Genomic DNA, 213969 nt, shown 5'->3' on the forward strand with positions numbered 1-213969 from the left:
CCATCTCTCCTGCCCCGTCCCACTCGTCTCTGTGTCCTATCATCATCAGACATGGATGGAGCACTTTTCCGGGCTAGGCACTGTGCTGAGTGCTTTGAACGCAGCATCTCACGAGACCTCTGAGATAGATGCAGTTGAATCCTCACTTTGAGGCCGGAAAATCAGGCATGCAGTGATGAGATTGCTCACTACTGTGTCCCCATCTTTAAAATGAGACTCAGAACAGTATTTTCTCTATGAGGTTTTTCTCTGCGGCGAGAAGGTAGACTCCAAGAAGACAGGAACTTTGTTTTATAAGCTGCTGTATTCTCAGAACTCAGAATTGTGCCTAGCATTGAATAAGCTCTCAGTATATACTGAATGAATGAATCACTTTACAGATGAGGAAACTGCAATTTAGGGAGATAGGAAGTAACTTACCTGAGGGCAAATACCTAGATGTCTAGAACTTTGACTAGCACCCAAACCAGGGGTGTGCCGGTAGGTGTTGAACAACTGGGTCTCTGGAAGAGTGAAAACAGTGACAATCCCTGTTTATCCCATCAGGCAAATCCTCCCATCATGACTGATTTCAAGCTGAAGTCAACCAGCTTACATGCAAACCTATCTATCCAAGCTGGTCTGTGTCTAAAAGTTACACTCTCACATTACTGTGTCCTGCTTCTCAGAATGATGCAAAATCTACATTCATATTAAGTAGGAGGAGAAAAGATACCCAAATAGACTGAGTTCAACGTAGATTGCCTAGGTCATCTTTGAAAAGCATGAACCAGATCTCAGAACTTCCCTGGTTAAAACATTTCAACAGCTTCCAAATGCTGTTAGCATAAAATTTGTTCTCCTTTCCCTGGCCCACAAAGTCCATTGTGAAAATGTCTCCCTTCCAGGCACTATACTACGCTTTGGGGATATAGCTGTCAACATGATTTACATAACCCCTGCTTTTGTTGGGCTTGCGATCCAGTTAATGAGGCTGTCAGTAAATGAGAAGGCAAGTAAAAAATTACAGACTGAGATCTGTAAGCAGTGGAGGGGTGCCAGGCATGAGACTAATGAGGAAAGAGGTTCTGTACTTGGAGGAGAGGATTTGGCATTGAGGAGTATAAAGAATTTCTGTATAATTGGAGACAGTTGAGATAGGACTGGGAAAGTGATTTACATATGAATAGTAATGGCAGAATGACTTTTAAAGATGTTCCTCATTTATGCCCCAGAAGATCAGATGCACTCTTTGCATCTCTTCCAACCATGGGCAACTTTCTCCTCCAGAAAACCTTTTTACATAGCTTGGGAAGACACAAGATCATCCAGTTCCCACTGGGCCTTGCATAGCTGAGTAGAAACTCAGACCTTGGACAAGTCATTTTCTAAGCAAGCACGGTTCAGTGAAGTTATCATGGGGACCACAAATGACATCCACATGTCCAAGCACATTCCAAAGGTAAAAGGCAAAACAGTAAAGAGAACAGGTGAAATTGATTTTATAATATTTTATTTGATTCAATATATCCAATGTATTATTTTAACATGTAATCAGTATAAGCTTTAGAAATCCAGAGTATATTTTATTTACATTTGTTGCACATCTCAGTTCGGGTGCCGTACGGTTCTGAGTCTCAGTTTCCTTATTTGTGAAACGAAGATACAGTTGTCCAGGTCCCTGGAATGGTTTTAAGAGCGCGCGGGAACTGGCACTCCGCCCTGCACAGAAGGGCGCGCAATAAGTCTGCTATCCTTTCAGTCCTTTCTCCCGCTCCGTCTCGCCCCTCCTAGTCTCCGCCCACTTTTAAAGGCTCTAGGCGGAAGAAGTACGGTTACAAATGCTGCGTGCTTTACGGTAGCACTGTCTTTTACCGCAGTGTGGCCGACTCGACGGTCTCGAGCGCTTTTACCCCATTGGCTCTGAGGCACTTCTCTTGCTACTTCACGGCAGTGTGGCTGGAGCAGCTGCTGAGCCGCCCGCGGTTTGGTTGTGAGTGGAGGGAACTCTTGTAACCGGCGTTGACTGGGCCAGGAGCCATGGACGTGGGCGAACTTCTGAGCTACCAGGTAGGTGGGGCAGGGAGTGCCGGGGGGTTACCCTCACCCGGGCAGGGGTCCCTGGGCCAGAGTCCCTTCAGTTCACCTCCTTTCATTCCTGGGCCCCTCACTTGCATGCCACCTGGGGTTCCAGCCTCTCATTTCTCTTCCCCCTAGAAGACCTCCTGGGCCTTTTGGGTTCTTTTTTTTCTCTGGGCCTGAGCCCCTTCTCCTTTTCTCACCCCACTCTCGGGCCTGCTTCCCTCAGCTCCTCGCTAGGTTCACAGTCATCCTCTCTCTGCTCTCCCCCCGGACTCCGCATTGAGCTTGAGGGCAGTGGTGGTGGGAGAGCCCTGATTTTGCTTGGACTTCCCTGCCTGGGTGACATTTGGACCAGTGATTGCCCCCTCTCTGAGTCTCAGTTTTTGCATCTATAAAGTGGAGGCAGTAGGGTTGAGGACCAAACAAAGTGAGGGATGCGAAAGGTGATTTTAAATCATGTGCCCTTGTTAGCTGCGTTTGTTGGGAGATGTTTGGAATTCTGGCGTGGGAAGGGTCCCTGGGAATCTTCCTGCCCCCCCAGCTCAAGGTACTTGTGGGGAAAAGGTGGCCCAGAGGGTAAAAAGACTTGGTTAAAGCCACTCAGTCCTGTAAGAGCTAGGATGGAGCTCAGCTGTCCTGGCTCTCAGCCCCACTGTTTTCCCCCTCTTTTGAGTTTATCTAAAGAGGCTGCTTGTAAGAGGCAGTAGGGCTGGGCTGTCCAGTCTGGTGGTCAGTAGTTAAACATGGCACTGCAACGTGTGAACTGTGACTCTCTGACTTGAGAAATACTGTAATTAAAAGCACACTGGATTTTGAAGACTTACTGTGAAAAAAATCTTTTTGTATTGATTATGTGATCATCATCACATCAGCTGCATTGATCATTTGATTCAATGATCATTTTAGTTAATGGGTGAAACGAAATACATTTAATGCCAATCTTAGTTGTTTCTGTTGACTTTTAAAAAATGTATCTACTAGAAAATTACAAATTTTAGTGTGTAAATTTCATGGATAGTTGGCCTCATGTTTTTTACTGGATAGCTCTGAAGTAAAAGTAAATGGTTAAGGACCCTGAGTCTGGAGCCCCAGGTTGCTTGCCATCTCTCTTTTGCTACAAACTTGGCTGCGGTAACCTTGAACTAAGGTCTGTGCCTTGGTTTCCTCATTGTAGATGGGGCAGTGATGGTACCTACCTCAAAGGGCTGTTGAGAAGCCATTGAGAAATGTAAAGTGGTTAGACCAATGCTTATGAAGGAGTAAACATTCAATAAACATTAGCAATGATTTTTGTGCCACTCCCTCGTGAATTATATATATATATAAATAACCCTGGAGACCACAGACATCTAGGGGAAAAAAACCTATAAGCAGTGTGGAGGTAAAAGGCCAAGATCTTTTTCTTTTTACGAGTGTAACTGATGTTGAAACAAGAAAGGAATAAGTGATTGTGTGCTTGTTTGGGAATCGTGGAAAGGCTAGTCCATGGATTCATTCATAGAATGTTATTGTTAGAAGAGGTTCATTTGTTTGTGTACAAATATTCTAGAATACATACTGTGTGCAAAGCGCTGTGTTCACTTTGTTATGGTTTAGCTGTGGTGTCCCCCAGAACTCATGTGAGACAATGCAAGAAGGTTCAGAGGAGACATGATTGGATTGTCAAAGTCTTAACCCAATCAGTGATTTAATCTCCTGATAGGGATTAACTGCCAACTGTAGTGGTAGGGTGTGGCTGGAGGAGGTGGGAATTAAGGCGTGGCTTTGGGTATATATTTGTATCTGGCGAGTGGAGTCTCTCTCTCTCTGCTTCTTGATGACCATGATGTGAGAGTTGTTTCCCCCTGCCACACTCTCTTGCCATGATGTTCAGCCTTCTATGGACTAAGACCTATGAAACTGTGAACCCTCAAATAAACTCTTCCTCCTCTGTATTTGTGCTGGTCAGGTCCTTTAGTCACAGCAGCAAAAAAAAAAAAAAAAAAAAACTGACAAAAACAAACATTAAATGAAACAGATAAGGCTCTTGCTTTTATTTGAAAGGAAAGTCTGATGGGGAAGTCACAGATAATAAATAAGCAAACATGAAATGTGCTATGAAGGAAATATCCAAGAGTCTGCCAGAAAACTGTGATTTGGTATGGTGGCTACTAGGCACATATGACTATTGAACACCTGAAGTGTGGCTGGTCTGAATCGAACTCTGGTATATGCATAAAGTACACACGGATTTCACATATTTAGTATGAAAATAGAATCTTACTTTTTATATTGGTTACATGGTGAAATGATAATACTTAAGATATATTGAGTTAAAGAAATTAAAGTTAATGTTACATTTTTTCAATGCAACTACTGGAAAATTTAAAGTAAATTCAGTTGGTGGCATTTGTTATATTTCTTTTGGACAGCACTGTTGTAGAAAGCAACCCCTGAGAGAGGGGGACAGGACCTATTTAGATAATGTGGTCAGGAAAGGAGCCTGAGGAATGGACAGACTGAAGGTTGAGAGGAGCCAGTCACGTGAAAGAGGCAGAGGGAACACTAGAACAGGCACGGGCTCTAGGTAGAAGCTGGTGCAGCTGTTAGAGGAGCCCTGTGGCTGGAGCCTGGTGATTCAGCAGGGAAGGGGAGGTGACGAAGTTGGAGATGTAGGCAGATGGCAGCCCATGGTTGGGCTTCTGTGTGGCTCATGATAAATTTGAAGTTTATCTGAGAAATGATACAGATTTCTTCATCAAGTCACTTGTTTACGGATAAAAAGTGAATCCCACTATGATAAGGGACTTGGTTATAGGCCAGGATTGTGGCTGATTAGAAACCGTCACTTGGTCTTCTTTCCAGCCTGCTTCATTCCCTACATGCGCTATTCATGCAGTTTCCCCTCTAGTATGGTCTGTGTCCACTTCTGTTTGTAAAGGATGGTGCAGTCTGGAATCTAGTCCACACTAACCAGATGGACTCATGCCCTTGTGGAAAGTCATAGAGACCAGATGAATTTATGGATGTGAACTTTTTGGAAACAACACTTTCTATAGACATGAAAGACAGATGGCTTACCTGCATCATCTTTAAATTCTCATAGCACACCTCTGAGGAAGGAACTGCTTTTTATCTCTGTTGTTCAAAGGAAGTGCCACCTGAAGGTAGCTAGCCAGATAGTGCTAGGCCAGAGTATTCAGTCTTATTCTGTAGCTGGAGCTCCTGACCATTGTACTATACTGCCTGTCTCCTGTGTGCCAGCTGCTGAGCACTGGTGCTTTCAGATAAGTTGTCACCTTTGATTCTCAACATGCCCTGTGAAGCGGGGGGGGGGGGGGGGGGGGCATGCCTGCTTTGTAGATAAGGAAGGCTAAGCTTGGGAGGGCAGTCAGGAAGGAGCAGAGTCAGAACTGAAGCCCCCTGACCACCCAAGCGAGTTTTCCCTTTTGTTTTCAGATTTAACAAACTTTTAAATTTGATGTGTATAGTACACATATAGAAGAATGCGTGGATCTTTTGTTTTTGGTGATGCTGGGGATTGAACCCAGGGACTCATGCATGCTAGGCAAGTACCCTACCACAGAACCACATCTCTAGCCCCAAGAATGTGTAAATCTTCAGTGCTGTTGATTGTAGTTATCACTTACAAGTAAACTCAGTCTGGCTACTGAAGTTTACTTCTTGCAACATAAGGGACTGAAGCTGTCTGCTTTGAACATGCCAACCCCCAGAGTTTGACTTAGTAAGTCCCCTGTGGGAACTTAGATTTTGCATTTCTAACTAGATCCCATCTGATGTTAAAGCTGCTGGTCCAAGGCCTATACTTTGAGATCCCCTGGTGTAGAATAAAATACATTTCTTTTAAGTTTTTCTCCAGCCAAGACATCCTTTTCTTCTCCTGGGCATTGGTTTGCAGATTTTTCAGCTTAAATTATGCCTTTCCCCTGCCATTCAAGATATCGTGAGCAAATCTCTTAATCTTTCTGGGCCTCAATTTCCTCATATGCCTAATGAGAGGATTAAGTAAGATGCTCTCTGAGGCTCCTTCTAGCTTTAAAGTTCTGTGGTACTAATTATTTTGACTAAGGGCTCCAGAGATTTCAAGGGATAAAAAAACTTGATGAAGTAGAAGAACTTGGGGCTGAAAATCTGGGAGATTTGGGTTTTAATCCTGCCTTTATCATTACTTATCTGGTTGACTCAGGACAAGTCACTTCCCTTCTCTGTACATCATTTTTCTTATCACTTGCAAAATTCAGGGACTAAGGTGAGAAAAAAAAATACATATACACACATATAACATATATCATAAAATGTCAAGAAATGTTTATTAAAGCTATTTAACTTTTTGTGTGTGTGCTTACTAAATTTCATTTTTGGGGCAACTTGGTGGGAAGATTCCAATTTTCTGCTGAGATTGGTTCTTCTAGTAATAGAGTTAGACACGAGGTGTGCCTTATATCCTTGACATATGTTAACTATTCATTTGAGAAGACAGGAGAATTACAATGTGGACAGGAGGTGCTGGAAAAAGTCTTAAAGAGGAAACCGTTATGTTCCCAATATGGAAATGTACTTTTTTGATGCCTTCGGGCTCAGACATCTCATCAAGAAGTGTGCCCAGCAGTTGCTTGGCGGAGAAGTTTCTGCTGCATTGGCGCAGCTCTGAACTCCAGGGCACTCTCATTAATACTAATTCCACAGATGTCTGGAAAAAGTTCTTACCTCCGAAGTTTTGCAATAAAGAATTCACATTTAGTGTAGCTTGGCTCAGCGGGAATGACTTGCTTTGTGTCATGAGAGGTTTTCTCTTTGAGGCAGATTGGGGTCAGGGACCCCAGTTTTGGCAATATTGCAGACACCCACTCCTCTTGCCCCCGTCAGTAATAGCATAGCATCTCCTTGGACTGAATGGGCTTATAGGAATTTCTAATCTTGTTCCTCTCCCACTCTTATTTCTTTCTTTTGAAATAAAAAATTTTAATGATAATAAACTGACAGGAACAGTATTAAAATATTTGAGAAGAGGAAAACTGCCACCCTAATCCAGTCAACATTGTGATATTTTAAGTATTTTGCTTGACTGTAACCATTGCATGCAGACTGTTTGTGTTCTGTTTTTAACTTAACATTGCCAGAAATATCTTCTATGTTTCCACATAGCCTTCACGTTATTTTTAACGTTTGCATATTGTTTGAGCGATAGACCATTTTTACCTAAATTATTTCTCTATAATTGAATATTTAGGTGGTTTCCACGTTTTTGTTCTTGGAGATAATATTGTGGTGAACTTCTTTGTTCATGTGGCATTCCCCCGCCCACCTGTTAGTGGGAAGTATTGCATGTATCAAAATTATTAACACATGATCCTGGGCCTTAAAGAACTCATAATTTGAGGAGTGAGAAAGCCATTTAAGCAGCTCGGTGTATGAATGGCAGCACTGTGGGAACGTGGTGGGAGGAAGGAGTGCTTGTTCCTGGGGAGGGATTGTGTCTCTGAGCATGGATTTGGTTGTTCATTGAAGGAAAGGGAGTTGATGGCATTGGAATCCCAGCCTTGATGAGGGACTAGGCATTCTGGGGCTGACAGAGGAGGCTAGGGAGAGTCGTTGACTCTGGGGTAAGAGCAAAAACCTGGTGGTGGCGGGGCATTGTGGGGCTGGGGGCCAGAGATGAAGGGGTCTCCTCAGCTGCTGGTGTTAAGCAATACCTGGTGCTCATACGGAATCACTCCTTCATCAGTTTGCAGTGTTACCAGCAGTGTGTGTTTCAATTTTACTGCAATCTTGATAGTACTAGTTGTCATAATTTATTTTTTCCCCATTAATCTAGCAGGTATATAAAGTGTTAGTTCAAGGTCACTTTAACATGCATTTTTTTTTCTTGTGTGCGTTTATCATTTGTATTTCTTGTTATCTGCCTCTTTCTTCTAAGGCAGTGGCTGTAGTTTGTGAGTTTTGCTGGGTTTTGTGGTGTGGTGTTAGGCACACTATTGTAAGCCTGAGTGCCTGTGCTCCGATATAGCTGTCATTCCCTGGTGGTCTCATCTTACCTTATAACCCTAAGAATATTATTTTAATCCTGATGTCATTTTATAGCATCATGAGCAATGCTCCTTTTTGTATGACAGTTTAGTGCTTTTTGAAGTTCTTTTGTTAGTAGTGTGGCTATAAATAACAGATAAAGAGCTGTTCTCACTGATAACTCCCATTTCCGGGTGTTTTCGATTTTGTCTCAAGTGATTTTTTTTCTCTTAATTTCATGTCTTCCCTCTGGCATATTTTTTTTGACAAAAAACACATGCCTATGTGCCTCCCTAACCTTGAGGCGGGGACAGCCCCTTGCAGCAGCTTCCTCTGTAGCTGATGTTCAATAAATGGCTGCCTAAGGATGGAGCCAGGGCGTGCCCTCAGGTGTGCCCTCAGGTGTGCCCTCAGGTGGGCCCCCAGGTGTGCCCTCAGGTGGGCCCCCAGGTGTGGCCCCAGGTGTGCCTTCAGGTGTGCCCTCAGGTGTGCTGGCTTCTTCCCTTTCCTGAGGCGTTTCTCGATGCCCAGTTTCCTTGCTGCCACAGGTGCCCTGGTTTTCCTGCAGTCTTCAGGAAAGTTTGATCCAACCCGGTTCTGAGTTGCTTTCCTCTTGTTTCTCATCCAGTCTTTCTACTCTTGCCACAAATAGATTGTGTTTTAAAGCTTTTTGTTTTGAATGAATTTTAAACTTAGAGTAAGTTTATAAACATGGTAGAGTTTTCGTGTACACCTCCTCCAGCTTCCCCTAAACCTAATATTTTATAGAGTATAATGATCAAAAGGAAGCCTTCACATTACACCAGAGACTAAACTGCAGGCTTAATTCAGACGTCGCCTGCTTTTCCACTAAGGCTCCATCTTGTATTTGAGGATCCTCCCGAGGAGCCTGCCTCACAGTTAATTGTCATGGTTCCTTCTCAGTCTTCTCTTTGTCTTTCATTTTTGAAGTATACTTGGCAGTTATTTTATAGAATGCCCTCTTTTGCCAAAGATTTTCGTGGATTTTGCTATTCTTGACTCTACTAGATTTTGACTGTGTAGCCCTGTTCTCCATCTTGGAAGACCTCATCTTTTTCTTTTGGCCCCTTTATGTAGACAACTCCCTGCCCTTTGACCCTGACTTACGTCTCATGCATTTCCTGAACATTCTGGCCAGATGTTCAGGTATCATTTACTCTGCTTCCTCCCACCCCCATGGCCAGCTTTGCAGTTAGTCAGGGTGTTGCTGCTCAGCAGACTTTGGGCTTAGAGACCAAAGGGCTTAAAGATGAAAGGCAGGGGTCTGTTTCTTATGAATTGTCCAAGCCCACACTCAGAAGGCCAGCTTTTGACTCAGGACCCAAGGTGTTAGGACACAAAAGTGACCAACTCTCATTCTGGATACGTGAAGAAGTATGTCACTGTTCTTGTCATCTAACAGGTGGTCCCAAGATTTGTGATCCATGTGCGGAGCGTCAGGGCTGGTATGCAGGCGATATGAGGGCTGAGCAGCTCCCCTGGGGAGCAGGCAGTTGGAAGAAGCTTCATAGGGAAGAAATCTGTCCCTCCTGTTCTATTCTGGCCCCCACAGATATAGTTGACACTCTCAAGGCTTGTCAAATAGGTAGCCTCTGGGAGGTCTTGCTTTTTATCATGTGTCCCTCTACGGGCTTGAGGGTGTGGGTCTGCTTCCTCTACAGGTTAACAGAGAACAAATAGCTTCTCTGGTCAGACTTCAGGCCCACCTACTTCCACCTCCTTGAAGACAGGTTTTATTGAGCAGCCTCCCTAATTTTGGAGGAAGACAGCATAGTGGGATTTCTGGGATCTCTCATTAGGTGTCATTGTTTAAATGGAAGATTTAATTTATAAGTTTTAATCCAATAGGGAAGTTTCCTAGATAAAAATGACTACATTAGAGAATGTGGGTAGTTCAAAATTGCTGTCAGCACTGTCGGAGAAAAGAATTCAAAGCATGTGCCATTCTGACTGCTTGTTAGGGGTCTTTTAATGTTTAGCGTAATAGATGAATACAAATTCTGGGTCAGACATCCTGTGTTTGAATCCCAGCCCTGCTGCTTGCTAGCTGTGTGACCTTGGGTCAGTTAATTAACCTCTTAAGGCCTGGTTTTCATCTTTGAAATGGAGAATGTGTAAAAGTGTCTATCTCTAGTCCACTGCCTTTTTAAAAAAGTCTCCACTTTATCATTTTATTTTTTTTAAAAAGAGGATTAAATGAGACAGTATGGGTAGTATAGTGCCTGACACATAGTAAGTGCCCAGTGAATGTTAGTTATTTTTATCATTGAAATCATTCTAAACAAACATACTACAGAGTGGGGGGGGGGGGAAGGTTTGTCTTGAATTCCACAAAGCTGCCTCAGTATTCTCAAGGTCTTTGGTCCCTTGGAGATTAAGGTTTAGAATGCAATAAAATGAAATGAGAACAGTTTGTCACCCACACATGCCACAGTGTAGAATGTTCTCAATAGGTTAAAGCACAGTCCCATTCTGCCACAGTTAGCAGTCATTGATATCAAGAATTATGTTATCAACAAAGTCATTCTTTTCCCCAGGTCTCTTTCACATTACTAAGAAATCTCAGTTTTCCTCTCATCTATGCCAGGAATCTCATTTACAAATTACTCCTTTCTTCATCTCTCTCTCTCCCTCTCTCTCTCTCTCTTTTTTTTGTTCCCTCCTAATCATCCTGAGGGAAGTAGTTGGTTTTGATCTGAATCTGGCTGCTGTAGAGAGATTGGAATCAGGAGAAGGTATAGCAGGAATTCTGATACTTCTCTTACCTCCTCCAAGGTCAGCCATTTGGTGCTCCAGTATTTCTGCTGAATTGTTCAAAGCCATTTCCTTTTCCATATTTTCAGAAGTGTCTGATCTCAAAGCGTGTTCCTTTGTGGGTTGGTAAATAGAAACTGGGTTATCTTCATCCTGGAGTTCAAAGTAAGATCTAGAGAAATTCCCGCAGTGCATTTCCGTCTCTTACTTCCTGTGGGATTATCAGTTGCTGTGAGCACATTACCTTTCCCTTGGCTCTTTGGGCTTCTCTTCACCCAATTACTCAGCAACGTCCAGAATCACTGACTGAACTGAGAAGGATTTAAAACCAAGCAGAATGTCTTGATACTTCTGTCTGGATATATTTGACTTTATTCCAAAAGTGGGTATGATTGATTATTGAACAGTTTGTTTGGCATTATTCATGTGCTCATGCTGTTAATGCATAAAATTGAAGGTTGATTACATTACATTACTTGAGCTCCTTCTCAGTCAAGAGCATCTGAGTTTAAAATTTCTTTTTGGACTTTGGATGGATTTTAACATTAGCATACATCAGTTCTGCTGATGTATACTGTTGGAACGCTATTTTCTGTGCTGCTTTTGGTTTTGTCACCTTATCTTCTACTGCTAGCCTCTCTGAACACTAACGCTTCTCAAATTAATGGAGGGGGAAACTTTTTGAGCATTTCAAGGTTATATAATTACAGGGTGAGCTGAAACCTGGTGTGGGGGCTCTGGCAGGGGTGACTTGGTTGGGCTGGGAAGGTGGCAGTGCCGCAGAATCCACGGAGTGCTGAAGCTCAGCAAGCAATAAAGGACCAGAGAAAGATATTACCATCGATTAGTTGGGGGTTGTCATGGGAAGAAACCATAATCAGGTTTCTTTTTAAAGGTGTTGTAAGTTGTATTGAATTGTGCTAACTTCTCTTTTATTTGGAGTCTTTGGAAAATGTGGTGGTCTTCATAAACAGAATTTTTAGAGAGCTGAGGTCAGTAAGTGAGGGGAAAGTGTGGAAGAAGGAGGTCAAGATGGTCTAGCCTCTTCTTACAGAGGGGAAGCCAGAGGCCAGAGGGGGAAAGTCACTTGCCTCAGGACCCCAGGTGCCTGGTACAGTGGGATTCAGAGCAGTGCTTGTCCATGTCATGCCTCCTGTGTTTTCCAGCATTTTTTTAATGCCAGTCCTTCTAAAACATGGGCGTTCTGGCCTTTTCTGTAGGCCTCACTGGGTCTCAGAATCATCATCATGGTGCACATGGTGTCCAGGTTCTCTGCTGACCTTTTGAAGTGTGGAAAGCTCTTACCCCTGCATGGTAGAAGGTTAGGGATTCTGAGTTCTTGTACCTACTTTAGCACTTTTTATTCTTCTCCTTGGTGTCAGCTGACCCTCCTTGTGTTGTTTCTTTGATGGAATTCTCTCTGACCCCCAGGCCTTCTTTGGCTTTGCTCTAATGGTGTCATAAAAGTTGAGGTTGTGGGGTGAATGAGGCACGCATATTCTTGGAGCTCTTCTCCTACACCCAGAAGTCTGTCAGATACTAGAAATCCCAGCACGGTTTGTTTTTATTTTCTGTAGAGCCTTTTCTCTAGCATCTCATTGCCCACACAGCCATCTTGGGGACCGGAGAACATCTTAGCAATTACTGTTGGCCACTGGTCAAGAGAATCAGCATCTCAAATAGGGCTGACCCTGTCCTTCTGTGGAATGCCCCTTTCTTTCATGGCTGCTTATCTTCTTGGAGGGTGTGTTTGCCTGTCCGATGTCTTGATTTTGTCTTTTAACCGTCCTTTTAACAAATTCACACACCTACTGGCCCATGGAGTCTAGCTTATAGCAGCCATCTGAGACCCTGTATCCTTGTTCTTGACCTCATTTTGCTTTTCCCCAGTACCTTTTTGGCACTCTCCCTCTCATACCCTACCTTTCCTTTTCCCCTGCCCTCCCAACACACACGCACGCACGCACGCACGCACGCATGCACACATGCACCAGTGTCTTTTAGACTTGGTATGCACATGTGCTCACTGGCTCCCAACTTCTGACTTGCCATGACTGGGGACTCTGGGTGGCAAGACCTGGAACTGTCTCCTTGGTGTATCCTGTCCTTGCTGGACCTTCCATGACCCAAGTTTTGGTCCCAGCCTGTGTGACTCTTTGTGGAAGGGCAAAACCCTACCCCAGAGGCCAGCAGAGTTTTCAGTTCTGCAGCAAGGACAGTCCGCCGTTCTCCACCTTGGTTTTGTCTCTTTGCCATCGGGTTTTGCCTAGTCATTTACCAGGGGTTGGCAAAGAAAGAGCATGTTGTTTACCGTTGTTGGTAGGCCCTGAGCATATGCTTGCAGTCAGGCTGTGAGCCAATCCAGATTTGGGGGGTGGTTAGTAAATTCCATTTGGATTAGTGATCCATGTTGAACCTTTCATTCTTTAATCAATCCACGCGTATTTATTAAACGCCTACTAAATGTAATGTATTATCCTAGACACTGGGACTAGAGTCATGTGCAAGATACCTGTAGGAGTCCCTGTCTTGATGGAACTTATATCCAAAATAGACAATAAATGAGAAAAACAAATGCAAATAAGAGCTCCTAAACAAGCCAACACATACCAGATAAAAAGACAATTTCAAATGCAATATGAAGGAAAAACAGGAGGACTGTACCCGTGATGGGGAGCTTTTACTGTTATTTACTTCAGATAGTTCCAGAAGGCCACTCTGAGGAGGAGGCCTGTGAGCTGAGGACTACATACCCTGTGAAGGGCTGTTGGAGTAGCAGTGCAGGCTGAGGGGAGAGCCACAGAGGCCCTCGGGTGGGAACAGGCTTGTCACATCTGGGTTAGATGGTCAGAGCTTGGCGAGTGAAGACGGGACCATTGAGATGAGGATGGAGAGGTGAGCTGAGGGAGGAGGGAGACCCTGACGTTTTGGGACTTCTTAGCAGTATTGTGGGAAGCTCTTAGGGAGTTTAAGCTGTGGAGTGACACCACTTGGTTTATGTTTCAAGAGATCACCTTGTCTCTGACATGGAGGCTGGACGGCAGGGGGGCAGCCTGGCCAGCTTTACTGTAAAGGGGTGTGGCGCTCCCCCTTGCAGGGGGCTGCCGGGAAGCTGCATTCGCCCTGGGATAATTGCTTTCCCGCCTGGGTTGTTTTCAGAATCTCCCAGTTCTAAACATTTAATCTGTTCTGGCTTAATCAAGAAGCAGCTCTCTCCTAATGCCAGGCTTGGCGCAGGAAATATGGGCATGGTGCCCTGTGTTGAGTACCCTGGCCTGGAGAGAGTGAAGGCAGAGCCCCTGGTGGACCCCAGGACAGTGCAGCTGACCCTCGGCACCTGGTGACTCATCAGAAGCTTTGGAATCCTGTAAACTTTATGTGCTTCTGCAAAACAGTTGCAGATGGCCTGGACTGATGATTAAATATCGAGTTTTGCCCAGATCTGCTGCGGCTCTCCTCTCTGTGTCTGGTTTTACTTTACAGTGGGTAATTAAGGGGGCACAGCCAGTTCTGGTTACTTCCAGCACATCTTTCTCATTTGGCTTGGGGGCACATTTCCATTTCTGCCAGTTGTGTAAGTGACTGCAGTGAGTGGTGTCCAGGAATGGCTACTTTTTTTTTTCAAAATTTTAAAAAGCGAACTTAAAAAGAAGAGTCCCTAATGAAAGGACATAATTGCCTGCCTTTGCTGTTCCACTGGTTTTCCAGTGGGAGTTCTGCCGTCAGACTCGTCAGAGTTGGTTGGCAGGGACTTTTCCTCCTGAGTTAGCACGGAGAGATCTGAAAGGGCGGCGATAACGCAAATTAGCAAGGATACAAGCATATCTGCACAGGAACAGATTTCCTTCTGACCAGAGGTGCCATTGGTGGGCACCACCCTAATTCTCCACGCTTCTCCTAGCGCCGATGACAGAACTGTTCAGTAAATGAAAAGAATCGCCTAAGCACCACCTGAGCTGGGCGTTTTTTATAAGACTTCAGAGTTTCAAAGGGCCTCAGGCTGCTTAGCCTGCCATGTGAAGTTCCTGAATATTATCTCCCTGGCTTCTCTGGGGAGCCTCACTCCTCCCTCAGCATAATGAACTAGGGGAGACAGAGATCCTGATTCTCCTACTTATTTTTGCCAGACTTCTTCCACTCTCACAGACCTTGCAAGGACACAGAAGGCTCGGTGGGGGAAGAGAGATGACATCTGCCTCTGGCTGACACGACTTGTGCCAGTGGTCGCGTGGGGATTCCATAATGAAGATTGCAAATCGCTTTCCGTCCTCTTGGAGCCTGTCCCATAATTAGAAGATTAAACATTTTGTTTAAATTAGTAAGTTTCCCCCTCCCTCCTCAGAGTGCTTAAAGGCACCCTCAGAGCAGGATGGAGACCGGCTAGCTGTCTGATGTTGGACTCCACGTGTTAGCTGTGATTGTCAGCTGGAGGCTGAGGAAGTCTGATTTTAATTAAAAAAGCAATTTTTATTCCTGCTTCACCTTGTGTGAGGCAGAGGCACCTCAGACCACGTGAACTTTGTGATGGCCCAGAGCAGTGAGGGCGGATTTTCTCGGAGCACAACTCCGAGTCCAACAGGATCATGTCGTGGGGTAGGTGTGCCAGGCCTGCCCTCCAGTGGGTAGACTATCTTTGTGTTTAGGGGAGAAGGGGTCACTGTAGGGATGGTGTGTTCCTGAAGTGAAGCGGATAATGAGCAGCTCAAAGGAGCGCAGAAGCCCCCCAGCCAAGAGAACAAAACAAAGACCTGGACTTCTAGGTATTGAAGCCCACTCAGAGCTGTGCTCTGTGCTATTTGATTTTCATATTTTATCCTATCTCGTTGTTAAAAACTTGCCTGGGTTGGGTGAAACTTACCTTAAAAACATTGGATGAGCAAAGGCATTCAGTCTGAGCCCCCTGGGCTCAAAGTGCTCAGTCAGCATTTTTGTTCTTATTTTGCAGGCGAGCAAAGGGAGCTCACAGAGGTTTAATACTCTGTCCAAAGGCACCCAGGAAGTAGATGTTGGAATCTGCTTCCTAGGGATGAGGGCTCTGATAGATGAAGGCAGTTTAAAAAGAAGAAGAGGGAAGCCAGGTTTAGTGGCACACACATGTAATCCCAGTGGCTCCGGAGACTGAGTCAGGAGGATACAGAGTTCAAAGCCAGCCTCAGCAAAAGGCACTAAGCAACTCAGTGAGACCCTGTCTCTAAATAAAATGCAAAATAGGACTGGGGATGTGGCTCAGTGGTCAAGTGCCCCTGAGTTCAAGCCCTAGTACACCCCCCTCCCCCCCAAAAAAAAGGGAGCTTGGAGTAGAATGTGGCAGAATGGTCCCATCATTGGCCTTGCTTGAACGTGCTTCCGTATACTTTGAATACCGTTCTTTACTGGACTTGATTGGTTGTGTGCCTTCTCATAGGAGTGTGAGTTCCTCAAGGGCAGTGACCAGATCTCTGCCTGCCAGAGAGTGAATGCTCAATAAATGTCTCTTGATTACAGAAAGGTTGAAGTGGTGAGTGAGTGAAGCAGCATATCGATTTGGTGACTGAATTTGGTCCCTTCTACATATCTTTCTTTGTTGCAGTTTAGCATCTTCCCAGTTGCCCTCTTTTCTTTGCCTCTTTTTTTCTGGACGGAGAGTAGATTAAGTTGTATTTGTGAAGGATCATGGCCCTCGTCCTAGGAAACTCGCTTGGGTTGGGTGAAAGTTACCTTGAAAACATTGGATGATCTTCATAAAAGCCCAGTTCTGTTCCTGTAGTAACCCAAGAGTTGATTGGCATTTCTTTTAAAGACTGGATTTCTCTCTGACCCTAAAGCAAGAGATCGATTGCTTCATTTATTTGCCAGAGATTTACTGTAAGTCTACTGTGGGCTGTAATTGCTGTTTTCTCTTCACCCAGCCATGCAGGCAAAAAATAAGAGATCATACAGAACAAGATTAGTTTTTATTTTGTGTTGGTTGGGTCTGGCATATCCATTTCCATTTTGATATATATATTTTTCTTTTCTTTTTTTTTAAACTCTTATGGAGTACTTTTTTTCAGGTTAGGTACTTCCACATATTATCCCTCAACATTGAAAGATTTTTTCTAAGGATGAAACTAAGGTTGAAACTGGTCATTTGTCCAAGGTCAGCACTACTAACAACAAACCCAGGTGGCTTGGTAGGTGACTTGGTCACCAGAGTCCCTTCTCTTCTCACTGCATGTTTCCCTTTTAATGGGACTAATTTTAGCATCAATTTCTTACATGTTTTGTGTTTTGTATAGGCTGAAGACACATGTGGGCTTCTAAAACATACCGGAGCCTCTAACAGTTTACTCAGGTGTTAAGAGTCAGACAACAGATCTGTAGTAAGCACAGAAACCAGACACGGACAGGCTGATTTCCCAGCCACGTGTTGGTAGCATGATGTTGTCAACTTAGGCTGCCTGTCCCTGGTTGAATCCGTCTACCATGTCCCAGCTCTCTGACCTTTGGCGATTTGCTAAGCGAGTCTCTTGCACCTTGGCTTCCTTGCTTTAGAAATGGGGAATGGTATTGCCTACCTAGAAGGGTTGTGAAAGGATTAAAAAGAAAATAAATGTTAAGTTTCTGGGGCAGAGCAGGCACAGTTAGCAGTAACCATGTGTGGTTTGGGTAGTCACTTGGCGAGGAAGCTTCAGGAGGAATTCTTTATGGGCTCTTTAAATCCCACAATTCTGCGACATTAATGCCTCCTGTTGTTGAAATTTGTGTCTGACTTTGCCTTTAAGGTCCAGCCTGGTTTACAGGTGCATCTTGTTTGGAAGAGGTGGCCTGATTCCCTTGTGTACAGGTGTTTCGGGCAGTTGTGTCTCTGTGCTTTTTGGTATGTTTACTGGAATTCTCAAGTTTCTAAGTAATTTCAGTCTGAGACAAGTGAGTAGAATTGATGTCAGGCTGCCTTAACACAGGTGTTATAAACAAGATTAAGAGGTTGTTGAAAAGATATCAGGGGAGCTCTGGGGCTGGCTTTCTGAAGTCATTCTAAATTGACAGCTAATGGGTAGCTTGCCTTGATGGCTCGCTCTGAGTCGGCTGTAACTGACTGGAGATTCACCCACAGAGGAAACTTGCTTATGAAGATTCACATTCCTTTTTCATGAAGTGAAGCTATAGTAAGTAGCATGTAAAACTTTCTGCATCATGCCCCACATATTTGCTTTGCACTATTTAGTTACTTTTTTCTAAAGGCAGCCAGTTTCAAATTTGGTACTCTAAGCCTGCTAAGCTGCAAAGAAAACCTTTCTTTTATTCCATTATATATGGTTTTTGTGTGTGTGTGTGTGTGCATAAGACATTTCTTTACCTATTTATCTTACCCTTAGTAGAGTTCTTCTCGCCCATTTTGCCTATTTGATTCACTGGATGCTCCTGCCAGGAAATTGAATAATTTAAAATATTCTCAAAGTGAGCAAGTTATTAGTTTAAAATCACTTTGAAATTGATTTTATATAGCCTCTCTGAGAGAGAGTTGTGGAGGGGTGGGGATAGGGTTTGTATGGGGAATTTGTAGGTGCTTAGGGCTACCAGAGAATTTCTTTGGATCATCTTCCACATATTGGCAGACAGGGTTCTCTACTGTTTTCTAGTGGAAGAAGCATTTCTGACACTGAATTGTCTTGTGTAAGAATAATTCATTCACCATCATTGTCTTTATTGGGAATGGAGGTATTTTGCTAACTTTGTAGTTTATATAGCTTCTAGAAATGGTAAAACCTTTGAGTTGAAGAAAATAAAGTACATCTGAGACAAAAGCAGGCACGAAACCATCTCTTTTCATTGTCTGTGATGGACTCATCAGCAGGCATGTATTGAGGCCATAACACCAAGTACTTCATTCGGGCTGAGAGAGGTAGGTAAATCAGCACTCAGGTAACTGGAGAGTCTATTATATAGTCGTGTTATGTTTTCAGACTCCACAGTATCACCCATAACGTTGAAAAATATTCTTTCTTAACAAGATACTCAGGATAAAGTTCCATCTGAGTTCTATCTTCCTTGAAATAAATGTGGCAGCTATTGTGTTAACAGCGTTATGTGGGTAAGTTCTAAGGTTTAAAAGAAGTTAACCGTAATAGCTAAGATCTAGATTCTCGAGACCAAAACTGGGTCAAAACCCTTAAATGATGAATGAGACTTATTTATAAATGAAAAAAGTGGTTGGTTTCTCACTCATGACCTGGTTTGCACTCACCCAGGCCTGGATCATTCATTCTACCTGCTCTTTCTCTCAAACATCTTTACTTTTCTCTCTTGTTGTTCTGTCTATCTGGTAGTATATACCCTTCCTCCCAATAACTCCTGCTGGAAAGAAAAGTGCAATTTTGAGTCTTGGCATTGAACTCAGAGGCACCTTATAGATAAAGTAATTAAAGGTCTCCTTGCCCCGCTTTAGTCTTAATGAAATCATCCATTGCTAGAGGCAATATCCCGCTGGCTGGAGGCTTCTCTGGCGGGATTGTATGTAACAGGTGTGTTGTGTAACTGGTAGAACCACTTTGTGCTAAATGTGTATCACACTCAGATTCTTATACAGTATGGGGTCTGTGTTATCCTTAAAAGTAAGGTGAATTTGTTGTATCTTAGCCTTGGTTTAAAACCAAGTAATTTACAGTAGCATTCCCATATTAACTTGTTTTTTAATGTTTAAAAGTTCTGAACGAAGTGGTGTTAATAGTAGGTAACCTGGGGCTCCATGTGGGGCTTCCACAAATGATCTGGAGGCAGGGTTATGAAATGAAATCCCCCTGTGGATGAATGACACTAAGTTCTCCTGGGTATCAAAATGCCAGCAAGCAAGGAGTAACTGCAGAAAGAGGTCACCTGTTTGGGCAGAAAAGCAGCAGAAGGATTTTAATGTTGGCTAAAAGATGATGGCAGCAGGCAGAGATGGTGCGAGTATGCCCTTAAGAGACTTTCTGAGTTGGTGACAAGGAAAGGGGTCTGGATGGAGCCTGTGTGTGCTGAGAGGGGGGAGAGAGAGACGTTTCAGGCTCATTTTGGTTTCAGGCTCGAGTCTTTTCACCTCTTTGAGTCTGTTCACCGGTAAGTGGTGGGGTCAGGCTAACAGTGAATGTCTGAACCTGAGCATTACTGTGTTACTTTCCCATTATCACTTGGTGCCACCATTAGAAAAATAAGCTATAATGTAAAATATTGACTGGATGGTACAAAGTGATTAATATGTAGGTGCAAAACAGCTAAGTTCTATCTGGAGTCACTGTTAACCGCCGAACCGCCGAAGAACTGTGAACCTTGCTAATAATTATGATTCCTGGCTGGTCCTTCGACGGCTGTCTTCTCCCATTGAATTAATTATACTGGTTCCAGTTGGGTGTAGAGGTCCCTGCCATGGTCTCATTGTTTCCTGCACATACTTCAGCCACAGTACTAACCAAAAGGTTTGGTGTCCCTCCATTCACTTTAAAAAAAAAAATTATTTACATTTTAGTTTTTAGCGGACACAACATCTTTGTTTGTATGTGGTGCTGAGGATCGAACCCGGGCCGCACCCATGCCAGGGGAGTGCACTACCGCTGAGCCACATCCCCAGCCCCTCTCCATTCACTTTTCTATGTTGTTTCTCATCAGATGGAAAAGTCCTCGAGGACAGGAGGACTCTGTGTGTCTTTGCTGTTTTTAAAGTTTTGTTCTCCAGCCTGGAGCTTTGTAGGTGTGTAGTAAGTGTGCCCTGGGAGCTTGATGTGGGTGGCTCCTTTCTCTGTCTCCCCATTGTGTTCTCCACAGGTTATTGATCAAGTGGGATTATCTTACTTTTTAAATTTTATAACCCTAGAAAATGTTAGCAAGTATTTTATTATATTTGATATAAAATATAATCTGTAGACAAATATTTTTTGATTCCTACATTTATTTGTTCATGGTTGGTATTTTTTTTAACAACTTTGAAACCTTATCAATACAATGGATAAAAAAATTAGTTTTTAAATTTAAAAACGGTGGTTATTATCATTTTGAAAAAGTCAGAAAAGATTAATTTTCATTTAAGTTGGGTTAAGGCTCAGAAACAGAATGTCAGAATCTTAGAAGTCTAGAGAGTCCAGCTGGAATGGAATGACACATAACTCAGGCTCTCTTGGGACACTTGCAGTGAAGGGGGAGCCTCCTGTGTTCTTGTTCACTCTAGTGGTGTGTGTGTGCTAACAGTTAAGTGAGCACGGCGCAGTGAGATACTGTTTATCTGCAGCAAGAGTCAGATGCCAGAGTTCCTATCCTTGAGGATTTAGTTCCTGGTTTACTAGAGGAGGTGGACATTTATTAATGCACACGTTGTATACTAATAAAGATCTAATTCACTGCCAAGAAAGCTCAGAAATCCTTCTGGAGTCCTTGGGAAACTCTCCAAGGAGTTGATGTTCTAGTTGGGGTTCCAGGCTGGGTAGGGTTTCTCTAGCTGGGATGAGGGGAAGGAAGGTGTTCTGCCTTTTTAGTAGCACTATGTACCTAGACCTCAGTACTAGGCATCCGTTAAATAACTGAGTGGGACTCCTGGGTCCTGCCCCAAATCTTCTCCAGATCCCTTCCTGGTTTATCCTGCAGGTTTCTAGACCTGCCCTGCTCAGGCATTTTCTATTTTGTAATGCCCCCCCCCCTTTTCAAACCACTGAACTACATCTCCAGCCCTTTGTATAATTATATTTTGAGGAACTGGGATTACAGGTGTGTGCCACCATGCCCAACATGTAATGCCTCTCTTAAGGTGCTGGAGCTAACTCAGTGTTGTGGGACTATGACTTTGGTGGATATCTAAAAGTGCAACCTTAATAGTATTAGCTTTTTTTTTTTTTTTCTTTAATCAAAGCTGGTCATCCTGTTGTTTCATTGAATTTGAGATTTAAGAAAACTCTCCACTCTGAATGAACTGTTTTTGAGTCACATTCACCTGGAAGGTACTTTTATATGTCTGCTATTTTGAATTTAAAGATAATTGCACGTTTGGCTCCACCAGTTATGGACCTGCCTGTCTGAGCTACTATGCAGCTACAGCTTTCCAACTGTTGACTTGAATAACTTTGTAAAAGATTTTGTTGATCTTCAGGGACTCTATAGATATTATGGGCCCTTAACCTTATTCAGTAACACTATCAAAGGTCCTCAGGCTGTTGGGCATGCTCTTCTGTGGCATCCTCTGCTAGATTCTGGTGGTTCCCGTCTTTTCTCCTCGACTCTGTGTAAAACCATACCATTTTGCCAAATTTATTTCAAATCTTTTTCTAATGAATAGAATATTAAAAGTCTCCTATGTTCTGTAATTCCACTTCATTGTAAACCCCTCCTGAACATATTTTCTCTGTGCCGCCCACCCCAGAAGCAGTTTTTATTCTGAATTTGGTCATTATTGTTCCCATGTAATTTTTTTTTACTATTACTATTTGTGAGGAGCCACAATGAATAACCACACCCTTCCAGTCCTGATGCCTCAGATTCTGACCAACCACTGGATTCCATGGGCTTGGGCGGGGTCTAGCTCTGACAGCAAGGGGTCTTCTTTGTGGATGTGCCCTAGGGTTGAGTTACACTCACCTGTCCCTTAGTCCTGCCCCTTCTGCCCTTTTTTGGATAGAACTTCCTCTTCTTCTTCTTCTCCTTCTCCTTCTTTGTATATTTTTAGTTGTAGGTGGACACAATACCTTTATTTTATTTTCATGTGGTGCTGAGGATTGAACCCAATGTCCCACGCATACAAGGTGAGCGCTTTACCCCTTGAGCCACAACCCCAGCCCCATTGGATAGGATTTTCTAAGAACAAGAGTCCCCCCAATAAAAGCTCACTTCCAAACATGTTCTCTGTCTTGCCAGCCTCTCATGACTTTCTCTTGGTCTCCCTTTTGGGGAGCCTGAGGTCGAGAGCAGGGAAGCCGTCCTGAAGCTTGTGTAAAGGTAAATTGTGTTTGTGTTTTATTTGGTGTCCCTGTAAATTCACACAAGCAATCTTAAGTTCAGCTGTCCATGCTGATTGGGGGCAGCAAGTACCTATGTGTGATCCATTGATGGTGATTTCTCCCTTATTACAAATATACTCCAGTGAACATTCTTTAACTCTCTCTTGGTGCATGTGCGTGATAATTTCTCTGATGAGTATATATACCTTGGAGTAGAACTGCTGGGATAGTCGTAGAATATATGCATTTTCAGTGTTATCAGGCATCATCGAGTATGTTTTCATTTTTGTCAATCCAATGACATGATTTCTAGTGAGGTTGGGCCACTTTTTTTGTGTGTTTATGGGCTACTCAATATTTTTTCTTTTGTGATCATCTGCTTTGTTATCTTATTTAATCTTACTGTCTTATTAAAGGCAGTCCTCTGAAGTAGCAGCAAAGGCTATTTTTTAATAATGTAGCACTGATTATCTAAGTTGGTGTGACTCTTAAGTGATTCACTAGAACCCAGATTTTTCTAATTATTACTCTGCTACTTTTGAACCATGTTACGTCTTTTAGATTAATACTGTTCTGTTGTTATTGTTGTTGGATTGATGTCTAATATTCCTTCCAGCACCTAATAGAGTGATGTTGAGGCTCTATTAGCTCAGTAAATACTTCTGAATGAATGAATGAATGAATGATGATGGTTCTGGTGTAGCTGACAAAACATATTTGTAATAATTCTGCTAAAATGGAGATGGTTTACCTTCCAGTGGTTTTACAAGTATCTGCCTATGGTAGCTTTGATAAATAAAGAAACCAAATCAACATTCAGCTTTCTGAGGTAGCTGCAGAATTAATCAGAGAAGATGTCAAAGTAAATCATGGACATAAAAATATAGTTTGTACTTCTAAAAGAGAAATCTGCGCAGCCTTTGGAGGTGAGATGAATGTATATTCAGGCTCTAACAAGGAATAAGAGTTGGGGGGGATTGATGAAAGTTTTCATGACTAGTGATTTAAATCACAGCCATCTTACCTGTCAGCCAATCAGATTACAGCCAATCAGATTACAGATTGCAAGTGATATTGCAATTTTGATTTCTGATATATTGATATTTCCCTTCATTGTGGACATTATTAAAAATCACATTTAAGCTGGGCGCAGTGGCGCACGCCTGTAATCCCAGTGCTGAGGCAGAAGGGTCACAAGTTCAAAGCTAACCTCAGCAAAAGCAAGGCGCTAAGCAACTCAGTGAGACCCTGTCTCTAAATAAAACATTACAAAGGCATAAAAAAGGGGTGGGGATGTGGCTCAGTGGTTGAGTGCCCCTGAGTTCAATCCCTAGTGTCCCCCAGCCCCCTGCCAAAATTACATTGGCCTGTAAATACTATGATCTCAATATTTATAATTTTTTAAAAAATAAAACTGGGAATAAGTGGAGGTTCTGTTTTATATTTTGTTGTGACTTTGTTTTGGGGTTTTAAGAAGTTCTTGGTACTTTTTTTTCCCCTCCAGCAAAAAGGTAGTAGGTTGCCATGATTCATTGATTTTTGTTTGTTTTTAAGGTTAAGCCTTATAAATTTGCAAAGGCATAATATATAATTATATATGAATGTCTAAAATGTTCACTCAGATGTTCCCTAAAATATGATTATGATAATCCCTTTCATTGGTGTAGCACTCTATGGTTTACACAGGACCCCTTTGTGAAGTGTTCTGTTTAGTCATCACAACAGCCCTTTGGTGGGTGGAATTTTCTGTCTCTGATTACTTTGATCTCTAATTACGAATTTTGGCTGATGGTAGTTGCAGCATTAGAGATCATGAGCTTTTTCAGTTGTGCCTTAAGCAAATTTGCAAGGGAGTCCTGATGTTAACTTTGGCAGGTTTCAAGCCTGCAAATATTGATTGAGCCAGAAGTCCTAGTTGTAAAATGTCACCAGTGAATGTGCAGCCAGTGAAGGCAAGGAAAACTCATTACTGCAGCTCATCTGTAACTTCTGGGTCAGGCCACTCACTACCATCTGGCAAAAATGAGTGTTTGAAAACTCCCTTTTATTCCGACAAAAGGTAATCAGGAGAGGTTAACAACAGATGATTTCTGAGCATTTCACATTGGTTAGACCATTCTGCCCATAAGCTTGGGAGACAGTCCATATGTCTGATTATCTCAAGAGGTATTAGAAAGTTTAAAAATGATGAAATCCCAATGTAATGGTAGGAAGGAATTTAATTAAGTGTTTACTTCCCTTTCTTCCATGACTTGCATCCGCTTCCCATTGAAAGTGCATTCTGAAAAGAGTAGGCAATGGGAAAGGAAGAAGTAAATAGGATTGTGATCTTGAAGTAATACTTTATTTTATTTTTTTCTTTTTAATGGGAGAGCTGTTTTTTAAGGAGAGGAATTAGGGACCAGGGAAAGAAAGTCTAACTTGAAAGGTTTTCCTCCACGTAATGAACTCTCTGAAGGATCCAAAGGTGGAGGGCACAGATTAGGGAGGAGGGGAGCGTCTGGTCATCGGGTGTTGGAAGGTTCCTGTCTATGCCTGACCAGAGATGCTTTAGAAGGGATTCAGATTTCAGGTGGTTGATTGATTTAGATTGAGGCTGCCTCTAGCCTGGACTGATTCTAGTGTCTTAGAAGAATTATGGCAAGAGATTGTGAATCTACATGTACACAAGCGTTTTCTGTGGAATGAATACATAGCCTCTCGTCGATGTGGATGTTAGAAACACAAATCAAATGAAAACACTGCCAAATAGATATTACCAAATAGAAGTTGTTTGTTGTCATCTTGTCTGTCCTCAGTGATTGGCTACAAAAAATGCAACAGGGGCGGGGGCGGGGTGTGTGTGTGGGCGCAGTGTGGTGGTATCTGTCAACATTTTGACACTAAAAAGGATCCACAGTGTAAAACTAGCTTCTAATGGTCAAAGCCCTTTTTAGCCTCAAGCCTCATTAATTTGGAATCAAGTGTGACAGAGAAAGAGGGAGAGAGAGGGAGCCACCCTCCATGTCCTGTCTGTTGTGGGCCGAACAGCCGTCTGTGTTTAGAAACGTTGTTCTCTGCATGCACAGGCTGATGTATACGGAGGTGTCTGTGTGAAAGGGGTTATCTTCCCAGTTCATAGACTGAGAAAACTCAAACCTGGAGAGGAAGGTTACCTTTCAGGGCTGTTAAGTAGAGGGGACAGGATTTAAATTTAGGAATATCAAACTCTTCATTCAGGCCATCCACTATCACAAGCAGCCATGGATTAGAAGCCTTTTCCTGTTGATGGCCTCTAGCTGTAACCTCCTGTCTAAAATAGCAGCTAGTCTGTGTTCTTACATTTTAATAATAGCTTGTTTATTTATTTACTGGTGATTTCTTCAACATTGTCGTATTTTTTCCAACCAGTCATGAGTTAGTATGGAGAAGCAAGCATCGTCCGGGGAATTAGACAAGAGCTCAGAATTCCTGTTCTGTCGGGAGGTCCATTAGATAGTCTTTCTTCCAGCTCCAGTTTCCAAGTTCTCCCCCTTGTTTGATATTTAAGAAACAGCACTTCATGCCCCACTTGGAAGACCCTTTTCTAAGGTTCTCTGAGCTTCTTAGTACCAGGTGAGGAATTCTAGATTATTTTGAGGTAATTTTTTTGGACATTTTCCATTTCCTTAGTAGAATTAGACATCTTTTTTTCTTCTGTTGTTGTGAAAGCGTTTTTTATAAATTATCCCTTCTTTACCAGGTAACTTGGAATGTTGAGCTATTTAGACACATACTCTCATACACTTACACTGTTATATCCTGATACAAATGTGCTCTTCACATTAATAATTGCACTGTGTGTGTTCATGATTTATCATAATGATACCATTATTGCTTATTATAGAAGTTCCCTTTTTCCCCCCACCCCTAAGTCTAATTGAGGTCAGGACAGACCATAAATGTGATGATATAGATTGCGTGCTCAGAGGAAATGCAGTTGGTTTCAGAGTGGAGTTTAATTTCGGCCTCGTTCTGGTGATGTAGCCTCTTCCTATGGTACATTACTTTGAGCCCAATATAACTGCATGTTCCCACAGCCCCTCATTATAGCTGCAGCTTCTCACTGCTTTTTAATTAAAAAAAAAAATAGAAGGGAAAAATGAAACCTAAAGCTTAGGTTGGATATTGTCTGGGTATGCAGGGAGTATCCTAGGCAGATTGCTTATTAATTTTTTTTAACTCTTTCCAAGCTTTCATGGAGACGTCTTGATTTCTCTTTCCAGTGGAATGGATGGAGGTGCACACACGCAACAAGGTCATTCAAAAGCTAAGGCATCGTGTACATTGTCTCGAAACCCACTGTGGGCTTTGAATAAGCAGGGGCCCGTTGGCATCCTAGAAGGACTACCAGCTGTGTGGTTGGCTGGTGGCAAATGCTTTTATTCCACTCGCCAGTTTGGGGAGAGGCAGGGAGCCTGGAAGGTTGAGTCCCTTGAAGGCTGATGTTCTGGTATATCAGAAGTTAAGACTTTTTTCTCTAGTCCTGTGGGCACTAGTAGCAGAGGAATTACTTTATTAACAGCGGTTGCTTTTGTCATTCCTTCATCTTGAAGGATTCCAAATACCTTTCAGAACCCAAACAAATTAACCTCCAGAGGTGACTGGTAAGAATGGCTTAAGCCTCTGGGGATTGGTTGTATGCGGCAGGAAGAGCTGGGCCTCAGCAGCTGACTCTGGAGGCTGTGTGATGTCTTGTCTGGTCAGCAGCCCTTTCCTTGGCTCCCCTGGAGTGAAGTCATGGAGCGCCATACTGCTTCCGCTGTCACAGCTCTGGTTTTGTTTTGTGCAACCAGTTGTTCTCACGGTGAATGTTGGGTAAATATAATCAAGAAGTGTTTTTCTGGGAGAGGATGTGGAGTCAGCTTCAAATAGTGCTAAGAATCCCTATTTCACTCATTGATGCCGGAAGGATGATAATAGTTTGGTTTTATTAGGGAGCGGGAAACTCTTCAGACCTGTGCTGTTCAGTACTGTAGCCACTAGTCCCTAATGGCTGTTGAGCGCACAGAATGGCTCTAGTCTGCATTGAGTTGGTCCTTACTTGTAAATGCTACCAGCTTCCAAAGACCTAGTGTGAAAAGGGCAAACTATCAAATTAGCAATTTTTTTAATATTGACTGCATAGTGAAGTGATAATATTTGGCTATATTGGAGTAAATAAAATACATTATTAAAATTAATTTTCCTCTTTTTATATTTTTAAAATGTGGCTACCAAAAAATTTCAGATTACATCTAGGGCTTGCATTTTATTTCAGTTGACCCCTCTGTCTTAGACTGAGGAACTCTGATAGCAAGTGGTGTTCGTCTTCTTCACACTCTGCCCAGTACCCAGAGCAGTGCCTTAGATGTAGTTGGCACTTGATATTTGTTGAAGAAATGAATCCTTTATTACCCAGAGTGGTGAAATCTCAGGAATGAATATGAACTTTTCTATTTGGATTGTTAGTTTTAGAGACAGTTGAAGGAATACAGAGCAAAGTTCTCTAAATTTTGCCCTGGGAGAGAAGAATGTTGAAATAAGGTACGCCAGGACCTTTCACAGCTCCTAGACCCTGGGAGATGGAGGCTGGAGCAGCGGAGCTGGCCCTGGAGCCACATCAGAGTGCCCTAGAAGGCCCTGCCCTGCCCTGCCCTAGCCTCATGAGAGGGAGGGGCTGGGGACACCATTGGACCTAAAGGTGGCTTTCTTAGGGATGTTGCACATAGGCTATTCATAAATATTCTGAGGTCTGTTCTTAAGAATCTTCACTAGCCCGCCTGTTCTGTACCTTTGACCCCATTTAGACATGGCCCAGCTGGAAGCCTGGGACTGCTCCTGGGCCAGCTGATGACTTGATGATGCTTCTTTAATAACTTATTTGTGAAATTAATGAATTAACAAATAACTGTTTTAAGTTAACCACAGTCTTGTGCAACTTATGTTTATGGTTATACGTAAGTCCCTCAGATCTCTGTCATCAGGGTCCTAGAATCATGGGAGGTGAGCAAACGTTCCAGAGGTCAGGTTCAAGTTTTAAGAGGGAACCCAGTTGTCTTTGCAGGAATTTATGAGAAGGTCTTAGGCATCCTGTCTCCTTGCTTATAAAGCAGAACTGTTAACTACTTCTGGTCCCCAGAGATGTGGTGGAGATTGAAGTTCTGCAGAAGGAAAGTGCTATTTCAGTGAAAATTGTTAGATGTGAAAATGAAACCCCTCCCCTGACCTCTGCAGTGTTTGTTTTAACGGGGAGCCGAAGAGGTTCAAAGAGACATCGCCAGCGTTATTTCTGCTTTGCATTTCATGACTGTGGCAGTATTTCGCTTTCTCCTCTTAATTGTGGGCACTGCCTTTTCTCCCTGCCCTTGGAGATGAACCATCAGAAATCTCCTCTCCATGGAGAGCTCTGGAGCTCGTGCCTTGCCTTGGCTCTGCAGCAGGCTCTTGCTAATCAGAATCACAGCAGGGCTTGTTTTATGAGCCTGAAAGAATTCGTGTTCCCAGGGGGCTGAAATTCTTACCTGCTGGGGAGCTACAGCTTTCTATTTGAAGCCTGCCCCCGTTATGGATGAAGCTACCTTTTACTTCCCCTCCTCACGTGGAAACTGGTACCTCCTTTTTCTTGTAGACTGTAGTTTCTGAAATGTTGGTTTCTTTTTTTCTTTTTTAGGGTAGAGTAGTAATGATGATATTAGATTTTTGGATTTAAGAAAATAGAGTTCATATGAGATTATAATCTATCCCATGGAGACCTGGAAGAAAATGAAAAATAGCAGGTGGTACCCTACAAACGAAATTGTCTCTAAGCAGTGTCATATGCTCAGACTTGCTAAAGCACCTGGTCCCTAGAACCAGCAGGACACACGAATATTAGAGGGAATGACTTTCCACCTCGGCATAGTGCAGTTCAGGGATGGTTGTCACAAGGCGAAATGTGAGATGTGCATGATAGAAATTTATGTTATTACCAAACACCTTCCCAGGCTGGCAGTGGACATGGCATTTTCTTCTGTTTGGTGGTAACATACCACCTTGCACTAGCACACCGTTGGTGAGGGCAGTTGTATCAGGTAGAGAGAAAGAAGCTCAGAGAGGAACCTAACACAGTGTTTTGCTGGGGGAGACACAATCTTTTGGAGAGGCTCATAATGATGATTTTTACATATTTGTTTAGTACTGTTATTATTTAGAATTTTTTTTTTTTTTTTTTTTTTTTTTACTTTAAAAGGAGCTTTCATGAGTCCTTAAGGAAAAGGGTTATTACCTCCATTTGCAGTTATGGAAACTAAGGCTTGGGTAGAAGCATGCTCCAGTTGCACCAGTAGCCAGTGGAGCTGAGTGATGACATTCACCACTTTTGATGTCTGCTGTAGGATGTTTTCCCTCAGTCCGAAGCTCTTTCAATAGTGCCCTGCTTTATTCTAATTCAGTGGAAAGCAGCAGTAAGTACTCCATCATGGATTGTGTTGCAAAGGTAAAATGAGGTCCTATCAGAGCGTTGGAAAGAGCCCCAGAGCAGGAGTCAGGAAGTACCACTTCTGTCTTCCAGGATGCCAGTGGTTTGTGACCTTGAGTGTCACCTGGCCTCCGGGACTTTTACAAATTCTTTACATTTTTTAATTTAAAAATTACTTAATTGACCATGATCGTTCCAGGGTAGAATGTGATCTGTGTGTGTGTGTGTGTGTGTGTGTGTGTGTGTGTGTGTGTTACTAGGGATTCAGCCTTACTGCCTTGCACTGAGCCACATCCCCAGCTTTTTAAATTTTTTATTTTGAGATGAGGTCTTGTTAATTTTTTGAGGCTGCCTTTGAGCCCTTGAATCACCTGAGTAGCTGGGAATTAAGAGGCGTGCACTACTGCACTTGACTTAATCTGATATGTTTAGAATGTGGAATGATTAAATCAGACCGATTAACAAAATCCATCACCTTACATCCTTTTCTTTTTTTGGTGGAGAAAACACCTGGATTTATTTATTTATTTACTTGCAGTTTTGAACTAGGCAGTACATTGTTTTGTATTGTAGTCACCATTCTGTGCAGTGGACTACTAAAGCTAATTTCTCCTAGCTGAGGCTTTGTACCCTTGACCAACATCTACCCTCTCCCTTTGGTAACTGTCCTTGTGCTCTCTACTCCTGAATTCAATGTATGATTGTACATATGAGTGAGATCATGGGATGTTTGTCTTTCTGTGCCTGGCTTATTTCACTTAGCATGTTGTCCTTCAGGTTTATCTGTGTTGTTGCAAGTAACAGAATTCCCTTCTTTTTGGGGCTGAATAGTATTCCATTTTGTGTGTGTGTGTGTGTGTGTGTGTGTGTGTGTGTGTGTGTGTGTGTGGTGTGTTTCTTCTTTCATTTGATGATGAACACCTGGGCTGTTTCTGTATATTAGCTACTGTGAGTCATTCTGCAGTGATCCTGGGAGGGCAGATATCTCTTTGGCATAATTATTTCACTTCCTTTGGATATATCTCTAGACTGGAGGGTCACTGGCTCTTATGGGAATTCTATTTTTAGTTTTCCGAGGAAACTCCATAGTGGCTGTATTAATTTACATTTCCATAAAAGGGTTCCCTATTCTCTATACCCTCATCAGCAATTCAGGTGATAGCTCTTTGTGGTTTTCATCTGCATCTCCTTGATCAGTGCCTATCAGCATTTTTTCATGTATTTTGTTGCCCATTTGTATGTCTTGGTTTGGGGGGGTCCGCCTAGGTTGCCTGGCCTCTGGCTGCCTTCTACTTTGTATAAAATAGAGTTTGAAGTATAATAGATCTTTGGAAGTCACCTATGTAATATCTTGTTTGAACTACTTCTGGGTGACTATTAGAAAGACTTTATCATCTTCCTTAGACATGACTTAAAACCCTGTTCTAAGGGGTGGGTTGTTTCTTGGTAAGTGAATCTAACCCAGTGTCCCCGACTCAAGGTGGCTTTTTTCTTTGAGATTTCTGAATATACAGGATCGTGTGAAGTGCTAAAACTCCATATAAAGAGTTCTGTTGAAAAGAAAAAAGAGAAAGCCACTGTTCCTGGTGTATTTGTAGAATCACAAAGGACCTGAAAAATGACCGCCTGGAGCTTCCCTCCCTTCCCGAGAGTGTGCTCCTGGCTCTTCCCATCAGGATCCTGAGACGTTCTTAGGATGTTTGCCCTGGGTGCCTGTCTCCATCTCTTCCGCTCTAACATCCTGTTTCTTTTCTCTCCTTCTCAGCCCAACAGGGGCACAAAACGCCCCCGGGATGATGAGGAGGAGGAGCTGAAAACCCGTCGGAAACAAGCTGGTCCTCGGGAGCGTGGCCGCCACCGGGAGGAGGAAGCCGCTGTGGTGGAGGAAGCCGATGACGACAAGAAGAGGCTGCTCCAGATCATTGACCGGGAGGGCGAGGAGGAGGAGGAGGAGGTAGTCTGGCAGAGCCCCGGCGGGGAGCGGGCCTGGCCCTGTGTGTGGCAGGCCACATAGTCCTTGAGCTTCGCCTTCATCTGTAAATGGGGTTGACACTTCCTCCTTTACAGTGCTGATGTGAATGTCAGGGGAGAAATGGAGTTAGGAAGCCATTTGCAAAGTGTAAGGACAAAGTGTAAGGACAACGCGGAGAGAGTTTCTAAAAATCATCCCAGATTACATGCTACGAGGAGGCCCTGTGGGAACAGAGAGGAAGGTGACTGGGTGGCTGGAGGGGCCTGGGCCGCTTCCTAGACGGCTGCTCCGAGGACACCCAGAAGGCACTGGCGACTCTGAATATAGCCGGGAGTCTTTGAAAGTGGAGTCAAATTCTGTCACTTGGACAAGTGGAGAAGGGCTTTTGGGGTAGAGGAAGGAAGTGGCATCAGCAAAACAACAAAGGTGGAGACCTTCAAGGGTGTTCTGGGATTAGCTGTGATAGGGAAAGCAGCTTGTGGCCTGGTGTGGCCTGCTGTGGTGACGTGGGTGGACCTGTAGTCCCAGCGCAGGTCGGGGCTGAGGTGGGGGGATCGAGTAGGCCCAGGGCCTTTTATCTCCAGGTCCCTTCTGGAATGCTCTTCCCCGAGTGCTTCGCGGCTGGTTTCCTCCCACTCAGGTCTCAGGTCTGGTGTTTCCTCCAAGAAGCTGCCTTGCTCTCAGGTAGCCTGCGAGCCATCCTCGCATCCTCTGTCGCTTTCCTCAGTGTATTGTCTTCACAGCAAGTGTCAGGGTTTGAAATTCCTATCTGTTTATTTTATTCATTGTTGCCTGTCCTCAGCCTCCCATGGGACAGGGGCGTCGCTGTGACAGCACAGCGGAACCCCGCACTCAGGACGGTGCTTCGCTCTGGGTAGGCCTTCACGAATATGTAGTGAATGAATAAGTAAATGAAACTGAGAAGAGTGGAGGCAAAATACCAGTGATTACAAACAAAATGACCTTACCGTTGTGCCTTTTTAAATCCCGAGCACTAACTTCTGTGTTATTTCACTCTGGCATTTTGTTCACTATGAATTATGGAAATAGATTCTTAAGAGCCAGCTGTTTTCTACTTCCCTCAAAGATATGATGCTAAGTTTGGATTTTAAAAATGAGGCTGGAGTGTGAGTCGGAGGGAAAAAAAATTGATTCATATTCCAAAAAGGTCTTTGCTGTGTTGTGACAATAGCTCTCTCCTCATTAGGATTTGTACCAGTGCTAATTTGGGAATCAGCCCTTGAAAGATGGTGCCACTTTGGCAATGTGCGGTGGGGGACGGCGTGAATTCTGCTTCCTCTCTGAGGGCAGCAGCCTCTCCAGGGCTCGCACCCGCAGTGCGTGCACACATGTCCCCCCTCCCCTGTGCCTCTGCCCAATCTGTTCGCCCTGCAGCAGCGGTTAATTGGCAGGTATAATTCCCGTGTAGAGCAAGGCTGGTCCTGGAGGATTAGGACAGTAGCTGTCATGGGTAAGTGGTTTCTAGCCCGGGAGACAGAAATGTAATGTGGGACCAGGCCTTCTGTTAAGGGACAGGGAAAAAGAGATCGCTTTGTAAAAATGACACATGGACGGCTACGGGTCCAGGAGTTATTTTCTCACTGCCACCAAAGTCCCATTTGATGAAAAACAAGTGATGCTTGCCCCTGTAAAGTCACGTGAACTTGTAAAATATTATTGTCCTTTTTGTGCTACATCACCAGCATTCATCTTTCTGAAATCTCCCTCCGGTTTCTGACATTGAGCTATTGGAGATACTGCTGTGGCCGATGACTAAGACTGATAATTCAGTTTCCCCCAGTGTTGGAGAGAAATTAAAGGGGGGAAGGCCAGACCCGGGAGGGGCTGGTGTTTGGGAATCCCAGGAGAGCTGCTTGGAAACTGACACAGTTTTCCACAGGGTGGGCAAGGGGTTAGCACAGGGAAAGAAAAGCAGTGGCTATTGTTTGCTTTGTTTCAAGTTTGCTTGAAAACTTTCCCAGAAAATTTGATTTTTGTAGTTAAACCCTAGTGGTATGATATGTTGGGTACGCTGAGCTTAGGAACAGCTCACATCAGTGTGGTTTACCAAATAGTTTTCTGTACATAATTTCTGTAGGCCATCTCTATGACCTTGAAAGACGCAGGAAACATTTTCATTTAGCCCTTCCTGCCTCCCTTCCCCCCTGCAGTGGACCTTGCCTGGGTAACTGCTGTGAGCTGGGTATTGGAGAAGCTGCAGTGAACCAGGAGACGAGGGCCAGCAACTGGTACTGCTCCAGTGTGGGGTTGGAGAGATTATCTGGGCCAGGTCTTGCCTGACCATCTTATGCAGGCAATGAGAAGGATTCAGGATCTTATTGTAGGTGCAGGTGGATGAATTCGGAAAAGACTTATGAGGGAGAATCGTTTGGCGTTAGGGAGGGTTTGAGGAGTAATTCAGCAAAGTTACATTGCCATGTGGCTAGTAAGAAATGAAGGGAGGCTCTCAGTCTTGGCTGAGCTAGGACAGTCACTTTACTTTCTACCTTGTCAGGGAATCTCTCTTGGAACTGTTGATCCTAGGGATCGGGGAGAGTCCAAAAGAGTACCTCAGGATGCTGGCGTCATTGACACAATCTGAGAAATGTGTTGTGCCCAAGATGAATGTATAGGTATCTCTCACTTAAAACCCAGTACGTGAAAATTGAAACTTACTAATAAAATAAGAGCTAATATTTTCAGGGTACTTACAAAATTATGGGATAATTCAGTGCTTTCCAGAAGTATCTATTTCAAGTTCTCTTAACAGCAGGTTTCTTTCATTGCTTTTACGTGTGAATTATGGTCAGTGACTACAAAGCTTTGAAGCTGGGGGGAGTTGGGTGCATGTTAGAGAGGCAAGGTGCACTGCAGCTCATTAATTTAAACTGGAAAGTAAACTGAAGAGAAAACATCTCTGAAATTTTGGTGTAGATTGCTTTTGGCAGGGAGTTCTCAATTTTCAAATATTCATTTTATTTACCTTTGTTGGTATTATTACGGAGTATGAAGTAAGACAATTCTATATGGTCTACTAGCTTTTTGTTGTTGTTGTTGCTTACTTTGGGCAAGATTACTACATTCTTTCTTTCTTTATTTTTGGTACCGGAGATTGAACTCAGGGACACTCGACCACTGAGCCCCATCCCCAGCCCTATTTTGTATTTTATTGAGAGACAGGGTCTCACTGAGTTGCTTAGAGCCTTGCTTTTGCTGAGGCTGGCTTTGAACTCATGATCCAATCCTCCTGCCTCAGCCAGGATTCAGAACTTGTTCTCATCAGCTAGTGAAGACCAGACACAGTAACATGGGAGAAAGGTAACACAGTGGCTCTATCCAATTAGCCATTCTTTGCTGTGGGCTGTGCAAAAACAGGCAGTTGGCCAGGCACAGTGGCACATCCCTGTGATCCCAGCAGCCCAGGAGGCTGAGGCGGGAGGATCACAAGTTTGAGGGAAGCCTCAGCAATTTAGTGAGATTCTGTCTCAAAATTTAAAAATAAAAAAGTACTGGGGATGTAGCTCAGTGGTAAAATGCCCCTGGGTTTACTCCCCATTACCAAAGACGGCAACAACAACAATAACAATAAAACACATAAAAACAGTAGGCAGTGGGATGGATTTGTTCTGAGGATAGTAGTGGGCCAATTCCTGGTGTGGGCAGAAGATTAGGAGCCACAGTCACTGCCCCTGGACTTGATCTTGAACAAGTTCTTTTGAACTTCTTTTTTAAAATTTTTTTTCTTTAGTTGTCAATGGACCTTTATTTTTTTTTATTTATATGTGGTGCTGAGAATCGAACCCAGTGCCTCACATATGTGAGGCAAGAGCTCTACCAGTGAGCTACAGCCCCTGAACAACTTCTTTTTTTTTAATATATATATATTTTTAGTTGTCAATGGACCTTTATTTATTTTTATGTGGTCCTGAAGATCGAATCCAGTGCCTCTCACATGCTAGGCAAGTGCTCTAACACTGAGCCCCAACCCTAGCCCATTGAACTTCTGAATCTTACCTGTACAACAAAGGCAAAGAACAAGATAAATGTTAAATAATAATATCTAGTATTATTGCTTACTCTATGCTATACGGTATGTTCAAGAAACATTTGTTCAAAGAGTCTCTTCATGCTTTAAACTGAATTCCCTGCATTATAGAGACTGGAGATTATGTGAGACACCCAGAGAATACATCTGATGTGACCTCTCAGCCATGATTCTCATGGGGGAGAAAAAGTGTATACTGTCCATCAAACCCAGGAGGGCCAGTAGCAGAGTGAGGTGGATCATCAGAGCCACAGGAAAGTGGTGACAGTAAATGTGAAATTCTTGTGCACTGAAGTTGTTGTGTTCGTCTCTTTGTACCAGGAGGAACCGCTGGATGAAAGCTCAGTGAAGAAGATGATCCTCACATTTGAGAAGAGATCCTATAAAAACCAAGAGTTGCGGATCAAGTTTCCAGACAATCCAGAGAAGTAAGGTTCTGTTTGGCTGATGTCCTTCCTCCTCTGCAGTGTTGTGTTTGCTAATTTTGTGTTTGTTTGTTTGTTTGCCTTGGCTTTTTGGTCTGGATCAGGAGTCCCAGGATGACCCCCATATTTGGGAAATCACTCATAGGACTCAGAGGACTAAGAATCAGTGTTACTTAGGACTATGGTTTATACAGCGACAGGGTACACAACAGGGTACTCGACAGGCAGAGTCTGGAGAAATTCATGTGCAGGCTTCTCGCCACGGGAGAGGGCCAGACAGACACACTCCTTTTTCCAGCAGTGAATTGCCTCAACATGGTGCAGCGTTGCCATCCTGGGAAGCTCCTTTGAGACTCCAAGTCCAGAGTTTTTAATTAAGATTGGTTATGTAAGCATCTCTGGCAGGAACAACACCAGAATTCCAGACTCCCAGAAGGAAAGCAGCTGTTCAGTGCCCCAGGCTGGCAAAACAACCTTATTACTTAGGGAACATTTCAAAAGCCAAGCTTCCAGCTGCCAGCCGTGGGCAGCCTTGCAGCAGGCCCTTCTGAAGATCAGGCCGCTATGTTAATTCTTTCCTGCATCATTCTTCTCATGGCTTCCAGTAGTGAGAGCTCTGCTGCTGACAAAATGTCAAAAGCTTTGGGGTTAGACAAATATGGATGCGACTCCCAAATGATCTTAAATAAGTCACTTCCCCTTTCTTGGCTGTAGCTGTTTTGTCAATGTAAAGAAATAATAGCTTCCATGTGGAGTCGCTGTGAAGAGGAAGTGAGAGTGATCATAGCATTCAGCTCAGTGCCTGCACGTGCTAGATGCTCATGAAATGCCCTGGTGTGATTGTCACCATGAAGTGCCAAAACAACAGATCCCGTGTCTTTTGGCCAGTCTTGAGTCTTCACTAAAAGCTCTTTCATATTTATAGAGATTTCAATGTGCTAAATATCTTTCCCTCCCTGTCTTTCTCCCTTCCCAGTTACACAGTTTTAATGAATCTTATATGCTCAAAGCCCCTGGCGATTAAGAGTTGAACAGTATGGTCTTTGCACTCAGGACCGTAGGTTACCAGGGATACTGAGTACAAATGCAAGGTAGAAGGTCATGCAGTCTTTTAAAAAGATAAAAGTAGAGAGCTCTGGGAGCATAGGGGAAGAGACCGGAAACTCAAGTTCCAGGCTATTAAGGACTTCACAGAAAAGACGGTATATGAGCTGGGCCTTGAAGAATGACTTTAATTATATTAGGCAGAAAAGAACACGGAAAGGCACACAGACAGTGTAAAGACAAAACACCCAGGTGTCAGACTGAAGGCTTCACTGCAACCCGAGGAGGCCAGTGTGGTCCACCCTGCCAGGGAGCAGAGGAGGGAAAAGCTGGTTACCAGACCAAGCCCACTGTACTCTTGGACAGTAGTAGTAGCTGGATCAGAGCTCTGCTGCCCAGCACCTATCAGGTTCTGTGCTGACCTTCACCATGTGGTAGCACTTGGGTGTGTGTGTTTAATTACACAAGTAATGTATAAATAGGTTGTCATTGTAAAGAATACCAACAGAGCATAAGTAGAAGGAGAAAGGAAAGTTCTCCTTCACTGCAATGACTCCCTTTTCATTCCCCTACCTAGATGTAACCTGTGAACAGTTCATGAATATCTCTCGGATTATTTTCTGTATACTTAGTAAATGTGAGAATTTTTTCCTACATAAATTACAGTGGGGCTGGGGTTGTGTGGCTCAGTGGCAGACCGCTTGCCAAGCATGTATGAGGCTCGGTTCAATTCTTAGCACCATGCATCAATAAATAAAATAAAGGTCCATTGACAACTAAAAAAATATTTAAAAAACAAATCATACTGTATGTATTCTGTACCTTGGCATTTGAATTCACATATCAGGAAATGTTTTCATGTTAGTTTTCTGCATATCTACTTCATCCACTTTTTGTTTTAACTAGTGCATGATATTTTGTGGTTGGGAAATACCATTATTTATTTAGTTATTTTCCGATTGATGGACATTTGGTTATCTTAATTATTGGCTTTTATGAATAGTGCTGCAGTGAATCTTCTTGTACATTTGTCTCTTTGTATGTGTATCTTTTTAGTGTAGATACCTAAATGTTGAATTCCCACATTGAGGGATGTGTACATTTTAAACTTCCATAGCTCCTGCGGGGTCTCCCACTGTATCTTTATTCTTCCTCCAGCCGCATCTGTCCCTGCATTCTTATGCACAGTAACTGTGATGGGTCTTTAAACACCTTTGCCATTTGTTTTATTGTTATTTCTCTACTCAGTGATTCCTGCCTGAGACTCTTCCTCTAAATTCTTCTCCTGTCTCTTGGCTCTGTAGTGCCAGCCTAGTACCTGCCGTTCTGTGGGTTTTTGGAAAACATGAGGGCTATTGTATGATCCATTCCATCTTCATTATATCTCCATCACTTAGAACCTAAGACCACATTATGAAGAAGCCATGCTGTAAACTGTTATCACTGAAAGTGTAAGAAATCAGTTTACTTCTTGGAATACCGATATTGCCCTTGGTAGATATCCCAGCAATTCAGAATAGTGAGTTTCTCTGGGCTGTTGTCACCTTTGGAAGCACTGTGCTTTGGTGTTACAGTTCATAAGCTGTTTTTAAGAAAATGTTTTTAAAAAAATTAACAATGTATTCTGTTCAGACAAAATTGATATACTATTTTAGTTTTAAAATCTGAACATGTGAAAATTGAAATTATGCATAAGGAAACCTTTTTGTTGTGTCAAAAAGCAATTAGGAAACTGTGTTTCTGACCTTGAGTTCTCGGATTCTTTCTGGTGTGGTGTTTTTCATAATTCTTGAGACTGGCAAGGCTCAATTAAGATGAAAATTGCTAGAGCATATTTGAATGAAACTTTCCAGATGAGATAAAAAACATTCCCATTTATTTTCCGGTATGTGTAGTTGTCATTTTGATCGCATACCCCAAACGCCTCTTCATTTGGCTGCATTTCAGATTCAATTGACAGTCCTTCCACTGCCTCCGCTTTGCACCGAGCAGTGCTTCTCCCAGACACCCTGGAGTAGCGTGTGCTGTCCCTAGGAAGTCCTTTCATCGTTCTTCTCTTCATTTCTGCAGAGTCATAATTATCTAGTGTGTGATTCTCTGGCTGTTTGTACTTTTAAATTATTGAGTACCCCAAAGTGCTTTTGTTACAAAATTCTCAAAAATAGAAGACCGTACAAGCACATATGCCATTAGCCATCAGGATATTGTGTAACTGTCTGGAAAACCCCACGGGACACCCTCGAAAGAGAAAGAGTGACAAAGGCAAGTAACAGAATTACTATAAAATAATTTCAGTCTGACGGACCCCTGGAAGGATCCCCACCCCCCACCCCCTATTTCTGTCCTGTGTCCCAGGACCACACCTAGAGAACTGCTGATTTAATTGGTGGAGGGAGCATTGCACTCCCCCACTGTAATTGCCGGCTGTGTGGATGCAGGTTGCACTCTTTGGTTTCTGTTGCTTTTCTGGTCCAGTGATTTTGAACTTTGCTAATGTTCGCTCTGGTGGTGGAAGGTGAATGTCCTGTCTGTCTGAAGCAAATGTACAGCGGGAGGATAGGAGAATGTTCTGTCATGTCAGATGGAGTCCATGATCCCCTCTCAGCCTGGGTTACTGTTTAAATATGTTGCTCATTGCTTTCCCATGGCCTCTTTCCCCAGCTAGGAGTCAGTTATTGCTGAAGGTGTGCTGATTCCCCACAGTAAATAGTAAGTCTGTGCTGTAGAATTTTTTTCTGTCAGCAAAACAGAAGAAAATTGTCTTTGTCACAGCATGGCCAACTTGAAGGTACACAGATTTGTTTGCCACCTACTCTGTGACAAAAATAATATGCTTAGGCACTTTAAATAGAGTATTTATTTTAATTATCACTGTAATTCAGCTAGGAAGGTAAGGAAATTGAGGTTTAGAGATAAGTGGTTGATATTCTGCTTCCTTGACCAGGTTGGGACCCCGTGTTCTGTGTTCCAGGGGCACTTCTTCTGATAGTACTGGGCGTCCTTACAGTTAATTCTTATAGATTGTTATATTCATGCTAGACAGAGACTCGATGAAGCCAAAAACTGGGATTATCTTGTTATCTGTTTTAGCCAGTACCTAAGATGGTGACTGGCACCTAGTATGTGCTTGAAATCCTTATTTATTTACAGCCAGTAAATAGTATGGCTGGGAGAATGACCCAGGCGTTTACCACCCTAGCTCATTACTTACGTCACACTGGACCCAGAGGTAGTTTTGTGATGTTTTTTATCTTGTAGTTTTGTTTCTACTGGTTTATTTTGTTTTAATAGTTTTCTGACTTTCTAAACTTAAAAATTTGGGTTAATACCATATATTTGGAAGAAGAATTGCAAAGTTGGAAGAAACCATTTAGGTCTTGGTGTGTTTTTTTGTTTGTTTTAGTATTATCCTTAAAAAAAAAAAAAAAAACACAAAGCTACCCTCAGTCGCAAGGATCTTGCTTTCAAAGAAACCTATTCCATCATTTGGCAGTTCTGACTCAAGATTTCAACTGAAGAAGAACTCCAACAAATTTGAGAGGCTGTCTAAACTATTTGTAATCTTGGTTGCTCCCAGGGTCAGTTTCCATATCCCCTCAAGTTAGGTTCGTAGGACAGATTTTTACAAAATTTCAAGGTTGTCTGACTGGCCCGAGAGCTCGTGTCTTCTTTTAAGCGTTCTAAAACCATAGTGGCATTTGTGGTCACTGCTTTCCTCTGCTCCTTCCTTTGGCAGGCACCTGCCAGGTCTCTTGGTGGACGGTAAATAGGGCAGATGCTGGTGGCCAGAGATGAGTAGGGAGTAGACCCACCTCATGGTTCTGATTTGTGTTGCAGTTAGGGTTGGCTGAACCATCAAGTCCTTTATACACACACATACTCTTGTGAAATGCTCCTTTCCTATCACAGACACTTATACTCGGCTTTTTGGTTCAATGCTTCAGTTTTCATCATTTGTCCCAGGTAATTTTCCCTCGGTTGGATTTGCTGCATCATTATTACCTGTCGGGATCTTGGGAATTGATTCTGTTAGCTGGTGTGTTTTCTGTCTCTTTAAATTGTGTTAATATGACATTTGTAAAGTTCGTCTTTTTTGTATGTTCATGTTCACCCGATTCACTGATCAAAGAGTCATGATAGAACAAAATCATTGATCTAAACAGTCCCGAGGACAGAGCCCACAGGAGTTTTGAAGGCTTCCCCGAGTCTGACACTCATTTCCCGATTTCCACGCAGATCCCCAAATCTTGTCTTGTGCTCAGCACAGTTTTGTTTATTGTTATCTACGGCTTAGTCTCCTTTGCTAGTTCTTCTGGATGGACTAGAAAACTTACTTGGTCAACTTACTATTTTTTTGAAGTTTTTTTTTTTTTTTTTTTTTAAATACCATGTAAGACAATAAGCCTTAGAAGTTTGCTAAACCCATTGGGTTCAGGGATTATGCTCTTTTGCTGCCCTGGAATATTTGAATCCTTCTGCACCAGCCTTTTTTTTTTTTTTTTTTTCCTTTTCGCAGTTTTCTCCCTAAGTTACACCCCCACCTCCGCTCCTGACTCACGATTCTGATTTGGCTTCCACATTTCAGGTGATGGGGAATAGTGACTTTAAAAAGTACTCTATTTATAAGCACAAAGGAAGGAGTCTTTAAAATAAAAATATATACATTGGGGGAGAATCTTGATTTAAAAAATATGTTATTTACTTTGAAGAGCAAGCAGGTGAGAGAGAAGGTAAGGAAGCATTGAAAAGGTTTATCAAGGGAGTGTTTCGCAATAAGAGACATTAAACATACTCTAAAGCTATAACCATGTGGAGGTGTGGTCCTGGCTTAGAAATTACCAGATAAACTGGTGATGTGGAGTGAAAAGTTCAAAAACAGACTAAAATTTGCATTAAAATTTAGTGTGTGATAGATGGCATTTCTTCAAATGAGTGGGAAAGGATAGAGTATCATATTGGGGTAGATGGCTAAATACTTGCAGAAAATGAAATTTGACCTTTGGCCTATATGATATATTAAATTCAGATAGATTAAACATTTAAGTATATATAAAAAAGTATATATATATATATATATATATATATATACACCATAAAATCTATGTGGTCTTAGCATAGAAAAGTCTTTGCTCAAGGTATATGTAAAATAGAGTTCATAAGGCAAAATTTGACCACCTGAACTTTTGAAAACCATTATGTCAAAAAGTAAGCAAGTAAGTAAATAAATAAATATAAATAATTATGTCAGAAAACACAGTGAACAAATTAAAGGGCAATACTTTTGTTTTTCCTTTTTTGCAACATATGACAGAGCTTCATTTCCTTAATATAGAGAGCATTAATAAATCATTAATCAAGATGAGCACCCCGATTTCAAAATGGATAAAGAATAAACCCAAATAGTAAACATTAGAAGAATTTTAACCATTTTAGTGTGTGAAGTACAAAAAGTTAAAAGAGCCTTTCTGATCTTGTACTGGAGGTGGTCTGAAGGGAGTGATGCTGTCTGTGGAGAGGGCAGGGAAACGGGCTCCTCACACACGCTGCCACCTTTCTGGCAGAACATGTCAACATCTGTTAAGTCAGGTGTACTCTTTGCCTTGGCACTTGCCTTCCTGGGAATTTATCCTAACACATTCATTAGAAATGCTTGCCTCTAAGTGTCATTTGTTATGGGGGAAAAATTAGAAGCATCGAATGTCTGACAAAGGGGGATTGGTTAAATAAATTATGGTACACCAACACAATGGGATGTACTACGTAGCTATTTAAAATTTATGATTTAGAACAAGAATTGCAGGTAAACTCAGCCTCCGCTACGCTGTGTGGCTGACTGCTAGACTGTTCTTAGAGCACTGTGGGTAGGGCTGTCTTCTGCAGCTGTATCTGGGCTCTTCAGGGAGGAGCGCTTCTGGTCATTCGAGGTTTTGCCCTGGGAGAAAGAGAGCCACTGACAACAGTTGGTCAGGTGGCCTGACCTGCTGTCAAAGAATGGTTAAAGAAGGGTAAATTTTTCAACCTGTGTTACCAGTGACAGCAAAACTCGAGTTTAGTACTATACATGCTCAGGCTGGGGATGTGGCTCAGCGGTAGTGCACTCGCCTGGCATGGGTGCGGCCCGGGTTCGATCCTCAGCACCACATACCAACAAAGATGTTGTGTCCGCCAAAAACTGAAAAATAAATATTGAAATTCATTCTCTCTCTCTCTCTCTCTTAAAAAAAAAGAACTATACATGCTCTGTAACTTTGGGGGAGAAGAAGGTTGTGAGTTGAGAAAATGACTTAAACACACAAGCATGTTATCAATGAGAATTTCTTATTTATAGGGTCATGAATGATTTCCATGTAGTGTGTATGTCTGTGTGTGTGTGTGTGTGTGTGTGTGTGTGAGCAGAGTTTGAACCCTGTGTGCTAAGCAAGTGTGCTGCCACTAAGGTAATCCCCCAGCACCATCCCCCTTTTTTTCTTTTTCTTTCTTTCTTTCTTTTTTTTTTTTTTTTTTAAGTCAGGGTCTTGCTAAGAGTAGCCCAGTCAAATTTGCGACCCTCCTGCCTCAGCCTCCAGAGTAGTTGAGGTTACGGGTGTGCACTACCACATCCTGCTTCTGTTGACTTTTTGAGGTTTTGTCATTCTTTTTCCTGTTTTCTATAAAAAGTAGTATTTTGTAATTAGAAAAAAATATAAATGTTATTAAAAATAATGGGGAAAAACGATGGTAAGGAATGTCATCTAAATATGGGCAAATTTTGAAAAGTTGTAGTCTCATATTTTGTTCCTTATGGACTCTAGATGTCTAGATTCTGGTATCTGCCCAGGCTCAGTGTCTGGACGCTGTTGAGTCTCATATGACTTTAAGAGTCCCTGCTTATGTTCTCTTTCTTTTGGACCTCTGTTCAGTGAACGTAGGCATTTGTGCATTTATGTACAAAAGATAGGGTTCCTGACTTTAAGAAGCTTATGTTCTAGAAGAGAAGATGGATGTGTCATGATAATAGCAGTAAGTGCAGTGTAGTCGCAGGGACTCTTCTATGCTGTATGTCGTCGTAAGTGCTTTATGTGTTTTTACTTTTATGCTTTACAGTAGCTCTGTGACACAGGTAACAGTATTGTCTCCATTTATAGATGAAGAAACTAAGATGTAGAGAGGCTGAGTAGGTGGGTAGGCCAGGTTCAAACCCGGGCAGTCTGGACCCGGGCTCTGTTTAACCGCTGCTTCCTCTGGTCACTCTCAATCAGGTATCGTTTGATTGCTTTACACGGCTCTGCTCATTTCCTTCTTAGAACAGACCTTTCTGTCTCGTTCCTCAGAGGCTTAATGATGTTCCTCGCGTGTCAGGCACTAGGGGAGGGTGTGCAAAGTGAATGCAAAGTAGCTCCGCCCTTCAGGCCTGGGCACAGGTTGCTGAGAAGTTCCCGTGTAGAAGTGTGAGTGAGGGGTATGCTGGGTGGATGTGGTGGTGGTTACAGATGCCAGAGATGAGGTCAGCCTCGCCTGGGATCTGCCTCCTAATCAGCATGAGAAAAGAGGAACTTTGGGGGGAGCTGCAGAATCCCACTGTCTTCCTGTGGAAGAGGGGAATAATTGACTTCTGACCTGAAGAGGGGAATAGAGAAGCCCCTTTGGATTGGTGGGATAGCTAGTTCAGGGCCAGAGTGAGTTGCCACACCAAGGGGCGTTGGTAGCTGCTAATCTATAGCACTGGCGTGCAGATCATTTAATGCTGCAAAATGCTTTGAGAGCCTCTAAAAGGCAGCTTGTGACCGCAGGAGTAAGGGGGACCCTGTAATGAGATCTGAACCCAAGATTGATTTTTGTAATGAGGAAATCGATTTCCCAAGGAAATTGTGTGACAGTATGATGTTTGGATGAGTGTACTTCTTAGTTGGTCTGTCGTAGACACTTTGACAGATCGTCTCTTTGTCTGGATGTGTTGCTGTTTGCTCCTCGGAGCCAGTAGTGCCCCTTCCTTTTAATGACGCTGTCTTGTTCTCCCCTCCTAGGTTCATGGAATCCGAGCTGGACCTGAATGACATCATTCAAGAGATGCACGTGGTGGCCACCATGCCAGACCTGTACCACCTTCTGGTGGAGCTGAATGCTGTGCAGTCGCTTCTCGGATTGCTGGGACACGATAATACAGATATCCTTTCAGATCTATCCTCAGTAGAAGGCTGACTCGGGGAGGGGGCTGTTTACGCTCCTCCCCTGTCTGTCTCTGCTGATATGTGCTGTCACGTCTGGTGTTCTATTTCCATTCTAATTATCTTCCATCTTGAAACACACGTTGCTCTTTACTCATTTGAAAATCCAGTTTTTATCTGTTAACAAACCTTGGGCAAATCCTTAATTGTCCTATTTGCTTTTATTAGTACTAGAATTCATAATGATGTATCTGTTCAGACATTAGCAGCATTAATTTTCAGGAACTGATTTTGGAAGCCCCTTATTGAGGCAAGGCCAGACAGATTTGAATGTGTTGATCTAGACATCATTCCACTAGCAGATGGCCCAGTGGATCTGACCAGGGGAGGCAGTGAACCGTGGTGGAAAGCATACTGGGATGGCCTGAGGACAGGGAAGCTCGTCTGTTTTGTCCACTGCTATATTCCAGTTCCTTAAAGAGGAATAAAGAACATTTCCTATTGGTTGGAAGGTCTGACTCCCAGCTTCCCTTCTTAGGTAAAGCACGGTGCCTCCCCTCACCTGCACAGATAGTTGGCTCTCAGTGTTAGTGAGAGGATCAGAGAAGCTGTCAGAGTGCCAAGCAGGTTCCTGTTGCTCATTAGGCACTTGGTAAATGTTCCTTGTAAGTGAATTTGAGTCATGACTTCCAAAACCATTTCATACTTTGTCTTTGCCATCAAGTGTGCAATAGCTTTAATGTAAAAGATTTTTGATGTGCCTGTGGACAAGGCTATGTTCATTAAACCAAAATTTCCTCTTAATAGTTGTTCTGTTTGACTCTAGATTTCCAGAGGTAAGAGACAAATGTAGTTAGTCTGCTTGAGTGATATTCATGGGAAATCCGCTGCTGCTTCACGTTATTTTCATCCTGCTGGTAATCTCTCTCCTGAGAGCATGTCTGACTAGGTTCTTTCTTGCTTGATAATTCTCATAGAAATAAATCAGTGAATAATTTTAATGCCGACTTCTTGAAGGGCAATCTTAAGACATTTCTGATGCTTCCATGTAATGTTTGACAGTGTTAAGAATTGCTCTGCTGGTCCCCAGGTTGAGGACTGTGTTCACCAGGGGTTGCTGTGGGGGGTGTGGATTATATAGAGAGCCATGGTCAGTTAGCTTGTGTCCATGAGCTCCATGGAAGGTCTCCTGGATTCATTCCATGGACATGCTTTGATGCCTTGACATTCCAGGCACCGTGAGCTGCGCTGGATGCTCAAGCAGTGTTGTACAGTGGGCATTGTCTTGGTCAGCTTGGGCTGTATCACCAAATACCATGAACTGGGTGGCTGAGAAGTAGTGGGAATTGGTTTCTCATGGTTTTGGATTCTGGGAAGTGCAAAATCCAGGCATTGGCAGCTTTGGTATCTGGTGAGGGCACATTTCCTGGTTCATAGACAGCCTACTGTGTCCTCCTGTGGGGAAAGGAGCGAGGGAACGTGCTGGCTCTTTTATGAGAGCACTAATCTATCTCATCCCTGAGGTCTCTGCCCTCGCAACCTGATCACCTCCAAAGGCCCCACCTCCAAACACTCTCACACATTGGGTTTCCACATACAGATTTTGGAGAGGAGGTAAATAATTATTCTGAAGCCATTACCTGCCATATGAGGGATCCTTTCCAGGACAAAGTGGTTCTCAAAGATTCAGTGATTGGCATTTGAGTTGTGACTTCACTTTCAAGTCATCTATAGAATGGAAGCTTCCAAAATCCCTTAGACCTTAGCAGTAATTTAGCCTAGTGCCCTATTTGCTTCTGTAGTGACAAGTGTGAGGCCAGGTGCTGGACGGCTAACTGTGGAGGCAAGGCTGGCACTCTAGGTGCTGATGTCCTGTCCAGCGTTCCTTCCTGCTCTGGGACCTTCCCTGTGGGCTTCACCACATCTCTGACAGAGACCCTGAGGCACACCTCATCCTGTGAATGAATACCAAAGTCACCTGCTATGTTTCTGGAAACACAGCTCTCTCCTGCCAACCCAAAATAATAGTAGCAGCTTTCCCAGGATACTGACATTTTGCTGATTCACCAGCCGGTTCCACTGAGGAGAAGACTGACTCGAGCAGCGCGTCCCATGTAGGCATGCTCGGGAGAGGCAGGGTGCAGATGTTCCGCATTGTTAAGTCCTGGTCTTTAGAAAGGAAGAAAACACATCCCCCTATAATATCTCTTGACAGACTGCCATTCCCTCCTGTTTTCTGAGAGCTAATCTGTTCCCCACTCTTGTATGCTAACCTTCACCCAACTGCCCTCACGATATTTTTAAAAATCTAATTATGCCCTACGTCACATTTAAAGTGCATTGAAAATTTTTAATTACCTTAATTTTAATTAGATGCAGCAATTAGGGTAAATGTCATCGTCCTCACAGTTCAGTTTCCCGTGATTTCAGGGAAGGATGGGCCCTCTTGACTCGCAGCTGACACATCCTCTGCCGGCGGAACCCCATCTCCCTGCCCGCTGCGCTCTGCTCCTTGTCTTCTCTGTGATCTATAATGGAAATTTTTCTTCAGGAAATGGTTGTTAACAATTTACTGTTGTACAGCTGTAACTGCCCAAAACACTGTACCATGAATAAACAATTTCGTGGCAGTCATGACTTAAATTTTTAATCTTTTTTAACTCTTCATCTATCAGCCAGCACCACACCCGACTGGTTGTGTTCCCAGCAAGCTCGTGGGTCATCTGTGCTTTGTCCTTCTTGGAGGAAACATGAACTGGAGGGATTTTAATTGGATCAGAGGCTGATTTGTTGTAACCTTCAGAGGTAGACAATGTGAGCAAACAGCTCGTGCCTCGTCCTTTCAACCGGGAGACGCTGCTAGGAGTTGCCATCTCTGCTCGGCTGCTGCGGTGGGGTGGTCAGTGCTCCTGGCCAGCTCCCCAGCCCCAGCCCCAGCAGGGCCCAGCCGGCGCCCTAGGTGGCTGCAGAGTGGAACTGTGGTCTGCGAAGAGCTGTGGGTAGCACAACCCCGGGCATTGAAGGGTTGCTCAGAGGGAGCATAAGGGGAACCCGACAGCTGCTGCCTTTTCAAAATATTGCTTTTTAAAATAATTTTCTGTAAAGCAAATCACTTAAACATGTTTAGGACCCCTTTTTAATGAACTGTTTAGAGTGTTTCTACAGAGAAAATAAAACCAAAAGTACATCGAAAGATGTTTTTCTAAGGTATCACTCAAAATGCCAGTTTTTGTGTCCTGGCTTAAGTGAATTTTTCTGTTTGCCTAAAGGAACGAGCAGGAATAAAACAAACAGGGGAAGGTGAAACTCCAGATGGTGGCAAGTCACCCCTTCTGCTACAAAATAAGTAAAAGTCACCATGGTGCCATATTCATGAGTGTCCTGGTTTGGTCATTTGCCATGTTCTCCGTCTGCATGACAAGTCGGCAGAGTCCCCTCTAGTCTTCTTTGGCACATCACTGGCATTTTGGGGGTTCCTCCTTTGTGTAAGTGTGTTGTGTGGCACTAGGGAAACAGGAATGATAACTGGAATCGAGAGCAAAACGCACAGGTAAACCACCCCTGTGGCTCTAGCTGTTAAAATGCTCAGGAAATGTCATCAGCACTCTTAGGAGGTGTAGGTCACCTCTGGCGTGGGGCTGGTCAGGGAATTGGGATTGGCGATGGAAAGCCTTTGATAGATGTGGAGACTAGAGGGCACTTCCGGTCTGTTTCCACGGGCTCTACGTTTGCAAAGGGAACTGCCATTCTTCATATGTTGGAAGCTGACATGGCCTTGCTGGCCGCTTATGTTGTCTTTACAAACCTGTCAGGGCATCGGGTCCATGGTTTTGTTTTTGTTTTTGCTATTTGTTTATTTTAATCATACTATGGCTCCCTAGCTAAGTGCCTTATTCTTTCACTTAAAAAAAAGAAAGAAAGAAAGAAAGTAATCTAAATCAAATTTCATTCAAACTGCTTTCTCTCCACCCTTTGTGATTCAGAAAGATGAGGTGTCATTGTAGTGTTGACTTAAATCATCGCTACTGTGTGTGCATACTAATGGGCAGGAAGAGAGAAATTGTCAGTTATTGAGATCATTGGTACAGGTGGTACAGCTCCTTTTTTCTGTGGAATAATTTTAGGGAGTGGTCATAGCCAGTATTTTCTAAATTACTGTTTAGTTTTCTTAGACTTTAGAAATCCAGGAGGACTTGCAGATTTTTTCAGTTGGATTTTGTGAAGAATTACCGCAGGAACTTAGAAAAGAAGGAGAAAACAGTTTGTTGTTGTTTTTTAAGGCAAAAAGGGATCAATTGAACTTTGGTTGTTGGGGTCTGATAATGCTAAAGTGGCACAAGCTGACTAAGGCATGCCATAGCATCCCAGAGGGTGTGTAGGATAGAGCAGAGCAGGGTGCCTCGGTTACAGACCCAGTAAAAATGAGCAAGAATTGGGCTGGGAAGGGTTTGAGCCTCCTCAGGGGCTTTTTCCTAATTGGACTGGGGAGGGGGTTTTGCTGTATTGCTTTCCTGCAGGCACTAACAAGACTTGTATATCTTGAGCTGTTTTGCTAGGAGTTATTCTCGTTTTGATAATTCCAGAATCAAAATTGCACCTAAAAGATTAGACTTCTTTTGCCATCTGATGCTCTTCCTAATATGTATTGATAAGCCACTTCTCCTCCCCCTTTTTTTGGATCCAGTTAAATATGCTCTGAAGTAAGGCAGATTAGATAAAAAGGTGCCCAAATGGCAATTTAGCGATCTTGTTTATGGGATTTAGGTGATAAAATGTCTCTGGAAGGTTAGCCTACCTTGGGCATCTTCCCTGCGTCATAATAGTGTCCACTAGCAGTTAATGGTACTTAATGTTGAATGATTGCATCTTCTTCATATTGGTTTGATCTAGGATTGGGATAAAATTAAGAGTCCAGGTTCATTATGGGTACCTTTGTGCCATCTATTTTAAGAGGAGAAAAAGACCACCCTGTGTTTGAAATTCATCTGCGTCAGTTAAACTGTATTTAATCACTGTCCTGTCTAAGAATAAAAGAAAAACAGTTTTAAAAAGCCCACATTTGTTGCATTAAGTCATTTATATTCTCTGAATCTACACTGGTTCATTTTCTTAAGAAAACCTTTTTGAAATTACTTGTAAAAAGCTATCTGCTGAATTCCTCTTCCTCTTTTTTTTTTTTTTTTAAATAACTTTGTTCTTTGTGGTCACATCTCATTGGAGATTACTAAGATTAACACTCAGTTTTTGTACCAAGGCTACAAGTGGTGGTAGGCCAAATAACAAATATGCAGAGCCAAAATGTAGAGGTAAACACTGCTCTTTCCCAAGATCCCTTGTGTTATGGACCATTTCATGCCCAGCTGGTCTTTTCTACTTCACTGTTATTATACCATCTTACTGCCCCAATAGTGGACAGGTACAGAAGAAGTGATTTGGGGTGGCTTTTCTGCCCAATGTGACAAAATGGGCTATCAGAAACTGTGTTTCAGTAATTCACAGAGAGACAGGCTCTCTGTTCTCCTATTATACTTGGTGAGAGAACCCTTTACTTGTGAAATGAAATTATAACTACGGTGGAAAACCTGTCAACCATGCGCAGCCTCTGCTTGTGAAGAAAGGCTAGGTGGGTGGCAGAGCGAAGCTGAATTTCCTCGTCAGGATTGAGAGTTCGTTTGTCGATCTTTAGTTCTGGTTCTCAGTCCCCTTTCTGGTCTTCAAATGATCTCCTGTCTTCTGGGTCATATTACATTACCTGAGGGTTGACGATCATAATTAGGGACTCTTTACTGCCTTGCTGAAATGGTATTTTTGTGAAAGGCGGGGATTTATGTAAAACCACAGGTAGGATTGATGAGCTGTTTGCCAGTCCTGGTGAATAGGTGATTTCCTGTTTGATTTCTCCACTGAGACAGAAAAGTAGGACATAATCCACTGGAATGTTGTAACAAACCACTTTTCTTGGTAAAAGTTAAGACACTTATCCTGTTCCTATATAAGATCACCACTGTTTTCACAAAAAGTCTTTCTTCCTTTTTTTTTTTTTTTATTTTTCAAGTTTCTAGTTTAATGTGACACATTGTGAGCATGGTATAAGTCTAATCAGAGAAAGAAGTGGTAATTTGGCCTACAGGACCTCAGAGACTGAACGAGGACTCCATCCATCTGAATGTCTGGGACCTGGCTGAAATGGAAACTCAGCTCTTCAACCCACGGTGACCCAGAAGTGAGGGCCACTCTGCTGTTAGCTTGAATTTTAGATTTTAGAGAAATCTTTTGGAAAAATGAAGGCAGTAATGAGGGCTTTGGACATCCTGTGAGAAGACTCGACTCACAGTCTGTATTTAGGGCTTTCATATTTTGTGACTCTCTTTACCTGGCCTTTGACGGACCTGATGATTTTGTTTCCTGTAGGTCTGCAGAGGGTTAAGCTGGGCAGAGACCATTACCCCCATTTTATAGACAAGGAAATGAGCTGCAAGGAAGTAGAGGGGCTCACACAGACTGCTTGGCTAATGACAGTGATGCAGCCTTCAGCTGACTAAAGATGCAAAGCGAGATGCCATGACAGGACCTGTTCTCAAGCTTGCCCTGGCTCCTCCTCTGTTGCCCTTTCAGATATATAGCTGCCCCTTCACTTAGAGAGGAGTCATGTCCTGAAAAACCCACCAGCTTGAAAATTCACGTAATGCCCCTGACCTGGCACACACAGCTTAGCAGCAGTGCACTGCAGAGTGTCTGTGCGGCTCCTCATGGCGGCCGACTGGGAGCTGCAGCCCGTTGCTGGTGCCCTGTATCCCCACAGAGTATCTGTGTCAACAGCCTGGGAAAAGGCCAGAATCTAAGTATGGTTCCTACTGAACACTATCGTTTCTGTACCATTATAAGGCCAAAAAAATCGTAGGTTCAACTATCACGTGTTGGGAATCATCTATACTCCACTTGTCTCTTGAAATTACTTAATTAGTAATTATTGTATACTAGTTAGTAAGTACTTAATCATGCCTGGTGCTGCTCAAGGGATGTGATGATAATACTTATTGCATGTCTTTGTTCCTTGTCCCACAGCTATCTGACACAGTAGTGGATGATGGATGGACAGATGGATGGGGTCATACACATGTGCATGTGTGTGTGCGCGCTAGATGAAATGTTGCCTCGCATATCAAATAAGCATGTGAATGGGTTTTTAAGTGTTTACAACTCTTAATGTAAGAAGTTGTCAAGAGAACAAATATGGGAGTTTCTCAGATGAGGGGGAAGAAGGGGAGATAATTAACATTTTGCTCATTTCCTAGGATAATTAATGGCTTATGTTGGAAATAAGTGACAATTTTTTTCCTCTGTGATTACAGCAACATCAAAGCTAGAATTTACCTGAGTCTCGCCACATTTAATCCTGACATCTGTGCTCTACCCCGTGCGTTCATATGAAGTGGAGTGTGCTAGGTGGAATCAGGTGGACCTAACATTCTCCCTTAACGGTCGCAGTGACTTTAGTCAGCTGAATCACTCTGAGCCTTGGTGTTCTGGTCTGTGAAGTGGGGATCCCTCTTAACCTTCTAATACTGCTTGAGAACTCAGTAACATGGCACTTGGCCTGAATATGACTTTTAACAAGGGCCACTATTATGGTGGCTTTCATTTTTTAGAGAGGGAGATTACTAATGCCTGCCAACAGGGTAGTTCAAGGGCTTTTAGGAGCTAGTTTGGTAGCTTGATGAATTTTTTTAAATTGATTTGAATGGTTTGTGTGTTTTGGTTTGCTGTGTGTCAGATATAACACTCGGTCTTGTGGGTCAACAGCTTTACTAGTTACTTGGAATTTTCATTCCAAGACCTTTAAGCTCTTTTTGCTCTTTTAGCACTCTTATGGTTTGGGCACATATCTTTGAGAGTGACAGGAATAGGACATGGAAGGCTTACTTGCTCATCGTGGTCAGCTGGTCAGTTAGAGATGAGGAAAGCAAACCAAGTAATGTTTTTTTCAGCAAAACATGTTCATAAAATTCCCAGAACAGCACTTAGCCGTTAGCAAGTCCTGTGGTACTTGTTTATTTATCCTGCATCTTTTACTTTTTCCCAAGTACCGATAAAACTGCCCTGCTTCTGATCCCTGTCTCGCATTTGGATCCCACCTAGGAGGCAGCTTTGGATGTCCCCCTTCAGACTCCTCCTACCCTCCCCAGCTACCCAATCTGTACCCACTCTCTGCCCAGCCCCGAGCACTCGAGGTCATAGTGCATCTGCACAAGCCGAGGTTGTTCTTTCAGAGTGTCAGTCTTCACGTGATTATGACTTGCTCCCCTCCCCTGGGTCCTCTCCCCGTCCTCTGCAGATGCCGTGGTGGTGTATTCTGGTCTCTTTGCTTTTGATCCTGTGGTTTGGCTTTCTAGCCTACCATTATAGTTGCCTGTTTTCTGACCACTCTTTTTCTAGTAAGTTATTCCTCATCTCCCAGCTCAGTTCAGGAGGCCTGCATCCAAGGTGTCTGTATTCCTCGTTTGTCACATGTTGTTATTATCTTTGCTGTATGATTTTTAAAAATTGGCTTTGGTTTTCTAGCTTCATCATTTCATAGATGAGGAGACTGAGACCCAGAATGAAGAACAGATTTGCCTTTATCACCATACAGTGCCTTATTTATTCAGGCAGTCACTGAATACAGGTTGATGGAGCGAGGGGAGAGTGTGTGTGTGTGTGTGTGTGTGTGTGTGTGTGTGTGTGTGTGTGTTTCCAGGTCGGGGAAGGGAAGCTTAGTTGGAAGTGCAGTTTGCCTTCCAGGTTCCTGATATAACTCCTTTCTTTTTCTCTTTTGTGCTCCTTTCCCTTATATTTCCCTCTCTTTCTCCTGTTTTTACCTGCGGCCTGGTTCCTATGTTCACCTTCCCCTTAAGTCCAAGGTGGTGAGGAATTTGAGGGGAAGACGGTGGGGAGCCAGTGCTGCCCTGTGTAAACCTTTCTTGCTGTTTCTCTAACCCATTTGTCCTGCCTGATCTCTGAGAATTCCTTGGAGAGTGCCAGCCATCACCGCTGCCTTTCAAGGTGAACAGTACCAGGTAGTAAAAATGACACTGAGCTTCAAGAGTTTAGATTATGAGATAGGGTTAAAGATGTTGACCTGTTTCTTACTGGAAAAGTGCCCTCCCAAGTCATCTATTTAAAGTTTGGGAATTCATGAAAAAATGGAAGAAGTTATCAGGAAGGAGCCCGAGCGGATCAGTTAACTATCGACCGAGCACCCCCTGGGGGAGGAGCCTTGTTGAAGAGAGGCTAATAAATCCAGAGTGTATTAAAGGTACATGGTGATAAAGCAGCTGATGAGGAAACGGGGAACTGCAGATTTAATAACTCATCATTGGATTTCATTCTGTGCGTGATCCCTTAACACTTGGCACATGTGTCCATCGCCGTGGTTGACTTGCTTCAGGAACTGACAGATATTGACACCCTCCACGAGAGCGAAGAGGGAGCGGAAGTCCTCATTGATGCGCTGGTAAGTTGCATGGTCCCCTGGAGTTTTGCAGGTTTGCTGAAGGCACAGGTGGCATCCCCCCTGTTGTGTCTGAATGGCGTCCCTAGGATTTTGTGGCTGGGCTGGTTGGAATGAGTGGGATATGGAAGTGCATCTTGGAGGAGATGCGTTGGCTGAGGGCCATAGAAGGCCAGCATTTGTCTGCTGTAGGGAGCCATTGCTTATCTGTTCCCTGTTTAATCCTCGCCACATCCTGCCTGGTGGGTTTATTCCTGAGGCTTAGAGAGATGGACACCTTGCCTGTGGTCACAGAGCTGACTCCCTGCTCCCCACCCCCTATGTGCCACCACTGACCTTTGTACTAAGAGCTTCCACTGATGTTTATTTTCTCTTTGGCGTTTTATAATCCCTAGTGCCCACATGGAAGGGTATTGTTCTTAATTATTTTGGAGATGGGTCATCAAAGAGGCATTGGAGAATGTGGAAGGAGAACAAATCTTAGCACTCATCTGCCAGGGTTGCATCACCAGCCTCTAGCAGACAGGCCTGGTGACTTCTGTGTTCTTTTTGTGGAGCGAAGCAGGGCCTCTGACTCCTCGGCCTTTGGGTCAAGCAGCAGCTAGTGCAAGGTCCAGGTACATGGGGTGAACCCTGTCTGCTGATTCCCCTCTGTCTCATCACCCGACACTGAGGAGACCCCGGAGGCAGATGTGAAGCTTTCCTTTGGGCCACTCAGCCTGTCCTTTGATCCCTGAGACTGCAGCCTGCACCCCAGGCCTCTTGCACCACACTAGACTCCCTTGTCAGAGTGGGCTCCGGACTGAAAAGGCACCACAGTCGGCCTGTGGCGGAGGAGGTCTAGTCCAGTCTCCTGCCTGATTCTGCCCGTGGAGTTCTGACCAGCTCCCACGTCCTCTCCCTCCTCTGTGGATCTCCCTTCCACTCTGTCATCTTCTCTTGCCTTTTCTCTCTGGTACAGAGGTAAGTGCCGATTTTGGAGCAGTTTGCAGAGTTTATCTAAGATCATTGCGGCCGCTTGTGTTGAAAGCACACAGGTACTTATTAGGCTGCTTTCCGGCCCCACCCGAGACCACTGAAGCAGAACTGCCTGTCAGGGGGCCCAGATGGTTCTGAGACGCACAGCTGCATGACCCAGCCCTCCTTACCCTTTCTCTTAAGGTTCTTGACACCAGAAGTTTCTCGTGTGCTGTGCTTGCTGCTGGCATTTGGTGTGAATGACAGGGTCGTGAACCCACTGGATATGAAGAACTGTCTCTCCCGGAGAGCGAGGCTGCAGTCCAGCACGGCCATGTGAAACTGTGAGGGAGATTTCTATGGCCATTTTTCTTACATGCTCCCTCCTAGAGTGAACTGCCACTTTGGTAGGATCAGGGCCTTTATTTTTCCTTGGGACCACTGTGCGGAAAGCAGGGGACGTTGCTGGGGTGTTCTTTTTTTTTGAGTAGCAGCTGAGGGGAGCTGTGGCAGCTGCTCCCGCACTGTGTCCCCACAGTGCCATTTGTGCAGTCTTACCTTCCAGAGGTTAATTACAGTGGCCCTGGACGAGCCTTCCTGCCTGGTCCCTGGGCTGATTTTAATTACCTTCCTTGCCCGTGTGAATGGAGAAGACAGGGGAGGAACAGCTAGCCTGGCTGCTGCATGGTGAACCTACCCAGAAGCAGCAGTTCACACAAAAGCCCCTTTTGTGATTTCTGTGTCGCCTGGCCCACCAACAAAGGCTGGATCTTGCAGAGTTTATTGTCTGTGTGGAAAGAAACAGTTCATCCTCAGTCTGGGGAGCCATTAGGTGGCTGCTATACAGGGTTTTGTGTTTGTTTAGTTTCTTTCTGATTATATTATTTTAAGATTTTGATGCTTACAGCTTTATCCTGGTGGGGCTGGTGTGAATCACAAACACTGAACATTCTAGACCCCAATACATTATTTGCTCTCCTGCAACCAGTCAGAGGCAACAGTAAATATCAGAGGGCAGAACCGGCAAGTGGTCTTCCATTTATTCTTCGCCACCCTTGTGCCACATTGGGGAGAAGTTTGATAAGTAGTCTCATATTACAAGGGTTGAGTTGTCTTCGTAGTTTTAATTTGGGGCCAGTGTTGGAAGCCTGGAATTGCTTGAGCAGAGGCTAGAGGGCATGTGGCAGGATTTATTGTGGAGTGCAGTTTGCAGTTATTGCCTTGGTCTTTTTTCCCAGTTGTAAGTCTCAAGTAATAGAACAGCTCATTTGTGGGGAGAGCGCGCTGTTCTGGCATTCTTGGGGCTCTGCACAAGCTTTCCATGTTGGCCACACCCACCAGTGTTCCTCATGCAAAAGGTCAAGACATGTTTGTGCTTTGGAACAGGTGAATTTGGCAAATGGACTCCTTTCTAGAGAGTAGTAATTGTGCGGGTATATTGCTTTGATGGCATTTCTGTGGCTTACTCCTCCGAAGGTGGCTTTGGAGTAGTGATTAGACTGCTGTGATTTCTCTACTTACTACTTGGCATGCCTGGCTTCTCCAGGTCACCTGGAGCACTCCTGCTCCTCCTCCTCCTGTGAAGCCCAGCTTCAACCTCGGCTCTTCTGAATTTTTCCAAACTCATCACCTCAGTGGAATTTGTGTTCCCCTAGCACTTTGTACATCCTGGAACTTGTCAAATTGCATTATAGATTTCTAAGTTTGTCTTTTTTGAGTTGTGGTCACTGTTGGGAAAGCAGTCAGAGTGGTGGCTCTGTTACTTACCAATTGTGTGTCCTTGGGAGAGCTACCCCACCACTCCATACTCTGCTTTTTTTTGTCTGTAAAATGGAAATAACAGTAGGCCCATTGCACAGTGCCAACGTGAGGGATAACTGAGATATTTAACAAGTCTCTAGGACAGTCTGGCACAGAGTAAACACCCGATAAATGTGGGCCATTATTGTGTAAAGGTATTGAGCCTGGCAGATATTAAGCAGTTAGTAAATGTCAAGGTAAAATGACAAGTGTCATCTGCCACACAGTGGGATATTTGTGAAGGTTATTAAACTCAAGTATTTTTTCAGTTCAAAAATGTTTCAAAAAACATTTTTAATAATTCTTCAGAAACTGTTCGGATGGCATAGGCCTAAATAAGACATGCAAAGATAGAGGTTTAGGGTGTGTGTGTGTGTGTGTGTTTGTGTGTATGTGTGTGTGTGTTTTAATGGAAAAAAATAAGCAATGGTCATTCGAGGTCGAGTATTGAGAAGGGCTGAGAGAGATTCAGGCTTCTGTGAAATGAAGAGGATGCAGTGGTCACGCCTCATGGAGAAGAATCAGAGTTGGCTGCAGAGCTCAGGTGCTGGCCACGGCCTGGAGGAGGCTTATCCACGAGAGGGTATGGGGGTGTCGCAGCCAGAGCAGGTGCAAGTGTGGCTGCACCATCAACAGGCTAGGAGTCATAAAGGGTTTCACAAAAGTGGCTTTGATGTGAAGAGCTGGGGACTACCCTCCATACCGTTCTTGCCCTTCATTGACCCCGTGTAAGGGTTAAGCTTGGAGCTCCAGATTGGGTTGGCTGGAACTTGGTTAGTATCATATTTGTGCTGCTCAGGTGAGACCCAGCTTAGCACATCTCATGTTGCTTTATGTGTGCTCACTGTCCATTTCTGGCCTGTTCCTTCCCATTTCCATTAATGTTCTTGCCTTCATCTTTGTTCCTAAGCAAAACTAGATTGTTCATTCATTCACTCAGTGCTTACTGAATGCTCGGCATGTTCCTGATCCTAGGCACTCAGGTGTGTAATTGTAAGAATGAAAGAGTCTCTGCTTTGGTAGAGATTATGTTCTAGTCTAGGGAGAAACAGTAAATAAATGAACAAGAAAACTAACAGAGTGATTGTCTGTTACGCAGAGAATTAAAATAGAGTGATGTGTTATTGGGTGACAGGAAGTCAGGAAAGGCCTGGATTCTGGGTGACAAGAAACCAGCCTCTCAGAATGAGCTAGAGCAAGGTGGAACAAGGGCAGAGACAGACAGGTATGAGCGTGACATAGTGAAGGAACAGAAAAGGGCCATCCTGTGGAGTACAGCCAGGCTCGTGGGGGAAGGTCGGGGCCAGTCCACCTGGGTGCCAGAGGCATTATCCGTCATGAGGCCAGTGTGCACAGGGTCATAACAGTCTGACCAACACTTCAAAAGACCACTGCAGCTGTGCAGATAGTGAATCCGAGGGACAGGAATGGAAAGGGCACTGCTGTCAGCGGCGGTATAGCAGGCCTGAGTCCCGCCTTATGACCATGTCACCGTGTATATCGTCAAGATTTGTTTGATTGAGATTCAGTGGGTGTGGGGCTTTATATTTATTATTATTTTCTAAATCTGAAATTCCTAGTAGGTGGAAAAACTCTAACTCTGGGGAAAGCTTGTTGGCAGGTTGTACCAGACAGAAAAAGAATCCTCCCTCAAACCCTCTCATCTGCCTCTCTCTTTATTTTCTCCTCTTCTCTTATATCCATCCTCTTTGATCTAGTGGAAAACAGTGCCTGATCATGCCCTTGAACTTTGTGTGATTAAGACCTTCTGGAATGTTGTCTGGGAGACCTGCTGATGGGCAGAAATAACCAAGGACTTATCAGAAAAGGACAGAAAAGTCCTGATTTTCAAGGCCAGGGTTGCTCTGGCTCATGCTTTAATCCCAGAGCAGGATCTGTTTTTAGTTTCAGACTTCGTCACAGGTTCAGAAAATTGAAGGTAGACCCAAGGGGTTAGCGGGAGTAGGACAGAATGCTAATTTATCCTTCTTACTAGGCAATATCCAGAGCTATACATAATGTAAATACTTTTCCAAGGGTTTTCTGAGCTAAATGTATTTTGACTGCTTTTGGCCCTTCTGCAATCAGATAAAATTGCATTTAACCCAACTAAACATAAAGTTTCACACTTTGCAAAGCTTAAAAAGGCTGCCTGTTAGAAGTTAGATTTCCGCAACAAGAAAAAAGATTTTCCTCCAGCCAGACGCCCATTATCCATAGCCATTCAGCTCTAGGATTTGAGTGCGTCGCTCATTGCCACTGTCCCCGCCACTTTGCAGACAGCAGAGATGGGAAGCATAACTAAGAATCAAGGAAAGGGGGAAATAATGCAGATAAAGAGCAATAAGCAATTGAAGCCCATGAAGCAGTTTGCAGAACTGACAAGCAGTTTGATACACAGCGGAGTCACAGTGTCTGCTGCTTTAGGATTCAGAGAGATTATAAGTCAATCAGGGTGATTTAGGGAAAAGCAAACTGTGACATGGTTCATACTCTTCCCCCAGATGTTTTTCTGTTTTCTCTCACATACCCAAATTGTCCAATTAATTAAGAAAAACATTGCAGTAGATTTCTTCGGTGACGCTCTTGCTGGCTGTGAGATTTGAGAGCAAGATTGTGTGTCTCCTGGTATGTGAGGGGAAAGCAGCTCTTTCCTGCGTGTGGGCGCCTTCAGCTCTGTCTTCAGTGTCTCCTCCAGGAGTCTCTCCCACTGCTGCACAGAGGAGAGCCTAGAAAGGTAACTCGCTTGTGATTCAGGTGGCGCAAATTGGCCAGTCATTTCAGGTTTTCTTCTGGAATAGATGTTTCTCTGGAGTCTCACCCAGAAAGAGCGGAGTGGCCTTGTTCCACGTCTGTCCCTCTTCCCGAGCTTCCTTCCGCAGGCCGAGTTTGGAGCAGGTCTGTAGAGTTCCTGTCTTCCTCAGAGTGCTCAGGAAGCGCGGCTGAACAGGATCATTTCCTTCTCTCTCTCACCAAAGTAATAGGATATAATAGGAAAAAATGCTCTTCAGAGCCACCTCTGCCACCGGCTTTGTAACTTTGGACCAGGCCAATTAACCTCTCCAGGCTTTTGTTCTCTTATCGGTAAAAGCGAGAGGACTCCTTGAGGCTAAGTGGAGCGGTTTTGCACAGAGCAGGCGTCTGTCAGTGCTCCCATGTGGTGAAGTGTGTGGGAAGGGTGGGCTGGACCCAGGGTGTACCCAGACTAAGGTGAGGAACCTGCCTTTGAGGTACTTGGCTTTCACCTAGGAAATGTGAGCAGGGAATAATCAGGCCCTCAGAAGGGGTGAGGGCTGGATTCACACTCTCTACTGAGTTTTTCAGCTGCTGCCTTACACCAAACCCAGGGTAAGGCCTGTCATATTTTCGTTTAATCTTTGCAATTTACCCCCATTTCCTGAGTGAGGACACTGAGGCTCTGGGGATGAGGCTATACCACCAGCATGCAGCAGACTGTGTCCTCATGACTGCCCACTTGGAATGCTGTCACCCGGTGAATAGTCACTTCTTCCTTTTAATTTTTGTTGTTTTGGTTTTTGAGTGGTTTATAGTCCTGGAGATGGGAATCCAGGGCACTGTACCACTGAGCTGCATCCCCAGCCCATTTGTTTATCTGTTTATTTTTGAGACCATTGTTGAGGCAGTGATCTCAACCTGCAGTCCTCCTGCTTTAGCTTCCCCATTACACTGCCACCATTCCTGTTGTTGTTGTTGTTGTTGTTGCTGCTGCTGCTGCTTCTTCTTCTTCTTCTTCTTCTTCTTCTTCTTCTTTCTTCCTCCTCCCCCTCTCCTCCCTCCTCCTCCCTCCTCCTCTCTCCTCCTCCTCCTTTGTCCTCCTTCTCCTTCCTCTTCCTTCTTCCTCTCCTCCTTCCTCCTTCTTCCTCTTCTTTTCTTCCTTCCTCCTTCCTCTCCTCCTCCTCCTCCTTCCTCCTCCTCCTTCCTTCCTCCTTTAAAAAGAAAACATTTTAAATTTTTTTAGTTGTAGATGGATAGAGTGCCTTTATTTTTTTTATGTATGTGGTGCTAAGGATTGAAGCCAGTGCCCTGTGCATGTGAGACAAACACTCTACCTCTGAGCCACAACCCCAGCCCAAGAAAATTAGGTATTTCCTCAGTTTCCCTCCCTGGCATGGCTTTGGATCCCCCAGGGCAGTCTGCCCACAGCACAGATTGTGCCAGGGAGGAGCCAGGGTCGGAGAGTGCTGCTTCTCCCAACCCGACTGGAACCCGGCCTGTTCTTTTGCTGCCCCTGCTCTCTAGCTGTGAGGTCCTGGTGAAGTCCCCAGCTCTTGTGAGTGGGCTCTATCTACCGCATGGCTACTTCAAGTTTCTTGTTCATCTCCAAACGTGTGAATCAAATCAGAGAAGCACACTGGCGTTTCTGTCCATTAAATGTGGTTCAGATACCACGCGTTTTGTCCTGTTAAGATTCTTCTTTTTAATAAAGAAGTAGAAATTCATTCATAAAAGCTTGGCATGGGAAGATAGAATGTTTTGAGTTTAACCCTAAATTTTGAGGTCAGCGTAGTGTGGCTGGTGAACCTGCCGACTGCACAGCTCTGCGCTGTGCTCCAGAAATGCGGTAGGGCTTGAGTGAGCCATTGGCCTGGCCCCAGCTGGCCCTCTGGTGAGGTGTGGAAGCGCCACTGAGGAGGGGAAGGGCGCCGGCTTGGTGTCAGGTCTGGGTTTGAGCACAGCTCTGGTCAGCACTGCCTTGTGACCGTGACCTTCACTTTGCTTCCTTCAGCTTCAGCATTCTCCTGAGTGAGAGATAAGGCTGCTGCCCTTTCCTTGCCTCAGGGCACTTCAGGGCTCACAGGGAAAGGGTGGGCGAGCACGGGGCAGTGCAGGCTGCTGATTAAGTGCTTGCTGTGTTCACGCAGATAGAGGAGATGTGAGTGTGGGAGTGGGAACATGTGGGGCCTATTTGTGACATGTGTCCCTCTCTCCCTTTGCTTCCCTGTTCCTGCAGGTGGATGGGCAGGTGGTAGCGCTGCTGGTGCAGAATCTGGAGCGGCTGGATGAGTCTGTGAGAGAGGAGGCGGACGGCGTCCACAACACGCTGGGTAAGCCGGAGGCGCCGCTGTGGGCCCTATGCTCCTTGCCCTTCCTCCCTTATAATCGAGTCAACACAGAGTGTTTTCTTTCCTGCTCTTCCCAAACTGCCTTTTCAGAAACGAAGACTCGTGTGTACATTTCATATAACTGTAGTTTGGGTTTGGCTTGCAGGTAATAAAAGCAGAAATCCACTGAGGAGGTATATACCTTCCAAGATCAGAGCATGGGCTCTCTTTGCAGGCCTTTCCCTCCAAAACAGGATGAAATCTACTAAGGATCCCATCCCCCACCCTGGAAAAGTGTATATTTAAAATTTTTAAGTCATTTTTTTTTGTGTTGGTTTTTCTAATCACTCTCCTTCAGTGGAACTAGAAACTTTTGGCCAGCTGTGTATCTGTAGAAGAAGGACATTTTCTTTGAAAAACAGTGTTTATTCTTTTTCTTAAATATAGATTCCTTTGTAAACTCTGGATTGAAATACTGCTGCTAACTTGGCTGCCCCTGTATCTGATGAACATTTAAGTGGATTCCTCTGCAGTATTTCTCCTCTTCCTTCCCCTTCTCAAATCTCCCAGTCCTTCCTTTTGCAAAGTTGCCAAACAAATAGCCTATTTAAAAGTGTGCTTTTGTGTTGTCCTCTTTATCACTGGTCCTGCCATATAAGACCAGAGGTGACATATCTGTGAGCCAAGTTTGAGACATGAATGAGGCCCAGTAGAAGCAGGAATTTTGATGAGGTTAGATTTTCTCTCTGCTCCTTTGTGTTTGCCACAGATTTCTCTTGTAGTTCTAGACTTTCTTCAGTGAGGATTATTATAAAGCAGGGGGAAGATGGGCACCCAGGGAGTAAGAGAAGAGAGAATAAGCGCTAGTCTAGAGCCAGAATTTGGCATCGTTCTCTGTTATCCTAGTGTTGGATTTTATAGAATCCTAAGCTTATCCAAAGAAAAGTCAGCTTACTGTTAATAAAAAGGGCCTTCTGTAGTGGAAAAGGCCCCAGCCTGGCCGTCTGCAGAGATTGTCTGGTTTCAGGTTGGGCACCTGCCGAGAACTGGGAGGAGATCATCCCTGTCTCCCGTCCTGGGTGCCCCACAGGCACCATGCTAGGCCCTGGGTAGGCGTGGCCTTCCTCCTTACGAGGTGAACTGTTAGGAAAGACAATTCCAGGAGAAATGGTATAATGGGAGCCAGAGGAAAGTTCTGTGGGCACCACAAGGAAGGGTCTCCAAATTGCCTCCTAGGAGCAGGTGGGGACCGGGGCTGAGTAAGAAGGGAGGTGCCTTTGAGGAGTGGGGCAGGGCCTCTGAGTAGGAGTGTCCTCTGCAGTCGTGAAGGGGGGGGTGGCTTTGGGAACAGTTAGATGTGCACTTGGCAGTGGGAGATGGAAGTGGTGGCAGATGTTTTGTCCAGGTTTTGGGGAGACCTTATAAACCTGCCAAGAAGTTTGGGTGTTTGTCCCAGGGGGCAACGGAAACTGTCTAAAGTCCAGGAACAAGATAGAGCCAGGAGACTGATATGAATGAGTTGATTTTCTTAGAAAATGTGAAAAAGTAATCGAGGGTATTGAAATGACCTCATCTTTCAGGCTCTTGTTGATGCTCTGCATCCGCAGTTTTGTGTTGTGTCACCCTCCCCCAGGGACCGCCTGGCCTTTCTTCACTTGCTGTTGGTGAGGCCAACCTGGGCGGAGGAGTGAACAAGAAGTAGGGCTGTGGGGATGTTTTGAGCCTTCTTTCTTTCAAACTTCACACCCAGTATAGTGTGTCTGGGCGTTGTGCTTAGAAAACACCCAACTGCGTTGCTTACTGATAGTGACATATTCTAAGAAATGAAGCAAAAGGGGCCCTGAAGGGAAGGGAAGGGAAACATCTGCTGTATTAAGGACTATAGGTAATATTTTAAAAAATATCATAGTCATACAATACCTTCTATTTTTGCTTCTCGTTTTTAATTTTTCTGTGGTGAACACTTGCTGTGATAGGAGATAGCAAGACTGATTATTTGCTTCCTAGTACCTGGAAGCTACTTCTGCCAGCCTGGCCTTTCCCCTCTGTGCATATTACTTTGTTCAATTAAGAACATCGTGCTTGCCTTTTGGTAATGTCCTGGTTCCCATGATGCAGGGGAAGAGAGCTGAAAATGGGTGAATCCTGAGAGCAAGAGACTCTGAGTCCCCACCCCTGGTTCTTCCCTGAGGTTTCTGCCTAGCCCTCTGCCTGTGGTTCCAGGTCCCGGGGACCCAGCATACCAGCAGCCACGGGGCCTTCCCAAGCACACAGCCACCCTTCTGTGGGCCCCATTAGGGCAGAGTGCCTGTCACTCTCCCTGTTGTGAATGCCATCATTTTCAGCTGTGACTTTTGCTTGTAATGTAACTTGAAGAAAAGACCCGCAGCATCTCCCTAGTTAAATCTAAAAATGACAGCACGGCATCTGGCTGGGAGGAGTGCAGGGAGGTGGGAAGGGAATCCATGCCTGTCCTGGGAAGCCAGCTTGTTGCAGATGGAAACAAAGTTGCCCCCCCCAGTGACGTGCCTGTCTCCTTTCAGCGATCGTGGAAAACATGGCTGAGTTCCGGCCTGAGATGTGCACAGAGGCCGCCCAGCAGGGGCTCCTGCAGTGGCTCCTGAAGAGGCTAAAGGTGAGTGTGGCTTGGTGGCACTGCTGTCCCACCTCTCTTTGCTCTGGGCCTGGCTGACCCTGGGTTGTTGATACAGATTATCTTCCCCAAGCCTTAGGATCTAGTTTGGGAAGCTTCTAGTGCCTCTTAGCCCTTTCTTTGCTTATTCTCTTCTTTTTTAAAAAAAGATCCCTTCCAGTTCCATTTCGCAGAGGCAGCTACTGTTATCAATGTATATCTGTTCTTCAAAAACTTTCTGTGCGTATATAGGAGAGCGTTTTATGTGTGTTTCACAAACAATTCTATAATGCCTTCTTTTTTAAAAAAAAATTTTTTTTGTAGTTGTAGATGGACAGAAGGCCTTTATTTTATTTGTTTATTTTTATATTGTGCCGAGGATTGAACCCAGTGCCTCACACATGCTAGGCAATCGCTCTACCACTGAGCTATAGCCCCAGCCCCAGCCCCTATAATGTCTTCTTAATGTGAATTATTTTTTCACTGAACTGATGGTTGCCCGGTATTCCATTGTACAGATGTACCAAAGTTAATTTTGCCATTCCTGGTTGATAAGCATTTGCCTGGTATAAACAGTGATGCAGTGAAATTCCTCATATATACACACTCATTTTTTTTCTTACACACTTGCCTCAGCTTATCTGGGTAATAAATTTCTAGAGTGGAACTGAGCCCAAGGGTAAGCGGTAAGCACGTTAACATTTTTCGAGGTATTGCAAAATTGTCCTCTGTAAAGACTGCCCCATTAATTTGAGAATTTCAGCTACCTATAAACCCTCGAGTATTTTTGTTATGGTTTTGTTAATCTGATGAGTGAAATTGGTGTTGTTATTTAAATTTGGAACTTTAAAATCAAGTCAAGTATTAGCTTTGTGTAGTGTGTATCAGGCATTTGTATTCATCTCTTTTGGCGTCATATTTATATCCTTTATCCATATTGTGGTAGGATTGTTTATTCTTTTTCCTTGTTAGCCGTCAGAACTGTCCATATAGTAAATGGGGAGGTCAAAGGTATTCCAGATTCGCCTTGACCACAGGTGTGTTGGTAGGTAGTGTGGAACGGCTTGTATGCTGCTGCAGGCAAGGATTCCAACTTTTAGTAAGCAGGAGGTGCTTATTTGTAGCAGGAGTGAAAGGTGGTCCTGGACTTGCTGTGGTTCATTGTAGGGATCCAGAAAGACCGGGGTGGACCACCTCCACCGTCTAGGCAGGGCCAAGGATGAAGGTTAGCGTGTAGCCACCATTCCCTGCCTCTCGGGCAGCCTAAGTCTTCCCCAGCTCTACTTATTGGACCATTGGTCCCCATGACCTCTGTCACAGAGACTTATGAGACATGTGGACGAGGATACTCGCTAGCCTAGCTCTCACCTCGGCAGGTGTGGGTGCATCTGCCTGGCAGGCCCAGTGCACTGAACCCCTTGACCCCACTCCCCTTTCCTTTCAGCCCTGCACTCAGCGGGTGGCTGCTCAGTGCATGGACATCTCCTCCAAGTCGGGACTTCCCTTGGTTCCTGAGCTGCCCTTGTTTCCCCACGAATTCCCTTCCATCTCCCTACACTCCCGCCCTTCTTTTCTCAGTATTCACATGTCTTTATTCTCGAACACCTTGAAACCTTTTGGGAGTCAGGGGTAGGGAAGAAGGAAGCAGAAACCAAGTTAAGGGGAGAGGACAGTTCTCAGTGACCACCTAAATTGGAGCAGCAGCTGTGGGTCATGACCCCAACCTTAAACATGTAAAATCCACTAGTTTTTGTCTCTAGGAAGTCAGGACAAATTTCTCTGTCAGATGTTGAAACTTGCTGGTCTTTTTTTTTTTTTTGGCGGGGAGGAGGGACTGGTTATATAGGGAGGGAGATTGAGACCTTTGGGCGTTTACCTTGGATTTCTTTACCCTTATGACAGTAATAAAGAGGCCCATTTGATATTTGAACAAGCTATTGACTCACGCCTCACAGGCACAGTGTTTGTGTATTCCTCAGGGCATACATAGTCACATCGCTGTCTCTAAAACAGGTTTTCAAGGTTTCAGGGTATTTAAATATCAAAATGCTATTTGGTTATGTTACTAGTAAACAAGTTTTCTTACAAAAACCCTGTGTTTCCCAGAACATTAATGAAAGAAAGTCTTCCCGTCTTTAAATGCAGTGCCTTGCGCTTACATTTTTTCACACTCGGGGATGATTCAGAGTGGGTGCTGGACCTAGATCCTGATTTCCCTTATTAGCCACGTGACTATGGGCCATAGTCCCTTCACTGATCTGGCTCCTGTTTTATCTTTGGAGAACCCAACTCACAGGATTAGGATTACACTGAAGACCAAATGTGATGATAATGCTGAATTGTGAAAATCCAGATGGCCATGGGTTGCAGCTGGTGGTTGTGTTAAAACCACTCCTGGATATTCAAAACTTACAGAGTTCTACACTACCGCCCCCGCTGTCTCAGTCTCAGTCATGTTGTCTTGGTCTCCGTTGGTGTAGTTAGAAGAGCTCCACATGTGTTTCTGATGTACCACCCTCGCTAAGATCCACTGGTCTCTAGAAATGTAACCCTCTTGTTACCTGTCCTAGTTCTGCAGACTGATGTAAAACTCCATTTTTGGTTGCCATCACTATAAAAGCTCTTCCTCCAGCGATGCTGATGCCCCTACCCCAGAGCTCACCTCTCCTGCCTACTTTTAAGGCCCCTTAACCTGGCCCAGGATAGCCTTTTCCTTTCTCAATTTTGAAACCTTTTGACCTTTGTAAACAATTTGATAACTTACCCATCCCCTGCTCTGCAAAGATCAAAAGGTTTTACCCTCTGCTGGCTCACACTCCAGCAGACATGACCCTTGTCTTCCTTCTGTGTTTCTGATTGAACACGGCCTTCAGGAGACCCCTGCGTGTCCATGGAGCCTTCTCCCTTTTTAGAATTGAAAGGAAGTTTTTATGTTGTAGATTTAAAAATTCGGAATTGAGACCTATAGATATCAAGTGCCTTGTCTAAACCCAGACCTCCTCAGCTCTAGCCCTAGAGCTGGAAGTGAAGCCCCTGCCCCAGCGAGTCCTCCTGCATCCTTTCCATGGTGGTGCTCTGCCCCAGCCCATGCAGCCCTCTTTTCTGAAAACCAGCCTCTTCATTTTTTTCCCTTATGTTTTTTGGTGGGAGCTCATAGATCTGGGTTCCATTGTGTACCCCTAACATGTGACACTCACCTCAATGGAGCATTGCAGCACCTGGGAAAATTTCATGTTTTGTGTGCTAATTTTCTTCCTGCCAAATATCCATGAATTCCATATGAAGGTCTGGGTCTCTGTCTTCTCCTAGATGTTCCAAAAATGTGGCTTCTAGTCAGGAGCTTCAGTATCACCTGGCAACTTATACAAAATGCAGATTCTTGTGTCCCCCCAGAACCTGTATCTTCAAGGCTGGGAGTGGAGCCCAGCATTTTGTACTTTACCAAGCCCTTCTGGTGGCAGGGATGTGAGCCGAAGCATGAGAGCCAAGGTTCTAGAGTGCTTATGTCTAGATTGCTGGGTAAAAACCTTGTTCTTTGATCATCCCATATTATTCAGTAATCCTTGAGTAATTCTTAAGTGAGTGACACATTGGTGACAGGCATTTTAGTCTTGGATATCTCCTTTTTACTGGTAGCTAAGCTCTCAGTATATAGAGATATTCATGGATATTTTTTCATCCACCAAATGAAACCTCACTAATTTGTTCTAATGAGGATAAAGCCCATTGCACATGATTGCACTAAATGGATTAGTAGGTAAGCAGATCACTAGTGGGAGTGATAACTGCGTCACGGCACTTTTTAAAATGGGGAATACAAACTTAGTAGGATATTATATGCTGTTGAAAATGGCACCAACCCAGAAAGTTTTTTTCTTTTTTAAAGAAACAAAATTAAGATTCCCAGTTTATTTTCCCGTTAAATCATGCTCCAGAAGCAGTTGTAGTATTCAGCATATATGTTAATGACTTGAGAACTACATGTACAACTGGTTGATGCAGAAGTCCTTTGCCTCTGATGACCAGAGGTGGTGATTTTGCAGGGCCCAATCTGCTTCGACAGTTATATGGAGCTGTAGATGTGTCTGAACTTGCCCCATGTGTTCCAGGTACCAGAGGTGAACTGCAGATATAACCTACAGCTTCTGACTGCAGGTGGTAGCATAATTGTTTTGTACTTTCCAAAAAAGCAGCAGTTCCCAAAAAGGTGAAGTTTAATTTTATTCAAGGCTAGTACATGCTGAGTACAGACCTATGCTTGATTCAGTAATTACTCTGACAGCTGAAAGATTTAGGATCACCAGGCTCCTGGATAAAGAGAGCCCTACACGCTCCAAGTCCCACTGGTTAGCTTTGCAAAAACCAAGAGACTGTACCTGCCACGTTCATTCTCCTTTCTCCTGGTTTTGATGAAATGCTTTTGTAATTTGGCAGTTTGGTGTTGTAATATCTGGCTGAGATTTAAACAGAAATAAAGTTTTCTTGTTAAATTCATGGCTAGACATGAAAGAAAGGGTGGACTCCTTCCTTCCTGGCTGGCCTAGATTCTTTTATTTCTTACTACTAGATTAAAATGTGGTTGTCATCCTCACCATTACTAGAAGTTTTCCCCGTATGATAATGAGTTTTACGTATTAACTGCCCTCTGTGTGCACAATGTTTCTCTGGATCTTAACATACATATTTCTAATCCTCACAAATAGCTCTTCCAAGAGCATGAAGCTGTCTCCAGTTTACAGATAAGAAGGAATCCCAGAGAGGGGGAATACCTCACCCAACCTCACAGAAGTAGATGGGAGAGCCAGTGAGAGCTGGGCCTGGTGTGGTCACTTGGCTTCTCTGGAGGGGCCTCCTCCTACCAAGCAGCTTCCCAGCTGGTGCAATGCTCAGGTTCTAAAGCACTGAGAGCTCAGTGTTGGGAGTCGTGGGGCCTCATCATTTTGTTTCCCTGACTAGGTTTCTCTTTCATGCCAATTTTTCAACCAGAGGGCTTGTATCATAAGAAAAAAGTGGTGAACTGGGCGTAGTGGTGCACACCTGTAATTCCAACAGCTGGGGGTGCAGGAGGAGGCTGGCTGAGGCAGGAGGATCACGAATTCAAAGCCAGCCTCAGCAACTTAGCAACACCCTAAGCAACATAGCAATCCCCTGTCTTCAAATAAAAAATTAAAAAGGGCTGGGTATGTGTCTCAGTGGTTAAGTGCCCCTGGGTCCAATTCCTGGTACCAGAAGAAAGAACACTGGGGTTGCAGCCCAGTGGCGAAGCACTTATCTAGCATATATTAGGCACTGGGTTTGATCCTTAGCACCACATAAAAATAAACAAATAAAATAAAGTCAGGCATTCTGTCCATCTACAACAACAACAAAAAATAAAAAAAAAGTTGATGAATATTTTGGTTTTTAAAATGTTATTTTGGGTAAATCAGGAACTCCTTATATGATCAGACCACACAGCTGAAGCTGGAGGTGTCTTGGGCAACTAGGAATCCTCAGCAGAGGGCAGCTCAGCCTTGAGTGCCTCTTATGTATATGCCATTTCACTTAATGCAGCCACCTCATAAAGAAGATCTTAGAGCCCCAGAAAAATTAGGTTAGAGAGTCGGGGCTATTTGGCTGAGACCACAGAACAGGTGACCATAAGAGCATTTTAGGGTCTAGTCACTGGAAGAGCTTACAGTATATACTATCTGTTGGGTCTTTCATCTTTTATCTTATTTAATGCTCATAGAAATTCTCTTAAATGTTATTTTTAATTTCCATTTTTCAGATTAGGAAACAGATCAGGAAATGTTGCTTGGGTCATAGATTCCCACTCATGGTGCTTTTAGTACTCAGTAATTTTGTTTTTAAAGTGCCTCCATGCCAAAAAATACCTAGCATTCTGTTTATTAAGTAGTTAGGCCCAAATAATTTAACATATATGCATAATCTAACAGTTCAGTAACTATTTGAAAAAAGAACACACATAAATTGAAAGAAATGTTTTATTTCATTCTGTGTGAGAGTGTGAGAGTGTGTGAGTGTGTGTGTGTGTGTGAGTGTGTGTGTGTGTGTGTTGTATAAGGACACAATACATTTATTCATTTATTTATTTATTTAACGTGGTGCAGAGGATCAAGCCCAGTGTTTCCCATGTGCTAGGCAAGTGCTCTACACAGAGCTCCAACCCCAGCCCCTTATTCCATTCTTGTTTGCCACGGTTGCTAAATGGCTGGGTGTGTGCCTTTTGGGTACTGCACAGCCTTCCAGATCTTGTCATCAGGTTGACTACCACCACCCTTGTTCCTGTTCCTTGTTGATTTTCACACAGTTCTTTTTTCAACTTCCAAAATCTAGCTCCATTAAGGTACAGTGTCATAAGGAATGTATTTCATGCTAGTAGTTAGTGCAGTGCTCAGTAGATGTCATGAGTTACCATGTTTTTCTTGAAAATTCAAAAATACCCCGATGTGAATTCAACATGGCACCCCATCTACCTGAGCACACAGTTTGTGAACTGTAGACTTTGTGGCACATAAATGGTGGCACATTTGTGAGTAAATTCAGGTGTATATCAGATCTACCTCTCTCTTTCTTTCTTTTTGACTGTACTACTTAATAACATTAATTTGAATTCAGTGTGATATTTTTAACTGCTCTAATAGAGGGCAAGGTTCACATTGTTGGCTGTTGTGTTTAATTCTGTGCCTTGCATGCAGCAGGTGCCCGATAAATGTTTATTGAAAGGAAGAGAGAAACTCTAACTCAGAGACAGGAGTTTATAAAGTCAAATGAAGGATGGGAAGCACTCAGCAGTCATCACAGATAGGCTGTTGCTGTGGTGGCCTGCATCTTCAGGCTTCTACAAGTCAACTGCGTCTTGTTCAAAGAACACTGGCCCTTGAAAATTTGCGTGTAAGTTGGTGTGGCTAAAACCAGTTAAAATATAGTCGCAGTGCTAGGGATTTAAATAATTTGAGTGATCTTTTAGCAAATCCTTGATTCTAATGGAGATTCTCACTCCTTGGCTTTTCACCTTAGTGTTTTGATTTTTATAAAACCATTTTTCTTAAACTGAAACACCACAGAGTGTATTTAAGCCCTAGCTATTATACAAATTTTTTGAAAGAGGGCCTCCAGCTTGCCCAGGGAGCATCCCGTTCAGTCAGAACATATAAGACTTTGCACTTAACAGATCTTTTAACTTACGCTGGGTCAGACCTGGTCATCCTTCTGCAACCCTGTGGGGTACACTTCGGCTCAACAAGGATAACGTGCATAGAAAACTGAAATGGTGCTGGGTGATGCTTTATTAGGTGCCACTCTTCCTTCCTAAGTACAAAATCAATGTCCAAACATAACTGTAAGTGGTGTGAAGGTGATAGAAGTGTTAACTCCAAGATAAACACTTCCTCTGTCCTTTGCAGGTACAGAAATTTCAAAAAGCCTGGATACACAGCAAAGGCTGCTGCTGATTAACAGTCACTGTCTAATGTGCTGCATTTTAAGGATCATAGATACCATAAATAAAAACATAGCCATGAGCTTGCTGCTCTCTGCACCTTTATCCAAGGGGCATTGTTAATGGGAAGATATCTAAGTCTCACTATTACTAAGGCAACCATGTGGATAGCCATCAAAGACAGTCAGTGCGGTAGATGTGTCCCTTCTGAATCTCCAAGTAGCAGAGCACTCAGCAGGGAAAGAATTGTGGGTAGTAATTTCGGTGTTAAAATATTAACACATTTTTGCATATTTAATGTGGTTTCCTTTTTAAATAGTAGGCAGATTATGGCATACAAGCAGATAGGTTTATGATTCAAATTAAATTCCAAGCATTAAAAAAATCCAAAAGGAACTACTTTGTTATAAATACATTCAGCTAATCTAAACAAGAAATTGCTTTCTTTTCAACTTCTGTGATCATGTATCAGCTAATTTACAACCTAATTTTCTGGTTCTAACTTGTGAATGACACTTCGTGGGCTTTAGTCTTAAAAGTTCAAAACTTTCTTGTGGTTTATCTTAGACATGTATAGTCTCTGGACTCAAAATGAAGGGTCTGGGAAGGCTTCACAGAGGAGGTGACATTCAGGCCTTTGCAGTAGGGGTGGAGAGTCATTGTGTCTGTCTACTGTGTGCTGTTCAGCACGTGGGTCTGGGCTCTGGAGAGCAGAGGCAGACTTTTACCCTTAACCTGCCTTTTCCCTAACTCCTGCTTCTCTCTAATGTGTGAAAAATTTGTCCTGGGAAAGGAAGCAAGACCCCTTAATGGTTTTCTCATTTCTCCTATTTCCCCACAGGCAAAGATGCCTTTCGATGCCAACAAGCTTTACTGCAGTGAAGTGCTGGCCATATTGCTGCAGGACAATGACGGTGAGGCTCCCTCACAGTATTGATATTCTGTTAGGATAGGAGCCAGGCTTGTTTCAGATCATGACAGCGAGCTCTCTTGCCTTTGGCATCCCCTGGCTTCCCCTCTCGCTCTCTCTGCAGCTTTTGTACTCTGTCAAGCTGTATTGATTTTGTTTGCTGATGTATCAGTGTTAGACGGCTGTAAAATCTGACAGTTAGCTTCATTTTTTTTTCTTCCTCTATTTTTTTCCCCTTTTAGAAAACAGGGAATTGCTTGGGGAGCTGGATGGAATCGATGTGCTTCTTCAGCAGTTATCCGTGAGTAATTCTTATGCTTCCTGTCTGCCATGAAGATACATGGCCTACTTTAAATGGGAGGCGGAGCTGGAAATTGCCGGATGGAGAAAGCCGTGGTTCAAAACACGTGGGTCGTGTTGGCAGGTTGGAGGTCACCGTGCTGGCATGGGGTTTGCCTCCTTTTCTTGGTCATTCGTCTTTCTGACCAGGCATCATTGGGATCTTGGTCTAGCCTTTCCCCACCTCTGATAACGAGATTGCCAGTCCAGAGGAGATGAGCTTCCTACTTCACATAGGTTCTTGGACCAAGAATATCACATGACTTTCACTTGAACCATTCCCACGATTATTCACCTCCTTTCCTGTCAGTCTGCCATTAAAACATTCATTTAGGAAAGAGGTCACCGAGGATGATAGGGGCACTGGAGGCTGGAGTGAGAAATCAGAAGCTGCCATTTGCTCACTGAAAGACATGTAAATGCAGTTGAAATGCTATTCTGCTGGCATTCTGAAAGCACTGTTAAGATTTCTCCTAACAAATCTCATCTGTGTTATTCCAAAAACAGGACTGAAAATAGATCATTTGGATAAAATCTTAAGAGTGTTGGGAGTGTCTGAGATGTCAGTTTGCATACAGCTTCTATCTTGGTGCCAGCAGCCTGAGTGGCTTGGCCTACACCCCAAAAATAGAGCTTTCAAATGTGAATCTGTTCCTCCCTTTCCTGCAAGATTATCTTGTAGTTGACTGTACATACATACACTGCTGGAAGGCTCTCCTCTTAACATGCCCTACAACTCTGACAAAGACAAAACTCCAAGCCCTTCCCCTGACTTGAGCCCCGGCTATTGTATGAAGCCGTTCTATGAAGCAGTTCCGAAGCCCTGTTAGGAAACTTCCTTACATTAAGCCAGGATTTGACCCACTGGGTTGCAGCTTTTTAAGAGGGGGGAAAGCTTGATATGGTCGGGTTGTGCCACTAGAGGGTTTGAGGGAAGTGAACAAAGTTGTTTCTGTTATATTTCAGTTAATGGGTCTTGGGGTTTTGTTTTCTTTCCTTAAAAAAAAAAAAAAAAAATCCTTAGAACTGAGAGTCACTCATGGATCCAGTGTTGTGTTTTTGCATGAACTGGCATCCATGTATTTTAATACCAATGAATCAGAAAGGTCTGTTTTTCCAAAATGGAAACTGATGAGATTTAGTATGGTAAATTTGTGTCCTCAGTGGTGGGGTTATTGTGATGGCAGGCGTTGGAAGTTGGTGGGTGGTGTGTGATTAAAAGGACTTTGTGATTTCTGCTGTCTTTGCTTGACAGGTGTTTAAAAGACACAATCCCAGCACAGCCGAGGAGCAGGAGATGATGGAGAATCTGTTTGACTCACTGTGTTCCTGCCTGATGCTCAGTTCCAATCGTGAACGTTTCCTGAAGGGCGAGGGCCTTCAGCTGATGAATCTCATGCTCCGGTACGATTCTGATCTCCTAACTCTCCCAACTCTTTTACCAACTCCTGAATCTAAAAACTTGTGGCTGTGGCTTTTTAATGCCCTCCAGTTTCCCATCTGTACAGAACAGTCTTCAGGTATGGGTGAGTTTGGGCAATCCTGTTAGAGCAGATGAATGAATGGGTTTTGGTCTGTTGATGCCCTGTTGTGTCAGGTGGTAAGATGACCCCTGCATTGAAGGGTGATTTATATTTTGTGCCTTCCCTTACTGTGTTGGTTTTGGAAAAATCTAGCCATTAATTTCTAAACATTTCTTTTGTTCATTCTAAGCTTAGTCCCATTTTTTGTATATCCCACATAGACCTATCTGTGCCATGTTGGTTTTATTTTTGTTATTGACAACAAGTCATTCATATTTTCATTTATACATTTAATAATGGGTTGCATGTGTGCTGTGTCAAAGCATAGAAGTATGAAAATGTGAAGGACAACTCTAGAATTTTTGTTTGTAATACTTTCCTTGTATATTTTATTATGTATGCCCAAATTCCTTTAAGAGGACATCATGCTAGTTTCTCAGTAATTTCCTAAAGTTGGAAACAAAAGAGGAAGATCATTTATATTGATAATTCTTTTCAAGACCACTAAGAAGGAGAATAGAGAACAGAAGGGATGGCAGTAAGAAGAGTGTTGTTCAGGGTCAAGGACAGTTTCTTAAGTTGAGAGACACTGAAGCATGTCTGAATGGTTGAATGCTCTGTAATCATTGTAGAGTTATTTTTTTAAAAATTGAGCCAGAGTCTACCATCTTGAAACTTCCATTCATATACAGTGAAAAGTCTGTTGAAATTTTTTTTCAGTTTGATGTATATTAAATATATATATATTTAATTAATGCTATACATTAAATATAATTTAGTCTATAGACATGCAAGCTTGGTTAAAATATTGATAAGGTACTATGTTAAGGGTCAGGCTTACATGGAAATAAAAAGGTCAGGATTTCTGTTTCCAGAAGCTAAAAAGACAGTTCTGTCACCCATACAAAGACTGTCTATGGGTATATATTTTCTTTTGCTGTTTTTTTTTTTTTTCTTGGTTTTAAGCCTGCCACACATAGAGTTTCCTATAGTATTTCTTACAAACAACCTGCTGTTTCCCATACCTTGACATTATATTCAGGAGAATTCAGTAACTACTTAATGGACTCTAAGGGAGTTTGTATTCTATTGGTGATTTGAGGTTTATTTATAACAAACTTGACAATGACCATTTTGTGTTTAAAATTATTTTATGACTATTGAGATGTGTTTTTAAAATTTCTTCTCTGTAAAAGACTTGTGAAGGGTTGGGGGAATTCTTTTGCCCAGCACATTCCAGACTTCAGATTGATTGAAAATCTTCCTTCGAGAAAAGCTTTTAAAAATGAATTCTTTTTCAATGGGCAGACAGGAATATGGGAAATTAACCAGAGGCCTTTACTGTTCTGCTGATGCATCCTACCTTTGCTCTCTTGAGTGCTGTGTTTGTTTACCTGCTTTACCCTTCTAATTGCCTGTCCTTTTGTTGAAATGACCCACCTTCTCTCAAGCAAATAGCATATATAGAAGATGCTTTTGGCTTTTTGGGTCTTCTAACCTTAAAACTACACTCTGCAGGGACTTTCCCGTAAGCTTCTTAAAGGTCTGAACTGCCAATGTCTTTGGATGGTTGAGTGCAAACATGAAGTGATGTATTTCTGTAGCATATGGCTTGGTAATGTGTAGCAGTGGGGAGTTGAATAAATAACCAGAAATATGGATTATTCAAACAGGAATGCTGAGATTCTGGGAGGCTAATTAAAGAAGAATCCAAAAGACATAGAAACTGTACCTCTCTAGGATCTCGCCTCACTTTTCATTTTTGAATGCTGAAGTTGCAATTAGATCCTCCTTTTGCATTAGTTAGCTATATTAGCAGATTCAGCATTTCCTTTTGTCTCTTTGAAATGCTCTTTGTTCTGCATTGTTTTTCTTCTTCAGAATCCCAACTAAAAAGTTTAATTGAGAGGAGAAGGGTTTTTTTTCCTACTATATTTACCCTTCCTTATCTAGTAAGAGCTGCTCTGTGTAGAGGGAGCTCATCCAGTGAAGCTGTAATATTAGAAGGTCAGGAAATCTTCTGTGTTTCCACTGCCCCAAAATACAAAATTTTACTTTGATTTGGTCATGGGTCAGGCAGTTGTGAACTGCTACCTGGGGAGGTGGCAGGGTAGTAGAGAGTGAAGAGGGTGCTGTGGAATTGAGGTGAGTGGGTTTTGGAATACAGATTTTTGCTTACTACCTCTGGATATTTGCTGAGTTACTTTAACCTTTCTGACTCACTTTTTTCATTTGAAAATGGGGTAATACTGCTAAGTTTGCAGAGATTTGAGGGAATTGGACAATATAAAATGAGGCAGCCTGCAGCTATTAAAACATTGATAAGGTACTATGTTAACTTTCTGTATTAAGTGTTAGGCTTATATAGAGATGAACAAGACAGGATTCTTGCCCTCAAGAAACTCAAGAATAGTGAAGGCAGCAGATGTTAAATAACCAATATAATTTAATATGGTGACTATCAAGTGGAACAGTTAATTTTGCATGTAGATAGCCTGTGAATTTTTCATTTTTGATTGTTGACAAGGAAAGGTCACAAACAAGATAGTTACATATACACGCACGCAGTCTCTTATACGCACACATGCACACACAAAAAAACACATATATACTACCAATTTAACATTTTTACCCCCAATTTAAGCTGACAGTTTTAATTTTAACAGACATACTCCTTTGTCTTTATACCACAGACGAAATCACAGAAGAGTACTGTCTAGTAGAAATGTGATGCAAACTAGATATGTAATTCATATTTTCTATTAGCCACGTTAAAGTGGTTAAAACAAACAAAAGGAAGTTAAGTTTATTTCAATTTAATTTAATAATTAGCTCCTAATTATTAGCTCCTCATTTGTATCGGCTACATTTCAAATGCTCCATCGCTATACATGGCTACTGGCTACCATATTGGACACTGCATATATAGATCATTTTAATTATCCCCCAAGTTCCCTTAGATTGCTTTTTGTAATCAGTTCCCACCCATCCATCCCAGCCCCAGGCAACCACTGTCATTCTAGAATTTCATTTAAGTGGAATTATAGGGGATGTTTTTTCTCTAGCTTATTTTACTCAATAGACTGTTTTGGAGATTCATTCATTTTGGATCTATCAAATGATTGTTTTCTTTTCTTGCTTAGTAGTAGCCCAGTCATCCTTACATTCCAGTCTATCTCTTTATTACCTATTGATGAACATCTTGTGTTGTTTCCAGTATTTTGCATAATAAATAAAGCTGCCATAAGTCTTTGTATAAACGTACTTTCATTCCTCTGGTAAGTGCCTAGGAATAGAATGGGTGGGTCATATTGTAAATGCACGTTTATTGTTAGAAACTGTCAAGCTGTTTTCCAAAGTGGTTTTGTGATTGTATATTCCCAGCGGCAAAGTGTCACATTCGGACCAGCAGTATTGTAGGACTTTGATTTGGGCTCTTAAGTGGGTGTGTATTGTGATGGTTTGCAATTCCATTTCCCTAATGACTAATGATGCTGAGCATCTTTTCATGTGCATGTGACCTTTCTGAAAAAATCTTGAAGTTTTAAGTGTTCTTTATTCTACATACAAGTCTTTGTTAGCTATATGGTTTGGAAATATTTTCCTCCTCGTCTGAGGCTTGCCTTCTCACCTCTTTTTTTTTTCTTCTTTTTTGAAGTTTTTGCATCTTTACGCATTTATTTATTTTTTTCTTTCCTTTTTTTTTATTATTAGTTGTTCAAAACATCACTTAGTTCTTGACATATCATATTTCATACATTTGATTCAAGTGGGTTATGAACTCCCATTTTTACCCCGTATACAGATTGCAGAATCACATCGGTTACACATCTACGTTTTTACATATTGCCATGCTAGTGTCTGTTGTATTCTGCTGCCCTTTCTCTCCTCTACTATCCCCCACTCCCCTCCCCTCCCATCTTCTCTCTCTACCCCATCTACTGTAGTTCATTTCTCTCCCTTGTTTTTTTTCCCTTTCCCCTCACTTCTTCTTGTATGTAATTTTGTATAACAATGAGGGTCTCCTTCCATTTCCATGCAATTTCCCTTCTCTCTCCCTTTCCCTCCCACCTCTCATCCCTGTTTAATGTTAATCTTCTTCTCATGCTCTTCCTCCCTGCTCTGTTCTTAGTTGCTCTCCTTATATCAAAGAAGACATTTGGCATTTAGGATTTTTTAGGGATTGGCTAGCTTCACTTAGCATAATCTGCTCTAATGCCATCCATTTCCCTGCAAATGCCATGATTTTGTCATTTTTTAGTGCAGAGTAATACTCCTTTTGTATAAATGCCACATTTTTTTTATCCATTCGTCTATTGAAGGGCATCTAGGTTGGTTCCACAGTCTTGCTATTGTGAATTGTGCTGCTATGAACATTGATTTAGCAGTATCCCTATAGTATGCTCTTTTAAGGTCTTTAGGGAATAGTCCGAGAAGGGAGTAGCTGGGTCCAATGGTGGTTCCATTCCCAACTTTCCAAGGAATCTTCATACTGCTTTCCAAATTGGCCGCACCGCCTTCTCACCTCTTGGCAGTGTCTTTTAAAGAGCAAAAGTTTTACTTTCAAGTCCAATTAATAATCTTTTCTTTTATAAATAGTTTTTGGTATTATATATCAATTATGTTCATCTAACCCACAATCTAAGAGTGTCTTCTATGTTTCCTTTCGAAGTTTTCAGTTTTAGGTTTTACATTTAGGCCTGTGATCCATTTTAAGGTAAATTTTGTATATGATGTGAAGCATGAAATGAGGTTCGTGGTTTTATTTATGACTTATTTTTATATATAGATGGCTGATCCTGGAACCACTTAATGCAATTGCTATCCATGTTCCATTAAATTGTCTTTATAGTTCTTGTCAGAAACCAATTTATCATATATATGTGGGTTTATTTCTGTGCTTTCACTTCTGTTCCTTTCATCCCTGTGTCTTTTTGCCAGAGGCATACTATCTTGATGATTCTGACTATAAAGCTAAAAGTTTAGTTTTGATACCTGATAGAATAAGTCCTCTGACTTTTGGTCTTTTTCAAAATGGTTGAAACTATTCTAGTTCCTTAGTTCCTTTGCCTTTTCTTATAAAATTCAAAGTCAGACTGTCAAAAACCCTGCTGGGATTTTGTACAAAAACCCTGCTGGGATTTTGATTGGATTGGGCTGAATCTGTGTCATTTGGGGGAGAATGAACATCTTGCAGTGAGTTTTCCAATCCATGTACATGGTACATCTCTCCATTTATGTAGGTCTTTGATTTCTTTCATCAGTTTTCTAATTTTTCTTGGCAATTTATTGTTTTATATGTTCCTAGACATTTTTCAATTTCTTGTAGATTTGCAAGTTCATTAGTATAAATTTTTCTTGTATTATTATCATTCTTTTTGATTTTCTGTACTTTATGTCCCTTTTGTATTTTCTTTTTTGGTATTTAAATGTATCTACTTTTCTCTTCAGTCACACTTTTCAGAAGTGATTGGATTGTTTTCTGTTGTTTTTTTGTTTTTCTAGGGGTCTTATTTTTGTAGAGAACTAGTTCTTAATCTGTTTATGTGTCTGTCAAAATATAGCTGGCAAATAAAAATAGCATATTCTTGTGATCCACAGTGTTTATATTTTGATTTAGCCTTTTGTATATTTCTGTATTTTTTGCATCCTTGGGAATTTTTAAATTTTTTCTAGATTCTTTTCATTTACAGTATTGTCCTTTTCCTAAATTTCTGAGTTAAATGCTTAATGCTCTTAAAAATAATTCTATTCTTTAAAAACAAAAACAAGCCAGGCGCAGGGGCGCATGCCTGTAATCCCAATGGCTCAGGAGGCTGAGGCAGTAGGATTGTGAGTTCAAAGCCAGCCTCAGCAAAAGCAAGGTGCTAAGCAACTCAGTGAGACCTCCTCTCTAAATAAAATACAACATTGAGCCAGAGATGTGGCTCAGTGGTTCAGTGTCTGAGTTTAATCCCCTGTACCCCAAAAAATTAAAAAAAAAATAGAAAATAATGACATTCAGCCTATGGCAGTAGCAGATGCCTATAATCCCAGTGACTTAATAGACTAAGGCAGAAGGATCACCAAGTTCAAGGTCAACCTCAGCAACTTAGTGAGACCCTGCCTCAAAATTAAAAAGTAGTAAAGTAACCTGGGTTCAATCCCCAGGACCAAATAAATAATTTTTAAAAAGTGTTTAAGGTTAAAATTTTTCACTTTACATTGCTTAGCTTTATCACACATGTCCAAATTCAAGTTGCTTTTTCTTATTACAGTAACAGAAAAAATGGTCCCAAATGTTTACTTTTCTTAATTTGGGATTGTTTATTTGTAATGGCCTCGTACATGGCAAGTTTTTAAAAAAAGCCTGAACATTTGAATAAAATTTGTTTCTGGGGTATAAAATGCTATGATTATTTCCTAAATCAGCTTTATAAATATAGCCAGATTTTGTCTTTTTAGCTATTTTGTTCTTTCTCTCACTATAATTGTGGATTTTCTCACTATTTCTTTTCTAATTTTTTTGTGTTCGTTATGTTCTAATTTGCTCAGTCAGCGAATAATGCTGTTTGCTTATCTTAATCTTGATTTGCATGTTTTGTCAATGTGTCTCCTTGCTGTATGTGGATTCTTTTATAATTTTATATTTATCTATTTTATTCCTTTTCATCATTTTGTCCTTATTTTATCATGTCATTTTGTTATGTGTAACTCTTCTGAAAAACTGAGGAAGTACTCTTTTAGTCCAGCATTCAAGTTCAGGTCTTGCAATGAACTTGACCTATTTGTTTTTATTGTAGTGACTCCATGGTTCGCCCTCTTCCTGTCTATTTTATTTTGATAGTTTCATTAAAGCTTTTATTTTGTTTTGTCTTTTCTTTTTTCACTTTTTCATTATTTTCCTTTGTAGATTTTTCGTATTTTTTTCTATTAATGATTAGCTTTACTTTTTTTTTAAATTCTGCTTTTTTTCTTTGCTTTGAACATTTGATATGGTACCATGTCTCCTTTCCCCTTTCCATACCTTTCCATTCTGTTCTCTAAACCAAACTGTCTTAGCTCTCTTAACACCATTGTTTTTTTCTGGGAGACTATCCCTGGATATTGAGCCTTAAAGGTCTCTCAGCAGCCTTCTGTCCCTGTCACCTCTCCCCGCTCTGTCCCCAGCTGTCTTCAATGTGGGGGTTAAATTCTAGCAGCCATTGCTCATCTTTTCCCACACACTTACCACCCAGTGAGGTCACGGCTGTGGTCCAGATCTCCAGCTGTACCCTAGGACTTTTGAAAGCAGAGCCAGGGCCCAGCAACAGATACACACATTGGGCTTCCTGTAAATCTGATGAATGAGAAAAATCTGAAAAACATCTTTGTTTTTTAGAATTATTGATTCATACAATTTCTGGCAAATCCCATAGATAGGCCCAGGAAAGAACATCTCCTTAAAAGCTTTGAGGTGAGAACTCAGTCTCTTGTTTGAAGATATTGAGTCCTGTTTTTTCTTATTAAGAGCAAAAAAAGGGCCATCAAGTGGTTGTGAACCTGATCCTCAAGGCTCAGGAAGGCCTGGATGGGAGGCCCCTGTAGTCCTGGGCGTGTGGCCATTTAGCCTGTGCCCAGGGGGTTCAGAGCAGAGGCCAGCATAGGTGTCCACACTGTGTAATCTTTGGGTATTTAAACTCTCCTCTTCGTTCCTCATAGGTATCGCAGGGGTACGTTTTGTGTGTTGAGTTCTTATAACCTTTCGACTCAAGGCGCACAGAGGCCCCCACACAGGTTCCTTGCCTCTCGGCTTTTATTTTCTGGGTCTGAGCACTAGCACCTCCCTACCCTCATCTCCCAGGCCTTTCTCCTCTGTCCACTGCCACCCTGGGATGAGTTGACTTGTCAGGTAACTTTTTCTCATTCCTGTGTTGAGTGTCTGGATTTCGCAGTGCTTGACAGAATCAATAAGAAAAGGCCATTTTTTGTTTTGCTTTGTTTTTCTCTCTGCCAAAGAACAAATGAAGACATCTTGTAGAAGAAGAAAAGATTGTTGAGGTGATATTTAAAAGTGAAATCCATGCTGTGATAAAAGCAGCAGGTAGCCATCCTGGAGAATAGACCGACCCTCCCCGCCCGCCTTGCCAACACACACACCCATATCCTCAAAGAAAAGGAAAGAAAAACTTTAGAAAGAAAGCAAGAAAAAGGAATTTCTCATTTGTTCAACCTAGTGTTTTATTTTTTTTTTCTTTTTAGTTGCCCATAACAATAGAATGTATTTTGACATATCCTATATACATGGAGCAGAACTTCCCATTCTTGCATCACCCTAGCAAGAATGGAAGGTCAGAGCCTCTCGGGCAGGGCGAGAACCAGTCCCCTCGGAGAAGACGCTGCCGAAGACGCTGCCCGTGTGTGTGCCGGGCAGCTCGGCCTCGTTCTTTCAGTGTGATAGTTAAGAAGGGACAGAGAAGCTGTTTGGAGGGTCTTCAGTGAGCAGCAGTAGAGTTAAGATAGGAACATGAGCCAGGTGGTATTTTTATAGTTAGGGATGGTTGAGAGGAAAATAAAATTCAGGGAAGACACAATTAATTTTGCAGTTTAGCAAAGTGATCGGATTCAGAGGTTCCACTCTACAGAATAAGGCTAAATTATACTTACTGGGGGGTGGCCGTTTTAGAATTTGCAGGAAATGAGGATGGTGCTATTAACAGTGCCCTGGGTGGAGACTGGTTTGCCATTTCCACGTTCTTGGTGACAGATGTCTCTCTTTGGTAAGATGGTTGCTGCAAATAGAAGATTCCAGTATCTCAGGTTTAATTTTAGCCCAAATCATCTGCTTCTTGTCACCACAAAGCACTTTCTAACAGTATGTCCTTGTATCAGAATAGTTCCGGGCTCTTTAAGAAGCAGCAAAGCCTGTGGGAGACAGAAGAATTACGTTGTCAGTTTCCTTGAAAATGTTGACATGAAGCTTATTACTTCTGTTGTAAAACCCAGTTGCAGTTAGAAATAGAAGAGACCACCATGATCCCAAGGGATGTGTACAAATGCAACTTTGGGTCGTGAAGCAGAAATGCAGTGAACCCATCTTGGTTATTAACTGTAAAAGCAAAAGAGAATAACACACAGTCACGTCCTTTCCAGGAACCAGCAGTGTTTTCACTGGTCTGGAAGGTTTTTCAATAAGATTTTCCTTAATCCAAAGAAAAGTTTCTCTAATAAAGAAAACAAAAATCAAAAACAATGACATACCATCTGCAAAGAAAGTCTGCAGGCCCACATCTGGGTTGTGGGTTGTGACAAAGCAGGCAGGTCGATGGGCCAGCATGCAGAGCTCTGTGGTCTTATTCCCTAGTTTTTTGACTTGTTCTACATTAGTTTTGTTCCTAGTGAAAATCTGAAAGTCCAAACTGTTCTGTGTTTTTATTCTTGAGGTCCTATAAGATTTTCAAGAGCCAGAGTCTTCCAGCCCCTAGTCTCTTCCGGGTTTCAAGTGCAAAAGCTGAGGAAGGGTGCAGACCTTTAAGGAGTCACCTGGGTTTCCAGGCTGCGCACAGTTCTTATTTGTGGTCTAACGACAACATTGCCTTCCCCACAAGCTGAAGATTACAGTTCTTTCTTAGATGGATAATAGTAGTTTGCACCTGTTCTCTAGGAACCCGAAAAATGCTTCAAAGGCACAAAGTAATCCTTCCAACATCTCCCAAGGCTGATGTTACTCCTTCATAAATGGGAAAGTGCTGTGGTGGTGGAGAAGGCAGATGAACTGAATCAAGATTACCTGGCAGGAAATGGTATAGAACCTGTCTGAGCCCTCCAACCGACTTGCTAGCTGTTCATCATCCCAGTGTAGTTGAGTTGCACACCTCTGCAGTGTACAATCCGATGAGTTTTGCAGTATGTACATACCCTCACTGGCAGCATGGCAATGAATGTATTTATCACACCCAAAATGTTTCCCTGTGCTTCTTTGTGATCTGTAACTCCTCTCCTCTGCCTCATTGTCTCCAGGCAACTATTGATTTGCTTTCTGTTCATTTTATTTTAGTTTGCATTTGTAGAATTTTATACATATACAATCATATGGTACCCCCCCCCACCCTTTGGTCTGGTCAATTTGATTCACTGTAATTATTTGAGATTTGTCCATGTTGTGATCAATAGTTTGTTTCTTTCTCATGGCTGAGTAGTATTCCACTATATAGACATATCATTCCACTATACAGACATATCTTGATGGACATTTGAGTTTCTAGTTTTTGCTCCTGAGAATAAAGCCTGCAATAAATATTCATGCCCAAATCTTTTGGGCAAACATGTTTTTCACTGCTCTTGTGTGAATAGGAACTGAACAGCTGGGTCACATGATATGTACATGGTCAGCTTGCTAAGGCTTTGCCAAACTGTTTGCAAATTGATTGTACTGTTTTTTAATTCCACAACAGTGCTTCAGAATTCAGTTGCTCTACATTCTTGCTGATACTTGGTGTGGTCAGTCTTTCATTTTAGCAGTGACTGTGGGTGGGTAGGGATCGTCTTCTGGTTTGGATTTGTTTTCCCCTTGTGACTAAGGGTGTCTGGTGTCTTCATGTGCTAATTTGTCATCCATGTATCTTTTTTGGTGGTGTCTGTTCAAATCATTTGTCCATTTGGTGATAGGCGGTTGTTTATCCTATTACTGGATTGTCATGGTTCTTTCCATATCGTAGATACAATCTTCAGATAAATGCTTTACAAATATTTTCTCTTAAGTTCATGGCTTTGCCTTTTCATTTTCAGAATAGATTCTTTTTTTTTTTTTTTTTTTTTAGTTCATGTCTTTTATTATCTCAAATACATTACTTGTCTTCTGGTTTGTTGAAGCAGTAAGTCAGACAACACTTGCCACAATAGTGTCTGTCAAAGTGGCTGGTCATAAAAACTCCAGCAGCATATTCATCTGAAGGGCACTCATGGTGAAGGCGGCTAATTTTGCCATTTTCATCCACCTTATAATATTTCAGGACAGCCAACTTAACCTTCTTTCTCCTAGGCTTATTCTTCTTGGGAGTGGTGTAAGACGACTTCTTCCTTTTCTTAGCACCACCACAAAGCCTCAGCACAAGATGAAGGGTGGACTCCTTCTGAATGTTGTAGTCCATCTTCCAGTTGCTTACCAGCAAAGATCAGTCTCTGCTGATCAGGAGGAATCCTTCCTTATCCTGGATCTTGGCCTTTACGTTTTCTATAGGGTCCGAGGTTCAACCTCGAGCATAATAGTCTTCCCCGTAACAGTCTTCCCACCGAAGATGGCGGATCGGAAAGCCAGAATAGATTCTTGGAAATTTTTAAATTCTGATGAAGTTGAATTTATTTATTGGTTTGTTCCAGTAATCTTTTTCTGTTTGAGGAAATTGAACCGTTTACATCTTTTAAGGAATTTGTTCAGGTGGTCTGTTGCCGCATTTAGGGCAGAAAGTTGCTTGTGACTTAGAATCTGGAGTGGTGTGTTCTCTCTTATTCCTGATGTTTGTCATTTGTGCCTTTTTCTTTTTTGCCCCTGATCAGTGTGGCTGGAGGTCTGTCGGATTTCACTGATTCCTCGGCGACCAGTGTCCGTTTCTCGATGTTTCCTGCCACTTTGCTGCTTTCTATCACTGTGGGTTTTGCTCTGGTCTTCATTATTTATGTTCTTTTGATTTTGGGGCTTAATTTTCTGTTCATTTTCCTGATTTCACAAGACAGGAATTTGAAATTATTAACTTGAAGGCTTTTATATTTTCTAATACAGTTTCTCTGCCATAAATTTCCCTGATTGCCACTTTACCTGGGTTAATGCATTGTGACATGTTGTATTCTCATTTTTATTTAGTTTGAAATACTTTACTTTAATTTCATCTTTTGAGTTATTTAAAAGTATATTGTTTAGTTTCCAAATATTTGAGGATTTTATTTCTGCTTCCATACCATTGTGATCAGAGAACATACTTGGTGTGATTTGAGCCCTTCTAAATTAATGAAGACTTCTTTTTGGCCTAGAATGTAGGTAGGTAGACGTGTTTATGTGTGTGCTGCTTGGATGGAATATTTTATACATGTTGAGTAGGTTCATTTGGTGATCATGTTGTTCAGATTTTATATCTACTTATGAGAGGGGCGTTGAAACTCCTGACTAATTGGGGGTATTTCTGCTTCTCCTATAAATTCTATCAACTTTTACTTCATGTATTTTGAAGTCATTGCAGGTGCATAAATATTTTGGATGATACGTTCTCTCGTCTGTTTGACCTTTTGTTGGTATGGAGTGACTTTTTTCATCCCTGGTAAGGCCCTTTGATCAGAAGTCTACTTTGTTTCATGCTAATGTCACCCCACGGCTTTCTCTTAATAACATGGTGCGTCTTTTACCATCCGTTTTCATCTTACTCGTGACAACCCCTTCTTCTTTGCCCTCTTCCCTGCCCTGTCACGTTCATATACTTCAGCCCTAACACTCCTCTCCACCAAAGTGATTGATTATATTTGGAGGCAGGGCCCCAAGGAGATGGTCAAGCTTCAATGAGGCCATGGGGTGGGCCCTGCTGCAGCAGGACTGGTGTCCCTATGCAGGTGGAGAGACGCCAGAACTGCCTGCACACACTTAGCACTGAGCCTCACCACATGACTTCCAGTCCTGCTCCTGGTTTAGTGCTGTGGTTGCTGCATCTTTCACTCCAGCATGTGTTACACGTCCTACTGGGCACTGTTTGTTCTCTTTAGGCAATCACTTACCTTTTAAAGAAGAAGAAAGTCTTTCATGTTACCCGCACATCTTCCATTGCCTGCTCTCCATTGCTTTGTGCAGGTGTCTGTCTGGCTTCCATCCCCTCTGCCAAGTGGCTTTCTCCAAGATCCTGTGGTGCTGCCTCCTGTCGGCTCGTGCATGTCTGAAAAGGTGTGGGTTGACAGAGTGTTTTCTTTGAGTGCCTTTGGGCTGGCTTGGCTCTCAGCAGGAACTCTACTATGTGTGTTCCTCTGTGTGTTGTTTGCCGCCCCACTTTTTCTGTTTTTAAGATTTTATCATTAGTTTTGAATAGTTTGATCATGATGTGCCTTGGTAGAGTTTTCTCCATGTCTCTTATGTTGAGGGTCTTAGAATTTCTTAAGACGATGCCTTTATAGTTTTTATCAAAGGTGGAAATTTTGGGGGTTGACATTTTTCTTATATTTTCTTTGTCCCCATCTGCCTACAGGGCCTTTAATTACATATATATATATATATATATAATTTATATTTATGCATACAAAATAGTTATCTTTTGTAACTACATGTACTTATAAATCATCATATAATCGTATATTATGAAATAGGACTCCGTGTCTGTTAGGCGGTTTGCAGCTGTCCAGCCGTAGCTCCCTGAGGGTGGGTGTCAGTCTTTTTCTCTCTGAGTCTCGTCTTGGGCAGCTCCTGCCTGTTGTTGCATGGTCAGACTCACTCTTTTCCTTCTGCGGGATGCAACCTGTAGTTAATTGCCACTGTGTTTTTTTTCTTTACCAGACGTTGTCTTTTCCTTCCTGTGGTTCCGTTCATCTTCACAGTCAATGTGCTGAAGATTTTCTCTACTTCCATTTTACATTCAAATCATAGTTATAAGAATTGTTTTAATGTCCTCATCTTTTAATTTTGTCATCTGTTATTGTTACTAATGATTTTTCTCCTCTTTATGGCTCATATTGTTCTGCTTTTCAGAGTCCCCTGGTAATATTTATTGAGATTCAAATATTGTAAATTTTACCTTGTTAGCCCCGTTTCTTTCTTTCTTTCTCTTTAGGTAATCATACATATACATATATATTTAAATCTCTGTTGTAGGATAGTAAGGTCCTGGAAATAGTTTGTCTCTTTGGGGGCCTACATTTCAACTCTGTTGAGCAAGATCAGACTCATCTATAGTCTGGCTAATTTTGTCTCATTACTGAACTAGAGCTTTTTGAGGGCTCCTCCTGGTGCCCTGTGAATTTCTAAGATTTTTGTATGTAACCAGGGGGACTATGCATTAGTTAACCTTTTGGTTGCTGGGACAGAATACCCGACAAAATCAACTTAGAAAATGAAAGATTTATTTTAGCTCCAAGCTTCAAAGGTTTCAGTCCATGGTCGGCTGCTTCCTTGTTTCTGGACCTGTAATGAGGCAGAGGACAGCATAGTGGTCGAGTAGAGGGTAGCAAAGCTGTTACCTCTTGACAGCCAGGAAACTGAGGCTGGGTCGGGGCAGATTGAAGGGGCCGGGGACAAGATGTGCCCTCAGGGCACACCCCCTGTGGCCTACTTCTTCCAAGAGGCCCTGCCTACTTCCTGCAGTTTCCACTACTTCTCCCTAATGCCATCAAGTTATTTATCAGTGGATTATTTCACTAATGAGATCAGAGCCCTCACGATCCAGTCACTTCCCAAAAGCCCCACCTCTGACCACTGTTGCATTGGGAACTAAGCCTTCAACACGAGAGACCTTGGGAGGACATGCCAGATCCAGGTCACAACAGTAGAAACTATTTCTGGTTCTCTGTAAGCTCTAGGGATTGTTCCCCTTCTCCCTCCAGGTGGTTCCTTTCTGCAGACCTGGTTGGTGTCCTCACCTGTGTGTGCTAATCGCACTCAGGACGGGAAGGCCCTGCGCACCTCTCTGCAGCTCTGTACTCCGGTACCCTGCCTTAGGAACTCTGGCGGCATTGGTCTCCCAGACTCCATCTCTGTCTCCTCTGGTCTGAGCCTGTTCTCGCTGTGCCCAGCTGGACCCATTGCAGCATTACCCTCCCAGAGTTCCCTGTCCCCAGCTGCCTGCTGTCAGGTGTCTGAAAACCATTGTTCTGTATCCTTTCTCCATTTTTTCTCCCTGCCTTGTTACCAGAAGGGAGAGAATAATGTAAATTCAGTCTCTGTCATTGCCATTTTAACCTGGAGTGGAAGTTCAGTAGTATATTATACTTTTTTCTACATTTTCTTATTCTTCATTGCTGGTGGATACTAATGCAATTAACCTGAAAGTATTATTCTTAAACACTGAGCAACTTTTCAGTATCGTGGATTTTATCAGTCAGGTTTCTTTGAAGCAACAACCCCCAAATCTCAAGGACTTTCAATGACAAATGTTTATTTTTTACTCTTGGTACATTCATCACCTGCCACCAGAAGCTCTGTGTTCCACCTGATTTATTTGGGGACTTAGGCTGAAGGAGCAGTGCTTCTTGGGACATGCCTCTCATCGGGCAGAGAGACTGCATGATGCAGTAAGCCTCCAGCTCTCTCTCTGAGGATGCCTGTGGGGCACTTACTTTGTGTTGGCTGTGGAAGGTCACGTGGCCAAGCCCGAGGTCTGGTGGGAGGAGCTATGTTGAGTGGTGCTGCCTGGGCTCACAGAGCCTGGTGAGGACTGATTGGCAACTCTCCCCAGCCAACATTTAGTGCGTTATGTCAGTAACATGAAATTGGCGGTGATTATTGCTTTGGTTTGGATGAGTGACCCCAAAGGTCTGGATGTTAAAGGTCTGATCCTCAGGGTGGCACTGATTGGCAGTGACGGGACCTTAGGCGAGGAGACCTAATGGAAGGTCCTTGGGTGCATACCCTTGAAAGAAATTATGGGATCTGGCCTCTTCCTCTTGCTTCCTGGCTTATGAATATAACTGGCTTCACTCTTCCACATGCTTCTCACCGTTGCCATCAGCACCTCCACCAGAGACCCCCAAATGGAGCTACTTGATCATGGATTGGGACCTCCAAAACCATGAGCTAATAAACCTTTCTTCTTATAAGTTACTTGCCTCAAGTGTTTCATTATAATGACAGAAAACTGATTAATACAGTCATATTGATTCCATTGTCTTAATTCATATGAGTCCTAAGTTCTGTAATCTTTTATTTTGGAAGCTTTAATGGAACTGAACCTTAACATGTACATTATAAAACAAACAAAAATGATCTCATGCCATCATCCAATTTCATGCCAAGATTAATTTATGATTCACAGTATTCTTTAAAGATTGCCTATCACTTTATTACTTTATTTTTTTTTTTAATTCCTCAAGCTCCTTTGGCCCAAGAGGGAAAGGACTTTATCTCTCCCACTTGCCCTCCAGAAAGTTTCCTCTAGGGTTCCATTCTTCTTCTTTTTCTTCTTCTTTTTTTTTTTTTTTTTTTTTTTGTACTCTTCACGGTAATCTTATACTTCATTACAACTCATAGATTTAATGACTCTTCTGCACTTTCTGCCATTGCTGACTTCCTTCCTGGACTTGAGACAGTTCATTCCTAGCTGGACATCAGTGCCGTGTCCAAAGGCTTCTTGGCTCAGTCCCTGCCTGTTGTTACTTTGCCTTTCTCTCCGCCTCTAGCATTGTTTCCCTTTTCTGCTGCCTCGCCCCTGCTGTCCAGGACACTGGCAGATCAGTTCTTCAACACAGAACCAACAGGCTCCGTGCGCTGCTGCTGCTGCTCGCCTACTCTTCATGTTCTAGCAGTTTCGTGTACCTCTTCCCTGAGTGATCCATGCTACTCACATCCTTGCACATGCAGTTGCTTCCTTCTGCTTGAAGCACCTTTTCCCTCTTCACCTGACTGAGGAAGACACCCACTGACGCTCAGTTCAGGCCTCATCTCCTTTGTGAGGGCAGACAGCCAGCCCTCCTTCCTGCGTGTACCACCAACTCTGTATAAAGGCCCTGTGTGGGACTCGGCTTTTCCCATCTGCCCGTTTTCGGTATGTCTGAGTGCCCTGTGAGCCAGACTCCCCAGAAGCAATGAGCTGTGCCCTGTCTCTGCATCCTTGACATAATGTCTCACACCTGTCAGGTAAGTCATAAATGTTTGATGATAGAACAAATGAGCTAAGAAAATCATACTCAGAATCCATGTTCTTTGCACAAGTGTTTTTGTGTAATAAAGAAGAATAAGCTAATTAAAACTACAGCAAGAAACGTTTTGCCTGTGTCACAAGGCTCTGTCACAAGACTCACTTGAGCAGACTGGTAGCAGTAGACGACCCCCAGTCATCTCCCACAAGCACCCCGTTTTACTGAGATTGGTGTTCACATTGGTCCCGGCATGATCGACAGCCCGATGAACCCAGACAAGACTAAGATAAACTACTTGTCCTCCTGTAGAATAAATATTTCAAATAAAGTCAACCCAAGAAAGTCAAGCCAAACAGCTATTGATTGCTAAAAGCCCGAACTTAAGCCCAATGAATATTCCAAAGTTCACCTCCATGCAGCTTGCCTAAATGGTGATCAATATGCAATTACTGCCCCCTTTAAATGTGTCTTATGCTGCCTACCTGAAGAAGGGTTTCACTTTTAAATCCTTTGTTTCTTGAATTTGCTTAGGCAGGAAAAAAGAGAGAGGCTGCGCTACTCCAGAGGCCTTTGCCTTTAGTATATCAAACAATTCTGTCTTGTTCGTGAGATGGTTTCAATGTATGCTGAATGGTAACTGAAGGTGCCCTGTGCTGTGACCGTCATTCATTTCAAGAGGCCTTTTCCTAGTGACTAAACAATGAGGATTTTGTATCTCAGTTTCCTAATTTCTGCCCTAGTCATCACCTTTGTAAATTCAAATTTGTAAAGTAGGATGCAAAAGTCTAGCTACAGTGAAAACAAATACATTATTTGTCTAGTTTCCTGTTAGAATTTCATGTTGATGCACAAAATCCTTTCCTGCTGAATTTGGAACGTTGTTTACTCTGCTCCCGATGTTTAAGATTTTTCTGTTCCTCTCAAATGCACCTTTTTTATACAGATGCCACACTTAGAACCGTTTGCCATTTCTCACTTGCACTGTTGCCACAGTCTCCTCGCTGTCCTCCCTCCCCCAGACTCGGTTGCTGCAGCTCCTTCATCTCACTGCTGCCAGTGTGAACCTTCTAGAGTGTGTCCATCTGCGGCCTCCCCCACTGACGCCTCTCACACCTTCTCAGTACCTATGGGATGAGCAGGTTCCCTGGGGGCAAGTCTAGAGGCCTGAGGTGACAATATTCTTGCCACCTGTCCTCAGTCATCTTCTTCCTCTGTCCATTCACATCCACCTCTAATTCCCAAACCACGGGCTGTGTATCCACCACTGCCCCAGTGTCACCACTGTCCCTTCCCTTCCTGGCAGATATGCTTTAGATTCAGTGCAAATGTCAGGCACCTGCCATTTGACACCTCTACCTCTCACCTTCTTGGATGTAATTTCTATTACTAAGGTTATAGAAAATTACTTATATTGATAAAAGACAGGGACCTTGTAATCCCTGGCAGCTGGACTAGTTAGTGTCTGCTGGGTAAAGCATGCTTACTAGTAGCCTTCTTTTTCTCAAACTCAGAGACTGAACTAAAGGTCATGTGTGAGTATCTGTGAATTGTTTTGATTAATCCAGAACAAGGAGAAGAAATGTAGGACTGTTAATAATACACCCTATTTTATTTGCTTGACAATATTTCCTATCAAGCACCTTAGTTTCTCTTTGTCTCCTGCAGTTAGAACATAAGGTGCATGAGATCTTTTATCTTCAAAGGAGAGGTAGCCAGTAAATATTTGTAGATTGAATAATACAGGAAGATAAATTATATGTTGATTTGTATTTTCCCCTGATTATTTCACATTAATTTGGCCTCCCCAAATAGATCTAATTTTTTTTAAGCAGAAGCCATGTCTTTGTTTTCTCTTGTATCTATCACAATCCTGAGTAAGTGCTCAGTAAACATTGTGTATTGGCTTGGTTGATTGATTTGCCATCTGTACCAAGATAGGACATGACTGATTTGCTCCTCTCTACCTCAGAGTGTTAAAGGAAAAAAACTAATGTTGTAGAAAAGTATACTCCTGATATGGCTTGGATCTTAAACGGTCTCTGAGGGCCCATATGCTAAAGGCTTTGTTGCTGGTCCTGTTGGGAGGTGGTGGATCTTGAAGAGGTGGGGCCTAGATGGGCACGGCAGCCCACGCCTCGGATCCCAGTTACTCAGAAGACTGAGGGGAGGATCACAAGAATAAGGCCGGCTGGCCAACTGAATGAGACCCTGTCTCTAAATGAAACTCAAAAACAAAAAATAGCTGAGACATAGCTCAGTGGTAGAGCATCTGCCTAGCACGTGCCAGACCCCGAGTTCAATCCCCAGTCCCACAAAAGAATAAAAGAGGTGGGCCTAATGGGAGAGAGTCAGGCCCCCAGCCCCGGCTGCCAGGAAGCCAGCGGCTCCTCCATGGGCCCCTGCGGTGACAGACTGCGCCATCACTGCCCCAAACATGGGTCCCAGCAGCCATGAACTGAAGCACCTGACACCACAGGTCTGAATGAGTCTTCCCTCCTGATAAGGGTTTTGTCACAGCAGTGGAAAGCTGGCTGCACTTAGAAAAGTGTCTGCAAGAGCAGTCGCCCGTGGTGGGGTGGTTATCCTGTGATCTTTGGTTTCAAAGGAGGGATTCCCTTTTATTTTTTTTTAGTAGTTAAATTTTTCTAATTCTAAAAGTATTATATGTTTATTATGGAAAAAACATAATAAAAATAGAAAAGAGAAAATATACCAAAGAGATATACCAGTAGCTGATAAGTGCATGAAAAATTGCTTGATATCATTAGTTAGCAGAGAAATGCAAATGAAAAGTACAAAAGATACCACTTCACACCCACTAGGATGAGTAGAACCAAAAATTCAGATTAGTGTTGGAAAAGTATGGAGAACTCAGAATCCTTACTTGATGCTGATGGGGATGTACACGGTGCAGCCACTTTGGAAAACAGTGTGGCAGTTCCTCTAAAGGTTGAACAGAGTTCCCACGTGTCCCAGCATTTCTACTTGCTCAAGAGGAATGAAAACATGTCTCCATAAAAACATGTACACAAGTATTTATATCAGCATTGTTCATAAAAGCAAAAAGGAGGAAGCAACCCAAATGTCCATCAGCAGATGATAGACAAATCCTGGGTTAGCTATAGTGGTCAGCCAGAGAAAGGAATGAATCGCTAACGCATGTGCTACAGCGTGCATGAACCTGGACAGTAGTATGCCAAATGAAAGAAGCCAGTCACTGGGCCCCAAGAATACATGACGTCATTTACTGGGAATGTCCAGGCGAATCTGTGTAGACAGAACGCAGATCAGTGATTGCTTCGGGCTAGAGAGAGGACCGCTCAGGGTGTGATAACTAAGGGGTATATGGTTTCTTCTCAGGGTGATGAAAATGTTCTATAATTGGAATAATGGTTACCTTTATCTGGAATTGACTGCAATCCATTGAGTTGTGTATTTTAAATGGGAGAATCATATAGCATGTGAATTATATCTTGCTAAAGCTATTAAAAAGAAAGAAAAAGGAATAATAAGTCATCTGTAATACCACCATCCTGAAATAATCTCTCTTAGAATTTTGATCTCTTTTCTTTTTTTAATATTTATTTTTTTGGTTATAGGTGGACACAATGTCTTTTTTTTTTTTTTTTTTAACGTTATATGGTGTTGAGAATCAAACCCAGGGCCTCACACATGCTAGGTGAGCGCTCTACCTCTGAGCCACAACCCCAGCCCATGATCTATTTCTTTTTAACACACCTTCCATATAATTGTGGATATGCTTTGTATGAAATTTTAAATATTACCTTTTGTATTTACTGTAAACTGTTAGAATTTATTTGTGCTTTTACAGACTCCTGATTGTTAACAAGTGTGTAATATTCCATTTCAATATAATATAATCATTTTCTCACTTTGGGCAGTTTTTTTCTTTCCTTTTTTCCTCATTTATGAGACTGAAATAAATACACTTTTTTTTTTTTTTTTTAACATTGGAACTTCCCCTTTAAATGTCTCACATGAAACCTCTTCTTTTCCAGTGAAAAGAAGATCTCCCGGAGCAGCGCCCTCAAAGTGCTGGATCATGCCATGATCGGACCCGAGGGCACGGACAATTGCCATAAGTTCGTTGACATTCTTGGCTTACGAACCATCTTTCCTCTTTTTATGAAATCTCCCAGAAAGATCAAGAAGGTGGGGACCACGGAGAAGGAGCACGAAGGTAGGAGGAGTTGGCGGGAGGGGTTGGCCTTGTCTGGGCTTGATGAGGATCTGGGAAAATGGATGTTACTTTGAGAAACTGCAGGCATTTGGGGAGTAGAGTCTCGAGGGGAAGAGCGCTCCTTTCCCTTTCTGTCTTCCGATTTCTGCACACGTGGAGCAGCAGCTCAGACCCGGGCCCTCACATCACACGTTGGGCTGCTGTTTGAATCCTGGTGTTTCCAGTTGCTTCCGGCCTGTTAATAAGTCTGAGCGGGAAGCTTTGTTTTCTTCACTGCACTTCGTAGCGAGGTGTCTCTCTGATGGAAGACCCTTTTGAAAAGAGTAATGAGGTGGCAACACATGTCACCTCTGGAGTGGTGCTTTCATGTATTTCTGTATTAAAGTATGATTCAGCCAACATCAGGAATTGCCGAAATAAACTATTTACAGCCCAGGTTCCCCTTTTTATGTTTCTCCTCCCTGATGGTGCACACTCCCAGCAAAATGCTGCCATGAATTGCGATGCTGTAACCAGAGTAGTTACTGCTGGGCCAGTCCCTTCCTGTGACTGTCTAGTGGCCTGCCACGTCCCTCCCCCAGTAAAAAGCCGCAGTGCAATCCAGAAGGCCAGGATTTATGAGCGTTGACAGCTCCACTAGAGGCTAGCAGACACTTGCACCAGGCAATTTACATGGTTGGGTGGTTATTTTAAAGAGTGGGAAGGGCGAGGAGGGGCAGAGGTGGTGTGTGAGGTGGGAGGAGAATGCACCCAGCTCGGGAGCTTGGTTGTCAGAAGCAACATTGGTCGCGAGGTTGGGTGAGCCGTGTGTCAGTATCTAGTATCTTTTTCATATGTATCTAGTATCTTTTTCATTCTTTACCCTCCTGGATAAAAGTTTGAGAGCTCTTGTCTTTGTCTACTCAAATTACTGTGTTTTGTCTCCGCCATCTTGGAGTAGCTAAAGGGAAACTAGTGTGGCCTGTCTTCAGAGATCACCTCTAGTGCTGTCCTCTATGATAGATCTCCAGAGAGCGGAAAGTCTGGCAGGGACAGGGAGGAACGGGCAGAGTGAGATCAGGTGGAGACTGCAGCGTGCCTCAGATGACACGTTGACCAGACGCTGCCTGGAACAGCCTAATCCTCCGCCAGCTTTTTTCCTTTCCCAGTGTAACTTACTGGGGCTGTGGGGCAGGGCATGGGGTATCTGGGAGATGTAGGAGATAAAATTGTGCCCTTCTCGGCAGACCTGCCACCTTCCTGCCCCGCTATGTAGGCCCCACAGCCTGTGCAGTTGATCCCTGTTCCTTCAGTTGAGGAAGGAACCAGACTGTGGTTCTGTGCTGGCCAACTGCGTGGCTTTAGAACCTCTGTTTGCTCCCTGGACTGCGTTGTCCTTCCTGATGGATAGAAAGGGAATGAGACTAGTGAATGGGGAGCTCTGCTGTCTGCACTTTCAGACTGTGAGGCCCAGGCCCTACTGTCACGTTCACTCTGAAAGTCCAGATGACTCCTCAAGGACTGCGCTGTGACTGACCTGCTGGCTTCTGCTGAGAGACTCGTGCTGCATCTGAGCGTGCTTGAAGAGGGTGTGAAGGAAACAGCCCTTAGCTGGCTCTTGCTCTGTGTTGCTGGTACTGAGAAGAAAAAGAAGTGACAGATTCAGTGAGCAGCTGTTTTCTTTCTGAAAAACGTGCCCGGTGGCGTGCTGGTAACAGTACATTGGCTTTAGAGTACCCACATTAGGAATTTGATAACATTATATTAGTGAGGGCAATGGCTTGGTGAGACAGCTCCTAGAAGGCGTGTGGACGGTAATGCTTGAGGCTGAGCTCTGCATCCTGAATGCACCCCGCCTCTTGCCACCTCTTCCTGCTGCTGCTGCTCCTGGCAAATTAGTCACCAGACTGCAAATGGTAGGGCGAGAGGGAGGCAGAGCCGGACTGGGCACATCGAGTGAGGTTTCTTTGTTCTGTCGTGTCCTCTAGAGAAGTTCTGTGCTCCGTACCTGCTGGCCATGCTGACGTTAGCACACCAGGATCATGTGCTGGTCTAGAGAGCAGTCGCCTCTGGCCAGTAGGAGGACTTGTGCCCTGCCCAGCTTATCCCGCCCAGGCTTCCACTGTGCTTTTCTCTGACCTGTCTGCCTGGTGCCTTAGTCTTGCCTCAGTCCTTAGTTTTGATGTCCCTTTCTCTGGAGTGCATATCATGTGCCCCTAAACTAGGTTAAAACCTAGGACTTTATCTCAATAGCTATAGAACCAGTGGCCTTGTTACTTCTGGGTCCCCTTGCCTAGGACCATGCTTGACATGTAGTAAATGCACAGAAAATGTTTACTAGGTGCACAAATGAACAGCTACTTCCCCGAAGGATTGTCCCCTGAGGACAGACATGGGTTTGGGGCTCTCCCCAGAACCACACAGGTCGACGTCCACATGGTTGACTTTAGTTCACCGACAGCTGTCCGTCGTCTGCCTGGAGTAAGTGGTCTTTTACCCGCTTGCTTGGAAGCAAATATGAGTAGGTCGCTAGCCCTGTTTGCCTTTGTCTCGTTGGTTTGGTGGTGATGCTGAAGGGCCCCTGGAAGCCATGCCCTTGAGATACCTGCCGTGCGCAGGACCTCCCCGCAGCTGAGGCTGTCTGTGTGGGACTCCTTATTTCCACAGGACGATTCCTCCGTCTGCCAGCCCAGAGCTCTGCAGAGCTGCCCTGCACGCTTCCTTTTCCTCATCAAGCCTCAGGGGCTCGTCACCCATCCTGGTTTCCCTTTCTGAGTCCACTCTGGTCCATTCTCAGCCCCTGTAACCTGAGGACCTTCCCAAACTCCTGCAGTAGCAGCGCAGCCCGCTGTGGCACAGAGGGGTCTACTGCTGGGGAGCTGCTCGATCTCTAAGCTTCAGTCGCCCCGTCTGTAAGATAGTGAGGCTGAATCTACCACACGGCGTGTTGGGAGGTCCAGGCGACATAGACAGCTGGGCCATCCTTTCGGTCATCCATGTGTTGATTTTTGACCAAGGGTCAAAAATAGTCGGGAAGAAAGAGAATTTTTTTTTTTTTAAGAGAGAGTGAGAGAGGAGAGAGAGAGAATTTTTAATATTTATTTTTTAGTTCTCGGCCGACACAACATCTTTGTTGGTATGTGGTGCTGAGGATCGAACCCGGACCGCACGCATGCCAGGCGAGCGCGCTACCGCTTGAGCCACATCCCCAGCCCAAGAAAGAGAATTGTGCCTGCTGGGCGAGCCTGTGCTCCTCCTCTCCTTATTCCCTGAGCACCGGGGCAGCTCAGCTATTGACAGAGCATTTACATGGTGTTAAGCATTATAAATAAGTAATCTGGAGGTGAGCTAAGTAGATGGGAGGTGTGCCTAGGTGATATGCAAATGTTCTGCCATTTTACATAAAGGACTTGAGCATCCAAAGATTTTGGTATCCGCAGAGGGTCCTGGAGCCCGTTCCCTGCAGGGATGACTTCATGTGATTGTCATAGACCCACAATAAAACAGGTTCCTTAAGAAGTGTTACTTCTGTAGCAGAACTGCCTCCATCCTGGCCCGAGTCACGTCCATTCCTTTTTAGAGGTCAAGGGAAGGCTTGGCTGTGGGAGGTCTGGGAGAGGGGCTCTTTGCTCCATGATAATGTGCGGAAATAGGCAAACTCCTCCTCCAGAGCAGCGTCAGAAGTCATACCATGCTAAAGAGTGAGGTGACATAAAACAGCTAGGTTCCCAAGGCCAGCAAAAGGGCTCGGGAGAGGAGAACTTCTAGATTAAGGTGACTCTAGAGAGGAGGAAATAGCAAAAACTGCCTTATAACCTAGAATTGCTGGTAATTTCGTTCCTCTTTTGTGAGTTGGGGTGGAGAAGGAAAAGAATTATTATAATTGAAATCCATTCAGGTTTGCATAATAAAACCTTCAGAAATAGATCAGGGGAGGCACTTAGCTTGGGGGATGGGTTGGAAAGAAGTAATTTGCCCTTGGGTGCAGGAGCGTGACTGGCTGCCTCCTTGGTTTTATAAAGAAGGCACAGTGTGTACGTCTCCTTGGTGCTCACTGCTTCAGAACAGGAGGGAAGAAGAAAAGAGCTGGGATCCAGAAATGGCATCTGACCTTTACTTCTCGTCTCTTTATAAAATTCTTATTAAAATAGGTCCAATTTTCCTTGTATTGCCTCATTAGGTAGGTGAGTTATTGAGTTTGTAGCAGTTCTAGTTAATTGCGCTGTTTTAACATGGTTCCCCTGGAGGCTGTTAAGAGCTTTGGGGGGGTGAGCCGTGGAGCAGCATGTAGGTGTGTGGAGTGCCCGCCAGGCGCATGCACACGTTTCTACCTTATCAGCAGTGACAGCAGTTGATAACAGGTCAGTGCTTTAAAGAATACTTTTCTGTCATCCGCCAAGAACTGTGAGTGAGTCTGGGGGGCCCCACGTGTCAGGAAGCCTGTAGTTCCCTGGTGTTTCTTGGACTCTGAACGTACACCACCCACCAGGGTTAGAAGAGAGAAATGGCAAGACCTTCCCGAATCAGAGGAGAGGGAGGTTAGCCAGTGCAGACAGAGGAGAAACACTTTACAGGTCTCCGTGGTGGGTTGTGCTGATGACCTAGCATTGTTTGGGGACAACTATTATCTGGGCCCCTTCTATGTTCAAGATAGGACAAAGACCCAGGGTGTGGCGGGTCCTGTGTGGACAGGGAGTAGGTGGAGTGTCCGCCTTGGGAGGATGCCCTTCCCAGGTCTCCCCCTCTGGATCCGAGTCCTCCTGTCCCCCAGCCCCTCGTTGTCACGTGAATCAATGGTGTCTGTCACTCCACACGCTAGCACAGAGGTCTCTTACCTCCTCTGTGCTGTTGACTCCCAGCTCTTCAACCCCATTTTCTTTGGCATAGCTAATAACCAGCAGGTAGCGCCACACATATTCAAACTCAGCTTGTTCAAGGCCTTACCTGTCCCTTCACTGTCCCATCCTTTTATGCTTTTCCTGCCCTGGTAAGTGGCACTCCCCACAGCAGAAATCAATGCACTGTGCTTAATTCTGTATTGCCACAGGTCCCCGGTCTTAGGCCCTGTGGTTTCTGCCTTATAAAAACCTCTAGGTCCCGTCCTCTCCTTTGCCACTGTCTCTGCCCTCATCATCTCTCTGAACTTGACTTACCAAGTCTCCCCGCTGGCCCAGTCGTCATGCACTCCCAGAGTCTCAAAGGCACCAACCTGGGTGAGGAAGACGCTCCCTCAGCAAATTTATGGTTTAAGGAAGGGGGAAGGTGGACATGGGAGAAAGTGATTTGGGGGATACTTTTCACAAAGCTGCATTAGCAACTGCAAAGACATCAGACTGTGCTTGGTTGTTCAAGGCGGCAAGGAAACAGGGATACCGAGAGCAGAAGGTGCTTCTGGTGGGAGGGAGACGGGACGTGGGCTGACCCTAAGGGCACTCGGCGTTTCCAGAATGTCTCTGCTCATCTGGTCACATTTGAGCCCTACAACAGCCCTTGAGCTCGAGGTCAGAGTTCTTTCTCATTCTGAAGATGGGGAAATTTTGAGCCTCAATGAAATCATGACTCTAGATCCCACAGTGGGTGAGAGGCTGAATGGGGACTCGGACTCCCTCAGTTTCTGATCACGAATCTCACACTCACTTCAAAAAGACTCTGCCATTGGTCTTTGTTCTCCTGGGTCCAGACCAACTTGCTCCTCTCTGAATTGCTGAAGACTCTCTGATCCGAAGACCTTGGTTCTGATGTTGGTACTGTGACACGTCATCATGGTGGTGGAGACTCACTTATCCCTTCAAGTTGCACAGCTATTAGAAGCAAATGGCAAAGTGACTTGGTGAAATTTTTGTTAGGCATTTCTAGTGTCATAGTTCATGGTAGATGCTTAGTCAATATTGGATGAATTAATATATACATTTATTTAGCACCTGTGGACCATGTCCTGGGATTGATGGGATTAATATCTACCTTTGGATATTGTGAGAATTAAGTCAGTTGACTTCTGCAAGTCTGACGTAGCATGGGAGTTTGTAAGCATTAGTTTATTACAGATCACTGTTTTATGTATTTATTTACTTACTTACTTACTGGGCAAAGAACTTTATTAACTTTATTATTGCTTCAAACTTTATTCCTAGGCTTCTTCAGCTTAGTTAGCTGCAAAGACTAAATTGTGTATAAGCAAAAACTGAAAAGACTGCAGTGTCCAACGGGCTTGGGCTTAAAAATATTAGAGATCTAGATCTTATCAAATCCATAAACAAAACAATTTTAAATGAAGGACTTTGATCCTTCAGAGAATTCTGAAATATCAGCTGCTCTCATACGCCTTCCCAGAATTCCTAGGACACGCCTTCTTCTGAGCTGCCGCAACCTCTAATGTAACTTTGTCACACCGTGATACCTGGGGTATTAAAACTGATCCAGTGGCCATCCTGCATCCCTACCTGTGCACCTGATCTCTGCTGGTCTGAGACTCCCTGAGCGTATAAGATAGAGCTCCCGGCAGCAGCTTCTTCAAATTTATCTTCCTCAGAAGTTAATCAGCTCAGTTTGCCTCATTCTTAGAAGCCTCAAGAGAATTCTCCACAGGATCTGGATCCTCCTCCTCCTCTCCAGTGCAAGTGGTGCTTTTCCATCCACAGATGATTTGGGCAGAGCTTCAGCTGGTGTCCTTAAGCTGGTCAGACAATCTGCACCAGCTGGGTCACTTTTCTGTCAGTCACTTTGTCCCAGCATGGCCTGTGACAGGGATAAGTTCTGCCAGAGGATGCAGGATGGCCACTGGATCGGTAGGGTGGTCACAGTGGACCGCTGTTCCTCTTTAGTACCAGGGACACTGCTCACCCTAACTGCTTTAAGGAGAACTGAAGTTCTTACTCATCTTCTGCAGCTGCTCTGTGAACGCCACCCTCTGTCACCAGCGGTTCCTTCCCACAGAGCGCACTTGTGCCTGCGGCCTGGCGAGCTTTTCCTGGCTCACGATGGTTTCTTTCATCCTGTCACAGCAGAAATGGGACCGTGCCGGGAACTCAGGTTGGCTCTCGGGGAGTCTCAGACCAGCAGAGATCAGGTGCACAGGTAGGGATGCAGGATGGCCACTGGATCAGTTTTAATACCCCAGGTATCTCGGTGTGACAAAGTTACATTAGAGGTTGTGGAATCCCAGAAGAAGGAGTGTCCTAGGAATTCTGGGAAGGCTTAAGAGAACAGCTGACATGTGAGAATTCTCTGAAGGATCAATAGTCCTTCATTCTTACACCATTGAGGGAGTGGCAGAGGGGACACGGGCAGTGGTGGAGACGTGTTTAGTTATTGTGACATGGATGATTAAGAACATGGGCTTTGGAGAAAGATGGGGCTCGAGTTTGAGTTTTGGTCCTGTCATTTACCAGCTCTGTGACCCTGGAAAAGCTGCTTAACCTCTCTGAGTCTTTATTTCCTCAGTTGTAAAACTGGGATCATCTTTGAGGATATATCTCATAAGGGTGACATGGAGACTAAATTAAATAATACAGATCAAATGTCAGTACAGTCCTTGTTTCACTAGTGTTAGTGGCTAGAATAAGGATGGGTTTCCAAATTATATTCCTCTTCCTTCTACCATGTTAGCAGTTGGAAACACCCCAAAAAAAAAATGCTCTTCCTACCCAAAATCTGCTAGTCTACTCTAAACCAATAGTATATGGAATAGAAAATAAAAACCTTATCAGGGAGGATATACCAAGGAGATCCCTGCTGCCCTGTTTAATCTATAACAGAGATTTCAGGGATTTTTTTCTTCCTTTTTTTATTCCTCGAGCTTGAAAGTCACCAAAGTTAGTTGTAGTCAGAACAATGAGCAAGTGAGGAGTGAACGGTGTCTAATTTTGAGAACCTCGGACACTTAATGTTAAACAGGGGTGAAGTGCCTTGCCATTGTTTTTTTGTGCGATTTGAAAACCTCATAATTGAATAGTTTGTGGATCAATTCCTGCGTTCTGCCTCCAGCTGCTTGTCTCATTCCCGATCTCACACAACAGAGTGTGGGACGCAGCAATCACAGAGTGTTTGGATTTGGGGTTCCTGTCTTCGGGCTGGAGGGGATGATTCCCATTGTGGCACATCTGCTTTGCTAACTGGCCCAGGTCATTAAGGGCTTACCCACAGGTCTTTCCAACAGAGCGTGGGATACTTGTTTGCCACTGAGGAAGACAGTGAGACAGGATGTATCTGCCATCCTAAAAGCAGCTCCTAGGGCGGGGAGGAGACAGGCCGGCACACATTTATTGAGCATCTACCAATACACTCCTGCTCTGTGGATTAGGCATTTCTGTCTTCTTTTTACAGATGAGTATTAGGTGGCCACTTATCAAATACTTTTAGCAGGTAAATGACACAAGCAGAATTTGGACTTAAGTCAGCTTCTAAAGGTGCTTCCAACAGAAAGTGCCTCCCGGGATCTTCTGGTTAGTAATCCAGAGGTCACACAGGGTCGTGGAGGGATTTATATAGACAGGCAGACCTGGTTTCCGATCCCATCTCTACCCACAAACTGGCTCCTAGCCTTGGGAAAGTTGTTTCTCTCCTGAGATCTTGAATTCTTCAATCAAACAGGTCTGATAAAAACTTCCCAAGATGTTGTTCAGAGTATAAAGAGTATGAGTGTCCTATATGGTCTCTAGCCCTGGACACTGCATATTAGCTTCCTTTCAGGAATATCCTTCTCTCTCTCTCCAGTTTCCATGTTTCCATGTGGAGCCCAAACTCTTTTGCTTTTGTGGGTGTGAATCCCAGCTATGAACTGGGACTGTAGGAGAGCAGGCTGGATCACCCAGAGAGAGGGGGCAGCCACTGTTTACCATGATAGCCTAGTACTATCAGTTAAGATTCTGGCTATTGTTGCCCTGTGAAAATCCAGCCCTACCTCAATGCGGTACCAGACTCCTTCTGTTTCAAGTTCCCATTCTACACAGCTTTCTCAGAGAGTCTGTTTCTATGGATATATACCCAAAAAGTGAGGCCTCATTCATTCTTTTATTAGACAACCACTAGTCCCTGCCTTGTCCCAGGCTTGGAGTTCTAGGTAGAAGGTGACCAAGCTCCCTGTCCAATAGGGAGGCATAGAAACCCACATTTGTATTACAAGGTAGAAATGGAAGATGAACGAGCTCACAGCCCCGCTAGGAGACTGACATAGGAACCTGCATTTCTATTCGGGGTAACGAGAAGGGAGCCTGTGGCACCCTGTGAGGTGTGACACCAGAACAGCTCCTCATCTAATCTGGTAACTATTGGAAACAGCCCCACCCGGGAAATGTGGTGTCCTGGGCCAGACCTGTGGCAGAAGGTAGCCAGGTGAAGGAGTGCCAAGTGCAACAAGCAACACCTATAAAAGTTGGAGGGGCGGGCTCCAGTGAGCCTTAGCCCCGGCTGCCCATCAGCGTCATGTGGAATCTCGTGGGCAGCGCAGTCTTTGGGACCTGTGCTCAGAGGGCCTGACCCCACCAGTCTGTGTAAAGCCAGTGGGTCCGTATTTTCCCTCAGCTCCCCAGGAGTTACCCTCTGAGACCAGCCTGGCACCAGGCCTTGGTGACTAGATCATGGAGTGACTAGGTGATTAAGCAGAAGAACCCTGCAGGGCTGAGGACTGACCGAGTTAATCTGCAGGGGACTCGAGACAGTACTGGCAGCTGGAAGCACCCAAGGGGTCAGTAGTCATTGGTGTGCGGGTACTTATTTGTTTACTTTATACTAAAAAAGGACTATCACATTTTTACAGGTCATAGGTATGACACTAATTTCAGATATTCCGACTGTTTCCGCTAATTTAGCAAAAATTCAATTTTGATATTGAGGACCTGGGTGGGAAGGGTGAAGGAGAAGCATTTATTACTCTTGTTTTTCTTTCACATTTTTCATTTTGCCAGGTAGAAGTGTAGTTCTATAGCGCAGCATTAGCAGAATTCTTACTCTGGAAGTAGAAATTTCTACTGATGTGTTTGTTATTTTTTCAATAAGACTCTTGTTGATTTTCATTTATAGTCTTAATAAAGTTTTATAGAAGTGGCTTAGTTTGTAATTATCTTCTTTATGCAAGTAAAACAAGTACTAGCAGAAGAGAAGCAACAGTAGAGAACTAGCCAGGACATTTTAGGTTATTTCTCTAGCCTTTTTAGGTGGTGCCAAAGTAGAGAAATAATGTAGGAAATAGGCAGTGATTAACTGTGGGCCATGTTTTTTTAAAATTCAACTCATAATCTCAACTAGGATGTGCTTCCCCATGTTACCATTTGGGGGCCGTTTTTGTTCTTAGTGCTCTAATAGGCATTAACAGACATTATCTTATTTCACCTAATTCTCACAGTGACTCTGAGCTGTCTATTATTACCCACACTCCGCAGGTAAAAACCCTGAGGCACAGAGAACTTGTCATTTTTCTGAAGGCCGCAGATATACATGGACCTGCTAGGTATTTTCCTATGGTTTCCAAAAACTGAATCACAGACAAAAGTCTTTTTTTTTTTTTTTTTAAATTACAAATGAAGGTTGCTCACTTGTAGTGAGCCCAATTTAAACTGCTTAGTGTCTTTTCCTATATAATTAGTCAGTAGTCCTGCCTCTAGTACTGCATATAAATAACCTCCAGGTGGACGTGAGGCTAAGGCAGGAAGATCTCAAGTTCAAAGCCAACCTTAGCAACTTAGCGAGGCCCTATCTCAAAAAAATGGCTGGAGACGTGGCTCAGTAGTTAGCGCCCCAGGTTCAGTTCTTCATACAGAATAAGAATAAGAATAATAACCTCCATGTCTCAGTCCCAAACACTTGCCATGATGTAGTTCAGGTCTTCAAGATGTGTGACGGCTGCCCACTGTATCCTCTCTGCTCGTGGCCATGGCCTTCCATGCCCAGGCTCAGTTTCTGCTCCTAACACGCCTTGTCTGGTTACCTGTTACGTGCCCTTCAGAAAACATGTTCCTGACACTGGCTTCTGCCCTCTCTCTGTTGGCACCTCTTTCATTTTCAAATGAGACATCCGTCTGTGGCTCTGCCACCTGCCTGGCCACTAATCTCCTAAGGAGCTTTGACAAACTGCACAGGCCTGAGCCCATCTCCAGAAATTCCAAGCACTGGGCATCATTTTTTTTAAAGTCTCCAAGTCTTGTTGTTCAGCTGATATTGAGGACACTGGCCAGAATACCCAGAGCACAAGCCTTAGTCAGCCTCCCTTTTTACTTTGTCTCTCTGCCGAGAGATGCACCGCGTGTGGGTCCTTTGGGGAGGCTTACTAAGAACAGCTTTATTGCTTTTGCTGAATATGAATAAAATTTTATAAAAAATTCAAATACTGTGGAAAAAGGATGGAGGAAAAGTAAAAATCACCCCCATGCCCCCCATCCAGAGTTAATTACTGAAAACATCACGGATGCCATCCATCCAGATATGCGCTGAGGGTGGGAGTTGTGTCTGGGCAATTTTGTATAAAGGGAATCATGACGTGTATGCTCTTTTGTGACTCCTGTTTTTACTCACTCTTTGGGGACATTAGGCAGGAGGGAGCCTTTTAATACAATTAGCAAGCTAGACCAGATTTTTAGAAGGCAAGATAACTTTCAGGTTAAAGGATTAGGTTGTGGAGGTGACGGCAGTTGAGAGAGGTGATCTCTGCTTGGCTGGTAATTGTGGCTCTTGTGAGTATTGAGAACGCGCAGGGACTTCAGAGTGGTAAGGAAATGAGTTGAGGACTGAAGGCTAATGTGTCCAGGTTCATTTGGTTGTAGCACAAGAAGAGGAAGTGAAGATGCCTCTCAAAGGGGATTTTTTTTAACGTGTGAATATTCGAATGTGTTAGACATGTTGGTGTCTAACAGAAGATGTAATGTGGAAGAGAGAAAACAAAATAAACTTGTATGCATTTCACTGCTCATAAAGAACACAATTACATGTGTGAGACGTTTGTTAGTGTCCTTCTTCCTGGGCTCCTGTAATATTGGATGTGATTTTTATATGCAGCAACCTGCAGGTTGCTGGGGAAATGCTCTGTGTATTTAATCATGTTGCAGTCTTCCTTGTTTGTTTTTTTTTTTTTATAGTAGGAAAATGTCTTTGGCTTGCTTCTGTAGCCAGATTGATTTTGCTTGTGGGTGTCCAGATGCTGATGAGCTGTAATTAGCATAAGAAGGAGGCTGGAAAGATGTTGAACATTCTTTCCAGGTAGCCAAACAAAGGATCCCCAAATGGAGATTATTCTGGAGATTATTCTTTGGTATCAGATTGGAGAGAAGCAGCCCTTTGCTCTTCTAGATGAGCCTACTGAAGGATGTGCGGGTGGGGCTGACAGGTCCCCCCTGAGGCTGGGGTTGGAGAGCCCTGCTGTGAACTGGGGTGATTCTCCACAGCTGAACTCCCCTTGGTGAGCAGTAACTCTGAATCCCCTGAGGAGTGCAGGAAAGAGGAGCCTGGGCTAGCTTCAGAAGACTGGGCTTGTGTTTGTGCTTAGACTCTGTTACTTGGAAAGTCATTTATTCTCTCTGAACCCCAGTTTCCTCACCTTTAAAATGGAGACAGTGGTGTTTCACAGCGTGTGAAATTTGAGTAAGATAAGTCTGGGGAAAGGGCTCTGTGTCCTGTAAAATGATGTGGAGGTGCGGCGTGGCTGTCCACGGTTTCCCCATTTCTTCTATATCCCTTACACTTTTCCTTATAACACTTTTTCCCCCTCATCCCTGACTCCCAAGTAGAAAGAAAATGATTGTTAATTTGTTCCCTGTTTGCTTCAGGGTTACCATGAAATAAATAAAGCATATCATTTTGATAATCACTAAAAAAAATATGCCTACAACTTTCTTAAATGTATTGATTACTAATAAATCATGTCTATGTTAAGTATGCCTGCTGGCTGGCAAACTCCAGGAACAACCACGTTTGTTCGCCTGGTTAACAGGGTGATTTTCCTACTAATGACACGTCTGCTGGTCCAAGGCTGCTATTGATGGTAGCGGTGGTGACTCACAGTTATTGACCATTGCTTTGTTCCAGGACGGTGACACAGATGTCATTATTCCTTACACCAGCTCCTTGCGAGATGTCTTTCTCTTGTATTATCACTGAGGAAGCAACCCCAAAGTAATAAGTGCTGTCTCAAACTCTACACACAGTTTAAATTAACATCTATGAGAATGTAAAGGCTTAAATTCTTATACTGTACTTTGTCTCTTAAGGAGACATTGAGAACCAGACGGTTAAATGACTTTTAATCACCAAGGCAACAATCCAGTAACTAGCTATTTCTAGAAATAGCAGAGGAAAATTTATGATCCTGGCATGGCAGGGCAGGAAAGCTCTGTTGCCAAGTTTTTGGTATTGGATAATGTGGGATGTGAAGGTTTTTTTTTTTTTTTTAATGACTTTATTCTTAATTTTTGGAATAATGAACCATGTTCTGATCCTTTTTTCTATATACATTAGATGTCATATTACACTAGATGTGTTTTTCTAGGCATTAGCTTGCAGGAGTCTTGGTAGCTGGGGTGGGAAAAGCCCAGCCTTATAGAGCGCGCAGACCTGAGTTCAGATCTCAGCCCCCGCCAGCTGTGTAGCACTGGGCATGTTAGCACTGGCTTCTCGGAGCCCAGCTTCCTTATCCATAGCATTGCTTCTCAAAACTTATTTGCAGATGAGTTACCTGGGATCTCGCTGAAATGCAGGTTCTGCTTCAGTAAGTCTGGAGTGAGCCCAAAATTGTATTTTTTTTTTTCCTTTTTCCTTTTCTTTTTCTTTTTCCCAGATAGGGGCTTGCTAAGTTGCCCAAGCTGGCCTTGAACTTGGGATTCTTCAGCCTCAATCTCCCAGGTAGCTGGGATTACAGGCGTGCACACTGTGCCCAGGAAAATTCTGTTTCTAACCAGCCCCCAGGGGGTGCCAATGCTGCTGGTCCTGTGTCAGGGAGTGTGAGATGGAATTCTGGTATCCAAGTCTCAGATTTATTGTAGCTTAAGGTAGATGTTTAACAAACGTTAGCTCTCTCCTTCCAACATAGCTGAGAGTCTCTTAGGGTTGGCCTTGCTTTAAGAGGTGAATATCTGTTCCCAGCATGTCTTTTCTCTGTCAAAATTCCCAGACAACTGAGGGCAAGCGAAGAGCTGAGGATTAAGCTTTGGAGCGAGAGAGGCTCACACCTGAGTGCCCCTCCTAGGTTAGGAGGCTCATCTTAGGGCAGTAAGCCAGACGAGGAGGCACGGAGGAGGTCTCTGTGAAGACCTCTGTAAGGGGGCTCCGCTGACCTCTCCCATGAGTCCGCGCACAGTCTGGTTCCCCTGCAGTATTTGTTGAGCACTCAGTGGGGCTGGGCAAGGTGTTAGACCCCAGAAGCCGGATGAACCCCTTCAGGCCTGCCCTGGAGGCACTCTCTTCTGTGGGGAGACCAGGTAAATCATGCTCATCACACAGTACCCTAGAGGTCCTGGAGGAGGCAGGTGCAGGTCACAGTTGAAAACACTGAGGGAAACAGTCCGCATCTCATCTTCTCGGGGAGAGCCCTGGAAACCTTTGCTGAGGAGACTCAAAAGATTGAAAGTGAGTAGGGATTTCCCAAGTGGACATGAAATGGAAGAGCTTACAGGCAGTGGAAACAGCATGGACAAAAGGCACAGCGAATGCAGTGGGACTCTGAGGTGGCAGTATTCCGGGGTTCGAGCGCAAGGCAGTCAGCCACACTGCACAAGATACTGGGCCGAGCCTGGGAGGCATGACACGGGAGGAGAGGACCTGGAGCAGGCCGGCCTGAGCAGGCTCTCGGAGCCACAGTGCCACAGCTCCTGCATGTACCCCAAACCTTTACAATGCAGAGTCGGGAGGGGGCTACAGCCACAGACTGTTGACCTGCTTGACTGTCATCTGTAGTGCCACCAAATTCATTTTATCTTTTAACATCTAGTGTGGATTGTGCTGTACTAATCCCAGTTTGGGTCTCTTTAAGGCAGATCTCTCATTTTCTTTCCACTTAGAAGTTCATTTGATGGTGTCAGTTATGACGGACACTATAGCATGGATGTCCCTTGAACCTGATCTCCTTGTGGCTCCTGTTTCACCCCCAAGGGCCCCTGTGGCCCTCAGTTCCTTTCTTAGTTCCTCTCATTGGCATTCTTGCCTCTCTCCAGGACATACTTGGCTCCTTCCAGAATCACAGGAGCCGCAAATGAATTGCCTCTGCAGGTGTCAGAAGTGGGGATCCAGATGCACTTCAGCTGTAATCCTCTGGTGCTTTCTTATTGCAGATCTAGAATAAAACCTAGCCTGGAAAACCCGCCCACTTGGCCTTCTGTCTTCCTTGTGCCTCTGCTGCCCTTTCCAGCCTGCCTGAGCTGTCCCTGTTCCTCCTAGTGCTCCTCTTTCCCACCTCCACACCTCCACATTCGGTGCTTTCCTTGTCTGATCTACTTTCTTACCTGTTTCTCTGTAGGACCCGCTACTTACTTTTTTGAGATTTTCCCCACTCCTGACCTCCTTGAAAACCGTGCTGACTCTCCACCTCCCTCCTGGACTGGCCCCTTTCTTGCACTCCCAGCAGCACCCTAGGGTGCAGTGGTTGTTGGTTTGCTGTTTCTACTTGGCTGTGTGTCCTGCCAAGAAAGGACGAGCCTTATGCTTGGGGGGTGAGCGGTGGGGGTAGGAGTCCTTTTTATCTTTTATATCCCTTCAAGTAGCTTCAGAAGGAAAAAATATACTTTATTATGGAAATTGTCAAAAATATACAGAGGCAGAAAAAATTACATAGTGAACCTTTCAGTGTACTCATTACTTGGCTTGAGGATTAACATTTTGTTAATCCCCTTCCCTTCCTTTTTTCCTAGAATATTTAAGGCATCCCTAGACATGTAATTTTCCCCCATATAGATTTGTTAATTTACAAAACGAGTAATTGATATGAACGAGAGCCTGGAATTTAGGCATTTTTCTATATTAACATTGAGACCTTTTGGCAGTTCAGCCTCATGCAGTTAGATGCCAGAAACAGCTCAGGTCAGGGTTTCCCAGCCTTGGCACTATTGACACCCTGTACTGGATAGTTCTTTGTGGAGAGGGGCTGTCCTGTGCACTTTCCTCCCCGGAAGCCAGTTGTAAGCCCGCATCTCCACACACACACAGGTCCCAGGTGGAGGCACGCCTTCTGGTTATGGCTGTGCTTATTAGTGTCATTAAAGTTTGTTTCTGCTCCCTGTGACAACACATGTCCTGTCTACCAGACAGAGTTTCTGGGAGCTACCAGGGTGAAGTCAGAGGCTTCCTAGGAGCAGAAAGAAGTCCCCCGGTCCCTTGGGGAGAGGGGGTGTCCCCTAACAGGGAAGGCAACATGGCTAGGCCAAGGAGAATTCTAGAATAGTGCCACCAGCAAGGATGCATGCTTCCGGTTTGTAGCCGTGCCCAGCATCTGCCAAAGCTTTCATCACTCCCCATTTTCCAAATATTATGATGAAACTAGCTAGGGAATTCTTCTTGGGAATGCATCTTGGATTCTGCAGTGGTAAACAAGGAGGATTTGTGTCACAGAAATTACTTTGAAGTCAGTTTTCACCAGAAAACACCTGTTTTGTATAAAGCAAAGGGACATTGGAGTTTCGTTTTATAGCTTTGTTCAAAATGGGCTCTCCACATATTTCACAGCTCAGCTGGTCAAGCAGCGCCCTGGAAAGGTGGGTGTTAAGGAGCAGTTCACCTCGAGAAAAGCAGCTGAGGGCTGTCCTGTGGAGTCAGGTCCGTCACTTCGTGGCTCTTACCAGCTCTGCACACACGGGCAAGGCACATCACCTCTCTGGCCTTATTTTTCCTCATCTGTAAAGTGGAGAGAGCAGTTCCCTGCAAGGGTTGTCACGATCATGAAGAGAGAAAGCGGGGCAGGGATGTAGCTCAGTGGTAGAGCACTTCCCTAGCATGTGCAAGGTCTTAGGTTTGATGCCCAGCTCAGCAAAGGAAATTTTTAAAAAGTGAGAAAGGGTGGGCGAAGCATCTAGCGTGGTAATTCGGCACACATCTCCAGGAAATGTTTTTTCCCCTCTTAAGAAAGACCCATTGGGAAAGACATGTGGGTCTCACAGGCTCTTAATGCTAGTTCTTCACTTGTGTCCCTGTGAGATGTTCTGGGCGGATGGAAGACTGGCCTGTAAGAGAACAATGATGGCAAAGCCCTCCGTATATTTGCCAATACATATTGTGGGTTTCATCCTGTTAGTAAAGCGAAGCGTGGCATCGTCTCTCTCAAATGCAGGATGTTTTTAGGACTAATAGGTTCTTTCATCTCCTCCCACGAGAGTTCTCCTCCCTGTTAGAATGGAATCCCAAGGCATTTTTACAACCAAAATGACTCCCTGTTTCCCAGTAGTTTCTGCATGTGAGGATTTCAGAGTGGGGTAGTTCCATTTGTCTCAGACCCAAGCTCTGCTGGTGCAGCTCTGGAGTCCCTTCCGTCCTTTCATCCCGCCACATGCCTTGCAAAAGGAAGAAGGGTTAAGAAGTCAGACTTCAAGAAATGGAACAGAAGGCCACCTTGGGTCTGTGCGCAGGTTTTCCTCATTTCTGAGGCAATCAGCTGAAGCCCTGGAGCCTGGAGGAAGTGTGTGTGGAACTCAGTGGTTGGTGTGGCCGCGGCAGCTTGAAGAGGACTTTGCTGCTAATGCAGGAAGAAAAGGAGGAGGGGACTGGCCATGTGGAGAGCGCCAGGGCAGGTGCTGGATGAGATGAAGTGGGGCGGAGGTGCTCATGTCATTCTCAGAAGGCCTCTCCCTCCCCAGCTGCGCTCTGTCCAAACAGGCTTCCAGGGAGGGTCACACGACTCCCCTGCTTTGGGGCTGATGATCAGCTCTCCTTTACAGAGGCGAGGCAGGCTGATGCTGGGAAAGTGGGTGGTTGGGAGGGTGGAGAGATGCTGGTGAAGGAGAAGATGGGGTCACCCTGCCACCCATGCCTCGCCTCGGGAGGGAGGCGGATCCAGCCTGAGTGTGTCACGCCCTGACGGCATTCTGGGCTGCTTTCCCACCATCTAGGGCTGTTTGAGAACACACTGAGCTGACCATTGAAACCAACTCCACAGAAGAGGAGTCATAGTACAAATATCCAGGCTGCCTCCTTTTAGGATCTAAGGGTTTTTATTTATTTATATATAAAGAGAGAAGATTGGTAACCATATAATGTACTTTTCAAATCCCGAAAGAGCTTCTAGGCCCCAGAGTCAGTTTAATTTAGATGAAATACCCCTAAAAGCGATGGGCTGAAGGGAACCAGCCTGACAAACAGCTGTCTTCATCAGAGGACACCACAGGCCTCAGCCAGGGGAGCGGGAAGCTGCCACTGCCCCGTGTAGTTGCTCTGGGGAGTGTTGGTGGGGTACAGAGAACACAAAGGTGCAAAACACTAACAGGAATTTCTGCCATTACAAATTTGAGGGTTAATTTTAAGAAGCTGCGTGTATCCTTCCAGTCTCCGCATGTAATAATGGAAATGTGCTAAGGAGACCCTTGGAGACAATGCCGGGAAGGAAGAGAATGTGCCTTTGTGCCAACAGTTGCTTCTTGTCCTCAGACTTTCCCCGCTGAGATGTGTTGCTGCTTGCAGAAAGGAGTGAGTCAGTACCCTCCCCTGTGCCTGGGGGCAACACCTGGACTCTGAGGACTCCCAGTCTCTCCTGTGGCCCCCCTGAAACTTGTTGGAAAGGGCCTTAGCAATTTGCTTGTCGGCTAGGAATTGTGGGTGATGGCAAATAAGACGCTAGAATAACAATGGGTTAAGCAAAACAAAACACAGGGGTTTATTTCCCTCTCAGGTAAGACAAGTGCAGGGGTCATCGGGGCTGGAGTGGCAGCTTCACAGTGTCTTCAGGCACCCAGCTTCCTTTTGGCTTTCTATTTCCATCCTCACCACAGGGCCAGGGATGCTTCTGAGCTTTTAATGTGCCCCAAGCACCAATAAATGCGCCTGGCTTCTATTTTCGAGATTGCCTTATGGTCCCAGATGACTACTAGAGCTCCGGTTATTGCATCTCTATTCCAAACAGCAGGAATGCAGAAAGGGCAGAGGGAAGGGCAGAAGGGGCCGTGTCCCCTCCTGGAAGACCCAAATATCAGTTCCTTCTAGATCTCTGAAGTCACGTGGTACTACCTAGCAACAAGGGAAGCTGGAGGTTTTTCTGTTTGGTTTTTAAGCTGGTCAGATAATATTAAAATGTGTTCTAGTACCAAGAAGTCAGAGGAGAGCCAGTCTGGTCACTGGCCCTTGCCATGTACAGTGTCTCTCGTGCAGAGTTTGGCCAGGCCTCCATGAGGTCCTGAAGTCACGGGTGCCCCAGTTGTTCTTGGTGGTCCCAAGAACCAGCCCCATCCCCCGTGTCCCCCTGCTGCTGCTGGAGTGGTAGGGTTGGTGTCACTGACAGCACGTATTTTAGGTGCTATGGAAAACAAGGTAGAGAAGTAGGTCGGAATCATTTTCCAAGGAGGTTGCTCTGTGCGCATGTGGCAGGCGGCTGAAGCCACGCGGACTTCTTCAGCCCATCCGAGATGTGGGCCTTCCTGCCATCTGAGCACTCGACCTGCATGGTCCATACCCTTCCCGTTCCCTTCCCACGAGGGCGTGTTGGATGCCATGCCATCTGGCCTTTTCCCTCGGGCTCTCAGAGGAAAGCGGTCCAGCACGCAGAGGCCTTGCCTGCGCATCGCATCCACTTCTTGCTGCAACACACGTTTCCCACAGTTACAAGGCTGTAAATTTGTTAAGATAGCACTTAAATGCTTTTTAAATCCATAGTGCTGCTGGAACATTCTGAAACAAGAAAAAGGAATCCCACGAGAGTGGCGCACAGGGTGAGTCATCACCGCCTGGCACCCAGTGGGTGCTCTGTCAGCGTCGGAGCCTCGGCACAGCTGAGCAGCAAGACTACTAAGTTAATTTTGGCTATATTTCAGGCAAAACAGGTTTCAGTGGGCCTATTTCAATGGAAAAGACATTCAACACTTCAAACAACAGACATATAAAAACTGCTTTTTGGAAAAAATCACCTTCGGGAATCTCATCATTTATATTCCAAGTTCACATCTCTCTTACTTCTTTCTTGCCTTCTCAACATTTTCTTAAGAAAAATCTCAAGCATACAGAAAAGTTGAAGGAACTGGAAAGCAGATACTCATGTGCCCACCACCTAGATCATAACACCAATGTTATGGTTTAGATACAATTGCAGAGTGAAAACACACAGCTCTCACGGGTGTCATTTAATGGCTTTTGACAAACACGTAGGCTGGCAAGATGTAGAACTTTATACTCCCAGTTCCCTGGTCCCCACCCTAGTCAGATCCCTCCCCCTACCTCTCAGAGGTGACCACCATAACCAGGTTGCCTTACCCAGAACCCAGCTGGACAGGCTTATACATACAGTACAGACTTTTAAAATATATATGTTTATTTATGTATATTTAGTTTTTTAGGCGGACACATTATTTTGTTTTTATGTGGTGCTGAGGATTGAACCCAGTGCCTCATACATGCTAGGCGAGCGCGCTACCACTGAGCCACAACTCCAGACCCATGGTGCATAGTCTTTGGGGGAGGTTTTCACTGGGCATTCTGTTTTTGAGACTCAGCTGCGGAGTATGTAGGTAGTCTGTTCTTTTTATTGCTAAATACATAGAGTAGTTTTCCATTGTTTGAATGTATTTTTCCATTCTTCCTCTTAGTCTGTTTGAGGGTTTGGACCATCAGGAATGTGAAAATTCTTGTACAAGTCTTTTTATGATCATGCTTTCTTGACATCTTGGGGGCCAAGAAAAACACCTAGGAGTGGCATCGCTAGGTCACTTGATAGTTGTTCACAGCTTTTGATGACTAGCATCTTGGGGGTGGGGATTACTTGGGATTAAACCCAGGTTCTCTGGCATGTGAGGTGAGTGCTGTACCGCTGAGCTACGTCTCCAGCCCGTTAACTAACTCTTACTGAGTTTAAGGAGGACCTTATACGTTGTCTAGTCCTCATCATCCTACAGACAAGGATGTCGAGACCCAGAGAATAGGTGTGAAAGAGACCTCTTCAATCCCATAGAAGGTTTTTCTTAAAGTACAGACTAGAATCCATTCCACGAACTCCTTGTAGTCTTCTTTATATCATGCCTTCCTTCTTCCCTTGAGAAAGGGGGAAAGGAACTGGTACTCTTTCTGAACGGTTGTTAACTGTTTCAGTTTTGCTGAGGGTCATGTAACTATTAGATACAAGCAAATGCAATTTGCTGTGTGTTTTGCCGTGTTTCTGTGAGATCTGGGTCTGGTCCTGCTCCTCCTCCAGTGTAGATCCCTGTCCCTTTTCTAGAATGATCTTTCTGGAACACAGGTCCAATCACAGTGCTGCTTCTCCACCATCTGTCCTGTAGGCCCTTTGGTATGAAGTCCAGATTCCATTCAAGTGGGCAGGGGTCTTGTGTGCTTCTCCTGCCTCACCTCCCATCCCGTCACCCCGTCTGCAGCCCACCCTGCAGATTGTCTGCATGGCGCTAAAGCACTCGGGCTTCCTCTGGGGCGCCTTCCTCCTTGGTGTCTCTTATGAACTCCAACTTCTGCAGAATTTGGCTCCTCACGACACTCTCAAGAGTCAATCTTCCTCCTGTCCTTTTTTATCAGGTAATCAGTTATTCCCTTTTTATATGCATGAGCCTCTAAAAGCTAACTTTCACCATGTGTTATGACGTCAGCATTAGTGGAACTCCTGGCACAGGACCAGGAACAGAGATGACCAAGACACTGGCCTGGTCTCCTGAGGGGCGTGGTGGCAGCAGTTTGGGTACAGCACAGCAGGCACACAGACAGGGAGCCTGCATGAGAGTCCACCTCCCGTGTCCTTCCAGGCAGGAAGTAATTTGAAAGATTCATCACATTCACTGTGTCATGATTTTGTTTGCATTACTAGTGAGGTTGAATGCCGCCCCCGACACACACACTGCTGTCCCATACTCCTGTTGGAAATTCTTTTAATTCTTGAGGAAAATGATCAAGATTTATTATTTACTGAGAGGGGATTTCCTTTCTCTGACCCAGTCTCTTGTTTCTTGTCTGTAAAATGGGGAGGCTGATCAAATGTGATCCACAGGATTGTTGTGAGAATTCAGCACATGCAGGCACACGGAGGGTCTGCAGTAAGTGTTGTCTCTGCAAGTCCCGGTCCCTCGCCCACTGCTTGCCACATAGTGGATGTTCAGGAAGTGTTTGTGAAGAACAGGAACCCGTGTATTTTGTGTATGTGTTAAAGGGGGCTATATATAGGTACTCACACAGTCCCATCTGTCTTGAGAAGAACGTTGGATCTGACTTGCATCAATATTCAACCAGAGTGGCTGAGCACACACGCATGACTCTTCTTGGGTTGCCACATCCCCTGCTAGGCAGATGTCCATTATCATGAAATATAAAAAGAGAAAAAATAATAATAAAGGCAGAGGAGTGTAATGTTATGGCTTGATTTGACAGGGCCTCCTGCTTCGTCAGCTGCCAGGGCTGGGCATGGAACAGATTAATCTGTATTCCAGCCGCCGCCGCTGAAGTCAAGATCGATCTAATTAGGGTATTTTAAACATCCTGTTTGCATCTCTAGTCTTACAGAAACCAGGATGTCTGTCCATCTGGGGAGTTGGAGGGAGCTGGGCAGTGAGGTTCTGCAGTAAAGAGAGACTGTTGGAATCTTAGAAGTGCGAACACTGCTGTATGATTTCCTTAAAACAAAAGAGCTAATAGCCTTGGATGTTGCACGGAAACAAAGGTAGCTCTGCGGTATGGCCTTGAATTTTAAATGGCCCTGCAAGATCCTGCCGAGATATGGGTCTGATGAGTGAAGTACAAGGACCATTTCCATCCTAAGAATAGAAATCTGGCTGACCCATGCATGTCTCTCTTTAACCATTTGGGCTACTGGAACCAGGTACGGGCTCTGAGGCTGGCTGAGCAGAACAAGAAGCCAGGCTAGGCCGTAGTCAGATGCCAGGCGGTCAGGATGGTGTTGGTCTGCCTTCATAGCCCAGCATTCAGAGTATCCAGTCTGCCCCCGCCTCGTGACCTCTCGTCCTTCCCTTTCCTGCCATGCGATCTCTGCCCAGCTCTTTGTCCAGATCTGTGCTCTCTGTTTGGTAGCTTTGCCTCGTGTTTACTTTTTATTTTTTAACAACTTTGAGATGTCAGTGTTTAAGAATGTTATATATTGGGGTTGGGTATACAGATCAGTTGGTAGAGTGCTTGCCTAGCATGCACAAGGCCCTGGGTTCAATCCCCGGCACCACACACGGAAAAGGAGTGTTACATATTTAAAGTATATGGTTTGATATTTTAATATAGGTAAACATTATAAAGTGGTCACTGTGTCAGACTATTTAACATGTCAATCACCACTCGGGTACCATTTTCTGCCATGTAATTTATGTGTAATAGACCATACAAGAGCCTCAAGGGCAGAATCCATGTCTGGTGACCTCTGCTCCCAGACACAGTGCCTTGCAGTGCCTGTATTATGAACAAACGAGCGACTCCGGTGCCCGTGGTGCCAGGCCTCTCCTGCGGCCCAGCTCTACTGTAGCACCTCGTCTTCCTCCTGGTGACCTCAGGCTCCCTACCCACCAGACTGAAATGTCAAGACACTGGCCTGGTCTCCTGAGGGGCGTGGTGGCAGCAGTTTGGGTACAGCACAGCAGGCACACAGACAGGGAGCCTGCGTGAGAGTCCACCTCCCGTGTCCTTCCAGGTTCTGAAGCTAGAGTCGCTCTGTTGGTGCAGAAGGATGAGGAAGTCAGGTTTAGGAACTATCACTGTGCAGTTGTCCCCTTCTTCTCTGTCCCCACCCCACCCCACCCCACCCCCATCTTCTTGATATAAACAGCACTCCATTCATCCCGACTTTGGAAACATGATCCAGGGTTGTGGTAAGAGAAGTAAATGTGTCTACAGGATCCAAACTCCTGGCCTCTGTCTCCCAGCTGCACCTCTGAGCAGGTGAAGCTGCACACTCATGGCCACTCGATTGCCAGAGGACACACCAGCTCTGCCTCTTCCCAGAAGTCTGGAAAATGTCTCAATTCTGACCCCTTTCCTCGGGTCTGTCGAGTCACTCCTCCCTGTCCTTCTTTTCTACACAGTTGAATGCTGTGCATATGTGCCATGTCCCCTTCCTGTCAGTTAGTTATGTGCTCTGCTGAGGTGGCTATTTCTCAGCCCTTCCTAAGTGGACCGTCTCGCCTCTCCAGTCCCAGTTCTCGCCTGGCGTAGAGCGGGAGCTGAGAATTTTGTGTCGGGAATTACTGGTAAACGTACCACTCCATGCCCTGTGATTGTCCTGAGGTTACACAGCTCAAAAAGCAGCAGCTATTTTTCATTTCCTCTATAGATCACGTGCTGCATTTTCAGCTCTTGCAGCAAGACCAAAAGGTAAATGATCATCGTGGCCAAGTACATTTATTTTTATTAAAAGGTAGGACCATCACTGCGTAGATGTGCTGTGTCCTTCAGCCCAGTAGTAAATAGCCCCTAACCACCTCGGGCTGTCTGCCGGTCTCCCACAATCTTGTATTATTTGGCTTTATAGGCAGCCACGCGCCAGCACTTTATTTTAATTTACTGTCGGATTAAAGAGTCTGAGTGAAGTTGGCCTTCCTCCATTTTAGGGTTAGAACAAATCTTGAGTTATAGAAAATAGCCATACCAGCCGAGAAAGTCAAGCCATGTGCTACCTGCTTTTCTTAGCAGGGCGAGTGGTTGACCCTGGCCCACTGAAACATGCCTTTGGTCAGGACGCCATATGGAAGGAGGTGGCTGGTTTCTGGAAGGTGTGGAGGTGAGAGACTCTCTCATGCTGCCCTTGGTGGCTGCAACAGATCTCAGACTACCGTCTGCTGAACGCTGTGGGTGCACATATCTCACTCGAAACCCTGGGTTCCGTCGAGGGGCAGGATGGTCCCATTTTACAAATAAGGAGGTGGACTCGGCACCACCCCAAGGTCCGCCAGCCAGTGCGCTCCAGAGACAAGACTTGAATTCACGCCTGGCTGGGCCTAAAGCTCACGGAAGGTTGAATCTTCCCTGTTGTCACATCTGGACCTGAGAGGCCCACTTGTGAGCAGTCCCGTCTTAGGAACGGAGCTCTCCTCACCGGGGGAGGTGCTGCTAACCCAGCGCCCGCTGGGATTTGGACCATGCTCATTTTTAAGAGTAAGAGGGCGAGACGCTAATCCTTGGCACACACTGTGCATCTGGTTGAGTCACTGCCACCGTCTGGCTATGCCGTTCTGGAGAGACCTGGTCTGGGTGTAATAGATCAAGGGGTCGCTGCTGGGGAGGCATCCCTGAGACGCGAGAGCCCTGGGAAGGCGTGTTTGTTACATGTGTTTTTAGAGGCATAGCTCACAGCAGCGCTCATCAGATCCTCAACATTGTCTGTCACGACTTGAGGGAAAAAAATGAAGATTTTGGATTCGCAGCCCCACAGAGGTGCTTTTAACCCGAGGCAGATCGCATGCCTGCCCAAGGCCCTTGTTGCCATATTCAGAACCCCAGAGGAGGTGGCCAAGGAGCCTGACTCCCTTCTGGCTCTGAAAATTGGGAGACTCTCAACTGCCCCAGTCCCCTTGCTCTACACAGGCTAACCTGTCACAGGTCACCCTCGAGGCACCCAGGAGACTGGAGCCAGTTGACAGGTAGGCCAAGCCACCCTCAGGTAGGGTCAGTAACTGGCGTCTGAGGCAGGCAGGGACAGTTCCGGCTTTCTAACGCCGCCCCGCCCGGCGGCCCACCGCCCTGACTGGCGGGTTGGAAGTAGACTTGCCTTTCCCCCTGTGGAGCTGCGGGTTCAGGGGTGTGTTTTCTCCTCCAATGGGCCCTGCCTGGAGCTCCTTCTCTGCTGTGGCGCTCCCCCTCTGCATTGACAGCTCCATGGCCATCCTTCACCTCCATTTTATCCTGTCGAGATGACAGAGCAGCTGAGCAGAGCTGGCCGGCAGATAAACCTGTTATCTCCTCTGCTCCCTGGGCCAGCAGCTCTCCCCATCTCCTTGGTGCATGAAAAATTGACACCACCTTGGGCTGAAATCTGTTCTTAGGGAAGCTACATTTATTAGTAGCTAATGAAACTCTGTATGTGCGTATATGTGTAAAACTTGGGGTGGCTGGAGTGCTTCCCTATCTGGCGTCCAGTCGGAGAGGTAGAAGGAACAGAGGTAGCTGAGGTCTCCCGAAACCGACAACCAGTCCTTCACTTAAAATCCCCGACAAGTAAATGTCATTTGTTCTTAGTACACCACCACCGTCCATCAGCAGATCTCCTGCCCTAGGCGGGGATGAGCTGTGGAAATGCACATTGAAAGGATCTGGGTGTCAGAAACAGCAATTCTTTATATATTTGCCTCTTTGAAAAGTACAGCTCCTGATACCCCCCCTCTGCGCCATCAGCACCACCCCCTTTTTGAGGTATATAAAGAACGTTCTTGGAACTTTCTCATCCATCTTAATCAGCAAGATTAAAAGGGAAAATTATTGCAAAGTTCTGGTTCAGTATTTGTGGAACTGCCTGAAATCCAAAGTCTCTTCTTTATTTAGACTCTGGAAGAAATCGCTTCTGGAAAGACTAATTTAGTAAAATAGAGGAGTTGTTATTCATGTCTTACTCCATATGGCCTTTTGCTTCGTTTTATTCTCATTAAAACTGTTGATTTTTTTTTTTAATCCACATTCACTTCGTGCCTGTCTTTTGGGCACACTGAGCCCCACATGAGACATGTTTTCAGGCTTTGCTGGTTTAATTTCTGATCTCTTTTATCTTGCTTCTTTAACAGTGTTGATTATTGCCTTTTATAAGTGGGAAACATTTAACATGGTAGGAAAAGCTAACAGTTTGGAGACAGACAACTTGGATTCAAATCTAAGTTCCCACCACTTACTCAAGCGTGTGAGGAAGTCAGTCAGCCTCTCTGAGGCTCACATTCCACATTCATAAAATGAAGCTGAGAATGGCATCTTTCTTGAAGCTTAATTGTCAGGATTCAATGAAAAATGTACATACAGATTCAAATAGGCCTACTCTGAGAGATAAATGATAAATGTGTTGACACCTATTATCATACACTACCTACTTTAAACAGAATGTTTTCACCCCTTTTTTGTCTGGGCTGAGGCTCAAACCCAGGGCCCCAAACTTGCTAGGCAAGTGCTCTAGCACTAAGCTGTACTCCCAACCCCTCTATCAGCAATTCGAAGCACTTATAGAAAAACAATATGGTGGTACTGCATCTTAGCTTTGATTAAGAATTTGCCAAAAAAAAAAAAAAGGAAAATTAGGGAGAACATTTGCAACATATGTGGAAAAAAATACATTCTTCATTTACAACGAGCTCATAGTGTTGTGGGGCAGGTCGCTCAGAAAACACGCCAAGTCCCAGTTTTGTCCAAGTGGAAGAGTCTTCATTTAGCCAGCTAGAGACTGCTCCCCGCAGGACCCATAACTGTCTCTGCAAGGAACAGCCCTGAGCATTTAGGATATTTATACAAAAACCACATCCAGATTGACGCAGCTGCAAGCAAGCAGGCACAGAAGCTGGACTGGGCAGTTAGCGAGACAATGCAATGGGTACGTTGGTATTTCCCACGGGACTCTCCAGGTTGGCAGAGCAGCGAGCAAGCAGAAGGGAGGGGGTCAAAATGACCCTAGTTCAGTACAAGTTAGAGAATGGTCACTAACGTCTAGACAGCCAATCTCTGACAAAGTAGATTGCCCAAGAAAAATGGAAACCAAAGAGAACAATTTTGTACTGTATCAGAATTGCTGTTTTGCGTTGTCAAGTATGTTATGCGAGGTAACTATTAATGGGTACAGAGGCGGGGCTTTCCCACCGGAGAAACATTTCTTACATGATATGGAATCTTAGGGTAAAATGGCGTCTGTTTGGTAATTGCCTGTATAGCCTGGCCCATAATAATAGAAATCAAAATTAGACAAAGGATAAGTTCATGGGGAAAAGCAACACAGATGGAACATAGTGTAACCCAGTGTGATGGTACTTACCTGTAATCTCAGAGACTCAGGAGGCTGAGGCAGGAGGATCTCAGGTTTGAGGTCAGCAAGTTTGAGGTCAGCCTCAGCAACTTAGTGAGGACCCATAACTGTCTCTGAAGGAAGAGAGACCTCATTTTAAGTGAGGTCTCAAAATTTCAAAGGGACTGGGATGTGGCTCAGTGGTTAAGCCTGGGTTGAGCCCTGGGTTCAATCCCCCATACCTCCCACCCCCAACAAAGAAACAAAAAATAGCATAATGGTTAATTTTATGGGTTAACTGGGCAAAGGGATGCCCAAATGGCTGATAAACGATTATTTCTGGTGTGTCTGTGAAGGTGTTTCTGGAAGAGACTGGCATTTTAATCAGTTGGCTGAGTAAAGAAGATTGCCCTCACCCAGTCTCTTGAGGGGCCCAAATAGGACCATGGAGAAAGCAGGGCAAATTTGTTTTCTTATCTGGGACAGCATCTTTCCCTGCACTCAGACAGACACCAGTGCTGTACTCAGACCTTCATATCAGACAGGCACTCACACCCCTGGCCTTGGATCCTGGACGGGACCTGGTTCCCTGGCTTTCCTGGGCCTTCAACTGCAGACAGCAGACTGTAGGACTCGCCAGGCTCCACAGTCTCACAGTCCCTCATAACAGATCTCTGTCTGTCTACACATCATACTTGCTCTCTGTGTCCAGAGAACCTACTGCTGTGCGTAGCAGAAAGAGTGCTGAGTTTTTTCATGACAAGAAGAAAACTTGCTAATCATAAGTATCTCATTTCCACCCACCTCGTCCTCACAGTTCCTCCTCCTGGGTAATATGCAGTTTGATTGGGGACGTGGGTAAACAGATATTCATGTATACTGAGAGCAAAAGTGTAATTGATACAGTCTTTTTGGAAGACAATTTATCAGTGAGTTTTGTTGTTTTGTTTTGTTTGTTTTTATACTGGGGATTGAACCCAGGGGCGCTTTCACCCCCAAGCAACTTCCCCAGCCCTTTTTATATTTTAGTTTGAGACAGGGTCTCGCTGAGTTGCTTAGAGCCTCACTAAGTTGCTGAGGCTGGTTTTGAACTCATGCTCCTCCTGCCCCAGCCTCCCAGCCTCTGGGATTACAGGAATTGTCAGTGAGTTTTAACAATCTAAATGCAAATTTCTTTTCATCGCTAATTCTACTAGTAGGAATATGCTCTAAGAACAAGCATGCAAAAGTATACCAAAACTTGTAAACAGTAGTGTTTCTAGTAGGAAGACAGACAGCCCCAGAATGGAAATGAAGTACATTTTGTGTGTTTGGTTTGCTTTTGTTTGGGGGGTTTAGTTTGTTTGTTTGTTTGTTTGTATAGTTTAATTTTTACCCTGTACACCCATTGCTTTTATTGTAAATCTCAGTGGTAGAGGATGAGGGAATCAGTAATAAAGCAATGAAAGGAACCCTGTTTGTGGTTGAGTGTAAATTCATCTTTGAGCTTCCCCATAGCCCAGGCAAAGAGGGAACCTTGATAATCAGATACAAAAAAAAAAAAGAAAATCATCAGAAGAGAGAAACATTTTCCTGATGTTGATCTCAAAAAGGACTGTAGCTGCTAAGGAGATTGGTCTAAAGGCCATCTGATCTTGTCCCTCCCGGGCCAGCAGAAAATGCACTGAGGGGTCCTTACCACCTTCCCCGTGATCCAGATTGTGCCCACCTCCTGTCCTCCCGTGTCTCCCGTGTGTGTGTGTGTGTGTGTGTGTGTGTGTGACACTCAGGCCAGTGATGGCCTTTGTGGGGATCACTCCTTCTGCTCCACCTGGTTCTTGGCTGCGGCTTCTTTTGTTTCCCCCAGTGGGGGTCCTCCTAGGGCCTGTGGCCCTCCTCTGTGCTCCCACAAGCCCCCGGGGCCTACTTCAATGATGGAACTTGTCCCCCGGGGCCTACTTCAATGATGGAACTTGTCACACAGCACTAAATTGTTTTGTTCTCTCCACTACACAAGGTTAGGGGTACCTGTTGTTTGGGCCCTAGCACCCATCTCCTAGGCACAGAAGCAACTGTCAGTGAGCGCGTCTGTGGAATCGAGCCCATCTCTTCCACCAGTTGGCCGAGTGGACAAGCCACCTCACTCTGGGCCTCCGTTTCTCCATCCATACAATGAAAACAATGGCTCAGATAAATCTCCGAGAACTCTGGCTCTTTCTTTTCCCCTCTGTGGTTGACAGGTTGTTTCCCTCTCTGTCTCTCTCTCTGTCACACACACACACACACTCACACACACACACACGCACACACACTCACACACACTCTCGCACGGAGGTTGTTACCAGCTGTCATGCTAAGTAATTCCAAAGTTTCAGAACTGAGCTTGTTAGAATCCCTGCTTCATTATGGCCTGCCTCACACCTGTTCACAGCCCCAGGGTGCGGAGCCCGCCCAGCTGCCTTGGACCAGGACTGCAGAACTGGTGACCCGTCTTCTGGGGGTGCCTAGAGGTCAGAGGGCTTTCTGACGGCCTCCAGCGACCTCCCCTCTTACCCTCCTTCTCAGGCTGATCTGGAACTCCCTGGCCTGCTGTCCTCCCCCGTGTTCCTGGTGCTCCTTGCCTTCCTGTTGGGGTGGGTCCTGTCCCCTCCACTTCCCATCTTACCCCTGCTCCCCTGAGGTCAGTTTCAGCAGCTGAGGTCACACCCCGAAGTCCCAGCTTTTCAGAGAGTTGAAAGAAAGATGCTAGAGGTGAATCTGGGATCTTTTTTTAAATATATACTTTCATTTTATTTATTTATTTATTTTTATGCGGTGCTAAGGATCAGACCCAGTGCCTTGCCCGTGCTAGACAAGTGCTCTACCTCTGAGCCACCACCCCAGCCCCGAACCAGGGGTTTTGAGAAGGTATATAATACCTCTGTGCAAAGTATATTTTAAGAAAAACATTGTATTTTTAATACTTAAAAAATTGAATCTATCAATTAAAAATTGAAACTGACAGCTCCTCAGGAAAAAGCCACCCCGTTACTCTCAAATGCAAATACCCTTGAAGGATCATTTTTTACTGAAGGTTCTGAGAACATACTAGTAAAACAATCCTGAATTTAGGATAGATACTGTATGCAGAAGCGGGGAAGCCATTTGGAAGATATCCAGAAGTCAAGAGTAGTCAGTCTGGCCCTGCTACCGAAAATTTACATTGAGAGCCTGCTTTCCTACCATTCATTCAGCGGGTTTTTTCTCAGCTCCTGCGAGGTGCCAGACATTGTTTTAGAACTGTGGATGTAGCAGTAAACAAAGCAGGCTGAGACCCCTCCTGTGTGGAACTTGCCTTCTAATTGAAGGGAGGTGGTGAGCAGGGTGAGGCAGTAAGTACACACCTTGAGAAGGTGAGGCAGGCTGGAAAGTAAAGCAGGTGAGGCTGAAGGGCAGCCAGTGCTGGGCAGAGCCTCGTGAGACAGGTGGGCCTAAGACAGGTGGTCGAGGAGTGGGCCCAGAGGGTGGGGGGCCTTCCAGGCAGAGAAGACAGCAGCCTGCTGGGGTTCACCCAGATTTGACTGGGTTTTAACTGAAGACTCACTCCGGCTGCTCTGGCGATGGGGCCAAAGGGGGCAAGGGCGGAAGGCGAGAGACTCTCTAGGAGGCTCCTGACCATCCCGAGAGCAAGAGATGAGGGGCTGGGGGTCAGAGTAGCAGCGGCAGCGATGGCGAACGAGCTGGAATTCTGGGTATAATCTGCCAAGGTTTCTCCCTCAAGGACATGACCGTGTGGGGCTTGGGCAGTGGGAGAGCCTGGTTGCCACTAACTGGAGGGAGAAGACAGGGGAGCAGGTTCGTGGGGAACTAGCTTTGGGACCGTAAGTGGAAGGACCTGCTCGATGGCCAGGGGGAGCGAGTGAGGGGTCAGAGGCCAGCCTGACCCCCAGGGCCCCGCCTGACCTCCAGGCTCCCTGTGGGACCAGATGAGATCACCAGGAGGCGAAGAGAGACACTGAGGCCCAGGGAACTCCAGTGCTCAGAGGCTGGGGAACCAGGAGGCAGGGAGGCTTATGGTGCAAGTGTGGAAAAGCCACAGGAGTGCAGAGTGACACCCCCGCAGCTGGGGAGGTGGGAGCGTTCCTCGGGCCTCCCTTGATGGTCGAGAGGCTCTCGGGGAGCGCAGGGAGCTTGGGCACATGAGGATGCTCTTCAGTCTTCAGTAGAATCTGTTGTTGCACTCTGAGTGTTTATTTCAAAACAAACTGCACCATTTCTCCTTGAGTAGACTCCTTTTCAAGGTCACTATTGAAGGATTTTTTAAAATTCTTTTTAAAGAAGGGGTCTCTGCGTGACTGAAGCCTACACTATCCCCTTCAATGGCCCCTTTTCTCTGGGTAGAAAAGCGTTTCATGAGGGAGCCACCGGGCTGCGTGGACTCGCTGGGTACTGGGGTGGGGGGCACTGGCTCAAGGCCCTCACAGCCCAGCCACCTCACGCGGGAAGTGGGGGTTTTAGCTGCGTCAGAATGCAGGTGGTCATATGGGGACCCTGTCGTATTTCTTATTTAATTGGGGGGGCATTTACTCGGGAAAGGGATAAGGAAATTTGAGAATTCTGTGGAACATTTCTTATTCGTGATTTGCTCGTGTCATGGCTGGTATTCATATCCTGTTCACAGGTTATTTCTGTAAGTGGGGGATTAGTTTAAGGTTCTGTTGTGGACAATAAAAATCAATTAATTCCAGGCAGGGTTGAGATTCTTTCTGAGCTTTGATTCACTTGTGAAGTCGTCCTTGAGGATGTCATCCCTCTTGACGATGTGTCTTGTGCGGGGAGTGCAGATCAGCTCAGTTTTCCAACGACACAGTCGAGGTTCTTGTCTTATTAATCAATAGCAGCAGTCAGAGAAGGCCCACTTATTCCTCCTTCAATAGAACCAGGCCAGGCTTGAAGAGAGGTGATAATCACTGCTCTGATCTCAGCATGTTCTCTTTTCTCCTTCCCAACCCAGAGCATGTCTGTTCGATCCTGGCTTCCCTCCTGCGCAACCTGAGAGGGCAGCAGCGGACCCGGCTTCTGAACAAATTCACCGAGAACGACAGTGAGAAGGTGAGTGACTGGGACTGTGAGGGTGGCAGAGCACTGGCCTGGGCGGAGGGCTCCCCACCTAACGTGGCCCCTTCCATGGGTCACCTTTCTTGTGTCCCAAAGCACTCCTGAGGGAGGGGTGGTAACCTGAGAGTGAGAGCAGGGAGGGAGTTTGGGTTGGGGCGGGGCGGGGCGGGGCGTGGGCTTTGGTTCAGAGGCCTGGAGTTGAGCCTGGCTTTTCTGCTTTCGAGATCTGAGCCACTCTGAACCTCACTTCCCCTGGCTTTAAAATGGAGCCCGTGGTTCCTGTCTGAAGAGTCAGTGGGAGGTGAACTAGATGAAAACAGGGTCTTGACAAGGGCCCGCCCTGGTGGGCTGTAGAAGCTGGCAGTGATCACTCCATCAGACGTGCTTAGGTGGATGTTCTATGTTGTTGTCACTCCTGCGAAACCTAGAGATCCTAACCACCCCGTGAGCTGCTGTTTGTGGAGTGCCGCTGCAGAGAAGGTAGCCGAGTCTACATTCCTGCATCGGGCAATGCTCTATTCATCCTGGATGGACGTGCACATTTTTAGGTAGGGAAGTTGAAGCTTAGAGACATCATATGACTTGCCCGAGATCACACCACTGAATAGTAGATCTGGGACTTGAACCCAGGCTCCTGAGTGCAAAAAGCCTGCGTATTTTATCGCTCTGTATGTAAGAAGGCAATTCCAGGTGAGTAAAGGATCAAAGGCCCCCTTTAACATGCAGTCGCTTTCCTGCCACGGTAAGGCTGAAACGTTTTCCTCCCTGGGAGAGGGGTCTAGGACTGTCTCTTTGAGCCCACCCCTGGCCATTTTGCTGCCCTTACTAGCATGGCAAAAAAAACATTGGTTTAGAACAAAGAACATTTTAACAGTCACGTGCGTTGTGACATTTAACATCTGTGCTCCTGTTTCCTCACCTTTAAAATGAGGGTTGCTCTTCAACTCTTCTGCTACCTTATGAAGTTTTTTAATGGTTTTAGAAAATAATGGATGTGGAAATACTCTGTAAACTGAAGTACACAAAGTCTTCAGGTCATCATTGTTAGCTGCGGAGCGTTTGGGCACCGTCTCCCTGGACAATCTGAGGCCATATTGGAGAACATCTCCAATTGACCAATATCAGCCCCTCCGAAAATAAATGCCAGGTTGTCAGGAGCTGTGGTGACAGATCAGAAGTCTGGGCTGCCTCGCTGCACCCCTTCAGTTGTTTGGAAGTCTTGGGGGAAAATGAAACTTCTTCAAACCCAGGGAGTATTCCTTAGGTCATGCTTGAAGCATGACTTTGCTCAGCCTAAAACTGATTTTTAGGTTATTCCTTTGCCAAAGTCAGGGCCTGTTTTCAAGTTGCTGAAGAAGTTTTTCTAGCACTGACTCAAAAACAACTAAGGAGATTTTACTCAGACATTTTTTTTTTTTTTTTTTTTAAGATCAGCTCTGGGGCAGAATCTGAACATGAAAGGTTTCAGTTTGAAAAAAGGAATTTCTGTAAAGTTCTAAGTGAATATCAAGTATATAACTTCAAGCGCCTTCTCTTTGCAAGAAGAGACATGAATTTTTACTTATTTATTTGTTGTTAACAACTCGACCACCTGGGAGTCCTGGTGGGGGGCTGGGAGAGCGCAGTCTCCTTCGGGGAGTGGCCCGTGTGGCTTTGTTCCCCTGGCTCTTCCTCATTCTGCTGTCTCCCTAAGCAGAGCTCGTCTCCATGTCAGAAGTGGCAGCGTGGCCCCCATGCAAGCGGTGGCGCAGGATGAGAGGAGCCCCACCGTCCTCTCACCATGGTGTTCGCTTTCCTTCCACTCCTGCCTGTGAATCTCTCTTTCAGGTTGACAGACTAATGGAGCTGCATTTTAAATATCTGGGTGCAATGCAGGTGGCTGACAAGAAGATTGAAGGAGAAAAACATGTACGTATCCCGCCTGCCTTGGCCAGCTATTGACCAACCCTCCGTTCGGTCCCTGTGTACCTCCCCTGTCTGCCGTGTGCCACGTGAGGTGTTGTAAGAGCAAAGCAGAGGACAGTCTGCCAGCGGGTAGAACTACTGTCCCAACAGAGAGACAAGCTTTCAGGTCTGCCCTGGACTCGGGAGGGTAACACAAGCACCCTAGACAGGAGCTTCTCTCAGAAAGTCTGGCTGGAGCAGAGCTGAGTCTGGGTGCCGTTGGCAGAGTTGTCTTGGTGCCCGGGCTTGCCAGCCACCGTGACCTGGAGGGAGGCAGTCTCAGGAAGGGAGGTCTCAGGAGGTGATCCCGGACTGGAGAGTGGGAAGGGAGCCGAGAGCTTACCCAATCCAGTCCCCCTTTTACAGATGGAAAACCGAAGAGCTAGGGAAGGGGGTCCCAGGTGCACCGCAGCCGAGCCCAACCCCGGGGTCAGCACGACCTGGTTTTCTTTCCCCAGTGCTCGCAGAGGGAGTGACACCGCCAGGTTGTTTCTGGAGGGGCTGTTCTTCATGTGACTTTCCTGCCTTCTGCATTTTCCACCAGCTTCCATTCCATCCCCTGCCATCTCTGGCCTCTGCACTTCTTAATCAGGCCAAGTTTTCATGTCTGCTGTGCAGTACCCAATTTGCATGCTGTCCCCAACAAGACACCCTCAATCTTTGGTCACATTACAACATGATCCCTTTCTTGCTTTTTTCCCAGCCTGTAGGAGACCTTGTTTTCTTGTGATCTTTATTCCCAGGAGTGCCCCGTTCTTTTCCCAATGTTCTCGCCTTAAAAACACATTTGAGGCTTTTGAGCCTCCTGGTCGGAGAGCCCCTTTCAGCATCGCCGTCCCCAGCTGTGCAGATGCCCCTGTGCCCTGGGCGTTGTGCTGACACCTACTCCCCCCCAGCTGTGTGCAGGCCAGGGTGCCAGACTACAGCTGGAGAGGCCGCCCCCCCACCCCGTTTCACTTGATGAAGACCAGTAGACAGCAACTGTGTTTCCGTGCTGGTGATTTCCCTGTGATCTCTAAACCTAGTAAGTGCTCAGATGTTTGCTGATTGATTGGATTGATCGGCTGGGACTTTCTTCTTTTACACAGTGAGACCACTGCAAGATAAAAGGCAGAGTCTCTAAAGCCTGAGCTGGACTTGAGAGACCAGCATGTTCCACACACGGCTCTTTAATTCCACACCCCCACCCTCTTTGTTTTGTTCTTTGATTACCTTTCCTTTGCCATCTTTTCTTCCCTGTCCAGTAACTCGTCTATCCAGGGCACCAAGCAACTGTAGAAATGCCAGAGTAGGATGTCCTTTCTCTTTGTTCAAACAATAATCAGGAACAAATTTAAATTCCCCTGGACTTGTACAAGGAAATAGCCACCAGACCACTGGAACTCCAGCCCTGACAGGATCCATGATGGAATCTGTAGGAGCAGAATTTGAGAGGCCTGAGGAGGAGCACCTGGGAGGAAGGTGACTCCATCTTGAAGTCACTGCCAGTCACAGCTGTCACTCTGCATTGTCACACGGCCTCGGTTTCTTAGCTATGAAGTGATACTAGCCAAAGGCTCTTAGGTCCCCTCAGGCTTGATCTTTTCCTTAGATTCAGTTGGACATCCTTTAACAGTGGTTTGAGAAACACAGTGAGGAGTGGTGAGTGACTGGGCGGTAGCAACCGTGAGGGCAGCACACTCAGGAGTCAGAGAGCCCAGGGCTTAGGGCCAGCTCTGCCACTGCCTCATGCAGAGCTCTTGGCCAGGTGAGCTGGCCTCTGCCAGCTTTGGTTTTCCTGTCTGTTAAATGGGGATAACAACTTCCTTGCCATTATTGTGAGGGCTAGATGTGAAGTATATAAGACACCTGACTCAATAAGTAGAGGCTGCTGATCCTGGTAGATTTTCTAGCTTCCATTGCAATTCTTGTATAGCCTTCTAAGTAAGCCAGGCCTTCCTCTCCCCAAGCACATCCCCCTTATCAGACGTCCCAGAAGGAGCCGCCCAGCGGAACAGAACGTTGGCACCATCGAGTGCTCTGTTTGAGGGAAGCATAGACATGTTCTGTTTTTCTGGGCTTGGGCTTTTGCTTTTGCAGGGCTGGGGGTGGACTCAGGGTCTGGCTAGTCAAGCACTCTACCGCCGAGCTGCGTGGACATATTGAGGGAGAGCAAGTCAGCAGTTGGACCTCAGGGAGCAGCTTGCAGGTCGCTGTTGGGAAAGCTGGCCTGCTTCCTGCAGGATTATCTATTATCAGCACTGAAGAGGGCATGAAATTGATTAGCACTGAGGGAGGGTGAGCACGCAGCCGCTCCCCAGCATCACAGAGCTGCCGTGTGCCACGGGCACTGGCCCTGCCGTTCCCTGACAAACATCTGTCTCCTTGATGCCAAGGCCGTTTTGCTGGGCACTGGCAAACATTCCAAGGCCATTAGTGCTCAGCAGCCGCCGTGCTGCTCAGGAGCTGGACGGGCGGGGGAGGGAAGCCTTTGTGAGCAGGTTGCTGCCAGCCTCGGGCTCCACCTGGCCAAGGATGCCCCTGCACAGGGGTAAAGGGCTTAGAGCAGCATGGCCTCCCTCTCACCCCCGCTCCTTGAAGCACCTCTCTGAGGCACCTCTCTCTGGCCCAACTGGTTTGTCTCCTCGCCCTACCCCACCCATTCAATTTAGATGTCCTGCACTAGTTAGAACTCGGCAAAAGAATGACAACTTGAATTGAATGCTTATTTCTCAGGCATTTTGGTGACATTGACAGTAAGATTAGTAATGGAGAAATACCTACTTTATCAAGTCTGCCAACAAACAAAACCAAACCAAACCTAGCTGACAGATTCAGGCATCGATATTTGTAGTGACCCAGCCACCCACCTTCCCATAACCCTCCATTGCTCTGGACATGGTGCTGGTGTCTCTGGTTCGCAGTTGACCAAGATTCACCAGGCAGAATCTAGTCATTTGGCAAATGTTGATGAGCACCTGCTCTATGCAAGGCACTGGGCCAGGCCCGGTGAGGGGCAGGAGGCCAAAGTGCCAATAAGAGAGGGGGCCCAGGAGGGTGCTCCTGCTGAGGGCCAAGGGCCTGGGAACAGCTGGAGGCCCCAAGTAGTTTTGCAGGTGGGTCAGCAAAACTGCTGATACCAAACCTTGAAAGATGGAGACCTAGGGGTCATTTCCAGCCTGGGCAGGGACAGCCGAGGGGAGAGCATAGGTCAGAGGGGAGAGCATAGGTCAGCGTGAGAGGGAGCGCGTGCCCTCTACAGCCAGGCCTTTCCCAGGTTCTCCAGCTCCTGGCGGATAGCTTAGCTGGCCCAGCCTGTTTTCCTCCCCGGGGGCGTTTTAGCCTCCAGGTTGGTGTACTTTGAGAGTTTGCAGGGCAGCGATGGGCCACGAATGCCATACACGGAAGCTGCTGCTGTCCTGGCTTCTCACCGCCCTTCCCCCTCCTGTTGGTTCAGTGTCCAGAGCCTGCCCCGCTTCTGACTGTCGGAGTGAGACGTAATTGGATAGGTGCTGGCAGGGACTTCTGGTGGAGGGAGGGGAGAGCCTCCGAGAGGCTTTTCCTTTTTAGTTCCTTGGAAAATTATACTCAGCAGGTTTATTCAGTACCGTGTTCTCACCACATACTTTGCACCATAATGACTTACAAATTGCATGCTAATTTTGCCACAGTTAAATCATTGCAGGCTTTTTTTCCTGGAAAGAAAAAGATGGACTCTGTAATGAAACAGTATCCACAGGACTTGATGTCTTAAGCAGACTTTGACCATTTCCTCGGCATTTTGAGCTCACTCAGAGATTTGTGTGAAAGGGGCTGAAGTGCGGGAGGGAATGGGGGCCGCGTGTTCCTGAAGCACCAGGTGAAGATGCAGATAGTGAAGTGTGAGGCTGCCGTCAGTTCATCTGCTAACTGTGCTACAGGCTTCCAGGGCAAGCTTTAAAAAAAAGAGAGAGAGAATCCTGCCGAGAGGTCCTCTCAGCTCTTCTTTAAACCAGAGGTTCCCAGACTCCCATCTCGTGAATTTGCCAGAACATAGCTTTCTGCCAATAGATGCAGGGGAGAGGGAGTCATGGGGTGTCTCCTCTTCTCCTCTCCCTGCTTCTCTGTCTAGGACACCTGTGGTTTCAGCCATGCACCCCTTCATCCTCTGCCATCCCCCTTTCTTCTAATCCTCGTCTCTCTGTGATTGGAAGAGAAGTCAGTTGACCTGAGTTCTGGTCCCCCACCCTGCCTCTTGCCTTGCAGTGTGGCCTTAAGCACTCCATTTGGCTTTTCTGACCTCTGTTCTCCTCAGTCTGGGGGCTATTAGCTCCCCACCCCCACCAGCCTCCCAGGCTGGTGGCAGGGTCTGCTGTGACAATGGGGGCTGTGTGACAGGCCTCCCACCTCTGCAGACAGCTGAACACCACCATGGACTTTGCTGACTCAGAGAGTTCAAACCCAGGCTTGTGGCCCTAACCCTGGATAATCTGCTCCCCTCTCCCTCACACCAGGGCCATTCAGTTTGACCAGGTCAAAAGCCTGGGTGTCAGCTGCCTGCTCCTGCCTCCCGCCACACCACCATCTGGTGAGCTCCGCCTGCTGCATCTCTGCTGCCCACCTCCTTTTCCTCCCCTTGCTGCCAGCACTGAATTGCAGGCTTCCATTATCTTTTCTTCTTGTGCTAATGCAGCATCCACACTGCACTGTGTTGACTTCGGCGGCGTGCTCTCTCTGTCTCCCTTTAAACTAGTTCCAGGTCTTCAGGAGTCCTGCCTGAAACCCTGGTGGCATCTCACCCTTGTGTGCACAGGCCATTCCGCACCCCAGTGCCTCCTGAACCTGTGCCTTCTCCACCTGCTCCCCGTTTGCCCATTACCCTTTACTCTGCCTGGAACCCTTCTCTGTGCCCACTTTTCCACATCCTTTTTCAGCAACTGGCCAGTCCCTCTGATTCCCTCAGGGTTGGGGGCGTTCAGATTAGTCAGTCAGTATGCACCGAGTGTTAGCCACACACAGCTGCTGCCCAGTGCTTCACTGTCGGTTCCTGCAGAGAACCCTCCTTGAGACCCCTGGAGCCCCTCTGGGTGCCTAAGGGCACCCTGTGCACCACAGTCTCGGGCTGAAGATCAGGGACTGGGACAGGACTACATAGTCACCAAGCCTGGCTGTGCCTCCACCAGCCCGATGACCGCAGGCAAGCCACTGAGTCACCCTGCTTCAGCTTCCCCATCAGTAGAAGGATGAGACTAGCGGTGCTTACAGGGTTGTGGGGAAGAGTGAATGAGAGCAGCTCCTGGCACAGGGGAGGAGGCCACACGTGGGCACAGCGATTGTGGCCTGCACTCCTTTAGTTGTTGATGTTGTTCTTTTTAGATATATATGTCATCAGAGTGGATCCGACATATTATACATACAGGGAGCATAACGTATTCTAATTAGGATCCCATTCTTGTGGTTGAGCATGACGTGGAGTGTCACTAGTGGCGTATTCATATATGAGCATAAGGAAGTCATGTCTGATTCATTCTGTTATCTTTCCCATCCCCCTCCCTTCCCCTCATTCCCCTTTGTCTAATCCAATGAACTTCTGATCCCCCCCATTCCAACCCTCACCTTATTGTGTGTTAGCATCCACATATCAGAACATTTGGCCTTTGATTTTTTTGGGGGATTGGCGTATTTCACTTAGCACAATAGTCTGCAGTTCCATCCATTTACCAGAAAACACCATAATTTTTTATTTTTCTTTATGGTTGGGTAACATTCCATCATGTATATGAACCCCATTTTCTTTATTCATTCATCTGTAGAAGGGCATCTGGGTTAGTTACATAGCTTTGCTGTTATGAATTGGGCTGCTATAAACATTGACGTGGCTGCGTCACTGTAGCATGCTGATTTTAAATCCCTTGGGTATAAACCAAAGAGTGGGATAACTAGGTCAAATGGTGGTTCCATTCCAAGTTTTCTAAGGACTCTCCATTCTTCTTTCCAGAGTGGCTGCACCAATTTGCAGTCCTACCAACAACATAGGAGTGTGCCCTTTTCTCCACACTGTCTTGTCCTGTACTCTGGTCTGTCTCCCTCTAAACCAGTTCCGGGTCTTCACAAGTGGGACTGCTCTTATTCACTTTCTCTGCTCCTTCAGGGGATCTGCATTTTATGGCCTTACGTTGTCCTGTCTGCTGTTGTGGAAGCTGTGTTCTCTCCAGACCAGCTTGTGTGTTGTCGATATTTAAATGAGCAATTCTGGCCTTTTCCTTAAGAGAATATGTTAAGTAAATTAGAAACACAGACCCCTGTGACAGGCAGAATGGCAGGGCAGAAGGAGCCGTGGCGTCACGTGGCTCAAGGTTAAGTGCCAGCTCTGCTGTGCACGAGCTCTGTGCACTTGGGAGATGCCTCACCCTACATGCGTTTTCTGGGTAGCTTTATCCCACGGTCACTTCGAGGATTGATGAGAGTGTTAGTGGAAACCTGGCACAAGCTCTTGTGCTGAGGTGACCTGACCTTTAGTCAGTCTCTTCTCAGGGGCAGAGCTCCGACCCAAGACCCTTGGATGCTTGTTTGAGCTGCTGTCAGCTAGCTGCCTCCCCCTTACCACCTCCCCAGCCTCAGTTTCCCCAGCTTGCAAAGACATGTGGTCTCTGGGACCGCCCTCCACAGTCTGCCCTATTTTAGAAGCTTTTGGAGGAAGGTGTGGTTTTGCTGGTGTCGTGCTCCTAGTCTCTGTGGCCTCTCTCTCCTGTGGTTCGGGTTTCTCCCCTTGCTTTGGAACATACAAAGGAGTAGGCGTTTTCTGAATGGTGGGGCGTTCTTACCCATGAATGCAGACAGTCTCTGATGGTTGGGGCTCCCTGTTCCAGCCGTGAGCTGCGTCCTCCCTTATTGAAGCAAGAGGGATTCCTATCAGCTTCACAGAAGCCTCTTTTGACTGTCCCCTTCTGTCAGCCTGGGGTAATTTGCTGCCTGTCAGGGGCAGATTGGAAATGGCATCAGCCTGCTCACTTGGAGGGCTCGCGACTGACTGCAGAGAGATGGAGGCGCGAGGGAAGCCAGCGATTTGGTAGTGCTCCCAAAGACAGATTAACATTTAAAGTGAAGATGTGCTGGGAGCGGGAGGCAACACAACCCTGTGGAAATGGCACCTTGACGCTCCACATACCACCTCCCTGTGTATCTTTGGAGATGAATCTGTTTATTTTAGCAGCCCCAAAACAGGCTTATGCTGCCGTGAATTGCAATCTGTTCTACTTAATGCGCCATTCACTGAATTACCATCTAAGTTTTTATTCTAGCCCTCTCTATGGAATAAACAAAACAAAACCTATCAGTGGGTTTTTTGGGTGGTTTTTTTTTTTTTTGGTTTTTATTTATTTATTTTTAACACTTTCGAATTGCATGCAGAATTTGCTGGCTGAGCGATAGTGGCTTCCCCACATCCCCACCCCCTGCTTCATTTTAAATTTCTTCAATTTATAGGGAAATGATAGGCCAACAAGCTAGGTGAGCTTACATTTAATGCTACTGGTTTGCATTAGTTCCCAGATATGGCATAAAGAAAAAAAGCCCACTTAACCGCTCATATGCTAATACTGAGAAAGGTCCCTAAAACAAAGACTCTGTCTCCCTTTGAACTGTGAAAGTGAGCCCACACTTGGAGTCGGATTTGTATGAGTTTCTGTTCTTCCTCCGCCACTTACACCATGAGCTTTGTGAGCATAGGACAGACTCATCTCTCTGATCCTCAGTTTCCAGTTTGAGAAGTGGAGACAGTAATTGTTCTTCCCCTGGGGTTTTGTGAAGAATTTGAGAAATACATGATGGTGCTTCACTTGGTGCCAGCCGGGCAAGGGGCTCGGGAATATCACCATTTTAATCCCTCTTTACTGCCCGTCCCTGGCCACAGTGAAAGGACAAGTATGAAAGGTATTGGGCTAGGGAAGCATTTTCCGCTCAAGTCTCCAGCTGGAACTCAATGACAGCCGTGTGACATCTGTCTCCATCTTTCCATCTGAAATCAGCAAATGATGTTTGCCATGCACACTCAACACGGGCAGGTACCGAGTTGAGAAGTGAGCACTGCTGTGTTGTCACACTTCACAAAGAAGGCGGTCACCTTCCCTCTCCTCGCAGGGGAGGTGGTGGATCATTCTGTGGAGGTCTCTGAAATCTCAAGCCTCCTGTCTTGTTCCAGATGCAAGCTGACGTGGGTGGAGGCTCTTGCCCTCAGTTTGTGTGAGGGGAATACGTCAACCGGGTTCTTGGAATTTCTCTGTAGTCCCATTTGAGGGCACTTGAGTTGCAGGCCTGTTTTTAAGTGGCCTGTCCAGTGGAGCAGCAGATCCAGGGCCATGTCTCTGTTAGAGGGAAGTTTAATTTAACGTCCTGTTGGTGCTGCGTTGCTCCAGCTGGAGACCTGTCTTGTGTGGCTGTCCTGACAGCCATCAGCTTAATCCATCCGTGCACCCAGTACAGGAAGGAACCCGTTACCCGTGAGGTGCCTCGTCCCTCGATTTGCCACAGATCATCTGAGCCAAAAGGAACCTTCTGGAGCACCAGACCAGGGAGACCAAGGTGAGGCTTGCTGCCTCCCCGCTGTTCTGCAGTCAGCAGGCAGTGCTCACTGACCTCAGGGCTCTTCCCCACTGAGTCCCACTGCTCCACACCCTCTGCCATGTTGTCCTCTGCAGCCACTATGGTGGGTTAGAGTTGACACTCGGGAAAGCCTGATCCAGAACAGGCTTCTCATTTTCCAGCAAAGAAGCTGAAGCCAAAAAAGTTAATTGACTTGCCTAAGGACACTATGAAGTTAGTATTAGAGTTGGGGTCTGATCCCATTGGCATAGTGTTCTGTCCCACCTTGACAGAGGAACTGGTTGTGGAATTTATATATTATATTTCCAGGAAATTTTACCATTTTACTTAAGCATTTTTGGTACTGTCAGAGGGTCTCTAGAGACAAAGAAAGGGGGTGGTCAGCGACCTTCTCTAGAAAGGGGTATTTGTGCCAGGGACAGTGGCCCACACAGCTTAGGAGGCTGAGGCAGGAGGATCACGAATTCGAAGCCAGCCTTAGCAAAAGCAAGGCACTAAGCAAATCAGTGAGACCCTGTCTCTAAATAAAATACAAAATGGAGCTGAGGATATGGCCCCTGAGTTCAATATCTGATTACCCCCCAAAAAAGGGAGGGATATTTGTTATTTGTTAGCTCGGTGCCCATGTACTGAGGAGGCTGTGCTGCCGGATGGGTCTCTAAACAGCCAACTGGATGCACTCTGTTGCTGGTCACTTTTAAAACCTGCTACCTCAGTCAGCTGGGCTCCTCCCTACCATCACATAGGAAAGGAAACGAGGCCATTTGTGTATTGCTAGTGCATAACCTTTGGAGTACCTGAGCTCACACTTCTTCAGTTTGGGAACCTTTTACATGGGACAGAATAGGGTGGCAAGAAGCTCGTGATGAATTTCTCTTTGATTCTTACAACTTTTACGTTACTGAATCCTAGCCAGCTGCAGGAGTTGAGTTATACCAGCAGCCATTGGGGAGCCTCAGATACCTTAAAATTTTTTTCAGAAGTCTAGATCAGCTTCACCATACAGAGAAACCCTGGGGACCACATCAAGTCCTTATCCCAAGGTCAATTTTTTGTCTTAGGAACCCAGAAAGGCATTAGAAATTCATTAATCTGTTCATAATAAGTTGTCTCTGTGCGTACATAGTAAGGAAAGGGTAAAAGTAAAGTGATATGCCATCTCACTTCCTTTTAAAGATACCAGAACTTGAGAAGATGTACCTCTTAAGAACTGGGCCCAGACTTTCACTGCCTTATTCTGCTTATTCAGAATGATGCAAAATCCTCCTGCTTCTTTTTTTCCCCTTAAACAGCGAGTGCGTATTTGTGCTCCGCTAACTCGCATCCTCCCGGTAGTAAATACTCCGTGCCGTGGTGTCGGAGCAGGCGAGATAAGGTGCTGTCCTGACAGCACTCATCTTCCCTGCGCGCCATCTCCCCAGCGCTCTGAAACTGCCAGGGCAGAAGCTCCGTCTTCAGAAGCTGATCTGCTTCTTGCGTGCTTCCCGCTGCTGTGGTGAAGTCTTTCTGGGAGATGAGCTATCGTCCTATCTCAGATCTACATTCGAAAATTTCACTTTCAAAACATAAGGCTGTACATCTCAAGTAGAATGTCAAGTTGAATGGTGTCAGGGAAGTTCTGAGGGAAAAGGGAAGAGAGGGGAACACAGAGCTTGGCATGGCTCTCATGCATCCTGGGTCCAGCCTCTCTAGAGGACACAAGTCAGAGAGCCCAGTACAGCCTGCCAGGTTAAAGCGTCAGGTTGGTGGGAAAGTTCGAGAAAGGAAGAATTGCCAGGGTACTTCTGACCTCAGGAGAGAAACTAGAGGTTGCTCACTCCACTCCTGAGCCTTCCGTTACTCTCCTTGACCTCTTCCTTTGTTCTCCGGCCAAGTCGCAGTTAGTATCTGCACAGACGTGGCAGTGTAGGGAGAGTTTGGGCCAGGTCTGCTGCCCCAGCTTGGCTTGAACATGTTCTTTGCTATCATGGGTAAGAATTCCCACCTCGCAGTGATGGATTGTGGGAAGCCCGGGAGTGAATATGCGTAAGCCCTGCGCCTGACGCAGAAGCAGTGCAGAAGCAGTCCTCGGGGACACTGGCTGCTCCCTTCGGTGGGTGGGTGAAGGTAGCAGCCGTTATTATTCACTCTGCCTCCCACAGTGCCTCCCAGGTAGTCATCAATCAAAACTAACATGATCTGCCGATAGCACAGCTCAAGTAAGCAAAAAAAAAAAAAAAAAAAAAAGATCCTCCCTGCTCCTTCCTAATGTTTGTGTTAGTGATAAGATAGTCCCCTGCTTTCCCAGGCCAGCTGAGTTGACTTCTCTCTGCCGTGACTTCCTGTGCTTCCTGTGCTTCCTTTTCCATCCCTGTCAGACTCAGGGCCTTCCAGCTGCAGCTCCAAGGTTGCATTTCTGGAACTCCCCTGACTGCCCCCGACAGGACGAGCCCGTCTTCCTGAAGGGTTCCCACAGCAGCTGGTACCGCTGAGAAGTCCTGTGTAATTGCAGCTATTATTGTTTTCAGAAATTATTTATTCCTATTTGTTGACCTCTCAGACTTAAGCACCTTGGTTGTGGGAACTTTCATTTGTCTTTGCTGTCCCTGCGTATCACACAGCGCCATGGCACACGCGGCGGTTCAGGAAGTCCTTATTGGGTGGATGTGTCCATGGGTTCCGCTCTGGGTCCCGTGTTTGCAACTCCAGAGGCCTCGTCTCTTCTCTTCCTCCTCCTCCTCACAGGGGCTGCGGCTGTGGCCTCCCAGCCATGCCCTCTACCAGCTCTAAGCCGTGTGTCCATCATAGGACCGTGGACATATTCTCAAGACATTTTCCTACACGGTGCTGCAGACTGCAGTCCCTGGCATCTAACTTCTGGTCAGCACTCCAGCTCCCACCTGCGCCCCTCCCAGCACCCTCCCTCACTGCGTCCTGGTCTTTCTACCCCTTCTACCCCGACCACTCAGCTCTGGCCACACCCAGCTCGTTAAATGGCTTGAGGCAGTGCCTGCCTTCTTTTCAGCCCTCTGACTGATGCTCTCCATGAGCCAACTAAACACAAAGTCCTTTGCGAGGTGCTCCCCAGCACCCACAGCTCTGGTCTTCAGGATCTACAGGAAGGCGGCCCGCATGTGAGTGGCCAGCACAGCGCGGGCCACGGGAGGTGCCGTGACAGGTGCACTCCCAGGGCGTGGGTGTCTAAAGCTGGAAAGTCGTATCTGCTTGGGGATCTCGGGGAATGTGAGAAGTGTCACATTGTAGAGGTGGGTATATCATGGAGTGGGGAGGGTAGGACCAACCTTACAAGGAAAGGTGAAGAGACCAGGAAAGGGAAGCAGGCCCCGCTGTGTGGGTTGGGGAGTGCTAGAGGGTAAGAAGCCTGGACAGCTGGAAGCATGTCCCCTGGGAGTGGGACACTGGGAGACCTTGTCTTTAAGGCATTTGCTCTGCTGTCTGCCCACCGGGTGCCCCAACTTGTCAGCTGAGCCTGATCAGCGCTGCCAGCTTACAGTTGTAACTTGTGTGTCCCTTTACTTCATGTCATTTCCTGTCTCTGTGACCTCCCTAGACAGTCTGCTCCTGGGTGACCAAGACCAGGGCTTCTCCTAACCTCCATTTTCCTTTTTTCTTTTCCTTTTTTGCTTTAACTCAGCACTTTGGATTGTGTTCTTGTGCCAAGCTCTCAGTAGGGCCAGGAGTCTGAATTCTCTGCCTCCCGTAACTCATTTCCCTTCAGAAATGAATCAGGGAGCCCCGTCCCCAAGGAGTCCATATTCTGGTAACTGGTAATTAAGTAATTATGGGCACTTTTGCCTCTCTGCCCTGGCTTCTGGTCCATACAGTGGGATCAATAATACCTCCCCACCATCTTTACGTTTGCTAGTAAGGACACGTATGTGTAATGACACTTTAAACTCTGTAGCAATATAGAAATAGGAAGTGTTAGCCCTAGATGCTTTTCGTGTGGTCAAAGTCAGAAGAGATTTTCCTTCCTGGGCCCAGTTGCTGAACACTTTGGAGTGGAGGAGCAGGAAATTAGGATTCTGAGCACACGAGAAGCTAGAGCGACGCCTCTTCCTTTAAACTCCTCGGCCATCAGGCCAGTGCTCCATGACCACCTTGTGAACGTTAGCGTAATCACCAGCTTACCAGGGAATCTACTACCAAATGGAGCCAAGAGTTAGTGGCAGCGACTGGCGGGGCACAGTGGCCCTGGCGGGCTGCGGCCCTCTGCCTCAGAGACAGGCCTTCAGTGGGAGATGAAAAGTAGCCTGTGCGGCTGCAGGCGGCCCCCAGGCAGATGAAGAAGCGGGTTACTGCGCGTCAGTGGTCCCTGAGGGGTTCTTGTGGAGATGGATGACCACAGTGCCGAGCCCTTGCAGTTCGTGGGAGTGGAAAACAGCGTCCCCAGGGCTCTGTCAATGACAGGAGCTGAGCTGTCAGAAGGAACCATGGCCATAAAAATACCCATGGAATTAAGTAATGGGTTGTTGTCATGAGAAGTGTGGGCAGGCACCTGCCGTCCTAAGTGTCCACTAGAAGCATCCACTAGTCATGTGACCGAGGCTCTCCTAAGAGCTCACAGACTGAAGTACAGATGACATTTTTCTCTCATTTGCCACGTGAAAGTTTACTGGTCTGGGGACAAACCAAATTCAGGCCCGCGGGCTTCCCACAGCTCACAGTTGGCAGGAAGTAGATAGTGATGAAGTCGGAGTGTGTGTCCCTTTACTTCATGTCATTTCCTGTCTCTGTGACCTCCCTAGACGGTCTGCTCCTGGGTGGCCAAGACCAGGGCTTCTCTTAACCTCCATTTTCCTTGTGTGACCATGGTGGGCAGCCGGAGGCCTCAAGCAGTGGCTCACCCAAGATGCTCAGGGATTTGGGGAAGGGCCTCAGGTGAGGCAGTTGAAAGGTCGTGTGGGCTTGAGCGACACCCAGGGTCCGTGGCAGGAAGCTGGTGGGGGCTTGAGCTGGGGAGAACAGCTCTCCCAGGAGAAGAGCCTGTAACCTCCTGGGTGGGGGCGAGGGTGCCGGCTGCAGGGGTGATGGCACAGCTCTGAGCACACTCAGCTGACTGAGAGCACGCTGTGAGCGGTGGATCGCCTGGTGTGTGGACTGTAGTGTATGAAGATGTTTTTAAAAAGAATCCACTGGAGAGGAAGAGGGGCAGGGTTCAAAGGACTGGGAAGGAGACCCGCGCACTAGGCCTGTGGCAGAGAGGAGTGTTGGGTTGTGAGCTGCAGTGGCAGCGCTGCACCCTTGGCAGTGGACACAGCGTGAACGAAGGATGCATGGGCACAGAAAGGCTGCCTATACCTCGGCTTCACTAGGCACCCAGAATCATAGAGAAAGGAGGCCTGTCTTCACCGCCAACCTGACTGGGTAGGGGAAGGGTTAAGGGAGAAGTTATATATGGCCGCCCAAACCAAGCATCAAGAAAGAGTGGGCCAAGAAGTTAGTTTCCTAGAAGGAGAGGGTAGAATAGTGGTCACCAGAGGCGAGGAAGCGGGGCAGACCAAAATAGTTAGATGGGCGTGAGCTCCAGTGTTCCACAGCACAGCGGGCGACTGTGGTTCACGGTTTATTACATATTACATAGAGAACTAGAATAGAGTTCAGGGTTCCCACTACAAAGAAGTGATACATGTTTAAAAGGAGGCAGAAATGCTAATTACCCTCATTTGGTCATTATACTTTGTGTACATGTATCGAAATATCACACTGTACCTCATAAATATGTGTAATTGTTATGTGTCAATTAAAATCTTCTAAGATAAAATAAATTTTTAAAAGACTGAGTGGAAACCAATACGTAGCTTAGATTTATATCCCTTCAGCTTATTTTTTTAGTTTTAATATGTGGATAAGATCATTGTGGCCCTCATTCATCAGATAGAAAAGAAATGGGGCGCTGGAGCTCAGGGGTAGAGCACTTGCTTAGCATGTGAGGCCCTGGTTTCAGTCCCCAGCACCACGTATAAATATATGAATGAAATAAAGGTCCATCAACGTCTAAAAAGCAAATTTTTTTTAATGGCTTTAAACTTGACTTCTGGGGCCTCTGCAGTCCATTAAGTGAGGAGCCAAGAAAGGCCCTTCAGGGCAGTGGGAGAGGCGAGTCAGGACGAGGCGGGAGTTACTGTGGCCGGGTGGAAACCCACTCTGCCGATCCACTCGCCGTCCAGCTTTTATGCCCACATGCCCATTTGTTTCTAGGACATTGTGCGGCGTGGAGAAATCATAGACAACGACATGGAGGACGAGTTCTACCTCCGGCGCCTGGATGCGGGGCTCTTCGTCCTCCAGCACATCTGCTACATCATGGCTGAGATCTGCAACGCCAACGTCCCCCAGGTAGCAGGGCCCTCCCAGGTGGCCTGACCTCCCTCCCTCCTTCCTGGCACCTGGTGGGTGGAGACTTGCGAGGGAAGAAGTGGGTCGTGCTCTCCTGGGGTTCCCTCCCTCCGGGTGCACCCTTGTTTTCAGGGGTGGGTGAGGGGATCGAGGTGCTCTACTCTGGTGTTGCTGGGACAAACACCCCCTTTTCCTTCTCTCCTTGCTCTTCCCCCTCCTTTCAGATCCGCCAGAGGGTCCATCAGATACTAAACATGCGAGGAAGCTCCATCAAAATTGTCAGGCACATCATCAAGGGTGAGTTGATGCGCCTGTGTCTGGGCTCTGGGAGTTACGCTCCACTCGCTTCCCCAGCCTCTTCCGTATCCCTGGTGTCTGGCACTGAAAGCATCAGAGGGTCTTCTTGTTCATGTGTCCAGAAGGCTGTGAAGACTAACCCTGCGTGCCTCTGCCTCTGCCCCTCCAGTTCTAGAATGTAAACTCACACCAAATAAGAAGCAGAGGGCTCAGAAATATTTATTTATTTTTTTTTTTTAAAGAATAGTTTTATTTATTTTTTTTAGTTTTCAGTGGACATAACATCTTTATTCTTATGTGGTGCTGAGGATCGAACCCAGCGCCCCACACATGCCAGGCGAGCGCGATACCGCTTGAGCCACACCCCCAGCCCCCCTCAGAAATATTTAAAAAGCAAAACGAAGGGCTGGGGCTGGGGCCAGTGGCAGAGCCCTTGCTAGCACTTTTGAGGCCCTGGGTTCAATTCTCAGCACCACATAAAAATAAATGACGGTATTGTGTCATCTACAAGAAGAATGCATATGGAGCAGCCGAGCGGGCCCTCTAAGTGTCTAACTGTGTAGTGGAATGGAAGAAAGCAAGGGTAAGTCGAGAAACGGCTGGAGACAAGCAGGCCAGGGAGCAGACTCGGGGCAGCGTGGTGGAGTGGGAAGGGCAGCCTCACAGCCTTTGCTGAGTGCACTCACTCACTTTTCCTTGTGAGAAGAAGACATTTTGCAAATGTTGCATAAGGTACTGCCTAATGTGAGGTGAGCACTCAGTCACTTTGAGTTGCCATCTGTCCTCTGTCACCCCTTGGACTCCCTGAAATGCTAGACCTGCCCCAGCTGGAGTGGCTCTGAAGAGGACTCCAGGCAGCAAGCAAGCCTCAGTCAAAAGCAGGGCCACGTGTGTACTTGAGCCGCACAGACTGACACACCTGGGTGGTGGTCAGTGGGAGACACTGCAATACGGTGGCATCAGGGTTTGTAGAGTCAAGCTGGCCCAGATGACCAGAGTCTCCTTCTCTGGCCCTTGTTCTGGCCCATTTCTAAGATGAGGGACTGAGCTGGGCTTCCAGGATTGGCCTTGAAGTTGCTCCTGGGCCTGCATCCTGACCCTGCTACTCATTGGGGTGCCCTGGGCAGGAGCCCAGGTGCTCTGTGCCTGGCAGAGTGGGCCTGAGGTGTGGGTGAGGAGCTCGAGGGCTGCATGGGCCGTAACAAGCTCTCAGCAGACCCTAGCCTGTGGCACCATGAGGCGTTGTGATGATCCTCCTCCTCCTCATCATCATCAGTGAGGTGTAGCTAAAGTCCTGTGAGAAGCCTTTTGGGAGAAGTGGCACTGAGCTGGTCTGTGGGTCTGGGACAAGGACATTCCACAAAGATGGACGAGTGTGACTGAAGGCACGGGGCTGGAAGTCGTGTGCTCAGCAGCGCCCTGCAGACAGGCCACGCGGCAAGGCTGTGTGCCCGTGGTAGACAGGGCACGAGGCCTCGGGTCTGTTGTTCCGAGAGGACCCTGGGCAAGCCTGCCCTGCTGTGGCTCCTGTCGGGACCCAGGGTGCTCTCTTCGCCTGGGCGCCGGATCCACAGAGATTCTGCTGCCGTTGTGCTGCCGCCTCCCTTGGGTGTAGCCGTGGTGACATGAGACTACAGCCTTTAAGTGGCATTTACTTTTAACGCCCACGTGTGCAATTAGAACTTTCATTACTCCGGGCTCTCCTGTCTTGCGTGGCGGCTTCTCCCGCACTCCATCCCTAGGATCCTAATAGTGCTGTGGGGGGGGGGGGCGGGCGCTCTTTCTTCCTCGAACCCTGCTGTGCGTAGCTGAGGTGGATGAGAGCTCCCCGCTGCCGGGAGCCAGCCCCCCTGGCTCATTCCCCCTGTGCACACTGAAGTGCTGGCACAGCTGGAGGCTGAGTCTGTGTTTTCCATGGGGCAAGTGGGTGAGGGTCCTGCACGGACGCCGTCTCCCTTCCCACTGCCCTGCTCCACCAGACCCTTGTATCCCTCTGCCCCAAGTCCAGTTTTCTCTCTTTGAAACTAGTCCCTCGGTTCTGCCTCCAGACTCAGGCGTGAATCTAAGCGCTCCTGTCTCTACTTCCCCATTTATTTCCTTCTGAGCCCTTATCGCAACCTGTGATGGCTTTATTTAAGTAGTCTACTCACTTGATCTGTCTCTTACATTACAATGTAAGCCCCGTGACGAAGGGACACTGTCTGCCAGGTTCACCCCGTCTCCTCAGCTTCTGGGGCCATAATGGGAACCCAACAGATATCTTAAACATTGTGTGGATGTCATTTGGCCAGTGTTCCCTGGGCCTCCTCCAGACTAGCCAAGTGCAGGGCTGGGTGCTGTGTTTCAGAGGGCCTGCCCTCGGATGCTCAGTCTCCTGGGGTGTGTGATAAAGGACACACTCCAGGAGTCTCTCAGCAGGCATTGCTCAGTGCCAGGTGCTGCATCCAGTGCTAGAGACACCAAGCCGTGCAAGCAAGTCCCTGTCCTTGCAGCGTTCACAGTCTGGTAATTATAAGGTGATAAGTGTTGGGTTGGAGTTGTGAGTGGTGCTAAGGTAGCGGCAGCAGCTGAGGAGCAGAGGCTCAGCAGGACAGGACAGGACTGGCGGCTATAGTTAGAGCTCCAGAGAGGGGTCAGGAGTGTGGCTGGAGCATTGTGGGAGGGGCTTGCTGGGCAGGGATGCATTCGGCGGGTGCATATAGGGTCTGGGGTACAGGTAGTGACTGCGTCCCCTTGTTGGCAGCAGCCAGTAGACATTCTCATTAGAGCTCAGGAGAGATGCTCTCTGGGGCATTTGAAGTCATCACAGAGAGGTGATATTTAAAGCTAGGGAATTGAATGCCATTGCTGGGACTGAAGTGGCCTTCGACACGATGCTGACCATTACAATGAAGAGTTCTCCACAGCTTGAGGGTTGTGACAAAGGGTTCTTGGCCCCCTCCCCCTGGCATGACCCTGACCCATGCCAGGGGAACTGTCTCTGGTGCCATAGGGTCTGGACCCTGTGCATCGAGGCTGCCTCAGAGCAGCCCCTGGACACAGCAAGCGAAGACCCTCAGGACAGGTGCCTCCGCCGTGGGAGGGCCGCGCGGGGTCCAGGGGGCTGGCTCTGCAGGCCCCCTCCAGCCGCTCTGGTTCCTTCCTCTCCTCCCCCTCCTGCACCGCCCTCCATCAGAAGGCCTGAAAAACAAAGCCTCATAAAGAGAACCAGCTCGTCAGCCTGTCCTCTTTGATTTTAATTTTGTTTTTCAGTTTGGGTTGCTTCCTTTTTTTTTTTTTTTAACGTACTAATTAGATGCAAGCTCTTTTCTTTGATTTTATGGCCTACATATTTCCTCAGTTTTGCTGGCAGGATGACAGCTGATGTATCCCTTGAGGTCGCAGGAAAACGCTGACGGGGCGGCCCAGCAGGGGCTTTTCCAGGGTTTTTAGTCCCCCCCCCCCTTTCCTGTGGGGCTGCCAGAGGAGCTGGACAGAGGGATGGCTCAGTGGGTCTCTGTCTCCGGAGCTGCCCACATGGCTCCTGAGATGGCCCTCCCTGGAACAGGTGGCAGCTCTGGGCCTCAGGACAGTGGGCCTTTTGGGGAGCCAGGGTCTAGGGACTGAGAGGCCCACCAGAAAAGGGCTGGCAGGCTGGGCGCCCCCAGGACAGCACAGGCTTCCTGCCTTCCCCTTCCGGTGCCCGGCGCCGAGCGGGGCTCAGGTACTGCTGAGAGCGGCACATGCCCAGTAGGACCTCAGGCTTCCCATTGTTCCTCCAGAAATGCAGGATCCCAGTGGGCAGAGTGGACCCTCACTGAGTGCCTGCTCTGGCCAGGCTTTCGATGTCCCTCATCTGTGGTCCTCTGACAACCTCAGGAGACAGATTGATCTCCATTTTGCAAATAAGGAAACTGAGGCACTCTGCAGTTAAGGGATGTCCTCTGCATCACTAGTCATGTTGGAACCCGGGCACAAACGCAGATAGGTCTACACAGTGGTACTTCAGACTTGCAGAAAGGAGGGCTCCCGCTGTGTCACCGGCTCACGTGTGCTTTAAGGGCTTTGAGAAGGAAAAAAAAAAAACGAGGGCATCTACCCTCAGAGAGCACCCCTTGGCATCACAGGCAGGAGGGCTGCTGCAGTGAAGGAGACCCTTAGGAGGCTGTCCCAGAGGGGCCTCCAGTCCCCTCACAGGGTCACAGAGCAGCAGGAAGCCAGTGCCGGGTGCGGAGCTGTGGAGAGAGGAAAGCGTGGTTGTTCACTGTAGCAGTGCCGTGGCCTGCGTCCCCTGCAGCTCCCCGCCGTCTGCGCGGACCTTTTCGTCTTGCAGACCTGAAGCTCAGGGTGGAGGCACTAACCCTGCTTCCCTCCCGCATTCCCCAGCCCCGTGCCAATTGCTGCTTTTATGACTGGGATGACAGTAGGTAAGGAGGTGGCTAGGTCGCGGGCAGACGTGCATGTACGTGACTCCCGCAGCACAGGAGCTGTGACCCGGGAAGCCTTGTTAGCGTAAGTGATTATCAGTGGGTGCCCTGGCCAGTCTCGCAGGTGCCTGAGTCCACGGGTGGAAGTTGTCCACAGCCCTTTGACCTGCTGGTGCCCTTATGGCTTAAAATCTCTCCGAAGCCCATAAACCTGCACTTCCTGTTGCCTTGGGGCTCTTGGTAGCCCCAGCCTTGCCTCCTGGTTTTAAAGCTGTAGAAGCTGGTAGAATTAATCTTCTAATGACATGATGCGTGTGACTTGTGCCTGGACATGGCTCCTGTGGCCACCAGGTCTGTAGAGGCAGGAGAGGATCCTGAGGAGAGGCCTGTGTCAGCCCTCTAGCCAGCTGCCTTGACAGGACTGAGGCTTTTTAGGGACGCCTTAAGCCTGCTGCGCCCTGGACCCTCCTCCCCCAGTCCACCCCAGAGGGCTCCCAGATGCGCTGCCTTGGACATGGAGGTGTGGTGTGGAGGAGGGAGGGGAGGAACCCCCAAGAGCCAGCCTGGCAGGGCTGTAGGGTCTGCCTGGCTCCCCAAGCCCCTGCTTCCTGGCTGGCTGGTCCTGGGCAGCCACCTGCCCTCTTCCAGCTGCAGTTTGTTCATCTGCAGGAGTCCCGGGGAGAACCAGGGGAGCACCCAAGTGTCAGATGCTAGCACGTGGGCCGGCACCCGGGAGCTGGGAGAATGCCAGCCATGTCACTGTTGAGTAGGTGTCCCCACTCACCTGGTGGCAGTGAGCACAACAGGGACGCACAGCCCAGCCTCATCTCCATCTCTGTGTAACTTCAGGCAAGTAGCAGATGACATGTCTGAGTCTTGGCTTCCTTCTCTGTAAGAAAGCAAACCTAGATGCTCCCTCTCTCAGGAAGGCCCTGAGGCTGGGTGCCGGGGACCCAGGACCTGCTCAGCAAACACGGTCCTGCCTGCCTCCGCCAGAGCTGGCGGGAGAGCCATGGGCCACCATGCAGGCCAGACCCAGGGGCTTCATGGGGGGTGGCTGTCAGTGGGTGCTTACAGACAGCTAACATGTCCTCAGGATTCTGGGGATGTGACCCTGTGAGCACTGTGAGCCAAGAAGGACCTCCCACAGCCCGCAGAGTGCTCTCTCTCCTAGGGAGGCGCAGCCTTTCAACCTTCCAAGCTTGTCATTGTCATCTAGGCCTCTGTTAGACTCAAGGGTCTTCTTTCCACTTCCTGTTTTGTGATTACTTGTTTGTCTTCATGGGTATTTGGTGTGAAAATACTGGCTCTCCTCCTCTCTTCCGCACCCTTCCCCCTGTGCTGTGAGGCGGGAGCAGTCAGGCCTGGGGCCCGGCTCTGAACCAGGCTCCTGAGAGCCCTGGAGAGGGCTGGGCGGGCAGCACCCACCTGGTCCATCCTGCCCCCTCTGCCTTCGTCCCTCTCTCCCCACCACCTTGGCTCTCTCTTCATCCGCCATCTCTCCCTACACACACACACTCACACACACACTCACACACACACAAATGAGAGCTCTTCCTGAGACCCCTGGGAAGAGTCTGTTCAATATTCATAAACCCTGCGCAGCGCTGTAACCAGGAGGCAGCGGCTCTACCAGGACGGGCCCAGCAGGGCTCCTCGGGAGCAGAGCCGGGGCGGGCGGAGGCGGCTGCTCAGACTTGCCGTCTGTCTCCTCAGGGATCCTCAGGGCAGTGGTCAGCTTCTAAGAGCCCTGCAGCCCCCACCCCACATCTGTCCTGAGTCCCCTTCACTACCTCGCAGCCCCTCCAGGGGGACAAGGGGCAGGTGTAGCTCTGGAGTGCTCAGGGGCACTTCTCCGGGGGCTGGGAGCAGGCAGGCGGGGTAATGCTTAGGGCAGAGGGTGCCATCTGGGGACCTGCACCACCAGAGGAGCTTTGGGGCGTGTTTCTCCACTGCGCCCGGCTCCTCTGCCAGCCTAGGCGAGGGCAGGCTGCTGCTCCGATGGCCTCGGTTTCCTCTGAGCCGAGTGACGCCTCGCCCCTGCAGTCAGTGCTAGGGCCAGCCCAGGGTGTGAGGTGCCCCCTCCACAGATCTGTCCCCACCTGTGTGAAAGCGACCCCTCCCAGAGGACTGGCCGTCTGGCCTTGCCCTCTTCCCATGGCCTGAGTGACCCAGAAGGTGGTTCTCTGTGAGCAGGGCGGCCTGCGTTGTTCCTGGGCCCTGGAGGGGAAGCTGGCTTTACTCCTGGAAAACTGCTGTCCCAAAGGCCCAGCCCTCCCTCCGCGTCCCTCCCTCCTGGACCCAAGAAGACATTAGAGAGCCAAGTGTTAGTTCAATCCATTAAGACTCCTGCTTCCCGACCGTGCCTCGGGGGGCATTAAATGCTCTGATGGCCATTTCTCTCTCTCCTGGGGCAGCGGCAGCATCACTTATGTGTGAGTAACTTCCACGTGGCCTCAGAGCTTCTCCCGAGGCTCCCCGGCTGCTGCCCGTCACCCCAGCCCTCTCCTCCAGGGGCTGAGACAGGAGGCCTTGGTCATTTGCCGTTGGAGGTGATGGGTGGGCCTAACAGGAGGGTTTCTGTGGGGGAGTCACAGCAGGCACATGTGGGAACCCCAAATCCCGTTTTCCAGCACACGTCCAAAGCGCTACAGAGGAAGGGGGGCAATGAAGAGGTGGCCGGAGTGACCGTGTCCCGAGCGTAGAGGGTGGCGGGGTCACACTCCTCCCTCCGTGTCTGGATTAGCGGACGTGTGATCATGCTGCAGCCTCAGATCCAAGAGTTCCCTGTCCTAGCCAACTGGTGTGCACTTGGCCACCACGCCCCTGTCCACGTTAGTCACCTTGACTTCATGGGGCTTCCGTGTGGCCTCAGAGGCCGGCCCGCGTGTGCAGAGCCTGAGCAGCCTGAACACAGAGGGGGGGACGTCTGTCGGGGTGGCCTTGCAGGGTGTGTGGATGTCCCCCGTGATGTCACCAGGCTGGGCAGAGGAGGCTCGGGAAACGAGTGTTCCTGGAGCGCCATGTCTGCCGGGAGCTTGGGCTTGTTTTCAGGGTGGCCCAGGGTTGAGAGCAGACCGGTGCCAGCTCTGCCCAGGCCTTGCCCCGCTTCCTGTGAGTGTGGGTCGGGGACCTCAGAGGGCAGTGAGGAGTTGGAGCACCTCGTCCCCTTCCCTCCCTCTGTTCTTGATACCTGGTCGTGAGAGTCACAGCGGGAAGCCCAGGCCACCACGGACTGGGAGGTCGAGGTTGTGAATGAAATGGCGTCTTGCCGACCCCAAGCTGGGATGACAGGGCAAGCCAGGACCTGGTCACTCTCCACAGTGCCCTGAGGTCTTCCCCTGGGGCCTCCTCCCCACAGCCTGGTCCTCCTGCTCCCTGGAGCCCAGCTCCCCCACCCTCAGGGAGCTCTGCTCCCGCCTCCCCGTGGCCCGTAGCCCCCTCCTCCCCTCCCCCCCCCCCCCCGCAGCACCCGGCTGCTTGAATCTCTTGGGGGTGGCCCAGCCCCCACAGCTCTCCCGGTTGGTGCAGAGACCTGCCCTCTCCATCCTTGGGGACCCCACTCGTTGTCACCTTCCCACTACTTTGTCACCTGTCTGGGTGATTTCGATTCGCCCCTCCTCTCACACCCACTTCCACCCTCTCGCGGATCCTGTTGGGTCCTCCTTCTGAAGGCATCAGTCTGTCTGCACGTCTCCCCTCCACCACGGCCTGCTTGGTCCCAGGGCACCCAGTCACCCCCTGCTCCACCCCTCCGCCCTCAGGGCGCCTCCCACACAGCGGCCAGAGGAACCAGGAAAAGGCACTCTCAGAACCCGGCCAGACGCCCCTCTCGGGGAAGATCCAGGGTGCTCTCAGCCTGGCTCCCCCGGCCCTGGCCCCGGGCTCTGGATACACAGACCGGCCAGCCCTCGGATGGATCAGGCAGGCCCCCCTCGGAGCCCCCCTCCCAGCCTTCCCACCCTGGTCTCCCTCGAGTCTTCAGCCTCTCCTTCCCCAGGAGCCTCTGGCAGCCATCTTGGGTGTATTATTTACGTTTTGGGTTATTAACCTCTCTAGAAAGTAGGCTGTGTATAAGCAGAGATTTCCGTCCATATTGGTCATTATTGTGTTCCCACTGCCACAGATAGTGGTTCTCATAGGGTACGTCAGTGTCACCTGGAGGACTTGGTAAATGCAGGTTGCCAGCCTTACCCTCTGTTTCCTGTTTAGAGTGGGCCCAGGATCTGCATTTCTAGAAGGTTCCCACATGCCGCTGCTGCTGGCCAGGTCCACATGCTGAGACCGCTAGCCCAGGACGTGCTTGCCCAGCAGGCCTGCCTCTGCCCATTTGTGCCATGATAACAAAGTACCTGAGGCTAGATAGTTTTATAAAGAACAGAATTCCTTCCTTACAGTTCTGAAGGCTGGGATGCTCCAGGGTCACAGTGCTGGCCTTTGCTGTCTGGTCAGGGCCAGAAGGTCAAGGATGCCATGTCCTCACATTGCAAAAGGCAGGACAGAGGCCTAGCGAGCTCCCTGGGGTCTGTTCTTGTCCCTGAAGGTGGAGCCCAGTCACCACCTAGCTGGGGATTGAGTTTCAGGGTGAATGTTGGAAGGGACATGTTCAAGCACAGCAGCAGCCATTAGGCGTGTGTTGGGGACATGGGCCACCTAGCCTCCCGAGCGCATGCCTATAGTACAGCCTAACCCTGCCCTTGTCTCCCTAGAGTACGCAGAGAACATCGGGGACGGCCGGAGCCCAGAGTTCCGGGAGAGCGAGCAGAAGCGCATCGTGGGCCTGCTGGAGAACTTCTAGAGCCCCGGCCAGCACGTGGACAGCCGCTTCCCCCGGAACTGTCTCTGCACAGCTCTGTGTGCTCTGGACAATTAAAGCTAGTTTTGGAACCCCGGACTGGCCTTCTTTGTAGCGAAGCTCCCCTCTGACCCGTTCCCTACGCGCTCAGAGCAGAGCGGGGCAGTGATGGCGTCACCACCGCGGTTGCCCTGGTGCGTGCCGGAAGCTGCCTTCTGTCTCTAGGCAGTGGGGAGGACGTGGACTGGGCCTACCTCGGACTTCAGCCACAGCACAGCTCCTGGTGTCAGAGTCACTCAGGGACAGGGCACAGGGGACAACAGACACACAGTGGTCCCCCCACCATCCACTTTCTGTGGCTTCAGGGACATTGTCAGGTCAGCAGTAGCCTGCTGCTACATCCTGGCACCTGCATCACTCACCTTGCCCATCTCACCCTCGGGTGACGTCCACGTCACTCCAAGGAGGGGGTGGCACAGTTAGACGTTTTGAGAGCAGGGTCACATCACGTAGCCTGGATTACGGTGTATGGTTGAATGCTCTTTCTCACCACTAGTCACTGTTGTTGATCTCTATAAATGAACCTTGTCACCTGTGTGTCTGTGTTGGAAAAAACCACACAAGGTTCAGTACTGTCCACAGGGTCAGCGTCCACGGAGATGAGGGGTCCCCACCTGAACAGTGGCAGCAGATCTCGTGTGGCCTGGTGCTAGTGGTTTGAGCTCCCGGGTGGTCCTGAGCATGGGAGGGAGGCCTGGAACAATCTCACCTGACTGCCTGCCAGCAGCATCACTGGGTGAGTGGCTCCGACTGAGTGTCCCGAGCATCAGAGCAGGTGGATGGTGCCCAGACGGGGCCACGGGGAGGCTGCCCTGGCTGAGCCACAGCATAGCCACAGAGGCACAGCAGGTGCCTTGGACGCGGGCCGCCAGGTCTCCACACAGGTAGCTTCCGAAACGGAGCCTCACCCGTCTGACCCAGATCAAGAGCTGGTCACCTCCTCTGCAGAAGGCGGCAGTGCTGCAGCGTGGCCCAGTCCGGCCTCAAGAGAGGAGTCCTCGAGTGTTCGGAGGCAGCAGGATGGCTGCAGGGGCTGCTGCACCTGGTACCAGGCCCAAGGGGCAGCTCCCATCACGCGCTGAAGCCTGAGGGCCACCACCTGCCAGTCAGCAGGACAGGTGAAGTCCGCTTGCCATCCCAGCCAGTGTGCACCCTGCTTCGGCTGCTGGTGAAGAGCGGGGCCAGCCCTGCCCACCTGGGCTCCGGGGCAGCCAGCAGGTGGGCGGAGCAGAGGGCCCGGCCCACTCCCGAGGCAGAGAGTTCCACCGGGATGCCTGCCCCGTGCCCCTCACTAAGTGTACCACGTCCCTGCTGGCACCGTCACCCCTCATTCCAGAAAGCCAGGACGGATCTCACAGGGTGACCAACAGACAGCCCAAGATCCTGCAGCCAATAAGCAGCAGAATCTACGTTCAAGGCAAGTCTGCCACTGCAGAGTCCCTGTGCTCCCTCCCGAGCCACCTCTATCGAGAAGACAGTCACGGATCGCTGGCTGACACTGCGCTTCGATCTGCCCCTCTGTCAATATGAGGTTGATGGATTCGCAGCACAGAAGGGGCCACACGGAGCGGTGGAATGGGGCTGTGCAGCCGGGGTCAGTGCTCGGAGGTGGTCACCCCTGGGCTGTATTTTCCTCGACACTGTTGGTTTGTAAGCAGGTCACTCTGGCCCGTGGAACAGAAGCTCGGAACTTAGCAAGAGACATGTGGAGGGGAGTCTTCCCACCCCGTGGGGCTTGCCCGTCCCTGGAGGCAGCACCTGCCACCTGATGTCCTCCCAGGGTCCCAGGCAGCCCTTTTCCAGCCGTCGGCTTCCTCAGCCTGTCAGAAGCCAGCACAGGGAGGGGGCTTCGTCATCTCCAGGCCACTCACGCCTCAGCTGTGCCTGGCCTTGCCTGCTGGGTACACTGGGGAGCCTCCCTAGATCCTGTGTGGCCCCAAAGTCCCTCTGCTAAAGCCTTGTCTGAAGGCACCCTCCTACAGTTGAGGAGTGTCCCCTGAGTTCTGAGAGCAGGGGGCGCACAGGCATGACCCTGGGGCCCCGAGGAGCCCATCCCAGGTGCGGAGAGGCCAGCAGCACCCTGCTCGTTAACAGCCACTGCACCTTTAGTACCAGGTCAGCTGGGGACTAACCCATCCTGGCCGCCGGGCTGGGTCCCGGCCCCTGAATCTGCTCGTGGCCAGCTGAGCGCTGAAGGCTCCCGAGAGCAGCCCTCTGGAAAATTCCCTGGGCTCCGGGGGGTGGATGTCCTGGCCTCAGGGTGCTGAACTCCACTCTGCTGCCCACCGCTCATGTCCGGGGCACCCCAGGGGGCCAGTGTTCCTTTTCCCACTGAACACGGCAGCCGCGCAGCCTTGCAGCAGAGTTAGCCCGGTGTCCTCACGAAAGAAGTGGGGTCTCCCTCTCCACCTCTGCAGCCGAAGACGGCCGCGTCTAAGCCAAGGGGGTCTGCCTGCAGGCCTGGGGGTGTGTTATCAGGGAAGCCGGGAGCCCTCCTTCAGTGGCCCCTGCAGCATCCTCCGCCATCAGCGAGAGTGTCACTTAGTGTCGACAGGGAGATGAGACTCGCTTTCCTGAAGGCAGGGCTCCTTGATGAGGAGTCGCCCCAGCAGCAGAGGGACAGGCAGGGCCACGGCCTCCAGTCGGCCTGGCTCCTGGGTGCGCACGGGAAGTGCTGGCGTCACAGCGGGGCCTCCGTCATCTGTGCTGGGAACAATGGCGCCCCTTCCTCCAGTCACCTCTGGATCACGCAGCACGCAGGGGCCTCGCTCTAGACTGGGGGGATGGAAGGACGGCCACGAGCCAGCCTCCCTGCCAGTGCCTCTCCTGGCCACCCGGCCCCTCCCCAGAAGCTGTCGTGGCTGATGAGCTAAACGCACCTTCCCCAAGGGGTGGCCTTGGGTGTTTCAAGTGCATAAAAAGTATCTTTAACACAAAGGACGGCGCCTTGCTTCTCACCCCGGGTACCGAACTCCGGGCCACCCAGCTCCTGCAGTAGCCGAGCTGCGTCGCGAAGCTCCCCTATAACTTGCTAATGGACTAATCGTGTGATGGACATTTCAGTGGTGTCTGGTCCTTGGCTCTCACGGTGCTGCGGGAGCCTCTTGTAGAGAGCGTCGTTTCACACCCGGGTGAGCTTAGATCCCAAGTTGAATGGCCAAGTCAAGGAGAAGGACCCTTTTCACTGTGATGTGATTGCCGGGTCGCCCTCTCTGCATCAGCGGGGGTGCCCGCGTCCCGCGCCCACGCCTCCCCAGCACAGAGGCCAGTGCCTCCCGTGTGCCCTTCTGAACCGCCCGTCGCTCACACGAGAGGTCACTCGGGTCTGGGAAGAACGGGTTTACAGGTGTGTGCCAGGTGAGCTCTTCCCCTGAGCCAAGGACGTCCCTGAGAGCCGGTCCCACCCTCGTCCCTGACAGGGAAGCACTTCCATCCACGACCCCGTTTCACAGATGAGGAAACCAGACCCGAGCGTCCACTTCCCCTTCCTCACCGGGCGCCCCCCGAGGTGTGCACGGCAGGGCTTACATGAGCTTCGGGCTGTGACACCACCAGGCAGGTTGTGCAGGAGCGGGAGTGACCTGTGTCCAGCTTCACCGAGCCAGCGACAGGCCAAGTCCTTGTCCCACTTCCCCCAGGCCTTTCAGTCCCCAGAGGAGGCAGATCCCAATGGCGGGTCAAGAGGCACCCTCTCGGGGTCTTCCAGGAAGTGCCCAGGTCCCAGAGGGAGCTTGGGCCCCAGTCAGGAGGAGGGCTGTGTGAGCTGGGTCCACCTAGGTCCCCAGAAGGAGCTTTGCTGTCAGGGCCCCGGCAGCAGCTGGGGGGAAGCCATGGGGGACAGACTCCAGCCACAGCTCCCGGGGCTCCCAAGGGGCCCCATCCAGAACCCCCCAGGAACACAGGGACAGGAGACCCGGGCCCTCAGCTCAGCCCTGCCCACCCTCTGGGAGCCGTGAGATGTCCCTCACACTCAGAGTCACTTCTTCAGTCACCAACTGAAAGCCAGAGTCTCTGAGGGGCCAACCTGGGGAATCGCACAGAGACCGGTCCCTGTGGCCGCTCTGGGTACACCAGGAATCACCCACCACCATCCCTCCGTCCTTCACTGGACACCTGTTGTGAGCAGCACCACCCCTGTCCCAGGAGGTCACACCTGTGGGACAGACCAAGGCAGTAAACACGGAAACAAATGTGGGGGATGATTCCCAAGGGCCATCGTGGAACAAACAAGGTGCACGGTGACCGAGAACAGGGGACTGGCTTTGGGGCCAGTGGTCTGGGAAGTCCTTTCTGAGGCATAAGCTTCCTTTGACCTGCGCTAAGCTCTCAGTGGTGTCAAGGAGCCTGGCAGCCAAAGAGCTGGAAACAGAGGGGTCTAAGCAGAGGCTCAGGTGCAAAGGTCCTGTGGTAGAAACAGAGATCACCGTCATTCTCTAGAAAAAAGCCAGAAGAGACCATGGCAGCTGGACCTAAGGGTGAGGCAGGGGCCAGTAGGAGACAAAGCCAGGACTGTGGCAGTTCTGAGCAGGAAGAGGTGCGGTTTGATTTGAAAGGATGCCTTTGACTGCTTTGTGGGAGACACAGTGTGGAGACCAAGCAGGGCAGGGGGATGGCCAAGAAGGGCTAGAGCACTCTGTTCCCGGGGGAGGTACCGAGGCTTTGGGCCAGGCTGGGGACTGGGAGGTGTTGAGGGTGGACTAACAGGTCTCCGTGCAGGGAGCAGCCTGCCCCGGCTTCCCCAGCGCTAGGCCTGGAGGCCCCTCACTGGCCCAGCAGAGTCAGGTGGGGCCCTCGGTGGGAGCTGCTCAGTACATAAATATCCTTAATGAATAAATAGAAGTGCTTTCAGGGCTGGCGGGGCCTATCATTTCCACCTGCCGTAAAATTTCATTAGAAGCAGGCGCTGCAGGGGAGAGGAACAGCGCAGTAAATCTGCCCGCCCACCCCAGCCCTGCCTGCCTGAGCCACCGCTCCCCACTGAGGCCTTCTGGGCCAGGCCAGTGGGGTCCTCCCCTCCCCTTCCTGCACCCTAGGGAGCGAGAGGCAGCAGTGGGCGAAACCCAGGGGCCTTGCCCTCCTTGGCTGGGAAGGGGGTGCCCTGGGTCTGCCCCATCGGGGAGCCCATGTTCAACAGAGGAATCCTGCCACAGAGCTGTGGGCTGGCACCGGGTTTACAGGTGCGGAGACCGTTCCCACGAGACCAGGTGACTCTGCTCACATCACCCAGGACCAGCAGGCCCAGAACTCAGGGCAACCACAGCGAAGCTACGTTCCTCAGCATCAGCTCAACGCCAGGCTCCACACCAAGACCTGATCAGGCGCCTTCTTGTGGGGTCCTGGAACCAGCCCGTCCTGCAGACAGAACACTGAAGCCCGCCACCCCACGCAGTGACAGAGCCACCCAGTCTCCACTCCCTGTTTCTGGTTCTTTCCAGTGTGATAGGGCTGGGGCTGTTTTCTAGAAATCATCAAACTATGAGCCTTTGGAAGGACCAGGTTAGAAAGTTCCCTGTGTGACAACCCCGTACCAGTCGTCTCCGAGCTCCCTGGGCATCTTCCTAGGTTGCCACGCCCACTTCCACTTCACAAATCAGAATAGGAAGCACAGAGAAATCTAGGAATCCGCCCAAGGCCACACAGCTCTACCTCGGATGCCTGTGGTTGAATCGCCAGCCCCTCCCGTGGCCCCACTGCCACAGTCCCTTAGCTGAAGGTGTGGAGCCAGGAAGCCTGGCCAAATGGGCAGGCCCTGCTGGCAGCCTGCCCGGGCCGTGGTCATCAGTTAAGCTCATTAAGTGGCCGTGACAGGACATGGCCGGGGCCAGCTGCTTGCCCTCCTGGGATCGAGGCCTGAGGACAGGCTCCTGCTCACAGCAGCTGCAAGCAAAGTCCTCTCTGTAGCTGGGGAGGATCAAGAGGTGCTTGGAGCAGCCTCCACCAGGCTGCTCCGTGGACTCCCCGGCAGCCATGGGACTCGGGCAGCAAACCCAGGGCTCGGATGCGGGCTCCCTGGTTGACCCCAGCCCTGCCGCTCCCCACGGTGCCACCCCAGGCAAGCCACCGCACCTCTCTGACCTCCGTGTCCTCATCTGTTAATGAGGGCTGGACCTTAGATGCTACGGCCAGCTGAGGCAGGGCGGGGCCGGGCGGCTGCCCAGGGCTGAGCAGTGTCCCTCTTCACTACCCTTGACCTTGTCTCACGGTGTTTCCTTGTTCACCTCCCTCCCAGGCTGTGAGCTGACTCATCGTTACTTGTCCGCGAGGGCAGCCAGTAGGGGCAGGGTGAGCAGCGGGCCTGGACACGGGGCCTGGCGGGGGTCAGGGAGTTGGGCCCCAGGGAACGGCCGTCCAGCTGCTGCCCACAGCCCCACCCGGGCTCCCTCACCCAGTGCAGCGCACAAGGCTGGCCCGGCCGTCCACACCCTCCTCTCCGCCTGCCCTGCCTCCCCCGACCCCTGGGTTGTTCTAGACTAGATGCTGCCCTCCCTGGGAAGCAGGGACCCTCAGAGCCCAGGTCGCCCCCTGCACAACTGCCCTTGACTGGAGGCCCAGGCTCTGAGCAGCCTTCCCCAGGCTTGGACTGCAGAGGAGGGGGCTGCATCCCATCCACTCCCCCCAGGCAGTGCCCAGCCTGGGGCCTGCGCCTAACAGCTGCTTCCTCACCCTTTGGCAAATAGCTTCTGAGCTCTTGCTAAGCGCCAGGCGCTGCGCTGTGGTTGGGGTGAAGCAGTACTCCCGGCAGAAGCGCTGGAGGGAAGAGCCTGGTCTGAGTGGACAGGGAAGGCCTTTCGGAGAGGGGCTGTCAGGGCTGAGGCAGGACTGACCAGCCAGCAGCTGCGAGGGGGGCTGGGAATTTCTGAGCAGGGAGTGCAAAGGCCCTGGGGCAGGTGTATGCTTCACATAGTCAAGCAACAGCCAGATGTGCCCAGAATGAGGAAAGGTGGGTTTGCCAGATGAGCAGGGGTCAGACCACCCAGGCCCTGGCAGCCCAGGGAGTGGCTGGGTGTCTGCCACTCACCTCAGGGAGGCAGGGTTTCCTGGGAAAGTGACCTCAGGGGGTATGTGCAGGAGATGGCAGCGACTGAACCATGGAGCCAGGGAGGAGAGGGAGAAGATGGAGGGAGCGGGAGGCAAGGCTGGGAAGTGCCTCCGTGGTGGGGCAGAATCCAGGCTCCTCTCACCCTCCATGTCCTCTGATCCTGTCTTTGGGGACCAGCACCCAGCCCGGGCTCACAGTGGTCAGGGCAACATCTGGAAGCAGAGGCTCTGGCGGGAGGTCCCTGCTGCTCTCCCTGACCAGGGACCTCCAGAGAGGCATTGCGAGGACCCAAGGCACGAGGTAAGGTCAACTCTGCGCCCGGGGCCTACAGACCCAAGGTCAGGAGGGTCACCCCACCAGGAGGGGCTTGCTGTCCCCAGCCCCAGCCGACGGGAGAGAAAGCCGAGGGCCAGAAGGGGCGGTGCTGGATGGCCACAGCCGTTACAGGCGAGGGCCGAGACCTGAGCTCCAGCCCAGGGTGGTCAGTCACATCCTGACGTCCTGGGTCCTGGGGAGCAAATGTGGCCGCCAAGTGGGGGGGATGCCGTCAGGACACAGAGACCCGACGGGGCATAAGAGCGCTCATGCTCCCGGGGCATCAGGAAGGGCACCATGGAGGAGGCGGCCTCTGACCCAGCCATGAAGGCCAAGTGACCTCTGGTGGTGGAGGATGGGGCGGGGGGGGGGTGCAGAGGTGGCAGCAGGGTGGAGGCCAGGGGAGGAGGCTGCAGAGTACTGTGCAGGGGACGTGGGACAGGAAGGGAGGAGAGAGCCACAGGAAAGGCACCTGGGAGGCGGGCAGGAGCCAGGGAAGGGGACCTGGACGCCAAGGACAAGTGTCCGCAGCCTCCCGAAGCCCTCGAGGGACCCTGGAAGGCCTGGATCCAGAGAGAGGGGTCCGGGCGGGAGTCTGAGCCTCCCTCCTGTTCTGCGCCTCTTGGGTGGAGAGAGGGCAGGGCAGGAGGCGCGGGAGCAGGGTGGCCGCTGGGGCGCCATCCCCGGCAAGCCACCAACACAGCTCCAAGTGGGGAGAGGCCTCGGGGCGAAGAGGACGCTGAGGGCAATCGTGAAGCTGGAGAGGGCCAGACCTGGCTGGGGGCGGGGCTAAAGGCAGAGGTTGGATCCCCTGGACAGTCAATTTGGTCACCTCCCCTGGCCAGACAGGAAGCCACTGGTTATTCACCCATCCATCTCTCCTGTCATCCACCTGCCCATCCTCCCATCTGTCTGTCCACTCATCCTTTCTTCACAGTCCCTCCATGTCCAGGGGACATGGGAATGACAGGACAGGTCCCTAGCTCTCTGGAGCAGTTCAGTCTGATGAGGGAGACCACTGTGACAAGAGGTGGTCAGCCCAGGTGACCAGGGAGACAGAGTCAGGAGACAGAGGGGGGAGGGGCCTCATTGCAGCCAGCTGCACCTTGAGACAGTGGGTCTGCAATGTCATTGTCCCAAACAAAGGACAGTACACTATTAGTGTTATTAATATCATTAATCTAATTAAATGGCAATTACAACTAAGAACACAGTGATAAAAATGCCACCTTGGATTTAAACGGCTCTTCTTCTCCAGCACAAGAGTGAACCGTGTCCCCTGCGCTCAGCCCCTCACCCCGCTGGGGCGCTGTGCATGCAGTAGGTGCTCAGTCAACCCCGCATTCAGGGTCACAGCTCAGACACCACAAGTCCAACCCCCACCCCGATATGACAACCCCCCAACACCGCCGCGGCACACCCTGGGAGGGGAGGCCACAGGCAGATCACCCATGAGTCTGGAGAAAGCGGATTCCCAGTCGCCTCCCAACCCACTCTGTCCCCAAAACCTTTGTCCCCCCGGGAAGAAGCCGCTGTCGGACGCAGCCGTGCCGTAGCCATTAAACAAGGCAGATTCTACCGGAGCCGAATCGCAGGCACCATGGACACCGAGTCACTCAGTCCGGAACGAGAAACCCCTGGGCAGGGAAACGGAAGTAGGAACAGACAGAGCAGGAGACAGCACAGGTCCCCTCCCTGTCACCAGAGCCAACCCCTCCTGCAGCCCTCCTGGGAGGTGGGTCTCCTGGTCCTTACGTGAGGCCTCTGCTCCCAGAGGCCAAGGGGGGCCTGGAAGGGGCTGTGGGATCTGGGCCAGGGCAAGAGCCATCACAAGAGTCCACCAAAAACACGTGTCATTCAGGCTGCCAGCAGGGCCGCGAGGGCCCGGCCAGGCTGGGCAGAGCTGGGCTTGACCAGGAGCCAGGACACTGCCCGGGGCCTCGGTCCTGGCCAGCCCACCCTGAGGCCAGTCCCAGGAGGCTCTGTCCCACTCAGTCGGGTCGTGCTTTGCAGGCTGGCTCCGCTGTCCCTGCCCACCAGAGTCCTGTGAGTCCATCTTAGACAGGTTGTGAGCAGGGGGGCGAGTCCTGCGTGATTCCATCCCTGCATCCCCCCCATCGTCCCCACCCCCGTCGTCCCCACCCCCATCGTCCCCCACCCCCATCGTCCCCACCCCCATCGTCCCCCACCCCCGTCGTCCCCACCAGGGCAGAAGCAACCCAACAGAGAGTTCAAGACTCAACTTGCCCTGTTTGCTGGGCTCCTCCCTGGGCCAGCAGGACCCTGGGCTCCAGGAGAAGACGGGGACAGACACTGAGCCCTGCTCCCGAGGCGCTCGCGGAGGGGGGAAACTCTGATGGGAACGAGCAGCAGGAAGAGCATCCCGGGGACGAGTTCAGGAGGGGACTGGGGTGTGCGGCGGCGGTGCTGGGAGGGTTCTGGAAGGCCACACCCGGGAGGTGATGTCTGACCCGGGATCCTCAGGAGCAGCATGAGAGGAGCTAGAGGAATGTTCTAGAAAGACCAGAAGAGTAAGCCAACTGAGAGGATGGGCTTATGGCCAGGCAGAGGGGAAAATGAAGAGGAGGGGGCTGCCGTGGGTGTCCCGGCTCCTGGAGGGGTCACAGGCCCTCATTCCCCCTGCCTTGTCCTCCCGCAGCCCCTTGGTCCCCTCCACTCTCCTGGTCACTGCTCCCCCTCCACTGTGGGCTCATGGCTGCGCCCTCAGCCGCATCACCCCTCCCCTCCCCTGCTCGTCACCTAGGCCGGGAGGTCCCAGGAGCAAGCTCCCAGGCTCGGGTCGCGTCTCTGAGTGACGAGAGAGCACCGTCCGCAGACCTCGGGGTTCTGCCCCCTCGAGGCCGGGGGCCCTGACGTCAGCCCTCCTGGGAGACGTGGAACAAGGGACCGCTCTCCTGAGCCTGCATGGCCACCCTGGCCGCCATGTTCCTTCCCACTGCCCCCACATGCCGGCCTGCGGGCCGGGACAATTAATGGCCACCCCCTCTACAGACTTGGAAACTGGGCCTGGGAGGGCCTCAGGTCAAGGCCCAGGAGGTGGGGCGGGGGCTGAAAACCTCAGGCTCCCACGGGAAGGCTCGGCGTGATGTCTCCACCCCAACCCCCCATTCCCAGCCGCCATGTTGCCTGAGGAAGCACTGCAGCCCCCGAGGGCAGGGCCCGACACAGGCCGTGGGTGTTTCTGTAAATTTAAGAGGAATTAGTTCAAAGTTTCCCAAAACTTACAATAGACAAGAGGCCAGTGCTCCTTCCATGCTTGCCTCCGTGTCCACGCGTCCCTCGGGACCCGCTGCCCATGGGGACTCAGGTGCCCTGACCGGCCCTGCCAGGGAGGGGTATCACTCTACCCCTCACTCTGCAACGAGGTCACCAGTTCAGAGTTGTCCAGCCATTTTCTGAGGTCACACAGCCGTGAGGGATAGGAAGCCGGCCGTGCAGAGTCCCCCAGGGGACAGAAAGTCCAGGAGAGCAGGCCAGGGGCAGGGGAAGGCGGGGACCAGGGAGGACGGGCCTCTGGGGGCCGCCAGCACGCTGGGCAAGGACGCTGACCTGTGGAAGCCCAGCCCTGCTCTTCGGGGCTCCCAGCCCTGCTCTTCGGGGCTCCCAGCCCTCCTGGGAAGGGAGGGGAGCCTGGGGTTCCCACCCCAGTCAAGGGTTGATTGATCCTCCACGGTCCCCAGAGCCGGTCCCCTGGTCCGTACCTCAGGCTGCGGCGTGTTTTCTTGTCTCTGATTGTAAACAGATTTGACTAAAGAGGTAAATTAGAAGTTAATTAGAGAGAACATGATTGATGAGGCAGTTTGCCGTGATTGGGAGGCGTGGAAAGGATGGGGCTCCCCGCGTGGGGCGAGGGAGCCGAGGGGCGAGGGAGCGGGGAGGGGCACCTGCAGGGGGCTGCCTTTCTCCTAGGCCCCGGGGCCCAGGCCAGGGTGCGTGAGGTCCAGGTGGAGCCCTCCAAGAGACCCCGTCACCAGGGCCCAGGCCCCTGCTGGACTCAGGATGAAGCTGCCCACCTGCCCTGAGTATGCAGGTGACCACAGAGGCTGAGCAGACATTCGAGCCGCCCCGGGCATTTGCATTTTCTCAAACCCTTGCCAGGTGGATGCTGGGCCTCCATTTTCCAGATTAGATGATGCAGATTCGGAGCTGAACCGGCTTTCCTGTGTCACGGCCAGCAAGGACAGAGCTGAGGCTGACCCCCAGAGCTGTGTCCTGAGATCCAGGCCTGGCCCTGCGGACCGGCCCCTGGAGTCCCTCCCGCAGCACCCAAGCGAGCTCACTTCCTGGCCAGGAAGAAGGATCCTGGTTCCCTCTCTTCATCCACTCACCCGCTGCCCACCACGCTCCCTCGAGGATCCAGTGAGACCCCCTGAGGCCCAGCTTTGTGCCAGGCTCTGAAAGTACCACAGCGGGGACAGGGACTGGCAGCCCTGATTCTTACCAACAGAAGCCGTCCCTCCAGGAAGTGTCACTGGGGCCAACTCAGATGCTCCGGGCAGAACACCTACCCTGGAGGGAGCATGGGGTATTCTAGAAGCTGCCCTCAGCTCGAGGGACTGGAAAAGAATACGAGGGGAATGGGGCTGCGGGTGGCCCCAGGTCAGGTAAGGACGCTCAGGTCGTGAGAAGGCTCCTTGGATTTTACTCTCAGCGGCGGAAGTCACTCAGCCGTGAGCGGAGGACAGTGGGCTGCTTCTGTAGAAGAGCACCTGGCTAGATGGGGTGTCCGGCCTGGCAGAGCGGGGATGGGTTCTGCAGCTCGTAGGCAGAGAGATGTGGGGGGTGAGAGAGAAGTCCCAGGGTTCGGGGGCAGGCTTGGGGATGGACAGACCTGGGGGTGTGGCACTGTGGGTCCTGAGGAGGGGAGGCCCCAGGGAGGCCGGGACTTGAGAGGAAGGTCGGGAACTGAGGCACCATCAGGAGGCAGATGAGGTCGGCGAGGGGGGGCCTGGGTCCCTGCTGACTAGACCTGGAGACGGGTGACCACTGTCCCCGGGTGCTGACCACCTCACTAGGACGCATTCATGTGACGTGCAGGTCCCTCCCATCCAGATGTCCCCTTCCCTGGGCCTCGATACGCATCCTTAAACAGGCAGAAGGACCTGGGTGGGAACCGGGGCCGGGCAGGCCCAGCAGCACAGCAGAATGCCCTTCTTGTTCTAGACCCTGTGCTGCGGTCAATGCCGCCAGTGGCCATGTGTCCTGGCTGGGGGCCTCATCCCTAGTATCAGGGAGCCGGAGGTCTCCTGAAGGCCTGGGCCCACGGGGCAGAGCTGAGGCTGACTCCAGAGCCACTTCCCCCCTGAGAACTCCCGCTAAATCCTCCTGGGACCCAGGAAGTCAGGCCTGATCAGCCTGGGCAGGGTGACAAATAGCCACAGGGGACCCCCGTTCCCATCCAGTGAGCCCATGCCCACTGTAGGCCAGGACTACCCTAAGGGGTAGACGTGAGCTTGTACCCAAATCTTGTGCCATAGCTGATCTTGTTCCCATTTCACAGATGGAGAAATAGAAGCTCAGGGAGGGAAAGGGCCCCGGGTCCCAGAGCTGGGGAGAGGCAGAGCAGAGGGCCAACCCCCGCGCACACGGGAGCAATCCACTAGCCACCCCTCCCTGCTCTCCCAGAGCTGCGGACCCGGGGCCTTGTGCAGGACATAGGCCAGCACTGTACCCCCAACCTCACCCCAGGCCCCTCACTGCTTCTAGAGGGACCAACTGGACCTTTCCGGGTTCACTGGGGCGGGGCGGGGACAGAGAGAGCTCCTGCACAGGGAACCTGGTCCCCGTCTTCACCACCCTGCGCGTACCTCGCCCAGCTGAGGGGACAGGAGCGCAGGAGAAAGGGGTGGTGACCTGGAGACTTGCTTTCAGAATCGGGGGCCGGGAGAGTCAGGGCAGCGAAGGAGAGTAGTGGAGGCGGCAGACGCTGAGGCCAGGGCTGGACCAGGGCTCGCAGGATGCGCACTGGACCTTGGGTCAGAGGCGGCCTCCCTGGGGCTATTGGCCTCCCAGACTCTTTCTTGACCAGAGCTGGGGCTTCCGGTTTCTTTGGTCAGTGGGGGCACAGGATGGAGGACTGTGGTGGAAGGACAGGGTGGAGGACTGAGATCCAGGCCATGTCTGCCTGGATCAGGTGATGCGTGGCCTCAGAAGTCTCTGCCCTTCCCTGGGCCTCAGTTTCCCCACCCACACAACGAGAGAGCAATAAGAAAACATCTAGAGTCCCTGACAGCTATCGATTATCCTGGAGAGAGCAAGTACAAACCAATCAATAGCTCACATTTATTGCGCTTCTCCTGCATGCCAGGAGCTGAGGACGGGTTTCTATTGCGTATCTCATTTAATTTTCGGGGAGCAATAAGGCAGGTGCGTCATGTCCACTTTGGAGATGAAGAAACAGGTTCAGAAAGGCGAGTAACGTCCTCAGGACCCCACAGCTGGGATGGGGTGAGGCTGGCTTGAGCCCTCTTCTGTCCGGCACATAGTCGTGAGCCTGTGGACCCAGGTGGGGCCATATCCTGCAATCGCAGGCAAGGGGGTGGGACTTTGGGGACAGGAGTGCACAGGAATATGGGAGGAAAAGTGCAGTGGATGTGGGTAAAGTAGCAAGAGTAAGCCAAGGTACGGCGCTGGTCAGCTTCCTTGACCCCTCCGATTGGTTTATCCATTGGTAAAATGGGAAAATCGGTGGCCACCTCGGGGCAGTTTAAATGAGATGATACACCTCAAGTCGCTGCCCAGTGCCTGTCTGCCCCACGGGTGCCGATATTCTGTTCCATCTGCTCAAGGCCTGGGGCTTGGGGGTGGGGGGAGGCACACCCCTCCCAGGACGGGAAAACTGAGATTCAGAGCAGACGCTTGCCCAAGGCCACACAGGGGCAGAACTCGAACCCAGCAGTGAGTTCTCACCACCGCGCCCCACGGGCAAAGAGCAGAAATCGATGGACGGTCAATAGTGGGCTGATGGACAGGAAAATGAGAATGCGCATGTGGTCCTGGGACTCTCTCCTGGACAGCTGGCCGGGGAGTCAGCCTGGTTTCTCAGGGGCGGAGCGCAGCCAGCGGCTCCAGGGCTTGCTCTCCACACCCTTCTGTGCCCCCCGTGGAGGCGAGACTCAGAAAACCCCCAAAGTGCACTACCTTTGGGATCACAGCTGGAGGTGTTCCCAGATTAGGGGGGAATTTATCCCCTCCTTGGGCCACAGCGGCCTGACTTACAGGCCTTGGCGAGTTCCCTGAAGGACTGGAGCCCTTCCAGCCATCTGCATGTCATCACTGGGCACCTCCATCCGAGTCTGCCGGGAGGTCATTAATAGAAGGGGCCCAGCCACCCCAGGATGCCGCCACTCCCGCAAGGGCCCCTCCCCAGCCTGGGTCAAGTGGGTCCAGCCTTCTCTGCACCCCACTCCTGTTGCCCTTTTCTGAACTGGGGGTTGAGCCCAGGGGTGCTCTACCACTGAGACAGAGCCCAGCCCTTTCTCTGTCTTTTGCTCTGAGACAGGAGGTCACTAAGTTGCTCAGGCTGGCCTTGAACTTGCGATCGGCCAGCCTCAGTCTCTAGAGTTGCAGGGATTACAGGCCCGGCTCTTGCCTAGAATTTCACCATTAGAAAGTCATTCCCTTGACTCCCTGCGGCAGCTCTGGCTTTACAGGGCCTTCGCTCAGTGGGAGGACGTCAGCCTGCCCTGAGGGTTTGGGTGGGAAGCTTGGATCCTTTGGTCAGTCACTATTGCCGCCTTCTTCTTGCCCCTCGAGGCTGGACAGAACCCTCAGTGGTGATCAAGTTGTGCCCCTTAATTTAGAGACGGGGAAACACAGCACAGAGAGGACTGCTGCCTGAAGGGACCTGGAACTCGGGAAGTGGACACAAGGCGTGGCCTTCCTGACTCCCAGGCCCAGCCAGTGGGGAAACAGAATCCCAGCAGCAGAAAGGGTGGGCATCCTGACCCTCTCCTGTCGCTGGGCTGAAGTCTTGCCCCCAAACAACTCCCTTGAAGCTGAACTGATCTCCTTGCTGTGGTTGAGAGCTCAGGCCCTACAGAAAGGCCACCTGGTGGCCACCAGCCATGTCACCTGATGTGCACCTCTGCAGCCATGATTCTCAGGCTTCTCTGGGGTAAATCACGGATGTTGGGCTGCAGCCTCATAGGGCCACTCTGAGGTTTCAAGGACAAGTAACCAGGTGCTCAGTCAGTGGCCAGCTCCAGGCCAATGCAGGATGTCACTATCTGGAATCAGGGACATCTGAACTGGATGCTGCACCTGCCACTTCCCAGCTGGCACCTCCCTGGGCCTCAGTTTCCTCATCTATAAAATGGGGATGCACCTACCCACCCTTCGGCATGGTAAGGATTGAGTGAACACACGTCCTCACTGACTGCGCGGCCTGAAGCGACCTAGTCCCTCAGTGAGTGACGGCTGCGGCCCTGGGGACGCAGACCTGCAGGCTGCCAAGCTGCGGCGGATCCAGTTTCCCCAGTTGATCCTTGCCAGGACCCTCTGTGTGCCGGGCCTGCAGCAGGACAGTGACAAGCTGGGTCTCAAGTCCAGGCCTGGGGCTGCTCTTTCTCGTGATGGACAGTGCCCTTCAGAGATGGAGGGAGGGAACCTCTGAAGGTGCTGGGTCCCTCAAGGGGAGAAGTTCCAGCAGTGGCAGGTGGAGACCTGGAGGGTGACTGGCGGGAGCTGCGTCGGGCTGGGAGGGAACCAGAAGGGCATCATCTTTGCCTATGGGGAGCTGATGACGGGGACAGGCTCTCAGTGACTGGTTGCACAAACAGTTATTTAATTAAAATGGCGATAAGGCAGGCACCAGCCTGGCCGGGCCCTGCTGCCTCTCTAAAGCATGGAGGAGGCTGGGAAGCCCTTGCACAAACCTGCCTGAACTCAGGAGGGAGAACAGGAGGGAGGCAGCCCCCAGGGTCATGGGCACACGCGAACTAGCCCAGCTCTGGTTGCCAAGGCTGAGGCCCTATCTTCTACCAGCCTCCCCCTGAGGACTCCGACCTCAGGAGCCTGGGACAGGGGACCTTGGTGTGGCCTTCATCCAGTCACTTCACCTCTTTGAACCTCAGTGGCCACAGCTATAAGATAGGGGAACATCCTCGCTTTTGCGTGAGGATTTAATGTGATCAGTTGGGTGCCTGGCACACAGTAAGTGCTCAATAGATGCACATTTCCTTCCTCTGTGGGGGGCAAGGAGATGCCAGCCCAAGTCTTCTCTTCACCTTTCAGTAAGACAGTCACGAGCCGCACGGGGCCAGTGAGCACAGGCAAAGATGTTTGTACCTCAGGTTGAGATGAGCTGTAAGCGTGAAATTCATACCAGAGTCCAACGCCTTGGTATGTAAAAAGGAATGGGAAATAGCTCATTAATAATGCTTATATGGCCGGGCGCGGTCGTGCACACCTGTAATCCCAGCAGTCAGGAGGCTGAGGCAGGAAGATCGCAAGTTCAAAGCCAGCCTCAGCCACAGTGAGGTGCTAAGCAACTCAGTGAGCCCCTGTCTCTAAATAAAATACAAAATAGGGCTGGGGATGGGGATCAGTTGTTGAGTGCCCCTGAGTTCAATCCCTGGTACAAAAAAAAATGCTTATATGATGCAAGGTGCAGTGGCACTTGCCTGTCATTCCAGCTACTTGGAAGGTTGAAGCAAGAGGATTGCAAGTTTGAAGCCAGCCTGGGAAACTTAGAATCCTTGTTTCGAAACACACCCGTAATCCCAGCAGCTCAGGAGGCTGAGGCAGGAGAATTTCAAGTTCAAAGCCAGCCTCAGCAACTTAGTGAGGCCCTAAGCAACTTATTTAGAACTTATCTCAAAATAAAATTTTTTTTAAAAAGGGGGGCCAGTGATATGGCTCAGTAATTAAGCACCCTGAGTTCAATCCTCGGGACCAGTGAATAAATAAATAAATAGGGCTGAAGATGTAGTTCTGTGGTAGAGCATCCCTGGGTTCAACCCCTAGTACCAAAATAATAATAACAACAACAACAACAACTGTGTTGAAATGATATATTTTTATACACTGGGCTATAAAAATACATTATTAAAGTTAATTTTACCTGTTTATTTTTACTTTTTAATGTAGCTTGTAGCTGCTAGAAAATTTTAAATCACACATGCAGCTCACATGGCCAGGGTTGGTCCGGATCTTAGAACCAAGAAGAGACCGGCACCAACCACACCACTGAAGCCACTTCAGGACTTTGAAGCACTCCCACAGCACGGCCTTGTCACTGGCAGAGAACCTGCGTTTGACAAGTACCTGGTTGCCACTAGTGGAGGTTCCATCAGGATTCTTGCTGGGACAACTCAGTCACAGGCTGCATGTGCTCTCTAGCCTTGGTAGAGAGCAGCTGGGTCAAGGCCTAGAGGGATTGCTATCCATGGAATTTCTGTCCTCCTAAATCCATATATTGAGGCCCCAACTCCCAGTGTGGCTGCATTTGGAATAAGGAAGTAATTAAGGTTCAACGGGGTCACAATGGTGGGGCCCTGACCTGATAGGGTTAGTGTCCTTGTAAGAAGACACCAGAAAGCTCCATCTTTTCTTTTCTCCCTCCCTCCCTCCCCCCATCCCTGCTTCTCTTACCCACCCCTCCCTCTGCATGTGCAAGGGGGTAGCCATCCCCAAGCCAAGAGAACAGGCCTCAAAATGGAGCCTACCTTTGCTTTCACCTTAATTTTTAGACTTGAAAGACAAACTCACCTGTGAGAACTGACTTTCTGTTGTTCTGGGGCCCCCAGGGGAATCTCAGGGGCTGGGGGTCTCTGGAGGAGCTGCCCAGTGGTAGGGGTCCTCGGTGCTGCCAGCTCCCTCCCTGTGGGACCCTCGGCTGTGTCACCACTCCTCTCTGGGACTCAGTTTCCCTGTCTGTACACTGGGGACCATGGTGGCAGATTGATGACTTCTCTGTTAACAAATGAAGATTCTTTAAAAAAGTTTAAGTTGTAGCTGATGTCGTCCGTCTAGATGGGCCACTCAGGCTGGAATCCTGAAGAAAAGCCTTGGGAGGTCCTCCCAGTCCTCATGGGCTGCCCATCTGGCAGAGGCAGGCACCGGACTGGATGGCCTCCCCCAGCCCCTGGCCCCTGAGCCTGGGCATGACCCTTAGCCTGGAGAGGGCCTTGCTGGGAGGCCCAGTAGTGAGGCAGGTGAAGGCCCAGAATCCAGCTGGAAGGGAGGACTGGGTCTGCAGCAGGGATGGGCCACGAGGGCAGAGAGCTCACAATCTGGAGGCTCAGGGTGTGGTCGATCTCCAGAGGCCACTCAGGCTCCTATCCAGCTTCAAGGGGAGCAGATAGGAAACCAGTCATCAGAGGGGAGCAGAGTCCCAGCCCAGGTCCTATACTGTGCTCCAGAGGAGAGTCCGGGCAGGTGGCTCCCTCATTCCAAGAGGCTGGTGTTCCCAAATCAAGGAACAGGAGAGGAGGACCCTGGGTGTCTCTGCCCCCGTTGGAATCTCACAGTGGCCCACTGAATCCTGTAGACCCCAACACCTGCACAGAAAGAACCCCCAGGGGTGGGGCTTGGGCCTCTGCAGGCACAATCAGCCTTCCAGGAGATTCTACAGCCTGGGGACATTTCAAAACTCTAGACCAGTGGTACTCAACCTTGGCTGTCCACTGGGATCACCTGGGAATTCTTAAAAAACCCAATACCCTCACCTTGCCCCAGACCAAGAGTGTCAAAATCTCTGGAGTGAGCTGGGTGGGGTGGCACACCCCTATAATCCCAGTGGCTCAGGAGGCTGAGGCAGGAGTTCAAAGCCAGCCTCTGCAAAAGTGAGGCACTGAGCAACTCAGTGAGATCCTCTCTATAAATAAAATACAAAATAGGGCTGGGGATGGGGCTCAGTGGGTGAGTGCCCCTGAGTTCAAGCCTAGATACCCCCCCCCAAAAAAAAATCTCTCTGGTGTGGCCTGGGCATTAATCATTTTTATAGAGCTCCTCAAGTTCTCACAGATGTACCCCCGAATTGGTCCAGCCTCAGATCAATTCTCAGCCCCTCAAGATCACTGTCTGGGGAGAAGGAGATGTTGGGAAGCTCAGAGAGGAGAAGTTCAAGATCAAGCTCACATAGAAAGGGGACGGCGACACCAGTTCTGGAGCCAATTTCCCTCCCGAGACTGAATCTCCTTTTACCAACTAGAGCCCAGGCAGGCCAGACCCATAGTATTTCACTTTAATAATGTTGGAACCTGGTACAGTCAGGGCCACCACTGTGAGGGGCCGGGGAGCCTCGATGACGATTAGTGGAGCTGTAAGTCTTTTGCTTTATCCAAATCGTGGGCAGTAATTTAGGAAATTTAATTAAAGGGGGAGAAATGGGGACACCTCGCACTCCCTGCCTCCTGTTATAATGAGTGAAATACACCAGGCTGTAAAAGGGAATGCTGTCTGAGATGCAGTTCTGATGTTTTATTGCCAGGTTTTATTCGCTGATGTAAACGTAATCGTGGGAAACCAGAGCCCTATTAATGCACATATTTTCACACATCCGGGGCCCCGCCTGCCCCCCTCCCTCTGGGCTTGTTCCCCCACCTTCTGGGGTCAGCCCTGGTGCTCTTTGGGCCTGTCTGTGCCAAGTCTGGATTTCCCTGCCGGTTTCATACCCTCCTGTGGCAGATAAGACTTTAATGGAATTCCATTACTCCTCGGAGCTCAGTAATGCATTCTGGAAATTAGGCAGCTACATACTAAAGCCATTGTTCCCCCTTACAAATGGGCTCCCTCGAAGCCAGTGACCATGGGATCCCCGATAAGCTCTCATGAAGCCTCGCTCCACATGTTATTGGTGTGTTAAAAGGTGCGACTCCGGGCTTCCATTGCTCATTGTTAGGGGCTGATACATTTAAGTAGTTTCTCCATGAATCAGGCAGCTCAGGTGTTTCCCCCTCCTGGCATTGATAGATGATAGAAAGGAAGCCATTTAGACGGTGCTCTATAGGGCCCGGGCCCTCACGGTGAATGATTTCCAATGCCTGGTTTAATTTATTTTTAAATGAAATTTGTTATTGATTCTGGATTAAAAGGACAAATCTTACGGCTGTTACCACTGACACAGTCACAGGGCTCAAATGACACCTCTCAAGGAGGGGAGGGAGGGGCGGCCTCCCAGAGTCGACGGGAGGGTGGGGACTCTCCAGGGAGCCGTGCTCAAAAGTAAGGACCCGGGCCAGAGCCCCTGCTTGGGACAACTTGGAATTATCATCTTCGCCAGCTGAAATACGTGACTTGGTGTCAGAGCCCATTTGTGTAAGGGAGCAGCCGTGATACTCGCCTCATGGCATCCATGTGACGGCTGGATGCTTGTGAGTTGCTTCCAGGGACAGGAGGCTTACTCTCTCCCAGAGCATTCCCGAGTGACGATTAGAGGCAGCCACCCCTGTGAATCCCCACACGGTTTCCTGGGACAGCCTCTGGTTACCTTCCGCATCCACGACTCTCGAGTTTCCACGGTGTCTGCAGGTTGCATCTGGATGAGAGGATTACACAGGCGAGGAGCACGGCATGAAGATTTGTCCTTTCACCTCCGCTCTGCGCCACCTTGCTGTGGAACCTTGCGCAGGTTACCTCCTCTCCTGAGCTCCCCTTTCCTTACCTCTAAAAGAAGGAAGGCAATAAGATTGGCCTCAAGGGTTGTTGTGTGCATTATGTGGGATCGTGGATGTGAATGTGATTTGTAAACTGTAAATTGCAGGTTAGATGATGCTGTAGACAATACAAATGGTACAGTATGGTATTATGAGAACCCTAGATCAGGGACAGAGAACGAGGGCCTAGTTCTGGTATGGTTGGCTGTGTGACTCTGAGGAGATCCCTCACCCTCTCTGGGTCTTACTTTTCCAAACTACTAAGGGAGGGGCATGAATAAGAGGTACTCAGCTATTAGGCCTGATAACATGGGCTCTGGAACATCTAAAACATCATTGCCTTACTTTGGGCAAGATACACCTTTCTGAGCTTCTATTTCCTTATCTGTAGATTATGAGGACATCATGGATTTGCCATGGGCCAGGAACTGTTCTAAGTGCTTTCCATGTAGCCACTCATCTAATCCTCACAATAATCTTGTGAAGGTGGTATTGTTATTCTTATTTTACAGATGAGGAAACTGAGACACAGAAAGCCCAAGCAAATTTTCTAAGGTAACACAGCTAGTAAGTGCTACCTTAGGCTGTGTTACCTTAAGGTCTAGGGTAACATAGCAGCATTCGGAACTCAGAGTAAGGCTCTAGAGATCACACCTATGACAACATGTCCTACTCCATGTGGCCTAATTGTTCTGAGGATTAAGTGGGATAATTAAAGTTCTTAGCATGGTGCTGGGTTCTCAGCGATGGAACGGAGGCTTGGGACCGGGAAGAAGGCAGCAGACATTTCTTCTGCGTGGGACTCAGGATGGATGGACCTTTGCCAAAGGGAGAGGCAGCTAGCTGGGGGGGGGAGGCCCTTACAGGAGGAGCAATGAGAAGGGAAGGACATACTGAAGATAATCGTGCTGAAGGAGGGAGCAGAGCCCGGAGCCCAGGGCTGAACAAGAGGTGAGGCTGAGACTGCACACAAACAAGAGAGGTCACCATCTCACAAACATGGCTGGCAGGGGAAAGAGCCATTACATCACAACCTTTCCAAAGTCATATAGTCCCTCCAAGTTTGTCCTTGAAGGAACCTTAGAGGCTACAGTGTTTAACCATGTTCTAGACTCAGAGGAGAGAAAGATCCCTGGAGGTCGTCCACTAGGTCAGTAGCAGAGCAGCAGTGTGCTGCCGTTGACCCTGTCCTTCTCCCCCTGTAGGCCCAAAGTAGAAGACTAAGCCCTGGGTTTCAAGCCCAGTTGTCACCAGGCTCCTGGAGAGGCCTTGGGCTGGGTTTCAGTCTTGACACTACGAGGTGATCTTGAAGACTCTCGGTTTCCTCATCTTTACAATGAGTGACAGGGAAGTTCAAGCAAATGAATGAGCACTTTGTAGAGTCCATGGCTCCTGTCCAACCCAGGATGACCGAACTACCACTTCTCTGTGCGAAGACGATTAGAAGTCACTGGGCACAAAGCGGCTCCTCCCTCCAATGAATGGACCGAGCGGCGGGGGCAATGGCGGGATCTATCCGTGGTGCTGAAGGAAGAGCCTGTCGGCCGAGGCGGTGACAGCTGTCCGTGGTGCTGAAACAGTGCTCATAGGCGCGCGACTCTTGGAGGGGCGCTGTCCTTAATTTTGAAAGAGCTGAATTGCTGCTGGCGACCACAGGCCCCGCCAAGTGTGTTGTCCCCCATGATATTGGAAAGAGAGGGATGCGAAGTCAGAGGAAAGACGGCGAGGGGCGTTGTGTCCTGCAGGCTCTAACCGCGTTCTCGAACTCAGGGCGCTGTCCACGATGCACGATCCTGGATCAACCTGTGGTCTGGAGCCGGGAGCCGGCCCGCCATCTGGGTCGCCCTTGGGCGGGAGAAGGAAGGGACATGGGAGAGTCTGTCCAGGGTGCTGAACTCTCGCATCACAGAGCCAGACGGGGAACCGTCCTCGTGCTGCAGAGACGTCTGGCTTTGGCAGAGGGCTGAGGAAGGGCAAAGGACAGCTCTCTCCTGGGACCTTGAAGAGGCTCCTTCTCTGATTCAAAGTGCTTCCTGACCTTCTCTCTCTACTCAGGGTCTGTTCTAACAGCCCCGGCACGAGGAAGGAATCAGGGGATCTCAGTGGCTGCCTGCTCTTAGGAATGGGCGTACCTCCATCCCCCGACCCAGATGCACTCGCACACACCCCAGCGAGGCTCATCAGTCCGGGGAAGGGAGCCTTACAACCCAGAAGGGGGAGATCCAACTCACTGCGTAGGCGGCGCAGCACCTCTAAGCTAGAAGGAAATCGCTAACGGTGCCTCACTCCCATTATGTAGACGTGAAAACTGAGTCCCTGAGTCCAAAACAACAGTGGTAACTATGGAGGTGGCATGTAAGCAATATTATGCTTTATCTGATTTCTCGAATCCTCCCCCGACCCCTGGAGGCAGCTATTCTTGTCCCCATTTCTCAGATGAAGACGCTGAGGTGGACATCCGGACATGCTCACACACGGAGCCAAAGGTGCTGGAACCGGGTCTCCCGGGTCTCGGTCCTACCTCGCCCACCTGCAGCCCCGTCTGCCCCTGACCCTGGCACCAGCGAGCTGGCAAAGTTAAGGAATCCCTCTGAGCGCGCCGGCTCTGGCGGCAGAGGGAATGATTTTTCTCCTGTTCCTGCTGGATAGTATTTTCATTTCTGAATCCTGTGGTGTTATGCTTTGCGGGAACCAGGTCCCCGGGGTGCTTCCTCCTCCGGATCGCGCCCCCACCCCCGCTCCCGGGCGGGGGAAAGTTGAGAGTACCGCTTTAAAAATCCCAGCCTGGGCAAAACTTTGATGATAAATCAAGCGGCAGATCCCTCCGCCGCCGCCTCCTCGGGGCGGGCGGGAGCGAGTGGGAGGAGGGGGTGCGGCGCGGCGGCGCGAGCGGAGTGGCCTTCCGCGCAAGGGAAGAGTCCCGCAGTCGGAGGCGGCCGGCTGGGCGTGCGCTCGCTACCCGCAGCCAGGGCTGGGCCAGAGCCGGGCGAGAGCCGGGACCCGGGCCGGGCCGGGCCAGCTGGCAGGGGCAGCGGCGGGAGCCGAGCAGCCAGGCCGCGCAGAGCAGGGGACAGCGGGCGCGGGCTCTAGGGCTCCTGAGCCCCGATGTGAGGCGGCGGCGCCCCCGGCCCGAGCGCGCACCATGGGGGCCCCGCTCGCCGTGGCGCTGGGCGCCCTCCACTACCTGGCACTTTTCCTGCAACTCGGCGGTGCCACGCGGCCCGCCGGCCACGCGCCCTGGGACAACCACGTCTCCGGCCACGGTGAGTTGGGTCGCCGCCCCCACGGACTTCCCCAGCAAACCCCACCCCGGGCTGCGCGCCTCCAACTTGGCCGCCCCGAGGCTGGAACCCGGCGGTGGCGGGAGTCCCAGGGCTCCCCCTGCTGGGTCTGTGGACCCGCCCTGGCATCCTGGCCAGCCCTGCGGAGGAGGGGGCGCCCGGAGCGCACCCCCACTGCCACTGTCGCGGAGAAAACGCCCCCCGACACACACACACACACACACACACGCACACACACGAATACACACACCTCCACGACCCCACAGATATTCACAGCCACGGACACACTCGCAGCCACATCACATCCACAACTGCCCTCCCACAGCTCCGCACGCCCCGCTCCCTCCTCTCTCATAAATACTTATGCCCACTACACACATCAGGCGCTGAACCGGTGGGCTCACACCCTGCCAGCTGGCACCCAGGCACGGTGCTTTGCCACAACTCTTGCCTGTCTGCTTGGAGACACATGGGGACACACACACACACACACACTTGTTCACGCACTTTGCCCACCCACCCCTCTCTGCCTACCTGCCTTTCCCCTTTGAAGGCTTCACCTCCAGCTGCTCTTGTCCCCTCCCTCTCCATCCTACCCCTTATAGACCTAGGGGACCATCTTCTGAGACCTGTTAGCCTGAGGGCAGCCTCCCCCTTCAGGTGGGTGACATCTCAGGCATGAAGCCTCCTGATAGCTCCCTGAAGACACTGGAGTAGTTAAGGTTGCTGCTTCCAGCCAGAGGCAGGGGGTGGGAGGGGAATTCCTGCTGCTTTTGTCTGTCTCTGGGGCAGCAGAAGCCCCCTGCCATTCTTCCACAAGGTGCCCCCATCCCCAGTCCTGGCCCCAGAGGTCTGAGACTGGGAGACCTCAACTCCAGCCACTGTGGGAGCTGGGAGCAAGCAGGCGTCCCCAGCACTGCTTGCTCAAGTGTCAGAAGCTCCTGCTCACCCCAGAGGAGCCCAAGTTGGCAACAGAGTTGGGCGGTCTGAGGCAGGCAGCTCTGGGGGCTCCCCTGTCCCTCTGAACCAGGCTCAGGTGTAGGGGACAGCACATGGATGAACACAGAAGAGACTCTTCCTCCCCATCCGTCCCCTGCAGGGCTGCATCTCTCAAGGGGACTGGAGCACCCATGTTAGGCACTGTGTGCCCGTGGCTGGGGCAGGTTTGCACAGAGGTCAGAGAGCTGAGTGATTTCCTCCGATGGGGACAAGTGAAGACTGTGTGGCGTCGGATAGATAACCAGGGACGGCCTTTCTGGGACATGACGCATGAATGGGATTGCTCCAGGGGGAGGGGTTTCCAAAGCCATTCTCAGGGTCTCTGTTTTGGGGAGACCAGGACCTCCCACACCCTTCTGCTTCTCCATGAGATGGAATTTGCTCTGTATCGTTCATGCCCCCTTCATACCCCTTACCTTTTGCTACTGATCTGGGTGGAGTCCCGGTAAACAGGGAAAGGTTATTTTGATCTCCACTTAGAGATGGGAAAACCGAGGCTCAGAGAGGTGAGGGGAATTGCCCAAGGTCACACAGTGAGAGAGTGGTTGAGTCAGGACAGGCCCCAGGGTCTGTCAAGCGGAAAGGATGCTTTCTTCAGGACATTCATCTCCCTGTCAGGTTCCCTCCCGTTCACGGGGAACTGGGAATTCCTTCCTCCCCTCCCCTCCTTGCTTGCTCAGTTCCTTGGCACAGTTGGAACTTCTGCTAGGAGGGTTTTCCAAGGAAGGACTTCCCTGAATTTGCAGTCCCAGGAGACATGAGCCCTGGAGCTCCTAGGTTTAGGTCATCTTGTCTTTGGGGCAGCAGACTCATGGGTCTTTCATTCCCAAGGAAGCAGGCTCTGCCCTTTGTGTGACAGGCTCTGCCTGCCCCCTGGTGCCATGTATGGTGAGGGGGCACAGCTCTGCCCCCTAACTGCAATCTCCCATCGGCATCCTGAGCAGTCCGGCTGAAGCAGGGGAGGGGCTCCACGGAGAGGGGCTGGAACCTGGCTTCTCTCCGGACCCCATGTGCATCTCTGGGCAAGTGAGTGGCCCTGCTTGAAACTCCCCCTCTGTCCCTCAAGAAATGGGGAGGCCAGGCTGCTCTGCAGGAGCCAGGCTGCCTTCCCCCGACACTGCCAGGTTCAAAGTCACCAAGTAGTGGCTGCCGAGGAGCCCTCACAGCTACCCCTGTGCCGGGCCAAGCACCCGCCGCCACAGGAAGGGTCTGGAGCCACTCACTTAATCACAAAAAGAAACTGTTATTAATGATAGTGAGACGCAGCGAATAAGTGGGTCATGTCTAATAAGCCATTTGTGTTCAGGAGGAGAATACCAATTTGATAAAAGCTGTGTGTGCTGAAAAAGCTCCGAAATTGCTGTTTAGCAGATTGGAGCCTGATCGTTTCATTATTCCTGGGCTCCATGTGTCCTCAGCTGATTCGGGAAATGTGGTTGGGTCGGGAAAGGTGTCTCTCTGGGGTTGGGGTGGGGGCTGGAAGCAGGGACTCCCGGAGAGGAGCTCACTGACCCCACCGCGAGGTCGGCTGCTCAGCGCCCCAACTCCATCTGAGCCCAGCCCAGGTACCGGGCAAATGCCTTCCACTGCCTGCCCTGGGGCTTGTCACAGGGAGAGCCTGCAGCCAGGTGGGTCCGCAAGGACATCTGTCTTGCTTCCCATCTCCCTCCTACCTCCACCCAACCCCCTTCAAAGAGGGCTGTGTCAAGGCAGGAGGAACGAGTGGTGTGTGGTCCTCAAGGTGTCGACTTTGGAGGCGCAGCAGTGATGGTCGGGGGCTGCACCCAGTAGGTGCTCAGGACATGGCAGCTGTTTTGATTTTCCTTATCAGAAAGGGATAGCTCATGGCCAAGAGCACAGCAGGGTGGGAGGAAAGGGAGCTCACATTTGTCACTATGTGCAAGGTGCCACCAAGCTCCTTGCCAGCATGGACCCAGTCGGCCTGCAGTCGTTCCTGGGAGGACATGGGGCACAGGAGGAAACTGAGGCTGGTGGGGGGTCACTGATTCGTCCAAGGTCACAGAGTCTGTATGGAGAGTGGGAGAGCCATGTCAGAGGGAAGGTGACTGGTGGTTCTGCACCTGCCTTCTCCAGGACAGCCTGGAGGCAGGTTGGCCCAGACCTGTGACAAACTTCTTCCCCGGCACAGCCCTGATCCAAGCACACCCCCTCCAGCTCCCTGGGGAACTGTCAAAGCAGCAGTTTTCACCAAGAAGCAACAGCAGCTCAGAAAGGTGACAGATCTTGCTGAGGCCACGTGCACCTTAAAAACAGGCTGCCGGCCTGGACTCCTTGTCTAGTGTTCCTTCCAGATTTTATCCAGGGCAGGTGTCCACGAAGTGGGTTTCATTTCTTTCTCTCTTTTTAAAAAATGTTTTATGTTTTATGTGGTTTGTTTTGATTTTTTGGTACTGGGGATTGAAACCAGGGGTGCTTTACTGCTGAGTTATATTCCCAGCCCTTTTTTATTTTTCATTTTGAGACAGGGTTTTACTAAGTTGCTGAGGCTGGCCTTGAACTTGCTGTCCTCCTGCCCCAGCCTCCCAAGTCACTGGGATTACAAGGCAGGTCTTTGTGAGGATCTCTGCAGACCCTCAGAAACCCCCAGGGAGTTTGTTACAATGGTGATCCCCCCAAGGCCAGTGGTCAAAGTGGTTATTGACAGGACGTTTGAATTTGCATTTTAATAAGCTCCAGCCTGATTCGGAAGCCCCTGCCTTAAGTCTCACCCATACCTATTGGGAGGTGGAGGGGTGCGATCCTCTGGTGCTAGGGGCTTCGCTGTCACGGGGAGAAGTGGTCCAGACGGGGTAGGTGTATGGATCCCAAGAGGAGCCCCAGGAAGCCTCCCCCTGCAGCAGCCCACCCCCCACCCCCACCTCCCATCCCATCCCACACATGCGTGTGCACACACTCACACACACACACACCCAGGCCAGCACCTTCAATTATTAATGCACCCAGTGCAGACAAAGGTCCTGGCGAGGCCTGGCGCTTCGTCCATTGAGTGATTCACCGGCCTGAGGTTGTCGGTGGCCAGGAGGGAGCAGCGGGATGCCGGGGGAGGAGGGGGCCCGGGCCATTTGGCAAGCAGCCTGTGTGCTGAAAAATGACCCTGGCTTCCTTGCGTTCCTCACCGAACTGTTGGTGTCTCGCCATCAATAAGCCGGCTAGTTTGGTGGCTGGAAGATGGAGAAAATTGAGTCCTGTCTTGCAGAGGTTATGGTGTTAAAAATGTGTCGGTCTTCGTCCCGGGCGCTGGTGATTATTCTATCAATTACTCCCGTAAACACGGTGCCCGGGGCTGCGGGTTTCCAGGCCTCCTGTGGGGAACCGGCCCTCACCGGCGGTCTCCCCAGGTCCTTCACACCAATTGGTTCTGACACGGTGCCCAGCAGCAGCTCCCAGGGCCTCTTTCCAAACAGGGCCAGCTGCAGGTGGTCAGCAGGGCACAAGGAACTCTGCTTCTTGATATGGGGACAAGCAAGGATGGCGGGGGGCAGAGTTCCCCGTGGCCGATGAGCAGGGAGGGCAAAGGGAGCCTGTAACGGTCCCTGCTGGCCCACAGCGTCTAGGGTTAGGAGATAGAACACCTGAGTGAAGCATGGAGGCCCCCTCAGGGTCCTGAGATGGGAGGCCTGAGGCCTAGGGCACGGGGGCATGTACCCAGACTCTCCTGGGCAGTCCTGCGTGGCACCGGGGGTCACCTTATCAACCCTGCACAAATGGCGATTCAGTGCTCAGTCGGGAGCCCAGGTTGGTTGAGGGTCCTGCCAGTGCTCAATGGGACTGGCTCAAGAACCCTGAGCAGAGAGGACAGTCCCAGGCCCAGTGTATGGAGGAAGAGAATGGACTCAAGGTCACACCCCTGACAAGTGTTGGGGTGCGGTATGAACCCAGGAGTCTTGCTGTAGGCCCTGCGTTCTTAAGGCTGTTGAGTTTAGAAAAGAAGAGGGAGAGGCCTGGTCATGGTGGGAGGACGAGGCTGGGCCCCAAGACCTGGCCCTGTGTGACCTCTGTGGTCCTCACCTGGGAGCGATAGCCCCCTCCCACCACAGCCCTCTACTTCCCAAGCTGGAAGGAGAAGAGGCGCGGGTGTGCAGAGTGGCGTTGGTGCAGGGCGTCGTCAGAAAGGTGCCCCTTCAGGACTTAGGAGCCAAGCCAGCAGCTGGGTCGCGGGAGTCCAGGGGCTGAGCTCCAGAGGGAGTCTGGGGCCAACTGGGCAGCCAAGGTCAGAGTCCCTGCGTCCTGGGACCAGCACAATGCCCCGCTGAGGGTGGTGGCAGGAAATAAATGAGCGGATGCCGGGGGTCTCAAGGGTGAATTCTGAAACTCCTGCTGCTTCCAAGTTGATGCATCTTTAAACACTCAAGTGATTTTGATTTCATACGGAATCCCTGTGTATCGTGGAACGCCACGCAGCCAGAACCTCTCCCGGGCCCAGCCCCGGGGAGGCATGGGAAATGCCTCACCACAGGGCTCAGGCGGCCAAGCCTTGTTCCCTGACCCTGAGGAGACTCTTCCATTAGGAGAAGGGACAGTGGTCTCGCTGGGAGAGGACGTCTACCCCGCAGCCTGTTTGGTGATCGTGGAATTCACGGCCCACCCCAGTGGGCCCCTCTGGTACCCAGTGCTGCAGAGAAGTCAGGTGGGGTGAGGAGGCCCTGCAGGTCCCCTTGCCACGGCTGTGCCTCTCTCCTTCCTCAAAGCCATCACGGAGGTCTCTGGGCCTCGGCTCCACACCTCCCCCACCCCAGTTAAAATCCTTCTCCAAGATCCCTCAGCAAGACGGGGCCCTGCCTGAGAGATGATCTTAGGCAGAACCCAGACAGACCTCTGACATTTTAATCGTTAGGCATTTATTTTATTGGGGCTGGAAAAATATAACCAGCCCATCAAAACTGATTTCACAGACGTGATTGCTTAGGATGAGTCTAACGGGGTATTAGAAACTGGTGGGGTTGGTTTATAGGAAAACATGAAGAACATAATAGTGCAGGTGGTACAGAGCCTGTCCAAGGGGGGTCCACAGAGTAAATGATGGGACTTGGGGGACACGTTAGTGCATAGGCCACGTCTTCCCCCTCATTCCCCGTGTGCTGCCTACTGGGAACGCTGGCCTAGTGAGGACTGTTGGGGTGTTTGGAAGCTTCGTCATTCATTCAACAGATACCAGTCGAGCACCTGCCCGCCTGGGAACACATCAGTGAAGGAGAGAGATGAGGCTTTTGCTGTCTTGAGTTCTCAGTCTAGTGGGGAGACAGACAACTAAACCCATAAGAATATCAAAAGTATGAATTGTGGCTGGGCACAGTGGCACACATCTGTAATCACAGTGGCCCAGGAGGCTGAGGCAGGAGGATCGAGAGTTCAAACCCAGCCTCAGCAACTTAGCCAGGCCCTAAGCAACTCAGGGAGACCCTGTCTCTAAATAAAATATTATAAAGGGCTGGGGCTGGGGCTGGGGCTCAGTGTTTAAGTGCCCCTGGGTTCAACCCTTGATATATATATTATGAATTGTGGCAAGATTTAAGAAGCAGGGGTGAGTGACAGTTAACTCAGAGAAGGGCATTGGCCTCTGGAGCTGAGGGTGCGGGGCAGTGAGCTCTTCATCACAGAAGCTGTGGAGCTGGCCCCAGCAGCTGTGAGCCAGAGCTGCTGTAGAGGGAGGGCTTTCTGTCTTATCCTAAAGGAGCAAAGGCTGGTGAGGTGGGCAGACAAGCCAGGGCACAGTCGGGGTGAGTCAAGTCCCACAGGGATTTAGGGGTTGTGCTGGATCAAGGGCCCAGGTGGGTGGAGCCCCCAGCAGTGAGGATGCCACCCGCAGGCCTTCTGTCTCCCGTGGCTCCTTTCCGCCTTTGCTCCAGCTCTGAGGGTACAAGGCTAGGGACACTGGGACACTAGGGACACTCCTTCCGCCCTTGCTGGGTGACACAGCAGGTCCCCACCTCTCTCAGGGCCTCAGTTTCCCTCTGTGTCCTCCTAAGCCCCGCCTTCTGCCCTGCTGTCTGGAGTGTGACCCGAGGGTGGAGTCCCTCCCTGGCACATGGGGCCTTTTGGGGTCGGACAGAACACTAGCCGCCTCCTCCCCTCCCCTCCCTCCTCCCATTTCTCAGGGAGGACTTGGAGACGCTCGCCCGAGGACACGCAGATGTTGAGTGGCAGAGCCAGGCCCGAGCCCAGCTTGTGGGACCGCGAGCCAGAGTGCCCGACCCGTCATCTGTCCTGCTCGCGGCTGCCAAAGAGCGGTGGGCAGGTGCGCGTCCCGAGCCCTGGCTGCCGCAGGTCCTTGGGTCCTCGCAGAGGCCGTGCGGGACGCGGGGAGCGCGCTCTGCCGGGAAGAGAGGCTCCAGGGCTGAAGTCCAGGCCCCGTCTGTGGGGAGTGGGGGCCCTGGGCTGCTGGCACCTGCGTGTCCCTGACCGGGTGTTCTGGCAGTGGGCGGGTGTCTGGTCCCAGGGCGAGTCCAGAGTCTGAGTGCCCGACCGGGTGTGGCAGCTGGGAGGGTGGGGGGTCCCTTGGCCTCCCAGCCTGAGGGGACTGAGCAGGTGCCCTCTGCCTGGCAGCCTTTGCTTCTGTGCCAGCCTCCTCTCCCCTCCACGCTGGGGCCCTTGGGAGGCCAGGGGAGCCCTGGGAGCACCTGGAAGGCCAGAGCTGGGGCCGTGGAGAGCCAGTGGCCAAGGGCGGGCAGTGCTCCCGGGGGCGGGGCATGTGCGGAGTCTCCCTCCAGGTCCTCTCCTCCTCTGGCCCCTTTCCCTCTGTCTTGGTCCCTCCCCTGTTGCGCTGTACCCTCTCTCACGCCCGCCGGCTTCTCTGTTTACACACTCACACTCACACGGGTTCAGGCGACATCTCTGATCAGCATATGTATATTCCATACATCAAAATGACACCCCCATGGGGCAGGCATTCAGTAAGTGTCAGCCGGGGAGTGAAGGGTGGCCAAGCGGCAGAGCTGGAAGACCTGAAGCTTCCAGGGGTCACCCTCCTCTCTGATGCCAGCAGCCGGCCACATGGTGCCTTTGTGCCCCTGGTCCCCAAGGGCTTGTGGGGGCCCCGAGGCCTCCCTTGGTCACCAGGGGAAGCAGCCTTCATTCCCCAGGGAGGAGCCAGGTCTGGCCTTTGGACATGGGCAGGTCTGTGGCAGAAGGGGACCAGGAGTCTGCCCTCCTCTGGGACAGTCTTGGGGACAAGTCTGGCAGGGGCCTGGAGATACTGGAGAACAGAGACAAGCTCAAGGATGGGGCTCAGCACTGAGCCCCTCGGAGGGGGTCTCTAGAGGGTGGTGTCCTGGTGCAGTCAGGGAAGACTTCCTAGGGGAGGCAGACTCCTGGAGGCTTGTATCCAGGGACAGCCAGGACTGGGAGAGGCGCCTCACCCAGCTGCTGGCTCTGACGGGGCTTCACCCGGAGTCCTGCGTGGTCATTGGAAAGGCAGGCTGGAGCCGGGGCTTGGAGAGCAGGGTTGGGTCCTGATCCACTGGACAGAGGCCACCTGGTGCCTTCTGTGTGGGGAGGCTGGTGGAGAGACAGGAGGAGAGGCTGCCTGCTGGGAAGGCCTGAGGTTGGTTGGAGCCTCGCGGAGTCTGTGGGCTCCTGGGATGCGCCGGCCGGCAGAGTCCAGGATGGTGGAGACGAGGCCTGGGAGGGGGTGGGGGTTGTGTGTGTGCGCACGCGTGTGCAAACAGGCGTGTGCGTGTGTGCGCGAGCATGCTGGCCTCCTTGCAGTCCTTGGCCACACACTCCTTCCCGGCCACAGGCCTCCCCACGCTCTTTCCTGGCCTGGTGCACTCCCTGACGTCCCCCTGGCAGGGCCCAGGGCCCTGTCGGTGCCTCCCAGCTGGCACCCTGGGTGTGTGGTGGGCCTGGAGCCCAGGGTCTGCCTGCCTTAGCCTGGCACGCTAAGGGTGTCTCCTGGGCTTGGGGGGCCCTGGACTGAAGCCCCTTTTCTGGGATCCCCAGGCTGGGTTCCTGGCTGAGGCTGGAGGGCTGCGAGCAGACGGCAGGGTGTCTGTTTTGCTTTGCGAGGTTTTAAAAAAATCATTTCCGGCCTTGGAGGCAGCAGCAATTACTGCCGGCTCACTGGGGAGCTGTTTGCCGCCTGTCATCGGCCCAGGGAAAGGGTCCCTAATGGAGGCCCCGCGGCCAGAGCGCAAGGTAGTGGAAATAGCGCTCAAAACAAAGCCACACTAATGGTCTCCTAGCAGGCAGGCCCAGCAGAGCGGGGAGGGCTGAGGCCAACGGAAGCCTCCAGGACAGGGCCAGGATTGGCCAGGCAGCTGCCTTGTGTCCCCCAAGGTCCCCGCAGTGGTCACTGGACTCCAGCGAGGTGCTGGAAGCCCAGGCTTCCCCCAGATCTGCTGCTTTCTGGCTCTCTGCTCTGGGCATGTTAAATCCCCTCCCTGCAGAGGGAACAGTGTAAGTGCAAAGGTCCTGGGGTGGGGGTGGGACAGACCCCCTCAGTTTGAGATTCCCTGGTGCTAGAATAGTCTTTGTGTTTAAAGAGTCTAGGCCCAGGCCAGGCTGCTCAGCATGAAAAAGGGGGGCTGGAGCTGGAAGAGGGGGAGCTAGAGCAGGTCCACCCTGCAAACGCAGGTGGTCATCCCCAGCATGGTCATGCCTCTGGGAGGCCCTGGGCCTGGTATTTACAGGCATGTGTGCCCATCGGCTCCTCACAATGCCCACTTTACAGATGAGAAAACCGAGGCTGGGAGGAAGTGTCAGGGGGCTCAGATCCAGGTCAGCCCGACTCCAGAGCCGACTTGGATGCCAGCTTGGGTTTCCCCACACAGCGGGCAGGGCTGGCAGGGGCTGGGAGTGGGGCGGGCACTAGGGCCTGATGGGACCAGATCTGACCCAGGCCAGGTCCTGTGGGGCCACAGCCAGCTGGACACCCAGAACCCCTGCTGGAAGCATCCCAGGCTCTCCTAGCCTCTCCCCTCTGCTGCTCCCTGCACCCGGTTTCCCATGCACCCTCTTGCCTTCTGCCCCTTCCTGTGCCTGGCCCTCCCTGGGCCTCCCTGGGCCTCCCTGGGCCTCCCTGGGCCTCCCTGGGCCTCCCTGGGCCTCCCTGGGCCTCCCGCTCTCCTGCTCCCCTGGCTCTGGGGTGCGTCTCAGGATCCGGGGCCACCTGCACCCCGGGGCTGGAGGGCCGGCCTGGGCCCCCCACTCGCCCCTCCCCACTCGCCCCTCCCTGCCAGGGTTGGGGCTGGACGCAGAGTCCCTGCCTCAGCCGCGGCGGCCTCCCGCTGCCCCCTGGCGCTTTGGCCCTGATGGGTGGGAAGAGGTGGCGGGAGTCCCTCCGGGACCTGCTCGGCTCCACGGTCCTGCAGGTGCCAGGACATTGTCACTGTCCCTTGGTCTGAGCAGTGGCCTTGGGGCCGCCCGCCCCTCCGCCCGCGCTGCCCTCCGGGGGCCAGGGCCACCTGGCGGTCCCCACGGCTCCGCTCCTTCCTGGGCTCAGCGTCGTCGCCGGTGAGAAGCAGAGACCCCGAGCTGCCCCTTCTCGGCTGCCGGGGACGAGGAGGGGTCTCCTGCTGCATTAAAAAAAAATCCACGCAGCGCCGCCCCAGCCGCCCCGGGAGAGCCGGGAGAGCCGCCAGCGGGGCGAGGGCTCTGCAGGACAGGGGCGAGTGGCCAGGGGCAGCAGGACGGGGGCGAGTGGCCGGGGGCAGCAGGGCGGGGGCGAGTGGCCGGGGGCAGCAGGACGGGGGCGAGTGGCCGGGGGCAGCAGGGCGGGGGCGAGTGGCCGGGGGCAGCAGGACTGGGGCGAGTGGCCGGGGGCAGCAGGACGGGGGCGAGTGGCCGGGGGCAGCAGGACGGGGGCGAGTGGCCGGGGGCAGCAGGGCAGGGGCGAGTGGCTGGGGGCAGCAGGACGGGGGCGAGTGGCCCGGGGCAGCAGGGCAGGGGCGAGTGGCCGGGGGCAGCAGGACGGGGGCGAGTGGCCGGGGGCAGCAGGGCGGGGCTGCTGCTAGGGTGGAATTTGGGGACTAGATGAAGAGAGTCGTTGTCCCCCAACTGTTCCCTTTGAAAGGGTTGATTTGGGGTTTGGTAAATTTCAATAAATTAAAAGTCAATCGAGGACACTGGCCGCACTGCCACAGCCTGTGCCCGCAGCCCCGGGGGCATTACCGCGCTGACCCCGACAGCAGCGAGACTTGGAGGCCGGGGGACCCTGACCCCATCTCCCAGGCGAGGACACCGAGGCTCAGCATCAACGGGCCCTTAGCACCCAGTGAAGTCCTCAGAAACGCTCCGTCTTTGGGTTTGTCCTGGGCAGCACCGGCCAGGGCTGGCAGGGTCCCCACCTGGGGATGGTGCTTTGTGTGGCTGGGACTCAGCCCCCAGCGGGAGCCACAGAGAACAGTGGGGTCTTGTGACCGCTGGGTCCTGCTCACTGCAACAGCCTCTCCACCTGGATTGGTTCGTCTGTTTCTTTTTCTGTAAGTGTGGAGGAGTCCTTATTTTTATTCATGTGTTTGTTTGAGGTGCTGAGGGCCTCACACTGATAGGCCAGCGCTCTACCTGGAGCCACAACCCCAGCCCCGGCATTAGTTCATTCAGTCCTCTCACCCAAGCTCAGAGATGTGAAGTAGCTCACCCAAAGCCACACAGCAAGTCTGGGGAGAGTGGTAGCTTGTGTCCTCACCTGCGCAGCCTGGGCTCCCCCTTCCCCAGCCTCTTGCCTTCCTCCTGGTCCCTTTCCCACTTTGGTCAACAAACTGACATTTCCTGTTCACAGGTGGGGATGTGTGTTGGGGGCCGTGGGGTACACTTCTGAGGAGCAGGAGGCTGCAGAGAGGCGCCCTGGATTGGAGGGACAGGAAGCCCCCACCTGGTCTGTTTGCTTGGAGAGCAGATAGCTCCCCCCAGGGGCAGCCTTTCTTTGATGTATTCCAGTTCGTTCAAAATTCATGAATTCTGTCTTCTGCTCCATAATATTTCCACATTTGTTCTAGTACACACACAGCCTTCTTTCTCCATTTTTCTGGAGTGAAGCCTGATTTCTCAAGAAGTGATTCCCCTGAGCCAGGCAGAGTGGTGCCCGCCTGTCATCCCAGCCACTTGGGAGGCTGAGGCAGGAGGATCACAAGTTGGAGGCCAATCTCAGCAACATCGTGAGACCCTGTCTCAAAATAAAAAACCACAAAGGGGCTAGGGATGTAGCTCATGGTAAAGTGGTCCTGTGTTTGATCCCCAGGGCCAGAAAAAAAAAGTGGCTTCCTTGGTTTGACCATTCCGACTGCAGGGGAGTCCCCACTTCACTTCTGAGATGTCCATTTGGGCTGCTCTCTTCCTTCATGGAGGCTTGTCCCCACCCTGTGCAGGTGCAGGGAGCACAAAGGGGACACAGACAGGAAGGATCAGCCGGACTCAGGAGGCCTCTGGGTGTCTGGTCCAGAGTGGGCAGGGCCTTGGAGGTGGGAACTGGGGCTGCATCCTGGGGCTGGTGGCCAGGGGTGGCCAGGCTGGGATGGTGGTGGGCGCCGGCTGGCATCCACACATCAACAGGACCTGCATCCCAGGCCCCTCTGGATCAAAAAGAAGGTCTCTGCTCGGGGCTGGCTCTGAACCTGACACGGCTCTTTGCCAATATCCTTGTTAATGGGAAAAGTTGGGGTGGAGGCCCAGGCCCCCCGCGGGCCTCCTTCCCCGGCTGGGATTCGCGAAGGCCGTTTGGTTGTCATAGTGTTGATTTTTACAGTCGCCTCTGTTTATGGCAAGTGATGCTGATTTTCGGTTTATGGCCGTAATAAAAGCCTCCTTTTAAGCTGAATTTATTTAAGTAAAAAGGGAAAGATGCTTTGAAAATAAATATTAAGCAAATACCAGTGCAGGTGGTCCAGGGAGCCTTGGAAACGGTGGAGGTGGCCCCCAGAGGCTGGATTTAGGAAGCCCTCTCTCGGGTACCCTTTCCTCCTCTGAGTCTCCCCAACATCAAGCCCAGTCAGCCTCCAAGGTGAGACGTGTCCCCTCCTCCCAGAGCCTTCCTGACTGGGCAAGGTCGGGGACACCTTGGGGAGCCTGGAAGAGGGCGTGGCCTGGGGGAGGGGGAGGGCCCCGGGTTAAGCCTTCACTACTTGCAGCAGGGAGGGCCCAGCTCCTGTTGCGACCGGGCTTCCTCCTGCCAGGGCACACAGAGGTTCCTTAAGCGTTTTTCCAAATGACCTCTTCTTCAAGAGGAGGAAAGCTGCTGGACGTGGTTGGTGCATCCCTGTGATACTAGAGACTCGGGAGGGAGGCTGAGGCAGGAGGTTTGCAAGTTTTGAGGCCACCCTCAGCAACTCAGCAGGATCCTGTCTCAAAAACGGGGAGCGGCACTTGGGATGTGGCTCAATGATCATGTAGCTGTAGGTTCAGTCCCCAGTACCAGAAAAAGAGGGATGCTCTAGCTTCTCCACGTTAGCCTGCCCATCTCAAGACACAACACCTTCCTGAGCTCCCCCATCCTGGCTCTTGCTGAGTGCCAGAGTGGCCACCCAGGGAGTCCAGCGTAGCCAGGGCCCGCAGGCTTTGCACGCCCAGCCTGGGAGACTGACCGTGACCCCGAGAGCCAGCAGTTTCCCATCTGGGCCCAAGTGAGGGGTTTCCAGAGGCCCCTAGGCAGCCCAGAGAGGGGAAATGGGGTCCTTCCCCGTCCGGCTGCTGGACCTGCTGCCTGTGTTCACTGAGCACCTGCCATGTACCTGGCATTGTTTCAGCTGTGAACAGACCCAGGTCCACAGTCCTTACGGGGCGGGCGCTCCAGTTGGAAGACAGACAGGAATGAGATAAATAAGCACAACAGAGCAGGTGGGTGTGAAGGGTAAGAAAAACACGGGACACGGCAAAGGGAACAGAAAGTGGGCACAGGGAGGACCTCGCCAGGAGGACGTGTTTGAACACAGGCTTAAAGGAAGTGCAGAGAGGGGTCCAGACACGACTCAGGAAATTGTTACATTGTTGTGTGGAAACCCCACTTCTGGCCCAGGGGAGCCCCTGGGGCCTTTGTAAAAGTAGTGCTAAAATGGGCTTATTTCCCTTCACATGTCATTCTCCAGCTCCATCCATTTACCAGCAAATGCCATGACTTCATTCTTGTTGAAGGCTGAGTGATATTCCATCATATATATATATTATCCATTTGAAATAAGCCAATCCCAAAACCTCAAAGCCAAATGTTTTCTCTGATATGTGGATGCTAATTCACAATAAGGGGGAGGGTCTAGGGAAGAAGGAGTTACTTTAGGTAGAGGGGAGTGAAGGGGGAGGGGGGAAGGAAGGACAGTGGAATGGGTCAGACACTACTACCCTATGTACACGTATAACTCAATGTGACCAGTGGGATTCCACATCATGGACAACCAAAAGAATGAGAAATTATGCTCCACTTATATCTAATGTATCAAAGTGCATTCTACTGTCATGTATGACTAATTAGAATAAATTTTAAAATATGCACAACAGAGTTTGGCATTTTTACCTTTTCTTCTTTTTCTTTTGGGGGTACTGGAGCTGGAACCCGGGGTGCTCCACCACTGAGCTACAGCCCCAGCCCTCTTCATTTTCTTGAGACAGGGTCTCCCTAAATTGCTGAGGCTGGCCTTGAACCTGTGGTCCTCCTGCCTCAGCCTCCCGGTCTGGGATTACATTTTCACCATGTCCCTCATGAATGCCCGGCAAGTGGCTACCCCCAGCTGCCTCCCCAGCCCCATTCTCACGGTCTTTGGGTGTCCTGTTTGGTGGTGACAGGTGCAGACAGTGGCTCTGCTGCCATCGCCAGGACCTGTGTCACCCCAGAGGGAAGCTCCGACAGCAGCTCTGTCCCCAGCCCTGGTGCCCTCCCCCGCCTCCTGCCCTCCCTTTGAGGGTGCTGGGGACCTCCTTGGCTGGCCCACTTCCCTTGGCCCCGGTCCTCAGGGCGTCCCGGGGTGGCTCAGGTCACAATCGCCCTCCTCTGGGGCTGCGCTGGGGATGAGCTGGACTCTGTGAATCCGTCCGTCCTGGAGGCGTGGCGCCCGAGCATCTCAGTGTGGTCCAGAGGGAGGACCGAGGGGCGACCGAGGCCACAGGCCACACTCTTCTCTGGCTGGCCCCCTCCTCTGTGTTAGTTTTCTGGAAAAGGATCTGCCTTGTCCCCAACGTCCCTGGGAGCCCGCTTCTCCTCCGCAGAGCTGCTGGCTGTCTGGGACCGTCCTTTGCAGGCCCCCAGGGGGCCTCACACCAAGACCCCAAGAGCAGGACAGGGAGGCCGGGCAGAGGCAGAGAGGAGATGTGGGCTGATCAGGGCGTCTGGGATGGGAATCTCAGCAGAGGTGGAGTGAGCCTGGGGGCCAGGCTGCTGCTGCCCACGGGGACAACGCCCTGGGCCTGCAGGAGTCCAGGGGCTTCTGGGAGGTGGAGGCGGTAGAGCAAAGGCGGCCGGAGAGGAAGACGGAGCTACGTGGGAGAGGTCCCTGGCTCGAGGTAATACAGATGCTGTGCCACCGTGCCATCTGCCAAGGCAAGAAGGAAGCATCTTTAAAGATCTTTCTGGAAGGCAGCCAGGGTGGTGCACACCTGTCATCCCAGTGACTCAGGAGGCTGAAGCAGGAGGATCGAAGTTAGAGGCCAGTCTCAGCAATTTAGGGAGACCCTGTCTCAAAATAAAAAGTAAAAAGAGCTGGGGACGTGGCTCAGTGGGCACGCACCCCTAGGTTCCACCCCCGGAACCCAAAACAAGCAAACAAACAAAAAAAAAGCTCTTCCTGGTGATGTAGGAATTTTGGAGTGAGAAGATGAGAGAGTGTTATTGATCGAGCACCTACTGTGTGCCAGGCACGAGGCACGTGTCCCCTTGTGTCTGTTGCTCATCAGCCTCTCATTCTCCCCTTTCTCAGGTAAAGAAACAGAGGCTCAGAGAGGCAAAGGGCTGCCCCCGTCACACCCCCTTCCTGGGGACAGGACCTGAGCCTGAAGCCCTCCCTGTTGGTGTGGACGAGGGCCTGGGGGGTCGGGAAGGCCCCAGGGCGCTGGGGTTGAAGGGCCAGCCAGGTCCCCAGGTCGTCTCCCGCCTGCGCTGAGCCGGTCCTGCCACCGCACTGTCCAGTCCACCGGGGTGGATGCGCACTTCGCAGGAAGGAGAGGTTGAGGCCATTCAAGCTCCTTGCTCCTCCTCCCGCAGGATCCTAATTTGTCCTCCCAGAGAGCCCAGCCTGCTAGGCAGGCCCTGAGGCTGGAGGGCACAACCCCTCCTTCTCCCAAATCCATGACCACAGCAGCCCCTGGGCCGGGAGTCGCCTGGGGATCTGGCAGGGAGAGGTTTTGTGTCCCCAGCTTGGCTCTGGTGCTGCTGTGGGGCTGGGGGCTGGGTGGCTGGAGGGAAGAGGGGAAGGGGTCCTGAGGAAGGTCTAGAGGTTGCAGGTTCCCTGTCTGGGTTCATTTAACCACTCACTTGCTCTGTGGCTTTGGGCAAGTCACTAAACCTCTCTGAGCCTTGGCTTCCTCATCTAACTCAGGGATAATAAGGACCCCACTGTACTGAGTGCCATGCTGGGAGCAGGAGGGAATCTGTGTAAGAGCCTGGCGCTGCGGCTGGTGCAAAACAAGTGGCTTGTATTTCTTCAGGATTATTGTTATTGCCACAGCCTCGCTGTCAGCATCATCAATGGTCGTCGGGACCCCCAGTCCTGGGCTGGTGCCGCAGCCTTACAGGTCCCGGGAGGAGCTGAGCGAGGGGTTGGCTGCAGGGAGCTGGTGCAGAGCTCTGTGGGGCGAGGCAGACCCGAGCCCGAAAGCTGAGCCTGGGGCTCTTGGTCACGACGGCAGGTCAGGCCCAGGGGCCAAGGGCAGCTCTGTGCGAACCTCTTCTCTGACTTTGCTCTCCTCTTCTGTCCAACGGGAGAGCATGGGGCGCTGGCCTTGCAGCAGGTGCCTGGGCAGCAGGTGCAGGGCGGCCGGCTCCGACTCTCACCAACGTTCCTGGTGGTGCCCACTCGCCTGGCACCCTGCCCCTGGCCTCTCCTGGCGGCGTGTGTCCAGCCTTCCCGGCCTGGCTGAGTGCCCCCTCCTCCAGGAAGCCCTCCAAGGCAGAGACACCAACCCCCAGGACACAGGCCAGGGCTCTGGGCCATCAGGGTGGATCCCCATTATACAGAGCGGGAGGGACGCTCAGGAGCCCGGTGCTCCCAGGTCGCACAGCAGGTCTGTGGGCAGAGACGGGCTCCCTCCTGCATCCCTGTCCCCTGTCCAGGGCTCCCTATGTCCCTGCATGCAACCGATGGCCAGCACCCGGGCTTCCCTGCCTGTCCTGCAGCACAGCGTCCCCTTGGCCACCAGGTTGGAGCCCAGGGGATTCTCAGGGTCCACCCCACCCCACCTGGGTGCTCCTGGCAAGGTCAGGGGGCACTGGGAGACTCTAGGGCCAGGGTAGCCCAGTGGGTGGGGCAGCTGGTGGCTGTACCTGCAGCCTGGCTCCCCCGAGGCCCAGGAACCTGCTCCCTGCTATGGTGACCTGCCCAGTGGGGTCTCGGCAGGGTCACGCCTCCTCGGGGAAGCCCCCCGGTAGCCCCTGGCTGGGTGGAATGCCCCTGATGCCTGGCCTTAGCGGGCAGTGGAACAGAGTCCGCGGCTGCGGTGCCCAGCAGGCTGCCACTCAGCAAGGTGAAGGGCTGCTGCGCTTCAGAAAGAGCCCCCAGTCCCCTGGGGAAAGCAAGGGCTGGAGGGGGGGCCTGGGGTTGAGGCCCCTCCGCTGAGATAAGGCTGCTGCCTGGTGCTGGGCAGGCTGTGCCCTCTGAGCCGCTGTCCCCTCTGAGCCGTGGCGCTCGGGAGGCCACTGGGGCTGGTGCTGCTGACCGTCTGCTGGGACGTCTGCAGGTCCAGCCCGAGCACCGGGAAGGTGGCCGGTCCACATTGAGATGTGCGGGAGCAGGGAGGACTCTCCACGTTCGTGACTCAGCACGAGAATGTAAAATGTCTCATTAGTGATTTTTATTACATGTTAAAATAATAACTTTTTGATAACTCAGGTTAAATAAAGTACATTATTAAAATTAATTTCCCTTTTTTTTTACTTTTTCTCTTTGTGACGACTAGAAGGGGACTGTTCCCTTTGTGTCTCCTGGAGGGACTCCCATTCTGTCCCCGCTGGGCAGCGCGGCCCTCGATGGCCATTGCCGGGTTCAGGTGGAGAAGCGGCTGTGTGATGGGTCCTGTCCTGTCCTGTCCTGTCCACCCCAGGCTGCAGGGTTCAGGGCTGTTTCCAGGGAGAGGACTTGGCAAAATCTCCGAGCCCAGGTCCAGCCTCTTAACCCCGGGATGCTGAGCGACTCCAGGGCAGACACTGCCCTCTCTGAGCCTTGCTTTCTGAGGTCGTGGAAGGAACCTGTGGGCCTGGTCAGGGTTTTCAGTCAGTCCTGAGCTGAGCTCCAGCCCCTCTTCCCCACCGTGGGAGGGGAACCGTGGTACTTTGTGGTTTCTGTGGCTCAGGTGATGGCCCTGGGAGGACATCACAGCCATGTCCCTCCTGTCTCTTTGCCAGCCAGGGTCACACTCCTGGCCACCTCAGATCCAGCTGGGGGCCTCGCCACTCTCCTCCTCATGTTTGCAAAGCGCTGGGGAGAGGGGCCAGGGTCACGGCAGACTGTCCCAAGGCCGGGGCAAGGGCTCACTCCTGGCCCCAGGTGCTCTGTGGGCCCAGGTACAGGTGAGCCTCGGGGGCTCCGGACAAGGCTGGCCAGGATGGCCAGCGTGCGGCCAGCTCTGGACCTGCTGCCCCCCTCTGCTCAGCCATGCCCACCATTCATTCCTTCATCCCAAAGCATCCACTGAGCACCTACTATGTGCCAGGCACTTTCCCTGTAAATAGAGGTAGATCCGCGGACAAGACAAGCGCTGCTGCCTCCTGCAAGGGCGGGCAGGTGAAACCTAAGTGGACCAAGCGTATTAGCTGTCCTGTCCAGCACAGGAGCCACGACCTCTGAGTGGCTATTTGCATTGAAGTTTAATTGATTTCAATAAAATCAAATAAAATTCAGGTCCTCACTCACACCAACCGGCTACCCACCTCTCTTTCTTTCTTCCTTTCTTCTTTCTTTCTTTATTTCTACTGGGTATTGAACCCAAGGGTGCTTGAGCTCTGAGCTACATCCCCAGTCCTTTTTTTAAAAATTTTTTTTAATTTGAGGCAGGGTCTCATTAAATTGTTAAGGCTGGCCTTCAACTTGCAATCCTCCTTCCTCAGCCTCCTGAGTTTCTAGGATTACTCGGCTGGTGCTACACTTCAAGTGCTCAATAGACATACGTGGCTGGTGGCTATTTGAGTTCAGCTACAGACCATTTCCCTCCTGGCCAGCACTGATCCTGTTAGAAGGGCAGGGTGATTTAAAGTGCTGGGTTGGGGCGAGAGATGCCGTTGTAAATGAGGTGGTCAGGGTAGGCCTCCCGGAGGAGAAGAGCAGAGTTCTGAGCAGAGGAAGGAGGGAGCCATGTGGGAATCTAGGGGAAGAGTGTTGCAGCAGGGGGATCAGCCAAAGTCCTGAGGTAGGATCTCCACGGTAGTGCTCAAGGAGCAGCAAGGAAACCACTGAGTGGGGACTAGATTGGTGAGGGAAGGAGTAGTCACACCAGAGAGGAGCCCAACCCGAGGGCCTCCGCGGCCACGGCGAGGACTTGGGCTTTCTCTGGGGAGGAAGGATACCGTGAGAAGCTGGGAGTGGAGCGGCTCAGGGGCTGATGGTGTTTTGCCAAAATACCTCTGGGGCGGGCAGGGGGCAAAGCCACAGGGTTCGCTGGAGACCAAACCTGGGACACAAGGGGACGAGGCAGGGAGGGAGCCCGGGGTTGTGGCCCTGGAAGGAGTGGCCGTGGTGTGATGGCCAGGGCGGGGCTGGGGAGGGACTGCCCCACGGCCCCTGGACTGGGGGTCACACCCAGGGCCGCGCTGGCGCTAGGAGGGGCTCTGTCCCGGGCCTGGGAGCTGGTTGTTCCCTGGGGTGGGGGGCGCAGGCGTCCACCTTCAGGCTGGACACACACTGTGCCAGGAAACTCAGGCCACTTACCCAGCAGCTCTGCTCACCCCGGTGGCCGGGCCCTCCAGATGCAGACCCCCACCCACTGCTCAGGAAGCCCCTCGAGGAAGCCCCGGGAAACCGTGAGCGCGCAGAGCAGAAGGTCATCCAGAGCCCGCAGTTCTGGGGAGGGACAAGGTGGGTGCCCCAGAGCGGAGGCTGTACCCAGGACCCCCTCCCTCCCAGCCCAGGACGCCCTCTTCCTGGAGGCGGTGGAGGGCGGCGGACCGGGCTGGGAGCCCGACGGACGACCTCACCTTCCCGGGGCGCCTCCGAGGATGGATAGTCTCTCCGAGAAGAGGGAAGGATTCCAGTTACACCTCAGGACAGTATTTGTGTGGGGAGATGAGAGACAGGCATATGGCGGGACGCGCGGGGCCACACGCAGGGGATTTGCCTTCTCCTCCGCCTGGTGCCTGCGGGGCTGGGCTCTGCTGGGCGGGCCAGCTGCGGGCCCTGGGAGCTGGTGGAGGGACCGCAGGAGGCAGGAGTGGCTCCCATGGCACCCCAGGTGCCCCGAGAGGATGGAGAAGGACCTCCCTTCAACTCAGACAGAGTGGCTACTCTGTGCCAGGGACCGTGCTGCCCGGGGAGCTGCCACCGCTGGTGACAGAGTGAACACAGAGGGTGGTAGGGGTCCTGCCCAGAGCCGGCCTCTCGAGGGGCCAACTTGGGGCTGAACAGGACTGACGGGGGCTGGGAGTGGCTCCAGAGGGAAGCTGGGGAGGCAGCCTCCGGGCCTCCCGGCCTCCTTGCTCACCACGTCCTGTGCAGCCCCTGCCCCCGTCCTGCACGACACCCGGGCTCTGGGGAGAGGCCCAGGTCACCGTGTGGCATCCAGGGCCTGAGATCTCCCCTTCACCCCATCCCTTGCCGGCACTGCAAGCTCCACCCGCCCCAGGGGCCTCGCCAGGTGCCCCACCTGAGGCCGGCCACGCCCACCAGACCCCCTGCAGCCCTCGGTGGCACTGTGGGTTCCTGAGCGGCCACTCCTCCCCGTTTCTCGCACAGCCCTGTTCACAGAGACGCCCCACGACATGACCGCGCGGACGGGCGAGGACGTGGAGATGGCCTGCTCCTTCCGCGGCAGCGGCTCCCCCTCCTACTCGCTGGAGATCCAGTGGTGGTACGTGCGGAGCCCCCGGGACTGGGCCGACAAGCAGGCCTGGGCCTCCAACCAGGTAACGTCCTGGGCCGCTGGGCACAGGGGCCCACCCAGACCCCTGGGCCGGTGTCCGCTGTCCCCACCTCCTTGAGGGACCCAGGGCCAGCTGTCGCCTTCCACAGCACCCAGCTGTGCTCCTCTCTGCTACCCCAGCCCCGGCCCTCACAGATGTCCAGTGTGGGGGCTGACGGTTTGGAGGGGGCAGGAGGAGACCTCGGCTGAGCCCCCAGAGGCCACAGGGGAAGGGCCCTCCAGAGAGCACAGAGGCCCTCCCCTCAGTGCTGGACAGGACACCAGGCCAGAGGGACAGTGGCTGGTCCAGGTCATGGGCAGCTGTTTTGTAAAGGGCTCTGCAGTCACGGGGCAGCACTGATGCCCCGTCCCCTCCCAAGTTCAAGCTCCAGCACCCATGCCCACCCCCTGTCACTGCCCACCCCTGTCACTGCCCACACCCTGTCTCCACGTGCATCCCCACCACAGCAGACCTGGGCCACCTCCCACACTCCTGACCACTGCTGTGACTGCCTGGGGGTCCCTCTGGACTGTTGGCAGAGCCTGCTGGCAGCCAGCACTAGGAGCAGCCCGCACCGGGGGCTGGCAGGGCTGAAGGTCCCTCGCTCTTCGTTTGGGTCACCTAACAGTGTCTGTGCTTCTGCAGAGGTGCCCCAGTGCGACTGGTGCAGCCACTCCCCGCTGTCCCTCCTCTCCTGCCACCAGCTTCCCCCTCTGTCCTCTCACCCCCTCACCCCCCGTTGCTACTGGAGTCCCCTCCTGCCACTGGCCTGTCTTCAGTGGCCTCCCAGATAAACCACGGGCATCTGTGTCTTTGCCCTGGGTCTGCTTCCCAAGTCACATCCTCACACACGCGTGGGTGGTGCGGGTGGGCGTGCAGGTGCCTGCGCCCACACACGGACACATGTGGTCCACGCCCTCACAGCCACCTCCCTGTCCACACAAGTGCACACTCTGCCTGGCTCTCGTTCCAGTCCCCGGCTCTCCAGCCACACACAGGCCTAGGGGACCCGGCAGCCAGAGAGCCTGTGGGAGAGGAGTTTGGCTGGTCTCTGCAGGTGGCCGCTCCAGGTCATCCTGCTCAGATTCGCGGGGGCGGGGCTCCATGGGCATGGGGCACCTCCCGGCGCAGACCCGAAGCAGAGGGACCAGGGACAGACACAGGTGGTGTCAACAGCCCTGCTGCCACAAGAGCAGACACTGGCCCTTTTGCTTGTCCACACCCCTTTCCGACCCAAACGCCCCAACAGACCCGAGCCCTCAGGCTGCGTGGTCAGTTCCTTGCATCCCCTTGGTCATCTGTGTTCCGAAACCCACCCCTGCCCCTGAGTGGACACGGAGCTGGAAGACTCCCGGCTCCCGCCCTGGTGGCCCTGCGCGTCTTCTGCTGTGGCTGACCACCGTCTCTTCTAACTCACTGTCTATTAGGATTTTGATTTTTGTCTGAAGCGCATTGCCCCCGCAGCTGACGGGGCTTGGCAGGCTTCCCCCCCCCACCCCAGCACGGCTGGCACCCGGCACGTCCAGCCGTCCCCTGCCACCATCTTAACTGCCCCCTGCACCCACCCTTGACATGTCCCCAAACCCCACCCAGGCTAACACCTTGTCTCTGCTCTCTCTACCCCCCCCCCAATCCCACAGCTAAAAGCATCTCACCAGGAGGATGCAGGGAAGGACGCCACCAAAATAAGTGTGAGTTCTGATAATGACTTCTCCCAAGGGCTCTGGGCCAGGGCGCCGGGAACTTTAATTTTTTTTTTTTTTGGTTCATTTCTGTGGGGAGGTTAGGCAAGAAGATGGAGGAGAAGAGAAACAGAAGGGGGAAAAATGGCCCTGCTCAGTTTTTTAAAAGCCAGAAATTTTTCAAGTTCATTGAATGAATGACAGGCACAAAAAATGACAAGGGAGAGAAGACGCATCCCTCTGTCGGCCACGCGGCGCCTGCGCTTCCCGGGAACCAACAGCACCTAACGGGACTGAGCGGCTTCTGTGGGCCCACATGACTGGCAGCCACAGCATCTCGAGTCCCCTGAGTCCCTGGGTCCCTTGGGTGATCTGGCTCCAGGGGCGGGGACTGCAGGACCCCGCGGCCTTCTTAGACATTCACCTTTTCTTTGTACTAGGGACTGAACCCAGGGGCGCTGAACCACCGAGCCACATCCCGGCCCTTTTCCGTTTTCATTTGGAGACAGGGTCCCCCTGGGTTGCCGAGGGCGATGCTCCCTCACTAAGTGGCTGAGGCTGGTCTGGAACTTGCCATCCTCTGCCTCAGCCCCCCACATCCCTGGGGCTACAGGAGTGCGCCACCGCGCCCAGCTTTCCCAGGACAAATGGGGAAGCTCAGGACCTCAAGTCCACTTAGACAGATGCATGGAGAAGCTGTCGTGAGCCACAGGTCAGAGCTTGGAGCATGGACACCAGGGTGGAGTCTGGCCTTCAGGGTGGAGGCAGGGAGGTCAGAGAGGAGGCTCCTGCAGCCACTCAGGTGAGAGGTGGGTGAAGGCCAGAGCAAGGACATTCAAAGTACCCTGGGTCCTGGGTGGCCCTGGGCAGAGCTGAAGTCCAGAAATTCCATCCAGCCCAAGGTGGCTAGGTTCCACTCCCTCCCCTCTGACCGCTGTCACCGTCTGCCCAAGGCACATCCATGTCTGATGCCCCATTTCTTGCCCAAATACATCAGCCGGGCAGATGGAGACCTGGGTGTGTGTGTGAATGCACCCCCTTACTGAAACCCCCTCTTCTGTGATTTTGTCTGTGGGTTCAGAGCAGCTCAGGCAAAGGAGACACTAATCTAATTGATTTAGAGGATTATAATTTGAGGCTTCTGGGCCCCACGTGAGGGGAATGCAACGACGCTAATTAGTGAAATCAAATAAGTGCACTCAGCGTGAGGGTGGCAGTCACCCCAGCCCCACCCCCTGCCCTCCTGCCCCAGCTGGGGCCCTGGGGGGCTGGTCAGCAAAGGCTCCAGCAGACCTCTGCCCAACCCTGGTGCAGGGACTCCGCTGTCCCTAAACCCCACGGGCAGAGTTGGCAGCACCCGCCAGCCGCCCCGCACCCTGGGTTCCTGCGGTCAGTCGCAGGAGAAGGCTTGGACTTCTCCGTGGCCTTCAAGGCTCTGCGTGATTGCTCGCCCACCCTGGGCTCGTCCTGTCCTGCTTCACGGCACTTCCCCCCACCCCCACCCCCACCCCCGCCCAGCCCCTTCCCATGCCCCTTCTGCCTTTGCAGAGAGAAAGCTTCCTCCCCCTCCCCCCGCACCCAGCCACAGCTGCAGCCCTTTCTCTGCCCACCTGCTGGCTGCATTTCTGTCCATAACGATCCATCCTGTGTGTATTTGCTCCCTGTCCCTCTCCCCAGAGACGGTGGCCTGGGTCTGTGTCTGCCTGGTCCCTGGCCACATTTCCAGGGCCTAGAACAGAGCCCGGCACAAAGTAGGTGCCCATAAATGCTCACTGGTGACGTCACACTCACATCTATGCAGCCAAGGCGCATGTAACAGATGCTGAACAGGGACACGCCACCGTGGCTCGAGTCTGCCGTGCCTGATGCGTATGTGTATGACTAGGCAGGGACCTGGGGGACCAGGCCCCATAGCTGCAGGGGCAACGGGCAACCCAACCAGGCAGGGACCCAGACCTCACATGCCCGTGTCTTCTAAAAACACCAAGCTTGATGGGATATCGCCTGGATTTTTTTTTTTTTTTTTTTTTTGTACTGGGGACGTTGAACCCAGGGGCACTTTTGTCCCTCAGCTACACCCCCAGCCCTTTTTATTTTCTATTTGAGCAGGGGCCCTCCTAAGTGCTGAGGCTGGACTTGAACTTGCGTTCCTCCAGCCCAGGCTCCCAGGTCACAGGGATTACAGGCCCACCCCAGCCCTGGCTCCGAGGGAGAGCTGGCTTGATTTTTAAGTGTTGTGACCTAATTTGATCTTTTGAAAAACACCCAACAGAGAAGTCTCTAAGCCGGGCAGTGGCAGAGCCTGTGGGGTTCCGGGTTCTTGGAGGAGGAAGTGCGGGTCGTGTTCAGTGAGCTGGCTGGGGGTGGGGGTCATCTGACCTGTAGCTCAGTGGTGCAGGCCGATAATTCCAGAGACTCAGGAGGGGGATTGAAAGTCTGAGGCTAGTCTGGGCAACTTAAGGAAACCCTGTCCAAAACAAAACAATAAAAGGGCCAGGGTTGGGGCTCGGGGCTTGCCTGCCATGCACGAGCTCTGGGTTCTAGTACCAGGACCACCAAAAACAAAAACCAGACCCCGGTATGGGTCACCAGGCGAACCTTGGGAAGGCCCAGCTGTAATGAAAGCAGGGTCAGGATGGCGAGGACATTGTGGGGTTAGCACTTAGCATCCCAGGAGCCGCGTCCTGGCTCCACTCTGCCACCTCCTGTGCCTCCATTTCCCAAGTTAGCTGTGGTCTAAGCCACAGAAGAAAACACTTTGGAGTGCCGTGGGTTTGGCTGTGAATGGCAGGGGTTACCAGGGTGGAAACTTGTTAACACGTATTCGCGAATCCTCAGACTCCTTTTCCTAATGTGAGAAGGAAACCAGACAAGGGAAGGAGAAGAGCCCAGAATCTTATAGTGAGATCATTCATATGGGAGGGCGGGCACCTGTGAAAAAATAAGAATAATACAGTAATAATAGAGCAGCTAACATTTATTGAGTGCTTACCATATGTCAGGAACCTTGATGAGCACTTTACATGAATTATCTCACTTAACTCAGGCCCAGGGAGGGACCCCTGGCCTAGCAATGTCTCCCCTGGTGGCCTGCAGATGCTAAGGACTCCATCGGTGGGATGGGCCTCATCCTGCGGCTTGGACAATCACTTCTGCTGATTGGTCCTTTTCAAGCTCTGGAAGTTTCTCTCTTTATCTAACTAAAGTCCTTTGTACTGGAGTTTAAGTTGATTTCCCCTTACTCTGTTTTGAAAGTAGACTCTGATTTCCTAATTTTAAGAAATTCTCCACCCTCCCCAGGGGGACTTCATCACCCTAAGGTGATGGTTGAGGACCACAGTAAACAGGGTCCTCCAGGAAGGCCCTGGCCACCTGCCCAGCCCCTGCCCGCTGTGTGCTCCCAGGCCAGGGTGGGAGACAGGCAGCATCCAGTCACCACACACCACAAAGGCAAATGGGTGGCCATCAGAATCCAGGAGGGGAGCTGCTGGCCCGAGCCTGCCTGGGGTGAGCAGGGGTGTGTCCCCATGGGTCCCGTCCGCCACTGTGGGCAGCCATCAAGAGTCTTCTAGGCTGAGGCCCTTTGACAGGTCTGTCTGGCGTCAGGGAGGTACAGATGGAAAGGGCCAGACAGCTCTGCAGAGACAGGAGAGGCTGGGGCGGTGACCCAGATGTGAGGAGGTGGACCTCTCCGTGGCCAGTGCAGGGGGATTGGTTCTGCCGTTTGGAGGAAGGTCAGAGGTGGTGTGGGGCTGAGATTTTGTGGAGGGATGAACCTGGCTGGGTCTGGCTGGGGCAGGTGAGGCCTTCGGGGCCCAGGATTGGGGAGACCCCAGGTGGGTTCTGAACATGGTGAGGGGCTGGTGGGTGTGTTGGATGGAGGCTCAGAGCAGGGTAGGCACCTGACCCCTGGTCCCCATCCCGCATGGTCCCTGGGGGCCACACAGAGGCGAGGTTGGCCCCAGGGGCACAGAAAGGAAGAGCTGGCCAGGGTGTCTCCACGGGGCCTGGGCCCAGGATGAGCAGGAGGGAGCCTGAGCTCGGTCATGGCCAAGACTTGGCCTCATCCCTTTCAGCATAATTAGGTACTTAATTGCACCAGGAAGGCCTGTCGATGCTGGTGCCCAGGTGATTATGATTTACAGCCAGGCTGCCGTGGGGGCCTCCGCTCTCCCCGGCCACTCAGGCCCACTGGAGGCTGGGCCAGGAGGTTTTTTGTGCAATTTGTGATGATGAAACTCAACGGACTGTTCCCCTACCCTCCAAAAATATCTGGCACAGAATGATGGGGCCCCTCCAATGGGCTGGGCTCCCCAACACGTGGAGCCTGGGGCCTGGGAAGTGAGGTGGGGATGGGAAGATGGGCTGTTCCTAGGAGGCTCCCAGGCCGTGGCTAAGGCCTGGCCTCTGTCACCTGCTGGTGGCCTTGGGAAAACCACAGCCCTCTCTGGGTCTCACTCTGCTCCCCCATACGAGGGGCCTGCTACCCGTGCCCCTGTCGTGGGCTGATGGTGAGATGTCGGTGAGATGGGTGAGGGTTGGCGCAGTGCCCAGGCTCCATGGACATCAGTGACCCGCTCTGCCAATCCTGTCCTGGTGTCTTGACCCAGGTAGACCCCGGGGCTGCAGGTCTGCACGTCTTGGTCTCTGGCTTCCTTCATCAGCCTGCTGGGTGTGGCTGGTTCACAGCTGGGTGCAGCTGGGAGGAGGCGCTGGCTAAGTTTGTTGAGTGAATGTCTGAACGCAAAGCCCAGGCGAAAGGTCGGGGCGCGGGACCTGGCAGGGTCGAGAGCCCGACCCCTGCGCAGTGCTCCCGGCCCCGCCTCCCTCGGAGGGGAGGAGCCCCTCGGGCAGGGCGGGGCCTGGAGGGGCGTGGCTGTGGGCTGGGCCGGGAGTGGGCGTGGTTGGGGCTGGGCGGGCCGAGCCGGGAGGGGCGTGGCTGCGGGCGGGCGGCGCCGGGCTCCCTCCCTGGGAGCCGGTTCCCAGCGCCTCGCATTATTACTCCATTAGCGCCTTGTAGGGTTGACAAATGAAGGATAATTAATATCCGTGAGGGAAACAGCTGTTGAGGTAATTCGCTCCCGCTGCGCATTTGCAACAGCGGCTCCTAACTCGCCCGGGAGCTGAGGACGCGCCCACTCGGTGCCCTTGGTCGGGGTGAGCGAGTCAGGGCGGGGTTGGCTCCACTGGGCCGGCCCTGGGGAAGGGACACCTGATTTTGGCCCCCACTCCAAGAGGGACAGCTGCCAGAATTCCCCTCTGCTTGCTATTGGGAAGTTCTGCCTGTGTCCCGCCTCTGTACCTCCTGCTGTACCATCAGCCCATGTTTTCCTCCTTGGAAGGGGTGATGACCAGCAGGAAGGCTCTGCCTAAGGGAGGTTGGGCCCTGCTCCCCGCTGCAGCCCACCAACCCTCTCACCTTCGGGAGCCAAGAAGCTCCCCTGTGGCCCTGCCAGCTCTGGGTGACCCTTTGTGGGCCTGGCACACAGTTTCAAGGGTGAGAGTGCATGGAGTCCAGGCTGGGTTCAGTCCTCAGCTCTGCCACTCACGGTCGGGGGCTCCTGGACCAGTCCCCCCCCCCCCGGAAGTGGGTGCTTTGGGGAATGTGCCCTGAATGAGCAATTTACCTGGCCCCTGGCTTGGGGTGATAAGCAGGGGCTCCCCCCCCCCCCCCCCCCCCCGGGAGCTGGGGCTTGGCAGGAACAGGCCAGCCTGTAGCCACAGAAGAGAGGGACCAGCAGAGCTCAGGGCTGGGCCTGGTCTGAGGCCCCCAGACAGCCAGTGGATGTAAGATCTTAGAAGGAAGTGGCTGGGGAAGGGGCTCACTAGCCCAATGTTGGGGACTGATCTCCATCACTCTGTCCAGGAGGAGCTGGGCTTCTTCCAGCCATGAGAAGAGGCCCGGGAAGGACGGAAGCCCCTCCCACCACCACCACCCTCTCCAGAGACTCAACTTTCCCCTCTTCTTTTCTAAAACTGTTTTTCAGTGCTGGGGATTGAGCCCAGGACCTTGGGCATGCTAGACAAGTGCTCCACCTCTGAGCTACATCCTCCGTCTTTTTCTCTAAAACTTTTTATTTTGAGTTATAGACTCACAGAAAGTTGCAAAAATGGATCATAGAATCTCCTGTACCCTTTGCTCGGCTTCCCCAGTGGTGTATCTTACTTAATTATCCAACTCCTTTTTCTCTTTGAATTGAAAAAAAAAAACAGCAGGGTTATATTCATGGCATATTTAGTCGCAAGAGTACTAATCTAGAAACTACCCAAATGTCCATCAGCAGGTGACTAGATAGACAAGTTATGTGGTCATCCAATGGAATAGTACACACCAATTAAAAAGAACTGACAGACACATAATCCAACACAGAGCTATCTCATGATATTATGTTGTGTCAAGGAAACCAGACACAGCCAGAAATCCCCTATCAAAGAATTCCAGAAAGACTAAGCTCTGGTGATAAAAGTGGCAATAGTGCTTGGCCCTAGTTGGGGGTTAGTATTGACAAGGGAGGGGCACCAGGGAATGTTCTAGAAGGCTTCAGATGTTGCATGCCTTGCTCTGGATGGTTGCTACACAGGCATACAAAAAATTTCATCAAGCCGTGTGTACCTAAGTTCAATTTTAAAATACAAATTAAAAAGCCTGGGCTGGGGCTGTAGCTCAGTGATAGAGCACCTGCCTTGCACGTCTGGGGCCCTGGTTCCATCCTCAGCACCACATAAAAATACATAAATAAAGACATTGTGTCCATCCATGACTAAAAAAACGTTTTTTAAAAATCCCCAAATAAAACCAGCGAGCAAAAAACCAAAGCTTTACAAAGACAGACATAAAAAACACTCTTGCCTCGGCCCTTGATAGCGTCCTGATATATTTGCAGTCGGTCTTTATTTTAAAGAATTAGTACCTTTCAGGTGAGAGGACTTCACCTTGACTACCCCAGGCCACCCCTCCCTGTGCGGCCAGAGTCACCCCTGCCAGGAGGCTGAGGAGGCTCTGGGTTTCCTTCTGTTTTTGAACCTCTACATACAAAAGACAGCGGAGCCAGTTTGTTGTTTACATGCATGGCCTCCACCATGGAGCCCAGGGCCTCGTGTGCTAGGCAAGCTGCTCCTGCATGCTGCACGCTGTGCCATTGAATGTTTATTAGCCATTCTGTTGATGGACAGTGGAATCGCTTCTACATTTTCCTGTCTGTCTGTCTCTCTCCGCGGGGATGGAGGCGGGTATTGGGGGTTGAACCCAGGGGCACTCGACCCCTGAGCCCCATCCCCAGCCCTACTTTGCATTTTATTTAGAGACAGGGTCTCACCCAGTTGCTTAGCGCCTCGCTCTTGCTGAGGCTGGCCGTGACCTCGCCGTCCTCCTGCCTCAGCCTCCTGAGCGGCTGGGGTTGCAGGCGGGCGCCACCTGCTCATTTTCCCCTTCTTTTCGTTTGCAACTTAACTCGCTCTCGTGCACACCTTGGCTGCCCTCGTCGGAGTCCCCGGGGTCCCCACGTTGGGCTGGGACCCGGGTGGCGCTCCGCGGCCCCGCCCCTGCCGCGGGCGGACGGGTCACGGTCTCTCTGTCGCCCCCAGGTGGTCAAGGTGGTGGGCAGCAACATCTCCCACAAGCTCCGGCTGTCGCGGGTCAAGCCCACGGACGAGGGCACCTATGAGTGCCGCGTGATCGACTTCAGCGACGGCAAGGCCCGGCACCACAAGGTCAAGGCCTACCTGCGGGTGCAGCCGGGCGAGAACTCGGTCCTGCACCTGCCCGAAGCGCCTCCGGCCGCGCCCGCCCCGCCGCCGCCCAAGCCGGGCAAGGAGCTGCGGAAGCGCTCGGTGGACCCCGAGGCCTGCAGCCTCTAGGCCGCCGCTGTACAGAGTGCATGAGGGCCGCCGGGCGCTGGGGACAGGACTGCCTGCGGCCGCCTCCCGCCGCCGGCCTCTGCCCAGCACCCGCTCAGCATGTGACCCCGCCCGCCCCCCAGACCCCGCTCCCCGGCTCGGAGAAGGGGGTCCAGGGCTCCAAGGGGACACGCTCTGGGCGCTGGGATGGGGACCATGCCAGGCCTGGGCTTCCCCTCTCTGTCACCAGCTTCAGTGGAGTCCCGTGTTTTGCTTTGCTTGCTTGTCCCCACCCTGTCCTGAGCCGGGCCTCCCAGCCTTATTGCCCTCCCTCCTGTGGTCCCTCCCCGCTTGGCCCTGGGGTGTGGACAGCGACCCCTCCCGACTCTGGCCTCCTCCCTGGTGAAGAACTGGGGCGGGAGCCCCCAGGAGGCCTTTCCGGGGTGCGGTGGCCCCGCAGCAGGGCCACTCACAGGACCCTGGGAGACCCGCGGGGTGCCCTCGGCGGAGGCCCTTCCTGGTCAGCATCTTATTTCTGAAGACGCCCCGGCTGTCCTTCCAGGGCGGTGGGATCCAGGGACCTGCCTGATCACATAGCCCCTGGGAGGTCCCCTCTGCCCCAGGGCCCCATGCAGAGTTTGCACCAGCAGGACCCCGTCCAGGGTCTTGGAGGCTCTTAGGAGCCCCCCTCTGCCAGCCCCCAATGTCCCAGCCCCCTCTTGGGTCCTGTCAAGTCTACGCAGGGGCCTGGGACTATTGAGAGCCAAGGGCCCCCCTCCACCAATTCCCTCACCATTCCAGATCAGGGGGACACCCACCCTGGTGATTTGTAAATATTTCTATTGGGCCCACCACCCCACCCCCACCCCGGGAACTGGCTCAAACCTCTGGCCGCCCCTCAGCGATGGTCGCGGTGTGGGAGAGGCCCAGGGCTTGCTAGGGGTGAGTGGGTCGCTCTGTACACATGATCCAGTCTGTGACTACCAGCCACCTGAATAAAGCTGTTTAAAACAAATCCAGGCAGCAGCGTCTTCCTGGGGGACTGTCAGATGGCGCAGGGAGGTGACAGACAGCCAGTCCCCACCCAAGCAGCATCTGGCTCTGCTCTGTCCCCATGCAAGCAGGGCCTGGCTTCTTTACAGAGCATAGGAGCTGGTGGGGGCTGGAGGAGAGCTCCAAGGAGAACCTACATTTGTCCAGCTCTAATTACCCGGATTATTATTTGATTCTGAGATACACATCCAGGAGGGAGCACACAGCACGTTTACACTGTTTTGTGAATAATTATAGAGAAAACACACACGTAGCCACCACTTGTCAAACATGTCACACGAGAACAGATAACCCACCAGTCCCGTGTTTCTTCCTAATCACTTCCCCTCTCCCAAGAGGCAAACACAATACTGACGTCTTTTGTGTTGTGTTTTGGTACTGTGGGTTGAACCCAGGGGCACTTCACCGCTGAGCCACATCCCCAGCCCCTTCTAGTTTGTATTCTGAGTCAGGGCCTCACTAAGTTGCCGAGGGCCCCTCTAAGTTGCTGAGGCTGGCTTTGAACTTAGCTCCTGAATCAGCCTCCTGAATCTCTGGGATTACAGGCACGTGCCACCACGCCTGGCTACACTATTGACTTATGGTAATTACCATCCCAGTATTCTTTTTATAGGTTTAATACCTATGTGTATGTTGATTGAAACAAAATATTTTCTGATTTGTTCATTTTTTGCCAACTTACTTGTCTGCCCTGCGGTTGACAGGAGTGTGGAGTGTGTGCCCTCTTTGGCCCATTACCACACACGCTCTGGCCCATGAGTCCTGTGTCTTGGTGCAAGCCCTGTGCGTCACCACAGCAACCTCCATCGCACCCTGAGTTTTCAGATGAGGACACCGAAGTTCAGAATGGACGGGTGGATGGATGGAGACGCGAGCACACGGCTGGGGACAGGCAGGGCACTGGGCCTGTGTAGAACACAGATGTCCCAGGGCTGTCTGGCTACTCCTCGGGCCAGTAGCTAGCCTTTATCCAACAAATAGGGTCCCTTCCAGAAATTTCCAAGAGCAAAGCTGGCCCTGGTAGGCCCTGGTTCCTCTGAGAGGACCTGGGGGGACCTGGCTTGTCTGGAGTGACAACAGCTGTCACCCAGCCCCAGACCGACTCTGCTCCAGGTGAAGGGCTTTCTACAGGAAATGCCAAGATTCCCAGGATCTCATTGGAGCTGCCCTCCAGCCCCTTTCTCCCCTGGAAGGATTTTTTTGCTCCCCTGGGAAGGTGGACCGGGCAGGGTAAAGGGCCTGGGTTAGAACCCCACCCCTGCCCCCCTTGCTGCAGGGCCTCAAGCAGCCTCCTAACCCCTCTGGACCACCGTTCCCTTTCTTGTCGGCTTCCAGGGAAATAAATGCAAGTCCAAACCCAACTGAGCTCACACAGAGCAGCAGGGCTGGGGTCACAAAGGCAGTGAGTGCTGGTGAGGACGGGGAGGAGCTGGACCCTTCACGCGCTGCTGGTGGAGACCTGACCCAGCGGCTGCAGACAACCTCAGACAGGTCTTGGGGGTGTCAATC

General features: G+C 49.5%; 2 protein-coding genes and 2 pseudogenes across 2 annotated transcripts; 2 read left to right on the forward strand and 2 right to left on the reverse strand.

Moving 5' to 3' along the window:
* Positions 1-1907: 1907 nt before the first annotated feature.
* Ctnnbl1 (catenin beta like 1) lies at positions 1908-156920 on the forward strand. Its single transcript, XM_026383174.2, has 16 exons — positions 1908-2049; positions 31979-32167; positions 36552-36658; positions 45703-45842; positions 55239-55336; positions 63063-63156; positions 65697-65788; positions 74071-74143; positions 74382-74440; positions 75734-75882; positions 96797-96978; positions 129933-130030; positions 131864-131944; positions 146741-146878; positions 147103-147175; positions 156291-156920. Exons 1-16 carry the CDS (start codon positions 2020-2022, stop codon positions 156377-156379), a joined length of 1692 nt encoding a protein of 563 aa, XP_026238959.2. The 5' UTR covers positions 1908-2019; the 3' UTR covers positions 156380-156920.
* On the reverse strand, positions 86807-88765 carry LOC113178884 (ubiquitin-ribosomal protein eS31 fusion protein pseudogene; annotated as a pseudogene).
* LOC113178880 (transcription factor BTF3 pseudogene) lies at positions 103499-103948 on the reverse strand (annotated as a pseudogene).
* A 23631-nt stretch (positions 156921-180551) lies between the features above and the next one.
* On the forward strand, positions 180552-211428 carry Vstm2l (V-set and transmembrane domain containing 2 like). Its single transcript, XM_026383139.1, has 4 exons — positions 180552-180672; positions 201723-201892; positions 203530-203580; positions 211156-211428. Exons 1-4 carry the CDS (start codon positions 180552-180554, stop codon positions 211426-211428), a joined length of 615 nt encoding a protein of 204 aa, XP_026238924.1.
* The last annotated feature ends 2541 nt before the right edge of the window (positions 211429-213969 follow it).

This window comes from Urocitellus parryii, chromosome 6 (genome assembly GCF_045843805.1).
Source record: "Urocitellus parryii isolate mUroPar1 chromosome 6, mUroPar1.hap1, whole genome shotgun sequence".
NCBI classification, from domain to species: domain Eukaryota; kingdom Metazoa; phylum Chordata; class Mammalia; order Rodentia; family Sciuridae; genus Urocitellus; species Urocitellus parryii.

Coding starts and splice junctions, on each gene's coding strand:
- Vstm2l (XM_026383139.1), top strand. CDS start 180,552: ATGGGGGCCCCGCTCGCCGTGGCGCTGGGCGCCCTCCACTACCTGGCA. Junction 201,893..203,529: donor AGGCCTGGGCCTCCAACCAG/GTAACGTCCTGG, acceptor CCAATCCCACAG/CTAAAAGCATCTCACCAGGA. Junction 203,581..211,155: donor AGGACGCCACCAAAATAAGT/GTGAGTTCTGAT, acceptor TGTCGCCCCCAG/GTGGTCAAGGTGGTGGGCAG.
- Ctnnbl1 (XM_026383174.2), top strand. CDS start 2,020: ATGGACGTGGGCGAACTTCTGAGCTACCAG. Junction 45,843..55,238: donor GCTGGGACACGATAATACAG/ATATCCTTTCAG, acceptor AACACTTGGCAC/ATGTGTCCATCGCCGTGGTT. Junction 63,157..65,696: donor CGGCGTCCACAACACGCTGG/GTAAGCCGGAGG, acceptor GTCTCCTTTCAG/CGATCGTGGAAAACATGGCT.